General features: G+C 38.1%; 14 protein-coding genes, 1 long non-coding RNA gene and 1 other non-coding gene across 17 annotated transcripts; 10 read left to right on the top strand and 6 right to left on the bottom strand.

Annotated features, from left to right (window-relative positions):
• Positions 1–10200: 10200 nt before the first annotated feature.
• Positions 10201–12387, top strand: LOC141658987 (uncharacterized). Its single transcript, XR_012549556.1, has 3 exons — positions 10201–10341; positions 10426–10490; positions 11901–12387. It is a non-coding gene; the product is annotated as an uncharacterized LOC141658987 (long non-coding RNA).
• A 9215-nt stretch (positions 12388–21602) lies between these two features.
• Positions 21603–23659, top strand: LOC141658986 (cyanidin 3-O-galactoside 2''-O-xylosyltransferase FGGT1-like). Its single transcript, XM_074465692.1, has 2 exons — positions 21603–22509; positions 23078–23659. Exons 1-2 carry the CDS (start codon positions 21618–21620, stop codon positions 23566–23568), a joined length of 1383 nt encoding a protein of 460 aa, XP_074321793.1. The 5' UTR covers positions 21603–21617; the 3' UTR covers positions 23569–23659.
• A 55219-nt stretch (positions 23660–78878) lies between these two features.
• LOC141588654 (stemmadenine O-acetyltransferase-like) lies at positions 78879–79643 on the bottom strand. Its single transcript, XM_074410085.1, has one exon. The coding sequence runs from the start codon at positions 79641–79643 to the stop codon at positions 78879–78881; it is 765 nt and encodes a 254-aa protein (XP_074266186.1).
• Positions 79644–106301: 26658 nt separating this feature from the next.
• Positions 106302–109983, top strand: LOC141658985 (uncharacterized). The gene is made up of 3 exons (XM_074465691.1): positions 106302–106618; positions 107208–108765; positions 109049–109983. Exons 1-3 carry the CDS (start codon positions 106375–106377, stop codon positions 109671–109673), a joined length of 2427 nt encoding a protein of 808 aa, XP_074321792.1. The 5' UTR covers positions 106302–106374; the 3' UTR covers positions 109674–109983.
• A 2195-nt stretch (positions 109984–112178) lies between these two features.
• On the top strand, positions 112179–112742 carry LOC141588652 (uncharacterized). The gene has a single exon (XM_074410084.1). It carries the CDS (start codon positions 112179–112181, stop codon positions 112740–112742), a length of 564 nt encoding a protein of 187 aa, XP_074266185.1.
• Positions 112743–119822: 7080 nt separating this feature from the next.
• Positions 119823–121925, bottom strand: LOC141588651 (uncharacterized). Its single transcript, XM_074410083.1, has one exon. The coding sequence runs from the start codon at positions 121923–121925 to the stop codon at positions 119823–119825; it is 2103 nt and encodes a 700-aa protein (XP_074266184.1).
• Positions 121926–124446: 2521 nt separating this feature from the next.
• Positions 124447–126892, top strand: LOC141587263 (UDP-glycosyltransferase 79B30-like). Its single transcript, XM_074408713.1, has 2 exons — positions 124447–125384; positions 126084–126892. The coding sequence occupies exons 1-2, from the start codon at positions 124496–124498 to the stop codon at positions 126572–126574; spliced, it is 1380 nt and encodes a 459-aa protein (XP_074264814.1). The 5' UTR covers positions 124447–124495; the 3' UTR covers positions 126575–126892.
• A 23615-nt stretch (positions 126893–150507) lies between these two features.
• LOC141658984 (UDP-glycosyltransferase 79B30-like) lies at positions 150508–152273 on the top strand. Its single transcript, XM_074465690.1, has 2 exons — positions 150508–151399; positions 151719–152273. Exons 1-2 carry the CDS (start codon positions 150508–150510, stop codon positions 152210–152212), a joined length of 1386 nt encoding a protein of 461 aa, XP_074321791.1. The 3' UTR covers positions 152213–152273.
• Positions 152274–167694: 15421 nt separating this feature from the next.
• LOC141589186 (small nucleolar RNA R71) lies at positions 167695–167801 on the bottom strand. The gene has a single exon (XR_012520136.1). It is a non-coding gene; the product is annotated as a small nucleolar RNA R71 (small nucleolar RNA).
• A 12111-nt stretch (positions 167802–179912) lies between these two features.
• LOC141658983 (UDP-glycosyltransferase 79B30-like) lies at positions 179913–182274 on the top strand. The gene is made up of 2 exons (XM_074465689.1): positions 179913–180804; positions 181698–182274. The coding sequence occupies exons 1-2, from the start codon at positions 179952–179954 to the stop codon at positions 182186–182188; spliced, it is 1344 nt and encodes a 447-aa protein (XP_074321790.1). The 5' UTR covers positions 179913–179951; the 3' UTR covers positions 182189–182274.
• Positions 182275–184647: 2373 nt separating this feature from the next.
• On the top strand, positions 184648–186742 carry LOC141658982 (UDP-glycosyltransferase 79B30-like). Its single transcript, XM_074465688.1, has 2 exons — positions 184648–185542; positions 186232–186742. Exons 1-2 carry the CDS (start codon positions 184672–184674, stop codon positions 186723–186725), a joined length of 1365 nt encoding a protein of 454 aa, XP_074321789.1. The 5' UTR covers positions 184648–184671; the 3' UTR covers positions 186726–186742.
• Positions 186743–186968: 226 nt separating this feature from the next.
• LOC141587261 (UDP-glycosyltransferase 79B30-like) lies at positions 186969–188558 on the top strand. Its single transcript, XM_074408711.1, has one exon. It carries the CDS (start codon positions 187051–187053, stop codon positions 188440–188442), a length of 1392 nt encoding a protein of 463 aa, XP_074264812.1. The 5' UTR covers positions 186969–187050; the 3' UTR covers positions 188443–188558.
• A 145-nt stretch (positions 188559–188703) lies between these two features.
• On the bottom strand, positions 188704–214024 carry LOC141587260 (lysine-specific demethylase JMJ17-like). 2 transcript variants are annotated; one of them, XR_012519737.1, is made up of 33 exons: positions 212030–214007; positions 209385–209442; positions 208281–208403; positions 207677–207734; positions 207427–207563; positions 206726–206884; positions 206536–206622; positions 206010–206198; positions 204906–205058; positions 204270–204461; positions 204117–204185; positions 203895–203990; positions 203242–203328; positions 203041–203157; positions 202665–202872; positions 202461–202525; positions 201644–201702; positions 198216–198347; positions 197920–198079; positions 197416–197751; positions 195410–195601; positions 195219–195280; positions 194256–194334; positions 193871–194008; positions 193649–193772; positions 193129–193249; positions 192978–193051; positions 192261–192405; positions 191397–191546; positions 191093–191188; positions 190651–190746; positions 190180–190382; positions 188704–189061 (listed from the first exon to the last, which is right to left on the bottom strand). XR_012519737.1 is itself a non-coding variant. In XM_074408710.1 (33 exons), the coding sequence occupies exons 1-33, from the start codon at positions 213397–213399 to the stop codon at positions 188809–188811; spliced, it is 5598 nt and encodes a 1865-aa protein (XP_074264811.1). In that variant the 5' UTR covers positions 213400–214024; the 3' UTR covers positions 188704–188808. The 2 variants fall into 2 exon arrangements, 1 of the variants encoding a protein (XP_074264811.1); XM_074408710.1 differs by having other exon boundaries at positions 193639–193772; positions 212030–214024.
• Positions 214025–226754: 12730 nt separating this feature from the next.
• On the top strand, positions 226755–229385 carry LOC141587259 (large ribosomal subunit protein mL102 (rPPR5)-like). The gene has a single exon (XM_074408709.1). The coding sequence runs from the start codon at positions 226910–226912 to the stop codon at positions 229178–229180; it is 2271 nt and encodes a 756-aa protein (XP_074264810.1). The 5' UTR covers positions 226755–226909; the 3' UTR covers positions 229181–229385.
• A 1359-nt stretch (positions 229386–230744) lies between these two features.
• On the bottom strand, positions 230745–232621 carry LOC141587258 (5-amino-6-(5-phospho-D-ribitylamino)uracil phosphatase, chloroplastic-like). Its single transcript, XM_074408708.1, has one exon. It carries the CDS (start codon positions 232091–232093, stop codon positions 230939–230941), a length of 1155 nt encoding a protein of 384 aa, XP_074264809.1. The 5' UTR covers positions 232094–232621; the 3' UTR covers positions 230745–230938.
• Positions 232622–240033: 7412 nt separating this feature from the next.
• On the bottom strand, positions 240034–263664 carry LOC141587257 (tyrosine--tRNA ligase 2, cytoplasmic-like). Its single transcript, XM_074408707.1, has 20 exons — positions 263467–263664; positions 263218–263365; positions 261173–261459; positions 261008–261092; positions 259983–260088; positions 259787–259869; positions 259507–259652; positions 259309–259414; positions 259156–259215; positions 258750–258865; positions 258514–258661; positions 257851–258140; positions 243278–243374; positions 241863–241968; positions 241670–241752; positions 241096–241241; positions 240885–240990; positions 240717–240773; positions 240559–240627; positions 240034–240267 (listed from the first exon to the last, which is right to left on the bottom strand). The coding sequence occupies exons 1-19, from the start codon at positions 263601–263603 to the stop codon at positions 240607–240609; spliced, it is 2328 nt and encodes a 775-aa protein (XP_074264808.1). The 5' UTR covers positions 263604–263664; the 3' UTR covers positions 240034–240267; positions 240559–240606.
• Between the last annotated feature and the right edge of the window lie 24694 nt (positions 263665–288358).

The raw sequence follows: 288358 nt of genomic DNA, 5'->3' as shown, positions 1-288358 counted from the left end.
GAACAGATTGAGAACGCAAATCGATCGCCCACCAATCCGGGAGTGGCAGAGGAAGCGATCAATATGTCTATAGATACGAACGTTGTCGAGCCGTAACCTCGATTGCCTCGGCCAAAGCCGGGAGTGAGGGGGAAATGACCGATACGCTAACATGTTCACAACAGCAGTTGGGAAGCGCAAATCTGGCCGCCTCGGCTAAGACCGGGAGTGGAGGAGGAAGCGACCGACATGCCAACATGTTTAAAAACGTTTAAGTACAGTTGAGATACTGCCTCGGCCAAGCCGAAGGTAAAACGAAAAAGCGCTCAATATGTTTAAAAACGTAAGAAGACAACTGAATGGAGGATGAGATCAAAGCCTCGGCCAAGCCGAGGACAAATAAACAAACTTTATTGAAAATGTTTACAAGTAAGGCAAAGCAAAGTCGACGGCCGTCCCCATAGGGATAGCCTAAACACAACCTACCAAAGTTTAACAAAAAAAGAAGGAACAACAAAAGATTACAACATTAAGACATGAAAGCGCCAAAAGGATGGCAGGGAGGAAAGGCTCAAAAGTTGGCCCCCAAACAACATTGAAGGCATCCAAGGACCGGTGAATCCGTGACGACCGCCCGTCTCCCTATGCTTGTTGCTGCTCGCCACCGGCAGCAGTAGCAGCATCACCAACAGTGGGCGGCCCAGAGGACGACTTGGCAGCTTCACTTGCCTTTGCCCTCTCAGCCTCCTCCCTAGCCTCCTTCACCTTAGCAGCATGGGCCGCCTTGGCCGCAGCTTCCTGAGCAGCCTTCGCCGCCTTCGCCTCGGCCGCGGCCTTGGCCTCCGCAGCAGCAGCCTTCTCATCCAGAAGTTTGTCAAAATCTTGCCATGGAAAAGTGCCTTCTAGAAGGAGCTCCTTAATCGCATCCCTGGTAGCATCTTCAGCTTGGTCCCGGTACCGGGCACACATTTCAGGGATGATGACGGTTTTCAGCGTCTCAATATCCTTCTCCCTCTGAGCAAGGATAGCCTTGGTGCTCTTATGTTCCTTCACCTCGGCCGAATGCAGGGACTTCCATCTTTCCCTCTGCTCAACCATGGCCTTATACCCGCCATCAAGCTTGTCTCTCTCCTCCCGCAGCTTAGCGGCGTCAGCCAACGCAGACTCAACCTTAGCTCTCTCGGCCAGGACCGCCTTCTCAGCATCCTCCTTAAGCTTTCGCTCAGCGAGGAAGTCCTTCATGGTGGCCAGGAAGTCCTTCTTCGTCCTCTCTGCCTCCTTCCTAGAGGCGGCAAGCTCAAGCCTAAGTCGTTCGAGCGCAGGGGCAGTTTGAGCCATGAGCTTTTCTTGCTCGATGAGATGAGTGCCGGCAACTTCAGCCCACTTCACCAGCCTTTTGGCCAACTTAATGCCGTCCGCCCTAAGCTGAACGGGGGAAGCCTTCTGGGATGCGGCGTCGGCAACGACATTTTGGTCGCCCATCTGCACAGGGTGCTTCCCCAATTGCCGTTCGGTGAGAGTAACAGCTGGCGACGGCTGATCTATAAAAAACCCAGACAAAGCGTCCATGTCAACATTCATGGACATATCAGAAAGCCTGTCATCAGGAATGCATAAGGAACCTGCTAAATCCGAGTCAGGGGTTAGATCCGTACTGGTCCTAGCCTTCTTGGGTTGAGGGCCGGCTGACCCCTTATCTTTCCCTGCCTTGGTAACAGCAGCAGCAGCAGGAGTTGTTTCTTTCCTCTTATTTGAAGGAGGAGGACCCTCCAGAACGGTGACGTCCTCGTCAACATTGACGACCACCTTATCCTTTTGGACTGCGGGGATTGGAGATCGAGTTGGAGTTGACGTCGTAGCCGCCGTAGACGTTGTTTTTGGTCTCCGGCGCGGCACGTTACCGCCAATCTCTGCTTGAGTCGCCCCCACATCCATTGCCTTCAACGCCTGCTCTATAAGTTCGTGCGGGGCCTGCCTGCGATCACGCGACGCGGCTTTAGGGTGCAGCTCAACAACTCTCCTGTCCTGGTCAAGTCCTAACTTGCGAAGGATGGAGACAGGGAGATCCCGGCCAAATCGATCTGCAAGAAACAAAGCAAGAGTTAAGCAAAAGAAGTAAACTGAGGCTCAAATACAGAAGCATAAAAGCAAAAGAGGGCCTCATACCGACCCCACTCACCCTGGCCGAGGGCCGGTATGAGGCCGACGTGGCAAAGCGGCTCGTCTTGAAGGACGATCTGCGTCGGGGGCATCCATCCCTTCGGCGTGCCATCCTTCTCAGCCTCAAACATGCTCATTGCCCGCATTTCGTCCTCCTTAAGATAGACCTTCTTGGCGTCCATCTTAATCTTATGACGGGAGACATATCTATCATGCTCCCCCTGACTCTCACACCGCAAATTGACGCGGCGCTGGAAGGACCGGGGCACTGGATAGTCCTCCGGAACCTCGACGTATACCCACCGCCCCTTCCAGTCTTTGCAAGATGTCAGCTTAGAGACGGTCACATAACCCGGCTCGGTCTGTACGCTGTACCACCCCATGGCACCTTGGGTAGACAGCCGAAGATGGTGGAGCCGGCGGAAAAGGTTTACCGTTGGGGCCTCCCCCTTAAAGAGACAAAACCATACGAAGCCAATAATCGTCCTAATGGCCAACGGATGCAGTTGTGCCACGGCGACGTTCATGGCTTTTATTATGGCTGCGACGTGTTCATTAAGAGGAAATCGGAGCCCATACTCCAGATATCTGATGTACACGCCGATACAGCCTTCGGGAGGGCAACAGACTGCCTGATCACCCACAGGGACAATGATTCTATACCCCCTGCCGAAGTTGTAATGATCTTCAAAAAGTTCAGGCCCGGCGACACGAGCGAACTTGTTCGTCCATACGAGATCCGGTTTAATCGAACAGGCTTCGCCGTGCCACAAGTAATGCGGCCTCTCTAAGTCAGACTGGGTCTTTTCATCATCATCATCATCATCAAAATCCTCCAAAAATTTCTCATCAATTTCAGGAGAAGGCGACTTGCGGCCCCCAAACCCTATCGGGGTGACAACCAGTGGCTCCTGTTCATCAGGACGCGACGGTTCGCCCCCCGGAGTTGAGGTACTAGGAAAAGCATCAGCAGAAGACATGGTGGCAACAATTAATTAACAAATAAAAGTTGGGAAAAATTTGTTTGTTTACCTTGGAAGAAAGTGTTACGCCGAGTAATGCTTCGAGAATAAGAGAGAGAAAACTCTTCGAAAAACTAGAGAGAGAAATTTTTTTGAAGAAATGAAGTTTGCAAGTCAAAATGAGGGGCACACTGCTCTATTTATAGAGCAAAGCCCATTCAGTGGACCAATCAGAGCAAAGCCCATGAAGCGTCCACCAATCAACACCAAGCCACGTGTCAAGCATGCAGCCACGGAATGTCAATCGACATACAGTAACCAATCTTCTTTGACACGCTCCTTGGTATCTACTTGCCAACGGCCAGCTGATCAACCAAGCTTGGCAGCACCGGCCGGGGGCAATCAAAAGCACACGACACTCTCAACCTTGGTCTCGGCCAGCGCCATTTTCTTTTCACATTCGATGTCCATTACACAACAATGTGGAGGGGGGATATGGTACGGCCTGAACAGAACCAAGCCGAGGAAGAAGTTCGACATGCGCAGAATACGCTCAGAAACGCATCGAAGGTCCATACCACGGCATAGACTACGCTGGGGGCAAATTGATGGGGCATATTCTGCACCCGCTGACCGAGTCAACATATTGACCAAGGTCAAAGCCAAAAGACAACAAGTCAAAGGAAAAACAGCCTAACCGACGCAGCCTGTCGGCCTGTCACTTGGGTCTCGGCTAGGCAACTAGCCGGCCGAGAAGCATATCCACGTACTCACATCCAGTCCCCTCGGCATGGAGTCAACCAGGCCTGCCGGCCTGCCATGGGTCCCTCGGCCAAGGGTAAGACAGTCTTTCCACCTGCTACGACCACTTGGCCACTTGGCCACTACGTGACAAAAGGTGAAAGTCTATAAATACTCCACATCTCTCATTGAGAAAAGGATCCACAACTAATCCCATAATCTGGTATAAACTCCCTTATCTCTCTACAATATACTTTGCCAAGTTAACATACAACTTATCTCTCTAAGTTTACTGACTTGAGCGTCGGAGTGAGTACGTTCGGCCCCAAGCCGAGCCCTCAGTTTGTTCATCTTTACAGGAAGAGAGTGAAAGGAAGAGACAAGCAACGACATCATTCTACAAGCTCAAGTGGTCACAACTCTGCTTCGGAATTACACCCGGAACATATTCATTTGTTTACGTTTATGTAATTCACTAAACATTACATTAATAAAATGTTCTTTGATTGAAGTTTTGAATCACTACCTCGGAAAACCGAGATGGTAACGCTCCAATTATCTTGGTCGGATAGTTGGGGTGTTACAGGTCCCCTAACTAAATCCACTCATGTAACACCCCATAAAATGTGAGGAAAGTTGTCTCAGATGGAAAAAAATAAGGAGGTTGTAATATCTTTATGCTCACTCCCTTCAAATCCAACACTCATTTACCATTTTCACATATATCTATTTACGTTATACCTCGTTAATATTTTTCATTACATATTTGTAAAAATTCTCAAAGTTTTGTATTTTTGTGGTACTCCTTGAGATGAATCAAACAAGATCTCACATGATTATATTATTTCTTATATATTGTGAGAAATTTAAAATATACTCTTTGTTTATTAATAGTGACCAAAAATCAAATGTAAGTGTTGGATTTGAAGGGAGGGAGCAATAAATTCTACCCACAATTTAGTAACGAGGCCTCGTACTTTTGAGCTTAAGTGAGGGCAAATAATGGGCCAAAGGTGCACATTCCATCTGTTCGGGATTATTGTGTTACGACGGTGATAGGTCGGGTCATTATAAGTGGTATCAGAGCAACCCTATGACTGTGGGAGATCAGAGGCAGTTGTTTGTTATATGCTCTGCAGGCAGTGGTTATACGCCCCAATGTGATCATTCACCTAGTGGGGGAGGATTCTGGATTAGCGATTATACTTCCAGAAACAACGAGGACGTTGTGCTCCTTAAGTGGGGGAGAATGTAATACCCCGTGAAATATGAGGAAAATTATATCACATGAAAAAAAAAGTAGGTTATGATCAGGGGCGAAGCCAGGATTTTTTATTTGGGGTAGCGAAGATCCTAAGACTATGCTTATTTGAAAATTTAAAAATTGAAAAAAAAATGCATATAAAAATTCAAGTTACAAATTCACAACCAACAATCAAATGGACCTATGTAATGACTTGGAATTTTCATTGTATAATTCAACCAGCATTTTTTTACCCTAACGAATTTTCTTTAATTTTTTTGGACATAATTTTGATTCGTACTTTATACTCTGTCATTGACAAAAAAAATTAACCATTATAATCGAACATCAATAGTAGAGCAAAAATAAATTCATAATACTCAAAGATAATGAATATTAACAATTTGAAAACTCGTAAAAAAAAATTAATTAAAATTGATTAAATGAAAAAAAAAAAGTTAGTTTAGTGTTTTAAATAACTATCTTAATTAAATATGACAATAGGGAAATAACTATCTTAATTAAAATTGATTAAATGAAAAATAAGTTTAATGAATTTTTCCGGGATTCCCCTTCATGCAAAAAAACATTTATTATGACAATAGAGAAATCAAAAATAGGCAAAAATTGTAGATAATGGGAATTGAACCCTGAACGTCTTGCATATAGCACCAATTTCTCTATCTACCGCTGCACTACATCTGCTTTTCTATTTATTATTTGCACTTTATCATACTTATTCTGTCATTAATTATATTTGGAGTAGCGGAAAGTCTAGTTCTTCATTGATTTTTTTTTCATTTGGGGTCCTTGCTACACAGTAGCTGTTAGATCGCACATAGGCCTGAGCCGCACCCATCGAGGAGAAGAGAGTGTCCATTTTACAAGTCCAAGGAGGTTCCATCCTAAAACCTATTGGGAATTGGTGGAGTATGTAGCCCCTTATATTATAAACTAGATCACTCTTCTCCGATTTGGGAGACCTACATGTGATTCTTCACACGCCTCTCACATGTAAGGTCTCCTTTTCGATCGATCTACAAGAACGTCATTCGTTTTTTCGAACCTGTTTCGTCAGGCGGAAACGTCGTCGCTTTTCGGACCCCCTAAATAGTGGCCCAGTTTTTCGTCGGACGGGAACATCGTCGCTTTTCGGAATTGTCTTCGCCTCACAACCCGGGCTAGCTAAACCTTCGGCTCTAATACCATGTTAGATCGCACTTAGGCCTGAGCCGCACGCATCGAGGAGAAGATAGTGTCCATTTTACAAATCCAAGGAGGTTTCATCCCAAAACCAATTGACAATGGGTGGAGTAGCCTCTTGGATTATAAAATATAAACTACTCATATCACTCTTCTCTATTTCTCTGATATGGGAGACCTACATATAATTCTTCACAGTAGCTTCGCCCCTGGTTATAATATCTTTATAAAAACTTACATCCACCATTTAATAAGACACAAAATCTCATTGAAGACGACCCTCTCACAAAATACCCATGAGAGGTGAGTGGGGAAGCATATGAGGGGTGCCCCACCTTATTCCCTCTCCCTTTTTGTGAGAGATCTTCAACTTGTGACGGGATTAGCCCGTCACAAGCAAGACGTTTTGTTAATAAGAAGACCTTATACTTTGGAATAAAGTGAGAACAAATAATAAATTTAAATATACATTTTCATTTTACTAGGATTATAATATTATATTATTATGGGTGGCGGGTCGGGGTCATTATTGCCCCAGCTCACAAGGGGCTAAAATATCAGCAAAGAAAGCGCATCATTTGCAGATTGCACATACGTTTAGGCATTCTACTCCACATGTTACAACAACTTATAACATGTGGCCTCTCATTGTATATTTGTACCTACCCTCTTTGTCTTTGAAATAAGTCAATGTCCAACATAATTATTTCTATAGTCTTGATTAAGGCTCTATTCTTTTGGATTTAAAGTCACTTAATATAAGTTCACTTCAGATCCTATAAGTTCGATTCGATTCGATTCGATCCTATAAGTTCGATTCGATTATATAAGTTCGATTCGATTCGATCCTATATAAGTTCGATTCGATTCGATCTTATAAGTTCGATTCGATCCTATAAGTTCGATTCGATTGATTCGAATCCTATAAGTTCCGTTCGAGATCATATACCTCACTTAATTTAAGTTCACTTGATCCTATAAGTTCGATTCGATTCGATTCGATCCTATAAGTTGATTCGAATCCTATAAGTTGATTCGATTCGAGATCCTATAAGTTCAGATCGATTCGAGATCCAATAAGTTGATTCGATCCTATAAGTTGATTCGATTCGATTCGATCCTATAAGTTGATTCGATTCGGATCGAATAAGATTCATCCAAAAAAATGCGCCTAAGTAAAGTCCAAGAAAAATGAATTGATACTCAAAATAGAGATTAAGTGATTTAAGTCTTTAAAGAAACAGTCTCATCACAGTGCTCGACTCCGTTGTCTAAGATTTTAGTTAAACTTTTTAAACTTTTTTCGAGTTTATCTTATACTTTAGCTGTGCACTCTCATTGTAATTTTTTTATCTCCGCTAAGTTTAAATCCCGTTTCCGCGTTTGTGTCTTGTAAATTTGCCTACATTTCAATACTCCCTCCGAACCAACTCAAAGGAAACATTCACTTTTTGGTGGTCAAAACTCGAAAACTTTGACCAATAAAACCATTAAGGCCCTGTTCTTTTGGACATAAAGTCACTTAAGTTAAGTTCACTTCAGATCCTATAAGTTTAGTTCAGTTCAGATCAGATCCTATAAGTTCAGTTAAGATCCTATAAGTTCAGTTCAGTTCAGATTCTATAAGTTCAGTTTAGTTCAGTTCAGATCCTATAAGTTCAGTTCAGATCCTATAAATTCAGTTTAGAAAAGTTATATACAGAGTATTATTTTTAAATACCGACGCAAAAACATTCGATATTATTAATTATTCGATACATATATACATTATTATTTTTAAAAAAAATTATCACTCTTCTCATTATTTTTTAAAGTAATGTAACCGTAGTATAATGTATAAACAAACCAATGTATATAAAGCGGAAAAATGTTATTATCTTACCTTGTGTTTTAGACTATATTTTCTTATAAGTGTTCTCTGTTAGCTGTCCACTAATTTCTTGTAAAATTTTTGTTTAATCTCAATAAAAGTTTGCGTCTTTTTATTATAATAATAGTAATAATAATAATAATAATAATAATAATAATAATAATAATAATAATAATAATAATAATAATAATAATAATAATAATAAGGGTTTTTCTAACATGTGCCCTAAGGGCACACATTAAGAAGCCATAAAAGGAAAGATTCTTAGGGCACCCGTTAAAAAAACCCTAATAATAATAATACAAAAGTTGCGATTTTATAAAATAATAATAATAATAATAATAATAATAACAAGAATAAGAACAATAACAATAACAATAATAATAACAAATAATAATAATAACAAATAATAATAATAATAATAATAATAATAATAATAATAATAATAATAATAATAATAATAATAACAAATTAGTTTAAGTTAATTTAATGGATCGTGTAAGTTCAATTCAGATCCTATAAGTTCAGTTCAGATCATATAAGTTCGATTCGATTCGAGATCCTATAAGTTCAGGGGCAGATTCAGATCCTATAAGTTCGATTCGAGATCCAATAAGTTCGATTCGATCCTATAAATTGATTCGATTCGATCCTATAAGTTCGATTCGATTCGATTCAGATCCTATAAGTTCAGTTCAGTTCAGATCAGATCCGTTTCAGTCCAAAAGAACAGGGCCTAAAATTATGAACCTTGAAAGATGAAACTTATATATATGGGAAGTGTTAGGCGACACCGGGTGTTACCAACTTTCAGTAACACCCTAATTAAATATAATAAAAAATTAAATAAAACTTAGAATCAATTTTCATTTTGTGCCAATTGTAGAAGGGTGGAAGTGTAATTTTTTATACGGATAATTCACGCGGTACCCCTGAAGTTGGCCACTTTGCACAAAATACCCAAATTTTTGACCCGAAAAACTTAAAGAGACCATAACTCGTTTTTACGAACTCAGAAAGTGAAGATTTTTTTTTTCAAATCGATCATCTTTCCGAGTACTACGATTTGAAAAAAAAGTTTGACGAGTTTGGAACTCGTGACCAAGAGATATGATCACTCAACGTTTGTTCGGTCTAAAAAACTTTGACGCACAATAACTCCTAGTAGCGTAATCCAAATGCGACAATTTTTTTTTTTCAAATTGTAGTTCTCGGAAAGATGAGCGATTTAGAAAAAAAATTCGTTACTTTTGGAACTCATAAACACGAGTTATGACCTCTTTAAGATTTCCGAATCAAAATTTTGGGTATTTCGTGCAAAATGGCAAACCTTAGGGGTACCGCGTGAATTATCCGTTTTTTTATATTCATCTTCTCTGAATTAAACCAAGCATATTCTATCATCAAAATACAAAATCATACTCCCTCCTATTCTCTAACATCTTCCACATTTCCTACAACGACAAATTCGTGTTCACCAATTAGTCTCCCTTGTGACATGCACTATCTGTCACAAGGGAGAGACGGGTCGGTTCCATACCATATTGGTTAATATGGGTAAAAGTTGACCCATTTTTATATTAATTAGTTTAAAGTTGATTTGACAATACATGATAAAAAAATAATTAAAAAAAAAGAAAAAACAAAATATGGGAGCTTTCCCAGACGACTAGTGCTCTTTTTTCTCTTTTGCAGTAATCACCATCACCCAATTTTCAGAATCCATCTTTCCTCTCTCATCCAATTTTCAAAATCCAAATTAATTCCTCTCTCTAAAAACATCATCTTCATCTCCATCAAATAAGGTGGTAACATTTCCATCAAGATCTGGGTAAAAAAATGCTAAAAAAACACATCCAAAGAAGCTTGGAAAAAATCAATCGAAGGTAAAAAGTTGATTTTTGTGTTGGGTTTTTTTAATTATGCAAAAAGTTTAAATATCTATGTCGTTTTTTACTTAAAGTTGATAATTTTATTGTTTTTTTGTTTGTTTTATGTTAAAAAGGCTTGAATCTTGTGTTTTGATTTGTAGATCTAGGGTTGTTGATACAAAAATGAGAATTTTATCCAAATTAGAGAGGTTTAGAGTTGTAATCTTAGTGAAAAGGTAAAAATCAATAGTGAAAAGGAATGCGAAGTCAATGGTAAGGAAGTTTCAGGATCCGAAGATGATGGTTTGCAAGGTGAATCTTAGCAAATTTGTTGTTTTAATGATTTTAGATCTGTTTTTTTTATGTGTACAACTAATGGGTTATGTTGGCATGCAGATGCACTTGACAAAGTTGTGAAAGTGGCAGAAAGAAGAGCAAGGGACAGGCAAGCATAGTAGACGGTAAGTTGAAAATGTGACCATGTATTCTGGAAAATGTTCATATGTTTAGTTAAAAATGTAACCTTCTTATCAGAGTTTATTTATCACTATTTTTTGGCTGGGTTCGTCTAACCTCAACAGGTTAACATCTAAGGTTAAAACATAGTCACATATGGTGTCACTTATAAAATGTTCATATGTTTAGTTAAAAATGTAACCTTCTTATCAAAGTTTATTTATCACCATTTTTTGGCCTGGGTTCGTCTAACCTCAACAGGGTAACATCTAAGGTTAAAACATGGTCACATGTCAATTATAAAATGTTCATATGTTTAGTTAAAAGTGTAACCTTCTTATCAGAGTTTTTTTTTCACCATTTTTTTACCTGGGTTCGTTTATCCTAAACAGGGTAACATCTAAGGTTTAAACATAGTCACATATAGTGTCACTTATAAAATGTTCATATGTTTAGTTAAAAATGTAACCTTCTTAATTATCAGAATTTTTTTATCACCATTTTTTTTGCCTGGTTTGGTCTAAGCTGAACAGGGTAACATCTAAGGTTAAAACATGGTCACATATGGCGTCACTTATAAAATATATTAGTTGGTAATATGTCATAATGTTAGTCAGTTGATGTACCCATTTGATGATGTTATTGTTTATAAGTAGCAACATCTGAAAATGGCAACCATAATTAGGATGTATGATGACATATGTTTGAGTGTTACTATGTGACCATCTTAGTTAGCTGGGGTACCTATTTTAGAATGTGGTTGATTGAATGTGAAAACATAAGAAAATGGTAACAATAAGTAGGCAGAATGATGACAAATTTTATAGTTCTAAATGTGACCATCTTAGCTGTAATATAGTAGTGTTATAAGTTAAGTTTAATATGGTGACATCTATGAGTCTGAAATGGCGACATGTCTGTTAATACTAAAAAAAAGTGACCTTTTATGTTATCTGAGGTACCTATTTTAAGTTGTAGTTGATTAAATGTGAAAGCATACAAAAAATGGTAACAATAAATAGGCAGAATGATGACATATTTTATAGTTATAAATGTGACCATCTAAGCTGTAATATGTACATTTTTTTAATTGAGATGAATATTATAATAATGTTATAAGTTTAGTTTAATATGGTGACAGCTATGCTTCTAGAATGGTGACATGTTTGTTAGTATTAAAAATGTCGCCTTCTTTGTTAGCTGATGTACTTATTTGTTGATGTGGCTGAATGTATGTGAAAGCATTTAAAAATGGTAACAATAAGTAGCAAGAATGATGACATATTTTATAGTATTAAAATGTAATAACCTTAGTTGTAGATGTGTTTAATTGAGTTGAGCATTAGAGTAGTGTAATAAGCTTAGCTTAATGTGGTGACATGTTTTCTCTAAAATGGTGACATGTTTGTTAATAGTAAAAATCGTAAAATGGCAACATAAATGGAGGCGGAGCCTACCGTTCTGAAGGAGTGAGAGCACAAAAGCAGCAGACAGATGGCGGAGAAGCGGAAGAATCGGAGCAGACCTTCACGCAACAATTGGAAAACGACCTCGTCTTCTATGCTGCCTTCATTGCCATGCTTGATCAAGTAGATAAGGCTATGGACAACGTGGTGCTCCAACCCTCGTTTGACCTGGGATAGACGACATTGGCATTCCGGAAGCGGCACCAGCCCGGTCTTATGAGCTGAGGTACACCTGTGCTAGAGATCGTCCCCCATGAGGTCCAGTTTATAACAACGCTAAGGATCATGCCCCTTCCCCAACCCATCCCCAAAAGCCTGGCAAGAAGAAATGAAGATGGGTTAATGTAAGCGTCGTTGTTAGATTAACAGTGTAATATTTTGACGTAGTAGTTGGTTGTTTGGTTAATGATGTAATATTTTGGGTAAGACTTTTTAGACGTTCATGGTGGTAAGGATTGTGCGACAATCCTTCTTTTGTGACAGTTGTGACCTATGTAGAACAATGTGATGACAGTTTAGTAGTAATGTGGTCACATTTTAATGTTGTGCAGCAATGTGACCATGTGGTTATGAAGCAGAACTGATCATTTAGTCCTTATGTTTCCAAGACTTGACTTTTTATAACAATGCACATGTTTTGGTGGTAACATGTTCATCTTAAGGTGGTAACATGTTCAACAATTATTTATATGTCACCATCTTTAGAGTATTATGTTTGGCTGTAAACAGAAATCCACCCTGATATATGTGTGATCATGGTTGGTCATTTATGTTAGGAAAGCTAACATTTTTTTTATCACCTTCCAAAAAAGAACATATTATCTAGTTAAAATGGTAACATATGGCATTGTGAATGTTGGCATTGTGTATAATGTGACCATTTTATAGAGATTGTATTGTGTAAAAGAACAGAATATGTACTGATCTTTCATATATGTTGGCATTGTGTAGTGTATAATATGACCATTTTAGAGTTCAGTGTTACCCTTTTAACCAGAACATATTATCTTGTCATAGATATTGATCTTTCATATATTTATATATTTATTAGTTAAAATGGTATCATATTGAGCAAACAATGATACATTTGTGAGCAAGAATGGTCACATATGTGAGCAAAATAAGCAAATATTGGTATATATCAGAATGTTTACACAAATCTGTCACAAGGTAAGCTTCGAAGTTTACCAAAAAAAAACCATTTAAATAGCAAAAACATACAATCAAACATGACAACATTAGTCCACTACTTTGGTGACATTAACCGATTTAGTCCATATTAGTCAAACAAGCGAGGGAGCGCAACGTAGATGGTATGTCATATCAGACGCGGCACAACGACGTACATAATACTCCCCTCTGCCCCAACTTCAGTCCCTTTCCTAGCCTTCTTCCTCGTCCACATGTTCCTTTTTTTGTTGATTGTGACCCTTTGTCGTACAACGTACGAGGTCAAGAATATAAGGCACAGACACATCTACGGTTGGTTGATCTTCCTCCATATTAAGCTTAGAAAGCAACAATTCGACCTCCTCATTAGCTTTAATAAATAGATTACCCACGACAGCTCTTGCATCAAAAACATTCTGACATTTGGCGATGAGATAGTTGATTTATTAATACTAAATCCCTTAAGTTGCGAATGTTTCTTATACAAGATGAAGATGTGTTCCCATTTGTAGCTTTTATTCCAAGTAAACAACCTGATACATCAGTACCTATGATAAGATATATTAAGCTTTGGTTAAAAGGGAAACACTGAATTGTAAACAACTTTTGTCAGAATGTCACCATTTTAAGTTTTAAACACATAACATGCTGTCACATTTCATAGTAAAACAACTACATATCACACTATAATGGTCACATTTTAATAGTTTATCAGAATGTAACCATATTTAGTCAGAATGTCACCATTTTAAGTTGTAAACACACACAACATGCTGTCACATTTCTTACTAAAATGTATACATATAATAACTATCATGATCACATTTTAACAGTAAATCAGAATGTAACAAACTTTAGTCATAATGTCACCATTTTAATTTTAAAGATTAATACCTATGATAAGATAAACAAAAAAACTAGGTTTTGTTAAAAAAAACACTGAAGTCTAAAATGGTGACAGCCTACACTACACAATGGTAACATATATTAAAGATCTTAAAAAGGCAACACTGAATTGTAAACAACTTTTGTCAGAATGTCACCATTTTAAGTTTTAAACACATAACATGCTGTCACATTTCATAGTAAAACAACTATATATCACAACTATAATGGTCACATTTTAACAGTACATCAGAATGTAACCATATTTAGTCAGAACGTCACCATTTTAAGTTTTAAACACACACAAGATGGTGTCACATTTCATACTACAACGTCTACATATCATAACTATCATGGTCACATTTTAACAGTAAATCAAAATGTAACCAACTTTAGTCATATTGTCACCATTTAAAGTTTAAATATTAATACCTATGACAAGATAAACAAAATAACTAGGTTTGGTTAAAAAGGTAACACTGAAGTCTAAAATGGTGACGGTGTACACTACACAATGGTAACATATATTACAGATTAGTTCCTATGACAAGGTAAACAGAAGAATGCCTTTTGGTTAAAAGAGCAACACTGAACTAGAAAATGGTCACACTATACACTAGACAATGCTAACATATATGAAATATCAGTACCTATAACGAGCAACCAAATTTTAAGATTTGGTTAAAGTGACAACACTGAACTCTAAAATGGTCACACTATAACCTAAAATGATAATCTGTTCAAAACACATTTGTGTTTCTTTAAAGTTAGCTGTTGTTAGTTTTATAGACGTTAGCTTATGCACAATTAATCTTCATCTTCAACTCCAACAACATCAACACAGATTCACTCCCAAATATTAATCTAAAAATTGACCTAAAATCTCATGTAAATCGTCAAAAATCTCATGAAAAAAACCCGTCAAAATTGCTCTAAAATCTCATGAACAAAAATATGAATAAATAGCTTAATAAATACAATCCTTTACTAATCTAAATCGTCAAAAAAATTCATCAACAACACAAACATTGCATTCTAACATTTATGCGACTAAATTTGTCAAAAAATCGTCACAAAAATCTCATAAAAATAAATAAAAAACAAACCTTTGCTCATCAACATCGTCGCAAAATCACCGTCTTTACCATCAACCAATACACCATCAGCCGACAGAATTAGCGGTCTCAACATCAACAATTTGTTGATTATTTTCATCCTCCATTATCGAGTTCCCAACCATATATCCATGGTTTTGTGAGAAAAGTATGAAGATTTGATGATACTTTGAATGGATGATTATGATTGTGAGAAAAGTATGAAGATTTGATGATAATTTTAATGTATGATTATGAAGAATGAGTGGATTAGGGTTGATGGAATATTGTGTCCATAGATGAGGTAGGAAGTTTGGAGAGTTGATTAGCATTTGACGTAAAGATGATATGGTGATGTTTTTCATGTATGTTGGCATTAATTGCAATTGTACAATATGTTTCCCACTCACAATCTAACACAATATTATATATTTCAAACATACCCCACTATCCCACTACTATCCGGCCCATATTGCTAATACGGTATCTATTCGCCCCGTCTCTTGTTTGTGACGGATAGCGTCCGTCACAAACAAGAATTTGTGTTCACAAAGATCTCTCACTTTCCTTATTTGTCTATCTTTTGTGGTTATAATAACTTATAACCCCACACTCTCTCTTCTACTTTTATTTACATCCACATATCATCACACGACTAAATTCTACCCAAAAACTAATGTAGAAGAACATAGAGAATACGAGGGAGTAGTATCATACATCTTCTCGCAGTTCATTACCGCAATCAATCTCCAATTTATGGACTTCACAAAGTGCCATCAAACCGTCTTTTTCAACAAAATTTGAAATTGATATCAATCTTGATTATTTGACTAATTTGCAGTTAAATTGGTTTATAAATGGGAATTAATGAAGCTATGTTATTGCTTTAGACCGGGCCTATATCATTATTTGATGCCTCCAGTTGAACAATCTTTTGAAAATGGTAAACACGATATCATCGAAGCTTTTCGGGTTGTAATTGTATTGAAATATTCCTATATTACCTTTTATTAAAGGGTTTATTGTCAAACACAACCTTTAAAAAAACGTTTTTTCCAAACACCACCTTTAAAAAAAAAGTTTGTAAAACACAACCTTTAATAAATTTTTCGTTGTCAAACACGACTTTTTGGCCGAAGGACTTAACATTTTGCAATGGGGTAACTTTCAGTCGACGTTTGAGATAGCAAACGATGTCAGTTTGAGGTGTTCTTAGACTCGTTGGAAAGGTGGAAATACAAGCTTTCCAGGGGTTATCAATACGATGGTCAAAGGTAGCCTTATGTGGGGCCAATTGATGTGTAAAGTAAGGCTGGTTGGAGAGGCTAACTCTAAAGCGAGTGGTCATAGGGTTTTTCGTGGGTCTTTAAATGGGGTTAGGTTATTTTATTTGGTCTAAAATTTGGTATATATATAGAAGGGAGTGTAAGGTAGGTCGTAGTTGTGTTGCTTTTGGTGGTTGTTTGTTGTAAGTGGTGGTTTGAGGTGAGTGAATTGACCCACACAAAAAAATCCTACTTTGACATTCTTTTGATTGTTTTTTACCTCCAATTTAACTCCCTCGAACCACCACTTTCAACCACCAACCACCACAAACAACACAACTAAGACCTACTTTGCACTCCCTGCTACCTACATACCAATTTTCAGACCAAACAAAGCATCTTAACCTCATTAAAAGACCCACTAAAAATCCTCGACCACCCGCTAATCTCTCCGACCAGCCTTACTTTACACAACAATAGACCCCACATAAGTCCACCTTTGACCATCGTGTTTATAACCCATGGAAAGCTTGTATTTCCACCTTTCCAACGAGTCCAAGAACACCTCAAACCGACATCGTTTCCTATCCCAAACATCGATTGAAAGTTACCCCATTGCAAAATGTTAAGTGATTCAGTCAAAAAGTCGTGTTTGGCAACAAAAAATTTATTAAAGGTTGTGTTTTACAAACTTTTTTTTTTAAAGGTGGTGTTTGGAAAAAACTTTTTTTTAAAGGTTGTGTTTGACAAAAAACCCTTTATTAAAAGACTAATTTGAATTTCAAGTTCTTGTGTAGGGAAATGAAAACAATGGAAAAATTACTAAAATGTCCATGGTATTACTGAAATTCGGTCCTAGTGTCGCTATATAAGGAAAAATGAGTTATTTAAGATAGTGCCATACTCCCTCTGATCCAGACAAATGGTAATATAACGAAAAATGGGTTATTTAAGAAAAGGTGGAAAAGTTAGGAGTAAAGTTGGAAGTTTTGAATGGGACCACAATAATAATATACTCCCTCCAATTCATGGTTTTCTTCCCCTTGTTTGGCGGCACAAGAATTAAGGAGGGAGTAAACAATGTATATATTGTACCATGTGGGCCTTGTAGAATGGAGAGGGGTAAAGATTAATTAGAAAATAAACAAGGGACCACCATTGCTTAATGTTAGTAATGGTTCCCTCCAAAAAAAAAAGCAGACCCGTTAATCTCTTTTAGAGAAGAGACTAACCATCCATAATTAGTCCTTCCAAAAACTACACTGATTCATTTTTTTTTTACAGAAAACAGGTTGTTAAACAACCATTACCTATGGAGACATGCCTCCATTTTACAATAATACACGATTTAGGAATAAATTACAGTACTTAGTGCTAATGAACAACTTAAAAAAACTACTGTACACTAATTAAACAAAGAAAACGTCTAAAATTTCTGGAATAGAGGACTTCAGAATTTTGCAGGGCTCTCTTTGATTAATCAACCAAGTTGGCTGTCCTTCAACCAAAGACCAAACATGTCAAAAGTCAAGTTACTTCAAGCTAGTCACCATAATAAATTTGGCACCAAAATTTAAATTAGGTGCCAAAATTTAAGAACATTTCATTTATGCGCCAAAAATCCAAATTTAAATTGTGCAAAGTTGAAGTTGTCTATATATACATTCATTTATCAAGATCACCAAAGATCTTCATTTATAAGCATCCAACCAAAACAACCCTTTAATTTATAAGCATCCAAATTAAAACAAACACTTTCATTTATTATCATCCAGCCAAAAAAATCTTTCAATAAATGAAAACAAAGAATCTTGACAACTTAGAAAGATCAAGAATTATTCAAGTCTTACTAGAAAAATCAATAAATGGAAAACCCAAGTATGGTGCAATGTCGAAGTGGCATCTCGGTTTGGGGTTTGCAGGAAGACAATCACGGACATATGGAATGAAGGAAATAGACAAAGACAAGCGGACAAGTAATAAATGTGAACAATGGAAACCGAAAGGCGAAAATTGAAAAGCAGGCTTCACTTTGATACTGAAAAGCTAGAGAGTATTGATCTGTTGAAGAGGACAACTCAACAAGAAGTTGCGATGGGATGGGGTGAGTCAATCCACAATTAACGATGGGTGGCGAAGACCATATCAACTCTCACACAAATGCAATAAAGCCAGGTTTGAAAGATGCCAATAAGCTTGATAAATTAATTTATTGCCTTCAACATTTACAATATGATCAAGTGTCCAAAAAATTTACTTTTAAGGATCAAAGTAATGTTGTTCATATGGATGAAAAATGGTTTTTTATAACCAAACCTAGTCAAAGGTTTTATGTGGGTAAAAGGGAAAAAAGACCTCATAGAACATGCCAATCCAAAAGATTCATTACTAAAGTTATGTTCATGTGTGCTGTTTTAAGACCCAAATATGGTCCTAATAAGGAAGTAATCTATGATGGGAAGTTGGGTTTATGGCCATTTGTAATGGAGGTTCCAGCTAAGAGGAAATCCAAAAATAGATGTGCAGGGACAATGGAAACTAAATGTATTGAGTCAATTAATAAACAGGTCACAAAAGAAATGGTGATCAACAAGGTGCTGCCAGCCATAAAAGCTAAATGGCCATCAAATTACAGTAAAAACATCATGTAACAACAGGACAATGCCAGACCACATATTACCAACAAGGATGCAGATTTCAAAAGGGCAGCAACTGAAGATGGGTGGAATATTGAATTCAGTTATCAACCACCAAATTCTCCAGATTTAAATGTACTAGACTTGGGTTTTTTAGAGCAATTCAATCACTTCAATGAAGAAAAAGTCCAAAGTAGTGAGTGAATTGGTAGAAAATACAACCAAAGCATTTGAAGACTTAGAAGTAATTAAACTTAACTACGTTTTCATCACATTGTAGGCATGCATGTTAGAAATAATGCAACTAAAAGGTGGGAATGATTATCCAGTTCTCATCCGCACAAGTCTAAATTAGCGTGGTGGTATACTACCCGAGTATTTGGATGCTGATGTGGAACTAGTTAAGGAGTGCATAAGATATGTAGAAAATGCAGGGCATGGTAGTTCTATCGGTGATTTAGTCAATACAATTAACAATGCGGTAGCATTGAGGAAGTGCTACGATCATCAAAGTCATTGCATAATGATCCAACATGTGACATTGAACTCGTTGGTAACATTACTGACCAACATGGTAGTAATGTACTAATGGCATAACAAGTTTCGTAGTATGTGTACAGGCAGATGCAAGAAGTAGTATGTGTAGTAGTATGTGTACAAGCAGATGCAAGGAAGCAAGCATGCAGGTTGAAGATTTTGAAGAAGCGAAACAAGCATCGAACAACAACCACATTTTGAAGAAGCACAACAACCATCAGACAACAAGCACATTTTGAAGAAGCAGTAATCTATGGTTAATTTTCAACTTTGCACAACTTATTTTGAACTATGATCATTAATGAAATGTAAAAGGCGCCTGTGCACTTGTTGTAAGACATCAACAATTTAGTCATTTTGGTTTCGAACAAAGCAACAACACAACCCAGACATAGCCTCATCACATATCACTGTGGTGGCGTAATGTTTGGATTGTGTCGTTCTTGGCAAAAAATGCTCTCAAAAACCGTAATCATTGAGTATTAAAAATTAATTTTAAGAGTAAATAACCCAATTTAGGCGACATCTTCATCATTAGTCCTCAACAACAAAAAAAAAAAAGCAACAGAATGAGAATTAGACCTCCCTTCATCTTCAGCTTTCTTTTCCTCTTTAACTAAAGCTTCAAGTTCAAGCCCAAACAATGGCCAATACGTAGCCAATTCCTCCAGAAACCAACGCCTATGCTCAGGCGAGTTTTGCCTCGCTAGCCATTTTTGTGTCCTGCTCTCAACATCTTCCTTCATAAACCTCGCCATCTCCTCCCTAGCCTTCCCCTCATCATCTTCTAACTCAATCTGCTCATGCATGCAATAATCCGGAACCATAGTATCCATTTCCCCCAACGAATCAGGGACATAATCACCAGAATCAGGGATAGGAACGGAGTTTTCAGTGAGAAAATCACCAGATTCCGGCATCAAATCACCAGATTCCGGCATAAAATCACCAGATTCCGGCATCATATCACCAGATTCCGACATAAATTCACCAGATTCCGGCATCATATCACCAGATTCCGGCATAACATCAACATATTTAGTCACCACATCAGGAGATTGAGTCACAATATCATCATGCACATGATCGTAATCAAAACCGGAGTTGTTGAAAAAACAACTGCCGTCATCAACTTCAAATTCAATGTTTTTTGGGGAAAAATTCATCGTGGGGATGATTATGTGAAGATTTAACAGTTTCAGAGTTTAGATCTAAGATTAGATCAGAAAACAGGAGAGAATAGGGAAAAGTGGCGCTTGATTTTAGGGTTTTTTTTCTAAGCTTTTAGAGAGAGAAAGGGAGGACGAAAATGGCGGAAGAAAGAGAAAGTAGGGTTTACGCAGGGGAGGGGGTTAATAAGGCGCGAATCATTAGGGTAATTGGGTTCTTAATGGGGTGGGCTGGGTTAAGTTAAATGGGTTTAGTGGTTAATGGGTTGGGTTATGGGTTATGATTAGTGTAAAATGTCTAAGTAATAAGTGGCAAAAAATGTAAATAAAAAAATATAACAAGGGCAATATGGTCATTGTATGTGTGCAAAACTTACTAAAAATGGAAAGGGGAAGAAAACATGAATAATCCGTTTAAGGAAATAGGGAAGAAAACAGTGAATTGGAGGGAGTATTGTGTAATTAAACATTGAGCGAGTGGGTGGCTGGGACATTTGATGCAAAACATGTAAATAACTAGTGGAGTATAAGGGTAACTTAGTCATTTCTTAGGCCAAATAAGATATGTTCATATGTTACTATTTGTCTGGTTCGAAAGGAATATTAAGAGAGACTTACTCTTACTCCGTATAAAAGATAAAGACTGTGAAGAGCATAGCCCCACAAACCCATTAATTTCCCTAAATGAGTTATTTAATGATTTGCTGAATTTTTCCATTTTCTAATTCACAGGGTACAGCAACTACCACCAGGCCCCAGTCCACCATACACATTTCAACCTCTCGTCATACCTCTCTTTAATATCCATGCATGCATGCAACTGACTTTTATACTTTTGTACTAAATATAAACTAAGTCCATCCAACACAAATTTCATTCTATTATTAGTTAAACATAAATCATACCAAAAATGTCTACTCAAGAGAAGAAGCCTTTGCACATAGCAATGTACCCTTGGTTTGCCATGGGTCACCTCACTTCATACCTCCATTTAGCCAACAAACTTGCCCAAAGAGGTCACATTATTTCATTTCTCCTACCTACTAAAACTCAACTCAAATTAAATTCTCTTAACCATCATCCTAACTTCCTTACCTTTTATCCTATTACTATACCACCTGTTGACGGCCTACCAGCTGGTGCCGAAACTACTAATGATGTCCTCCCATCGGCTAGGACTAAAATTATGGCCGCGAGAGACTTGACTCGCGACCAAATTGACTCTTATATGGCCCAACTCAAACCCGACTTTTTATTCTTTGACTCACCTGAATGGGTCCCTCAGGTTGCCCTTAAACATGGGGCTAAGCCCATTTACTATGCTATTTTTTATGTAGCAATGTTTGCTTATTGCAACTTCCAAGCAAGGAATTTACCCTTAAACCACCGTATTACGGAGGCTGATCTTATCGAACCACCCCCAGGGTTCCCTAGCTCCTCGATAAGGCTTCATGCCCACGAGGCGCGGGCCTTAGCGAGGGTGTTTTCGAGTGATTTTGGGAATGGAAAGACTTTTTTAGAGAAACAAGACTTGGGGATTCAAGATTGTGTGGGTATAGGGTTTAGAAGTGGTAGGGAGATGGATGGGGTTTATGCTGACTTTCTTGAAAAGCATCTTGGTAAACCCGTTTTATTAGCGGGTTTTGTTGTTCCGGACCCTCCCACTACTAAACTAGATGAATACTTTGATAGTTGGTTAAACGGGTTTGGTCATGGAACTGTGGTTTATTGTGCACTTGGGAGTGAAGGGTTCCTTAACAAGGAACAGTTTGATGAACTTGTTCTCGGACTCGAGCTTACAGGTATGTAACTATGTACGTAGTCTCTTATAGATAAAATCGAAAGTACGAAAAAATGTGGAATCAGAAATTATTATAATGACAACTTGAATAATATGAAAGTACAACGCACCTAGTACAAAATCTAATAGTCCTTCTAGCTTTTATTTTTCTTCCCGTTTGTCTAATATATGTGAGGAGTATTATAATGAAATGGGAAGAAAATAGCAAGCCGGAGGGAGTATTACAGTACACAAATTGTACATTTGTACCACATAGGACAGTCGTAGTAGTGATTTTCTGGACCACATTTGAAAATATCATGATTTTATGGATTACATATGAAAATCATTTTAAGACGAAATATACGTCTTAAATTTAAAACAGGTCAAATATATCTACGTGAAAGAAATAAGAGAAACTCAGAATATATTGGTCATAACAAAAGAATTGTCCTATATATACCCATGTGGGACGGGATGATGTTTGACCCATTTTATTATTAGGACGAATGTCTTCGTCTTAAGGAAGACTAGTTGTCTGTTACTAGGGAAATTCCGTTCAGCAATCCTAAATCATCAACGTTTTGCAGGTAAGCCTTTTCTGGCGGCCATTAAGCCGCCAGAAGGCTATGAAACAATAGAGTCGGCCTTGCCAGAAGGATTCGCAAAGAGGACGAAAGGAAAAGGAATAGTGTACGGGGGTTGGGTGCAACAACCGTTAATCGTGCAACATCCTTCTGTTGGATGCTTTGTGACACATTGTGGCACGGGGTCGCTCTCAGAAGCATTGATGGGAGGTTGTCAATTAGTATTGATGCCTCAAGGCCTTGATCAGTATATTAATGCAAGGGTCATGAGTGTGGATATGAAAGTTGGGGTCGAGGTCGAGAAGGGGGAGGATGATGGCTTCATCAGCAGGGAGGCCATTTGCAAGGCGGTCGAGTTGGTGATGGATGAAGAAGGTGAAGTTGGAAAGCAAGTTAGGGCAAACAATGCTAAATGGAGGGACTTGTTGTTCAAACAAGGTCTAGAGGAGTCTTACATTAACAACTTCGTTACGAGTTTGAGAGAATTGCTTTGATGAAGTTATGTACTTTGTTTTTGTTTTACCTCTTTGTTTTTCTCTTAATAATTAAATAAAAGTGGTGCATAGGGCACCGCACTACCGTATGATTTAGAGTCTATAAATCACCCTTTCACATTTTATATATCTTTTATATATATCTATATAGGGTCGGAATCCGGTGAGAACCACTAGTATAATGAGAACCACTATTGAAATCTAAAAATAACACGGATGACTGTACTTTTGAAAAAATCAAACGACCTTCCAATTTTCCAATCCTTAGTCGTTTTCTATTTCTCCTTTCTTTCTCTCTCTTCTACTATCAACATCTTCGACAACCCTAGCTTTTTCTTTCTCTACGATCGATCGTCACATACTGAACGATCAATCTTTTCAACGATTTACCTCTTCGACCCTGCTTAAATCAATGGAGCCTGTTAATTCGAGGTAAAATTTCGAAATTGATGATTATTTTTTTGTGAAATTAGCGTTTATATTTTGATCTCTTTGTAATTTTTTAATTCGTCGATTAAATTAGTTGAACTTAGAGTTTGATTATCGTGTTAGATTGTTCGTGAAATTAGGTTTAATTTAATTTTTTGATTTGTTGATTAACATTCAAAATTGATGAATTATGCTTGTGAAATTAGGGTTTCACAAGTGCCTTACTCCAAGTGCCTTACCAGGACCACTCAGGTATGAAGACATTACCATCTCGGTTACCCGAGGCAATGATAATCAAACAACAATAAAGAAACAATGTTTATTATAAATAGTTTAGTGAATAAATACAATCCTCAAAACCAAACCAAAGTACGATACATTATTCTCAAATGACTGTCTAACTGAAATGTAAATAAACTAAGGCTACAGCGGAAGACTCCTAACATCTTGTCGTGGCATCCCAGCTATCCCAGTACTCATCTCATTACCTGCTCAATATCTGCTCACCATCCCCGAATGGATCACCGCAGTTTACAAAACAACACCGGGTCAAGATTAATCACACAATCAATATAGATAACAATAATAAGATAACAGATAAATTTGAATCACACACACACACACACACACACACACCACCAATTCCCATCATCTCAATCCCGATCGTCCACTGGACCCGACCGCCATGGGGGACCGCACCGTTCCCACCTAAGCCCCGCTCATCATACCGAGCGATAACCCCGTCCATTAATGTGCACATCCCCTTCCGTGGCGGGTTCCACGAAGGGCGAAACTAGGGCGTGAAGTCACTCCCGCAAGTGACCCCACTCGGTACCAGAACGCATCTCGAGAACCATCAACAACAATCACAACCACAAACACAAGACAATCATTATATCAAACAACTAAATACAAAGACATCACCAACATCCCATTATGGGACTAATACGAGTAGGGAAATCCTACCGGAAAGCACAATGAGACATGACGGTATCAACAAATTTGTCTCAAAAAGCCTCTTCTATAAACCCTCCTCCTATCATATAACATACAGAGACTACACATCACACACTACACATAAAAACCCCCAATTTCTAAATTAGGGTTTAACCAAAACAAGGGAAAGACAGTAAAAAGGGTACGTAGATCTTACCCTCGACGCAAGGAATCCAACGATACAAACAACGACAAGAACCGACCGTCTGAACTCCGGGAATTGCTAAGAATGCGATTAGGAAGATGAACTGGTTGCTTTCTCTCTTAAACAGGTTTTAGGTTTTGGTAAAAGTGAATTAAAACAATGACGGCGAACTTAAATACCTTAATCGCATAATTAACAAAACCCGAGAAAATTCCCCGTAAAACCGGACACTCGATCGAGTACCCAAGGATACTCGATCGAGTACCCCCTTACTCGATCGAGTACCCCAGCTACTCGATCGAGTACCCAACAGGTCAGAAACTATTTTATTTCGCAACTTGCCCTTACTCGACAGAGTAAGGGCTACTCGATAGAGTACCCCAAGACATATAAATACGGAGTATTACAGTCTTCCCTCCTTAAAAGGAACTTCGTCCCCGAAGTTCAAACCACTACCTAACAAAGGTACTCCCACAACATTCCCGACTCAAAAGCTAAACAAAATTCAACATAAAACATGATACTAACCCAACAAACATACCGACACAACATATAAAAGGGGTATAAAACTCTTAAAAACTGCTCGCGATCATCTCCTACCCCCCTAAAAGAAACAAGGTTACGTCCCCGTAACCATACATACCTGATCAAAAAGGAAAGGGTAACGCTCTTTCATGATATCCTCTGCCTCCCATGTAGCTTCCTCGGTCTCGTGGTTAGACCACAAAATCTTAAGCAAAACTGTCTCACCACTCCTAGTCTTTCTAACCTTTCGGTCTAGAATCTGCTTAGGCACCTCAAGATATGATAAGGACTCATCTAGCTCTAAGCTCTCTGCCTCTAACACATGTGACGGGTCACTCACATACTTCCGCAGCTGCGATACATGAAACACATTATGCACTCTCTCTAACGCAAATGGGTAAAGCCGGACGATAAGCAACTTCCCCAACTCGCTCTAAGATCTCATAAGGCCCTATAAACTTCTGACTTAGCTTGCCTTTCTTCCCAAATCTCATAACCCCACGCATAGGAGACACTTTCAGAAGAACCTTATCCCCAACCTGAAACTCTATATCCCGGCGATGTAGATCTGCATAACTCTTTTGTCGATCCTGAGCTGCTCTCATCCGTTCCCTGATCATCTTAATCTGTTCCACCATCTGATGCACCATCTCTGGTCCTAAAACCACTTTGCCTCGGACTATCGTCCCAACAGATTGGACTCCTACATCTCCTCCCATACAAAGCCTCAAACGGTGCCATACCAATACTTGTGTGATAGCTGTTATTGTAAGAAAACTCTATCAAATCCAACCTCTGCTCCCAGCTACCACCAAAATCCATCACACAAGCTCGCAACATATCCTCAAGAGTCTTGATTGTTCTCTCGCTGCCCTGTCTGTCGCAGGATGAAATGCCGTACTCATCTTCAAAGTTGTTCCCAACGATTCCTGTAACTCTTTCCAAAACCTCGATATAAACCTCGCATCTCTGTCAGACACTATGTCCTTAGGGACTCCATGTAACTTAAGCACGTTCTTTCGATAGGCCATAGCCAATTGTGCCTTAGTCCATGTATCTTTCATTGGAACAAAGTGAGCTGACTTGGTCAGACGATCCACTATCACCCAAATCATGTTGTTATTCTGTTGACTCTTTGGCAAACCCACAATAAAATCCATGGAAATGGATTCCCACTTCCACTCAGGCACCTCTAAAGACTGAATCTTACCTTGTGGTCTTCTCTATTCCCCTTTAACTCTCTGGCATGTCAAACAACGGGACACAAACTCAGCTGTCTCTTTCTTCATCCCAGGCCACCAAAACGTTTTCTTCAAATCCTTGTATAGCTTGTCTCCACCTGGATGAACTGAATATGGTGTGCAATGCGCCTCTGTCATGATTGTCTTTTTCAACTCCTCATCATTAGGAACACACCACCTACCATCAAACCTCAAACTACCATCTGTATGAATAGAAAACCGGGACACTGTCCCTTTCTCTACTCCAGCTCTCCACTCAACTATCTTAGGATCCAAAGCCTGTTTACCTCGAATATCATCATAAAACTCAAGATGTCTTGTCATATCACCCATGGCATCTCCTTTCTGCATCATATGTATCCCAAAACTCGCCACCTCATCTCTCAGCCTCATCAAAGATAGAGCTGTACACAGGGAATGTACACTCTTCCTACTCAAAGCATCAGCTACAACATTGGCCTTTCCTTCATGGTAGATGATTTCCATGTCGTAGTCGCCAATCAACTCCATCCACCTCCTCTGTCTCATGTTCAACTCCTTTTGAGTGAAGATGTACTTGAGACTCTTGTGATCAGAAAATACCTTAAAGATTGCTCCATAAAGGTAATGTCTCCAAATCTTGAGAGCAAACACCACTGCACCCAACTCCAGGTCATGAGTAGGGTAATTCTCCTCATAAGGCTTCAATTGCCTAGAAGCATAGGCAATCACTTTACCATTCTGCATCAACACACATCCCAACCCATTCTTCGAGGTATCTGTATAAACCTCGAAATTCTCGCTCCTTCAGTAATGCTAGGACAGGAGCTGTGGTCAAACGCTCCTTTAATGTTTGGAACGCCGTCTCACAACTCTCATCCCAACGAAACCTGTTCTCTTTCCTCATCAACGCTGTCATCGGTCTAGCTATCTTGGAGAAATCTTTCACGAACCGTCTGTAATATCCAGCTAAACCCAAGAAACTCCTAACCTCAAGAACATTCTTTGGTGCTTCCCACTTTGTCACTTTGCCTCAATCTTCGCCGGATCCACACTACCCCATCTTTAGAGATCACATGCCCCGAAAAAGCAACTTTCTCTAACCAACTCACACTTGGACAGACAGCATACAACTCATGATCCCTCAAAGTTTGCAACACGATCCTCAGATGCTCCTCATGCTCCTCCTTAGTCTTAGAGTAGACTAAGATATCGTCGATAAACACTACTACAACCTGGTCCAAGAACTGTCTAAAGATTCTATTCATCAAATCCATAAACACTGCCGGTGCATTAGACAACCCAAACGGCATCACCACATACTCATAATGGCCATACCTTGACGTGAAAGCCGTCTTTGGTATGTCCACCTCTCTAATCTTCACCTGATGGTACCCCGACCTCAAATCAATCTTAGAAAAGACTGACGCACCACTCAACTGATCAAACAGGTCATCTATCCTTGGCAAAGGATACTTATTCTTTATTGTCACTCGGTTCAGCTCCCTGTAATCTATGCATAACCTCAAAGTTCCATCCTTCTTCTTTACAAAAAGAACTGGTGCTCCCCACGACGATACACTTGGTCTAATGTATCCCTTCTCTATCAGATCATCCAACTGTTTCCTAAGCTCCTCCATCTCCTTAGGACCCATACGGTACGGTGCCTTAGATATTGGCCCCGTCCCTGGCTTCAACTCCACGGTAAAATCTATCTCCCTCCTCGGTGGTAACCCCTAATCTCATCGAAAAACGTCGAAGAAACTCTCCCACCACTGGTATCTCATCAACTGTCGGACTCTCTATCCGGTCATCTCTCACATGGCATAAGATCAAAGGACACCCCTTCCTCAGGTAAGACTTCAAGGTAACAGCTGCAATCAACTTGACTTTGGGTTTGACTAGAAACCCACGATAAGATACACTAACACCCTTAGGACCTCGCAAAGACACTTTCTTTTGATGACAGTCTATCTTGGCTTTATACTTCCCTAACCAATCCATCCCAACTATCATCTCAAAACCGTTAAAAGGAAACTCTAGCAAGTCTACAGGGAAATGAACTTGCCCAACTATCAAGGATACATCTCTAAACAACCTCCCACACGATACAGACTCACCCGAAGGTATGAAAACTCGCTCACTAACAGATTCATATACTCTCAAACCCAACTGTTTAACATGACTCGAAGACACAAACGACTGAGAAGCCCCCGAATCAAACAAAACAAAGGTAGGAATACCATTAACAAGGAATGTCTGGTGATAACATGCGCATCTTCCTCACCGCTTTCTTCTCCATCATGAATAACTTGCCATCGGTCTTCTCGTCACCTCCCGGACAAGATCTTGATGCGATGCGGTCGGCTTAGCACCCGACCCTTGATTGTTGTTGTTGTTCGTCGGTGTTTCGATAAGAATTACCGCCGTTGCGGTTGCCTCCACTCGGTAACTCGACCTCCCGGTTTGGCCATGATCCAGCCTCGGCCTATTGCTCGCGAAGCTCTGCGCGGTTTCGAAAGATCCCGTGCACTCGTGCACTCATGTCTCTTGTGGCCTACGCCACCACAACCAAAGCAGTCACTCCCCAACTATTACTCACACTTCCACGCCACGCCCAAAGGAAGCCCCAAAGACTAAACCCACCCGAAGAAAATCCCTTTGATCGATTGTAGTTGCCTTTCTTGTAATTAGATTGGCCACCACCCTCGCTCTCAGACTTCCTCTTCTCACCACCGGACCTCTCCTGAGCCATCTCCACCAACCTCTCGCTCTCCCACCCTCTCATAAGCTTCCTTAACATCGGTAAGGATTCCCACGGGTAACTTATCCATAATCTTGGTAGTCAACCCTCTCTCAAACCTCAATGCCAGGTTCTCTTCACTCAAACCCATATCCTCAAAGATACCTGGACTTCTCATTGAACTGTCTCGTAGTACTCGGCCACCGACATCTCGGGCCATCTTAAACTTATCAAACTCTTCCCTCAACTTACTCCTCACATGCTCCTCAGGTCGAACTCCTTCCTCACAGCCCTACGAAACTCTTCCCAAGGTATAGCAGGTAAGCCTTGGTTGGTATATATTTCCTTAGCACTCACCTTCACCGAATCCCACCACTTGCCTCGCCTCCCCTCGGATAAAACGCAGCTGTTCCACTCTCATCTCATCAAGACAATGAACCAAGTCTAAGATGTTCTCCATCTCTCTCAGCCAACTATCAAGCAGATTAGGCTCCCCAACTCCCTTGTACTCTTTCGGGTTAAACCTCGCAATATAGAGGCTGATTTTAGAATGATCAACCTCCTTTTCCTTACCCTTATCCTTATCCTCAGTCACTCTCTTCAGGGTCTCAGTAAGAGCATCCTGGTGCTCTAACATCTTAACGATGTCATCCGTGGTCATAAGCTCTGCTCTCGCATACAAAGCATTTCTCTTGGGCGGCATCTTGAAGCTATATATAAGAAAGGGTAAACATAAACACACGTACTAATCCGCAAAACACGATAACACGCTGCCCAGAACCCACTCGATCGAGTTCCCAAACACACTCGATCGAGTAACGGGCTACTCGATCGAGTGCCCCTACATACTCGATCGAGTACCCAAACATCAGACCCAAACAGACCTTCTGATCTCTTACCTACTTGATCGAGTATCTAGGCTACTCGATCGAGTGACCCCCTACTCGATCGAGTACCCCTAGTTACTCGATCGAGTGCCCCAAAACTCGATTCTGGACTCAAAATCGCCAAAAACCCACCCGATCGAGTCAGTCTCACTCGATCAAGTAACACTAATTCGTAAGAGCTACCCGCATGTTACGTCATATGCTAACATGCTAAACTTAATAAACCATATTATATCACAATAAGCATACTACGCATCTTTTCTATATCTACGAGATCATTTCATCATGCTATTAATTGCCACATTGTAAATCATCCAACATGTTATCATTTCATCAACAGTTTCTATATATCATCACTTTTCTTTCACCTTCTCAACTTCCAACTTCGAACATCCAACAATCAACACATTCCATCACATTTGTAAACAAGTTAACCAAACACACATACAACTCGACAAACACTTTCCTAGGTGACCGGTTCAAAGTTGTAGGGCGACCCCCGCGACTTTAGGACGTCTCCCAAGCCTTTGCACTAGCTCCTACAACTTTTACCCCGGGTTCATTTTAATTGACTCCCTATGTTCATTAAGTTCATTGGTTACGGGTTTCGGGATCGTCGCTCGATACCATTTGTAACACCCCCATACTCCAAGTGCCTTACCAGGACCACTCAGGTATGAAGACATTACCATCTCGGTTACCCGAGGCAATGATAATCAAACAACAATAAAGAAACAATGTTTATTATAAATAGTTTAGTGAATAAATACAATCCTCAAAACCAAACCAAAGTACGATACATTATTCTCAAATGACTGTCTAACTGAAATGTAAATAAACTAAGGCTACAAAGAAGACTCCTAACATCTTGTCGTGGCATCCCAGCTATCCCAAGATTTCATCTCATTACCTGCTCAATATCTCGCTCACCATCCCCGAATGGATCACCGCAGTTTACAAAATAACACCGGGTCGGATCTTAATCACACAATCAATATAGATAACAATAATAAGATAACAGACAATTTGAATCACACACACACACACACACACACACACCAATTCCCATCATCTCAATCCCGACCGTCCACCGGACCACCGCCGATGGGGGACCGCAGCCGTTCCCACCTAAGCCCCGCTCATCATACCGAGCGATAACCCCGTCCATTAATGTGCACATCCCCTTCCGTGGCGGGTTCCACGAAGGGCGAAACTAGGGCGTGAAGTCACTCCCGCAAGTGACCCCACTCAGCCGAGAACGCATCTCGAGAACCATCAACAACAATCACAACCACAAACACAGTACAATCATTATATCAAACAACTAAATACAGCACATCACCAACATCCCATTATGGGACTAATACTGAGTAGGAAATCCTACCTGGAAAGCACAACAGACAGACGGTATCAACAGCTGTCTCAAAAAGCCTCTTCTATAAACCCTCCTCCTATCATATAACATACAGAGACTACACATCACACACTACACATAAAAACCCCCAATTTCTAAATTAGGGTTTAACCAAAACAAGGGAAAGACAGTAAAAAGGGTACGTAGATCTTAACCTCGACGCAAGGAATCCAACGATACAAACAACGACAAGAACCGACCGTCTGAACTCCGGGAATTGCTAAGAATGCGATTAGGAAGATGAACTGGTTGCTTTCTCTTTTAAACAGGTTTTAGGTTTTGGTAAAAGTGAATTAAAACAATGACGGCGAACTTAAATACCTTAATCGCATAATTAACAAAACCCGAGAAAATTCCCCGTAAAACCGGACACTCGATCGAGTACCCAAGGATACTCGATCGAGTACCCCCTTACTCGATCGAGTACCCCAGCTACTCGATCGAGTACCCAACAGGTCAGAAACTATTTTATTTCGCAACTTGCCCTTACTCGACAGAGTAAGGGCTACTCGATAGAGTACCCCAAGACATATAAATACGGAGTATTACAAATCATCCTGGAACAGGCGCAGCAGGACTGCACTCTTTGGAAGAGGCGCAGCAGTTGCTGCGTCTGTTCCAAGGGTGAGTTCTGGCTGTGAAGCCGGAACTGCAAATCGTTAATATTGATTGGTGATTTTAATGATCGATTAATGATATTAACTCGGATGAAAGTGATTATCAGGTTATTTATATATGATTGATGGTCATAAAAGCAATAAAACATGGATGAGACGGAATTAAGATGAATTATTTACAAGATTAAAAGAGGATTATTAACAAATTAACAAATTAAACTAATTAGGCTAAGTACGATGGATCAATGACGAATATATGATGATGACGATAAATAACAGATGCAAATATGTCAATGATGAATTCCAGAGACTCAATATTGATGAATTGAATCTCTATTACCCGAATTGATTTTAATGACGAAAACCCGCAAATATGAGTTACTTGGGATTTAAGTCGGATTTAATGATGAAGTATACGTGTTAATGATGATGATTATATACATGTGAAATTATCATGCTATTGAGGCAAAGAATTAACGAAAACAAATAAAAGTGACGAATTACAGAGGACGAAGAAAGAAGAAAGGAAGCGAGAATGCACAGCCACGAAGAGGCGCAGAGGCTGAATCGCTTCTTCAAGAGGCGCAGCGATTGTTTGCGTCCTTTCTCGGCGGTTTGTCTACAGGAAATCCGTAAAAAGGGTTTTAAATATGGTTTAGAAATCGGTTTTAATTGGTATTTTCGACATAAACCTTACATTAATGATACAAAAAGAATAAAGAACAATAAATAAAGAAGGATTTACACCCTCAGACTTACATGTTTGACGAAACGAGATGGACTAAGTTATCGATTAGTGATGCTCGACTCGAATGTAACGAAAGTGCCCTCGTAAGAGGAAAACGATTAAGATTAATTAAGTTGATTGATTGTGGAGTTGGTCAAATTGGTCGGTCATGCAAAACGAGGCTGGAACTCAGAAGGATCCGAGCTTACGTGGTCGAATGTTCAAGCACGTAGACGCCAAAAAGTAAAAACAAAAGTCTAGAATGCAAAGGGAGAAGAGAAGGGCGGACACTCGCGTGAGAAATATGAGGAGCGAAGGCTCCTATTTATACTAATCACGTGAAGGAATAGGGTTTTCGGAGAGACTTTGGAAGTGAATCTCGGAAAGATATGAAAAAGATAAGAAAAATACACAGAAAAGGACATGGGAAGAAGCGCAGCAGTCACTGCGTCTCTTGGAAGAGGCGCAGCACCTGCTGCGTCTGTTCCCAAGTGGTTTCCCCCTGCGGAAGAAAGATCTCCGTGTTTAAGTTATGGAATGACGGGATAATTTGGTTTTCCTTAATATTTTGTATGAATATTACGGGAAATTGTTTACCAAAGAATAAAAGATTGTGAAATATTTATAAAATATGGAATAGAAATATCCGGAACATTCCAAACATTCGACTCGGATTTAACGGCTATCAGAAAATGAAGACGGTTTTAGGCCCGGACTCCAAATGTACTCTAATTACTGTCAAAACGACCGTATCGGCGCGTAGATGACAACTAAGAGGTAGACATTAATGTTTGAGCAATCACTTGACGATAAACTTACGAACTGTCACAAATCGTTTCGCGTACCAAACATGCGGCCCAATCATCACCGGGTGTTTTGCGAGGGGTGCAGAAACGAGGTGTCTACAGAGCCCCCACTTTGACTGAGGCTTGGACAAGGCGAAAGTCAAAGTATAGCCATCAGGTCAATCGAAGATTACAACCTGACGACTATGGCGACGCGAGGCGCTCAAGGGGTCCAACCAAGGACCCGTGTGAACATTTTAGAGTCTGTCGACTTCCGGGGAGGGTCGTTTAAAGTCCATTAGACTATGTAAGGAAGCTCGCCAGCCATAAGAAGAAACCATACCTGAGACTTCTTTCTCGAAATGCTTCCGGAGGTGCATAGGAGCTAAGGCTAGGACCTAAAAGATATATAAGGATTTGTGCTAGGGTATGGGGCCCTAAAGGAAAGCATCAATGGGAAAGAGGCCAAATATAAGTTCAACTTAAGGGTAACTAAGGTTTGGGAACTTAAAGGCATATGAACCTAAAAGGATTTGGGATCCTAGGGTTAAGAATCCTAACTTCGGGTTTACGAACCTAAGGAAGGAAGCTTTAGTTTGGGAACTTCTGGAGAACGACACCTTCGTCGAACTCCGCGAGGAAACAAGAAATATTGTGAGTAGCAGGACACAGGCGGGAACTGTTGGGGAAATCTGCTTGGGTCGTCTTCAAACAAACTTCGGAAGAATTCGGGGTTGATGTTGATCTCCATGTCTCGAGAGAAAACGACTGTCGGTCGCGAACTCTCGTTGGGGAACATAATCGGGAACTGATCTCCATGTCTCGAGAGGGAAAGTCTATCCGCTTACTCTCGCTGGGGGAACAGAATAGAGGTGTGTCGAAACACCTGTCAAAGAATATTCGCTCGTTGTGACAAGCAAGGTCCTGGAAGTGATAAATAACGTATAATAGTCTGCTGCTGGCTTGGAAATGCGGGTCCGGGTGAAGGATAATCGTCAAACGGATCAAAAAGATAAAACGACAACGAGGAAGAGGCGCACCAAATATGGGCCCACGAATAACGAACTCATAACGAATTTTTGAAAACTCGTATGGAGGGAACACCAGGAAGAGGCGCAGCAAGAGCTGCATCTCTTGGAATAGGCGCAGCACCTACTGCGTCTGTTCCCGAAGGTGTATTTTCTGCGTAAAAACGCGATAAACAGAGGGTTTAATTTCATTTGTTCGAAACACAAATTCCTCAAATTCTCTCTCAAATCCTAAACATTTCCGCCAAGATTTGATCCAAAAGCTTGCATTCATCATGACTAATCGAGGTATGTATATTATTCTCGCTTCAATCTTCTATATTCGCTTAATTTGGATCGAAATAATTAGGGTTTTCGACCCAATTTGATCGAAAATTTGGGGCTTTTCCCCCAAATGGATTTGTCTTGTGCAATTGGTATTAGAAACGGATAATTGGTAATATAAGGAACATAACCATGTATTTATTTCAAATTTTCGTTGAATTTTGAACTTTTGAGTGAAATTGTGACGGTTTCACAACTAAACCGTAAATTGCTTCGAAAATAGCCTTAGGATTGCCCATTTGCGATGAAACTTGATATTTGGGATCCTTGGATGATGGGTAAACTTCCTACCATCTCGGAATTTTGGTTTGTGACGGCTTTTTCAGGACACTTTTTAAGGCATAATCGCCGTTATAACGAAATGCTGCCGAAATTTCGGCTTGAACCCATGACTAAGCTTCAACTTAGGCTTGACTTGACCCTAATTACCACATGAGTGATCGGGTTTATGAGAATATGGCCAAAGATGTCGAGAAAAGAGTGATTTCAGGGCTTCCAAAGGCTCGAAAATCCCCTAATCCAGGCTTGTCGTCACGTGACGCGGCCTAAAATTACTTTAATGTTGCAGGTGATGAGGCTTCTACTTCTGGGAGAGCTCCCATGGAGATAGATGCTGCTGTTGACCCTTCTCGTGTCATCGAGGAGGCTTTGGAGGAGGCTTTCACCGCCGCGGTAATGGCTGCTGGGGACGAGGTCCACGAGGAGGAGGCTGTTGAGGAGGAGGAGGCCCCGAGGAGGGCCAACGTGGGGCGATGAGGTCGTCAGCTGAGAGGAGCACCCGAGTGGGCTAAGACCTGGGACAGCAGGCACTTGCTTTGGGCTGCGGAGGGTCACCTGTCCTACAGGACGGTGAAGAGCTTGGTAATCTTGAATTCATTATTCATCACTCATCTTCTTCCATTTTATTTCATTTGCTTATATCTTTTTCAATTTTCGTTCAAAACTAAAGATAGCTTTTGTTTCAAATCACAACAGGAGACCGGGAACATCAGGTCGTTCTCGGGTTATACGACGGCTATGGAGTGCTACGAGCGGCTGCCCGCGGAGGAGCGTGCCATGATCGATCGTGGAGCGTTTGGTGCCTTGGTACAGGCTTGGAGGGATATCGCGAAGAGGAAGTTGCGGGCTAACCTTAGCCTGGTACGCGCTTTCTTGGACCGATTCTGGGATACGACTTCCACTTTTCACATGCCTTTTGGTGAGGTGGGAGTCACTCTGGTCTGCCGTGTGGGACTGAGGCTGTGGAGTCGCCAGAGACTGCCATGAGGGTGGACTCGGCCGAGGATAGGAGGTTGATCGGCTGGAACTTGTCGCCGAGGGCTGTTACAGTGCCTGGTTTGGTGCCCAGTTCCTATGTCCGAGACTACTTTGCGGGGATGATTCCGGCGCTGGTGACGATTGACGGGAGAGAGACGGCTCCTCCTCCCTGTACTGCTGAGCAGAGGGCTCGTTTGTGGCTTTGGTGGTTTCGTCTTCGATCTACCTCGGAGACAAGGGAGAGAGGCATCGACGAAGCTTCTTCCCTTCCTTTCTCGACCCGAGCTCCCTAGGGCGTTGGGACCGGGTCATCCGCTTGGTTTGCGGTCCTCATCCGCTTCATGAGGGCCATGGTTCGTCCGGAGTTGATGGAGAAGGGGACTTCTCCTGGTGCTGTCGGCCCTGGACTTCTGTTGGAGGTATGAACCTTCATTTGGATTAAAATCATTTCTTTTCTTATCAAATTTCGAAAGATCGTTATTGACTATCTTGCTCCACAGGCGTGGGTGTACTCCTACTTTCCGAGCCTCTCGCCCAAGAGGACGGAGCCGCTGGAGAAGGCCTATACCGTGGTGAGGGATTGGGTGATGTGCAGGACGAAGAACAAGCGTTCCTCTCACGGCGTTTACCGGCGGGACGTGAACGCTCTTCAGCTGGATAGCGTGAGCATCTCACTTATATTCATTTTGCTTCTACATTGCTTTTAATTGATCATAAGAGAATGATTCCTTGTTTGTCTTGTCCTAGTGGGTGCCCAGGCCTTGGGCGGAGTACGCTGGAGCGCCTCCTTTTGTGGCTGAGGTCCTTCGACCTAGGAGCTCGAGCCGGCTGTTGTTGAGGACGTCGATGGGTCCTGTAAGGTACTTGGGCGAGCGCTTGGCTCGTCAAGTGCTCTCGGATGTGTTGACGGTTCCCATCGACCCTCCTAGGACGATGTTTAGGAGCCTTCGAGGCCGAGAGGGAGGCCGACTTGGGCCGGGCGTTGGTGGTGACGCCCTCCTTCTTCCTGGCGAGGACTACTCGGCGTTTCTCTACGGGAGGTTGGCGTACTGGCCGGTTGTGGTGAGCATCTTTACTCTCCTTTATTCTTGATTTTGAGAATTTGATGAAAGATCATCGATTAACGAGAAACATTTGACTTTGCAGGAGGTTGAGGCGGCGGGCATCGAGCCCCCAGAGTACCCCGAGACCCTTGAGTACATTGACGCGACCGGGAGGACGACGCTCTCCGAGCTGCGTGACTTCGACGTGGCTGTTAGGGATGCTGGCTTGGACGATTGGCAGCATCTGATTCGGAGGGTGAGCCTCTAATTTGCATGATTTTTTTGTGTAAGAACACATTTAATTGAATTTATTCAATTATTGAGAACTTCTTTTTGAAAATGCAGGTTGCGCCGTCTCGGTTCGTGGCGTTATGGAGGGTGGCCAACCGGCTGCGAGCTACTGCCGTCGAGGCACTTTTCGGCGGTCGAGGTCGTCAGGTAAGAACCTCGTGTCTATTTCATTTTTTATTCTCTATCTTTCTTGTAATTGCTTGAAACGATTGACATGAGCCAATTTCGTTATTTTACAGGAGGACCGTGAGCTGGAGCGAGAGTTGGCCCAGTCTCGGGAGGAGACAGCTCGCTTGTTGAGGGAGCTTGAGGTTCGCGACGCCGAGGTTGCTGCTCTTGCGGCAACAGTTGCGGAGCTGGAGGGCGACCGACAGTAGTTTTGTTTTGTTGTTTGTTTCTTGTTGGTTATATCTTGCACATTTGTACATTTTGGACCTTCATTTTGGACATTTTGGACTTTGGTTGGGGCTCGAGCCCCCAGTTTGTTGTACATTTCCCTTTTTGGTTGTATATGATGGCCTGAGTGCCTTTGCTACTGGGTTGCGTTGCTTGTACCTGCTGGTTAGCTTTGAACAGGTTTGGTAGATGACGGTTTATGCCGTCATGCTGCCGAAATTTACATAGAAATCACGTAGAACATACATTTGCATATACATATGGCCTAAATTAGCGCAAAACGAATGACTCAAAAGTGCAAAAATGCAAAAAATTTGCCGGAAATGACCGGACGGTAGGGAGGGTTACCCCTAAAAAAAGAAAAAAAATATAAATCTATAAGTTAGAAATGAAATGATTAAAAAAGAAATAAAAGATATGTAAATGAAATATATATAAATATATAAGTTTTGAAATTAAATTAAAATGAAAATTATTTCCTAAAATGAAAATGAAAATTATTTCCTAAAATGAAATGAAAATTAAAAAATGAAAATAAAAATTATTTCCTAAAATGAAATGAAAATTATTTCCTAAAATGAAAATTATTTCCTAAAATGAAATGAAAATAAAAAAATGAAAATGAAAAATATTTCCTAAAATGAAAATATACAAGTGTGGTAAAATGACGAAAATGCTGATATTGTCTCGAAATGCGTGCCTGCGGAATTAGGAAACATGGAATATGGTAATTTCCACGTATTTACTAAAACAATAACCCGTAGGAATAGGAAATTATTCGTCAAGGAATTTAGGAAAGATCCAACGCGGAAAATCACAGAAACCTTGCTGATGAAGAGGCGCAAATGAGTCGCGTCCCTTTTCGAGAGGCGCAGTCAGGGCCGCGCTGTTCCCAGTGTGTCTGCTCTGGCAGATTTTAGGAAACAGAATTTAGTATAAATAGAGACGTCGATAGAGCTTTTATTCACACAATTCTTCCGTCTCTTCTTCGTCTTATTACATAAAATTCTCGATATAATCATTCATCATGAATACTTTGGAGATTCGCCTAAAAGAGTGGACCAACGAATTTTCCAACATGGAAAAGTATGACATGGGCGCCTATAACCTTGGATCTTTGTTGAGTTTGAAGCTTATCAAGGTTGTCAAACCGTTCTTGGATGCTTGTCTTGATTACTGGGACCCGAATTATCATGTTTTTGCTTTCCCTGGAGGCGACATTTGCCCGTTTCCTGAAGAAATTGCTGCGATTGGTGGGTGGGATCCAGAACACTTGCCTGCCATTCCGTCTACTTCGCAAGGGTATAAGAGCAAATTTAGAGACTTGCTTGGGTTGACAAGGCTTGAGGTGGACCGTTTAGTGACCTCGAAAGGAGTACGAATGTTGGACTTTATTGACCGATTTATTAACAGGGCCGACCCCACCGTTTCTTATGTTGCTAGGCGAAGGGCATTTGGATTTTGTTTGTTGCATGTATATGTCCTTCAAGGGCATGTTGATGAAGACTTGAGAGGTGATCCCCGTCTTCTGGGCCTAGTTGAGCAAATGGAGCTGCGCAGGAGCCCAGCTTGTTTGTGTTTAGGAGAGATCCTGTTGGGCTTGGATAATAGGAAAGCCAATCGTGACCTACCGTACTTGGGAAGTCCCGTTATTCTGCAGGTAAAAGAATTTTTCTCTTCTCTTTTTTCTTCTTTTTTTTTCGTTTTTTTTTTGTCGTTTCTTTTTTTTTTTCGTTTCTTTTTTTTTTCGTTTTCGTTGTTTTTTTTTTTTTTTTTTGGATGTCTAATACCTGCTTTGGGTTGGTTTGGCTTATGGAGCGCCTTCGATTGATCGAGCCCCCAGTTCATGTTCCTTCTTATCATGCTCGTTCGATCGCAATGAGGACTAGGCTGTATATGGTGGACTTCACTCGAGTCTGTAATTATTGGGAGAACAAATTGAAGAGTGATGATGGCCCCTTGATTAGGTGGATCGTACCATGGTGGCATCTCAAGTCTGTCACTGGAGTGTCTTCCTTGGATCCTACTCGATCTGTGGGCATTCCTGGCTTGGAATTCATGGTGTGCATCTTCCCGGAAAGGCTGATGAGACAAGTTGGACTAAAACAGACGATCCCGAAGCTTGACACCGTCCCGCAGACTGCCATGGCGCTTACTACCGAGAGCCGAAGGGATTGGGCTTTTAAATGGGCCCAAAGAAACGTGTGGTTCTTGAACTCTTCTGCTAATGCCTTATGGGTGTCAGATTCTTATCTGCGATGGTGGAAAGCTACCACTCCAGAAGAGCGCGAGAGATTAAGAAAGCGCGAGCCCATTGACTACAAGGTGCTCGAGGTGGAAAAGGAGAAAGAGAAGCATTTGACTAAGGGAGAGGAAGAAGCCGGGTTTCAAGTTGTTCATCCTTCGAAGAAACCGAAGACCTCTCCTGTCGTCGAGATGGTGATTGGTAAGAATGGGAAAGCTAGGCCTCGAGAAAGACCGTTGGTGATTAGGTCGGAAATTGCGCAAGAGCGTCCGGCTCGAGGCCGTGACAAGAAGTATGACAAAAATGACAAGGGCAAAGGGAAAATGGAGGAATAGCCCAAGTCTTTATTATTATTTATTTAATATTATTATAATAAAAAGGTGGGGTTTTTAGAATCCTAGCCTATTTTTATTTTTTATTATGTAACGTATTATTATTACTAGAAAGCGAATAAAATAAAAAAGGTTTATTGGTTATGAAACCGTTGTGATTTTCTATTTATTATTCTTGTCGAATTCCAAATGCAATGCAAATGTCCTTCTATTTACATTTTGAAATAATGGGTTGTATCCCGTGAAGGATTGCCTACGTATTCATTTAGAAAATGAAATCAAACCCTTGCGCGTAGTTCGAGTAAATGTAAAAGAATAATTGTTCTAAGCAAGAGCTTGTAATGAACTTTAGAAAATAAGCATGAGCTTTTTGCTTATTCCGAAGGTGCAGTTTAGTTTATTCGATGATATGAGGATGACAAATTTGTCAAAATGCAAGAGCAGAGTGACATTAGCTTATTTCAGCTTGGTCAGGGGCCGTTTATTTAGTGCCACAAGAGCGACACGTGAGGTTACGCGAGGCGCGTTTTTGTTCCTATTCTACGCATAATACCGTTTTAGTTGGTCGAGGTTTGTTGGGTTGGAAAACTCATTCCCATCTAGGTCTGTGATTCTAACTGCACCCTCTGGAAGTATGGACTTGACTAGAAATGGTCCGGCCCAATTAGGTTTGAATTTTCCCCGTGGATCGACAGGTAAAAGAGCTCTAACCGACTTGAGTACCAAATCTCCTTCTTTAATGTTTCTTGGCTTAACCCTTTTGTTGAAGGCTCTTTTGATGCGTGCTTGATATGTTTGGACGTTATGTAAGGCGCGTAGCCTACGTTCATCCAGGAGAATGAGTTCTTCATATCTATCTCTCTTCCAATCAGCTTCCGGGATTTGACTTTCGAGTAAGATACGCAAGGATGGTATTTCTAACTCGACTGGCTGTACAGCCTCCATGCCATAGGTCAAATAGAAAGGGGTGGCCCCAGTGGGCGTCCTTACAGATGTGCGATATCCCCACAAAGCAAAGGGTATCTTGCTTGGCCAATCTCGATAGTTGTCGATCATTTTCTTGAGAATTGTGACAACGTTCTTGTCCGCCGCCTCTACTGCGCCATTAGTCTGTGGTCTATAGGGCGAAGAGTGGTGATGCATAATCTTGTACTTGGCTAGCAATTGCTCAGTCTCAGCTTGGAAATGTGATCCATTATCACTAATGATCTCATGTGGGCAACCGTATCGACAGATGATGTGTTGTTTTGTATGAACTTTGCCACATTTTTAGCCGTGAGACTGGTGTAGGAAGCCGCTTCTACCCACTTGGTGAAATAGTCGATTGCCACTAGGATGAAACAGTGACCTCCTGTTCCAGCTGGGGTTATCTTCCCAATTATATCAATTCCCCAGGCAGAAAATGGCCAAGGAGATGTCATCGTATAGAGCAATGAAGGAGGGACATGTTGTACATTCCCGAAGATTTGGCAATTGTGGCAATGTCTTACATATTTGATGCAATCGGATTCCATTTTGGAGTATATTTTGACGGAGTAGCTAAGCATGTAATGGCGTAGCTTCTTCGTTGCCCACACAAGAGCGAAGCATGTCTTTTCGAGTTGTGAGTATTTGCACTCGTACTCCAAGAACTTCTTACTAAGGTAGTAGATAGCCCTTTCTTCTTTTCCTACGGTTTGAGCTAACATGGCACCCATGGCTGTTTCGGTTACCGTGAGATATAAACCAAGAGGTTGATCTCGTTGTGGTGGCATGAGCACTGGCGGTTTGGCTAATATCTCCTTGATTCGGTCAAATGCCTTTTGACAGTCATCATCCCATATAGTGTGATCTGTTTTCTTGAGCTTCTTGAAGATAGGCTCACAAATCATGGTGAGTTTCGATATGAATCGACTTATATATTGCACCTTCCCTAGGAATCCTCTGACTTCTTTTTCTGTTTGAGGTTGTGGCATTTCGATCAGAGCCTTGATTTTGGAAGGGTCTATTTCTATACCTCGTTGGCTAACGACGTATCCCAGGAGCTTGCCAGATGTTACTCCGAATGCGCACTTCTGAGGATTGAGTCTCATGTTGTACTTTCGTAGCCTTGCCAAAAATTTGCGAAGGTTCGCGATATGCCCTTCTCTATCCTTGGACTTGACAATCATATCATCTACGTATACCTCAACTTCTTTGTGCATCATGTCATGTAGAAGTGTAGTTGCGGTGCGTTGATATGTAGCTCCGGCGTTGATTAACCCAAATGGCATGACCGTATAGCAATAGGTTCCCCATTGAGTGACAAAGGCGGTCTTATTCATGTCTTCCATGGCCATCTTGATTTGGTTGTAACCCGCGTACCCATCCATGAAGGATAGTAACGCGTGGTCCGCGGTATTGTCCACCAATATGTCGATATGTGGTAGAGGAAAGTCATCATTGGGACTTGCTTTGTTTAAGTCTCTAAAATCAACACAAACACGGATTCTCCCATCCTTTTTGGGTACAGGTACTATGTTGGCTACCCAGTCAGAATACTCGGAAACTTTGATGAACCCGGCTTTGAATTGCTTATCAACTTCTTCCTTAATCTTGAGAGCCCATTTCGTTCTCATTCGACGAAGCTTCTGCTTTACAGGCTTGAAACCTGGCTTAATTGGGATTCTATGTTCGGCGATATCCCTGTCGATCCCTGGCATGTCTTTGTAGGACCACGCGAAAACGTCTTTGAACTCGTTTAGGAGGTCTATGAAGTCGGCTCTTTCGGTAGAGCTCAAGGTAGTCCCTATCCTAAGTTCTTGGGGTTCTAGTTCGGTTCCTACATTGATGGGTTCGGTATTCTCTATTACTGGTCCCCCTTCCCCTTCCTGTAGTATTTCTTTGGCTACGTAGGGAGTTATTTTAATTGAGTCTGGGTCTTGGTCATCCTCAGTATCATCGTAAGCAGAATTGCACTCAAGATAACACAAAGAGTAAGCAGAACCTGATTTATTCATATTAAAGTTTGAGAAAAGTTGAAACAAGGAAGCCATCTGATCTGTGGTCAGTGGCGGTAAAGGGCCAGTGGTTGGGACTGTAATACTACGGATTTATGAGTCTCTGGGTACTCTATCGAGTAGGCCTTACTCTGTCGAGTAAGGGTGAGTTGCGATTTAAAATAGTTTCTGACCTGTTGGGTACTCGATCGAGTAACGTGGGTACTCGATCGAGTAAGGGGGCACTCGATCGAGTACCTTAGCTACTCGATCGAGTAGCCGGTTTACGGGGAGTTATTTCTCGGGTTTTGTTAATTATGCGATTAAGGTATATATTACTTCCGTCATTGTTCTTAAACACTTTTTCAAAACCTAATTACTGTCAAGAGAGAAAACAAAGTACGTTCTTCGCTTTAATCGCATTGTTAGCAAATCCCGGAGTTTGGAAGGTCGGATTTCACCTTTCGTTATACCGTTGAGATCCTTGCGTCGAGGGTAAGATCTATGTACCGTTTTTATAGTTTTTCCTTTAAGTTGGTTAAACCCTAATATGGGAATTTGGGGGTTTTGTTGTAGATTATGATTGGTAGTGATTATGTGTTTGTATGTTAGGAGGAGGATTTGTAGAAGAGGCATTTTGATACAAATTTTGCTGAGAGTCGATAGTTGTACTTTCCGGTAGGGTTTCCTACTCAAGTATTAGTCCCATATTGGTTGATTGATGTGTTGTGATTATTGATTAATATCGAATCGTGTTGTGACGGTTGTTGATTGTGATTGTTTGTATCCTGGTTCTCGAGATGCGTTCTCCGAGTGGAGTCACTTGCTGGAGTGGCTTCACGCCCTAGTTTCGCCCTTCGTGGAACCCCCCACGGAAGGGATGTGCACATTAATGAACAAGGAAATCGCTCAATATGAGGAGCGGGGATTTGGTGGGTTCGGTGCGGTCCCCCACGCGGTGGCAGTCCAAAGGGACGATCGGTGATTGAGATTAATGGACCTGATTGTGTGTGTGACGGTGTGAGCTGTCTGCTTATCGTATTGTTGATATATATAAATTGTGTGATCGATCGACCCGTGTTGTTGTTTGTAAAACCTGCGGTGATCCATTCGGGGATGGTGAGCAGTCATTGAGCAGGTTTGAGTTGAGTTACATGGGATTGCTGGGAGGTGCCACTGTCTGATGATAGAAGTCTTCCGCTGTAGCTTAGTAGTTTAATAAACCTTGCATTTAGTTGATTAGACAGTTGGTTTGAGAACTTGTACCCGTATTTTGGGATTTGGTTTGGATTGTAACCTTTCACTAAAGTTATACTATTTAAATGTTGTTTCGTTATTGTCTTATGATTATCATGCCTCGGGTAACCGAGATGGTAGCATCCTTATACCTGAGTGGTCCTGGTAAGGCACTTGGAGTATGGGGGTGTTACAAATGGTATCAGAGAGACGATCCTGAAACCTGTAACCAATAAATCTAATGAATATAGGGAGTCAATTAAAATGAACTCGGGGTAAAGGTTTTAGGAGCTAATGCAAAGGCTTGGGAGACGTCCTAAAGTCGCGAACTCGCCCTACAATTTTGAACCGGTCACCATGGGATATGAGTCGGGATCGCTATGTGTTTATCTTGTGAATTGTGTATCTATATAGTGATGTGTGGCATGAATCAGTGGATGTATGTATGTGGAGAATGGGGAATGTGTAGAGAAGATGGTGATGATGTGATTTCGTATGTTGTTGATTGAAAGCATGTTGCATGATAGTTGGTTTACAATGTTGGTTGGAATTGTTAGAAAAGTGTATGAGAATGATGAGTAATGTGGTGGAAAAAGGAAGTAGTTCATATGTGATATGATTATACATAATTTTGTTTGTGTAATTTTATATAATGATTTCATATACATGCCTACTATTGTTCATATGTACATGCTGTATGAAGAATGAGGTTGAAATGGATGAATTGATTGGAAAAGATGGAGTGGCAATAGCATGAGAATATGAATTTTGTGATTATGAATATGTTTAGGCGACGAAGTGTATTTGTAATATTGTTGTATTAGTAACATGGAAATAGGATTTGTAATGAATGAGTATGTTTTGTCTTACGAAAGGCTATAGAATAAAAGCAAGTTAAATAAATTACGTGCATGATGAATGTTGTTGATTTGCTTTTGAAAATAGTAACATGTGATTGGGGCTACTGGTTTCATGAGTATTGGGTTGTTTTTGTTTACCTTGTTGTCGTTTAAGTTGTTTGGAAGTAAAATCAAGTAGTTATGTTTTTCGATTATAGAGAGGCTGTCTTTAAACTGTTGTAACTTGATATTTATAGATGATTTTGATGTGATTCCAATTGGAGGTGATAGCTTGTTCTTTTACGATTCTAACGATAGGTCACACGCCCAAAACGACCAAGAAATGAGTGAGTTATGGCTGTTTTACGAAAACTGGACAATGCTGAGAATTGCGTAGGGTACTCGATCGAGTAGCCTTGGTACTCGATCGAGTAGTCGGCACTCGATCGAGTACGTTAGTTAATCGATCGAGTAGCCCTGGTGATTTGTTTTACGTGCTTCTGATCTTCACCTACTCGATCGAGTAAGTCCCTTACTCGATCGAGTGGCCTGTACTCGATCTAGTGACCCCTATTTTGGGTCATATGCTTATCTTTTGACTTCGTTGCATATTATGTTTAATTCAAAGTTGTTATTTTGTTTCTTCATGCATTGTTTTATATGTATGTTGAGCCTGATGCGTAAGTTACCCAATCTTATGATGTAAGGAGTGACACCTGTGGTGAGTGTGAGTTCGGTGGGAGGACATGAGTTATATGTGGTTGTGATAGATAGTGGAAAAAGAAAAGGAAGATCGTTATGGCTTAATTGAGACATAGAGCATGTTTTCGGAGATGAAATGAGTGATATGATTGTGTGTTGAGTAACGTAAAAGCAAGTGAATATGGGCAAGGGATGATGTGAGTCTAAGGAACGTGAGAATAAAAGATTGAAAGTAAGGATGTGGATAGTGGCAGCTTGAGATGTGTAAAGAATTATGGAGGGAGATGGTTAGGAGTCGTGTGGGTTAAGGATATATGTAGTGAAAGTTCGTTTTAAAGGGGTTGAGAAGAGTGGTAAACAGTGAACTTTATGGAGACATGTCGCGAGGTAGATTTGTACACAGTGAGTGAGTTTGGGAGATTTGGTTCATTAAGAAATGAAACTACTGTGTGATTTCCTTGGACAATTGACGGTATGGAATGAATTCTGATTTCTAGAGAGGTACAAAGGAGATGCAATTGTTTGAACAGTGAACGTTGAATTTATGGATAGATTAGTGGCAAGTGTGAGTGATAGCATGATAAGAGAAGATCCATGGTAAGAAAGAGTGAGATGATATCGATATAAAATAAAGGGATTTGAGTTTTGGAGTGATGAGAAGGTAATTGGAGCACTAAAGGGGTTAGGTAGAAGTAATAAGGAGTTGAACTATTAATTGGTATTATTGAGTGTAAAGAGAAAAGAAGGATAAAAGTAAGCTGAGGAAAATGTTCACCAGAGTTATGTGATATAAAGGTAAGGAATCATCGAAATGTGTGATAGTATCATGAGGATGTTAGTTAATGGTTATATAGGAATTTCAGGACAACATGATTGATAATGAGTTTCGAGGAATTAAGGGAGTAAGAAGTTGGTGGAGTATTGGCACGATACGAGATATTTGGTGGAGAGTTGGATGACAGTACAAATAAGATAGTATTGGGAATAATGTTGAGGTAATTTTGTTGATGGGTTTGATGTTCGTTATTTGGGATGTTAACCAAAGATAGGAGAAAAACCGTGTTGTTTTGATATGAGTGTAAGAGGTTTGATATACGAGCAGTGGTGGTATTGTGGTGTTGTCACTAGTGGTTAAGGGTGATGATAGATCCGAAAGACAGCAGTCCTAGAGAGGTTGATTTTGTAGAGACCGGATTGATATGTATGGTTGTGAGAGAGTATAAGATGTGGTTATACGAGGTGGTTGTTAGTAGTTGAATATTAATGGTATGGTTATACTTGGCATGAGGTGATGTTATGCGAATGGGAGAATATGTTATGAGGGGCATATGAGTTAAGCTCGGGCGACAGATAACCTTTGTTGAGTGGTAACTTACGTAATCAGGATTGACTAGTTGGTTGTGATTACGGGTCTATGATATGTGTAAATGTTTGTGTGAGGTTCTGACCTCACAAGAAGTGGTATGGTGTGATAATTATAAAGTTGTTATATGAATGTTTTGTAATTTATGTTGGGTACGGTATACTAATGGAATGAGGCTCAAAAGGTAATAATTTGATTGATTTGGCATGGCTAGTTATAATTTTATGTGTATTGATAACACATGTGTATTCCGTGAAATGGTAGAGATGATGTTCATGAGGTGCTTATCTGTTTATCCATATAATATGTTGCGTTGTGATTTAATAAAGTGGATTTGAGTAAGTTTTCTTGTCTGAGAAGTTATGTTGAGTCAGTGTGTATGGATTCGTGTAAGTTGTGATGTCTATCGGTGTGGTTGTGGTGCCTCGGGTGGTGATCCGGGCACGATACTTCGTGTTGTGATGCGGTTATTTTCGCGCTGCGGTGCGGCTGTTGTGACGGTGTTATGATGCCGTCACCGGTTGTGGTGGAGTAGGCGGGATGATTATGATACGAGTTTTCGAAAGTGCATACCAGTTATACATAGATTGTTGTTTTGTTTGCTGTTGTTCCTTGTGAGTTTTGGTTGAACATGTAGACTGTTGTTTTGTTTGTTGATGTTTCTTACCAGTTTCAGCTTGGGTGTGAGGGTAGAGTATGATATGGAAGAGAGTTGTGTATGTTTTGTTGTTGTCATGGTATAGTGATTTTCTGTTGATAGGACACAGTTGTAAGAGGTTGTTACAGTAATTTTGATCTTGTTTTAAGATGAGACATCGGTAGACATGGTAATGGCAAGTGATTCGTAAAACATGTGTGGTAATGACCTGATAGATGCAGGTGGTTCATAATCCTTTGTTGAGACAGTGAGTGTAGGGTGTTGGGGGAATTAGTGTCATGTTAAGTTGTGTATGAGTTTTGCGGTAATGAAGGAAAGAACTTGAGGATCTAGTGTGAGTGTACGTAACGAGTGTGGATCGTGAGTTATGCTTTTGGGAGATAGGTGCTTTACATAGAGAGGTATGTTGTTTTGCAGTAATAATGGAGAGTTAGTATGGTGATTTTGCTACGAGTTTTATGGTATAGGTTAGGTGGTGTACCGAATGAGTTGAGGTTTGAGAAATGTTTAAGTAAGAGAGCCTTGGATATATGCATGGCGAGTGTTTAGATTATAGGTGGTTATCTTTGACATGCGGTGGTGATGAGGATAATGAGACGATATAGCTAGGATTTAGTATTAGTGAGTTACGAGGACGTAACATTTATCTTAAGAGGAGTAGGATGCGATAAAAGAGATTTTGATGGTTGTGCATATGGTGGTATATTCGCAGTAGAGTGTTGGTGTAGCATAAAGAAGGAAGTTGAATATTTTGTGGTTGATGTTGTAAAAGGCCATGGTCGAGCTTGTAGTAGTGTGATGTTTAGGAGTGTGAGAATATTTCACTAATGTTGACAGTTGGATGATGATGTTTATGAGTGTAAGTAAACTTCGAGGACGAAGTTCCTTTTAAGGGTGGTAGAATGTAACATTCCGTTTGATGTCTATGAGTGTCTTGATATTGGATTTGATAGTGGATGATATTATGGAGCTAGCAGCGTTAGAGGATGATAGTTGGTTATGTATGGAGTTGGTGTCGTGAGAGATATATAGGTGGTAGATACGACATCGTGAGTCATGTTGTAGAAGTAAACATAGTTGGTGGAGTGGGTGTTAAGAGTTCATGTTTTATGTTTGGTCGAGTTCTTGAGTTCTTAGCTATGTTGTTGTGTCTTGGTCGAGTTAATATGGTTGTTTTTATGTATGGGTTGAACTTCGGGGACGAAGTTCTTTTTAAGTAGGGAAGACTGTAATACTACGGATTTATGAGTCTCTGGGTACTCTATCGAGTAGGCCTTACTCTGTCGAGTAAGGGTGAGTTGCGATTTAAAATAGTTTCTGACCTGTTGGGTACTCGATCGAGTAACGTGGGTACTCGATCGAGTAAGGGGGCACTCGATCGAGTACCTTAGCTACTCGATCGAGTAGCCGGTTTACGGGGAGTTATTTCTCGGGTTTTTTTAATTATGCGATTAAGGTATATATTACTTCCGTCATTGTTCTTAAACACTTTTTCAAAACCTAATTACTGTCAAGAGAGAAAACAAAGTACGTTCTTCGCTTTAATCGCATTGTTAGCAAATCCCGGAGTTTGGAAGGTCGGATTTCACCTTTCGTTATACCGTTGAGATCCTTGCGTCGAGGGTAAGATCTATGTACCGTTTTTATAGTTTTTCCATTAAGTTGGTTAAACCCTAATATGGGAATTTGAGGGTTTTGTTGTAGATTATGATTGGTAGTGATTATGTGTTTGTATGTTAGGAGGAGGATTTGTAGAAGAGGCATTTTGATACAGCTGTTGAGACCGTCTGATAGTTGTACTTTCCAGGTAGGGTTTCCCTACTCAGTATTAGTCCCATATTGGTTGATTGATGTGTTGTGATTATTGATTAATATCGTAACTGTGTTGTGACGGTAGTTGATTGTGATTGTTTGTATCTGGTTCTCGAGATGCGTTCTCGGCTGAGTGGAGTCACTTGCGGGAGTGGCTTCACGCCCTAGTTTCGCCCTTCGTGGAACCCCCCACGGAAGGGGATGTGCACATTAATGAACAGGGAAATCGCTCAATATGAGGAGCGGGGATTTGGTGGGTTCGGCTGCGGTCCCCCACTGGCGGGGTCTGGTCCAAAGTGGACGATCGGTGATTGAGATTAATGGGACTGGTGTGATTGTGTGTGTGACGGTGTGAGTACATCTGTTTATCATATTGTTGATATATATAAATTGTGTGATCGCATCGACCCCGTGTTGTTGTTTGTAAAACTGCGGTGATCCATTCGGGGATGGTGAGCAAACATTGAGCGAGTTTGAGTTGAGTTACATGGGATTGCTTTGGGAGGTGCCACTTTGTCGATGATAGAAGTCTTCCGCTGTAGCTTAGTAGTTTAATAAACCTTGCATTTAGTTGATTAGACAGTTGGTTTGAGAACTTGTACCCGTATTTTGGGATTTGGTTTGGATTGTAACCTTTCACTAAAGTTATATTATTTAAATGTTGTTTCGTTATTGTCTTATGATTATCATGCCTCGGGTAACCGAGATGGTAGCATCCTTATACCTGAGTGGTCCTGGTAAGGCACTTGGAGTATGGGGGTGTTACAGGGACATTTCCCGAACTACTGTTACTATTCGAGGCTAAGCTAGGAGAAACAAAGGGAATGGGGATGACGACAGGAGGAGACTCCTTAGTGACTTCTCTAGACTCTGACTCTGACTCCGAGTCCGACTCGAATTCATCGTCTTCTGGTTCTCCTTTGAACATCTCTCCTTCTCCTGTGGTGAGCTTGAAGAGTCTTCCTTGATTGTTGGTCCACTTGATTGATTTTCTCCATCCTTTCTGCTGATTCGCGTTTGTTTCTGTGATTAACGCGGTAGGGTTGTAGTGATCGTCTTGAAGTATCATGGTAATGATCTCATCCTGCGCGGCTCTAACAAATCGATCTTCTCCAAACAGTAGACTAACAGCTTGTTCGTCTAAGCAAGGTGCTTGACGGGTTTTTACGGTAGGAACCGTTTCTGGAGGAATGAAGTAGCAATCGTGAAAGATCTCGATTCCGGCTAGCTTCCTCTCGAGATAATGCCAAGTCTCGGGAAATCCGTGAAAGAGTTCTAGACTTCCTTCCTTAACAAAGTACCCATTTAGGGTACGGAGATAGGGTCGTATTTAGACTCCTACGTACTCACGGTTTTGAACTTGAGCAAGCATCTCGAGAACTTCCTCTTTGGTGGGTTTGTACCCTAGTCCAAGTGGTATCCTTTTTTAGTTGCCTTCCTTGTATGGTGCGAAGGTGTTTCTTCGTGTAGGGTTCAAAGGCATTCCAGGGAAGTATCCCTGGGATTTGAGCATGTGGTTGACCACCAAGTTGGAGTAGGGATCGTAGTATAAGGGTGCCAATTCACTTTCTACGACACTTATGCTTTGAAAGCCCCCAAGTTCATATACTGGATCCGCAAGGACTTGATTGTTTGACTTCTTTTCGATTATTGCCTTGATGGGTGACGAAGTGATCGTCACTACTTTGCCATTTAGTGGGATCTTGATCTTTTGGTGAAGGGTGGATGTTACCGCTTTGGAAGCGTGAATCCAAGGTCTTCCCATAAGTATGTTGAAGGAAGCTTCGATGTCCACTATTTGGAAGTTAACCTTTCGCTCAATTGGCCATGTGGCTATGGTTAGGTTAGCGAGTCCTACTACCTTTCGTCGTGTACCATCATACGCGCGAACACCTTGATTGGTAGGGGTCCAATCCGACTCTTTCATGCCCAATTTGTATGCCGTTTTGAAGGGTATGACGTTGACCGCGGAGCCATCATCTACCAAAGTCATTGGCACATTCTTCTTTAAGCAAGTGACGGTGATGTAAAGAGCCAAGTTGTGACTAGCGCCAACGGTTGGCAAATCTTCATCTGAGAAAGTAATAGGATTACTTAGCTTTGGTGTTTCTTGGAAGACCAAGTTGACTACATCGTCGGGTGTGGAATTATGCGCTACACTTAGCTTGGCCAAAGCTTGCAGTAAAGCTTGGCGATGTGGGAATGAGCTTGCTACTAGTTGCCAGACTGAAAGATCAGCCTTTGTCTTCTGTAATTGCTTGAGCAAATTATCAGTGGGATCATCTTCGTTATAATTTGGTGTGACAACGTTGGTTGGACCATTTTGAGTAGTGCTTTGATATGGACGCCCCGAACGAGTTAGGTGGTCCACATCTTGGTCTTCACCATTTTGGACTATTTCTTTGACTAGGGAGTGTTCAATGAGATACTCATCTTCATCATCATCGGCCCATACTCCATTGATTGTAGCTAATTCCCTCATTCTCATGATCTCGTCCTCTAATTGTGTGATTTGGTCGATTAGTCTATCAACCACGACGAGTACTTCTTGCATAGTAGCATTTTGGGAGAAGATTAATGGCACATGCTCCTTAGGTGTTGCATTGGGGTCACGTAAAATTGTCACCACATCTTCTAATTCCGAAACGTGCCTATCCACCCCTTTTGTCCATGCGATGAAGTCGGCAATGGTAGGGGAGATAGTAGAGTAGAACCCTTCATTCTCGATTACGTGGATTTCGTTTTCAACTGGAGAAATGAGGTGTGAACAATCTAAGGTAGATTCTTCACTTGTGATCACTAGAATCCCAAGAGGGTTCTGAGTGTTGTTGGGTTTACCTCCCGGCGGTATTGGTAGTCGACCGTCCTCGATCATATCTTGAAGCACATTTTTCAATTTATAGCATTTTTCTGTGTCATGCCCCTTGCCCCTATGGTATTCACAGTATGAGTTCTCATCCCAGAACTTGGATTTCTTTTCAGGTTCGGGAGTAGGTCATATGGGTTGGAGTTTGCCTTGCTTCATTAACCTCTTTAGAGCGTTGGAATAGGTATCCCCAAGATTTGTGAATTTCCTTGGTGGGGTACTCTTCTTGGATGGCTCGAGTAGGTTAACCTCATCGGTCTTGCTAGTGGAGCCGTATGAACGACTTGTTGAGCCTTGATATCCTCGACCCACCGTTTTGGACAAGAGCCCTTTACGGATGTCATCTTCAATTCTCGTTCCTAGTACGGTTAAGTCCTTGAAAGTCTTGATGTTTTGGTACCTCAAATGACTGGCGTAGATGGGTTTGAGATTATCCACGAACTTCTCCACAAGGGTAGCCTCATCCGGGCGTTCAACTAGTTGGGTGCTAGTCTTCCTCCACCTACTTAGGAAGTCGGTGAAACCTTCTTTGTCATTTTGGGTAAGAACCTCTAGAGTGCGCATGTTTACTTGGATCTCAGCATTATCCGCATATTGCTTAGAAAACTCGATCGCGGAGTCTTCCCAAGTAGCGATCTTCTTATGTTCTAAAGAGTAGAACCATTGCTTTGGGATGGTGTCAAGAGATGAAGGAAAGATCCTTAAGAACATCTCGGGTTTGATGCCTTTGATAGACATGTAATCCTTAAAGGCACGGATGTGGTTCAAAGGGTTTTCATGTCCCTTGAATTTAGGGATATCCGTCATGTTGAAGTTGGTTGGCAATTTGGAATTGACGGCCTCATACTTGCGATTATTCTCCCTATAAATGTCATCCCCTTTGAGGTACATCAATTGCTCCTCTAAGTATTGGAGTCTTTTCTCAGCTACAGTCATTCCCATGGGAGGATTGTCGTCCCTGAAGTCATTCACGAAGTCATCACCGACTTCACTTTCTCGAGGAGGGATCCTTGTTTCTACAGTATAGATCCGGCCCACGATGGTGTCAAGGCGATCATGCACTTGGTCCTGGGTAACTTGGATTTGAGCTAGCGCGGCTAGGATTCGATCATTACCATCTTGAAGTTGATTGAAATTCGCGTCGCTTGTTTCAGGCATCTTGGAAACTGGACAAGAGATCGATGACGAATCAAAACACGACCCACCATTCTAACACACTTGCTAAGAGAGAAAAGTTTTGACTTGTGAAGTGGGTGTGTGCCACTTGTGTCAGTGAGCTTTGAAGAAATGACAAAGTTTGAAAATGTATGTCCTAGCCAACTATGGTGTAGTAGTTTTAGGAGTGGACTCGAAGTGAGGTTTTTGAAATGGGCTTGGGCCCGAACTTTGACTTGATACATGAACAGAGTTTTGACTGGGTTTTGCGCTAATCAATGGCCTTTTCGAAATTTTTATTTGAAAATGGGTTTTGATTTTTTACAAAAATCGTCATGGTTTCGTTTAGAAATGGTGATCACGTAAGGTACAAACATTATACAAGCATTATAACGGGATGCTGAGTGCATTTAAAAAGGTTTTGGTTTAAAGGGTGGGTTGCCATACCGAACAATCAAACCCGAAGTCTGTGGAGAGGCTCGTACCAAACAAGAGTAAGGCCGATTCCTAGTCCATTTCCTCAAGTAGTGAAAGTCCTTGATACAAACAAGAGTAAGTACCATGGTATGGATGACGTCAATCGCTATCCATCCTTAGGCCCAAATAAGAATTAGGACCGTTTAGACGGGACGATTGGTCGAATTGGTTGGGTTGGGCCTAGGAAGGCCGAATAAACGATCTAGGAAGACCGAGTTATGAAAACCGACAATTGTCTTGTACAAACTATTCCCTAACCTTGTTCAAGTTTCACCCTTGGCTACACGTAAGTGTATTTTCCCCAGCAGAGTCGCCAAACTGTGGACATGAGCCACGGGGGCGCTTGGGAGGAGAACAAGCGTTTGCATTTTGTGGAGTCGCCACCAATTTTTATGGGAAATTGGAACCGTTCGAATACCTCGTGTCATGTCAAGACACAAAGTAGAGACATGAACACCAAGAACTCGTTACCCTTAGCATTCTATGTCTAGAATGACTCTCGTGGATGCCAATGAACACGGATGTTCACACAGATCTGGAGTAAGGGGTGAGGGTACGTATTAGGAAGCTCTTTTGATCGAACACCTAATCCCGCCCGCCTCGATAGCGGCCTCTACTAATGATTAGGGAAGTTATTCGTACTCGATATACCGTCGATTATATGCATGCAATGCAACATCCAAGTTTTAATCCTAACATGTGAGAATTAGACTAAGTCGGTAGACACGTAATTTAGCATACAATTAATGTCGAAGTAGGATTTAATGCTCAATTTCATGTGAAGGCATACAAATGATACAAGAGATACAATAAAGGAAAATTACAATAATGAAAATTACAATAATTACAATGGAATAATTGATTTATGTCAAAAATACCTTTAAAACGGATAATTTGAGAAAAAGAATAAAAGAAATAAATTAACGAACAGATCAGTAGGTGATAATATGGATAATAGTTAATTAAACGTGGGTGTTTTAGCAGGATTTTCCTGAACGGATCCGGCCTGATTATAGAGTAATTTGGGTATCTAGTTCTATATATTTGGTAGAGATTAAGGAGTAAATAATAAGAAAAGGACTTAAGTATAGAGAATATTGTTTTTATTATATGGATGAACTGAGTACAAATTAGTATATAAGATCGGATATTTTGGGAGTAATGAAAGATAGAAAAATATAGAATAATTAAAGAGTAAGTGATCCCCGATTATCTATTTACAAAAACTATTTATAGTTCTCTTCTATATTAACGTTACAATCATCAACGCTACAATGATCAACCTCTTTCCCAAATGTAGGAGCTGTTGCCGGATTAATAGGGCATGCTCCCTATTAATCCACTTGACTTATTCTACTTTTAACGAATCCTCAGCTCTTTCTCTCCTTTTCGTCTTGATTCATAGATGATATGGTCTTATGGTTGGACTTGGTCTTCCTTGAGTATAGGACACGATTATTTATTCCCAACAACTGCATTTCTTGTTTATCTTTCTCAATCCAGCCTGTTTTAATGCTCTGCCAGGTTATTCTGTACTTACCATCAAGCTTCTCTTCCAGGATTTAGTAGCCTTCTTGCTATAATATTCTTCAATAGCTGAATAGTAGTTAGACTTGTCCGGTCTCTGATTACCTTAATCAGACTAATAAGGTCAGGCCAGGTTAGAGTCAGACCAGGCTAAACTGGGCCTATCAATTGCCCCTTGACATTTTACCCGTGCTGGATCAGGCCAGGGGTGGGATGTCAACTTTACCGGGTTAAACAATAAAAAGAATCATATTTATTCAATGACTCTTAGACTCCTAGTTACCGTTGAACACTGCAACGGCTAGGTGATGTCATGCTGACAGTTTTGCAATTTCTAGGGTTTCCATACCGTTATACACCTTCTATAAATACGGTATTTGGGGCGAGGTTGTTCTTCACCAAATTTCTTCCACTTTCTTTGCTAAATTTCCTTCTGAAATTCTCCCCTATTTCCCAGGAGTCTTGTTCTGCTAGCTTATACTTTTTCAATAATTAAACTTCATCACAATAAATTAAATAATAAAGGATATGGGAGCCAAAAAACGTCCTGTACCCCAGAAAACTGCTGCACCTCAGAAGGCTGCTGCTGAGCCTGAAACCACAGATGTCCCGGAGGAAGAGGTGATGGAAATTGATCCTCCTGCTCGTGCTATGGCTTTTAAGTACCAGGATTCTGTTTTCACTGCCCTTCAATCTTTGGATCCTTACTTTCCTGAAGAGAACTTGTTGAAAACAAATTATGACAAGGTACTAAGGGAGAAGAAAATAATTCCTGAGTCGACTGAGGTATGGATTCCTGAGTCTTGTCCAGTCAGAGCTAACTGGGTGTCACCTGGTTGGTTCTGTATTTTTGAATGGGCGTTCAAAGCAGGCTGTAAGTTACCTTTTACTCCCTTAATGATTGACACCATTCGTGCTATGGAAGTATCACCTTTCCAGATTATGCCAATGGTTTGGAAACTCATTCATTCCATTGAAAACTTATGTACTAAACACAACCTTGTAATCACTATTAATGATATTAAGGCAATATATCACATGAAAAATCCTGTTGACGGTCGTTTTAATTTGAGAATTAAGTCAAATATGTCTCCATTAATTACTAACCTGGACTCTGGAGATGACAAGAGTTGGGCAAAGACTTTCCTGTTTATCCGGACTTAGACTCTGGGATCAGGCTTTGATTATCTGAGATATCCTCCCTTGGAGAGTGGTAGGTTTCCTGTACTCTTAGTTTGCAGTTTATATTGAATGAAAGTAGGATATATAAGTCTTACCTGTATATTTTGTTTTTATAATGTTTGTAGCTCCTGATTGGAACCATGATCCTCTTGACGAGGAGGCTATTGCAAGGATAGACGCTTTCCTCTCTATTCCCGAGGAAGAGAGGGCCTGGCCACTAGTTTGGGCAGGAATTGTTGCCCCGGTATATGAAGACCAAACTGACTGGGGTCAAAGTACCCAAAGGCAAGCCTAGCTCTACTGCTCTTTCCTGTATGTCTTCTATATGTCTTTATGTTAATTGTTATCTTCTTATCGCTTCTCATCTAATACTTATGTATACTCTTTATGTATTCAGTATTTAGGTCTTCTGCTAGGTTGGCCACTTTTTCGAAAGATTTAAAGGTCAGGGGTGGCTAGGATTGCTTTGAAGTCAAAGAGCCAAGAGGCTAGTGGGAGTGACAAGACGCTTGATATTCTGTTTCGATGTCCACCTCCTCAAGATCCACCAGGCTAGTGTCACCGGAGGTTGTCCAGGCTTCAAAAGGAGGAGAGAAGACGCTATCCCTGAAGAAGAGAAGGAGAGAGAGAAGAGCCTATTCAGCTCAACCGATCGTAGTATCAGGCAGGTGTCTGCTAGGGTTGATGATCTGGACGCTGCCAGGGCACGGATAAATGAATTTTCTGCTAAGATGGGTAGCCAACTTTTATCTGCTAATACCCTTGAATCTTCTACCAAGGTGGTTTCTATCCTGACTTCTCTTGTGACAAAGGTCGCCGAACTCGCTTCTCAAGCTAAGGAGGTTGGTTGTAAAGGGATGTTTTTAATTGTTTATGTGCTTTTTGTTTTGCTTTGTATCTGGTTGATTGATTTCATTTTTTGTAGGGATTGGATGTTGGGTTGGCTACGCGCTGCACCAAGGATGCCCAGGCCAGGGTTTCTAGCTTGGAAGAAAAATTGGATAAGGTTAACCGTGACCTGCACACATCCAGGAGTAATGAAGTGGTGCTGCAATCTCACTGGGAACAATGAGAGGCATCCAGTATCGCTATAGTTTGTGAGGTGGCTGCAAAGAATGCCGAGAAGGTTGTCGGCAAGAGTTGGAGGCTGAGAGGCAGGCAATGCAGGATCAGTTGAGGAAAAATGAAGAGCTTGCTGCTGAAAAGGAATTAGTGGAGGCGCGGCTGGCTGATGCCGCTCAGTACTTCTTTGGGAAAGGCCGGGTTGATGCTATGAGGGATCCGGAATCGACCGGTCAATTGGGATCCGGATCGGGATGAGACAAAGATCGACGCTCGTATCCTGACTTGGCCAATATGGGTCAAGAAGAAGAAGTGGATTCTCCTCCTTCCAAGGCAAAATCTGATAACCAGGAAATGGTGGATGGTTGTGAGTCGGTTACTGGCTCAAAAATAACTTAGATTTATGTTTTTCTTCTTAGTTTTGGCCTATCCAGGGGGGATGTCCCTGGAATGAATATTTAGGTATTTTTTTTGGCCCATCCAAGGGGGATGTCCCTGGAATGGATAATTATTAGGTGTGTGGTAAGGCCAATTATTTTGGATGAATAAATATTTGGTCTTTATTTGTTTCTTTTTGTGTTTTGACAGGGTATTTTTGTAGTGTTGGATGTGTACTGGATCTGACCAGTTATTTGACTGGATCGGGCCAGTTTTTGTACTGGATCTGGCCAGTTTTTTATGTTATGGGTGGGGTTGTTGCCTGTCTGGAGGGCTTACGTCCCCTGCCTGTCTGGAGGGCTTATAACCCATCTATGTTATACAAGTCAGGAAGAAGTTTTCCAGATTTGTATGTTAAGTGGAGCTCAATATTTTAAGGCCTGTTTTGCAACTGAAATTTGGATATCAGTTGGATATTGGTGGGGGTGGCCCCCAATCTTTAAGATTTGTTTTAAATAAAATGCAGTATGTAAAACAAGTATTGAAGATTCTACTTGGTAAAAGTAAATATGAGAACATAGATAAGTACTTGGGCACATAATTTGAAGAAATCATATATGGCATTTATTCATATAATGGCAAGTATCATACATTTAGTTTCACATCAGGTCAGGTAAAAAATGTGAACATGAAAATTATACCTGGGCTGAGAGATATATTCTATATATGAAATAATTTTAGGTGTGCAATATTCCAAGCTCTTGGGATCATTTCGCCGTCCAGGGTTTGTAATTTATAAGCTCCCTGGCCGACTATTGAGTCAATCAGGTAGGGACCTTCCCAGGTTGGGGCCAATTTGCCAGCATTCTTTTCTTTTGTGTTTTGGAAGACTTTCCTGAGGACAAGGTCTCCTACCCTGAATACCCTGGCTTTGACAGTTTTGTTGTAGCTTTTCGCAACTCTTTGCTGATATGCTGCCAATCTAATGCTGGCTGCATCTCTTAGCTCTTCTGTTAAGTCCAGGCTGTCCTCCATTAGGGGTATATTGTTTGTTATTGTGTTTAGGCTGCATCTGGCTGATGGGATGTCTACCTCAGCCGGGATTACTGCTTCACATCCATAGACCAAGGAGTAGGGGGTTTGGCCTGTGGATGTTTTAGGCGTGGTTCTGTCAGCCCAGAGGACCAGGGGGAGCTCTTCAGCCCATCTGCCTTTCCTTCTTTCCAGCTTCTTCTTTATGCAGCTGATTACTACTTTATTACTGGATTCTGCCTGACCGTTAGCTTTTGGATATCCTGGTGTGGATGTTACCAGATTGATGTTCCATTGAGCACGAGAAGGCTCATTGTTCTTTTTCCCACGAATTGCGTGCCATTGTCGCATACTATTTCAGAGGGGATGCCATATCTACATATGATGTTGTGTTTGATGAATGCTATGACATCCTTTTCCTTGACTTGTCTGTATGAATCAGCTTCTATCCCTTTGGAGAAGTAATCAGTCATTGCTAGCATGAAAACTTTTTGTTCGGGTGCTTGAGGTAGTTTCCCTACTATGTCCATGCCCCACTTCATGAATGGCCAGGGTGCGGATATGGAATGTAGTTCTTCAGATGGCTGATGTATATATGGTCCGTGAATCTGACAAGCTTTACATTTAGAGCTAAATTCCAGGCAATCGGCCCTCAAGGTGGGCCAATAATAACCTGTTCTGAGTACTTTGCTTGCCAGGCTTCTTCCACCTTTATGATTTCCACAGTATCCTTCATGGATTTCTGATAATGTCTTTCGACTTCTTGTGGCTCCAGGCATCTGAGGTATGGCCCAGCCTGCGATTTCTTAAAAAGCACGTTGTTAATAATAGTATATGAAGCAGCTTTTATTTTTAGTGCTCTGGCATCTTGCTTATTTAGGGGAAGGATTCCCTGTTGTAGCCAGTCATAGTAAGGTTTTGTCCAAGAATTGGCAACATAGATTGGGAAACTTTCATCTTGCTTATTTATTGCAGGTTCTAATAAATGTACGATGGGTATTTTGTCGAAGTCAAGGGGACTAAAGTTGGATCCTAGGCCGGCTAAGGCATCGGCCTGGGTATTCAGGTCCCTGGGGATTTGGTCAATATTGAAATTGCGGAATTTTGATTTTAAAATTTGAACAACTTCCAAATAAAGCATCATTTTTGAGTCTTTTGCAGTATATATTCCGTTTACTTGGTTGGAAATAAGAAGGGAATCAGTACGTACCTTTAGGTTTTGCACACCAAGGTCAATACATACCTTTAATCCGGCTATTAGGGCTTCATATTCTGCTTCATTGTTGGTAGCCTCAAATGCACAGCTTATAGCCTGTACTATCTTATCCCCCTGTGGCGATTTTAGTACTACCCCCAGGCCTGTGCCCCTCATGTTGGCTGCACCATCGACAAATAGGGTCCATTCTAGGTCTGTTTGGTCGCTGGTCAGTTTATTCACTTCTTTTATTAGGTCGGGTTCTAGGGTTGGACTAAAATCAGCCACAAAGTCTGCTAGTGCTTGTGACTTAATTGCTGTCCTTGGTTCAAATGTTATATTGTATGTGCTTAGCTGGACTGACCATTTGCACATTCGTCCGGACAGTTCTGGCTTCCTTAGTACAGACTTGATAGGAAGATTGGTTCTGACTATTATAGGGTGGCTTTCAAAGTATGGTCTTAATTTTGTGCAACTCATAATTAAAGCTAAAACATATTTTTCAAGCAGGCCATACCTGATCTCTGCATCCAGTAGACTCTTACTTACATAATAGACAGGGTGCTGTTGTCCGTCTGCTTCTTTGACCAAGACCGCACCGACAAAGATTTTACATGACTCGATGTATACTTTCAGGGGTTCATCTTTGACTGGTTTTGCCAAAGAAGGAGGAGAGGATAGATATATTTTTAGGTCTTCAAAGGCGGCTGATGATCGGGGTCCATTGAAAGTCCTTGTTCTTCCTTAGCAGGTTATAGAATGATTTGCACCTTTCTCGATGATCTTGAAATGAACCTGTTCGGGCCGCTATTCTTCCAGTCAGCTTTTGTATGTCTTTGACCGTCTTTGGTGGTTCTAGCTCCAGGATAGCTTTGATCTGTTCAGGGCTGGCTTCTATTCCTCTTTTTGTCACCATATAGCCCAGGAATTTGCCTGCTGAGACTCCGAAGTGGCATTTTTGTGGGTTGAGCTTCATATTGAATTTCTCCAGTATTTGAAAGGCTACTTCCAAGTCTTTGACGTGGTCTTCTGCCTTTTTTGACTTGACTACCATGTCATCTATGTAGACTTCCATGGTGTCTCCTATTTGGTCTTTGAACATCATGTTGACTAGCCTTTGGTAGGTTGCACCTGCATTCTTTAATCCAAAGGGCATAGCAAAGATAAACAATATATACCTCTTTCGAATGAAAGTTGTGCTTTCCGATCCGCAGTGCATCTTTATCTCGATTGAATCTACCGAGGCATCCATGAATGTTAACATTTCGTGGCCTGCAGTGGCATCTACCATTGCATCGATGTGTGGCAGGGGAAATGGATCTTTTGGGCAGGCTTTGTTTAGGTCGGTGTAGTCTACACAGACTCTCCATTTGCCATTTTTCTTTTGGACGACTACTACGTTTGCAAGCCAGTCAGGGTACATTACTTCCCTGATCATTCCCATGTCCAGTAGCTTGTCAACTTCTTGGTTGATGATTTCATGCCTCTCTGCAGCAAATTTTCTTCTCTTTTGCTGTACAGGCTTAAAGGATTTGTCAATATTCAACTTATGAGTAATAACATCAAAGATCATACTATACCATATCAAAATGTGACCAAGCAAAACAAGACATTTTAGTTTTGAGAAAGCTGACGAGATTGGGTCTGATTGAGTCTGGTGCATCTGACCCTACAAGTACTTTCCTTTCAGGGAATTCTGGGTCCAATATGACCTCTCCTGTTTCCATCTGTGATTGTGCTACATATTCTTCCCTGACAGGTGACTTTAATTGCTATGCAAGGGACTTACCGGACTTTGAGGGTTTCAAAGCCTGAGTGTAACATTCGTGAGCCGTCCTCTGTTCTCCCCTGATGGTGGTTATTCCCCATTCTGTTGGAATTTTCACACATTGATGGTATGTTGATGGGATTGCTTTGACATTGTGGATCCATGGTCTGCCCAGGAATACATTATATGAGGATAGGCAATCCATTACTTCAAATCTTTCGTATGAAGCCACGCCTTCCACATAGGTTGGCAGGCTGATTTCTCCCAGGGTGTTCTTTGTTTCGCCGCTGAATCCAACCAGGACGCTGGATTTTTTGATGATCTTTCCTTCGTCTATCTTCATAGCTTTGAGGACGTCAAGCATTACCAGATTGATTGAACTGCCTCCGTCTATCAGGATTCTTGATACCTTAGCTGTGCCAATTTGCATGGTGATTACCAAGCTGTCATGGTGTAGATCTGATATTCCCTGCAGGTCCGAGTCATCAAAAGTAATAGCAGGCAATGACTTGGACCTGGAAGGAGGTTGAAGTCTGGATTCCCTGGATATTCGTTTGGCGGTGAGCCGGTCGGACCACGATTTCGATCCTCCATTTATGAACTTGACTTCATAGATGGGGGGAGGAGGAGGAGGATCTCTGTCGTTCCCTGAATCTCTCTTGTTTTGTCCTTCATCTTTGTTCTTTGGCTGCTGGATTAAGTCTTTCAAGTAGCCTTTCTTTAGAAGATATGCCACCTGTTTCCTGAGTTGGATGCATTCTTCTGTGGTGTGCCCGATGTCCTGATGGAAGTCACACCATCTCGTTGGGTCTTTCCTGGGGTTGTCGGATTTCTTGGGCCATCCGACCGTATCTCCCGTGCTTTCCAGCGTTTGATTAATCCCGCAGTATTAATAGAGAAGTTATATTCAGGAATAGTTGGAAGGCTAGAAAGGTTACCTTTATGTTCTTGTGCCATGTTGACTTCAGATCGTTCAGGCCTGGAATAGGGTGATGATCTGAGGTTGCCTCCTTTCTGGTAGGAGCTTTTCCTGTTAGTGTGTCCATAGCCTTGCTTTCCTCCGGATGAGTTCGTCCTGAAGTTGAGATCTTCTTCCAATCTGACATGTTCTAAGGCGATAGATTGAACAAAGGGCAAAGGTTGGGCAAGCTTTCTTGGTTAAGTCCGCATAGATGTCGCCGTCAGCGGGACTCCTTGCTCAAGGCTTCTACTGCTGTTTCTTCGTCACACCTGGGAATGGCCACCTTCTCTTTGACAAATCTGGCCAGGAATTCTTTGAGAGATTCTTCAGGAAGTTGCTTTACGCTGAACAGGTTACTGGGTCTCTTAGCCATATCTCTGCTGCTTGAGAATTGTTGATTGAAGGCATTGATTAATTCTGCAAAATTCTTGATACCTCCATTTGGGAGATTAATGAACCACTGTAATGCTACTCCGGTCAGGGTTGTGCCAAAGCCCTTACACATGCAGACCTGTCTGAGTTTACTGGGTATTGAGGCAGCCAACATTTTATGTTTGAATATGGCAACGTGATTTTGTGAATCAGAGGTTCCATCATAAGTTCTCATGGATGGAACAGTAAATTTCTTGGGGAGATCAATCTTTACAATTTCATCTGCAAAGGGTGAATCTGCAAAGCTGTCAACTTCTACTTCAGCCAGAGGGTCTGGCACTCCAGGTATGTTTTCTATTTTGTTGTGGAGTTTTTGAATTTCCGAAGCATGGCCATCATTATTGCCGTCTGATCTTGTTTGTTTCGTCATTGGGAATGGTTGGGGTACCGGATAATGTATCCTTCTCCGGGGTCCCAAAATTGGAGAAGTCAATGTTTTTGATAATGGATGAGAATGGGGTTCCTGGTTCAAATCTGGTCTTGGAGCCCAAAGCCTGATTTTCCAATTTTTTCCTCGAGGCTAGACTCGATTCCTTGACTATTGATTTACTCGTCATTGGGTGCCTTCTCTTGGATTGTCTCCAATTCTTTGATCTTGGCCAGGGCAGCCGCTAATTGTTGTTCTGAGGTGAGTTCCTCCATTTTAGTACGTGAATATTAAGTGGAAGATGGTAAAAGGAATTTTTTTGATTAAAGAACTAGATGCCCTATGGTGGGCGCCAATTGTTTTAGCAGGATTTTCCTGAACGGATCCGGCCTGATTATAGAGTAATTTGGGTATCTAGTTCTATATATTTGGTAGAGATTAAGGAGTAAATAATAAGAAAAAGACTTAAGTATAGAGAATATTGTTTATATTATATGGATGAACTGAGTACAAATTAGTATATAAGATCGGATATTTTGGGAGTAATGAAAGATAGAAAAATATAGAATAATTAAAGAGTAAGCGATCCCCGATTATCTATTTACAAAAGCTATTTATAGTTCTCTTCTATATTAACGTTATAATCATCAACGTTACAATGATCAACCTCTTTCCCAAATGTAGGAGCTGTTGCCGGATTAATAAGGCATGCTCCCTATTAATCCGCTTGACTTATTCTACTTTTAACGAATCCTCAGCTCTTTCTCTCCTTTCCGTCTTGATTCATAGATGATATGGTCTTATGGTTGGACTTGGTCTTCCTTGAGTATAGGACACGATTATTTATTCCCAACAACTGCATTTCTTGTTTATCTTTCTCAATCCAAATGTTTTAATGCTCTGCAGGTTATTCTCGTACTTACCATCGGCTTCTCTTCCAGGATTTAGTAGCCTGCTTGCTATAATATTCTTCAATAGCTGAATAGTAGTTAGACTTGTCCGGTCTCTGGTTACCTTAATCGACTAATAAGGTCGGGCCAGGTTAGAGTCGGACAGCAACCGGGCCTAATAAAGGCTAATTAAACTAAGTCAAGGCGAACGGAAGTTCGAGACGTAAATCATCTGGAACAGTAGCGCAGAGGATCGCGCCTTTTGGAAGAGGCGCAGCAGTTGCTGCGTCTGTTCCAAGGGTGAGTTCTGGCTGTGAAGCCGGAACTGCAAATCGTTAATATTGATTGGTGATTTTAATGATCGATTAATGATATTTACTCGGATGAAAGTGATTATCAGGTTATTTACATATGATTGGTGGTCATAAAAGCAATAAAACATGGATGAGACGGAATTAAGATGAATTATTTACAAGATTAAAAGAGGATTATTAACAAATTAACAAATTAAACTAATTAGGCTAAGTACGATGGATCAATGACGAATATATGATGATGACGATAAATAACAGATGCAAATATGTCAATGATGAATTCCAGAGACTCAATATTGATGAATTGAATCTCTAAAACCCGAATTGATTTTAATGACGAAAACCCGCAAATATGAGTTACTTGGGATTTAAGTCGGATTTAATGATGAATTATACGTGTTAATGATGATGATTATATACATGTGAAATTATCATGCTATTGAGGCAAAGAATTAACGAAAACAAACGAAAACAAATAAAAGTGACGAATTACAGAGGACGAAGGAAGAAGAAAGGAAGCAGGAACTGCGGCAGCCTCACGAAGAGGCGCAGCAGGAACTGCGCTCCTTCGAAGAGGCGCAGCAGTTGCTGCGTCCTTTCTCGACGGTTTGTCTACTGGAAATCCGTAAAAAGGGTTTTAAATATGGTTTAGAAATCGGTTTTAATTGGTATTTTCGACATAAACCTTACATTAATGATACAAAAAGAATAAAGAACAATAAATAAAGAAGGATTTACACCCTCAGACTTACATGTTTGACGAAACGAGATGGACTAAGTTATCGATTAGTGATGCTCGACTCGAATGTAACGAAAGTGCCCTCGTAAGAGGAAAACGATTAAGATTAATTAAGTTGATTGATTGTGGAGTTGGTCAAATTGGTCGGTCATGCAAAACGAGGCTGGAACTCAGAAGGATCCGAGCTTACGTGGTCGAATGTTCAAGCACGTAGACGCCAAAAAGTAAGAACAAAAGTCTAGAATGCAAAGGGAGAAGAGAAGGGCGGACACTCGCGTGAGAAATATGAGGAGCGAAGGCTCCTATTTATACTAATCACGTGAAGGAATAGGGTTTTCGGAGAGACTTTAGAAGTGAATCTCGGAAAGATATGAAAAAGATACGAAAAATACGCAGAAAAGGACCTGGGAAGAGGCGCAGCAGTCACTGCGTCTCTTGGAAGAGGCGCAGCATCCGCTGCGTCTGTTCCCAAGTGGTTTCCCCCTGCGGAAGAAAGATCTCCGTGTTTAAGTTATGGAATGACGGGATAATTTGGTTTTCCTTAATATTTTGTATGAATATTACGGGAAATTGTTTACCAAAGAATAAAATATTGTGAAATATTTATAAAATATGGAATAGAAATATCCGGAACATTCCAGAACATTCTGACTCGGGATTTAACGGCTATCAGAAAATGAAGACGGGTTTAGGCCCGGACTCCAAATGTACTCTAATTACTGTCAAAACGACCGTATCGGCGCGTAGATGACAACTAAGAGGTAGACATTAATGTTTGAGCAATCACTTGACGATAAACTTACGAACTGTCACAAATCGTTCCGCGTACCAAACATGCGGCCCAATCATCACCGGGTGTTTTGCGAGGGGTGCAGAAACGAGGTGTCTACACATATTAACAAAACTTCTAATTGACGATGTGTTGGTGTCATCCTGGGAGCAAGGTTCACATTTATCTATACTCCTTTCCATTTTACGTTTCCAACAATTTCTCTGATAAAAGTATTGTTCTAATGTTTTATTTGATTTGAGAATGAAATTCTAAGAGCCATTCATTTTTAATAAACAAATTTGTCATCACTTGAGTGCTCTGTTGTAAATGCATTGGGATTTCTTTGATTTGGCTCCGTTCTATTCATCAATAGCAGCTTTAATGAGTTTTTAATTTCAATTATACCATCTTGACTTGATCAGGTTCTTATGTAATTAAGACAGAAACTAGGTTGATCTCCCATGTAATTAAGACTGTCTCGTATAATTTCTTGTTATTTATGCTCCACCTTAACTATGACTTTTGTATCCAAGTCTAAGCCTCGCTCTTATATGGTCTGTCAACAAGTTATTGCAGTTGGGCTTGTGCCTCGGGATGAGGAAGGTAAGAAGCAGCTAATGATTTTCTGTAAGTATGCGGGGTAATGAGTTTAAGGGAAAAGACGAGTTCAAGTACATAGCTTTCAGGGCTTTAGATGTTATGGCTATGCTCTCATAGTTTTCAACCAAACACTTTGTAGAATGAATTCTTAGCTGTCATAAACACTATTTTATGATACATTTCAGTAGCCTTAGTAATCATAGTGACCATATTCTATGCACTGAAGATAACTTTTTATTTTGAGGCAGTACATTGTGCATACTACCACCCAATAAGAGTCAGCTTATTCTTCGCTCCATTCATAACCCTTCTATTTTAACTTCTAAGAATCCCTCCACCAGTCACTACAAACCTTCACCATGCCATTTAGCTACAGCCAATTTGAGTCCTTTCAGTTGTATTATGCACTTATCAGATTATTTGGGGTGTGGTTATGTTCGTTCAATTGTTAAGAGTCAGACAATCGGGTTTTAGTGGGGTAATTAGTAATGAAGGGTCGTGAGTACTAAGGTTTATGTTATTTGTCTGGTAGATAATCTTAATGTCAGTTCACAGTGTCGATTTATGAACATTTGGCCAGTTGCACTATTCAATTTTTATTTAAGTTCACAGTGTAGATAATCTTATTTAAGTTGCACTGTTCAATTTTTTTTTCCTTGTTCTGTTAAAGTTGACAGTAGAAATTTAATATCTAAGGTTAATTTTTGTGATAAAATTGGAGATTTTCATTAGTATGGTGGGCATACATATTCCCTATGACAGGAACAACCATAGCGGCAATCCGATACTCAAATAAAGTGACAAGCAAGGTCAACATCAGGCGTCTCTTCCTGAAGGAAATGGCCAACTCCTTCAAAGTATAACGACTTCCTGCAAAAATGGCACGACATTCTTCATCTTTTCGTTGTTGAGATAATCTTTTACTCCTTTCATATGGTAAGTAAGGTCCATGTCTCCTACTATAAACTTCACTGGAACTCTTACTTGCGCACCTGCCCATGGCGCTGTCACTTCCCAGTTTCTGAAGCAATCTTTTAGTCTTTTCATATGGTAAGTCGGGGCAAATTCTGTTAGCCTCACTTTCCCTTTCCCTTGTTCATGTTTAATTTTTTGATATCGCACATTGGCACATTTACATTACGAATATTCTCGTCTTACTTTATTTAAAAGTCAATTAGCTCAAATGGGAGAGCATTGTGCAATGCACAAGATGTGGGTTCAACTCCCATATTGGCTTTACCAACACGTTTGCACGTTAGTTGTCGAATATCACTCATCGAGGGTTAAAACTTCCTAATAAGTGTAATGAGACCGATACTTTCTTTATGTTTGTTGAATATCAAAATGATTGATGTTGGTGTTTATTTTGTTTCTGATGCCATAGATTATGAACATAATTAAGAAATATCCAAGTTATGTCAGCCTGAAAGCTGAAACTAGTCGTAGTTGATTTTGATGGCCGCTTAGACGAAGAAGGGATTCAGCATAACTATATGGATTGGATTCGCTATCACTGGGAAACTCTACCACTTATGAAGATTCTGAATGCTCTACGGTGTCACTTGTTTTTGCTGAAATGGCTGCAAATAAGAACAAATTTTTTTTGCCTATCACATTGCATCTGAGAGAATGGTAGTGAAACTGAAGAGCATCAAGTATAAATGTATATATGATTATGGCATGCCTAATCTTAGCTGGGTTGTACCGCTTGCATCTCGTCTTCGACAAGATGCAATCATGGAATTTGTTATTTGATAGGCTATATGGGATTCGAACCCATATCTTTGTGCAAAATTAGCACTTCGCTCTACCATTGAGCTAATAGCCTTTAAAATAAGCTAAACAAATACGAGTATGAAATAACGGGGTACCATATAATTATGGCCGCCTAAATAACTGATATAAGTACACTGAAACTTTTCTCACATATTAGTAAGATATGTAATAGACCTTGAAAGGCCGGTAAATACATTAAATCTCCTCTACAGTTATTTCCCTGATTTCATGCACATAGAACCTTATTTCATGCACATATAATCTTATTCATGCCTATATAAAATTAATGTCCTTAAGCAACAATAATTAGTATCATAACATAACCAACTAATGAACTTTTTAATGCACATAGAACCTTATTTCATGCACATAGAAGCTTATTTCATGCCCATTTAACACTTATTTCATGAACATATAACCTTATTTCATACACATAGAACCTTATTTCATGCATATAGAATCTTATTTCATGCACGTATAAAATTAATGTCCTTGACCAACAGTCATTATTATCATAACAGAACCAACTGATGCAACTGAAGAACTTTTTAATGAACATAGAACCTTATTTCATGCACACAGAACCTTATTTCATACACATATAATCTGATTTAATGCTTCTTCAAAAAGTTCTGGAGCAAGCAGAAGGTGGCTCACAAAGCAAAGTCCCAATTGTCATATAAAGCAAAAAAGTATAAGCATAAGCTTAGGAATGCTATTCCACTGATGTATAAAAGAAGACTAAGACATGATCGTATTGGGCAAAGCCATCCTATATGTAATTCTGGCATGAAATAAGGACTCATAAGTAGAAAGATTAACTGGGGAACCTAAGCATCTAACTTCATTCCTAATAAAGAGTGTAGCCATAGAACGAGTTCTTAAGTTCCCTATCAAAACAAAAGGGGAGTGCTTAGCATAAGTGTGGGCAACCAAATTAATAATGACGAACTACTCCACAATCAAGCAAAAAATACACAACCATAGAAATTGCCTAATTATGTAGTAAACAGAGAGTGCTTGTTCAATTCTAGCTTAATTAACATCAAAGGAAATAAGGGAGAAAAATCCGAACCTGAAGCGTGACGAGGCATAAAAGAATGATCTCAATGTTCCGGTGAGCATGGTAAACGATCCCGACTGATTCACTATCGAGTTTAAGACCGGTGCCCCCAACCAGCAACTCCGAGAATATAGGCCGAGGTTTGGAAAGTAATGTGCATGTAAAACCAAGTTGGGTCCGCTCACTTGAACACCCTCGAATACCTTGCTATTATGGCTCCTAATGACATTAGTATTCCCCAACTTATAGCATTTAACACTCCATGTATCTGCAATTTTCATCGACATCAACCATTTTAATACGAGTCGTAAATTCATAAATGGTTAATTTCACAAATGATTAATCGAGGTACTATACACTTCTGTAACTCTCACTTGGCTGCAAGTGTCAAGATACTATTATTTCCCATGAAATTTTCATTTTATTAGTCTAAAATAAAGTGTCGGACATGCGACACGAGACCAAAATTAAGGTGTCGAAGTAACGTAATATACGTATAAAAAAAAGAATAAAATCTCAATCAAACTAAACACTTTGATCAATTATTACTATAATGATTCTTGGGCTGTTCTAAAGAAAAAGGACTCAACAGTAGACAAATTTTTTCTTATTTATTCTAGAAATAGTTACACTGGACACATGTTTTGCTATCTATAATTTTATCATCACATCTTTGTGATCAAGCCTACCAAACATCCAGTTATTACGTTTAGCATACAAAAACGAAAAGCAATATCCAAAATTATCTTCTCAATAAATGCACATTTATAGAGTTCTATACCAGAAACAGTGGTAGGTGATTTCAGTTGGATTCACTTTTTTGCGATGCTACCTTCAAATTTCATAAAGAACAATTCAGAAATAATCGAAACATGATGAAAAATTGTATGATCAACGAAGCGAAATAAAGCATTTTCGTACGTTTGATTATTGCTTAACTGGGACTGAAACTTAAATTCCACATAGGTTGAACAATAACACTATGAATCTAAGAATTTGATAAGAGCAATGAATTAGCTTAATTAGGGAAACTTTTTGAAATTCAGTCCCTAATTTCATGATTTCAACCAATTTATGTAATTTCCCAACTTCCCCAACCCTAGTTTCTCAGTTTCCCCAATCCAATTCACGAAAACCCTAATTTTCACAAACATAATCCATCATTACGACTTTAACACATTAATCAAGCCTAAATTCAACTAATTTAATCTACAAATAAAAAAATTACAAAGAGAAAAAGACATAATCTGTAATTTCACAAAAAATAATCATCAATATCAAAACTTTACCTTGTCAAATTACTAGGATCCATTGACGGAGAAGCGTGTAATATTTTGATCGTCGAAGATTTTGATCAGAATGCTTGTGACGATCGAACGTAGAGAAAGAAAGAGCTAGAATGCGTTGAACGATTTGATAGTCGAAGAGAGAGAAAACAAAGATGAGAGAGAAAGGAAATTTGTAAAAATGAAAGTGCCTTGAGGTTTTAGGGGTAGGACAACGGTTTACAAAATTAGAATTATAATATGGCCAAATCAATGTTCATCTCACCGCCAAATTTCAGTTTGATCCAATGGTTGTGAGTGGTTCTCACGGTTCTCATTATCTTGATGGTTCTCACAGGATCCCAAATATATATATATATATATATATATATATATATATATATAGAAGAAGGATCAAGTGAGTCCATTAAAAATCCTTGAGTCCATAAGTCCTCTTTAGGACCCTTAAAAAGATAGGATGGAGGGCTGAGATTGAAAGGGAAAAAGGGAGGATTAGTGCTAAAATTAGGGGATCAATCCTAATTAATCACTTTCCCTCACTACTATCCCTAATCAAGCCCTAATTTCACTATAAAACCCTTCTTTTTCCACTCACTTCTCTCTCATCTCACAATTATCCTCCCCCTCATCTCTCTAAAAACCAAAAAAACTCAATTCCTCTCAAAAATCCAACAAAATTCAAAAACCAAATAATTCAAAAAAAAAAATTTCCCCCTCTTCCTCTTCCTCACCTACCCGACCCCACGACCACCTCCACCGCCACCTACCCACGCCCACCAACCGCACCACCACCGACCCACCACCCTCCTCTCATCCTCACCACCACCGACCCACAACCCTCACCCCGCCCGCCACCACTCCAGATCTGAGCCACACCCCCATGCCCGCCACCACCCACACCGACACCCACCCCACGCCAACCACACATCCCCCACAAAAACCTCCTTCACTCACCCCGACTCCCACATCTGCCTCCCACCCTCCACGCAAAACCAGCCCAGAACCCGAAAACTCCCTCTCCTTTTTCAGATCTCCACCACAAACAACCACCGCAACACACCACGACTTATGCCGCACCACCACCACTCACCCCGACTCCCACACTCCCACCTTCACCCACGAACACCACCACTCACCACCGCCACCCACCACACGCCCACTTTCAGATCTGTCACTTTCCACAAACAACACCACCACCCACAAGTGCTGCCGCCAACCACGCGAAACCACCACCACGACAACAATAATGCCGGCAACCACCTTTCACTTTCTAGATCTGTAATTTTTTTCAGTTCAATTTTTTTTTTTGTCAGATCTAATGCGGCGTGTGGTTGTGATGTCGGTGGTGGTATGTCGGTTGTTGGAGTAAGAGAAGAGGAAGTGTAGGAGGTGATGTTGGTTGTGTGATAAAAACTCATTTTTTTTTTATCAAAACTCAGATCTACAAGTGTTGGGTCGTCTGTTTGCTTGTTTGTCTACAAGTAAGAGAAGAGGAAGTGTAGGAGGAGGTGGGGTTGGGTCGTCTGTTTGTCTGTCTTTCATTTTTTTTTTTTTTAAATCAGTGTTGTTAGTGATAGACGATGGGTTAGATCCGCAAATATCGTTTCTTGAGTTTTATTTTTATTTTTATTTTTTTTAGCTTAGATTTGTTTCTTTTTTTTTATTTTTTTTAAAAGATGGGGTGGTTGTTAATTTGTTGTTGGTGTTGGGTTATTATTTTTTTTATATTTACATTCGTATTATTTTACATTTACACTCGTATTATTTTACATTTACACTCGTATTATTTTACATTTACACTTGTATTATTTTACATTTACACTTGTATTATTTTACATTTACACTCATATTTCTTTACAATTACACTCATTTTTTTTTCAGATTTACACTTAGTACTATATTAAAGTACTCATTTTCAGATTTACACTTAAAGATTCATATTTTATTAAATTTACAGTCATATTTTTCCTCACATTTACACTCGTATTGCTTTACAGTTACACTCGTACTTCCTCACATTTACACTCATATTTCTTTAAATTTACACTTGTATTTCCTCACATTTACACTCATATTTCTTTAAATTTACACTTGTATTTTCTCACATTTACACTTTTTACATTTACACTCGTTAATATATAAATTTGCATTCATAGTTTTTGTGGATATGAATTGGTGGTGGAGGACGACGTTGGTGGTGTTTGTTGGTAGTCGGACTAAAGTTTTACTCGTAAATAACCAAAGTTACACTTTTAAAGGACCAAAGTTACACTAAAAGGACCAAAGTTACACTCTTAAGCCTTCAAATTTACACTCGCAGACCTTAAAATTTACACTTAAAATACTACATTTACACTCGTAAAACACCACATTTACACTCGGTAACATGTTAAGATTAAATAAATTCAAATTTCCATATAGAAAATTGACTAAAAAATCAAATTTACTCTCTTAAAATGTTACATTTACACTCGTAAAACATCACATTTACACTTGTAAAATGTTAAAATTATATAAATTCAAAATTTCCGTCACAAAAAATAAAATTTAAACTCTTAAAATGTTACATTTACACTCGTAAAACATCACATTTACACTTGTAAAATGTTAAAATTATATAAATTCAAAATTTCCGTCACAAAAAATCAAATTTACACTCTTAAAATGTTACATTTACACTCGTAAAACATCACATTTACACTTGTAAAATGTTAAAATTATATAAATTCAAAATTTCCGTCACAAAAAATCAAATTTACACTCTTAAAATGTTACATTTACACTCGTAAAACATCACATTTACACTTGTAAAATGTTAAAATTATATAAATTCAAAATTTCCGTCACAAAAAATCAAATTTACACTCTTAAAATGTTACATTTACACTCGTAAAACATCACATTTACACTTGTAAAATGTTAAAATTATATAAATTCAAAATTTCCGTCACAAAAAATCAAATTTACACTCTTAAAATGTTACATTTACACTCGTAAAACATCACATTTACACTTGTAAAACTCATACAACATTACATTTACACTTTTGAAATCTGAAACTCAAAACTGATTAATTAGGGGCTAGAGAGAGAAAGAAAAATTAATTAGTGTATGGAAATTTGATTAGTGGTAATTTTTTTTGGTAATTTTAAATCTCAACCACCCATCTCAATCCAACCATCCACATTTTGTACCTTTTCTTTTTAATAGCCTTTAATCAAGTTCATCTCAACCATCCATTGAGTCCATCCAATGGCCCTTAGAGGGACTTATGGACTCAATTGGAGAGGAGGACTCATTAGAACTCCTCTCTCTCTCTCTCTCTATATATATATATATATATATATATATATATATATATATATATATATATATATATATATATATATATATATAGAAATTGAATCATGTGAGGCACCCTTCTTAGGGTGAGGCGGCTGAACTCATTATAAACTCTTAGATCTAAAAACTATAGACGCACCAGATTCTGCCACGTGTCCCCCTACAAAACTCATCTAACTACTGCTATTTCCCTCTCATACTCACTCATTTACTCCGTACACTCCCACTCTCTTCACTTTCTCTCTCTATCTCTCTGTCTCTCTTTTTTCAGTTCTTCTTCAGCTCGTCTTCGCCATTACCACTCAAATTTTGATCGCCTTTTTTCACTCAAATTTTAATCGCCATTATCATCCTAATTTTTGTTCGGATCTAGGTAATTTCGATCAACTAATTTTCGTTTTGATGCATCTCGATTTCATTCTATATTCATCACACTAATTTTCGATAAACTTATTCAATTTGTTAGAATTTTCAATTAAGTAGTTTAATTGGTAAGTTTCGCTCTTGGATTGTATGTTTTGATCGATCTTTTCTTGTTCATATGTTTCATTCTCTTTATTTACTTTTTTACACGAGTTAGCGCCGTTGTACTTCTCCTTCGTAGCGACGTCAAGAACTCGGCCGCAATCTTTCATCGCAACGTTAAACAAATTCGCCATTGGCTTGAACAAGAATCTCAATCTGCTTCGTCTAAGTATTTATCTCCTACTTTAACCTAATTTCGCATCTTCTTCTTTTATTTTATTCTCGCTTTAGTTTTGCTTATCGTTGATTATGCTTATTATTATTTGAGATGATTTTGAATTTGAATTTTTAGCGTGTTTTGATTGCGATTGTTTGTGTTATGTTTCGATCGATGAGATAATTTTGATGAAAATTAAGCTTAAGATGACTCATTTATTTGATTATGCAATTGAACTTATGCGATTTTTGTTTGTCGTACAATTGTAGATTATGTAATCTTATTTCTACTTGATTGTGAATTTATAGCGCGTTTGATTGCTATTATTTGCAATATATTTCAATCGGTGAGGTGATTCAATCAAAATTCAGCTCAAAATGATTAATTGATTTGATTCTACAATTGAAATTAAGATTGTTACTGTTTGATATAGAGGTTTAAGTAATTTTGTGCTTCTGTTAATGGAACGGCGGTTTAATTTGCGGCAATTAGACTGTCGAAGAAATTAGGAATAGTAGAAGGTATTGTAGTATTGCAAGCTCGGGCTTTCTTATTATTACTTGATTGTGAATTTATAGCGTGTTTTGATTGTTTTAGCGTTATACATAGGTGAGTTGATTTTGATCAAACTTCGGCTTGAAATGATTGATTGATTTGAATCTAATCTTGTTTATGTTTGATTTAGAATTTTATGTGATAATTTCATGGTTCTGTTACCTCCAGTTTCAGCATGTTACAATCTAGAGAAAGAGACCTTATTAAGGTGTGGAGTGAAATGGTCTAAATCGCGGTAATTAGACCACAGAATAGTGTAGGAGTAGAGAAATGTATATTGTATTATTACAAGCTATGGTCTTTAGATTGTAGCCAGAGAAGGGCTATTAGATTGTAAGAACCTAGATTTCGATTTCTGTTAAATTTTGGTCATAAATTAGTTTAATCACCGAGTTTCGCTCTTTTTATTTGCAGGTTTTGATCGATTTCTCACTTGTTTGTATGTTTCTTTCCGTTTCTTTACTATTTCATACCTCAATTTCGATTTTTCTTAATTAGTTTCTTAAGTTTTGGTCATAACCTTATTTATTTAGTTTAATTACTGAGTTTGACTCTTATTTTGCATGTTTTGATCGATGTTGCGGCTGATATTTAAAACTATGCTTGTTTGATGGTAGGAGATATGCTATTTCTGAAAATTTGTTGATAAAAAACAGAAACTGCAGATGTTTATACCATGTTCATATATGTTGATTTCTCAATGTATCATCTTTTCAGGGCATAGGATTTCTGAACAAGTCATCTCAGTTTTCTGAACAAGTCATTTCTGAACAAGTCATCTCAGAGATATGATTTCCTAGCTTTGAAGTATGGACTGAGATGGAAGCGTAGGGCTTGTGCAAGAAATAACTTGTTGTCATTTGAGCTGGGATCGTGGGTCTCTGGGCTCATACTAATTGCTTGTTCCCAATCAATAAGGTCGGAAATGTGTATACTGGTAAACCTTCTATGTTCTCGGAGTTCAGCGAGGCAATTTCGCTTGTTGAACTTGTTGATGACATGGTTGCCTTCGACTCTCTCTGCTGCTGAAAATGCTGCGGAGTATTTTCAACTGCTCTTCAAGATGATAGAGACGTAAAATGCTCGTTTATTCCTCACTGTCCGGGGATGCTTGAGTACTATTTGCAAAACCCTTGGAAAAGCCTCGAAATAGCCCAGACCATGTATCCTAATACAGTTCTGTACTATCTATGCAGGCACTTCCTAACCAGGTCTTTCAACAACAAGCCTTGGAACTCTGTGCAAGAGTGAGTATTTCTTGCGTTCAGTATCGTTTTCTTGGTAACGGGCCATTCTTAGGTGGTTGATATATTTTTTGGGTGAAACTGAAATCTTGACTATTTAAACTGCTAAGAAGTGTCTGCTGTGAAGAAAAATCCTATCTGTTTCAAACATCTGATATTTCTATTTTGATTTCGAAAGTCGCCACGCTTTCCGGAGATATGAGGAAAGCGCTGTGTGTGTGCAGGTATGTAGTTGGCCAACGCTTCTAATGACTCTGAACATTACAAACAAAAGAATCGTGATATAGAGAAATTGAGTACTTGATTTCAACAATGTGTGTTAATGTAAACTGGTTTCAGAAGAAAATAATAGAGATAACAGAACATATCGTTGAACTATTCATTTACCTAGAAGTCTGTAACACTTGGGAAGTTTTTCAAAGTCGGTTCGCCGAGTCTGAGTTAGACGGTGACAGCAGACAGCCGAGTAATTTGATTGATAGTTTTTTTCCTATTCTCGCTGGCAAGAAGTTTGAAATATTTTCGAATCTTACCAAGACCGTCTTTTCTTTCAGGAGTGCAATTGATGTGCTAGAATCTGAGATTAAAGAATCTGCCAGCAATGTGAATATATCTTCAGATGAAGATGGTTCCTCTGACCAAGAAAATTTTGTACAAAGGTATGAGTTCGAATCTCATATAGGTGACCCCTTTATTGTCTTCAAGTTTACAACTTGCGTCACATTGAAAATTTTAGGGGGTGTTGGCTTAGCCCTTGCAATCTTAATGTACATTTTCCAGAAGAAGGCAGAAACCACTCCAACTCTAGTCAGGGGGATCTCTAGTCGCTCGTTATCATATTTCTTTTTTAGCTCGTCTAATTTCTCCTTGTCGAAAATTAACCTCTTTGTCACAATCTTTTCCTTACAAATGACACTTTCAGGGTCATAAAACCCATCCAGATTCATGGGAGGAAAAAATGATGCTGAATCAAAGGTTACCGTTTTGGTGTGAATGTGATTATTACTAGAAATTAACCCTCGAGCATTATTATAAGCCCAAGTGTTAATAAATGCGACAGAGGTTGCTACATCAGCGATCTTATGCGAAATGGACATACTTATGGCTATACCGCCACACGAAAACCAATTCACTTGGACCGCAGTTACTATGCTTTTGTTAGCACCAAAAGGTGGATAGGGTAATAGACTTATTAATTCCTCGGGATCTGGATTTGCTATAACTTCTGCCAGGCTAGCTAAAACATCAGCTTCGTAAAACTCGGCCCCTTCATCGTTGCAGTTGATTGATGAGTTTCCTTCAATCCTTCCGGCTAGTGGGTAGAACTGAACCAACGTCTCAGAGATAGGTGACCCCTTTATTGTCTTCAAGTTTACAACTTGCGTCACATTGAAAATTTTAGGGGGTGTTGGCTTAGCCCTTGCAATCTTAATGTACATTTTCCAGAAGAATTGTTTTCATCATTCTTGTAAGAAACTCCTTAAACCGGGATGTTAAGCTTGGCAAAGACTTTTCATTGTTGCATATATAAAGGCTATTAGCTTAAGGTTCCCCTTATTTAATCTTTGTTATGTACTCGTATATCTTAACGGCTATTAGCTCAAATGGGAGAGCAATGTGCAAATCTTGCACAAAGGTATGAGTTCGAATCTCATATAGCCTAGTTAATTTAAGAATCTAGTGTATTAAACTTAAATACAATAACATTGAGGATGAGTTAGCCAAATCCGTACTCAGATGTGCAAAATTGAGGATGAGTAGAAGAAGCTCAAACTTAGATGTCCACAAACGGCGTGCATATGCCAAAACGTCGTGCAGAGCCACTAAAGGAGCAAAGTATTACAATTTTGAGTCCTTTGTAAAGTCAATGTTAGAAATTATCTAAATTGGGTGCAATTGGACATGACAGAAAAGGCCAAAACCCAAAAGTCCACTAGAGAAATACCAATTAGGCTTTGAAGTAACAAAGATGTGATTAATAACCAACATGGGAGTCGAACCCACACCTTGTGCATTGCACAACGCTCTGCCATTTGAGCTAATTGGTTTTAAAATAATTAAATCATTCCACTAGTTTTCATCATGTGAGTTGTTCCCTTATCTCTGCTCCCCCTGCCATTAGAGGAACGACTGAAGAAATTGATTCTCGAGGTGTGCTCTAGTCCTTACCTTGGAACTTTCCGTTTTTTGGTTAACTGCTACGCTGAAAAGAAATAGTTGTCACTTTGTTATTTTGCTTTGTACTAGTATACTTGTGTATATAGCTTCTGATCTTTTCCCACCTTCATGTTGAGGAACAAAACAAAGTCTGAGATTCACCAAATAAAGAAAAGAGCAAAATAGGTGATTTTAACCACTTATGATGATCAAGTTTCACAAAACAAGCCCTAAGATTCACTGAATAAGGTATGAGATTCACAAAATAAGGTCTGAGATTCACCAAATAAGGAAAAGAGCAAAAAAGGTGATTTTAACCACTTATGATGATCAAGTTTCACAAAACAAGTCCTAAGATTCACTGAATAAGGTATGAGATTCACAAAATAAGGTCTGAGATTCACCAAATAAGGAAAAGAGCAAAAAAGGTGATTTTATGACCAAGTTTCACAAAACAAGCTCTAAGATTCACTGAACAAGGTCTGAGATTCACAAAACAAAGTCTGAGATTCACCGAATAAAGAAAAGAGCAAAATAGGTGATTTTAACCACTTATGATGATCAAGTTTCACAAAACAAGCCCTAAGATTCACTTAATAGGGTATGAGTTTCACAAAATAAGGTCTGAGATTCACCAAATAAGGAAAAGAGCAAAAAAGGTGATTTTAACCACTTATGATGACCAAGTTTCACAAAACAAGCTCTAAGATTCACTGAACAAGGTCTGAGATTCACAAAACAAAGTCTGAGATTCACCGAATAAAGAAAAGAGCAAAATAGGTGATTTTAACCACTTATGATGATCAAGTTTCACAAAACAAGCCCTAAGATTCACTGAATAAGGTATGAGATTCGCAAAATAAGGTTTGAGATTCACCAAATAAGGAAAAGAGCAAAAAAGGTGATTTTAACCACTTATGATGACCAAGTTTCACAAAACAAGCTCTCAGATTCACTGAACAAGGTCTGAGATTCACAAAATAAGGTCTGAGATTCACAAAATAAGGTCTGAGATTCACCAAATAAGAACAAGAGCAAAATAGATAATTTCAACCATTTATGACCATGTTTCACAATATTACCTTTTAGTTTCACAATATAAGCTCTAAGATTCACAAACAAGGTCTAAGATTCACAAAACAGGCCCTAAGATTCACAAAATAAGAACAAGAGCAAAATAGGTGATTTCAACCAATTATGACCAAGTTTCACAATATTACCTTCTAATTTCACAAAACAAGCCGTAGGATTCACAAAACAAGGTCTAGGCTTCACAAAATAAGAACAAGAGCAAAATAGATAATTTGAACCATTTATGACCACGTTTCACAATATTGTATTTTAGTTTCACAATATAAGCTCTAAGATTCACAAAACAAGGACTAGGCTTCACAAAATAAGAAGAAGAGCAAAATAAATAATTTCAACCATTTATGACCAAGTTTCACAATTTTACCTTTTAGTTTCACAATATAAGCTCTAAGATTCACAAAACAAGGTCTAAGATTCACAAAACAGGCTCTAGAATTCACAAAATAAGAAAAAGAGTAAAATAGGTGATTTCAACCAATTTATGACCAAGTTTCACAAATGGCCATATAGATTGCATTGTGACCTATGCTATCTCCTGCATTGCCATTTAATACTCATTCAGATGCATTCAAATATTTCTTTCTCTTTAAGTTAAAAAAAATTCCTAGGAAGTATTCTATACACAAGAACATGATATTAGATCTCGGTTTAAGGTTTGATATAAAAATCGATTGTCACGACTTAATCTCGTTCAGGTCATAGATGTTTGCGGTGCCACTTTGAAATAAAGTCACAATAACCTTTAAAAAAACTTTATTGCCATTCATGCATGTTTCTTTTTGCTATCATTAGTGGGAAAGGGAAGCTAGCACGTAGCGCCTCTGCTTGACAATGAATCTTTTCAAATTTTAGTTGAAATTTCTGAATTTTTTGGAAGGTTAAGCCATTGTGGTTTACTGAATTATACGTTCAGGCCCCCGAAATTTTCCCACACCCACTAACAATTAAATTTTGGCTCCACCACTGGCTGACATTACTTTGTTTTCTGACAGTCTCCAAGGAGGAATTGCTGCAGATTATTGGATTCAATGGAGAAAGGAACAATGGAGTTAGAAGTAGCTGTATGTAAGGAAGATGAGGTGATAGAAATATAAAACAAATTGTCAACAAACGAAAAAAAATTAATTAAATGCATTTTGTTCCTTCAAATGTCTCCTTTTTTTTATATAGTTTTTAATTGGTTTATTTGATTAGTTGCTCGATCAGTCATGAAAAAAAAGAATGTTCCATTATAATCCTTGGATTCCACTGACATAGCACCTTATGAACAAGGGTATATGGAATGTTAAGGAACGATCTGTAATCCACCATATACTATATGATTAAGTGTGATTAAATCAAATATTTAAGGCAAGATCTAATGACCAGAAATTCTGGTTCCCATTCCATGGATACCATCATCACCTATCCCCACCCCACTTTCACGTACATCCACACTTTCCTCATACGAAATTACCTCGAAATCTCTCACAGCTTTCAGCATATCTTTAGGGTCGAAAGTTGAGAGGTCGTATGAAATTACCTCGAAATACGAAATTGAGCCTTATATTACACAAAATCGAGCCTTCGATTCCACTACAATCACAATATTTTACAAACTAAAACTGAAACACAAATTAATCGAGCTCAATTTTGATCAAAATTATGAAATGACCTCGAAATTATTCGAAATCTTCTTCTGAAATTGCTGAAATCACGTTGTTGTATGTTATTTTGATGAAATTACCTTCAAATTAATCGAATAAAGTCTTCTGAAATTGCTGAAATCACGATATTATTGTTGTAGCTTGTTGATCAGCAAATCACTGCAATTGGAATCACGATATTAATCGCTTCACAACCCTCACGGAATTCATCAATTGGAATCTATGAACAATCGCTGCAATTGATGAATCGTTGATTAGTTTATGGAGTTTGGGTTTGGAATCTATGAACAATCGCTACAATCACGATATTAATCGTTGATGAAGAAAATTTGTTTAGATGTTTTGTATAGAAAAGTTTAGATAGATAAAATATTTAGCCCACATGAAAAATTAGGAAAAGATGAATTGACAGCCCACATTGAATGAGCCCGTTTAATATCACTCCACATTCAGTCCGCCCCAAGTTTAATGAATGAATTTGGTGAGGCCGGCCGCCTCGCCATAATTAACGGCCTCACCGGATCCGCCTCTCTCTCTATATATATATATATATATATATATATATATATATATATATATATATATATATATATATATATATATATATATATATATATATATATATATATAAAGGCAAGATCCGGTGAGTTTGCCACTTTTCGTGAGTTACCCCCGCATATATATAAAGTTGATGTAACAAAACCAATGACTCACAATCACCACACAATTAAACCTGTCTCTCTCTAACAATCATCACTTCTATCTCCGGCCTCCTGCGTTTTTTCTTTTGTTTCTGTAGCAAGCAAACATAAAACATTCAACCAGTATCTTCAAAATTCAATAACAAATACATCAATTCTTCCCCAACTTTTTTGTAATTCCAAACGAATAGAGCAAAATTATTAACAATTTCGATTAGTTCATGAAAACGAGCAGTTTTTTCTTCGATTAATAGTGAAATTTCGGAAAACCCTAACTCATCAAATCAAAACAAAGGTATGAATATCAGTTACAATGTCGTAACTAATAATCGATTTCTAATTCCTAATTTTTTTATTAGATCTAAACCTAGAACCTAGAGTTTTTTAATCGCCAAAATCTACTTAGATTGCAATCATTGCAATGTTTTGGTTAATTTGATTATTGAATGACTTATTAGTTTTTCTTTAATTTTATTGTTGAACATAGAGTTTGTTAATCTTTTTTACTGCAGTTTGATCAATTTTTTGCTAATTTGCAGGTTTAATCACGATTGCTGCAGATAATCGACGTTCATTGAAATAATTGATGTATACTTGGTTATTTTAATGAACAAACGCAGTTATTTTATAGTTAACTTGATTGTTTACTAAGAAAATGTTCTCTGGTGTTTATAGTTATTCTAAGGTAGAAACTCAGTTATTCTAATGAAGAAACGTGGTTATTTTATAGTTAACTCGGTTGTTTACTGAGAATAATGTTATCTAGTATTTATAGTTATTCCACTGTAGAAACTCGGTTATTGTAATGAATTAATCGTGTTATTGTATTTATATGAAACTCAAATATAGTCAACTTTCTATGCTTTGTGTAAGTCAACAAATTCTGATAAAATTTCATTATTTTTTGGTGATTTGCAGGTGGAATGATGTTAAACAGGGATAATTGATGCTCAATGGAATAATGGATGTCGTATAATAGAATAATTGATGTTGTATGATAGAATAATTATGTTACTGTAATAAAATAACTTGTTTACTGAGAATAATGTTCGCTGGTATGTATAGTTATTTTAATGTAGAAACTCAATTATTGTAATAAAGAAACAAAGTTATTTTATAGTTAATTCAGTTGTTTACCGAGAATAATGTTATCTGGTATTGATAGTGATTCTAATGTACAAACTCAGTTATTGTAATGAATAACTCATGTTATTGTTTTGAGCTGAAACTCAAATATAACCAACTATCTATCTTTTGTTTGATTTCATCTTGTCTAATTGAATAATTAGCCATTTTCAATAGAATAATTGATTTTCTTCACTGAAATGATTGAGATTGGTTAATACAATAACCAAGCTAATATACTCCCTTACCGATTTGCTGAGCGTGCTTTAGAAGAAGGCGAAGAAGATGAATAAGAAGTTGGATAATTTTTCATAAAGACTGAATAATTCAACTCAATAACAGAAAACTTGTTGATTATCTTTGATTATTTCGATTGAAGCAAGCAATATTCATCAAATTTAGCCCAAACTATGGGGAAACCCTAACGTAAGACTACGAAACGAAGGTAAGCATAAATTTTTTCAATTTCGTGATTAATAATATTTGGAAACAACAAATTTAACAGAAGAATTGTTCATTACTGAAAATTTTGATTAGACTTCGTTTTTTTTTTTTGTGATCTGAAACAGTTTGAGCAACGATGAACACATGTAATTGGTGGCGTTTAATGAAATAACTGAAGTAGTGTATAGAATAACTAGTATCGTATAATACAATAACTGACGTAGTATAATAGAATAACTGGTGTTGTATAATAGAATAACGAACGTTATATAATAGAATAACCGACGTAATATAGTTATTTTACAACCCAGTTATTGTAATATATTGACCGAGTTATTCTATATGATGTTCTTACAAAATACACTTGTTATAACTTTACATCTCGATTATTGTATTGATTTAACCCAGTTATTGTATTAAAACTAAGTTATTGTATCTTGTAGTTACTTCTTGGGTGTTTGTTAAATTATATTCTGCTTTTTGGTGATTTGCAGGTTGAATCACGATAGACGCGGATAATTGACGTTCAATGGAAAACTTGATGTATATACTTGGTCATTTTAATGAACAAAATGTAGTTATTTTATAGTTGACTCAGTCGTTTACTGAGAGTAATGTTTTCTAGTATTTACATTATTTCAATGTAATGCAGAAACGTCGTTATTTCTAGTTATTCCAATGTAAGAACTCAGTTATTATAATGAAGAAACGTGGTTATTTTATAGTTAACTCGGTTATTGTAATGAATAAATCGTGTTATTGTATATTGTATTGAGAGGAAACTCAAATATATTCAACTTTCAATTTTTTAGAAACTCTGATATTTGTAGTTATTATAATGTAGAAACTAAGTTATTGTAATGAATAAATCGTGTTATTGTATTGAGATGAAACTCAAACATATTCAACTTTCTATCTTTTGTTTGTTTTCATCTTGTTTAATTGAATAATTAGTCATTTTCATTCAATCAATCATTAAGATTGATTAATGCAATAGCAAAATCTGAAAAATGAAATAATCATATATAACAAGGTTAAAAAAATCACTTACATACTTTCATTATATAACTACTTTGTTTCCAACAGATTACACTTATACTTCTCCAACAAATTATATCTAAGCATCATCATCATTACATCGAAGCATTTCAAATAATACATCTAACAATAGTAACATCACAAATATACATATATTTATATCTCCAATACTACATCAAAATGTATTTCTTCTAACGAGAATCGTGTCTTGCCGTTTTTTTCACCTTTCGTCCACCAGTATTTATTCCCGACGAGAACCATATCTTGTCTATTGATGAAGGCTGAACCATCAGAAAACAAAAGTTCATTGAAAGAAATAAAAACAAAAAAGAGGGTAAGTTATAAATAACTATGCAACTGAAATACAATAACAATTTATAAGTATTGAAATAACCGTAAAACCAATATAAAATAACTGCATATTTTAGAGAAATAAAGCAACTATAACCGACTATAAGCAGATTATATAAGACCACAACAATAACTCCAAAATACAATAACTCGATCAAAGTAATACAATAACTGTTATTAACAGATTAACACAACAATCAAGAAGTATGTTATTGTGTGACAAAAAATGAGTTTGTCGTCCATATTACCATTCATGTGCGACGAGTAAATAATTTGTTGCCTATACCAAACCATTTTGTCGGCCAAAATCATTTTTCTTGTAGTGTACGTACATCTCTTGTTACAACTCCAGTGTTACTCTTGTGTTATTCATGTATTATTTTTGTGTTACACTTATTCTTATGACACTCTTGTGTTATTCTATTGTTACTCTTGTGTTACTTTTGTATTATTATTGAGTTACTCTTGTTATTTTAATGTTATTCTATTGTTACTCTTGTATTATTTTATTATTACTCTTGTGCTACTTTTGTATTATTCTTGTGTTACTCTTGTGTTATTCTATTATTACTCTAATGTTGCCGAACCTCATTCTTCGTTTTTCAAAAAGCTTAACCATAACAAAGATGTGTAGATAATGAGAACATTGTGAATGAGAGCAGACAAGAATGACCTGTGCAAGTAACAATTTAAAACATAAGACTAATTAATTTGGAATACATGTAAGATGAAACAAATAAAGTTCAAACAATAGAAACCACTACGCATACAGTAGAGACAATCTGCATTTTCCATATCACATATTTGGTCTATCCTTGAAATGAGAGTAACTAACTAGTATAGTAAAAAAGTTCTAAACATACGATTTTTACTATTTTGTTTTGTAAATATTCTAAATTGTGTGTGCAGGTATCAATGATGTTATACTTCCAGCTCTCCGAAACTTCTGAATTAGAACTTTCAACTAAGCTAACGGTGTACAATCCCGTACTGTTTTCACAACAGGGAAACCTGCAGCTTCACCATCAATTATCACTTCACCGTCAATTATCAGACCACTAACTAATTAAACTCACCATAAACAACATAATCATCACCATTATTATCATATCAACATCATCATCATCAGCCCACATAGGAGGAAGGTTTTCAATGAGTGAAGAAGGCGCTGCTATTATACTGAAATCTGTCTCAAAAAATAACTTATTCTTCATTATCAGACCATTAACTAATTAAACTCACCATAAAAATACAATAACTGAGTTTTAATAATACAATAACTCGGTTAAAGCAATATAATAATCGATATATAACGTTACAACAACTGAATTAGTAAGAACATCATATATAGAAAAACTAAGGTACACAACACCCAATAAGTCACAAATCACCAGAAAAGAACAACATCAAAATTCAAAAATCAGGTAAAAAAATGCAAAGATAAAATTACGAAACCCTAGAATTATGGGAAAACAATAGAAAATGTAATTTAACAACAAAAACACAACAAATTGAACTACATAATAAAACTGACTGAATAAATTGAAGAATAAACACACAAAAACAATAAATTCAAGCAAAAAACAAGAAGATGAAAATGCGAAATTGAACAAAATCAACGGAAAAAATAGTACAGAAGAAGAAATTAAGTACCTGATGAGACGAAATTGAAGATGAAATAGAGTTAGTGAGCACGAAATTGAAGATCGACGAAGAATAAAGCACGAAGTAATTGAAATCGCATTAGAGGATGATGAATTTGAGAGGAAACGGTGGAGAGAGAGAGAGAGAGAGAAAAAAAAATGAAAAAAGAATGAGAAACCGACAGTTGACATGTTTTATATAAAAGATGTAAGATTAAATCACATCCATTCATCTTAGTTTAGATGAATGGTCTAGATTTAGAGGGGTAACTCACCAAGAATGACCCAACTCATATGATCCTAGTTCTATATATATATATATATATATATATATATATATATATATATATATGTGTGTGTGTGTGTGTGTTGAGATCCTGTGGATTCGATATTTGTCATCTTTTAATTGGTTAATTAAGTTGAATGATGTGTATTTCAGTCAAAGTTCGAGATGAAAGTAACATGATGGTATGTATACATGCATAGAATTCATGTATCTATGATTAATTAAGAAAGAATACATGTTTTTCTTGGTAAATGTTTTTAAGAATTCAAAATAAATTGACCAAATAGAATTAAATACAAAGTAATAAACACTTACTGCGTGAATTGACCAAATAGTGCAACGTGATTATAAGAATACAAGAATATGTGAATTGTATTGCCTCCTCGAAAACGTTTACAAGGGTTCCTCTTTATACACTCCTAACCCTAAGTTAGCTAAGATCCTTTCCATATACATAGGATAATAATCACTATAAACTAGGAACTATTGTCTAGGAAAATATTTACTTAACTAAATTAAGTGTAACAATATACAAGGAATAAGGAGAGAATATTAGCAAATTCTAATACCCTCCCGTAGTCGAAGCGGGAGGCGGACGAATGCTGAGACTAGAACGAAAATCGTCAAAGAGGAATTTGGGCAGACCTTTTGTAAATATATCCGCATATTGATAGCGAGACGGAACGTGAAGTACCTTAACCTGACCAAGAGCAACCTTTTCCCGGACAAAATGAATATCGATTTCAATATGTTTTGTACGTTGATGATTAACCGGGTTACCTGACAAATAAATGGCCGAGACATTATCACAATAGACGATGGTGGACTTTTGAATTGGACATTTAAGTTCGAGTAGGAGGTTACGAATCCAACAGGACTCTGCGACCACATTAGCTACACCACGGTACTCGGCTTCGGCGCTGGAGCGAGAGACGGTTGCTTGTCTTTTAGAGGACCAGGAGATTAAATTATTACCCAAATAAACACAATACCCGGATGTGGACCGACGCGAGTCCGGACACCCACTCCAATCGGCATCAGTATAAGCAATGAGAGAAGTTGTGGGTGATACAGTAAGGTGCAAACCATAATGAGACGTACCTCGGAGGTAGCGGATTATCCATTTAAGAGCACCAAAATGAGCTTCCCGAGGGTCATGCATATGGAGACAAATTTGTTGGACCGCGTATGAAATGTCAGGCCGAGTGAAGGTTAAGTACTGTAGGGCCTCGGCTAGGCTGCGAAACAAAGTGGGGTCTGCGACAGGTGGACCAGCATCAGCAGCTAATTTCGACTTGGTGTCGCCCGGGGTCTGAGCTGCCTTGCACGACAGCATGTTTGCGCGAGAGAGAATGGCCTCCGCATATTTCGTTTGATGGAGAAACAATCCCTGAGAATGGCGGACATCAGCTATCCCGAGAAAAAAATTAAGTGGACCAAGATCCGTCATGGCAAATTCGGAACGGAAAAGGGCCATAATCTCGTCTCGAAAGGCTGTAGTAGACGTGGTCAGTATAATATCGTCAACATAAAGAAGAAGGTAGGCCACTTGAGTACCATTGTTGTAAATAAATAGAGAGTTATCAGTTTTACTATTAGAAAAACCAATAGACTGAGCATATGTAGCAAAACGTTGGTACCACGCGCGAGGCGCTTGCTTGAGGCTGTAGAGAGACTTCTTTAGGAGACACACATGATCGGGTTTAGTCTTATCCCGAAAACCGGGAGGCTGATGCATAAAGACTGTCTCAGCAAGGTGTCCATGAAGAAAAGCATTTTTGACATCGAGCTGATGAATGGGCCAATGTTTGGATACGGCAAGACTAAGGACCGTTTTGATAGTTGCGGGTTTGACCACGGGACTAAAAGTCTCATCACAATCAACGCCCACCTGTTGAGACCTGCCATTAACAACAAGTCGAGCTTTGTATCGCTCCAAATCACCGTTAGCTTTAAATTTATGTTTGGACAACCAAATACATCTCGTGATATTGACATTAGGAGGTCGAGGCACAAGTACCCAAGTCTTATTCTTAATGAGCGCGTCAAATTCATCTTTCATAGCATGATTCCAATTTGGGTCATTAAGTGCGGTAATAGGACTCTTGGGTATGGGTGATAAGGCTGTTGTGACACATAAATCAAAGGGTGTCTTGGGTTTGAAGATACCGTGTTTAGCTCGGGTGGTCATTTGTGGTGATGGAGAGGGAGGAGGGGAATGAGGGTTGGTCGACACGGTGGAGTAAGAAGCACCCGTAGCTGTTGTCAGGGGTGTCGAGGTAGAAGAGGCCGTGGCCGGGGTCGATGCATTCGGGGTGTGTGTCGATGCAGGCGACATAGTGGCAGCCGATGCAGTAGGGGAAGCTGACGGGCTAGCAGGTGTAGACGTGGGTGGTGGGCTATCATGATCAGGTGTGGCTGGTGGTGGGAGAGTCGAAGAGGTGGCTATTTGGTGGGAGATATATGGGGATGGGTCAGTAGCTAAGAAATGATACGAGGAGTTGGGTATTTTGTCATTTTTGGCAAAGGGGAATACCGACTCATCAAATGTAACATGTCGGGCTATAATGACCCGATTAGTAGCCAAATATAAGCACTTGTAACCACGGTGACTAGACGGATAGCCGAGAAACACGCACGGGATGGCACGGGGGTCCAATTTATGAATGGATGTGGGTGGTTTATGAGGAAAATATAGGCACCCAAAGGTCCGTAGATGAGAGTAGCTAGGGACACGGTGGTAAAGACTCGAAGTTGGGGAGGAGTTATTGTAATACTACGGATTTTATAGGCTGGTACTCGACCGAGTATGGCCTACTCGGTCGAGTAGTGTGTGTCGTGGAGTCTGTTTGGCTACTGCCGAGTAACACTCGGCCGAGTATGATGAATACTCGACCGAGTAGAGGATACTCGGCCGAGTATACTCTATACTCGACCGAGTATCCGGTCCGCGAGTGATATTTCAGCGATTTGATTCGGGTGTGATTAGAGGTTATATAATTTCGATAATCAGTTTCTAAACATCATTTTACAAAACCTAATCAAACGTACGACGCTCTAATCACTCCCAATCTCTCCTCTATGTATGTGTGGACAATCTTAGCAATCGCATTCAATCCTTCATCCTTTCGTCGGTAAGTCTTTATTCCCATGTTTGTTGATGATTAATTCTAGGGTTTGCCTTTAATCATGAATTGGGGGAAATGGGGTTTTGCAGTTAGTGATTGGAATTATGTGATTGTTGTGTAGGTGACGATGTGGTATTTGTTATCCATTTGTATGGTTGATTGCAGCGTAAGCGGATTGCGAAAAGGTAGAGTTTCCCCTACTCAGTTACTGTTAATTGATTAAGATTGTGTTTGTTTTGTAATTGTTGTTATCTGCTGATCATCGGAGTATGGGTGTTGTGTTGACGGTGGTGATGTGGTTTTGTTGTGAGGGTTGTGGTATTGTGACAGTTGTGATGCTGTGGTGTATGTGATTGTGGTGGAGTCACTTGCGGGAGTGGCTTCACACCCTAGTTTGCCCTCCGTGGAACCCGTCACGGGAGGGGATGTGCACATTAAGGGACAGGGATAGTCGCTCGTTGATGAGCTGGACTTAGTGGGGATGGGCTGCGATCCCCCACCGGCGGAGTGGATTACCCGTTGCGATGGGTAATCCGGCAGGGCTACACAATTCGGTGTGTAGTCAGTTACTGTGGAGGATGATCATCCGGTTACATTATTTGTTTGTCTTATCTTGATTGAACGGTACTGACCCCGTGTTGTTGTTTGTAAAACCTGCGGTGATCCATTCGGGGATGGTGAGCAGATTATGACAGGTAATGCAGATGTTTAGCTATGGGACAGTCATGGGGAGTCATAACGTCAAGTCTAGCTTCCGCTGCTATGAGTTTAGATGTCTTAGATTTCATTTGTATTGAGACCTTGTACTTTTATTTTGAGTTGGTCTGAGATAATGTAATCGCTAACTCTTTATAATTTAATAGATGTGTTTGTGGATTGTTGCTTTTGATATATACTTACCTCGGGCAACCGAGATGGTAACAGCCTTTCATGCTAGGGTAGTCCTTGGTAAGGTACCTTGGTATGAGGGGGTGTTACAGTTATTATTGGCTTTACTAGGTAATATATTGTGGAGGTATGTGGCCATAGCAAGGGCATGATGCCACATAGACGGAGGCATGTGCGCGTGAATTAGAATAGTTCGCATAATGTTGTTAATTGTTCGGATTTTTCGTTCGGCTTTACCATTTTGAGGAGAGGTATGCGGGCACGAAAACCGAAATAACATACCGGTTGAGGCGAAAAATTTGTGAAGAGGGGAATTATCATATTCACGACCATTATCGCATTGTAATGTTTTAATAGGGGAAGAAAATTGTGTTTTAATCATGTTATAAAAGGTAGTGAAAATTTGACACACTTGAGATTTATTTGTGATGGGAAAAGTCCACAAAAAATTAGTGTGGTCGTCTAGGAACAGTAGATAATAACGATGGTTTTGAGTACTTAAAACAGGCGAGGTCCACAAGTCCGTATGCATAATATCAAAAGGAGCAACAGTTTGAGACAAAGAATTAGAAAAGGGTAACTTGATATGTTTTCCTAATTGACAAGAGTTGCAAACAGAAAATTTATTCAAGGGACGACATGGCAATGTTTTACGAGTACAAAGAGAATTAAAAATGATGGGACCGGGATGACCGAGTATGTCGTGCCAAATGATATACGGAACAGCAACAAATGCGTGTGGGTGAGGGGCGGAGGTAGGCTGGTTCGTGGTAGTTAGAGGGTAGAGGTCCCCCGTGCTATTGCTTCTCATAATCGGCATCCCCGTCTTGAGATCCTTCACAGTGAAACCAAAAGGGTCAAATTCGACAGAGACATGATTATAACAAGTAAATTTCCGAACCGACACCAAATTTTTAATTAGGTTGGGTACATGAAGCACATTTTTTAATAGGAGAGGTGGATGAGGGGAAGGGAGAGTTAAAGCACCGCAACCTCTAATTTGAATCATTTCACCATTTCCGACTACGATATGACGATAATTACTCAAAGAAGAATAAGACGAGAGGTTACCATTATTGGAAGTCAACCAAAACCTTAAGGTGATGGTTGAGGCCCAACTATTATAAATATTCCTATTACGCTCCCTCACTCAAATGCCCGTCAGGCTTGAAGAGTGGTTGGTTGTGCACCGGCTCCCCCGTACCGTGTGCTGGTTTCCACTTCGAGTTTTTGAGGTGTTTAGAGGTTGCCAGGATTTGAACCCGTGACCTTCGGTCACACTGGCTCTGATACCATGATAGATGAACCAACTCAACCAAAACCTTAAGGTGATGGTTGAGGCGCAACTATTATAAATATTCCTATTAGTGATGAATGACCGAATAGTGCAATTCACATGATGATATTGTTGGAATATGTGTCCTCCGACAATAATGCGATCACAACTGTCGATCATGATAATCACATGTTTAAATCTCATTTTAAGAATGCACGTGGGAAGTAATATTTTACAGTCAACTGGTCCACACATATCGGTAATGATTGGCTGACTAGAGTTTGACATTACTGTCGTGTGACGGTGGTGATCAGTTGATCCCCTTAGGTCATACCTATAGGGAAATACTCTTAATTGATTATCTAATTAATCGTATGCCGATACGAGTTAATTAAATTGCTTAAAATTGACGGATGATTTTGTGAGTAAAGTTAACGTATCTTATTGTAATTTGATTAAATGAGACACGGTCTAAGTAATCAAATTGTTTTATTACTTGGATAAAATTATTGTTTACGAAACAATTGATATTGAATTGAGATTGAATGAATGATTTATTATAAATACAAGATGTTGTGATTTATATTTGATAAACCATTTTGGTACAAGTAGTTACGAATTACTAGTCGATATTGTATATGACATACTTTATGAGTATGTTGATTTTTAATATGTTAAAAATACATTACAATTTCACATGTCAAGTAACATGTCACATTTGTCACAATTGACAAATGACAAAATAAAATGGACCTCCCATTTTATAGATATGTACCGAAATATTGGAGGGAGTTAGTGGAAAAATTGTGTTAATTATTTTAAGTGGAAAACACAATGATGAAAGCTAACTACTAGCCATGCAACCCTATAGCTTTTGAGAAGAGCAACTATTGCATGCATTGGGCTTAAAATCCCCCCCTTCCAACCGGTTTTCTCTAGTGAGGTCAAGAGGTTTTTCCTCTACAATTATTCATTCACTCTTATCATTTTTCTAGTGTAAGAAATTATCTTACTCTCTACAATTTGTGAAAATTCTAGAGAAATAAACTCACTAATCTCTTCTCTCTCAACCGAAAAACAAGAGAGAACAAAATATTTTGTGTCAAAATTTTAAGTAAGACTAATCCTAATACTAGATCATATTATTTTAGTCTTTAAGAGTATTCCTTGGGTATTCATCTTTGGGAGGGATTCTATCCTTGAATCCTTGTTCATCCATTATTGGAAAGCTCAAGAACTAACAAGAAGGAGATCTTGTTGGTGCCCATAAAACCGAAATTATCATTGTAAGGGTTGATGATTTCTTCTCTTTTAATTTAAGTTTGCATGCATAAGATTTGCAATTTATTTTATGACTAAATAACTTCTCACATATATGAATATGTAAATTAATGAGATTAATGGATTTCTAACAAGCGGTATCATGAGCCTTAGGTTGTTTGCATGCAAATCGGTTATTGTTTTTCCGAGTTATACGATTAACAAACAAAACTTATAAATTTGTGTTTATCATGATATATCACGAAATTTATTGTGCATGTTAAAGTTTATGGTCCTAAAATGTTTTTAGGATATTTTGGTTTATTTATGGATTTTATTGTTCATTTTATATAATATTGGCATTAAAATGTGATTTTTATGATAAAAATGTCATTTTTGGACTAAAAACAGCTAAACTTCGATTTTTCCAGTGATTTTTGGATATGTTTTCACATATATTATCTACTGATGGCCTGTAAATTTTCATGATAAAATGAGTTGTTATGCTCGAAATATGGATTTTTCAAGTTAAAATCGTATTTAAATGGAAAAATAGGTTAATATGAGTTATATTTCGAATCTGGTCATAGAAATTTAGTATGTTGTCACATGAAATTGTACAATATGTGTGTAAAATATTTGGCTATAATGAAGTCTTTATGCATGATTTATGAGTTTTTGATGGAAAAATCCCATAAATAGTGACTTTAATTAGTAAAAATTGCTAAAACATACTTCATGACTAAGGAAAAACGTCGCATATTGCATTTTATCATTTATTTCAGATCTAAAAGTGAAAAGTTAATGAAAATAATTTTTCTCATATTTTTATGGTTATAATTGTTAAATCCGATAAACCGCAACATTGTTTTTCTCGATAAATTTCGAAATTTTTAACCTAAGTTTTTTTAACATTATGAGTGTCATGGTATTTTTCTAGAAAGTTCATGAGTTTAAAATTTCAAATTTCAAATTTATTTGAAATTTTTATGATTTATTTGAAGTTTATGGCATTATATTGTAATTTTAAGTCTTTTTATGAACAATATTAAGAAATATAAGTTAATTATTGTCAATATGTTAGTGGAGACTAATTTTGAGTCCTAAGATGGTTAGGGTAATTAACTAGTACATAAATATGACTTTATGTAATTATTGTGATTTTTAAAAGGTTAAATCACGCAAATCCGTAAAAACCGATTAATATACGATATTGGCTCCTTAAAGGCAATTTAGCATAAAATTGGGCATGTTCATACATATTATAATGCTGTATTTTATTTATGATTGTCATAATTTTATTTTATGTAATTTTTTAATTATGTAATTTTACTTAGTATGGCCTTAGTTTTAATTGATATTACCCGAAATGTATGGGAATATCGATTCGGTTGTAATTTATTGTGATCTCGTATCACCGTTTTGTAATTTAATAGATTTATTTTATTTTAATTACAAATGTATAATAGGAAATTATGTAATTTGTTATGTAATTTATTTATTCCGGAGATCCTTGAAGACGGTGCCACTCGAGAAGGCGACCCATTAAAGACGGCGTTACCTCGAAATGCGTGCCAAGACCGAAGTTCGAGGGACCAAAGGAGTTGGTTTTCGAATTTGTAATAGTTAAATTAGATTTTTTTTTTTTTAGGAAGGCCATACTAGGATTTATTTTTATGCTTTGCATTTTATTTATATGTTGCATGAATCGCTAAATCACCATAACTAAAACATGCATTATCATTTTATCGAGTTTATCGACCGTGTCAATTACAATTATCGTAGTTCACCGCTTTAGTTCACTTAAAACGTGATAGATAATAAATTGACATGACCTCTCGCTAAAATAAATAATTGAGACTTAGCTTTACCAAAAAGTAGAAACCATGAAAACCTATTTCGCGAGGGAGTGCACTCGGCCACCCCGGGGTACAAACCTTGTTACGTAGGGGAAGTGGGTGATAAATGTCTATCCACTGAATTCATGTTGATGAGGGATGAATCGGCTACCCCGTGCCCAAGTTAATGTGAATTTGGATCATGGACACATTTATTTGAAATTTGGATTGAGCTCAACGGAAGTATTCGTGACCGTAGTCGCATGTGTTTCGGGCTATAGATAAATATTAGAGTAATTTTATCGACCGAGAGTTCTAAAAGTAGAATCGATTAAAGAGTTAATCCACCGAGTTATATTGATGAGGGATGAATCGGCTACCTCGTGCCCAAGTTAATATGAATTTGGATCTCAGAATCATTTATCATAGTTGGGTAGAGGTCACTATGTAAATGCTTTACTTGTTATTTACAAGTATTATTATAACGATAAATGTTTTGTTTTCATTATTCCGTTATCATTATGTTCTATTTCTTTACCACAATTCATATACGATATCATTTCGATTTTTAATTCGAATCTCCATTAAAACATTGTAACTAAAGACAAATATGAATTTGCTTCTAAAACCTCATATGGACCATTGCTAAAGATCTCTTTGTGAAAAGTGTAGATAGAAGTTATTCATTATCAAAAAGGCTTTTGATTATTGACTAACATGTCTAATTACAATGGATAGTTATTCATATACTTAATTGAATTAAGTACTTTGAAACGTTAAATTGTTTTGGTAATTAGATTTGTGAGAAATCGTAATTGACCAAAATAACGCAACCACTTCAATGAAAGTTTTAAGACTAAACAAATAAATTGAAGAGTAGTCTTCATAAGATTCAACTTTGCTTCTCTAAGTAAAGATTCATTGAAATGAGTGGGATCATTCTCTTAAACCATTAAGAAAAGGACGAGGTTCAAGAAGTAAAGATTAGAATGGAATTGACAAGACAAAGGTAAAAGTAAAGACTAAACCTATCAATTCCAACCGATAAAATTTCCATTGTCTTAATTGTTGGACGCTAGAAAGGAAACTACCCCAAATTATTGAAGAATCAACAAGTTAGTTGTGGGACATCTAATGGGACCTTCTTCTTTAAATGTTTATTTGATTGACATAAAATTTTGCTAGTACTACCTCGTCAATATTAGAAACCAATGGTGGTTTTCATCATTGTATTTGATACATAGGATGATTAGAATATGACGACTAGCAACAATGATGTTGAGAGATAGAGTCATTGTGTACTCAATCTAGTTTTTGGGTTTAGAGTTGTACTTAATTGTGACTATTAAGTACATAAACTCTAAATAAGAATATAAACTTGTTAAGATACAAAAGAGGTTTCACTTTTGTGACCCTATACACCATGATTTGATGTATGGCTAGCCCATTATCAAGGTGATTATATTCTAAACCAAACTAGAATGATATATCATGAAGATGATGCAAGACTCAAATTGGTAACCCAAAGATTAAACCTTAGATTCTGGAATGATGAACGCAAAGAGTTATCGAGTACTCTTGAAACCATGAGATCTTATGGTATATGCGTATCTTGTATTCAAAGCAAGATGTCTCGTGCCTTTTGGTTTAAAAGGAGATCGAGGTTGTAAATCATTGATCCAGAATAGGTTGATCATTTTCTTTTACTAACGATTTAAGTTGACACTAATGTGTTCACTTAATAAGGTAAATAGAGAAATCTTTGAAGAAGTTCAAAGAGTTCCATAAATCACGATCTAGTCATGATGGGATTATCAAAGTAAAGACTTTGATATAAGCCAAATTAAATGTGATATAGTATCAAAAGTTAATCTCTCTTAGCACACATTATGGGATAATGTGTGGTTGGATAAAGAAATCAAACCCTATTCGATATAGTTTGAACTTTAATCAAGTTACTTTGAGTTACTTGATCCTTTTGGGGATTTTATCATTTTTGTCTAAATTATTTTTCCACTAAATCTAAAACGAATCATATGAGATATGAAATGGTAGGGTACCATGTTTGTAAGTTTTCAAAAGAAACAAATGCTCATTTTTCCTTACTATAATCACGAGTACAACGGGTTTGTGGCTCGTGAAGCTGTCTTTCTAGAACACAAGTTTATTTCTAGAAGACAGAGTGGGAGAAATTATTCAAGAGCCACAAAGAATGTTATGTCGCAAGAAACTGGTCTTTCTTGGCTACATGAGACGTTTTGTGTAAAGACGTTGTTTCTTCAAAACCTAGGAGGTTAAAGCCATCACTTGTTGAAGATGATGAATTAGTGTTACTTTTAAGAAAAGTAAAGAGCTTAAAGTAAAGAGCTTACAACTTACAATGAAATTGTTTGATTCAAGTTACTTCTGGAAAGTAATGAATAGATGACTTACATGAGAGTGTTTAAGTCACAACTCAATACAAGGCTTAGTGCCATGAAAATCCGAAATAAATTCCGAGTGGAATTGTTGGATATCAAAGAGAGATATCACAGCTTGATTAGTTGCAAAGTGTTTTGCACTATTCGGATCTTCTTAGGGATTGTATTTCATTATGATGATATACGTATTGTAATACTACGGTTTTCTATGTCTATGGGTACTCTATCGAGTTGGGCTTACTCTGTCGAGTAAGTAGTTTTTGACGCAAAACAGTAGTTTGCCTGTAGGGTACTCGATCGAGTAGGTTGGGTACTCGATCGAGTAGGGGGCACTCGATCGAGTACGTTAGTTACTCGATCGAGTAAGTGTGTTTTACGGGGTTGTTTACGGGTTTTGATAATAACGCGAGTTTAATATAAAAGGTTTCCGTCAGTTTATTTCATCACTTTTTAACCTTTCTAAACCTTTCAAAAGAAAGAGGAGTTACGTAGTTCTCTCTCGTCGCGTTGTTGGCAAATCCCTAAGGCTAGGAGTGTCGGATCATCTTGTTCTTTGCATCATAGTGTTCCTTGCGTCAAGGGTAAGATCTGCATACCAATTTTATAGTATTTAGTTGACTTTGTTTAAACCCTAATTTTGGGAATTGGGGGTTTTTATGATTTTTTGATGTTAGATTGTGATTATATGATTATGTGATAGGAGGAGGATTCGTAGAGGAGAGGTTTTGAGACAGCTGTTGAGATCGTCTGCTTGTGTTTGCATTTCAGGTAGGGTTTTCCCTACTCAGTATTAGTCCCATAATGTGTTGGTGGTGATTTGTGATTGTTAATTGTTATCATACGAGTATTGTGACGGTTGTTGGTTTGATTGTTGTTTAATAGTTGTGATTGTTTGTATATGTCTGTGTTCTTCGGGCGCGCGTCCCTGGCTGAGTGGAGTCACTTGCGGGAGTGGATTCACGCCCATTATTCGCCTTCTGTGGAACCCACCACAGAAGGGATGTGCACATTAATGGATTTGGGTTTATCGCTCGACGGAGATGAGCGGGGATTAGGTGGGAACGGCTGCGGTCCCCCACGCGGCGTGGCGTGACTCATTTGCGATGGGCACTCAGCGGGCTACACACTTTAGTGTGTAGTCAGTATTGTGGAGTTGGTGATGGAGTTCGGAGTATATCTGTGACGATTGAGCTGTGTTGTTTGTTGTGTTGTTGGATTATATAAATTGTGTGATTAGTACTGACCCCGTTTAAATGTTTAAAAAAACTATGGTGATCCATTCGTGGGTGGTGAGCAGTTATTGAGCAGGTATAATATGACGCGTATGGGATAGCTGGGATGAGTCATCACATGGCAGTTAGAAGTCTTCCGCTGTGTCAGACGATGTTTTATAGCTTTGATAGTTTTAGCAGTAGACCGTCTGAGAATGTTGTATTTCTTTTTATTAGTTTTGGTTTTGGAACATGTAATCACTTAAACTATATTTACCTTTAAAGTACGTTTCTTTATTGTCTTTTGATTATCATTGCCTCGGAAAACCGAAATGGTAGCACTTCCATGCCTTAAGTGGTCCTGGTAAGGCACTTGGAGTATGGGGGTGTTACAAATGGTATCAGAGCGACGATCCTGAAACCTGTAACCAATGAATCTAATGAACCTAGGGAGTCTAATTAAAATGAACCCAGGGTAAAAGTTGTAGGAGCTAATGCAAAGGCTTGGGAGACGTCCTAAAGTCGCGAACTCGCCCTACAATTTTGAACCGGTCACATGGGATATGAGTCGGGATCGCTATGTGGTTACCTTGTGTGTTGTGTATCTATATAGTAAGGTGTTGTATGAATCGATGGATGCATGCATGTGGAGGATATGAGATGTGTAGTGAAGGATGATGATGATATGATTATATTTGTCGTTGATTGAATACATGAATTGCATGATAGTTGGTTTACAATGTTGTTTTGAATTGTTGGAAAAGTACATGAGAATGATGAATGATGTGGTAGAAAAAGGGAGTAGTTCATATATGATAATATGTGATGAATAATGATGTTGCAGGATGGATGATTTACAATGGGGATATACTAGTAACATGTGATTAGGGGGTGTGATATGATTTTACGTAATTTTGTTTGCATAAAGCTATATAATAAGTTCATATAATTGTCTACTGTTGTATCATATGCACTTGTTAGATGAAGAATGTGATTGAACTAGATGAATTGATTGGAAAAGATGAAGTGGCAATTGCATGAGAATATGAATTTCGTGATTATGAATATGTTTAGGTGACGAAATGGATTTGTAATATTGTTGTATTAGTAACATGGAAATAGGATTTGTAATTGTATGAGTATGTTTTGTTTTACGAAAAGTTATAAAGTTAAAGTATGCGGTAGTACATGGGTGATAAGTTGAATGTTATATGTGCATGATGGAAGTTGTTGTTTGGCTTTTGTAAATAGTAACATGTGGTTAGGGATACTGGTTTTATGAGCATCGAGTTGTTTTTGTTTACCTTGTTGTCGTTTAAGTTGTTTGGAAGTAAAATCAAGTAGTTGTGTTTTTTATTATAGGGAGATTGTCTTTAAACTGTTATAACTTGAGATGCATAAATGATTTTAATGTGATTCCAATTGGAGGTTATAGCTTGTTCTTTTACTATTCTAACGATAGGTCACACGCCCAAAACGACCAAGAATTGAGTGAGTTATGACCGTTTTACGAAAACTGGACAGTGCTGAGAAATGCAGATACTCGATCGAGTGGCCCACACTCGATCGAGTGCACCTTGGTACTCGATCGAGTACCCCTTACTCGATCGAGTAGCCCCGGGTAATTTGTTATACGTGTCTCTGACTTTCACCTACTCGATCGAGTAAGTCATTTACTCGATCGAGTGGCATGTACTCGATCTAGTGACCCCTGTTTTGGGTCATATGCTTAGCTTTTGACTTCGTTGCATATCATGTTTAATTCAAAGGTGTTATATTATTTCTTTATGCATTGTTTTACGTATGTATTGGTCCTGATACGTAAGTTACCCAATCTTAAGATGTAAGGAGTGGCACCTGTGGTGAGTATGAGTTTGGTGGGAGGACATGAGTTATATATGGTTGTGATAGATAGTGGAAAAAGAAAAGGAAGATCGTTATGGCTTAATTGAGACATAGAGCATGTTTTCTGAGATGAGATGAGATGAGTGATATGATTGTGTGTTGAGTAACGTAAAAGTAAGTGAATATGGGCAAGGGGTGATGTGAGTCTAAGGAACGTGAGAAGGAAAGGATTGAGAGTAAGGATGTGGATAGTGGCAACTTGAGATGTGTAAAGAATTATGGAGGGAGATGGTTAGGAGTCGTGTGGATTAAGAATATATATATAATGAAAGGTCGTTTTAGAGGGATTGAGAAGAGTGGTATATATAGTGAACTTAATGGAGACATGTCGCGACGTGGATTCGCAGATAGTGACTGAGTTTGGGAATTTGTGTTATTAAGAGGTGAAACTAACGTGTGATTTCCTTGGGCAATTAACGGTATAAAAAGAATTTTGATTTCTAGAGATGTAAAAAGGGAGATGCAATTGTTTGAACAAGTAAACGTTGATTCTATGGATGAATTAGTGGCAAGGGTGAGTGATCGCATAATAAGAGAATGTCTATGGTAAGAAAGAGTGAGATGATATCGACATGAAATAATGAGATGTGAGTTTTGGAGCAATGAGAAGGTAACCGGAGCACTAAAGAGTTAGGTAGAAGTAATAAGGAGTTGAATGGTTAATTGCTTTTGTCGAGTGTAAAAAGAAAAGAATGAGGGGAGTAAAACTAGGAGAATGTTCACCGGAGTTATGTGATATAAAAGTAAGGAATCGTCGAGATGTATGATACTATCATGAAGATTTGAGTTAACAGTTATGTAGGAGTTCCAGGACGACATGAGAATCATGAGTTTCGAGGAATTAAGTAAAGTAAAAGTTAGGTAAAGAATTTGCACAATATGAGATTTTGGTGGAGAGTTAGATGATGATACAATTAAGAATAGTATCGAGAAGAATGTTGAGGTAATTTTGTTGATGGATTTGATGTTCGTTATTTGGGATGTTAACCAAAGATAGGAAAGAAATCGTGATGTTTAGAGATGAGTGTAAGAGGTTTGATGTCCGGACAGTGGTAGTGTTATGGTTTGTGACTAGTGGTTAAGGGTGATGGTATATTAGAATGGTAGCAATTCTAAAGAGGTTGATTTTGTAGAGACCAGATTGATAGGTATAGTTGTGAGGAAGTATAAGATATGGCTATAGGAGGCGGTTGCTAGTAGTTGAGTAGTAATGGTATGGTTATACTTGGCATTAGGTGATGGTTATGCGAATGGGGAAATATGTTATGAGGGGCATATGAGTTAAACTCGGACGACATGTAACCTTTATCGAGTGGTAACTTACGTGATCAGGATTGACTAGTTGGATGTGATTATGAGTCTATGATGTGCATAATGTTGGTGTGAGGTTCTGACCTCACGATAAGTGGTATGGTGTGATAGTCATAAAGCTGTTAAACTGAGGAAGATTAACAACCTATAAACATTTCAGTAAGCGATTTTAGACATGGAAAGAGAGACTCCTTCTTCTCCAAGTAAACTCTGAAAAATCCAAAAAACACGTTAATTTCTTTCTGTTTTTTCAACTTGCCCATGGCTAAAACGCGAGGTCGTAATAAGCAATCGGTTACTAATGTTACTGTGGTAAATTCAACATCCACTACTAGGGGTTCTGAAGACGTTTCCATTGAGAATTGTGACGCTGTGATCGTAGAGGATATTACAGAGGCGGAGGCGGCTGCGGATGATCAGGAGGGTTATATCTCTGATGAACCTTCAGGTACTCCATCTGTTACTGTTGGTCAATTACTGGATCTTACTGGACAATTGGAAAAACCAGTTTCAACTCCAACTCCTGTAATTGAGGAGCCAATTGCACCTTCAGTTACTGAGTTAGGAATTGGAATGGCAAAAACATGGAGTTCTGTTGCTAAACCCTCCCCTGGTTTACGCCTCCATTATTGTTCTCAAAGTGCTGATTCGCGGGTGGTTGATGTGCTTGAGGATGATGTCTCTGAGGGAATTAGGTTTTGGAACACTACTCTTATGGGGAATTTTTTAGGTTCGAAGCCAAAACTCCCACAGGTTGATGAATTTGTTAAGAAAAACTGGAAGAATGTAACTACGCCTATTGTTCAATACTATAAGAAAGGATGGTATAGTTTCAGGTTTCTTTCTGAGGAAGACATGAATGAAGTTTTGAAAGGTGGACCATGGACAATGGGATCTGGTAATTTGATACTTAAGAAATGGTCACCCAATTTCTCTAAAGAAATGGATTCTGTCTCAATAGTTCCAGTTTGGGTCCTCTTCCCAGATTTGGACCCCTTCATGTGGTCTGAACCAGTATTGAGTAAGATGGCTAGTACAGTGGGTAAACCGCTCTTTGCTGATTTGCCAACTACTTTCAAATCTAAACTCCTATTTGCTCGTGTTTTAGTGGAAGTGGATGTTTCTGGTGACCTTCCCACAACTGTTACTGTCAATTCTCCTTATCATGGGAGAACTGACCAGAGAATTATATATGAATGGTTACCATTCTATTGTCAGTGCTGTAAGAAACTAGGAGATACGAAAGAGCACTTTAAATTCACAAAAATCAACCAGAAATTGGATGAGAAGAGAAAAGCAAAGGGGGTGCAAGAGTACAGACCTGTTGCTAATCCTTCTCCCAGTATTGTAGCACCTGCCTCAGACTGCCAAGTGCTAGGCTCTAACCCTCCTAAGCATGATGTTGGTACAACTGTTGGCTTAGAGGAAAAAATTTCAGACTGTCAGATGGGCTCACCCTCTTCTCTGAAGCCTAATGAGGAGGATGCAGGTTGCATAGTGCTAAAACAGCAAGCTCCAGTTGATCAGGGGTATGGTATGGTGATTGAGAATACTGAATACTGTGTGGAAGTGTCAAATGGTTTTACTCTATTGCAGACGGAAGGGACATCAGGGGCAGATGATTTGATGGTGGCTACTCTGGAAGAGGAACCACCTGATACAAGAGTATGATTATCTCTTCTTGGAACATTAGGGGGTTTAATGACCCAATAAAACAGCAGGAAGTTAGGGGTTATCTCTATAAGAATAAAATTGAGGTGTTAGGACTTCTCGAAACTAGGGTTAAAATAAATAATTCTGCTGATATTACTAGAACTTTCCCTACTTATTGCATCTTAAATAATTACACTCATCACTATAATGGTAGGATATGGGTGTTTCTTGATACTAGGAAGGTTACTTTGATTGCCTCTCATACTCATGATCAATTTGTTCATCTTGATCTCCTTCATAATATTACTAATAAAGTGGCTCATATTACTTTCATCTATGGTAGTAATGATGCTGCTGATAGGGAGAGGCTATGGAATGAGTTAAGAGGATTGGCTGTTAAGGTTAATAATTGGATTCTGCTAGGGGATTTTAACATTGTTAGGGCTGTTGAAGAGAGAATTGGTCCTAATCCTCCTTCTATTACTGATATATTGGCTTTTAATCAATGCTTACTTGATTGTGCTTTGGATGATATGCATAGTTTTGGTTGTGAGCACACTTGGACAAATAAACAAGATGCTGAAACTAGAGTTTGGTCTAGATTAGATAGGGTGGTCATCAACCCTTCCTGGTTAGTACAATATCCTTGTACCCAGGTGAATATATTACCTAGGTTGCACGGACACGCCATTTGTTTTGCCTCCGCGTGTCCGATACGTGTCGGACACGGACACGCATAGGACACGGCTCCAAACGTGTCGGACACTCCAAAAACCGTGTCGTCGGTTTTATTTTAAATGAAGACGTGTCGGACACGGTCCAAGACAGGTGGACACGGTCCGTATTTGGGGGACACGACACTTATGCCTTTTCAATACAACAAATCCCAATTTCATTTCACGATATTTGAATATTACCAATTCCATTTCAAAACATCACCCTCCATCTTACAACCACCAACAGCCTCCCCTCGCCGCCGACACAGGAGCTCCTTACCGTCGCCGTCGGTCTGTTGTCGTCGTCCGTCAACGCCGCAATCAGGTTAATAATTTTCCCCTAATTTATTATTTCTTATTCAAAATCAATTTCCCCTAATTTCTTAATTTAGGGTTTTGCTATACATGATTATTGTGCCGGCCTGTGTCGAGTGTCGTCGACCTCCTTGCATATTCACAGTTATTGAATATTGATTACATTATCCTCAATGATATCCCTTCAATTCATGTTCTTTGTTCAATTGGACAGTATAATGATTGAGTTGAGCATACTTAGAAATTGGGTGTGTTGTGTGAATCACTCAATCCTTACACATGTTTAGTTTCATTTCCATTGAAGTCAAAGTTTTGTCTATTTAGCTTTCAGAATATGGTGTGCAGGAGTAATATTGTTGTTTTTGTGTCGGTCTCACTGTCTGTTTTAGAGACAGAGTGCAGTCAGTATAATTTCAATGATGAATTGATGTTATACCATTTTGAAAACGTGTCTTGGCAGTGGTATAACCAGTGGCTTTGTAGCATTGATTTGTTTGCCCTTTTCATTAGAGTGAGGCAGTGAGTATTGTCATTGTTATACTTATATTCTGCCTTATATACTTGTTATTGCTATTCTTGCTTGGATTGATATTTTGCAGACATTGAAACTATGGATTCAAGTGGGGGTAGTGTTAGTGCTCAAAGTGAGGAGATTGAGGATAATCCTTTGTGGAAATTTGTTGATAAAGGGGAAAAAATATCACAAGGTGGAGGCAATGCCAATTTCAGATGTCACTTTTGCAACATTGTTAAGGGTGGCACTTATACTAGAGTGAGGGCTCACTTGTTGAAAATTCCGGGGAAGGGAGCTAGTGCTTGTGAAAAAGTGTCAAATGATGATTTAGCTAAATTGAGAAAATTAGATGATGCGGCGGAGGCTAAAAAAGAAGCTCTAAAACCAAAAGTTCCTCTTTTTGCTAATGAATTCTCTTCTTCATCTGACGTTAGCTCTAGACAACCACATATCCAAATTGGTAAGAAAAGAAAATCCGCCAATACCATTGCTATGACGTTTAATGTTCAAAGTCGTAACCATTTGGATGCCGAAATTGCTAGAATGTTTTACACGGGAGGGTTGCCTTTTAATCTAGCAAGGAATCCTTATTATGTGAGGTCTTACTCTTTTGCCGCTTCTAACCAAATTCCGGGCTATGTTCCTCCGGGATATAATAAGTTAAGAACAACCTTGCTTCAACAAGAAAAGGAAAATGTTAATAGGTTGCTAGAGCCTATTAAGAGTACTTGGAAAGAGAAAGGAGTTAGTGTAGTAAGTGATGGTTGGAGTGACTCACAAAGAAGACCTTTGATCAATGTCATGGTTGCTTGTGAAAGTGGTCCTATGTTCATGAAAGCGGTTGATTGCTCGGGTGAGGTGAAGGACAAAGAGTATATAGCCGCTTTGCTAAGTGAGGTAATAGATGAGGTTGGTGATCAAAATGTTGTGCAAGTGTTAACGGATAATGCAAGTAATTGTAAAGGTGCGGGGGAGCTAATTGAGGGAAGATATTCACATATATATTGGACGCCATGTGTTGTCCACACACTTAATCTTGCTTTGAAAAACATTTGTGCGGCTAAAAACACTTCTAATAATGAAGAAACTTATAATGAGTGTCATTGGATAACGGAGATTCATGTAGATGCTTTATTTATAAAGAACTACATAATGACACATTCGATGAGGTTAGCAATTTTCAATAAGTTTTCTCCTTTGAAATTGCTTTCCGTTGCCGACACAAGATTTGCTTCTATTGTTGTGATGCTTAAGAGAATGAAACTTCTCAAAACCTCCTTGCAATCAATGGTAGTTAGTGAGGCATGGACTACCTATCGTGAGGATCATCGTGGGCAAGCTGTACTTGTGAGGGAAAGGATCTTAGATGATGGTTGGTGGGACAAAGTTGATTATATCCTTGAGTTCACACGTCCTATTTATAACATGATAAGAGATTGTGACACCGATAGGTCTTCACTTCATTTGGTATATGAGAGGTGGGAGGTTATGTCATTCAAGGTCAAAGAGGCTATTTACAAGCATGAGCATAGGTGTGCAAGTGAAGAGTCCACTTTTTTCAAAGTGGTGGAAAGCATTCTTACAAGTCGTTGGAGTAAAACTAGCACTCCTCTACATAGCTTGGCACATTCTTTGGTTCCAAGGTAACTATACTAACTTATTTTACCATTACTTTTTCAATATTTTTTCCATACATAGTTGCTATACTCCTGCTGAATAGTTGATGTACTCCTCACCCTCTCTTCAGCTTGATCACCTGAACTGCTGGTGGCAGGGTTACTGTATAGGAGATGGACTGGGGTTAAATTAAGTAGACATCGTCTACTGCATTCTGATTGTAGACTTTCGGAAAATTAAGATATTGACCATAGCCTCCAATATGCACCTATTTCTAATCCATAATGCTTGTTTTTTTTTTTCTCTAAGGTTCTACACTCAAAAGTGGCTTGATGAAATTCCCGGCCGAGTTGCTCCACATGTTGATAATGAAGTCTCTTCTTCAAGATTGTCTTGTTTTAGGAGACTTTTCCCTTGTGCGGATGATAGAAGAAAAGCCAACACCGAGTATGCCATCTTTTCGAGAAGAGATAATGATATCTTTAAAGATTTGGAATGTGTAGAAGACATGTCCCTTATGGAAGCAAAGCATTGGTGGGCTACTTATGGTTCCATTGCTCCTCTTCTTCAAGGTTTGGCATTCAAGTTGTTAGGCCAACCTTCTTCTTCTTCTTGTAGTGAAAGAAATTGGAGTATCTACAAGTTTATTCACTCTTGTGCTAGAAACAAGCTTACTCCAAAACGAGCCGAAGACTTGGTAAGAATTCATAATAATTTGCGCTTACTTTCTAGAAATAGTGAAGAGTATTTAAAGGGAAGAACCAAGATGTGGGATGTTGGTGGAGATGAGCATGATAATCTTGATGATGTTGGTTGTCTTGCTCTTGATGTGGCTAACCTCTCCCTTGATGAGCCCGACATGGAAATGATGCTCTTTGGTGATGATGGTGACCTTGGTGACTTTGAAGATGGTGCATCGGGTAATGATGCTTGATGGGGTTTCTAATTTGAAATCTTTCATGCTTTTTATTTAATTTGCAAGACTTTAAAGTTTATTTAAATTTGGCTTTGTAATTTGGAACTTTGTTGTTTGTAAGAATTTGATTTTCATGTATAAGACATTAGTATTGGTTGTTTTACGACTTTTTGAGCTTTAAATGACAAAAGTTTAGATGTTTGTTGTAATGGGATTTAAATTCCCTTTCTTTTAATATGTATATTGGTTTTTTTTTTGCCGTGTCCCGTGTCCTAAAAAATCGGAGTGCCGTGTCCCGTGTCCGTGTCGTGTCCCGTGTCCGTGTCCGTGTCCGTTTTCGTGCAACCTAGTGTATTACCATCTGGCATATCTGACAATTCTCCTCTATTGGTTACTATTCTGGATCCTCATGGATTTAAAAAGCACTTCAGCTATCTCAACTGTTGGGAGGAGCATCCTAGTTATTGTGAGGTGGTTCAGGATGCTTGGGATTTACCTGTTAGAGGCAGTGCTATGTTCAGGATGTTTGCCAAACTTAAAAATGTTAGGCTAAAATTGATTCAGCTCCATAAGAGGAATTATACTGAGATTTCCAAGAGAGTTTCTGAAGCCCAAAATGCTTTGGAAAATTGTCAGCATCAGCTTCAACTCAATCCTCTTGACCCAATTCTTTTTGCTCAGGAGAAAGTGTTATTGCAGGATTACATTCTGCTCAGGAAATCTGAAAGAAGCTCTCTTATCCAAAGAGCTAAAATCCAGAACATCAAGTATAATGATGCTCCCACCAGCTATTATTTCTCCAAAATTGCAGCTAGGAATCATCAAAGTCTTGTTGGAAAAATTAAGGATCGTTTAGGGAATATTAAATAAGGTCTCCCCCAGGTTAATCATGCTTTTACTGACTATTATACCTGGTTATTGGGTCAGAAAGTGCATATTGATACTTCTGAGATGGACAATCTAAAGGGCCCTACTATACTGGAATCTGATTGGGATGGTCTCTGTAAAATGGTAGAGGATGCTGAAATAAAGAATGCTTTGTTCTCTATTGGATTCAATAAGAGCCCAGGGCAGGATGGTTTCTCTGCTCAATTTTTTAAAAAATCTTGGGATATCATTAAGCATGACTTCTGTAATGCTATAAAGGCTTTCTTCAGGTCTGGTTCTCTATCTAAGCAAGCTAATACCACATTGCTTGCCCTCATTCCTAAGAAAAATGTTGTGGATACTGTGATGGATTACAGGCCTATAGCATGTTGCACGGTTTTTTATAAGACTATTAGAAAAATCCTTTGTTCTAGATTGCAACCCCTACTACCTGGCATTGTAGGTAAAGAACAAGGTGCTTTTGTGACTGGGCGTAGCATTTTTGAGAATATTATGCTCACCCAATCTTTGATTAAAGGGTATGGACAGAAGGGTATCTCTCCAAGGTGCCTCATTAAGGTTGACATAAAGAAGGCCTTTGACTCCCTTCAGTGGGATTTCATTAGGAAAATGTTACAAATCTTCAATTTTCCTTTACAATTTCAAACTTGGATCATGGGCTGCATTACTTCTACATGGTTTAGTTTGAAGCTTAATGGTGATCATGTGGGATTTTTTAAAGGAGAAAGTGGTCTTAGGCAAGGGGACCCCCTTTCTCCTTTTCTATTTGTTATGAGCATGGAGGTTTTGTCACGCATCTTAAGAGTCATTCACCAGAAGCACCAGGTTACTTACCATCCAAAGTGTGGCAAATTGGGTTTGAATCATTTGATTTTTGCAGATGACCTAATGTTGTTTGTTAGAGGGGATCTACCTTCTGTTCTTGCTGTAACTGAGTCTTTGAACTCTTTTGCACAAATGTCTGGTTTACATGCTAATCCTGAGAAAACCAGCATCTATATGGGAGGGATTAATCCTGGTATTAAGCAAGCTATACTTAATAGTACTGGATACACTGAAGGAGATTTCCCCTTTAGATATTTGGGTGTCCCATTAAATGAAGGCAAGCTCAACAAAGCAATGTTTGCTGATCTCCTCACCAAAGTTCAGAAGGCCTTGCATCATTGGTCTAACTATAAACTGTCCTATGCTGGAAAGATAAGCCTACTCAATTCTGTTATCCTTGGGCTTGAACAATTCTGGTGCTCTACTCTTTTGATTCCTAAAGGAGTGATCAAACTCATTACTACTTATTGCAGAAATTTCCTATGGAATGCTGAAGAGGGGCATAGGAAACTTATTCTTAAAAGTTGGACGTCTTGCTGCAACCCTTACCAGGAAGGAGGATTTAATATCAAAGAAGTTTTAGCTTGGAATAAATGTCTTATTTGTAAATGGATTTGGCATATTGTGCAGCATTATGACAGTTCTTGGGTTACCTGGAATTTCACTTATAATATAAAATCTGGGGATTTTTGGACTATGGAACCTAAGAGCTACCATTCAAAAAGTTGGCGTTGCATTCTTAAAGTTAGAAATGATTTATTGGAAATTGCATGAGGGATTCCAGAGGCTATTGCTGTCCTTAAAGATTGTATGCAGCAGAATAAGCTCAAACTCCATCTGTTGTATGACAAATTCAGATGCAAAGGGAGGATTGTTAGCTGGGCAAGGATAATCTGGACTCGTGTTGTACTCCCTAAACATAGTGTTTTTACTATGCTTGCTATGCAGCAGAGACTTGCTACTGTGGATCAGCTTCAGAGGAGACATATAATGCTTGTGAACCGCTGTGTGTTATGCAAGAAACAGTGTGAGACTCATCAGCATTTGTTCTTCAAATGCAGATTTTCTGCCTCAGTTTGGCAAGGTATACTAGCTTGGATGAATGTAACAGATAGAACAATGAATCTCAAAAAGGAATTGCATTGGATTGTTGCTAGGAGGCACAGTAGGCATTGGAAGGCTAAATGGTTCGTCAGCTGCCTCAGTGCTGTGGTTTACAGCCTATGGGAAGAAAGAAATTTGCGAATTTTCCAGGGGTTGGAGCATGATAGTGCCTATATTATTAGAAAAGTTCAGTATGTCGTAAACATCAGGCTATTGTTTGTCATTCATTCATCATTGGATGATGGCATAATTGAGTCTATAAATGTATGAGTCGTCTAAGTTTATTGGTTATCCTTTTGTAAGATTTGCCTTTTATTCCCTATATGGATGAATATACGGCTTGCTTTCTTGCAAAAAAAAAAAAAAGTTGTTATCTGAATGTTCTGTAATATATGTTGGGTACGGTAGACTAAAGGAATGAGGATCAAAAGGTAATAATTTGATTGATCTGGCATGGATAGTTAAAATCGTATGTGTATTGATGATACATGTTTATTCCGTGAAAAGGTATGGATGATGTTCATGAGATTCTTGTATGTTTATTCCGTATAATATGTTGTGTTATAATCTAGTAAAACGGTTTTGAGTGAGTTTTCTTGTTCGAAATGTCATACTGAGTCAGTGTTTATGGGAATTATATGTGATTGTGATGTTTATCGATGTGGTTGTTGTGCCTCGAGTGGTGATCCGGGCATGGTACTTCATGTTGTGATGCGGGCATTTTCGCATCATGGTGCGGTGCGTTGTTGGTGGCGGTGTTGCGATGCCGTCACCGGTTGTGGTAGAGTAGGCGGGATGATTATGATTCGAGTTTCGACAGTACATACCAGTTATACATAGATTGTTGTTTTGTTTAATGTTGCTCCCTGCGAGTTTCAGTTTGTGCAGATAGACAGTTGTCTTGTTTATTGATGTTTTCTTTACCAGGTTAAGTTTGGGAATGAGGGTAGAGTATGATATGAAATAGAGTTGTATATGTTTTCGTTGTTGTCATGGTATAGTGATATTCTGTTGATGGGACACGGTTGTGAGAGGTTGTTACAGTAATTTTGATCTTGTTCTAGATAAGGCTTTAGTAGACATGGTAATGGCAAGTGATTCGTAAAACATGTGTGGTAATGACCTGAAAGATGCAGGTGGTTCATAATCCTTTGTTGAGACAGTGAGTGTAGGGTGTTGGGGAATTAGTGTCATGTTAAGTTATGTATGAGTTTTGCGGTAATGAAGGAAAGAACTTGAGGATCTAGTGTGAGTGTACGTAACGAGTGTGGATCGTGAGTTATGCTTTTGGGAGATAGGTGCTTTACATAGAGAGGTATGTTGTTTTGCAGTAATAATGGAGAGTTAGTATGGTGATTTTGCTACGAGTTTTATGGTATAGGTTAGGTGGTGTGCCGAATGAGTTGAGGTATGAGAATTGTTTAAGTAAGAGAGCCTTAGATATATGCATGGCGAGTGTTTAGAGTATAGGTGGTTATCTTTGACATGCGGTGGTGATGAGAATAATGAGAAGATATAGCTAGGATCTAGTATTAGTGAGTTACGAAGACGTAACATTTATCTTAAGAGGAGTAGGATGCGACAAGGAGAGTTTAATGGTTGTACAGGTCGTAGTAGATTTGGAAGTTTGAGTCTTGATGTAGAATAAAAGATTGATTCGTGTTGTGGTTGATTTTGTTAAAGGTCATGACCGTGCTTGTAGTAGTGTAATGTTTAGGAATGGGAGAATATTTCAATAGTGTTGACAGTTGGATGATGATATTATGAGTGTGAGTAAACTTCGAGGACGAAGTTCCTTTTAAGGGTGGTAGAATGTAACATTCCGTTTGATGTCTATGATTGTCTTGATATTGGATTTGCTAGTGGATGATATATTACGGAGCTAGCAGCGTTTGTGGACGGTAGTTGGTAGTGTATGGGGTTAGTGTCAAGAGATATATAATGGAGTTGGTACGATATCGTGAGCCATGTTGTGGAGGTAGGAATAGTTGGTGGAGTTGGTGTTACGAGTTCATGTTTGGTCGGTTGGGGTTTTGTTTTGAGTTCTTAGTTGCGTTGTTGTGTCTTGATCGAGTTAGTATGTTTGTTTTTGAGTATGGGTTGAACTTCGGGGACGAAGTTCTTTTTAAGGAGGGAAGACTGTAATACTACGGTTTTCTATGTCTATGGGTACTCTATCGAGTTGGGCTTACTCTGTCGAGTAAGTAGTTTTTGACGCAAAACAGTAGTCTGCCTGTAGGGTACTCGATCGAGTAGGTTGGGTACTCGATCGAGTAGGGGGCACTCGATCGAGTACGTTAGTTACTCGATCGAGTAAGTGTGTTTTACGGGGTTGTTTTGACGGGTTTTGATAATAACGCGAGTTTAATATAAAAGGTTTCCGTCAGTTTATTTCATCACTTTTTAACCTTTCTAAACCTTTCAAAAGAAAGAGGAGTTACGTAGTTCTCTCTCGTCGCGTTGTTGGCAAATCCCTAAGGCTAGGAGTGTCGGATCATCTTGTTCTTTGCATCATAGTGTTCCTTGCGTCAAGGGTAAGATCTACATACCAATTTTATAGTATTTAGTTGACTTTGTTTAAACCCTAATTTTGGGAATTGAGGGTTTTTATGATTTGTTGATGTTAGATTGTGATTATATGATTATGTGATAGGAGGAGGATTCGTAGAGGAGAGGTTTTGAGACAGCTGTTGAGATCGTCTGCTTGTGTTTGCATTTCAGGTAGGGTTTTCCCTACTCAGTATTAGTCTCATAATGTGTTGGTGGTGATTTGTGATTGTTAATTGTTATCATACGAGTATTGTGACGGTTGTTGGTTTGATTGTTTTTTAATAGTTGTGATTGTTTGTATCTGTCTGTGTTCTTCGGGGCGCGTCCCTGGCTGAGTGGAGTCACTTGCGGGAGTGGCTTCACGCCCATTATTCGCCTTCTGTGGAACCCGCCACATAAGGGATGTGCACATTAATGGATTTGGGTTTATCGCTCGACGGAGATGAGCGGGGATTAGGTGGGAACGGCTGCGGTCCCCCACTGGCGGCGTGGAGTGACCTCGGCATGCGATGGGCACTCGCAAGGCTACACACTTTAGTGTGTAGTCGGTATTGTGGAGTTGGTGATGGAGTTCAGAGTATATCTGTGACGATTGAGCTGTGTTGTTTGTTGTGTTGTTGGATTATATAAATTGTGTGATTAGTACTGACCCCGTTTAAATGTTTAAAAAAACCGTGGTGATCCATTCGGGGGTGGTGAGCAGTTATTGAGCAGGTATAATATGACGCGTATGGGATAGCTGGGATGAGTCATCACATGGCAGTTAGAAGTCTTCCGCTGTGTCAGACGATGTTTTATAGCTTTGATAGTTTTAGCAGTAGACCGTCTGAGAATGTTGTATTTCTTTTTATCAGTTTTGGTTTTGGAACATGTAATCACTTAAACTATATTTACCTTTAAAGTACGTTTTTTTATTGTCTTTTGATTATCATTGCCTCGGGAAACCGAGATGGTAGCATTCCATGCCTTAAGTGGTCCTGGTAAGGCACTTGGAGTATGGGGGTGTTACACGTATAACGAGTGAATCTAAAACCCACTTCTTCAATTAGAAGGAATGTATTCAATACATGTCATGAGTTTTGTAGATTCTTGCAATCCTAAGATAATGTGAAACTTAAGAGAGGGTCTTAAGTAGGACATCAATGAGTTGGAATCAATGTTTTTGATCATGTTATAAAAATTTTCTCGATAGGTTGAGAAGTTGTGTTTATACATGAAGTTTAGTGGGAGTTACGGTAATTTTAATTAGTCTTATATGTGGATGACATATTGATCATTGCGAACGATTTAAGACTTTTGGAGAAATATAGTACATCTTTAATATCCGGATTTATGGAGATAAATCTACATGATATTAATAAAGAGTCTTATGTTGATAAGATTCATGACTAGTTCAATCGAGTTGAACATATTTGATTGATTTCATTTGCTTCCGCTGCCGAATCAATTAAATAGGAAATGATGTATAACACTTCATATACTTTGAGTATGATGAATTGTTTCAAAATCGAATTTAAGTAATAGTTACCAACTAAGCCATAAGGATTACTCTCAAGTGCTTGAAGAAGCAGTAAGGGTGTAAAATCAAAGTGTTTTTGATGCAATTTTGTGTAAGGGTGTTACACAAATGACAATTGACAATTGAGATTGCGCATGGTTTCTGACAAAACCATAATCAAAACACATCAGGATGGTTAAGATACCATTATGGCTATGTTATTTAAGAAATAGATTTTCTAGAATCGTTCTAGGCAATAAAGAACAATGAGAGATACTTACAATGGAAATTGAGTACACTTGCAATCATGAGATGTGCGAGAGGGATAGGTCCCGCACACTGTGAAAACAGTGGGAGCTATTCTAAGGCTTGAGAGCTTATGTCTAGATTGGATCTAGACACGTACTCAGAAAGCTTTGTAATGCAAATGTATACATTACAAAGGAAAACTAGTATGTAGTAAGGTACAAGAAGTTGATAAAACCTACTAACCAAAGCCTTCTCATGGGCTTAACATGATGAGTCATGTCATATGTCATTTCAATTGAATTGAGATGAACAACTACATATAAGATGAAAATGGATTATAAAAATATGAAGTATTAATCAGGTATTGACTATTCATATGAGATAATCACATTTGTCGTTCGAGTTTTTAAATCTGAAAACTCCTTTTATACCTTGTTACATCCAAACGGGTTGTAGAGACAATTGAACCTCGTTAAAGTGAACTCGGATTAACATAGTATTCGCCCATAGTCACTTGTATGAGGTGACGTCTCGAAGTGACTAGAGTGTGATGCGATTGATGGCAAGTTCAGTGCCATACAGTCATGCGAGATGACTAGTCGATCACATAGGCAGACTGTTAGGAACACTTTGTCGGGCCTTATGACCGCTTATAGAGTTCTGGCAAATTTATATAGCCTGGTCGTGGCGAGAGCTACTATAGTATTCAAATGAGTCGATTCTTTTGACTAAAGACTGTTCGCCTAAGATGGCACAGTTTCAGATTAACTTTGATTTATGTTACTACGACCTTCGTAAATGGGGTCAAATGGTCGTATTTTGGGTTATGACGGCTGTGGCTAGTCGAAGGGAATGAGTGCGATAGGAATTGTCCACCCCATGTCAGGGTTATAACAATATCTCAGGTCCACTCGAGGAGTAATGAACTAGAAATGCGTGGCCACGCTCGGAAGGTATCTATGCTAGATAATTCCGGTCAATCAGTTATTCTCCAGATCGAGGAAACCACTCTAGATATGATCACTTGCAAGTACGACCTGAAAGACACCTTGCATTGAGTGGGAGATAGTAATAGGACAAGAGAATCGGTGACGCACACTTGTCGAGGACAAGTGGGAGATTGTTGGAATATGTGTCCTCCGACAATAATGCGATCACAACTGTCGATCATGATAATCACATGTTTAAATCTCATTTTAAGAATGCACGTGGGAAGTAATATTTTACAGTCAACTGGTCCACACATATCGGTAATGATTGGCTGACTAGAGTTTGACATTACTGTCGTGCGACGGTGGTGATCATTTGATCCCCTTAGGTCATACCTATAGGGAAATACTCTTAATTGATTATCTAATTAATCGTATGCCGATACGAGTTAATTAAATTGCTTAAAATTGACGGATGATTTTGTGAGTAAAGTTAACGTATCTTATTGTAATTTGATTAAATGAGACACGGTCTAAGTAATCAAATTGTTTTATTACTTGGATAAAATTATTGTTTACGAAACAATTGATATTGAATTGAGATTGAATGAATGATTTATTATAAATACAAGATGTTGTGATTTATATTTGATAAACCATTTTGGTACAAGTAGTTACGAATTACTAGTCGATATTGTATATGACATACTTTATGAGTATGTTGATTTTTAATATGTTAATAATACATTACAATTTCACATGTCAAGTAACATGTCACATTTGTCACAATTGACAAATGACAAAATAAAATGGACCTCCCATTTTATAGATATGTACCGAAATATTGGAGGGAGTTAGTGGAAAAATTGTGTTAATTGTTTTAAGTGGGAAACACAATGATGAAAGCTAACTACTAGCCATGCAACCCTATAGCTTTTGAGAAGAGCAACTATTGCATGCATTGGGCTTAAAATCCCCCCCCCTCCAACCGGTTTTCTCTAGTGAGGCCAAGAGGTTTTTCCTCTACAATTATTCATTCACTCTTATCATTTTTCTAGTGTAAGAAATTATCTTACTCTCTACAATTTGTGAAAATTCTAGAGAAATAAACTCACTAATCTCTTCTCTCTCAACCGAAAAACAAGAGAGAACAAAATATTTTGTGTCAAAATTTTAAGTAAGACTAATCCTAATACTAGATCATATTATTTTAATCTTTAAGAGTATTCCTTGGGTATTCATCTTTGGGAGGGATTCTATCCTTGAATCCTTGTTCATCCATTATTGGAAAGCTCAAGAACTAACAAGAAGGAGATCTTGTTGGTGCCCATAAAATCGAAATTATCATTGTAAGGGTTGATGATTTCTTCTCTTTTAATTTAAGTTTGCATGCATAAGATTTGCAATTTATTTTATGACTAAATAATTTCTCACATATATGAATATGTAAATTAATGAGATTAATGGATTTCTAACAGATATTAAGTGTTTGCAATAAATTTAGAGTGATTTCTTATAGTAGTCTTGTAATACATAAATATTCTCTATTTGGTATTCACTTAAAAATAATTCCAAATTCTAGTATCCATGTAGGTTCGGGGGATCCTAACCTATAATTTTTCTTTTTTAATGTGGTTAACTATAATTTTACATGAAATAAAATGAAGCAAAGAAAGACACAAATTATACAGTGACATTTTATTTTGGTTGAAAAGTATAGACGGACACAAATTATACACTCGATCGTTTTTCCTATGGAACAACTACCACTTAAGGTGCATGATATCCTTCTAACAATTATACCAATATGAAGGTAAATATCAATAATCAAGGCTTAATGAAAGCACTACGTTTTCTGATGCAAAATGTAAGGAAGTTAAAAAATAAATTCAAAAGTAATTTTTCTTCAAAAATTATCCAATACATCTATTTTAAACTAACAGAAATCGCTAAAGCAAAGTAATTTAATTGTTAAAAATTACATCAGCTAAGCTAGAGGGCTTGTTGACAAAAAAAAATCAAGAAAAAAAAAATCTTGTACGCTGCATCAATAGAGTTCCAAGACGTAATAGAGGAGTCAGAATGGCCCTTATTATGCATCCATGGAAAATCCCGCTAACATGACTATTCGGTGGTTGTACGTGACCTTAAAGCACATGTTTTTCTATTATGTCCTATGTTTCGACATATACTACATGTTACTTTACCGCGAACTGTGTCATCCATCTCATTTTTCAATCGTTTAGAACGTGGTCGTCCTCGCCCTCTTCTTTGACCCTCGTCAACAATTATTGTCGGGCCATTGTATGGTGCCCAATTATCTTCGTCAGGGATTGGATGAAACCTTGCGCTATATGAGTTCAAGTACTCTTCGGAAGAAAAAAATGAATCCACAAATTGACTCCAGGACAAACTGTAAGCTCGACAAACAGACAAGATATGAGAACATGGATACTTGTATATCTGAAGCTTTTTGCATGTACATGTTCGTTGGCTAAAATTTACCGTCTGTGTATGAGAGCCCTTTCCTTGCCCTCTATCACCCTTCCCAGTTCTTACTTGGTATACTCCATCTTCATGGTGAAATATTGTTACCTTGTGATGAACCGATTTCTCAATATTCCGATCCAAAATTTTAGTTATCCTTTCAGCATATGAATGACCTTCTTGTTGTCTTTTACGTGCCCAACCGCGTCTTTCCACAAAATATGCATTAACGCGATAGAAAGACAGCTTTACAAGGGCGGTAATTGGTAGAAAACGAGCACCCTTCATCACATTATTGAACACTTCAGCCAGATTGGTTGTTTTTATACCATACCGTAACCCGCCATCATGACATATCGACCATTTGCACTGTGGAATCTCACTCAAATATCGTCGTGCTTCTATATTGATCTCCCCGATTTTATTAAAACCTCTAATGAACTTCTTATCTTGGTGTTGTTCAGCTGTCCAACCGCATTGATTTTTCAATTCCTTGCTCTTGAACTGAGTATTTACGTTGGAGACTAAATGACGGATACATAATCTATGGTAGGCATATGGTTCTTCCCATCCACTGTTGGGTTCACTCATAGCTTTCATTATACCTGGATGTCGATCTGAAATTACGCAAATGCCCATTCTCTGTGTCACAAACCTCCTGATACATGCCATAAACCAAGACCAACTACTACCATTTTCACCTTCAACAATAGCGAAAGCAAGTGGGAACAACTGATTGTTAGCATCTGTACCCATACCAATTAACAACGTACCCTTGTACTTACCGTACAAATGAGTACCATCAATTGTAATAATTGGTCGACAATGATTAAATCCAACAATAGATGGTCCAAATGCCCAAAATACACGTTGAAAAATCTCTACCCCAGCTGTAGTCGTCTTTTGGTTAGTGAAGTGAACAATTGTTCCGGGATTTGCTTCTTTAAGTGCTTGCATAAATTTTGGAAGAAGCTGGAATGACTCTTCCCAATCGCCAAAAATTTCGGCAATCGCCCTTTGTTTTGCCATCCATGCTTTCTTATATGAGATTGTGTAATTGAATTGTTGTAATATAACCTCAATTATGCCTTGAACACGAATAGATGAATCAGCCTCCACAAGATTTCTTATATGTCGGCTAACAATTTTTGAATGCAAGTTCACGTGATCCTTTGGAATGATGTCACTTAAACATGTGTTTGAATGAGGACCTTTATATGTGACAATTGTAAAGACATCCGCGTGTGTACTTTTTTTACTTGCTCTAAGATGCCAAGTACACCCCACCGGTTTTCTCCCACACTTGAATGTTACTGTGTGTGGTCTTGAGTCGGCTACTTTATATTGATGATTCCTTTGTATCGAGTAACTAGCAATTGCATCCGTCAATGTCATCTTTGTAGAGAATTCCTGACCAACTAAGAATTCATCTCCGGGTTTGTAAGATAACATAGTCGTCCAAGTCCTCCAATTATCTATTTGAGAATCATCTAATTCACCTATGTGAGTAAAATTTGTAACTGGAGCACCCTGTTCAACATCCTCATCACTATTATCATCATCATAATTTATTGCATCCAAGTCTTCATTAGCATCCTCCGCCTCCTTATCTGTTTCCTCCTCGTCAAGATAATTACCACCACCGATAGATACAAATTGATCATCTTTCTCAACATTACCAAAAGAATTATGAGCACTAGGTCCAATTTGATCACAAAAATAATCATCATCCATTAACATTCTTGTAAACAATCCATTGTATTTGTCCATAACTTGTGCATTGTAGCATAGAAACTATATTATCTTTTTATTGAAAAAACCATTAGCAATATACTCATGGACACCCTATTAAGAAGATTTCATCATCCAATTGTCTACTTCTTTGCGACAACTTGCTAAAATCATTGATCATATGAAAACAATCAATCATGATTAATTTGTTTGATATGCACAAATTTTTTTTTTGTTAAGTAGCAATGTAAAACAACAAATCAGAATATTAAGATTAAAGAGTACAAAAAATGAGACTATAATAGATAGATTAAAGAACAATTCAATTCAATTTTTAATTCTTACCTAGTAATGCTGGGTGTGTAGCAACTCTAGCAAGTTACAATTAATGGGCGGCGTTAAGAATGAAGCAGCAGCACTGATAAGAAAATAAGTCGTATTCTTTGCTTTTCTTCTTTTATTCCTTTTTTACTAATATTAAATTAAATTAAATAATCTCCAAGCTAATAAAAGTTAGGTTATGAGTTTCCAAGCCTACATGAATACTAGAATTTGGAATTATTTTTAGGTGAATACCAAATAGAGAATATTTATGTATTACACGACTACTATAGGAAATCACTCATAAATTTAGCCAAAGCCATTCGACCGTAGTGCCACATATAAGCAGTGTATATACAGTGTACTTATTTACAATAATTCACATTTACTCTATATTGTAATGGTGCATTAATGAAACTGTATATAAATACGGAGTATTTGATAATGCAAGTCGAAACATTTTGTACAAAGAAAAATCGTTCCTCGCAACTTTCTACCGTCTCTATTTTGACGAAGACCAAACCAAGAGATTTGACTTTCATATACTCCATAAAGACGAAGAACAAACCAAAAGATCAGCAAGTCTCATTATAGATGGGGGATATCCGTCTATAATGAGAGACGGGTCGGATCCCTCTTATAAGGGAAGTGGGAGGCCAAATGGTAACCCACTTGGTTTTCCACTTGCCCTCCCACTTGCCTCTTTGTGAGAAGGATCCGACCCGTCTCTTATTATAGACGGATATCTCCGTCTATAATGAGAATTTGTGCCAAAAGATTTTGACGTTGTTCATGTACATTATGTGTTCATCACTACAAAGGTGATTGGAAGACCGGACCTAAAACTTTCGGTCTTGGACCGGACCAAACCCGAAATATTTGGTCCGGTCCGGTCTTAGATCGAAATAGACCTAAATTAGTTTTTTTACTATTTCGTATAGGATAATTACATTTTAATTCCGCTAAATAAAATGCATTTAAATAATTAGACAACTCTTTTTATGAAAATCATTGACAATACTAATTTATAATGTCTTTTGAAGATAAAATATTAATTTGATTCATAATACTTTAATGTTAGATCATTAAAAACATGGAATAATTAGACAACTCTTTTTATGAAAATCATTGACAATACTAATTTATAATGTCTTTTGAAGATAAAATATTAATTTTATTCATAATATTTTAATGTTAGATCATTAAAAACATGGAATAATTAGACAACTCTTTTTATGAAAATCATTGACAATACTAATTTATAATGTCTTTTAAAGATAAAATATTAATTTGATTCATAATATTTTAATGTTAGATCATTAAAAACATGGAATTTGGTCCATTCGGTCTGGACCTAAATTAACCGGTCTTGGACCGGACCGGACCAAAGATCAAACCTTGAAAAAATGAGGACCAAGGACCGGATCAAAATAATTCGGTCCAGGTTTGGTCAAGACAAAATGGTCCGATCCGGTCCTTTTTTTCTCGGTCCGAACCTAAATTTGCTCACCCCTAACTGTATTCCCTTGGTCCCTCCTATCCAATTCAATGCACCCATTACCCACTTTTTGTGAGGAAAAATTGAAAAGGGGTTCATGGGTACATTAGATTGGATAAGAAGTATTATTTTTCATTTATTCAATTTCGTATTTTTTCAAAAAAATCTCACTTTAAACAAACATTATCCGTCTAAAGTTGTTGACATATCAAATATGTGACCAATTACATAATAAGCCAAATAACAAGTGAGATGGTGAGGTTACTATTCGTGCAAAAATGAAATTATTTGACATGTCTACATCTTTAGACGAATATATACCCGTCTATCATGAAACTAATTGTATTTTTTTTTGTACAAAAAGCATGGGAGAAGATTGAAAAAACAGCGCACAAAGAGTGGATGATATTTAGAACACAAATTTTCATTATAGGCGGAAGATATCTGTTTATATAGACGGACTAAATATTCATCATTTTTAAGTATAAGACAAACAAAAAATTATATGGTGGAGTCCATAAATATGACCATTTTAAATATATTTGACCTATCTTTTATTTTAAACGGATATATCCGTTTATAGTGAGACTAATTGTATTTACAAAGGAGTAAATGAGTTCCGGGATTACAACCTACTCACTCCTGTACCACAAGTTTCTAGTCCACACGTTACAACAACTTACATGCTCTAGTTTAAATATAGGTAACGTCGCCCAATTAATCAAAACAACAATCATATTCCTAAGTGCATTACAAAAACATGTCTCCTCAAGACAGCAAGCCATTGCACATAGCAATGTACCCTTGGTTTGCTATTGGCCACTTCAATTCATACCTCCACTTAGCCAACAAATTAGCCCAAAGAGGTCACATTATCTCATTTCTTCTCCCTACTAAAACCCAACAAAAATTAGCCTCTATTAATCCATACCCTAACCTTGTTACATTCTTTCCCATTACTGTACCACCCGTTGACGGCCTACCAGCTGGTGCAGAATCTACTAATGATGTCCACCCAAAGGACCGCTCTAAAATTATGGCCGCCCGGGATTTAACTCAAGACCAACTTGACTCTTATCTGGCTCAACTCAAACCCGACTTTTTATTTTTTGACTCCCCTGAGTGGGTCCCCCAAGTAGCCCGAAAACACGGGGTCAAACCCGTTTACTATGCTGTTTTTTACGTATCAATGTTTGCTTATTGCAACTTACAAGCGAGGAACTTACCCTTGAACCACCGTCTTACGGAGGGTGACCTTATCGAACCACCCCCGGGGTTCCCGAGCTCGATAAAGTTCCGCCCCTCCGAGGCGCGGACCACCGCGAGGGTGTTTTCGAGTGATTTCGGGAATGGAATGACGTTCTTAGAAAAGCAAGACTTGGGGATTCAAGAGAGTGTTGCCATAGGGTTTAGAAGTTGTAGGGAGACGGAGGGAGCTTATGCTGACTTTCTTGAGAAACAACTTGGTAAACCCGTTTTACTAGCGGGTTTTTTGTTTCCGGATCCTCCGACGTCTAAACTAGATGAATTTTTTGATAATTGGTTAAACGGGTTCGGTCATGGCACCGTAATTTATTGTGCACTTGGAAGTGAAGCGTCCATTGAAAAGGACCAGTTTGATGAACTTGTCCTTGGACTCGAGCTCACAGGTATGACTTCTATGACATTAATTAAAAAAAAAAAAAAAAAGTCGATCAAAAATGTGGGGTTACAAATTATGAGTATATCGATTAGTACAAGATGGGTTTAGTTAGCCGAGGGTTTAGTTAGGCGAGTGAAAAAGTGGTGGAAATGTGGAACGTTTGTGTCTCCTCAATTGATTACAAATTGATTTTTGTTTTCTTTGTTAGTTTGGTTTAATTTATTTAATTAATTAAGGTGAGTATGATAATAATTAATAAAATAAAAAATTGTTATGGAGAGTATGGTCGGTTGTACTTAGACCTGGTAAACGGATCAATCGAGTCGAGTTCAGGCGGTTCAATTCGGGCCATATCAAGTCGGGTCAACTTGCCTTCTAGTCATTTTCGGATCACCTTTCATTAAGTTATTTAGGTATAATAATCAATTATCAAAAATAAATATTTGTGTCGGGTTATATCGGATCGGGTAAATTCGGGTTCGTGTCAAGCTCGGATCTTGAGTTCGGTGTCGGGTCAGGTACGAGTCAGGTCATCGGATCATTCGAGTCGGGTTAATTTTGTGGTCTAGTTGTAATACGGAGTATTATAGAAGATGTTCTAACATTTAGATATTTTCCGTAGGAGTTATTTCTTAATCTATTTGGCATTTAGGGAGTACTTTGTAAAATTGATTGAGCAATAATGTATCATTTTTTTATTGGACAGGTATGCCTTTTCTAGCGGCCATAAAGCCGCCAGCGGGCTATGAAACAATAGAGTCCGCCTTACCTGAAGGTTTCATAGAGAGGACAAAAGGAAGAGGAATGGTGCGCGGGGATTGGGTCCCACAACCGCAAATCGTGCAACATCCTTCAGTAGGATGCTTTGTGAGCCATTGTGGGACTGGTTCTCTATCGGAAGCATTGATGGGAGGGTGTCAACTAGTACTGATTCCTCTAAACCTAGATCAATACATAAATGCGAGACTAATGAGCGTTGATATGAGGGTTGCAGTCGAGGTTGAGAAGGGGGAGAATGATGACTTCTTCTATAAAGAAGCCCTTCAAAAGGCGGTCGAATTGGTGATGGATTTAGAAGGCCAAGTTGGGAAAGAACTCAAGGCTAACAATGCTAAATGGAGGGAATTGTTGTTCAAAGAAGGAATTGAGGAGTCTTACATTAACAGCTTTGTTAAGAGTCTTAGAGAATTGCTTTGATGATATCATGTACAATGATAGGGCGCCACCGGGTGGCGTCGAGTATGGGTGTCACCCTCTCATAAGCATTTTTTATTAAAGGGATTTCCACTTGATGCATGTGAGAGGGTGGCGCTAAGATTGGTTGTCATCTGGTGCGCCAACTCATTTTCCCTTTGTTTTTGTGTGGTTTATTTGATTTCTTAATAAGTAGTGTCATCAGTTGATTCTATTGTTTAGGTCATATTCTGGTGACACTCCGTTAGAGTTTAAGCTTGTAAGGGTAAGTTGTTTTTCTATTTTGTGTTTTCTTGTTAAGTACCATGCTCTTTGAGATCACTACACTATTTTCTACTCCCTCCTATTCATTCATTTTGTCCCTCTTTCCTTATCGAAGCTAGTCGGATTTTTGTCCCTCTTTCCTCTTTTAGTAACTTTTGTGTGGTCTAAATTTAATTACATGTGGGGTAGAGTGGAATAGAGTGTTTTGTGTGGTCCAAAATCATTTTTTTAATTCTTGTGCAAAATAAAAGAGGGACAAAATGAATGAATAGGAGGGAGTATATGATTTTGTTAAAATGTGACTAAGCAATCATTCAATACTTGTTCCCCCAACTATGTCTTAACTTGTTTGATCTTCACATACGTCATTGCGAAACGCTCGTTATACACTTGCTTGGAGCTGCCACGTGAAGCTAAGTACCAATATTTGTCTATCAAACATGGGTGGAGTGATCGCTTTGCTGGCGGAGCAGTTCTTGGTGAGGGTGATAATAATGATACTAACGGTCGTTAATACTAGTAATATACTCTATCAAACATGCACTTAATTAAACTAAAAAAAAGTAGTAAAATAGAAGTATAGAGCCGAACGACCCAAGAGGACTAAACTAAGCTAAAACAAGTTCGACAAGACTAATTACTAATTAACACACTAACTAGTAAAATTAATCTAGACTAATTAAATTAATATAAATACACAAGCAAGGGTATTAACAATGGTAAACAAGGTAAGAAACATAGATATTTTTTTTTTTTTTTTTTGAGGGGGAACAACAAGGATAGATTTGGTCTTGTAGACAAATCAACAAACACCTTCTAAATTCAAACTGTGTAATACTCCGTATGAGAAAACTTGGTGTAATTATACTTTTAATGCAACAAGCAATTAAGATTAATCACCCTTCATCAATTTATTAACCTAATACACATTTAATCTCATATAAGTAGTGAAGATTATTTAAAGCAATAATCACCTTTCCTAGACTTTATGACCATCATTTAAACCAACAACAATTATAAAGAATAGATCTTTAAGAACAACAACTAAAATTAAAGGCTAGGTAGTCTCCTACTAATTATCTAAGCCAATTAGTAGTTGGATTACTAACATTCATCTACTCATAGATGCATAAATTAAATTAAATTAAACCATCTTCACAAATTATGAACTTCTTGTTGGGAAATTAGCGCCAATCTCCAACGCGCAACGGAAGCAACCAATCGATAATTAAACCGTAAAAGTAAATAAATGTAAGCAATATTAAGATGAGACGATATTTTAGAGTCAAACCCAAGGCAAAACCTTCCAAACCGGAAGTAAAACCCACTAGCCAAATCGACTAGAATCCACTATAATAATATAGTACCAGTACAACGTAACCGTCCCGAATTAATACCAATTCGAAACCCACAATAATATAAGATAACAACCTCTAGCTCTCCAGTAATATTAGTTAATGCCACTAATATCACCCCTAGATTAACCTCCTAAATTATTGTATAAAAACACCTGTTGTACTGCCTCTCACCCTCAAACCCGACTTGCTATTTTCTACCAAACTAAGTCACCTTGTTTGATATTTGTTGTCAGATACTTTTACCAAAGGATTTGTCATCCTTTATATAGCCATGTGAAATTGACGTTACATTTACAACCATAACCAAAATCACTTCATGTTACCAACACATGAATTAAAACAAATTCATATGTTTTTCCACTTCCATTACGTAATGTTAAACAAATGAATTAATATTCATTTAACATCACACAATGTTACATGTACTAAATTAATACATGTAACACTTCTCATTAAGCTTTGTGTTGGATGTTACCCCTCCAACACAAGAGATCACCACCGAGGAATCAACCATTAGCCTTTTAAAATCACCACCGCACACCCGAGTTAGTATCCCATTCCTCACCCTAACTCACTATCACGGCCAATGCACCATGTACGGCCTAAACCTAGTCAATGGCGTTACTTGACTCCGAGAGAAACCTCTTACTCTCCACCTTTCCACCAAAGAGAATTTTACCTTTGCGCCCGTCTCAGAACCTCGAAAACAATCTACCTTCGTCGCCTCTTCCGCGAATGAAACACGTGCACGACTTTTCCGTTTCCAAATATCCCGTGAGGTTTTTATTACATATGCATCCAGACGGTATAAACCACGACGTAGCTCCCCCTTCATGAGGACCATAGAACCCTTAGTAACTTTCATTACTCCCCCATGAGTTTTACACCCATAACCTTCGGAGTCTAGTTAACTTAGTGAGATTAGATTCCACCGCAACTTTGGAACATAAGCAACCTTGTCCAAAGTGTGCACCACCCCATTTGACAATTTGATTTTTACCACCCCAACACCCATGACATTAATCGTTGAGTTATTAGCCAAACTCAACTTCCTAGCCACGCCTTCTTGGAGTTCATCAAAATTATCTTTCCGGGTTCAAACATGGTTGATACAACCAGAATCTAATATCCATTCTTCCTTGGAAGACACGTCGTTCACATCCGTGACTGCAAATATGTCACTATCATCGGTAAGGAAACAACCACTACTTCCTTCACCGGCAACCAAGTTGGTGTCACCCTTGTTTTCTTCATTCCCGCATTTCTTAGGACAGAACCGCCTAATATGCCCAAGGTCATCACACTTGAAACACTTCACATCATTATTCCTAGAAGCGTTCCTGGATCGAGACCTGCCATGCTTCGATCCATCCTCCCTATTAAACGAACGACCTCTCTCATCCCTAGCAATTACAACTGTACCCGTACTGTCGTTCCGTATCCCAGCCTTGTCCTTCTTCCTCGCATTAAAGGACAATAAAGCTGTCTGTGCTTGCTCCATCATGATGGTGTCTTTCCCGCACAGAATAGTATCCACATAAGTCTCATATGTGTCCGGGAGAGATTTGAGGAGTAGTAATGCCTTATCTTCCTCCTCAAGCTTCACTTCGATCTTCTTCAACTCGTCTAACAGCTCATTGAACAAATTCACATGTCCAATTAAATTTTTATCCTCGTCCATCCTCAACCGATATAACCGCCGCTTCAAAAGCAACTTGTTGGTCAAACTCTTCGCCCTGTAGAGTTTCTCCAACTTTTCTCATACCACTGATGGAGAGTCGTCATCAAGAACACAATTGATGACAGAATCCGAGATGCACAACTTAATAGTACTTGCACACTTAGTGCAAACCTCTTTCCAGTCGGTATCACTCATCTTCTCTGGCTTACCGTCAACTCCTTTCAAGGCTCTAACAAAGCCAAGATGAACCAGGAGATCCTTCATCCTTCTTTGCCAAAGGGTGAAACTAATTTTACCATTAAATTTTGGTACTGCAAATTGAGACCCCAAATTTGACATCCTTGCCAATTATAAATCAGCCACCAGATCGAGCCTAGTGGCTCTGATACCACTGTTGGGAAATTGCGCCAATCTCCCACGCGCAACGAAAGCAACCAATCGATAATTAAACCGTAAAAGTAAATAAATGTAAGCAATATTAAGATGAGACGATATTTTAGAGTCAAACCCAAGGCAAAACCTTCCAAACCGGAAGTAAAACCCACTAGCCAAATCGACTAGAATCCACTATAATAATATAGTACCAGTACAACGTAACCGTCCCGAATTAATACCAATTCGAAACCCACAATAATATAAGATAACAACCTCTAGCTCTCCAGTAATATTAGTTAATGCCACTAATATCACCCCTAGATTAACCTCCTAAATTATTGTATAAAAACACCTGTTGTACTGCCTCTCACCCTCAAACCCGACTTGCTATTTTCTACCAAACTAAGTCACCTTGTTTGATATTTGTTGTCAGATACTTTTACCAAAGGATTTGTCATCCTTTATATAGCCATGTGAAATTGACGTTACAGTTTACAACCATAAATCACTTCATGTTACCAACACATGAATTAAAACAAATTCATATGTTTTCCCACTTCCATTACGTAATGTTAAACAAATGAATTAATATTCATTTAACATCACACAATGTTACGTGTACTAAATTAATACATGTAACACTTCTCATTAAGCTTTGTGTTGGATGTTACCCCTCCAACACAAGAGATCACCACCGAGGAATCAACCATTAGCCTTTTAAAATCACCAGCTGCACACCCGAGTTAGTATCCGGTCCTCACCCTAACTCACTATCACGGCCAATGCACCATGTACAGCCTAAACCTAGTCAATGGCGTTACTTGACTCCGGAGAGAAACCTCTTACTCTCCACCTTTCCACCAGCAGGAATTTTACCTTTGCGCCCGTCTGTAACCTGAAAACAATCTACCTTCGTCGCCTCTTCCGCGAATGAAACACGTGCACGACTTTTCCGTTTCCAGCTATCCTGTGAGGTTTTTATTACATATGCATCCAGACGGTATAAACCACGACGTAGCTCCCCCTTCATGAGGACCATAGAACCCTTAGTAACTTTCATTACTCCCCCATGAGTTTTACACCCATAACCTTCGGAGTCTAGTTAACTTAGTGAGATTAGATTCCACCGCAACTTTGGAACATAAGCAACCTTGTCCAAAGTGTGCACCACCCCATTTGACAATTTGATTTTTACCACCCCAACACCCATGACATTAACTGTTGAGTTATTAGCCAAACTCAACTTCCTAGCCACGCCTTCTTGGAGTTCATCAAAATTATCTTTCCGGGTTCAAACATGGTTGATACAACCAGAATCTAATATCCATTCTTCCTTGGAAGACACGTCGTTCACATCCGTGACTGCAAATATGTCACTATCATCGGTAAGGAAACAACCACTACTTCCTTCACCGGCAACCAAGTTGGTGTCACCCTTGTTTTCTTCATTCCCGCATTTCTTAGGACAGAACCGCCTAATATGCCCAAGGTCATCACACTTGAAACACTTCACATCATTATTCCTAGAAGCGTTCCTGGATCGAGACCTGCCATGCTTCGATCCATCCTCCCTATTAAACGAACGACCTCTCTCATCCCTAGCAATTACAACTGTACCCGTCGCATTGTCGTTCCGTATCCCAGCCTTGTCCTTCTTCCTCGCATTAAAGGACAATAAAGCTGTCTGTGCTTGCTCCATCATGATGGTGTCTTTCCCGCACAGAATAGTATCCACATAAGTCTCATATGTGTCCGGGAGAGATTTGAGGAGTAGTAATGCCTTATCTTCCTCCTCAAGCTTCACTTCGATCTTCTTCAACTCGTCTAACAGCTCATTGAACAAATTCACATGTCCAATTAAATTTTTATCCTCGTCCATCCTCAACCGATATAACCGCCGCTTCAAAAGCAACTTGTTGGTCAAACTCTTCGCCCGTAGAGTTTCTCCAACTTTTCTCATACCATCGATGGAGAGTCGTCATCAAGAACACAATTGATGACAGAATCCGAGATGCACAACTTAATAGTACTTGCACACTTAGTGCAAACCTCTTTCCAGTCGGTATCACTCATCTTCTCTGGCTTACCGTCAACTCCTTTCAAGGCTCTAACAAAGCCAAGATGAACCAGGAGATCCTTCATCCTTCTTTGCCAAAGGGTGAAACTAATTTTACCATTAAATTTTGGTACTGCAAATTGAGACCCCAAATTTGACATCCTTGCCAATTATAAATCAGCCACGGATCGAGCCTAGTGGCTCTGATACCACTGTTGGGAAATTGCGCCAATCTCCCACGCGCAACGAAAGCAACCAATCGATAATTAAACCGTAAAAGTAAATAAATGTAAGCAATATTAAGATGAGACGATATTTTAGAGTCAAACCCAAGGCAAAACCTTCCAAACCGGAAGTAAAACCCACTAGCCAAATCGACTAGAATCCACTATAATAATATAGTACCAGTACAACGTAACCGTCCCGAATTAATACCAATTCGAAACCCACAATAATATAAGATAACAACCTCTAGCTCTCCAGTAATATTAGTTAATGCCACTAATATCACCCCTAGATTAACCTCCTAAATTATTGTATAAAAACACCAGTTGTACTGCCTCTCACCCTCAAACCCGACTTGCTATTTTCTACCAAACTAAGTCACCTTGTTTGATATTTGTTGTCAGATACTTTTACCAAAGGATTTGTCATCCTTTATATAGCCATGTGAAATTGACGTTACAGTTTACAACCATAAATCACTTCATGTTACCAACACATGAATTAAAACAAATTCATATGTTTTCCCACTTCCATTACGTAATGTTAAACAAATGAATTAATATTCATTTAACATCACACAATGTTACGTGTACTAAATTAATACATGTAACACTTCTCATTAAGCTTTGTGTTGGATGTTACCCCTCCAACACAAGAGATCACCACCGAGGAATCAACCATTAGCCTTTTAAAATCACCACCGCACACCCGAGTTAGTATCCGGTCCTCACCCTAACTCACTATCACGGCCAATGCACCATGTACAAACCTAAACCTAGTCAATGGCGTTACTTGACTCCGGAGAGAAACCTCTTACTCTCCACCTTTCCACCAGCAGGAATTTTACCTTTGCGCCCGTCTGTAACCTGAAAACAATCTACCTTCGTCGCCTCTTCCGCGAATGAAACACGTGCACGACTTTTCCGTTTCCAGCTATCCTGTGAGGTTTTTATTACATATGCATCCAGACGGTATAAACCACGACGTAGCTCCCCCTTCATGAGGACCATAGAACCCTTAGTAACTTTCATTACTCCCCCATGAGTTTTACACCCATAACCTTCGGAGTCTAGTTAACTTAGTGAGATTAGATTCCACCGCAACTTTGGAACATAAGCAACCTTGTCCAAAGTGTGCACCACCCCATTTGACAATTTGATTTTTACCACCCCAACACCCATGACATTAACTGTTGAGTTATTAGCCAAACTCAACTTCCTAGCCACGCCTTCTTGGAGTTCATCAAAATTATCTTTCCGGGTTCAAACATGGTTGATACAACTTAAATCTAATATCCATTCTTCCTTGGAAGACACGTCGTTCACATCCGTGACTGCAAATATGTCACTATCATCGGTAAGGAAACAACCACTACTTCCTTCACCGGCAACCAAGTTGGTGTCACCCTTGTTTTCTTCATTCCCGCATTTCTTAGGACAGAACCGCCTAATATGCCCAAGGTCACCACACTTGAAACACTTCACATCATTATTCCTAGAAGCGTTCCTGGATCGAGACCTGCCATGCTTCGATCCATCCTCCCTATTAAACGAACGACCTCTCTCATCCCTAGCAATTACAACTGTACCCGTACTGTCGTTCCGTATCCCAGCCTTGTCCTTCTTCCTCGCATTAAAGGACAATAAAGCTGTCTGTGCTTGCTCCATCATGATGGTGTCTTTCCCGCACAGAATAGTATCCACATAAGTCTCATATGTGTCCGGGAGAGATTTGAGGAGTAGTAATGCCTTATCTTCCTCCTCAAGCTTCACTTCGATCTTCTTCAACTCGTCTAACAGCTCATTGAACAAATTCACATGTCCAATTAAATTTTTATCCTCGTCCATCCTCAACCGATATAACCGCCGCTTCAAAAGCAACTTGTTGGTCAAACTCTTCGCCCTGTAGAGTTTCTCCAACTTTTCTCATACCACTGATGGAGAGTCGTCATCAAGAACACAATTGATGACAGAATCCGAGATGCACAACTTAATAGTACTTGCACACTTAGTGCAAACCTCTTTCCAGTCGGTATCACTCATCTTCGCTGGCTTACCGTCAACTCCTTTCAAGGCTCTAACAAAGCCAAGATGAACTAGGAGATCCTTCATCCTTCTTTGCCAAAGGGTGAAACTACTTTTACCATTAAATTTTGGTACTGCAAATTGAGACCCCAAATTTGACATCCTTGCCAATTATAAATCAGCCACCAGATCGAGCCTAGTGGCTCTGATACCACTGTTGGGAAATTGCGCCAATCTCCCACGCGCAACGGAAGCAACCAATCGATAATTAAACCGTAAAAGTAAATAAATGTAAGCAATATTAAGATGAGACAATATTTTAGAGTCAAACCCAGGGCAAAATATTCCAAACCGGAAGTAAAACCCACTAGCCAAATCGACTAGAATCCTCTATAATAATATAATACCAGTACAACGTAACCGTCCCGAATTAATATCAATTCGAAACCCATAATAATATAAGATAACAACCTCTAACTCTCCAGTAATATTAGTCAATGCCACTAATATCACCCCTAGATTAACCTCCTAAATTATTGTATAAAAACACCTATTGTACTGCCTCTCACCCTCAAACCCGACTTGCTATTTTCTATCAAGCTAAGTCACCTTATTTGATATTTGTTGTCAGATACTTTTACCAAAGGATTTGTCATCCTTTATATAGCCATGTGAAATTGACGTTACAGTTTACAACCATAAATCACTTCACGTTACCAACACATGCATTAAAACAAATTCATATGTTTTTCCACTTCCATTACGTAATGTTAAACAAATGAATTAATATTCATTTAACATCACACAATGTTACGTGTACTAAATTAATACATGTAACACTTCTCATTAAGCTTTGTGTTGGATGTTACTCAACACTTGCTACAAGATGTATTGTATATATTAGAATATGTCAATATTCTCTTGTATATTTGGTAAATATCTTTTATTTGGTAAATATTTGTTTCCTATAATTATGTAAAATAGTTGTAAATTTATTTGGTAAAATATACAAGAGAATATTGGCATATTCTAATAGTATAGATTAAACCATTTCTACAATATTAGCAGTTTGAGTACCAGTAATAGGTTCATTTTATATATACTTTTCACCCTATATTTAGCTCGGTTTTATATTAATTATCCGCTCTTAGGAGCGATTTATGAGCTAATGTTGCCTTTGGTAGTATTCGTTAACTTTATTGTCTTATGTAGGAATTGGAGCGGTTTTCCGTCATTTTCTTATACTTTGACAAATCCCGAGTAAGGCGGAGCTAAATGGCAAGAATTTGAGCTTAAGTTAATGTGCCATGCTTATTTACAAATCCCGACTCAAAGGGAGCAAATTACAAATGAATACGAGCCCACATGAAGACAAGTTTACGTGCAACGTAATACAAGTTACATGTTGAAGTTGCGACGGTCTTTGTGTTCATATAAAGACGGCATTCATGCAATTGCAAGCTAAAGACAAGGTTTTCATGCCCATATCTATGCTATTACGAAGGGTCATATACACATGCTAGCAATAAGACGGGGTTTATATTACAATGAACCTCACGGACTCAAGCCCATGGAACCTCCAACGGCTCTCCAACGGCTCTCTCTTTCCCTTATGGCAACAATCTCTTTTTGCCTCAATTAGTTGATATTGTGAATATTACCTTACCTTGTTTATAGCTTGTTCTCACATATAAATACTTGCCTATGTAATTAGAATAAACACATGAACATATACAATTGCACTTTCATATATACAATCATACGTTTATAATATGATATGGTATCAGCCAAGTTCCTCGAAACCTAAAATCGCCGTCTTCTTCGTTTTGTTCTCGATCCCCGAACTCGATTTTAACCTTGACGAATCCTGACGACAATCAAATTATTAATTGTACCTCGAAATCTCAATCCTATACCTTCGTTCCTGTTGAAAATCCCAGCACTAACATCACACAAATACCGTTCACAGGAACCAATTTCGACGAATGGTCCCATGGGCTTACCCTTGCTCTTCTCGCCAAAGGAAAACAGGGGTATGTCGATGGCACCATCAAGAAACCCGCTGTTACTGCCTCCGATTTTCCTTCCTGGTTGTCTCAAAACGCGCTTGTCACCGCATGGATCTACAATTCTCTCGATCCGACCATTCGACGAACGATTTGATATCGCCCTGAAGCAAAACAAATATGGGACGATATCCGAAATCGCTTCTGCCAGAATAATGATGCACGAATTTTTCGGTTGCAGGGCGAGTTGAGTTCGTGTCGCCAGGGTCCAACAGAGTCTCTTATTGATTACTATGGCCGCCTCACAAAACTATAGGATGATATTCAAGCAGCAGATCCCATTCCACCTTGTGCGTGTGACCCGTGCACCTGTAATCTGGTAAGCATTCTCGATACTCGTCATGATAAGAAACGTGTTCGTGATTTTCTTATGGGATTGGACGACCGATATGACACTGCTCGTTCTCAATTAATTGGTATTTCTCCCTTACCTACACTTGATTTTGCCTATAATCGACTCCTCCAAGAGGAGGGAATGCAACAATTTTCCGTCAATAAAATTGACTCAAAACCTGAAACCATGGCTTTTGCTACTCGGACCAATGCTAACCCGCGGCCTGCTGGTGGGGGAGGAGATCGTTCTCGGTCAACTGACCCCAATAGACCATATTGTATCGCTTGTCGACGGTCAGGCCACTTGTATCCCGTCTGCTATCGTGTTACAAGAGAGTTTCCAGATTGGTGGGGAGACCGTCCTAGAGATCGTATCTATATAAATGAAGTTGATATGAGTCATACTGTAGTTCCCAATGTTCAAGGTAGAGCCAATTATGACCGTATTAAAAAGGCTGCTTCGAATGGCCCACGAGCTCATGCATCTCGTCACCACCCCCACACCCTCTGCCCACGGTGCTACTGTCCACCCGACTGCCCCCGGTGCTCCTGTTAGTGGGGAGTCAGCTCGGGCTCATGTTATCTCGGTATCACCTCCATCTGTTTCGGTACTCCCTTCATCTGCTGGGTTCGAAAATTTTGATTTTAATAAACTTACTCTGACACAACTCGAGGAAGTTCACAAAATATGGCAGGCACGACAGCCGGGACCGTCCTCATCGACTCGTCTAAGCGGTAAACCCTTATCTTTCTCTTGGATTATCGACATGGGAGCATCCCGACATATGTCGGGTTGCCTATCCCATTTTACTAATATTCGAAAAATTAGCCCTTTATCTGTTGGGCTCCCTGAATGGCGAATTCACACGCCACTCAATGTGGCGATATTTATTTATCAACTCGATTTATTTTACATAATGTTTTATATTCCGACAAATTAAATTGCAATCTCATTTCCGTTTCTTCCCTTTTGCTTGATTCATCGTTAACTATCCAATTTTCTCATCTTTTATGTTTTATTCAGGACATTTGAAGATGAGTTGTGCGCTGGTTTTATGATGGGTTCATGCCCGAAAGATGTTAACTATGAACCATGAAGGGTCTGCCCTTAAGCACAAGCAGATAGCAGCCATGGCCTGGCCGTTAGAGTAGCTTACGTGCCATATTGAAGACGGGTTATAAACTCGAGTAGGATGGACTCGTACATGCTTCCATGCTCACTTGAACTCGTGTACTAGCTGTGAGGGAGTCGGAGTCCAACCCAAGCACTGCTAGCCTCTGCCCGTCGGTGATGGTGGGAGCATGGTGGCGGCAAGGCCGGCCTTAAGGGTAGTTTGGGTTGGCAAATGACAAGGGCCCAATATTGAAAGACGCCCAATATGGAAAAAAAAAAAAAAAAAAAATTAGGAAATGTCAACCTAACTAACTAACTGGAAGCCTAAAAACATGGAAAACTTCTTTCCTGTGTTTCTTACGTCTCGAGTTGCGTGAAGAATGCAGCGAAAACAGAGCATGTCATGACTTCCCCGATCGGGGTTGTATTCCCTGCCCACCGGGGACACTTGCAGCAACCAAATTCGTCTCCCAAGCCACTTAGCCACGTCCCCGATCGGGGACATCTCCCCTACCCCCCCGGGGAGGCAGCCATCAAGCCAAAACAGCCGTCGTTTCAGCTCCCTGCTTCGTGGTTATATATAGCGCTGCATATTTGCGTGTATCCTATCTTAGATGCTTCTGCCGTCATTTTCCTCTACCATTAGGTTTAGTTTACAAAAACTACATTAGTTTATTAGTTTAATAATTCCGTACATACTACATTTTAATTATTTACATTTTCGATTCAGGTTTAATTCTTGCATCTCGTTCTTCCAATTCCTTGCAATTTTCTCATTTTCTAATTTATAATTATGCAATTGTTTAGATTTCTATTTGTCATTTATTTATATTATTTCTGTTAGAACACACTTGGTTGATGATGCCAAGTTTCATTGTTATTTAATTGTTTGCTTCTTAGTTATAAAATGTTTAGCATTTGAAGCACTCAATGAATTTCCAAAGATGATTCAAGAATGATCAAGAAAAAGTTATGATAAGAAATCCCTTAGCCTTAGTCAAATGTTGTAAACGATTACAAATGCTTAGTGATTGAAGCAATCAAATGGACTCTCAAAGACGGCTTAACATGATCAAGATGAAGTCAACAAGAAGTCAAGACAATGATATGATCCTAGCATTAGTCGAAAAATGTAAGAGTAAGTGTAACATTCTCATTTACGTCAAGTGGTCCGCAAAACCATGCAACGATTAATCGCATCTTGTGGTTTCGATACTACCGTATGGAGAGACTTTTATTCGAAATGTTTAAGTGTCAAAATCTTTACAAATTTCATATTCTCAAAGATTTTACATTTGAATTATCCCAGTTTGAAAACAAATCTGAAAAAATCAATTTGCAAAACTCACATGTGACTCCTCTAAAGTTGTGCATCTACTTTTACATAAATGGAAAGTTGATTTAGTCAAGTACTAAAGCACTCTTCCATTTGTGGTAAGTTGTCACTTGTCAAATGTGTTGAAGTTTTAAATCTGAAATATTAAGTCATAAATCCACATTGATTAATCCTCTAGATTTATGCATTTACCTTTTACTAAAATGGTAAGTTGAACTTGTCAAAGTTTTAAAGCTAGAAATGCTTTTTGCCATTTTGGTAAAATGTCACATGTTGAGTGTTTTGGGAAGAGTTTTCTGATTTTGATCAATAACTTGTCCTCCAAGCCTATAGCCTAACACTTACCATCACTCAAAGGCTATCTATTTAATATTGGATTTAATTAACCTAAGTTGTACTACTTAGATGATCAAATCCACTATAAATAGAGTGCCTTTGCATCATTTATTACCTAAGACTTTTATGAGCATTAATTGTTAAAACACTTTGCAAAACATCAGCTCTTGTTCTTCAACTTATTTGCAAAATTGTTTTCTATTTTAAAAATCTTCAAACGTTTTTTCAAAAGGGCTGTAAATCTCCATGTATCAGTTCGCTGCATTGTGACATATGAGCTTGTTCCATGATTCTCGTGTTTAGGTCTTAATTGTGATCTCCATGTTCATTAAGTGAACGATTGAGATTCAAAGACTCTGTAAACCTGTGAGATAGAACTTAAGTCTTGAAGCGGAGTAGCTTTAAGCGAGTGAAAGTCTTGAAGCGCAGTAGCTTCAAGCAAATGCAACCGGAGTAGGTTGGCGAGTTATTTTCATTGTAAGGGGTTTAGTTGTTTGAGTAAATTTCTAAACAAGCAATAAAATAACGGTTGGACGTAGGCCTCGGAGTAGAGGCTGAACCAATTTTTTAAACATCGTCTTGTTTGTTCATTTACTTTTACGTTTGTTCTCCTTATTTATATATTGTTTATCTCGCAATCATATGCGTGTCACGTTGTTCAATACTGTGTCTCAGACCTGCTGATTGATTCAATCTTGTGAACTTAAAACGATTAAGTATCTCAAGTTTTCAACTTAAAAGAGATTCACTTAAGATTTTCATTTCTAAGAGTATTCAACTTAAAAAGTACTCACTTAATATCTTCATTGTTAAGTTGAAGAAAAAATACTCTTTCATTCATACTTTTCTCGTCTCAGGCAATGCGATCGACTTTTCTTGTGACATATACTTGAGTTTGAATTCGTGTGTATATACTTCTAACTCAAATAGTTCTAAGTATAAACACCTCTATCATTTAAAGTATTGTCCATATCAGTTTAGTCTATTGTTCTAGATTTCAAAGAAGCTTAATTCAAGCTTAAAAATTTTAATTGGACACCTAATTCACCCCCTTCCCCTCTTAGGTGTTCTCGTCCTTGACTCTTCAATTGGTATCAGAGCCTCGTGCTCTTGATATTGGTTAATTACCAAAGAGTTGATCCTATAGTCATGGACGGAAAACATACTAAGCATCCTATCTTCATTGGGGATAACTACTCATGGTGGAAAAATCGCATGGAACACTATGTTAAGAGTACAGATTACGAGTATTGGTTGATAATCCAAAAAGGGCCCCTTGTTATCACGGTTACTAGTGGTAATGGTACTAGTGCCCCAAAAAGTGAGGATAAGTATGTCGAGGCTGATTATAGAAAGGTCGAGAAAAACTCAAAAGCTATGTCCATTCTTCAATATGGCATTGGTGAGCAAGAAGTAAACCGGATTTCCGGATGTACCTCGGCCAAAGAAATTTGGGACACCTTAAGCCTTGCTTATGAGGGACGTCTCAAGTGAAAAAGCATCGTATCGACCTTCTCATGCAACAATATGAGATGTTCAATATGATGAAAGATGAGTCAATTAATAGTCTTTCTTCTCGCTTTTCTAGTATTGTTAATGACCTTAAGAGTCTTGGTAGAAATTTTGAATCCGAGGATATGGTCCGTAAAATCCTTCGAAGTTTAACAGAAACATGGCAACCGAAGGTTACGGCTATTGAGGAGGGCAAAGACTTATCCACTTTAACCCTCAATGAACTAATGGGCTCACTTATGGCTCATGAGCTAACTCTCATGAAGCGTTTTGGTGAAAGCTCTAAAGTAAGAGGGCTTGCTTTCAAATCAACCTCAATTAATGAGGAAGATGATGGAAACGATAAGTTTGCAATGTTCACTAGAAATATAGCGGATATTGTTAATGGTCATAATCCTAAGAGGTTTAACAACAATTCTAGTAAGAAATATTTTTCAAAGAAGAGATCTACTTCCATTGTTGGTTGCATTAAATGTGACGAAAAAGGTCACCAAATGAATGAATGTCCAAAGTGGGGTAACATCAAATCTAAAGAAAAATGTGACTTGGCTAAGAAGGAATACAAGAATAAAGTAATGTGTGCTGTTTGGGGAATGTCCGATTCCGATGAGGACGAGATCCTTGAGGAAGAATTGGATGCCAAGTTGTGTCTTACTACTCGTCTTAATAATGATGCCCTTAGGTCTCCAAAAAGAGAAACATTCAAATGTCTTATGGCTCATCCCGATGATTCTGATTCTAACTTCGAAGATGAGGTAAATCATCTCAAGACAAAGGTTCGATCCTTCTCCAAAAGCAAAGTATGTTTACTCTTAGATAAATTCATTGATAAATGTCGTGTCCAAAACAATAAACTTGAAGCTATGCAAATTGAAATTGAAAACATAGCCGAGGAAAATGTTGGTCTAAGAGAGTGTCTAAATGAGCTTGAACAAAATAACATTTCACCTTGTCTTGAGAAATAAGTAAGGAAACTGAAAAGCCAAAATCTGATTCTTGTAAATAAGGTCAAACTGCTGAATGTCACAGAGACACCCACTGTGACATATGATGCTGAAAAGGAAAACGAGTCTTTAACCAAACATTTTTCTATGTTAACACAAGAACGAGACTCACTTTTAATTGACCTAACCTCTTGTAAAAGTCATCTTAAGGAACTTGAAAAATTAACAGAAATGCTACAAAATGAAACAAGTCATGCTAAGAGCGCCTTTGAAAATGTGCAAATATTAAATCTTGACTATCTTGCCAAAATTGAGATTTTAAACAAAGAGTTAAATGATGCAAAAGAGTTTTACAAGAAAAAGGAAGGAAGTCAAACTGTTTTAAAGTTTTCTACGAGTCAGTCACAACAAAGTGAAAAGAATGTTGGACTCGTTTTCAAATGCAACAGTAACGTGCACTGTTGCATTCGAAACCAAGAACCAAGCAAAACCGATTTCCGAAGAAGAAAACATGCTGGATTTCCTGAATATGTTATTTGCAATTATTGTGGCAAGACTGGTCATGTATTTAATGGTTGTACAAAGAGAATGAATGACATTAAAAGAAACATTAAGGTTGTCAAGCAAGTGTGGATCCGAAAAGACTTGGTAAAGGACATGATTCACAAGAAGGGACCCAAATTAATTTGGGTTCCTAAACTAAATGTTTGATTTGTTAAAGGCATTAGTGAGAGGCAGCAGCAATTGGTACTTTGATTGTGGACGGAAGTGAAAGCCAATCTCTCTCACTAGAAGCCTACAAAGGTGGCACCATGACGTTTGACCACAGCAAAAGAGGTGAAATTGTTGGTATTGAAAAGTTGGTAAGTCATCGTCACAACGTGTCGACAAAGTGTTGCTTGTCAAAGGTTTGAAGCACAATCTTCTTAGTGTCTCTTATTTGAGTGATCATGATAATATTGTTGAATTTCTTGTTAGTGAATGTAGAATTCTTGATGCAAAAACAAGGGAACTTGTTCTTGAAGGAAAACATGCTAATGATGTTTACTTGACTAATTTTTGTTCATTGTCCGGTCCAATCATGTTTTGTATGTGTGTCGTAAAGAATGACTCGTGGCTTTGACATAAATAAATTAGGTCATGTAAATGTTAGAACATTGAACACCCTTAGAAAGCTTGACTTTATTGATGACATTCCTAACATTAAAATTCAGTTTTAAAGAGATGTATGATGATTGTGCTAGAGTAAAACAAGTAAGATGCTCCTTAAATCCAAAAATTATTTTTCTTGTACTTCTAAAACCTCTAAAACTCTTTTGTATAGACTTGTGTGGAGCAATGTATATTAAAAGTAGAGGTAGAAGTCGGTTCTTGTGCATGTGTGTTGATGAATTTTTATGATATGTTTGGCTACTCACTTAATCCTTAAAGATGGAATATTTGATGAATTTCTTATTTGGTTGAAAAGTGTGTAAAATAAATTTGATTTTTTTTACCCGACCATGGAACGAAGTTTAAGAATTCATCATTTGAAACCCATTGTGATGAACATGGTGTTAGTCATAACTTTTCCAACGTAAAACACCTCAACAAAATGAGTTTGTTAAACGTATGAACCGTATCTTGAGAATATGGTTAGGACCATGCTTCTAAGTAGTAAGTTGCCAAAGAAGTTATTTTTTAGCCATCAACACTTTTATGCTTAATTTATAACCATGTTATGATACGTAAAATTCTTAATAAAACTCCCTACGATTTGTTGAAAAGAAGAAATCTCAATATTCCCTCTTAAGATGTTTTGGCTGCAAATACTTTGTTCAAAAATTGGGAAAGACAACTTGGATAAGTTCGATGTTCATAGTGACGAGGTCGTCTTTATTGGATATTCGGATCATAACATGGCCTATAAAGTGCACAATAAAAGAACCATTAAAATGGAAGAAAGCATTCATTTCATATTTGATGAAGCTAGTCCTTTTTGTGTCTAATGAACAGGTTGAAGAAGATTAGGATGTTGATTTCGAGATTGGGATGATTTGTTAAGATATGGATCAAGTGGTGGAAGAGGCTGAGCAACAGTTGGAGCTACTGTTGCCTGAGGATGATATCCAAAATTCAGGGGGAACTAATCGTCCTCCAACACAAGAAGATGCTAGCTCATCCAGGGGGAATGTGGATGGTGAAGAACAGCCCAACCAAATAATGAACGAATCACAATCATCCTCTTCAAATAATCCCCATGCAACAGTCCCCTCGACTGTTACACAAGAACAAACCGATTTCTCAAACCCACTTATTCCAAAAAGGAAAAATGGAAACACCAAAGCTCACCCTCTCTCAAATCTAACCAGTAATCTAAATTTTGGAATGAAAACCAAATCCTCACTCCAAAACTTTTGTGCCTTCAATGCATTCCTCTCTCAAAATGAACTTGTCAATGTCACAGTAGCACTCACTGTTACATACTGGGTGACAACCATGAAAGAGGAATTAAATCAATTCGAAAGGAATGAGGTATGACATCTTACCCTAGGCCAATGTACTGTAATTGGTACAACATTGGTCTTTCGCAATAAACTTGATGATTTTAGCGAAATCGTAAGGAACAAAGCTAAACTAGTGGTGCAAAGTTTTAACCAATAAGAGGTATTCGATTATGATAAGACCTTTGCACCGGTAGCTTGGCTTGAAGTCATACGTATGCTTATAGCTTTTGCATCTCATGTTGACAAAAACTTTTTCAAATGAATGTAAAAACTGCTTTCCTAAATGGATATCTTGAAGAAGAGGTTTTTGTCGAACAATCACCGGGCTTTATAAATAATGAGTTCCCTAACCACGTTTTAAAACTTAATAAAACACTTTATGGTTTAAAACAGGCTCATGAGCCTGATATGATAAGCTTTCAAAGTTTCTATTGGGAAAATGTTGTTTACGTGGTTTGGTTGATAAAACATTATTTATCAAGTCACAGTGCGAGGAACTGTTGCTTGTGCAAGGATATGTCAATGACATTATTTTTAGTGCAACAAATGGCGTCCTTTTTAAATACTTTTTTGGATCTAATAACTTCTGATTTTGATGACCATGATGAGAGAACTTGGATTTTTCCTTGGTCTTCAAATCAAACAAAGTGAGAAAGGTACAATGATTCATCAACAAAAGTGTTTGAAGGAAATGCTAAGTATGTTTGGGTTGACTAATGTTAAACCTCTTGCTACACCAATGATTTCTAACATCAATCCTGACAAAGACGAAAATGGTTTTTGCGGGTAGCACGGTGAATACAAAGAACACATTGAGTATTGACACTTTCTTGGGTCCTTGCCTCATTTCATGGGCCTTCAAGAAGCAAGAAGTTGTTGCACTATACATGGCTGAAAATGAATACAACAGTGCAGTACTGTGTGGCGGACAGATTCTTTGGGTATGACAACAACTGCATAACTATGGTATTATCTTCGACACAACTTCTATCTTTTGTGATAATACTAGTGCAATTAACACCTCAAATAATCCAATACAACATTCTAACACTTAACATATCGACATAAGACATGATGTTTACGTGATCAAGTTGTAAAAATGAATATTTGTCTTAGTTTTTTGTAGAACGGAAAATCAATTAGCGGACATTTTTACAAAACCGTTTGAAAGAGAACAATTCGTAAAATTTCGGTTGGAAATTGGTTTATTGGGTGATATGTGATTCATATTATTTTATTTTCCTTAATGATTGACTAAAGATGAGGACATACATGTGATGACCCTAATTGTTAATTAGTTTACTTCATGCAAAAATATGGTTCGAAAAATATGAATAATTATGCTTGTATTTGAATTGTTGTTGCATTGAGCCACTCAACCCACATTCAAAAATCAAACCTTTCCACCCTCCGCATGTCACTAAAACCATCCGAATCAACACTTCAAAAAATGCCTCCAAAACCCTCATACGACCGAGACTTCAAAATTTTCAAGATTCTTATGACCCAAAGAAAAGAGAAAATTCAAAGAAACAAATGACTTCTCCCATTAAATCCGCTGCCACAAATGAAATGTTGAGAAGCTCATATGTCGAATTACCCATTTCCTCTAAGAAATCCAAGGTTATTTCTCCTCCCAAAGCTGATGCCACAGCATGTGTCACTGTGACACGAAAGAAAACCACAACTCTAATTGAGGAAGATGACCAGAATATTGGGGTTGAAAATGAAGATGAAATTTATGAAGATGTTGGTAATTTGAATGAAAATGGTATGTTTAATAATAGTCTTGACCCATTGCCCTTACCACATGCTACAAATGAGAAAATCATTGAAATCCTTAACGATGACTTAGAAGAAAACTAACATGATAAGCTCATTGTCACCAAGCGTTTTCCAAACAAAAGAAAAAGGGGTTCAAGTTCAAAAATTCAAAAAAAAAAAAAAAAATGGAAGAAGAAGATTTATGCCACAGTCAAGGTGAATGTTGCATCTGGTACCCAATCCGTAATCATTAATCACCAACTCTTTTCCTAATTCTTGAAACTTGGGTAAGATTCTTGTAGCCATTACTCAATTGGTTAGTGAGAAAATTCGAACTTGAAATGAAGAATTTTTGGAACTTATGCAAATTTTGAGGGGGAAAGCTTCAAGAAAATTGATGATGCCTTGATTAACCCCATTTCTAGCCCGTTATCCATTACCATAACCCATTTTGGCTTAATGTTTTCCAAATTCTTTTGCAAACCGTACTTATTTTATTTGTTGAACCTTGCCTTGTTTGTTGTTAAATTATGTCAAACTGTGTTCGTCACTATGTTTTGCCCTCCCTTGATGATGTCAAGAGGGGGAAGTAGTTTAATTATGTCTTATGTGTGACCCCTTAACTCTTAGGCTTGCGTTCACCGTAATATGTCTTGCGACCTTGGTTAGATGTTCTACTTAGACTAAGTATATTGACTCTTTCATGCCTTGATCATGTCTTGTATGTTTTATGTTGAATGCTTAAAGACCGGCTAACCATAGGTTAAGGGGGAACTTCACACATTATTAAAACTTGCCATCATCAAAGGGGGAATTTGTTAGAACACACTTGGTTGATGATGCCAAGTTTCATTGTTATTTAATTGTTTGCTTCTTAGTTATAATGTTTAGCATTTGAAGCACTCAATGAATTTCCAAAGATGATTCAAGAATGATCAAGATAAAGTTATGATAAGAAATCCCTTAGCCTTAGTCAAATGTTGTAAACGATTACAAATGCTTAGTGATTGAAGCAATCAAATGGACTCTCAAAGACGGCTTAACATGATCAAGATGAAGTCAACAAGAAGTCAAGACAACGATATGATCCTAGCATTAGTCGAAAAATGTAAGAGTAAGTGTAACATTCTCATTTACGTCAAGTGGCTGCAAAACCATGCAACAGTGCACTGCACTGTGGTTTCTGATACTACCGTATGGAGAGACTTTTATTCGAAATGTTTAAGTGTCAAAATCTTTACAAATTTCATATTCTCAAAGATTTTACATTTGAATTATCCCAGTTTGAAAACAAATCTGAAAAAATCAATTTGCAAAACTCACATGTGACTCCTCTAAAGTTGTGCATCTACTTTTACATAAATGGAAAGTTGATTTAGTCAAGTACTAAAGCACTCTTCCATTTGTGGTAAGTTGTCACTTGTCAAATGTGTTGAAGTTTTAAATCTGAAATTTTAAGTCATAAATCCACATTGATTAATCCTCTAGATTTATGCATTTACCTTTTATTAAAATGGTAAGTTGAACTTGTCAAAGTTTTAAAGCTAGAAATGCTTTTTGCCATTTTGGTAAAATGTCACATGTTGAGTGTTTTGGGAAGAGTTTTATGATTTTGATCAATAACTTGTGCTCCAAGCCTATAGCCTAACACTTACCATCACTCAAAGGCTATCTATTTAATATTGGATTTAATTAACCTAAGTTGTACTACTTAGATGATCAAATCCACTATAAATAGAGTGCCTTTGCATCATTTATTACCTAAGACTTTTATGAGCATTAATTGTTAAAACACTTTGCAAAACATCAGCTCTTGTTCTTCAACTTATTTGCAAAATTGTTTTCTATTTTAAAAGTCTTCAAACGTTTTTTCAAAAGGGCTGTAAATCTCCATGTATCAGTTCGCTGCACTGTGGCATATGAGCTTGTTCCATGATTCTCGTGTTTAGGTCTTAATTGTGATCTCCATGTTCATTAAGTGAACGATTGAGATTCAAAGACTCTGTAAACCTGTGAGATAGAACTTAAGTCTTGAAGCGGAGTAGCTTTAAGCGAGTGAAAGTCTTGAAGCGGAGTAGCTTCAAGTAAATGCAACCGGAGTAGGTTGGCGAGTTATTTTCATTGTAAGGGGTTTAGTTGTTTGAGTAAATTTCTAAACAAGCAATAAAATAACGGTTGGACGTAGGCCTCGGAGTAGAGGCTGAACCAATTTTTTAAACATCGTCTTGTTTGTTCATTTACTTTTACGTTTGTTCTCCTTATTTATATATTGTTTATCTCGCAACTGTCCGTGTCACGTGTTCAATCTTGTGTCTCGGACACTATTGATTGATTCAATCTTGTGAACTTAAAACGATTAAGTATCTCAAGTTTTCAACTTAAAAGAGATTCACTTAAGATTTTCATTTCTAAGAGTATTCAACTTAAAAAGTACTCACTTAATATCTTCATTGTTAAGTTGAAGAAAAAATACTCTTTCATTCATACTTTTCTGTGCTCAGGATCGACTTTCTTGTGACATATACTTGAAATTTGATTCGTGTGTATATACTTCTAACTCAAATAGTTCTAAGTATAAACACCTCTATCATTTAAAGTATTGTCCATATCAGTTTAGTCTATTGTCCTAGATTTCAAAGAAGCTTAATTCAAGCTTAAAAATTTTAATTGGACACCTAATTCACCCCCTCCCCCTCTTAGGTGTTCTCGTCCTTGACTCTTCAATTTCATTATGTGTGAGTAGCTTAATTAATCTAGGGCAGGGGGATTAACATGTATAATTAGTATTATAATTGTTTGAATCGGATTTGTATGTCATCGCTATTATCTCTATTTCTTTGCATGATTTAATTGTTAAACTTTGATTAGTGGCCATAATCATTTGTTTATACTTGTTAATTTCCGATCTAAAATCGAAAACCGGGTAGGAAATTAGACAAAACACGAGTAGTAAGACGACCTAGTAAGATTGGAAGTCTCTAGGACCCGTTTTATAGTCGGCAATAAACCCAAAAGGCATCTGCCATGGACTTAGACAATATCGACATCACAATATCCGTATTTGACAATATCGTTATACTAGTTTACATGTGAAACCCGTACCATAAATTCCTTCTTAATATTGTTTTTAACCCTCTTGTTTATTTGCAAACCAACCTTCAAACCAATCAATCGTTTTGACCTTGATAAAATTCGACCCATGAGAACTTATTTAGCAACTCTCATCTCCTTGATATCGACCCCTACGCTACTTCTCTAACTTAATTCATTTGTTGTTAGCCTAAAATAGGGTAAAAATATTATCTTTGATTTGGGGGGCCGACAACCCTATCAACAGGTTTGGATTTGGTAGCGCGCGGGATCATGGGCCGAGCATGGACCTTGGAGTCGAGTCGAGTTTCGTGAGATAGTAGATGAAGATTTCTTTAAAAGATTGTAGTAGTCATGACTTGTATTTATTCATTTAATTGTTATGTAGTTCACTAAACTTATATTTTTATAAAATGTTATTTAAATGTAGTTCTGATTTACTGTCTTGGGAAACCGAGATGGTGACATCTCCCGATTACCTTGGCCGGGTAAGAAGGGGGTGTTACAACTGTGATTATATAATCGACGGTTAATTACATTTCGAGACCAATACTTGTCAAAATGGTAACCGAAAATGTCTTAGCTTAATGGTTAAGATGGAGGTACAATGAACATTAGATCCCAGATTCGAATCACCCGGACCCCTTCTATTGTAATGTCCATGTATGTTATAACTTATTTGACACGAAAAAAGAAAAGAGATCAAGATGGTAAGAAATAGTATCCCTCATTTCATTGAAGATAATCTGTACGATATGTTACTAATAACATCAAATTATTTGTCTACTCAAGTCTAGATTACTATAAATGGGTAAATCTTAAATAATCGAATAAATATAGAATGTTAGGAAACAAATGTAGAGCCTAATCCTAAACATACTCCCATAGTCCTATATATTGAGCGTATTTAATCAAAAAGAAGAACATAAAATACAACTAATTACCATACTTTAGTCAATAAAAGAAATCAAAATGTCACACCACAATGCTACACAATTGCACATAGCAATGTACCCTTGGTTAGCCATGGGCCATATTACTTCTTTTCTTCGCATTGGCAACAAATTAGCCGAAAGGGGTCACAAAATCACGTTATTTCTCCCACCCAAGACACAACTAAGGTTCGCCTCTCAAAACCATCACCCTGAACTCATTACATTCGTTACCGTCGCTCTCCCTCCAGTCGACGGGCTTCCGTCCTGGGCAGAGACAACAAACGACGTGCCGGCCGAGTCACGACCCCTTCTTATGACAGCCATGGACCTGACCCGAGACACAATTGAAGCCCATTTAATAAATCTCAAGCCCAATTTTGTTTTCTATGACTTCACCTATTGGATTCCTGGGCTGGCCCATAAGCATGGGATTAAGTCCATATACTATTTTTCAGCCCTTTTGGTGAGAGTTGCTTACCAATTCCACCTAGCAATGGACTTCTTTACGGGTCAACAGATATCAAAGGCCCATTTAATGAGCCCAGTAAGTTCATTTCCTAACCCGCTTATTAAAATGCAGGCCCACGAGGCCCAATCATTGGCTAATGTCCTTATGGTTGACTTTGGTGGAGGCATGACTTTTCTTGAAAGGATGGGAAGATCTCTAAGAGAATGTGATGCCATAGGTATCAAGACCACTACAGAGATGGAAGGAGTTTATTGCCAATACATAGAGGAAGAGTTTGGTAAGCCTGTTCTTACGGCCGGGCCGGTGCTCCTTGATCCTCCGGCTAATCGTCTTGATGATTGGGTTGAACAATGGTTGGCTGGCTATGATTCGGGTGAAGTGGTGTATTGTGCATTTGGGAGCGAATGTACCCTTGATATGCCTCAGTTTCAAGAGCTGGTCCTCGGCCTCGAGTTAACAGGTTTGTTTAGATACGTATTTTAAAAACCATACTATCTTTGTCAAATAGTCTTTCTATCACAGTCATTTGTTTACGTTTGTTTTTGGCATATAAATAACAAAAAGAGAAGAGAAACCCATTTGTGATGGTTGTTAATGGATAACAAATGGACAGTATTGGATGTAGAGCCTAAAATTCTCCATTAAAAGATTTCTAATGTGAAAATATAAACAACTGAATGAGACGCCTAAAAATAACATAGGTATTTCCCTCAAAAATGGTATAGTCTATGAACTGGTTTATATTCCCGGCTCCAACAGTGACCACGTAAATTCCTCAGGTAAACCGTTTTTGGCGGCATTGAAGCCACCACGAGGTTACGAAACAATAGAATCAGCCTTGCCACAAGGGTTTACAGAGCGAACCAAAGGAAGAGGAATAGTGTACGGAGGTTGGGTACAACAACAACTAATCTTGCAACATGCCTCTGTGGGATGCTTTATAACCCATTGTGGGGCCGGGTCATTATCCGAAGCCATGGTGAATAAATGTCAACTAGTGATGATACCAAATGCAGTTGATCAATTCGTCAATGCAAGGATGATGAGTTGCGAGCTTAGAGTTGGTGTTGAGGTTGAGAAAGGAGAGGAAGACGGTTTCTTCACTAGCGAGACTGTGAGCAAGGCGGTCGTAACCGTGATGGATGAGGAGAGTCAAGTTGGGAGAGAGGTGAGGACTAACCATACTAAATGGAGAGAATTCATACTGAAGGAAGGTGTTGAAGACTCCTACATTAATAGCTTTATCTTGAGTTTGCAACATTTGCTTGGATAATTTAATTTGTGATAATAATGGGTCTTAATAAGTTCAAGTTTATTTGGGAAATTAAAGGTTATTGTGTATGACAAGATCTTATGATTAGTTTCTCATAATACCAATTACACATAATATGGGCAATACATTTTTGTTCCAGCTTATTGGGTTTTGTTGTATGTTTCTGGTTTTAATTATATGAAATTAGTATTGGTGTCCCGACCCTGTTAACGCTACCTCTATTTATAACTAAATTTTATTTTATATGAAATAAAACTAAGTTTGACTTGTCTAACTAATACATTTACCACTCGTAATAAAATTTCTATAACTTATCTCTAATTATGATGTAATGTAAAATTTATCAACAATTATAAGATACATTTACTATTCTCGCGATTAATATTATGGGAAATTCTCTCTTCTACCTTTTAGGTTTTCACTTTTCTAAGTTGTACCCCTACTTTTCACTAAATATCAGTTATACCCTTAAACTCTATTAGTTATTCCCAAACGTAACCAAACCCAATAAAAACGTCTATTAACTCCGTTAAGTGCTTACTTGACATAATTAAGTGTGATGACATAGATTTTCCCTTTTTTACTGCAATTATAACTGGTGAAACACATTGTTAGGAATTTATTCCCTCCATTATGGAGATTATGTTTCATAAGAAACATGCGTGAATGCATTTCTAACTCGATGAAAGTTGCTTCATTGATCACTAACATAAATAAGAGGAGTTTCAAGCACTTATTTAGTCTAGGAGTTATAGCTTATTATTAGCTATAAAAGAAGATGCAAGCTACGTAGTTTTATCATCCTCATTCCTCATTGTATATCTACTGAGTGATCAATAAAATTCCTAGTGCGACTATAGTGAGGACGTAGCCAATTTGGTGAACCTCATAAATATTGTGTCCTTGTTATTTTTCGATTCTTATATTTATTACTGTGTGTGTGGTCATACTAAAAATCCCTACAAACTGGTATCAGAGCCCGGTTAGGTGGGTGAGGGAAGAGTGATCCACTAAAATTCACAATAATAGAAGGAGGTAACATTTTGTTCGATAAATTCGATGGGAAAGATTTTGCTTTCTGGAAAATGCAAATAACGGATTATTTGTATTCAATGAATCTACATCTTCCTTTGGAAGGCACTAAGCCGGATTCCATGGAAAAGGATGAGTGGGAAAAATTGGACAGACAAGTGCTAGGTGTGGTGAGATTAACGCTAGCATGAAATGTTGCATTCAATGTGATGAGTGCAAAGACGACATTGGACCTGATGAATGTCCTAGAAAATATGTATAAGAAACTGTCAGCCACAAATAAGGTTTTCCTTATGCGTAGGTTGTTTGGTTTAGAAATGCAAGAAGGCACCACAATGGCGGATCATATTAATAATTTTAATGTGATCACAAGACAACTTAGCTCCGTAAAAATTGATTTTGATGATGAGATAAAAGCATTAATATTATTATCCTCGTTACCTAGTAGTTGGGATATTACAGTGACTGCAATTAGTAGTTCGCAAGGACAAGAGAAGCTCAAGTTTAAAAATGTACGTGATATAATTCTAAGCGAGAGCATTTGCAAAAATGAATTAGGTGAGACGTCGGGAATCAATGGGAGCGGATTAATTGCTGATAGTAGAGGAAATAAAAACTATAGAGGTGGTAATCGCGGGAAATCAAAGTCAACAACTAGAGGAGGTGCTACATGCTGGAATTGTGGCGAGAGTGAACATGTAAAATGGAATTGTCCAAATCCTAAGAAAAATGGACAACAGCGTAATAATGAGGATGGAAATGCGGCGATAGCTGTGGAGGATGAAGGTGATCTTTTGGCAGTGAGTGTCGAAGATCCAATTGAGTCTTGGGTATTGGACTCTGGTGTATCTTTTCATGCTTCTCCAGATAAAAATTCCTTTCATAAATTTATTAGTGGAAGGTGTGGTACTGCTTACTTGGCAAATGGTAAAGCGATGTCGATTATGGAAAAAGGTGATGTTGAGATACGTACCCCAACTGGTGGTAGGTGGGAAGTAACAAATGTCATGTTCATCCCGAACTTGAAAAAGAAATTGATATCTGTTGGAAGGCTCGATGAAGCAGGCTACAAGGTTGTCTTTGAGAAAAGTTCCTGGATAATAGTTGATAAGTGCATTTTCTATACATTTTAACCCGTTGTATTAGTTTGATTTTACATATCATTTAGCACTTATCAAAGTGTTTTTAAGCTAATATTGTGTTTCTAGAGCAATTGTGTGTTCAAGTGTGTTTTGTAGGAAAATGAGCTAAATGAGCTAAAGTACTATAAAATGTGTTAACACTAGAAGCAAGGCTACGTATTAGAGCAAGATTGGACTTAGTGTTGGAAGTGCATGGATTTTTGCATGAAGAAAGTGTTGGATCAAAATGAAAATGCAAGCAAAGTCAATGTGCAAGTCAAAGCCCAACAATTCAAGTCCAAATTATGGTGAAAAATATTGGATGCTAAGAAGCTTTGGATGCTAATATCACATTTAACCATGTGATTAAAGTGACATTAATAATTTGCATGAGATTCCTTTAATTACTCAAGAATTGAAGGAAAATTAAGAGTGTGCTTAGGATGCCATTTTGGGATTCCTCTACAAAGTTTACTCTCTTAAGTCCTATATAAGGGGTGCTAATCACACACCTTTATACACCACCATTCACACATATTTTTCCATCTAAATTCTCTCTAAATTTTAGTAGTTAGTTTAGGTTAGCTTAGTTTAGTTTAGTTTGTTTACATTTCATTTTAGCAATTACATTACAATTCCATTTCAAGTTTAATTTTAAGTTACATTTCAAGTTTGTTCTAGTTTCATTGTTCTTCTATTTCCATTTCCATTTTCATTCAAGGTAATTTCTTATTCACATTTTCATTATGTTTGCCATTTCATTTATCATTAGTATAGTTTACATTTCCACCATGTTAGAGTAGTTTCTTTTGTCTAGGGAATTAAGGGAGCCATGCATAAAAAGTATTTGTAAAATGTTAAATTAGGTTGATATAATATTGTCTAATTGTTTCTAACACATGTTTGCACCTTAATGTTTAATCTTTGTTTAAAGGCCTTATTCAATTGATTAAGTTTGTTCATTCATTCTAAAATCGAAGGCACGGAATTGAATTTGACTAAGCATGTGTAGTAGGACGACCTACTCATGGACGAGAGTTTCTCTAGGACCTGGTCTATTGTTGAGACTAATGCCGTAAAGTAGGTTTCTCTAAGCCTAAACAATTAACGATTTATCAAGTCCTATGTTTAATTTGAGCATTTACATAATTTGCATGTGTGACGCGACCTTCCTAGACATTTTCTTTATTATTGTTTTATCATTACATCAAACCTACCCAATCAAACAAGCGTTAACCGACCTCGAGGTAAAATTCACTCCATAACAACTAAAATTACTAAATTATAAACTCCCGTCTCTCTGTGGTTAGATCCCTATGTACTACATTCATTTGTTGTCTAGGAAGTTATGATTTTACCTCATGTGACTAAGAGTGGAACTTTGTACACCACTGCAGGGTGTAGTGACATGAGTAGTGTAACTGCTGGAGGGATGAAGAATAAAGTTGTTTCAATAGATTTGTTGCGGGATCCGAAAACTATGCCTAGTGGGCCTTACACTAAGTACCGTGGAAGTAAAGTCGGTGGCTTGAAGGCGGAAGGTGGTCCGAAAATGCACAAGGTGAAATTGGCACGCTCAAATGTGTGCGGAAATTCAAGTAGTTCTAATAAGGCAAGAAAGGGTGTCTCGTTTAGGTGGGAGTGCACGCCCCGGAAAACGATGAGTGAAGCCCGACAAGTATGGTTGCCTTTGGGAACAAAGTTTAATGGTAAATGGTCAAGGATGGGTAGTACCTTGGCTGGGCTCTTGCATTTAGCATGAGCAAAGACATGGTCGCATTAGGTGGAGAAGTAAAGTTTGTGTTGCCTCCATAATTGTCGGGAGGTGGGAGATTGTTAGGAATTTATTCCCTCCATTATGGAGATTATGTTTCATAAGAAACATGCGTGAATGCATTTCTAACTCAATGAAACTTGCTTCATTGATCACTAACATAAATGAGAAGAGTTTCAAGTACTTATTTAGTCTAGGAGTTACAGCTTATTATTAGCTATAAAAGAAGATGCAAGCTACGTAGTTTTATCATCCTCATTCCTCATTGTATATCTATTGAGTGATCAATAAAATTCCTAGTGCGACTATAGTGAGGACGTAGCCAATTTGGTGAACCTCGTAAATATTGTGTCCTTGTTATTTTTCGATTCTTATATTTATTACTGTGTGTGTGGTCATACTAAAAATCCCTACACACATATTTCCTTTTTTTTTTCAATTTCTCCTCCTATTCGATCCCTCCATTTTTTTCTCTTACTTTCCCTTTTCTTCACAAACCATTTTCTTTCTTTCCTTTTAACATGACGTTTTCATCTAACAATTGGAGAAAGAACAACTCCATTGAAGGACTTGAATTTCAAAATCAAACTTGCTACGTATGTGGTAGAAGTGCGGTCTTGAAGACATGGAGTCTATGTGACATTTACATATACAATTGATACGTGCATAATATATAGTCTTTTTAGCCTATTTCAGCACGTATTTCTATGCATTTTTATACTGTTTTTATAGTATTTTGCCCCGAATTGGCTACTTTGGTTCGTTTTGTCCATTTTGTAGAAATGAACGCGAAAGTAGTGGAATCGCACTCTTTTTCGTCCTTTTTGCATGCATTTAGAGGAGACGGGATTGTTCCAGAGTGAGATACTGCATTTGGAAGCGTCATGGCACGGATTACGAGGCATTTAGGCGCGGACTTGAGCTGAAATGAAGATAAAGAACTCGATCGAGCAGTTTAACCACTCGATCGAGTGGTTTCTACGTCCCAGATTGGTCGATCGAGTGGTTTCCACTCGATCCTTAGCTCGAAAAGACCGCCACTCGATCGAGTAACTTTCTACTCGATCGAGTAGATTTGCTGAGGTGTTTGCTCGATCGAGTGGTTTTAATCCACTCAATCGAGTGGTTTCGCTGATTATGAGCTTCAATTAGCCCGTGTTATTGTTTATTTCGCAAAACTTATTTCTTTTCCTATTTAAACCTACATTAGTGAGGTTATTAGTATCAGATTTATTCATTACTTAGTCTCTATCAAATTTTTACTGCGTACTTCATTCTTCTCTACTGTAACTTTATTTCGGGATTGCTTTCGCTTGGATTTTGTGTTCTTTACGCCGGATTCGCATCGATTGTAATTCTTTCTCTTCTCTTATTAATAATTAATCTTTTGTTTGCTTTAATCTCTTGTTTCGTTATATTAATTCCTTTGCCCTAATTTCTCTTTATGCAATTTATCGTTTATTTCATTATGTTTACTGCTGGAAATCTATCTGTTGTTAGTTTAATTAGTGACATGAGTAGCTAAACCCCTTTCATGTTGGGATTAGGGGATCTGCGGTAGGAAAGTGACGATGTAGTAGATGGAACAGATGAATTAATTACAAGACTCTGTCACCATAGCAATTTAATTGTATTTATTCGACTTAGTTGAGTGCACACTTCTAAGTTAACCTTTAATATGGCTAAAATTAATCCTAAAATCGAAAGATTGGACTAAATAGGCCTGTTATGAACAGTAGACTACCCTGACGAGAATGAAAGTTAAGTTAGCGGTATTTTAGGATAGAAAGTGGACCGAGAGGACCTTTCAACAGCCGTCTTACATTAATTCGTCTGAGTCATTTACAGCTGAGTCACTGGACTACCGTAGTGAACCGAAATCCTGACATGTCTCTCTCTATCTGATAGTTTTTATCCTTTTCCTCTGCTTTATTGCTCTTGCCCTTTATTTCTCTTTCCTTTAAAACTCGTAGTTTAGATAACAAATCAAACAACCCCCCATTTGTGACCAAATAGACGGACTTCTACAAATATCTTGCCTCCCTGTGGAGATCGACCTGACTTCCCTAACTATATAGTTAGTTGAGTTAGTTTATTTTTGACAGGTATACGACAGACGTGTCAACAATCCTTGAAATTTTCCTTTCACACCTTAACTTTTGCAATTAAGGTTTAGGATTGTGAAAATCCATGTCATAAAGATCATTACCTTGGTTGAAAAACTTGGGGCTTTATCATTCTCCATTTCTTTGAGTATATTACATTTGATTGTGGTAGATAATTCTTCAAGACCGCACTCCTACCATAAAAAATATAAGTTTGGTTTCGAAATTTAAGTCCTTTAATGGAGTTATGCTTCTTCCAATCACTAGATGAAGAAGACGTGTTAAAGGGAGATAGAGAAAATGGTATGTGAAGAAAAGGGAAAGTAAGAAGAAGAAAAAATGAAGGGAATGTGGGAAATAATGAATAAAAAAAGAAGAAAGGTGTATTTTATTAGTAATTGCAATAAAAGGAAGAAAAAATCATGTTTTCATACTTAATTGTGCCATATAGGCACTTAACGGAGCTAATAGATGTTTTTAGTGAGTTTGATCACGTTTCGGAATAACTAATGGAGTTTATGGGTATAACTGATATTCAGTGAAAAGTAGGGGTACAACTTAGAAAAGTGAAAACTTAACGGGTACAAGAGAGAATTTCCCTAATATTATTGACTTGTTATTACAATTATGAAACACCTTCACATACCTTATTCGGATCCATCCAAATGGCGCAACATCCTATGATAAAGTCTACTCTATCTCGCAGACCCAACTCCATCCGCACACTCTCCATCCACTCTTATGCACACTCATACAAACCCCGACCGAGTCACAGACATTCGTCCCTAACCTAACCATATAGAGGAGATAGTCCAGTTTATAATTAAGTCCAAGGAGATTTCATATCAAAACAATTCATAATGGGTGAAGTATCTCCTTAGTTTATAAACTAGACAACTTTCTTATCTTCTTCCAATATGAGACTCACATGTGATAATTATGGGTGAGCCCTTTATATTTACAAATTCTTAACACCATCGGCCACCGTGCGCCCTCCACTACCAACCACACCATACTCCTGCAACCAATCCACCATTAAGCCTATTATTTGCGGCTAGTAATTGTGGACGTTGGTGGAGGTTTCCGGGAATGGGTTAAGAGTTCCATTTGCTAAAAATATTTGTGAGATAGGTTAGCACTTATCATGTATCCCGTGGACACATGTTAGAACATTGATAACGGATAATTTTTATGGTACCTCTAAAATTTGCACTTTTTCTCAAGTACTCCTACTTAATAGAATATAGATAACGGATCAAAAGAACGCTTAATATATCGCCATTATTAGATTTCATTATACCTGGCAAACGAATCAGGTCGTGTCGTGTTCGTGTTCTTATAACCCAACCCCACCTGTTAAACCCATTTATCTTTAAGCAGGTCGTTTTTAGCCCACTTAACCCCTTTAACCCAATAAACTAATGCTATAAACTACGCTTTATAACCTTATTATCCCAAAAATGATGAATTAAAATGCTAATTTCTAAGTTGTTTTGTTGAATTATTGACTCAAACCAAATATATTATGACAATTTTAAATAAATAGATTATTTGTGTCGGGTTCGTGTCAAGAGACACCAACCCTAACCCGACCCATGTAAGTTTCGTGTCATGTCGTGTCAACACAATTACTTAAATGGGTCACAACATCTTTATCCTAACCCGCCAACTTCGTGTCGGGTTCGTATTGTGTTTTTGGGTCGTGTCAGTGATTGTCGCTTCTAGATTTCATTATAGCAAATCAGACAATTCATTATTCATATTTCAGGCCGGTTCTCATATTGTATATCTCTTATTGTATGTCGATAAAATTATTCTCGCCACCTCATCTGACCTCTTATGCAAAAATATTATTGACAAGCTCCGAACAGAATTTCGAATGACTGACCTCAGCATATTGAATTATTTCCTCGCGTGTAGCTGCAATTTGACACAAAGACGGGTTGTTTCTTCATCAAAAGAAATATGCAAATGAAATTATTGCCCGAGCTAACATGTCGACTTGCAAACCTGCTCAGACCCTCGTTGATACAAAGTCCAAACTTAGCGTTGCCTTCGACAAACCTGTCGCTGATCCTTGACTTTTACCCGACCCGATATCTCGTACAGTTCAACAAATCTTCCTCTATATGCATGATCCTCGAGAAGCCCATTTTAGCGCATTAAATCGGATAATCCGCTACATTCAAGGGACTTCTGGCCATGTCCTTCACCTAACAATCTAACATCCTTTTCGACAAGTAAATACTCCCTCCAATCCAATCCAAACTACCCACTTCTTTTTGGAGGTCAAACTTTGAAAAGTTTGACCGTTAATCTACAAAAAAAAATACTCCCTCCGTACCAGAACAAAGGTAACACTTACTATAAACGGACGTACCACACCAATGGTAACATTCCTTATTTGGTCCACAACATTACCAAGTTATCCTTATACCTATTTGATATTTACACAAAATGTCATTACATACCCCACCTATCAACCCACAATTAAACCCACAATTACATACCCCACCTATTTTTTCCCTCTTTACCCTTACTTTTTCCACATTTTCTTAAATACTCCACTTTTCCCTACGTTACCTTTGGTGTGGTACGGAGGGAGTATAAAACTTTGAACGATAAAATTTAAATATTTAGTTGCATTATGAAAATATCTTACTCCCTCCTATTCTATATATTCTTCCCTATTTCCTAAAACGGATTATTCAGGTTTTCTTCCCCTTTCTTATTTTGGAAACTTTTACTCTTATTTTATTCATTTTTCTCTCCTATCACCAAATTCCACACAACACTTTTACTCATATTTTATTACTTTTCTTAAAGTTTTGGCCCCACCATTCCTTATTTAACTCATAATTATTCATCCCTCTCTCCAACCACCAAATCCCACCCAATTTTTTACTCTTATTTTATTACTCTCCTTAATTCCCATGCCCATAAACAAGGAGAAGAATACATAGAATTGGAGGGAGTATTATTTGATGTTAACATAATGAATGAGTAACATAGCCGATATGAGACAATTAGCGGGTCTCACTCCGCCCCTTCAACTCACAACAAGACAACCATGAGGCATGATGCCTTCTTGCAAGGCAAGGTGGGGCTTGCCAAAATGGTGACACATCCAAACATTAAGCACTCAAAAACAAATAATGGATGCATCTACAAAAGAATAGCCACTTTCCTCATCTAAGTGGCGGAAATTATCTACAAGGGAAGCAATTCAAGGGTACACAATCTTTCATAGATGCAATTTGTTCAAACTACTAAGCCTAGAAGGATACCAATAAATCACCTCCAATTTGTGTCAAGCTAGGGTACCTTTGTCCTCAATCGTTAAATTCTTTTGTCAAGAATAGACTCCCTATGGTGTTAGAAACACTGGAGGATCGCGGAATTCCCCCTCTTACCTAGACAAGAAGAAGGGTCGTCCCCTCTCTACCATGCACAAGAATGGATATGATGGATAAAGAGATTAATAGATATTTGAGTTTCACTTTGGGAGTTTGCTTTTGTTTTTGTTTTCCCCCCAATTTATTGTGGCATATGACATTTGAGAACACTTTCTTGCCATTTCTTTTTGATTTTTGGCATTTCAACACTTGACAACTTTCAACTTTTCTTTGCATTTCTTTTGAACATTTTCAAAGTCACCCCATATGTAGTGAGGGTGGCTTATATTTGAAGCTTTAGGAGTTCTATTTTTACTCCTCTTTTCATTAGATGCATTTTTGCAAACTTTCTTTCACTTTTCATTTCATTGAACTCAAATCGATTTCTTTTTGTGCCCATTCCCTTTGATGACAAAATGTGGTAGAACATGGATGAATGATGGTTGCATGGTTTCAAGGGTCACCTTGGAATAAACGGTAGCCAAGGAGTTATCACACCACAAGGTACTCTTGACTAGGCCTTAATCCATGGGTTAAAGGATACTAGCATGACACATCCTCGGGTGTTTTACAAGTATTCTAACAAGCAAAGTCTTAAGAAGAAAAAGCATCTACTAGGGCCTATATACACTTGTCAAGCTTCCCAAATAGACGGTTTCGCAAAATTTTTCTAACATGCAACTACATGCCATGATGCAACTAACATATATACATCCTAATGCATATGATTATACCAACTAATATGACATATAAACTAAATGCAAGTCCTAAATTCACATTATTATACCGCATCAATCAAAATAAAGCCACATAGTCATTAACATAAAGAGGAAAAAGGAGATTGGAAAGATCATACCATGCGGTCTTCAATATCCTCATGTCTCGGATGTGGCGTAGTCAATAAATGTGAACAAGGATGAACAAACATAATATATACAACAATATATACATGACTACACTACAAAGGAAATGAACATGTTTTTGGATTTTTCAATTTTTCAAATTTTTATGGGTTTTGTTTTTATGAAATTAAAAGACATATTTTTGTGATTTTTCGAAATTTTTCAACTTTTATGAACTTTGGAATATAAATTCTCATCCCCCACTTTATTTTGGACATTGTCCTCAATGTACATGTAGGAGTAGGAATAAAAAGAAAAACATGTTTTTGGATTTTTGATTTTTTTGAAATAAAGTACAAATACAATGATATGGTATGAATGAATGCATGTTCTAGCTAAATGCAATTCTATATGACATATATAACAAATGAATGCAATCTACATTACACTAAATGATGCATGATTTCTAGTAAACTATGGTCACCTATGATCAAACCTCCCCAAACCGATTTAAACAATATTTCTAGTGTAGAAATGAATAGGTTTGGCCATTAGTGACTATGCATGAATTCTAATCTATATGCAATTATCTACATGAATCATGTGAGATATATTACAATGCAACTATATTATATGAACTAGCTAGTATGAATGTAATATAATACAAATGCAAGCTAAAAGTATATGTATATAACTAAATGCAAGTGTAAATGTAATGCAAAGTCAAATAAAAGGGTATCTTACAAATGGTGGTTTGAGGTAGGACTCCACCAAACTATGGCAAATTTCTTTATCCATGGAGCTTAATGCCCTTAAAAGTTGGTCAAAAGCTTGTGAATGGTCCTCAAGTAAGCATGAATAAGTCTTGAACCATTGCAAAATAGAGTAGGGCCAATCCATGAGGGACCTCCCTTTGAACTCCTTCCCCTTCTCTTTTGCTTTGTGATGATGGCCTTCCCGGCTCTTAAAACTAGCAAACTTGAGATTCTTTCCATGGGGGCTTTTCCGGTTGCTCCTATTTATTCCAAAGTTGATGACGAAAATACTTGGACTAGATGATCTTCCAAGAATAGAAGGTGAAATTTCATGGTCTTGATGATGGGTTGTCTTAGGAGTTGGGATAGTGGATGCCAAATTTCCACATATAGACTCCTTCTTAACCTTTTCTTTGAGCTTCCTCACTAAGTAATTCTTGTATGACGATTTGACTTTCGTGAGAAGGTCCATAATGTCATCTCCAACTATCATGGGCTCCATAGTGGGTGCGAAAAGATTCTCATGAAGGCATTCCTCCTCTTCATCGAAGCAATCTTCAAACTTCTCAAGGATGGGTTCCTCAAGAAAGCCAATCCCATAACTCCATTCATCATTTGAGTCCATATTTCACTCATCATCTTCTTCCATAGATGCATCATCATCGCTTTCTCCATATGAATCATAAATAGAGGCTTCACTCCTCTTTATTAACTCTTTCTCCAACACCTCAATGTTCACATCAAATGTCACACCCTCATACTCACAAAGGCTAAGAGTATTTGGCCTACTCAACCTCATGTCTTCATCATCAAATACCACACTTTCATACTCACAAGAGCTCAAGGAGATTGGCTCTTCCCACTTCACATCTTCTTCATCAAAGGTCATTGCCTCAAATTCACATTCATGTTCAATGCTCAAGGATTGGTGGGGAGTGTTTGTTTGGGTTGCTTTCATTTGGACAATTCGAATTGCCAACTCCTCACCATGGATAATAATGCTTTGGAGAACATTGTTCCTATTTTGGCTCCCCTCTAGAATTTGTGTGAAGAAATTTTGTTGGTCTCCCATCATTTGGAGAACCATATCTTGGATGTCAAAGTTAGGCTCATCTTTTTGTTGTGGGTGGGTGTGAAAGTGCTCATATTGTGGCATTTGGAATTGGTTGCAAAGTGAGTTTTGGGTGGGTGTTTGTTGTTGATATTGGATGTGGTGATTTTGATGGGAAAAGTTGGGGTAGTAGTTAGGATTTTCATTGTACAAATAGTAAGGTAGGTTTGTGTTGACTTGCTCCTCAAACTCCCCATACCCATAGTCATACTCAAAGAATCCACCACATACTCCATATGTCAAGTCTTGAGCCATCATAGCTAAGACAAGGAAACAACTACAAGCATGGAAACTACACAAAACGGTAAGAACAATCCTTAAGGAACAAGTTCCTCAAGGTGAAAGCAAAATCAAAATAGACAAACAAGTAAGAACTTAATCACATAGCACCATCCCCGGCAACGGCGCCATTTTTTATCGTGGCCGTGTCGTTGTACGCCCAATCAAAACACATTTATAATACTCAACAAACTACTAGTTAGCGGTAAGTCGAGGTCGATTCCATGGGACGGTGTGCTTTGGGTTCTAAGTCTATCTATCTCAATTTATGCTAGTGTCACAATTTGTTTGGATTTGTAGTTGTGTTCTAGACTAATGCAAATAATATAGTAAAACAAGCAATAAAAGAAGGATGTAGACAAATGATTAAAAATGCTAGGATATCATGGGGTCATAGGGGATTCATGGTGTTGATCATACAAACATGTTTACAATTATAAGCAAGCAATTAATGTTGTGGAGGAACCGAGTTGGGTTATGTCTTACGGTTCATAGGAAGAGTTGGGTCCCGGAGCCGAATCGATTAGATTGTACGACACCTACAAGTCGACTTACTTTCCTCCTATTCAACTTCTATGCATGGTCTAACAAGACTCGAGTTGGTTTATATCTTACAAGTCAAGTTGAGTAGATAAGAGATGGTTGTAAATGCAAGGATTCATAGGCTTAGCATTTCATCAAACATAACATGTGCATAAAGTTGACATCACAACAAGCAAGCAATTTGATCATGTGAACATATTAGATTAAGCATGAATCAATCCCATGTTGTTTTTCCCTAATTACCCATTAATCCTAGCTAAGAGACTACTCATTCATTATGTCACATAGCACCATTTTTTATGTGAACATTATTTGCGCACATTTAGTCCCCTAATTGAACCTATTTTGCATAATTTTATAACGTTTCATGACCATTTTATCCGTCAAATGCTTTCTATTTTGCTTTCCTAGTGCATTTTACATGTTTTGTAGGAAAGAAGATAATAAGGCGGAAATTCCCGTCTTTCACGCATATTTGGAAGCTTATTGACGATATTTGATGGACTAAGTATGAAGAGGAGGCAAGAATGATGACCAAGGAAGAAGAAATAAAGAATATATAGAGGCATCTTAGGCTTAGAAGCAAAAAGAAAGGGAATAGCAGCTCAACCCGCGGGTCAAGCCTATCTCGGAGCGGATACTTGATGAACCCGCTCGGGTCAGTTTCAACCCGCTCGGGTTGAGGCTCAGGACGCCCATATTTCTCTCGGGACGGGCGTATTCCTGGACAGGAAACTTTTCCTTGCTACGTGAACTACAATCCGCCCGTCTTCACCCTTGGACGCCCGGATTCCAGCCCAGCAAGATTTTGTTTCTTCAAGCTTCAAAGAAAGAAGCCCTTCCCTCGAAAAATACCGGCGTCTCCCTGCTCAAATCTCAAAAGTGTAATTACTAGTTTAGCCCTTAGTTAACCCTAATGCATCCACCTAATTTCCACTATAAATACCTCATTTGTAATAATCAAACCATCAAGTTTTCATTAGGTTAAATCAATCCTTCCTTAGATTAAATTAGTAGTAGATTAGAATAGATTATCATTTAATCTTTCCACAAATTACACATTAATCTTTCCTTTAATCATTGTTCAAGTTTATTATTGAGTAATTCAAGTTTATTATTGGGTAATTAGAAGATTATTGGGTTTATTGGGAGATTGACAACCTTCCATCAATCATCAAGTTCTTCTATTATTCTTTGCATTATTATTTTGGAATCTCCATAGGTATAATTCTCTTAATCCTTGTTTTAATTATTGTTAATCTTTCTTACTTGTTCATCATGTTTGGCTTTGTTAGTATGATTGACAACCTTATTAACATGTTAAACTTGATCATGAGTGAGTAGTTACTTAGCTAGGATTAATGGGTAATTAGGGAAACCAACATGGGGAATGATTCATGCTTAAATTAATATGCTTTCATGGTTTATTTGCTTGCTTGTTTTGATCTCAACTCATGCACATGTTATGTTTGATGAAATGTGAGCCTATGAATCCTTGTATTTTTTACCCATCACCTATCTTTTCAATGAGACTTGTGAGACATAAACCAACTCGAGTCTCATTAGACCATGCATGTTGTTGAGTAGGGAAGATTAAGTCGACTTGTAGGTGTTGTACAATCTAATCGATTCGGCTCCGGAACCCAAACTTTCCTAGGATTGTAAGATATAACATGTCCCTTGGGATCCGACCTTTACTTGCCTCTTTACTAATTGTAGAGTTGTTTGTGAAGTTATAAATTGTGTTTTGATTCGGACGTGACCCAACGACCACATCTATTTAATTGTGAACACGAAACGGACCGATCAAAAATGGCGCCGTTGTCGGGGACGGTGTTAGCTTGATTTAGATTTTCTTACATTGTTATTAGTTGTGTCTTTCTTTGCCTTGGGGAAGTAAAACTCCTCAAGGTTTGTTCTAATTGTTTTCAAGTTGTTTGATATTTTGTATGTCTAGAAGGTCACAAGGTGATTTGTTACCTTTTGATCGTGAAATTGAAAGAACTTTGACAACCAATAGGAGACTTGCTAGGAGGAATTTGAGAGGTATTAGTGAGGTTGTAGATATTCAACTAACTATTGAGTTCATCAACCCTTTTGCAAGAGAAGGTGAGGAGAACCCAACACAAGATACCCCACAAAATCAACCTACAATGCCTAAGTTTTCATCACATTCCGTACCCACCGAGGAGAACCTACCCAATGGTACTCCCACACCACAACATCTAACCGGAAATTTTATTGCCAAATCCGCCTTTATCCAATTAGTCGAAAGGAGCCAATTTGGGGGTATGCCTAGTGAAGACCCTCATTCTCATATGAAAACCTTTTGTGACTATTGTGATGCGATTTCTCAAACCGGTGTAACTCAAGACCAAATTCGATGGGTCTTATTTCTTTTTTCTCTAATTGGCACCGCGAAACAATGGTTGAAGGGCCTTGATAAGGCCACTCTCGGAATTGATTCTTGGAAGAAGTTAGCTCTAACTTTCTACAAAAAATTCTACCCACCGGAAAAGACTAACATGCTAAGAGCTCAAATTACGGGTTTTAAGCAAAGGGATGAAGAATCTTTGTATGAAGCTTGGGAGCAGTTCAAGGGAATTTGTCGCTCATGTCCTCACCATGGACTTAGCGAGTGGTTCTTGGTACAACAATTTTGGAACGGTTTATATGAAGATTCAAGGAACATTCTCAACATAGGATCAAATGGAATGTTCACCGAAGTTGATGACAATCAAACATGGAACAAAATTGAGGAAATGGCGGTCCATAACTCACAGTATAGTAGACCTCGCAAGGCTACTAGAGGAGGAAAGCATGAAGTGGACTCCGTTACTCAATTGGGTGCTTAACTTAGTGCTCACATTGACACAATCAATTTGAAGTTTGAAAAAGCTATGGCTAGACTTGAAGAAGCCTCAAAATCACCAAAGCATCATGTTAATGCCATGACGGCATCTTCATCAATCCCAAGTGGGATATGTGAGAATTGTGGAACTTTGGGACATGACCAAAGTGAATGTAGGGGAACAAATGAACAAGTAAATGCTTTCCAAGCATACAAGAGTGGTACCCCTTATTCCAACTATTACAATGAAAACACCAAATTTCATCCAAATCTCTCATAAAAAAGCCAAAATGTTCAAAACCCTCAAACAACATATACCCCACCTCCCATGAGAAACCAAAATCAAAGACCCTTTTACAATCAAAACCAAGGTTACCAAAATCAAAATCCATACAATCGCCAAAATAAACAAGGTTTTGATGTTCAAAAAGTGGTCCTCCAAATGCAAAAGAATCAACAAGAATTTTTCACTCAAATGAAAAAAGATAGTCAAGCAAAGGAAACCACCATCAACAACATCCTAGCTCACACCAAGATGTTGGAAACCCAATTGACTCAGCTAGCATCTTCAAGCTCACAAAGACAAAAGGGGCAATTACCACCTCAAAGTAATCCCCCAAGACATGAAACGGTTAGTGCCATTCACTTGAGAAGTGGTACAAGGTATGAAGCACCGAATAAGCAAGTTGAGGATGAAGTTGTGGAAGCTAGTGATAAGGAATAAATTGTGCAAAACTCCAAAGATGGAGAATCATCAAAAGAAGAAATTTCAAAGAAAAGTGAAGACAAGGTCAAGGAGAAGGAGCCCATTGTGATTAGACTTCCTTTTCCAAGTCGTCAAGCCAAGCCCAAATTTGATGACCAACTTGGAAAGTTTATGGAAATTGTGAAGAATTTGGAAGTCTCGATTCCTTTCACGGAATTAATCAATCACGTGCCGGCCTATGCGAAATACATGAAAGACAACCTCACAAAGAAGAAGTCGATCCGGAAACTTGAGACTATCGCCTTCACTAAGGTGAGTAGTGCAATACTTCAAGGGAGTTCACCTCCAAAACTAAAGGATCCGGGAAGCTTTTCAATACCGTGTACCATTGGCGACACCACGATCAACAAAGTCTTATGTGATCTAGGGGCTAGTGTGAGTGTTATGCCGTACTCGGTGAGTAAAAGGTTGGGGATGGGAGAGCTTAAATGCACCAATATCACACTCCAAATGGCCGATAGATCGACGAAGACACCATTAGGGATATGGGAAGATGTTCTCGTATGAATTGGGAAGTTTTTCATCCCGGTGGACTTTGTCATTGTTGATATGGAGGAAGATTCCAACATTCCAATCATTCTAGGAAGACATTTCCTACACACCGCAGGTGCGGTGATTGATGTGAAACATGGTGAGCCCACTCTAAAAGTGGGAGATGAAAGTATAACTTTTAATCTTGACAAGACTATGAGAGCTCCTCGTTTGCATGAACCGTGTATCATGATTGATCATTATAGTTGGAAGAATGATAGGAAGAAGTCGGAACTCCAATGGAAGAAGAAAATTGAAGATGCTCCATTCAAAGAGCAAGTTAATTGTGACAAGGAGAGCTTGCAAAGCTCATCAAAATCAAGCAAAGAAGAAGAGGATAGCCTCATTGGCCAAGAGAAGAAATTGGGAGAGTTGTCTCCATCAAATCAAAAGATTTTCAATGATCAACTTAATGAAATTTGTGGTCTTTGGGACGACGAATTTGAAGGGATTTTTAATCCCTACATTGGTAATGCCATCGATCAAGACCGACAACAAGGGCCAAGGTCTATTGAAGAGCTTTATAACGATAATGAACAAGCTTTTGATTATTTCTTCAAGGTGTTGAGCAACATCAACAACACCTTGAACATGGCCCCTTGACATCTCATCAAGAATGAGAGTTTGGTGGAGTCCTCCCTAAACCACCATTTGTAAATATTTCTAACTCCCTAACTCGCATTTCAATTCTTGTATTGCATTTTTGTCATCTTTGGATTTTTATTTACTTTGATCAAAATAATTGTCATGTTTGAGAGAAGTGAGGGAGGGACTAATGATTTCAATTGATGTGTAGTGCTTTAGCTTAGTGTGGGGATGACAATTGCCTAGGCTATCCATGCCTTAGTAATGCACCCACAATGAAGAACACGAGATATGAAGAAGAATGGAAGAATGACAAGGAATATGCATTGTACACGGATGGAACTGAATCTGGGTACAAAGGAGTCGAATCCGAGCGGATTCAGGAGAATCCGCCCGTCTTTAGACAATCCGGGCGTATTGGGTATAAGGCGCACTTCCCTCTGAGCTGAACTTTTGAAATATTTTTGACTGTAAGCGAATCCGGGCGTCCTACATCAAAATCCGCCCGTCTTTGAAAATCCGCCCGTCTTGAAGGGAAGACGCCCATCTTCTTGGCTGAGGAAAACAAGAAAAATCCATGTAAAGGAATCCGCCCGTCTTCTGTATAATCCGCCCGTCCCGTGTCTGCGAATCCGAGCGTCTTCACTAAAAGACACCCGTCTTTAGGCGAGTTTTTCCCAACCCAGAAAAGGCAGAATCCGCCCGTCCCGAGCAGAAACCGCACGGATTGCCCCTGCAGTTCGAATTTTTCGGGCTTTATAAAACCCCTCCCACCTTCATTTCTTCATTCCTTCTTTCATAACACTACTCAAAAACCTCAAAACCCTCATCCTCTCCATCAGAAAAACAAAATTCCTCAACTACATTCACCAAAATCAAATCAAAACATCCTTTTAACAACAAATCAATCACTCCTTTTTCAATAAAAATCAAAATCAAGCACAAAATCTTCAACCTTTGAGTCGATTTTCGAATTCATAAAGGCAAAGTCTTTCACCTTTAAATCGATTTGGGTACACTACAAATTGAAGATTTTTCATTCTTTTCTTGGTTAATTCATCAATGGCAAGGACTAAGGGGGCAACAAAGGCACCAAAGCCAAAGACACTTTCATCAAGGCAAAAGGCTCTTCAAGCAAAGAAAGCATTCGCTATGGTGGTAGCAAACCCAAACTTGGAAGTGCAACAACAACAATAACCTTCTATGGGAGCAACAACATCTACTACTCCGGAAATTGATCAACTTTTGCACTATCCGGAGCAATGCACAAGCAAGCCTTTGAGGATCGGAATAATGCTTACCTGGCTCAACATCCACCCCTCCTACACTTAGCTAGGCAAGGACTACTTGATCCATCATTTCCTTTGCCTAGTTGGGCGGATAGAGAAGTCCTATTTTCAAGTGCATCTAGGGTCGTTCCGGGTGACAATGAGGTTGTCGGTAATGAAGAGGTTGATGATAACATTGATGAGGAAGCAAGTGAAGAAGGAGAAGAAGATGATGAACAAGATTATGAGCAAGGTGAAGAAGAAAGTGAAGAAGCAAATGAAGAGGGAAGTGGCAATGAGACCACTTCTAATGAGGAAAGTGATGATATTGATGATATGATGGAAGATTAGCAAGCTTTAGAGGCTCCTACCCTCTCAAGGTCTGTCTATTTCTCTCTTTGTTTTTATTATTTTCTTGATCATTGTTGGAGTAGTCCTAGCACCATAGAGGACTCACACCTCGGTACTTTTGAGGTGTTCTCATTTTATTGTTCCCACTTTCAAAATCCAAAATGACAAATTAGTCTCATGCATTGCATAGTGTGTGCATGAACTATACCCATCCTTAGGACATTAGCAATAGTGTCTTACTCGGTTTGGGGAAGTTAATGCATACACAACGGGAGGTAATCTAAATTATCCTCTCCGTCATAAACAAAAATCATGCATCATGTAGTGTAGACTAGTGTAGCTTGCATTTAGTGTAGAAATCATGCATCATCTTTGCATAATTTCCCATCATTTTGGCCATTGAGGACAATGCCCATATTAGTGTGGGGATGGGGAATTCTAACTTAACTTTTATTTAAAAATTCAAAAAAAAAAATTTGAAAAATTTCGAAACTCCATAAAAATTTGAAAAATTGAAAACCCCAAAAACAAGTTCATTTCCTTTGTAGCGTAGTCTTGCATATATTGCTTGTATATATTATGTTTGTCTATCCTTATTCACATTGATCGACTACGCCACATCCGAGACATGAGGATATTGAAGACCGCATGGTATGATCTTTCCAATCTTCTTTTTCCTCTTTATGTTAATGACTATGTGGCTTTCTTTTGATTGATGCGGTAAAACAATGTGAATTTAGGACTTGCATTTAGTGTATATGTCATATTAGTTGGTAGAATCATTTGCATTAGGATGTATATATGTTAGTTGCATCATGGCATGTAGTTGCATGTTAGAAAATTTTGTAAAACCGTCTATTTTGGAAGCTTGACAAGTGTATATAGGCCCTAGTAGATGCTTTTTCTTCTTAAGACTTTGTTTGTTAGAATACTTGTAAAACACCCTAGGATGTGTCATGCTAGTATCCTTTGACCCATGGATTAAGGCCTAGTCAAGAGTACCTTGTGGTGTGATAACTCCTTGGCTACCGTTTATTCCAAGGTGACCCTTGAAACCATGCAACCATCATTTATCCATGTTCTACCACATTTTGTCATCAAAGGGAATGGGCATAAAAAGAAATCGATTTGAGTTCAATGAAATGAAAAGTGAAAGAAAGTTTGCAAAAATGCATCTAATGAAAAGAGGAGCAAAAATAGAACTCCTAAAGCTTCAAATATAAGCCACCCTCACTACATATGGAGTGACTTCGAAAATGTTCAAAAGAAATGTAAAGAAAAGTTGAAAGTTGTCAAGTGTTGAAATGCCAAAAATCAAAAAGAAATGGCAAGAAAGTGTTCTCAAATGTCATATGCCACAAGAAATTGGGGGGAAAACAAAAACAAAAGCAAACTCCCAAAGTGAAACTCAAATATCTATTGATCCCTTTATCCATCATATCCATTCTTGTGCATGGTAGAGAGGGGACGACCCTTCTTCTTGTCTAGGCAAGAGGGGGAATTCCACGATCCTCCAGTGTTTCTAACACCAAGGGAGTCTATTCTTGACAAAAGCATTTAACGATTGAGGACAAAGGTACCCTAACTTGACACAACTTGGAGGTGATTTATTGGTATCCTTCTAGGCTTAGTAGTTTGAACAAATTGCATCTATGAAGGATTGTGTACCCTTGAATTGCTTCCCTTGTAGATAATTTCCGCCACTTAGATGAGGAAAGTGGCTATTCTTTTGTAGATGCATCCATTATTTGTTTTTGAGTGCTTAATGTTTGGATGTGTCACAATTTTGGCAAGCCCCACCTTGCCTTGCAAGAAGGCATCCTACCTCATGGTTGTCTTGTTGTGAGTTGAAGGGGCGGAGTGAGACCCGTTAATTGTCTCATATCGGCTATGTTATTAGGTTAGTTTAAATAATGGTCCTAGTCTTTGTCACCTCTTTACTCGGGACGAGCAAAGGTTCGGTTTGGGGATATTTGTTGTGACCATAATTAGCGCATATTTAGCCCCCGAATTAGCCTTGTTCCCATGCTTTTTAGTGCATATTTGGGTCATTTATTATCTTTAGTTCTTTGTTTTGCATATTCTTTGAGATTTTGATCCCTTGGTAGGAAAGGAGTAAGAATCTTGCATTTTCATGGCAAAACGAGACTAAATTGATCGAATCCAATGACCAAGCATCAAGGAGAGACAAGATTAGAAGGCCTTTGTACATATTATAGTAGATGAGCAATATTGAGAAAGGATTCTTGACTCCCCAAGGAAATCCCCAAGGATTTTATGAAGAAAAGGGAAGAAAAGAAGAAGAAATGTTGCTGAGGCACAATCCGTGCGGTTCCGCCACAATCCGCCCGTCCTCCAGAAGCACAATCCGTGCATTTTCATCCCAAGACGCTCGGGTTTGCAGCCACCAGAATCCGCCCGGATTCCCCTGCAGACGCCCGTGTTCCACCGCCACAATCCGCCCGTCCCGACTCCAAAACGCACGGATTCCTGTACAACGCAATTTCCTCTTCTTCAAGCTACAAAGAAAGAATCCCTTCTTTCGAAAAATACCGGCTCCTCCCTGCTCAATCTAAAAAGTGTAATTACTAGTTTAGCCCTTAGTTAACCCTAATACATCCACCTAATTTCCACTATAAATACCCCATTTGTAATAATCAAATTAGGAAGTTTGAGGAGGGGATCTCATCAAGTTTTTAGAGTAGAAAATCCTTCTTTAGATTAGATTAGAATAGATTACTCTTTAATCTTTCCACAAATTACACATTAATCTTTCCATAATTATTGTTCAAGTTTATTATTCAAGTTTATTATTGGGTAATTGAAGATTATTGGGTTATTATTGGGAGATTGACAACCTTCCATCAGCAATTAAGTTTCTTCTATTATTCTTTGCATTATTATTTTGGGATCTCCATAGGTATAACTCTCTTAATCCTTGTTTTAATTATTGTTAATCCTTCTTACTTGTTCATCATGTTTTGCCTTGTTAATATGATTGACAACCTTATTAACATGTTAAACTTGATAATGAATGAGTAGTCTCTTAGCTAGGATTAATGGGTGATTAGGGAAAAGCAACATGGGATTGATTCATGCTTAATCTAATATGTTCACATGATCAAATTGCTTGCTTGTTGTGATGTCAACTTTATGCACATGTTATGTTTGATGAAATGTTAAGCCTATGAATCCTTGCATTTACAACCATCTCTTATCTACTCAACTTGACTTGTAAGATATAAACCAACTCGAGTCTTGTTAGACCATGCATAGAAGTTGAATAGGAGGAAAGTAAGTCGACTTGTAGGTGCCGTACAATCTAATTGATTCGGCTCCGGGACCCAACTCTTCCTATGAACCCAACTCGGTTCCTCCACAACATTAATTGCTTGCTTATAATTGTAAACATGTTTGTATGATCAACACCATGAATCCCCTATGACCCCATGATATCCTAGCATTTTTAATCATTTGTCTACATCCTTCTTTTATTGCTTGTTTTACTATATTATTTGCATTAGTCTAGAACACAACTACAAACCCAAACAAATTGTGACAGTAGCATAAATTGAGATAGATAGACTTAGAACCCAAAGCACACCGTCCCATGGAATCGACCTCGACTTACCGCTAACTAGTAGTTTGTTGGGTATTATAAATGTGTTTTGATTGGGCGTACAACGACACGGCCACGTCAAAAATGGCTAAAACTAAGGCTGTTTCTTGGGATCCGACCTTTATTATACTCCCTCTTATTCACTGTTTTCTTCTCTATTTCCTAAAACTAAGGTTGTTCACCGGTCCAGAACCGGACCGACCCAGACCGGACCACCATTGACCGGAACCCGGCTAGCTAAAAAAACTAGAACCGACGACCGGACCTGCCCCTCCAAGACCGGACCTGGACCGACCCGGGTCTACCGGTCTGAAAACCGGACCGGAGTCTTAGGACCGGATTTAAATAAAAAACAATTTTGTAAATAGTTCTAGCGATATCATGGATTCATGGGAGTTTCTGCATATTGTTTTTGCCAAAATCAATTGATATACTGTATCAATTAGTTTGTCCTTCCGTTGTGTATTTAGATGTAGCTTTTAGTTCTTATTAATCTGGAATTGAAATTAATAGGGAATAAAAGCACTTCAATCAAATTAAAACTAATTTATGGTTCCAATTTCATTCATGTTTTCCAAATCTTTTCCTCCAAACTGCCCATCCTAGGTAAAATTAGTAGAATTTCTCGTTATTTATTCTCCGAGATTATTCACTTCTCCGATCGCAAAGTCGGAGTCCTTCAACAATTTTCTCCGATAATTGTTATTTTCTCACACTCTACATAAAAAAAAAAAAAAAAAACAAAGATCAATAAAATAAACCAAAAAAAAAACTAAGAAAAAAATGAAATTATTGCGATAAAGTTGATAACAATCACGAATAATCATATTGCGAGATGGAATTTGGAAGTTAGGACAAATGATAGGCATAAAATCTAATGACATCTCATCGGCCCAAATCATTTGAGCAAACAATAGGTCTTGATATAGACGAGTAGGGCGAACAAACGGGTAAAGACATCTAATAAAATGGGTAAGGAGACAAGGTGAGACACTCCCAAATGCTTTCCACTTCATGGCAAATGAGTATTTTGTGAGGGAAAATGGTATCCGTCTATACGTATAGACGGATAGTGTCCGTCTACAATGAGAATTTGCGTTGAGCAAAACCATCCCTAACTTTCGTTAGATTCAATGCTTCTGTTTACATCCAAAAATAATAAACACTTAAACAAATTCAAAAGGACAGTGAAAATATTTAAATAAAACAAATAAAATTATGGACAAAGGCTAGCCTAGAGGGACAAGAGGGTAAAAAAAGAGTTCAAAAAGTGAGGAGTAGGCGAGTATACTAGTATGAAAAGTGAAGAAAAGTTGGGTATAAATAGCCTAAAGACAGTCAAAAGGTCAAAAACCTTATTTTTAAGTTGACAGCTGTACTTCAATTGTAGAGACTAGAGAGTTCTACCCATTTCCTAGGTTAGGTTTAAAATTTACGCCGCCAGTCAATATGTAAAGTACTCCTATAACGTGGATTTTATTCTACATCCGGTCCACCGGTTTTGAACCGGTTTTCTCCGGTTTTGGACCGGGTAAGACCGGAGACCGGATTTGGCAAAAGGCAAGACCGAGGACTGACCCGGCTGACATCCGGTCCGGTTCGGGTCAGACCGGCCGGTCCGGTCCGATTTACCGGGTCGACTCTATTTATGAACAGCCCTACCTAAAACGGATTATTCAGTTTTTCTTTCCCTTTTGTTATTTTGGAAACTTTTACCCTTATTTTATTTTATTCATCCATCTCTCCTATCACCAAACCCCACCCAACTCTTTTACCCATATTTTAATATTTTTCTTAATGTTTTGACCCCACAATTCCTTATTTAACTCTTAATTATTCATTCATCTCTCCTATCACAACCCCAACCCCACCCAACTCTTTTACTTTTATTTTATTCCTCGCCTTAATTCCCGTGCCAACAAACAAAGGAAAGAAAACCCTAAATAGGAGGGAGTATTTTTTGCAAAAAAAAAAAAAAATTATATACAAAGTAAGAAAAACGTGGTCAAAGTATCGCCTTGAAGACCAGCCAAAAGCAAGTGGGTAGTTTGTATTGAATTGGAGGGAATATTTGTTATCAATTAGCATGATACTCTCCTAATTTAGCTACCTTTGTATCTTCCTGTAGAGGTTTTTTCTTACTTGAAGGGAACCTTTCTCTTGACTCTTGTGTCATTGTTTAGTTATTATAATATAAAAAATCGTTTAATTATTATTATATTGCAGCATGATTATAAATGTGGGGTCTGTTTGAGGAGGAGGAAACCTCTTAGTTGTAGGATGAAATAAAAAAACCCTGAGATCATTGAGGTGGAAAAATAGAAGACAGGTGTATGTAGTACAAGAAAAGAGAGAAAAGGTAAAGGGAAAAACAAACCCTCTTCATTGTTCGTGCTCTAGACTAGGTTAACTGATTGTAGTCTCCATGTATGAATGCAATTAGGATTCTCTTTATTTACTTTCTCTCCATTTCTCTCACAAACTCATTTAATAATATTATCTTTTTTATATTCTATTAACCTTATATTTTTATGCATAAATCGTGAACCGTTCGATGCTGATAGAATACAATCTCGTCCGTCGAAAGGAAATGGCCTCTCAATTTCTTTTGAGGAAATGAAGAGGATTTTAACTCGTATGAATGTATGAAGAGAAGGAAGAAATAATCAAGCAATATAATTTTTTCGTTTAGTTTTAAAGTGAGTTAATGCATAGTTTGGAATTTGGATTAATATTGAAAGGGTATACATAATATAATTTATTGCCATTAATTAATCCTAAATAAAAATATAGTGCAAAGAAAGCAGCAAAAAGTATTATTCACCTTTTTTTTTTTTTCTTGATATGGGTCAACTTTCACGTCATCAAATCACCCTTTTTTTTCTTGATATGAGTCAGCTTTCAGGTCATCAATTATATAATGATCATTAACTTTTTATTTCATCTAAAAGATTCTTACACAATTAATTAACAATATTTGTGGAAGGCAGACTTATAAAAATTACTTATATGATAAAACGAATCTTTTTGATAACTACTTTTACTCAATAATGTTGTCATGCCTAGAGGTGGCCATCGGCTCATTCGGGTCTGTTAGCAGTCGGGTCGAAACGGGTCATATCGGGTTCGGGTTGTGCCGGATTAGCAATGGGTCGGGTCGGTTGCGGTTCATGTCGGGTCATCTTCGGATTGTAAGTCGGGTCGGGTCAGTATCGGGTCACATTATAAGCATATATTTTCTCTTATGTATTTAGTATTAGATGGATAATTTTATGTTTAAACAATGTGTAGGAGTATTAATTGTAATTTTAAGTAAATAATTAAGATTAATGTCAATTTGTTCTTATTGACACCATTATTAAGCTAATTCATTATCGAGTCATCTATCGGGTTGAGTCAATATCGGGTCACGGGTTGGGTCGGGTCGGTTCAGGTCGGGTTCGGGTTAAAAAAATAAGGATGTTATCGGTTATCGGGTCGGTTCGGTTTCGGGTCACCCAATTTTCGGGTTATATCGGGTCGAGTTCCGATCGGGTCGGGTTTCTCCGATCGGGTCATTTTTGCCAGCTTTTATGCCTCATCCATTTTACACTACTGTTCCGGGTGTAATTCCGGAGCAGGATTGTGACCACTTAAGCTTGTAGAATGATGTCATTGCTTGTCTCTTCCTTTCACTCTCTTCCTGTAAAGATGAACAAACTGAGGGCTCGGCTTGGGACCGAACGTACTCACTCCGACGCTCAAGTCAGTAAACTTAGAGGGATAAGTTGTGTGTTAACTTGGCAAAATATATTGTAGAGAGATAAGGGAGTTTATACCAGATGTTTTCCAGTTAGTTGTTTGGATCGTTTTCTCAATGAGAGATGATGAGTATTTATAGACTTTCACCTTTTGTCACGTAGTGGCCAAGTGGCCAAGTGGTCGTAGCAGGTGAAAAGACTGTCTTACCCTCGGCCGAGGGACCCGTGGCAGGCCGGCAGGCCTGGTTGACTCCATGCCGAGGGGACCGGATGTGAGTACGCGGATATGCCTCTCGGTCGGCTAGTTGCCGAGCCGAGACCCAAGTGACAGGCCGACAAGCTGCGTCGGTTAGGCTGTTCTTCTGTTGACATGTTGTCTTTTAACTTTGACCTTGGTCAATATGTTGACTCGATCAGCAGGTGCAGAATATGCTCCATCAACTACATTTACGTAAAATTGTCCTAACAAGACTTGTTATTAGATTGTATGAAGTCATTTTTTTTGTAATGATCATATATAGTATAAAGTCGTGAGTGATTGCAACATCGACAGACTACTGAATTCCGTTTTTATCGGTTTATCACAAAATCTCAGTTAATTTAAGACGAACAGTATCCGTCTTAAGTTTAAGATGGGTAAAATACATTTCAAATCATATGCCATATTATCTAGAAAAATGCCAAAATTTTATCTTTATTACCACTATATGGTAATATTTAACCCGTTTTAAAATTTAAAACGTATAATCCATCTTAAGCAAGATTTACTGTTATTTATATACTCAGTAGCATTTTCTGGATCATGAATCATGACGACTTTTATTTCATTTATTGCTCTAAAGTTATCAAGATAATATTCATTATTCATATGGCCCGCTTTTGTCACCTCCTACCTCACCTAATTCAACACTTTCCAATTAGAGGAAAATACACTTAATAATGACATTACTCCGTATTATTTAAGGAAGAAGGCCACATGCAACCATGCACTTTGTAATTTTGTATTTAATCGATCACCACAAACACACAACAAAAATCAATCAACAAATTTAGAATTCTTAGAAATCAAAAATGACACAAAACAATGATACACAATTACACATAGCTATGTACCCTTGGTTGGCCATGGGCCATATTACTTCTTTTCTTCGCATCGGTAACAAATTAGCCGAACGTGGTCACAAAATCACGTTATTCCTCCCACCAAAAACACAGCTAAGGTTCGTCTCTCAAAATCATCATCCCGAACTCATTACATTTGTTACCGTCCCTCTCCCGCCTGTCGATGGATTTCCATCGGGGGCGGAGACGACTAATGATATCCCGGCCGAGTTACGGCCTCTACTTATGACGGCTATGGACTTGACCCAAAACACAATTGAGGCCCATTTAGTCAATCTCAAGCCCAACATCGTTTTCTATGATTTCACGTGTTGGTTACCTGAACTGGCCCGTAAACACGGGATCAAGTCCGTTTACTATTACTCAGCCCTTCTGGTGAGCGCTGCTCTCGCTTTCCAGTACATTCACTTGTTTTCAAATACCAAGATAACGAGTCCATTACCGCCATTTCCGTCTCCGTATATTAAACTGTACGCGTACGAGCAACGAACTAACGATGGTCAGAGTTCCGATGACTTTGTTGAGAGGTTTTTCAAGTCGCTAAGAGAATGTGATGCCATAGGAGTCAAGACTTGTAAAGAGATGGACGGAATGTTTTGTGATTATATAGAGAATCATGGTAAGCGTGTTCTTACAGCCGGACCAGTCCGTCCTGACCCTCAGACCAATAGGCTTGATGAGCGGTTTGATCAATGGTTAGCGGGTTTCGAGCCGGGTGAAGTTGTGTATTGTGCATTTGGGAGTGAATGTATCCTTGATAAAGTCCACTTTCAAGAGCTCGTCCTTGGACTCGATCTCACAGGTATTGGCCTTATTAATTACTCCCTCCATCACAATCATTTGTTTACCTTCTTTTAATTAAAAAATAACCCTACAAAAATGGAAAAGGGAAACAAATTAGTGGAACCGGGGCGGAGCCAGTAATGAAATCTATCTAGGACTAGATTTATAGACTATTGAAATGTACTCCCTTCATTCAACTCCACAAGGCCATTATACTTTATCACGTTTGTCAACGCGGCTTTTACTCGACAAATATCTTTAATTACGTATTTGCAAAAATTATAAAAGTTAGATATTTTTAATGTACTCTTAAAGACGAATCAAATATGATCTCACATGAATATATTTTCACCTATGTATCGAGAGAAAATTGAAGTTGAATATCCGTTTGTGAATAGTGTGCAAAAGAGATAATGGCCTTGTGGAGTTGAATGGAGGGAGTATTGGTTAAAAAAAAATTCATACCGTGCATATCCATGCATGAGTTTTCGGGTTTTGGGACACTCGTAAAGTGAGTTTTGTGTGGTATTTTGTCCAATTTTTAGACTAAATAAAAATCACCTTATTAATTCATCTAGGGCTCTAGCCTCTAGCCTAATAAAAATAGGCTAATTTCGCCCCCGAGTAGGACAAAGGGAGTAGGTAATAACAAAAACCAATAAGCTACTAACATATTTCATCTTCTACTTTGTGGTACAGCTAACCACAGGCCCGGTTTGGACTGGGCTGGGGTTACCCCACTGAGCCTTTACTCGGCATGTGAATGGGGCGGGCTGCATGGGTATGTTAATCGGACATACCTGTGCTGAGTTTTAGGCAGGCCGGGCTAGCGGGCCTTGTTAAAAATATGACTATTTTATGTTATGTATTTTTTTTTTTTGAGACTTGTCCAATATTTTGTCACCCTCGTAGGTCGACCGTTTTTAGCGGCCTTAAAACCACCAAAAGGCTATGAAACAATAGAATCAGCGTTGCCAGACGGCTTTACGGAGCGAACGGAAGGAAGAGGTATAGTATACGGAGGTTGGGTGCAACAACAACTAATCTTACAACATCCTTCAGTAGGATGTTTTATAACCCATTGTGGGGCCGGGTCATTGTCGGAAGCCATGGTGAATAAATGTCAATTAGTGATGATACCTGATTCAGGTGACCAATTCATCAATGCAAGGATGATGAGTGGCGAACTTAGAGTTGGTGTCGAGGTCGAGAAAAGAGAGGAAGACGGTTTCTTATCGAGAGAGGCCGTGTGCAAAGCAGTTGCAACCGTGATGGATGACGAGAGTCAAGTTGGAAGAGAGGTAAGAGCTAACCACACCAAATGGAGGGAATTCATATTGCAGGAAGGAGTTGAAGAATCCTATATCAGTAGCTTTATCAAGGATTTGCAGCAATTAGTGTAGGGATAAGTATAAATTTCTACGTCCTCGTGACGTAAGTGTGTCTTGTTGCAGGTACCTCTCTGAAACTTAGTTAAAAAAGAGGAGAAAAGTATTGCTAGCTCAATTGGCCAGCTCTGATCGCCCATTGAAGAAGCATGCTTTGTTTGTCAACCCCATCTTTAGTTTAATTGGAACTAAATTTTGTCAACCCCATCTTTAGTTTAATGAAAGAATGGAATACATGAGATGAATTGGAACCAAACCAGCTTTTAAGGTTCATGAATCCATTGCGCAGATCTTCACTCATATCATGACCAGACCTAACCCGACTCGTTTGACAAGTCTATCAATGACTATGCCAAGTATATGAATCATAGTCTATTGCCCAACAAGTACAAATTATTTATACAAGACCGTCCGACAAAAAAATATTGTTAAAAATTTAAAAACAACCTAATTACTGTCCATTTCATCAGGCCTGATTGTATGAAATATAAATGTGTATGTGATGGTCTAACAAATACTAATTGACAAACCAATAACAGCAACAACATTACTTTTGTGGCTTAAAAGGCTCCCATTCATGGCGAAGTAAGGGATTTCGTATTTACGTGTCCTTGACCTATATGCCGCGTCAGACACAGAGATTATTTTGAGGATGACCCATAACGGAAGTCGTGAATTAGATAACCTGAGTGCTACTTGACAGAACCAGAAGCATGAATAGTGCTTTGTGATTAATTTTGCTTTATTCATCATCACTCTTAAAAGCCAAAAAATGAGTGGTTGAAGAAATTGAAATCAAAAGACCTAGTCCCAATAAAAGAGAGATTAGAACTCTACTACAAGAATGAAAGATACTGTCAGATAATGAGTATTTACCTTTCTGGGTTAACTGATGGGGACAAACACAACTTTCCCTCCATCTGTGGATTACAAGCTGGGCATATATAGTTCACACAATCAAAATGATACCACTCGTCACACTGGCCTGGTCACAAGCAATCATTGGCCTCTGATCGTATGGCTTCCGACAAATGCACTTCTATCACGCAACAGCTGAAAATTTGAACTTATTAGGACACTTGCTAAAATCAGGGGGAAAAAAAGGAGCACACGTTCTCATATGAGATAATCCAGTGAGGAGAGATTATCGAGAGACTAACCATATCACCCGTTTCCGTTTCTTTATTTCACTTTTTTCATTTTTTGTGGTTAATGGAAGGAACTAGGAAGGTATGGGTTGGGGTTTTAGTTAAATGGGTTAGCTTCACATTATATGACTATGAGAACATTTCTCGAAAGACAATGGAGAAAAAGGTAAGAAACTATTGTACCTTAAGCTCCTTTTCAAAGTGGATAGGCAACCTCTCACCCTCACTAATGAGATCGAAAACTTTACACAACTCTTCATCCCCACTATCACCAGCAACCTGCATGTGTTGAAGTGTCAATTATGGATGCATTTTTGGAGAACGGAACGAGAACAAAATATACACTCCCTCTGTCCTCTGAACTTAACTTAGCTTCCCATTTGACTATATACACTAGTATAGTGCAAAGAAAGGAGCAAAAAGTATTATTCACCTTTTTTTTTTTTTCTTGATATATGGGTCAACTTTCACGTCATCAAATCACCTTTTTTTCTTCTTGATATGGGTCAGCTTTCAGGTCATCAATTATATAATGATTGAACTTTTTATTTCATCTAAAAGATACTTTTACAATTAATTAACAATATTTATATAAGACAGACTTATAAAAATTACTCATATTGTATGAAGTCATTTTTTGTTTGTAATGATTCTATGGAGTATAAAGTCGTGAGTGATTGCAACGTCGACAGACTACTGAATTCCGTTTTTATTGGTTTATCACAAATTCTCATTTAATTTAAAATGGACAATATCCGTCTTAAGTTTAAAATGGGTCAAATACATTTCAAATTATATGACATGTTGTTTAGAAAAATGCCAAAAAAATTTCTTTATTACCACTATATGGTACTCCGTAATATTTAACTCGTTTTAAATTTTAAAACGGATAATCCGTTTTAAGCAAGATTTACTGTTATTTCATATACTCAGTAGCAAATAGTGTCCCTCTTACAAAATGCAAAAGGATAGTGCAAGTGAGGGGGAATGGATACCCCACTTGCCCACCCACTTGCATTTTGTGAGATGATCATTATCCATTTTTAGCTTGTGACGGATAGTGGTCGTCTTCAATAAGAGACGGACTGTTTCTAGATCATGAATAATGATGACTTTTATTTCATTTATTGCTCTAAAGTTTATCAAGATAATATTCATTATTCAGATGGCCCGCTTTTGTCACCTGCTACCTCACCTAATTCAACATTTTCCCTTAGAGGAAAATACACTTAATAATGACATTATTTAGAGAAGAAGGCCCCATGTAACCACACACTTGTCTTTAATCGATCACCAGAAACATCACTACAAAAGTCAATCAACAAATTTAGAATTCTTAGAAATAAAAAAATGACACAAAACAATGTTACACAATTACACATAGCTATGTACCCTTGGTTAGCCATGGGCCATATTACTTCTTTTCTTCGCATCGGTAACAAATTAGCCGAAAGAGGTCACAAAATCACGTTATTCCTCCCACCAAAAACACAACTAAGGTTCGTCTCTCAAAACCATTATCCTGAATTAATTACATTTGTTACCGTCCCTCTCCCGCCTGTCGATGGATTTCCACGGGGAGCGGAGACGACTAATGATATCCCGGCCGAGTTACGGCCTCTCCTTATGACGGCTATGGACTTGACCCAAGACACAATTGAGGCCCATTTAGTCAATCTCAAGCCCAACATCGTTTTCTATGATTTCACTTGTTGGTTACCCGAACTGGCCCGTAAACACGGAATCAAATCCGTTTACTATTTCTCAGCCCTTGTAGTGAGGGTTGCTCTCGCTTTCCAGTACATACACTTGTTTTCAAATACCAAGATTACGACTCCATTACCGCCATTTCCGTCTCCGTATATTAAAACGTATGCGTACGAGCAACGACGTAACGATGGTCTGAGTTCCGATGACTTTGGTGGAGGTATGACTCTTGTTGAGAGGTTTTTCAAGTCACTAAGAGAATGTGATGCTATTGGAGTCAAGACTTGTAAAGAGATGGAAGGAATGTTTTGTGAATATATAGAGAATCATGGTAAGCTTGTTCTTACAGCCGGACCGGTCCGTCCTGACCCTCAGACCAATAAGCTTGATGAGCGGTTTGATCAATGGTTAGCGGGTTTCGAGCCGGGTGAAGTTGTGTATTGTGCATTTGGGAGTGAATGTACCCTTGATAAAGTCCACTTTCAAGAGCTCGTCCTTGGACTCGAGCTCACAGGTATTGATTGGCCTTATTAATTACTCGCTCCCTCTATCACAATCGTTTGTTTACCTGTCTTTAATTAAAAAATAACCCTAAAAAAATAAAAAAAGGAAAACAAATTAGTGGGACGAAGGGAGTAGGTAATGTTACAAAAACATCTTCTACTCGGTGGTGGAGCAAACTACCGGCCGGGTTTGGACTGGGCCGGGCTTACCCCACTGAGCCCTTACCCGGTCCATGAATGGGGCGGGCTGCATGCCTATGCTAATCCGACCGACTTGTGCTGAGTCTTAGGCGGGCCCAGCTAGTGGGCCTTCTTAAAATATCTCGTGACTATATTTATTTAGAAAAATTCTTGGGTCATCCCGGGGGACAATTAATGCGTCCTCCTTAATCAATAAGAGGCTTTATTTGCATTAAAAAAATATAAATGTAAAGGTGAATATAGGAAATACTAAAAATGCAAGCTTCTAGGTAAATAGGCTAAGGAGGACGCATTTATTGTCCTCCTGGAGGACCCAGGAATTTTTCTTCTATTTATGTTATGTATTGGAAATTATTTTAAAAGTTTTTTTTATGAATAGTGTCCAAAAAACAAATGATAACAATTGACAGAAACCGATTATAAAAATACACAAATTGCCAATTCGTCTATAATGAACGCTACTTGTATTGACTTGTCCAATATATTGTCCCCCTCGTAGGAAGACCGTTTTTAGCGGCCTTAAAACCACCAAAAGGCTATGAAACAATAGAATCAGCCTTACCAGACGGCTTTACGGAGCGAACGGAAGGAAGAGGTATAGTATACGGAGGTTGGGTGCAACAACAACTAATCTTACAACATCCTTCAGTAGGATGCTTTATAACCCATTGTGGGGCCGGGTCATTGTCCGAAGCCATGGTGAATAAATGCCAATTAGTGATGATACCAAATTCAGGTGACCAATTCATCAATGCAAGGATGATGAGTTTCGAGCTTAAAGTTGGTGTCGAGGTCGAGAAAAGAGAAAAGGACGGTTTCTTGTCGAGGGAGGCCGTGTGCAAAGCAGTAACAACCGTGATGGACGAGGAAAACCAAGTCGGAAAAGAAGTGAGGGCTAACCATACTAAATGGAGAGAATTCATATTGAAGGAAGGTGTTGAAGAGTCCTATATTACAAGCTTTATCAAGGGTTTACAACAATTGCTTGTATAAGCCTGCGACGGATATACCCGTCATTAGGGAGACTTATTTGATATTCTTAATGTGTTCACAAAGACGAATTAAACAGGATCTCACATGATTATATTTTCTTTTATAGATTATCGAGAATATATGTGAATCGTGTCCAAAAGCAAATGTAAAAAATCTATTGAGTACACGCAGAGGATCTTATTTAATACTCCGTATTCTCCTTGCCCACGAGGGACATGCTCATGAGTCACGAGTGTAGTGCTCTGAAACTTTGAACTTCGCATTTAATCACCACAAACTCACAAAAAAAAAATCATCAAATTTAGAGTTCTTTGGCATCAAAACAATGACACAAAACAATGATACAAAATTGCACATAGCAATGTACCCTTGGTTAGCCATGGGACATATTACATCTTTTCTTCGCATTGGTAACAAATTAGCTGAACGAGGTCACAAAATCACGTTATTCCTCCCACCAAAAACGCAATTAAGGTTCGCGTCTCAAAACCATCATCCCGAACTCATTACATTCGTTACTGTCCCTCTTCCGCCTGTCGATGGATTTCCATCGGAGGCGGAAACGACCAACGATATTCCCGAAAATTCAAGGCATCTCCTTATGACGGCCATGGACTTGACCCAAGACACAATTGAGGCCCATTTAGTCAATCTCAAGCCCAACATTGTTTTCTATGATTTCACTTGTTGGTTACCCGTATTAGCCCGTAAACACGGAATCAAGTCCGTAATTTACTTGTCAGGCCTTCTAGTAAGGGTTGCTCATTCATTCCAGTTCCTACACCTCTTTATGCCCCAATCGATTTCAAATTCCCAAATTACGAGCCCGTTACCGCCATTTCCGTCTCCGTATATTAAAATGCACGCGTACGAAAAACAATCTACCGATGGACTCAGTTCCGGTAACTTTGGTGGAGGTATGAGTCTTGTTGAGAGGTTCTTCAAGTCTCTAACAGAATGTGATGCTATCGGAGTTAAGACTTGTAAAGAGATGGAAGGAATTTTTTGTGATTATATAGAGAAGTATCATGGTAAGCGTGTTCTTACAGCCGGTCCGGTCCGTCCTGACCCTCAGACCGATAGCCTTGAAGAGCGATTCGCTCATTGGTTGGCGGGTTTTAAGCCGGGTGAAGTGGTTTATTGTGCATTTGGGAGTGAATGTATTCTTGATAAGGTTCAGTTTCAAGAGCTCGTTCTCGGGCTCGAGCTCACAGGTAGACCGTTTTTAGCGGCCTTAAAGCCACCAACGGGTTATGAGACAATAGAATCAGCCCTGCCAGACGGCTTTACGGAACGAACAGAAGGAAGAGGAATAGTGTACGGAGGTTGGGTGCAACAACAACTAATTTTACAACATCCGTCTGTAGGTTGCTTTATAACCCATTGTGGGGCCGGGTCATTATCCGAAGCCATGGTGAATAAATGCCAATTAGTGATGATACCAAATGCAGTTGATCAGTTCATCAATGCAAGGATGATGAGTGGCGAACTTAGAGTTGGTGTCGAGGTCGAGAAAAGGGAGGAAGATGGGTTTTTATCGAGAGAGGCCGTGTGCAAAGCAGTCGCAACCGTGATGGATGACGAGAGTCAAGTTGGAAGAGAGGTAAGAGCTAACCACACCAAATGGAGGGAATTCATATTGCAGGAAGGAGTTGAAGAATCCTATATCAGTAGCTTTATCAAGGATTTGCAGCAATTAGTGCATGGATACGTATAAATTTCTACGTCCTCATGGCGTAAGTGTGTCTTGTTGTCAGTACCCCCTCCGAAGCTCAGTTCATAAAGAAGAGAAAAGTATTGCTAGCTCAATTGGCCAGCTCTGATCGCCCATTGAAGAAGCCTGCTTTGTTTGTCAACCCCATCTTTAGTTTAATTTCTCTCTAATAATGTAATAATAAAAATCGACTCTGAGGGTCCGGTTAGTACTGTGTAAGCTACATTATCTTTACTGCTGCCAAATAAAAAAGATGATAATTGAAAAAAAAAATGTTTTTTATTAATTACTAAACAGCGTGCAAATTACTGCACAACTGGTGATGAAAAAAATGAAAGAATGGAATACATGAGATGAATTGGAACTGCCCTACACTATTGATGTTAGAGAGAATGGGGAGAGACTCTTGAACTCTACCCTTTTCTTGGCTATTCTTCTACCTGCCTTCCTATTCTTCCATACTAACCTATCAAATATGTCGGACGAAGACGGACTCCTATTAATATCAGCGGTAACAGGTGCCTTTCGCTTCTTCCACGGTTTTCCCTTCCGTGGTCTCCAACGCGACTCAGCATGCCGAGGAGACGGTGTTTGTGGTTCACTATCCTTGGCTGTTTGAGATCTGTTGAAATGAATGGCCAAAGAAATAGGATTCAAAAAATCATGCCAAAAACTGACCCAACCGAACCAGCGGTTAAGGGTCATGAATCTGTTGAGTAGGTCTTCACTCATAACATGAAACGACCAGGACTCCGACCCGCATGGACCTGATATGACCAGACCTAAACTCGACCCGTTTGATAAGTCTATCAACGACTATGACAAGTGAGTACAAATTATTTATATAAGACCGTCCGACAAAAAAAAATTGTTAAAACAACCTAATTACTTGTACATTTCATCGAGCCTGATTGTATAAATGTAAATGTGTTGGTTTAACAAATACTTGTTGACAAACCGTCTTCCAGAAGACCCAGCCCAATAATAGCAACAACATTACTTTTGCGCCTTAAAAGGCTGACGTCCATGGCAAAGTATGTTACAGGACTGTGCCATTGCAAGGTATGGGACATGAGTCCCACATCGATCAAATGGGGGGATTGATGTGGGATTTATATAGGACAAGGGCTCTACCACCCTTTGAGCTAGCTTTTGGGGTGGGTTCTCCTTTGTCCTATATCAGTAGTATCAGAGCCGACCTCGGAGTGGGTGGCCTACGGAGTGGGTGGCCTGGAAAAGCCAGCCGTGACCCAACGTAGCCGTGACCCAACGAGGACATTGGTCCTGAAGAAGGGACGAATGTTACAGGACTGTGCCATTGCATGGTATGGGACATGAGTCCCACATCGATCAAATGGGGGGGTTGATGTGGGATTTATATAGGACAAGGGCTCTACCACCCTTTGAGCTAGCTTTTGGGGTGGGTTCTCCTTTGTCCTATATCAAAGTACGGGAGTTTGTATTTACATGTGCTTACCCTATGCCGTGTCAGACAGAGGTTATTTTGAGGATGACCCATAACGAAAATCGTGTCGTGAATTAGATAACCTAGCTGTTGCTTCACAAACCAGAAGCGTGAATAGTGCTTTGTGATTATTTTGGCTTTTATTCATCACATTTAAAAGCCAAAAAATAACGAGTGGTTGAAATAGAAATGGAAATCAAAAGACCTAGTCCCAATAAAAGAGAAAAATACAACTACTACAAGAATAAAAGATAATGTCAGATAGTGAGTATTACCTTTCGGGGTTAAGTGATGGGGACAAACACAATTTTCCTTCCATCTGTGGTTTACAAGCAGGGCATATATAGATCTCTGGAGGCGATACCAAGTTCACACAATCAAAATGATACCACTCGTCACATTGATCACAAGCAATCATTGGCTTCTGATCGTATGGCTTCCGACAAATGCAGTAAAGCACACTTCTATCACGCAGCAGCTGAAAATTGGAACTTATTAGGACACTTACTAAAATCAGGGGGGAAAAAAGGAGCACAAGTTCTCATATGAGATAATCCAGTGAGAAATTATCGAGAGACTAACCATATCACCAGTTTCCGTTTCTTTATTTCACTTTTTTCATTTTTTGTGGTTAATGGAAGGAAGGTATGAGTTGGGGTTTTAGTTAAATGGGTTAGCTTCACATTATATGACTATGAGAACATTTCTCGAAAGACAATGGAGAAAAAGGTAAGAAACTATTGTACCTTAAGCTCCTTTTCAAAGTGGATAGGCAACCTCTCACCCTCACTAATGAGATCGAAAACTTTACACAACTCTTGATCCCCACTATCACCAGCAACCTGCATGTGTTGAAGTGTCAATTATGGATGCATTTTTGGAGAACGGAACGAGAACAAAATATATACTCCCTCTGTCCTCTGAACTTAACTTAGCTTCCCATTTGACTATATACAATAACCAAGTCGTAAGACGAGAAATGACCATATTTTATACTGTAGAAAGTATGTGTTACTTTTTTAATTGAAAATTTAATTTGTGAAAGATTTTTTTATAATTAAATTAAATTTAGTACACTTTTCATTTTTTATATATATTTTTTTAACATATTTATGAAGTTCGGTAACGTTTAACCCGAAAAGTCAAATGGGGAGATAACTTAGATTCAGAGGGAAGATAAAGGCGGACCTTCTTGGCTATTTCTGCCCATCGTGCACCAGCTTCCTTCATTTCTACAAGCTTCTGTTTAAAGTGATCTTCAGGAGGGACACTTATGGTTACACCCTGAAACATCAAATTCAGAGAAATCTCTGTTAATTTAATAATCCAAAATACAATATTATTTGAAGTTCAGCAGTCTAAGCCCAGTTCTACAAGCTTCTCTCCTTGAGACATATCTGAAATATGTCGCTGGTATTGATTCAACAGTCTAAGCCCAGTGCAACACAATGGCATCCATGGTTACTGGAATACTTTGAATACTGCAACCTACCTCTTTCAAGTGGCGCTGAACCTGTTGCATCACAGGCTTCTGTGGGCCCTCAATCAACTTAGTAGCTCGAATCCTCCAAGAATTTCTAGCTAGCGCTTGGTCAAACTTACGTCTTGCTATTGGATCACACACCCCAGCCACATCCAGAGCCTGCATGCAATAATAAAAGTAAACCAGTTGCTTTATTATTTGATATATATCTGAGGGAGATCATTTAGGCCTTGTTTGGATAGGAAAAAAGGAGGGAAAGGAAGGGGAGGGGGAAGGAGGGAAGAGAAAAGAAGAGAAGGGGAAGGAAGGGAGAATGGAGGAGATGATTTTCCCTCCAAATCTTGCCTATGTTGGTGGGGAAATAATTTGCCTTGTAGGAGTAAAATGGAGGGATCCATTTTCCCTCCCCTCCAAATCCCTCTACCTTCATTTTGCTAACCAAACAATGGATTTCTCATCCTTCCAATTCCCTCTCCTCCCTCCCCTCCAAATCCCTCTACCTTCATTTTGCTAACCAAACAATGGATTTCTCATCCTTCCAATTCCCTCTCCTCCCTTTCCTTCCAAATCCCTCAATCCAAACACACCCTTAAATTGAGAGTAGCAACGCCAGATGGCCTACGAGAATTATTTATATTATTTCAAACGGTGTCAAATTTGACTGCTACTTCACAATATCACATAGTTGTTTGATCGACCAAAGATGACAAATTCTACATTATATCTCTACTTACATTTTAATAAATTAATGCTCCAAACGAAGCCAGATGTGACAGAAAAATACAGGATGGAGGTTTTATGTTCCAGAATCATCAACAATAAGTACCTTTCAAAGACTATAACCTTATGACAAGTCAGCCAGGCAAAAATTACCTTCAAAGCAATTGTTAATTTCCTGGAGATGGCTGAGATATCCATCTCAAAGAAAGATAAGGAAGAATTCACTACTTCTGACAAGCAGACTCTGCATGCAAGAGCTTGATCAACAATCTCTAACAATATGTCTTCTTCTTCCAGCCTGTGAAGAGCAGTCATAATTATTCAATTGAGCAGAACTACATATACACACATACTGAAGAAAGAGTCTTGCAAACATCCAACCAAACATACTAAAGAAAGTGAGGAGACTGGAAAAAATTCAGAGTTGGTCAATAACCATTAATCTTTACATATCAAACTACGGTATAACAAAATTAAAAGGAACTGAAGTTTCGATGACCCATTCAGCCATGAGAAATATGTTTTGAGATCTCATGCGTTTCTCCTTACTCACACTCAATTTCCCTTCAAAGTTGCCAAACTCAACCTAGGTGCCAACAACATCATTCAAAAATTAAAACCCCGTTACATTCAATCTTTCATGAGGGTCATTTTGCTCAGGCCATCACTCATAGTCATACGTGCCCTTTTAACAAAAACCAAAAAAAAATGCAATACTTCAACTGGCACAAATAACAATGTTTTAGTAACAACAATCCCCCCAAGATCTATCTGACAAAGACAGTCGAATAGTTACAGCTTAGCCCTGAGAAATTAAATGGAAAATGGGAACATTTAAAAGGGTTCCAATACCAGAAGAATAGTTCTTACCTCACTGTGAACTTCTTAGCATCAGAAGACAGTTGGACAAGACTCTCCAGTTCTGGACGCTTACCTTTATATTTCTGAATCATTAACAGGCAAGTCAATCAAATACTGAACCACATAGCTAAATGTATGCTGGACGAACGTAAATGCTCACCAAGGGACTGTCTTTACTTCGGCAAATCGAACCGCTGTCAACTAATACACAGTAGGGACATATGTAATCTTTCTCTATGCCAGAACCAACTGATTTTGGCACCAAGCATCTAAGGTGGTAGCTGGCCATCAAAAAAAAATATCTCCTCTAAGTTAGTTAGATATTACACGCACAGGAAAATCGACACTAGCACCACCAAAGTTGTTCTTGTTGATGCAGAGGAAAATAAATTTTTAAAGGTTCGTGCAAAAAGGCTAGCTTACAACACGCGTGTAGAGACGCAGATGTATTGGAAAGCATGAACTAAACACAACAAAAACATTATCACATTGCCCCCAAAGCCTCCTGGCAATGGCAGGGTAGGGGGATCAGATGTACATAGTATCACCTCAGTGTCTATAACAGAAAGAGACTATTTCTAGAAGAACAATAATGAAAACTACATCGATTCAAAAGTTCTCTACACTGCATCAATCATTTGACTCACGTATATCAAAAGAAGTATCTTACCAGTCCTTACATGTTGAACAGCCGATGAACTCTTGATCATCGGAATTACTTGAGCATCCGGTACAAAAGTAACTCACTTTGGAGCATTTTGACTTCTCGTATATAAACAATGATCTATATAATGACTGCTTGATCTGAAAAGATGAACATTAAATACCAAATTTAGAAGTGGTACTCTACACCAACCCCCGCCTGCGTTAATGATGGGATATAAATGGAATTCTCTAAAAACCTTCAATAGGGAACTCGTCAATGACCCTGGCAAACATCCAAATACTTCCCCTCCTTTTTGCTGCCACGTCTGCACAGTTTCAAACTCAGAAATGACCATGTCTAACTCAGGACAGTTAAATGCATCCTTCCCAAGTTCCTGAAATAAAATCAAAGAGGCTGAGAGTATAAGTACACCAGAAGTAACACGCACTTCCCGAAAAATAAATAAAAAGGTACTTCTGAAAGGCAAATGAAGTTACCTTTCCCTTCATACAAAAAAAAAACCCCCGCCTCCCATTTTCCTTCCCCCAGAAGAATTCGTTTATCCATAGTGAAGTGTGAAGCAAAGGGCAAACGTACGAACGTAAGTAAAATGAAATATATAGTATCGGAACCGTAATCACCTTAAGTTGTAATAACATTGACCAGGACCGTTCACCAGAATCAACACTGAAGAAAGAGCGTGCTTTATCTTGCCAAGACCTACACTCAAGAATGCCAATCATTATTCATTACGAAAGAAGAACAGCAAGGCAGAAAGTATAAATTATAACCAAAAGAAAGTAGCAGAAAGGTAATGGAGCAATCAAAGATAAAGGTGAGGAAAAAGCACTAAACAAGAGATGATGTGTTTAGTAGAGACAAGAGAGGTTTTATAACAAACAGCTTTTAATGCGTTTAGTAGGTAAACATTTTAGACAGTCTGACAGCAGGCCATTAATAGATATCACAAATTAAAATCAATGGCTGGAAACTGAAGCTCCACCAAAAACACAAGAGCCATAAATGCCCATAATACGAGTTTCTTTTCACAGCACCAATTATCCCACCCCTGCAATTGGAGTTGACAAAGTTTAGCTTCCGAAATAAGATTGTAAACACTAGTCGTACCAATGGGAGGAGGCACAGTTTTTGTTTGTCCAGAATAAAACCAATTGTTCACAGAAACAAGTATTTACAGATAGCCAAAACCTCCTCACAAAATGCAGCACCTCTACACCAAAAATGTTACTCTCAAGATCCACCAGAGGATGTTATACTTCTCAAGTAACTTTGCATGCAAGGATATTATACTTAACCTCCCTTCTAGGTAGCCTTACAAGCTTTGAAGTATAAGATTTCCAAATCATAATTGAGCATAAGACAACTTCTATTTTGGGGAACTTCAAATTAACTTTCCAAAAGAAAAGAGCAGTGACAAGAATGTTAAGTTGTTAACAAAGAAATTCTAATACCACAATGCAAACCTTTCATCTTTCCTTCAGAAAATAAGAATATTAGTTCGGAAATACAATGTCCACACAAGTCTAAAAAAAAAGATAGATAAACAGATCTATGAAAAACTGGGTGAAAACAAGTAAACTCACTTGTGTTTTTCAACTGCGTCTTTGAGTTGTCCAACTATTGATGGGAAGGAGATCAACATATCCTGATGATAAGAATTATATCGTGTTCAGAGGTCCCAGGCATTCCAAAACTTAAAAGAACAAGACGCATACACAGGTTAAACTGGTACAAAGTTTCAACAAGTACAATAAATGTATAACCAATGGATCACCTGAGATTCCGTGAGAATATTCTCAGCATCAGATAAAAGAAATCTTCTATATCCTCTTTTACTACATGACACTAATAGGACTTCTGAGGCCCTCTTCTGCCAGGAAGCAGATTCAGTCAATGAGGCATAGAGAAAGGATCCCTCATACACGGCCGGAAGGACTTTCCTTTCTTCCATCAATTGCTCAATCTCCTGCGGATTGCACTTATGAATAGGTATGAGAGGAACACTTAAAAGAAGTATGTCAACAAAAAAAAAAAAAAAAAAAAAAAAAAACACACACACACACACAAGGACGTAGCTCATATAGAAATACAGCTATCATCCGAAAATACTTTGTCCCTATTTGACTTTGGTGATCAGCCAATGCCAACTTTGACCACTAACTTCAGTGACACTGTAAAATTTATCAATCCAATCAACCAATCAATCAATAATCAATACTATATATTAATTCCAGAAACCAAGGGACTTCAATGTAATTAAATAAATCTATACAAATTAATTATACTATATAGTTTTAAATCAATATCACTGTGCAATGGACCTGATCAAGGAATGTAAATATAATATAGTTTTGGTTGAAGTATAAATTTAGAGAACACCGGAATATGGTGATTTTCCTTAAATAAGCATGCCCCACTTATGGTATTAATTGGTATAAATATGTTAATTATTTTAACATAAACAAATATAATATAAGTATATTATATTTTGGAAACTGCTAAAATGTAAATAAATCAAGCTAGATTTCCAAAAAATATAAAATTCCATAATTATTTCGATTTGATTAATTTAACGCATACATGTAATATATTTAATGCATATATGTAATATATTTATTAAAGTAATAGAAGTAACATTGGATATAGTAATATGATAGTAATCACTCATTGGATGCTTAAATAGTAAAAGTAATTATGTTAGTAGGGAAAAGAATTGTAGTAACATTAGATATAGTCAAAGTAACAATATTAGCAGCAAGAGCGAGAGCGAGTACTGAAAGTACCAGCGTGAGTAGTGAAATTATCAATATTTATGTACAAGTAGTGAAAGTAACGATAATTACGGCAGGAGTAGTGAAAGCAAAAGTAGTAATAACGAATGTAATAAAAGTAACAATACTAAGAACAAAAGAAAGTATATATGAACAATTAGCTAACCAATCGATTTAAGTAAAATATTAATAGCGGGACTCTAGAGGCGGCAAACAATGACACGACACGAAAACACGACACGAACCCGACACGAAGTTAATGGGTTTGGGTTGAGCCTTAATGACCCATTTATGTAAGTGGGTCGACACGAACACGACACGAGATTTAATTGGGTCGGGTTTGGGGTAAGCTCTCTAAACACGAACCCGACACGAATAACCTATTTACTAAATTAATCCTAATTTTTCCCGATTTACCATCGCATAAATATACTTACACTTTCCAAATATAGACAAAACACGAAAACCCGACACGAAATTAACGGGTTAGGGTTGAGGCTTGATGACCCATTTATGTAAGTGGGTCGACACGAACACGACACAAAATTTAATTGGGTCGGGTTTGGGTTGAAAGGTTCGTGACCCGTTTACATGTGACACGAACACGAACTCGACACGACCTGATCTGTTTGTCAGGTTTAAGCGGGAGTAGTGAATGTGTCTCATAATTTATTTCATTGTAATTTTAAGATATACTCCGTATCATAGAAAAATATATTAATGATAAATTTATGAGTTACGCAATTTTAAAGTAGTTTTAGTTAATTGAAAATAAATTTTAATGCTAAATAAAGGTAGCCCGGGCGAAGCCGGGCACCCATACTAGTTGAGTTTTACTTATCAAACGAGACTATTTTCATATTCAATGTTTCAGAAACTGTAATTACTGAAAACTCGAAAAGAAAAAGAATGTTTTTATCGCTTGACCACCAAAGTCAAAGGAACCATATAAACAGGAGGGGGTAATATGCTGCACACAAACAAACATAAGCAGGGATCCCGTGACTACCTCAAGTGAAGGAATTTCTTTGGAGAGCAAGAAGACCCTAGAGCACCATTGCAAGGTTGAAGCAGCACTCCGCAGAATGGAAAACTCAGAAAAGTCAAACCCTAGAGAAAGGCCAGCAGCTACAACAGTTTCAACCTCAGATCTTAGCTTATCAATGTCTGAAGTTACATCTGAGCACTGTTTTACTAAATAATCTTTCCTATTCAAAAGCTTCTCTACATCCTTAAGAGAGGAATAAGCAGAGCATCTCCATTCCTCGCAATTCCTCAGAACATTTTCAAGCAACGCTTTCTCAGCAAATGCTACTCTCAAAAGCTTTGACTTAGAAACTTGTTCCTGGCAATGGTATTCAAAAATAAGATCAGGCTGCATAAAGCTCTATTAATATGACTCTGCTACAACAACTAAATGCAACACGGTGTTCTAATTACAATATCGTGTCAAAATGTCGAAGGATCGGACACAATACATCACCTGCAGCCTAAATGGAGAACAGATACTCACCTTTAATTCGTCGAATGCCAACAGGGAAGTTGAAGCAGATGATGTTACACTAGAAGACTGTAGAAAGGACTTTGAACTCTCTAGCCAGGCCTCTGCAGCTGACATAGCATCCTTGAGGGCAGGACGAGAGGGTAGGATGATATTTATATCCTCAGATGTCCTAATGCATAAACAAATTTGAACTCATTACACAAAATGTTCAGCTAAGATTGTTTTATTAAACTCTTCACAAGTTCACCTTAGTATAGCAACAACATTACCCCCAATGCCTCAAAAAAAACTGAACACCCCAGTACCTTAAAGCATTCCTTAAGTCTTCTAATTCCGAGTCAGATGCCAGTAAATGCTTAGCTCTTTTCTCCCAAGAAATCGCTGTAGTAAGGATTTCGGAAAGCGAAATAAAGAGTTCTTCCAGTTCAATCTGTAATCTGGCAGAAATCAAGATAGTATATGTCATTGAGGGCAAATCACGCAAAACCGATACACGTAATAACTAAAGAAATTACAAATAACTACCTATGAAAATTGACCATACCCAAAATCCCAAATAACTTCCTTTTATATTCTTCTCCCCAATAACAAAATATTATGACCTGCTTGCATAAAAATAGATACCGGTTCACGTATTCATCTGAGCCAATTGAATTTTTCTCCAGCCAAAAGTTGCTTTTTCCCTCCATTTTGAGCCAAGTATGTGACTTTATTCCAAATATCCCTTTTCCTCTATTCCTACCCCTTTAAACTCGTTCATTTCCTACCCCGGAAAAATTACTACCTACATTCTTCTACATTTTAGCACTTGCCATTATTGTCCTTCCGTTTTTGCCAAAAAAAAATCATTTTTGCAAATGTTACCTACATTTCAATCCTCTGTCTCTCCACTTCTCATTTTCTCTCAAAAAATCATTTTTGCAAATGTTACCTACATTTCAATCCTCTGTCTCTCCACTTCCCATTTTCTCTCACTCTCCCCATTTCAGCATTTTTTCAAGATTTGAAGAACCCTAGATTTCCATCTCATAGCCCCAAATTGAACAAAGTTATTTTGCAGCAAATTAAATCAATGATTAACAATCTCAAAACAATTCATCAATGACAAGCACTGAACAACAGCAAAAACATCACAAGTAACACCAACCCCACTACAATTAAAAGAAACAATAACATCAAATAATAGTGTGTAGCTTTAAATAAATATCAAAGCTTATCCTAATTCATTAGGTATTAGGGTTTCAGCGAAAACTATAAAAAAATTATGATGAAGCTTAAATATTCTACTTCCTCCATTCAACTCCACTTTACATGTTTGCTTTATCACGTTTGTCAACACGACTTTTACGCGGTAAATATCTTTAACTACGTATTTGCAAAAATTATAAAAGTTAAATATTTTTAATGTGCTCTTAAAGACGAATCAAATAAGATCCCACATGAATATATTTTAACTTATGTATCGAGAGAAAATTGAAGTTGAATATCCGCTTGTGAATAGTGTGCAAAAGAGAAACATGCAAAGTGGAGTTGAATGGAGGGAGTATTATTTTGCATTACCCAGAAATTTAGAAGAATATGAAGGGAGAGGGAGGGAATGGAAATGTTTGACTGAGTGAATGATACTCCCTTTATTTTCCTTTTTTCTTCTCATTTGCTTTTTGGGGGCAAAGCATAAAACTTTGACCGTAAATATATTGGAGAACAAATATTATTAAAACCTAAAACTAAAATATTCACATTTATTATCAAACCATCTTTCACAAAATATTATTTTCGACAAAGAAAGTAACACTTACATGTTGAAAATTACGGTCAAAGTTCCGTCTTGGAGACTCTGATAAAGCAAATACTCCTATTCATGTAGGGTTATGCTCATTCATGGACATGATTTACTCAATCATGGACATGAATGACCATTATACCCTTGTCATTTCTACACTCTCATTTTCCATCTTATTTCAATTCAATAAATCTCTCAATCTCTCACACCAACCACCCAACCAAACTAGCCACCGCACTACCGAATCACCACATCTCCTCTTCCATACCGCCGGTCAACCCCTTAAACCACCTGCGCCACCAGCCCCACCCATCTTCAAGCTTAGTGACAAAATTTGGGATCAATCTACCAGTAGACCCATTCATATTCAAGTGTAATTACTTAGAAAGTTAGAAGTAATCAGATTATTCCAAGGGCACTGAACAAATAAAGGAGCTAATGAAGAAGGTGCATATCAAACTCTACAATTTAATCCCATTGTTTCAAAATCTAAAAGAGCCAGTCAACGAATTACTCCAAAAAAAAGAAAGAAAGTGTACTACATAAAAAACAAGAGTATGATGATGTAATGACTGATGATGGAATCAACAAGAGTATCAAATTACATGTCGTCTGCAATAATTTTTGTAAACCCTAATTTTTATAAAATCCTAATTTTATCTAACCCTACTTTAATTACTACAGAATTTATTTATCTAATTTGATACACATAATGAATTATTAAAGTGATAGTGAAATAAGAATCGTTATTTGATTATGAAAAATGAGATTAATAATGGAGTAATTTGATGATAATTTGGTTAGTTTTAAGAGGTAGAAAAAGGGAGAATTTTTTTGTTCATTAGAGTAAAAGGGTAAGATATGGAAAAATTATGCAAAAAGTCCATAAAAGAGTAAAACTAGTACATGAATGAGCAACTACGTTCATGTAGATGTTTACGCTTTCCTTTTTCGGCATGTTCAACTAGTTGTTTACGTTTCCTATTTAGAAAACTTTTAACGTATACACTTGCTAACTTGCCCTTCTTTCACGGCCTTTTCAATCATCCTTCTCAACTCTCAACACCCTTATCAAGCCCAACAGCCACTAACCACACTTATTCTTCTCACCCACCACCCCCGCCCAGGCACCCACCACTTACCGCCCTATACTTCATCATCAATGACACCCAACTCGTCAGAGTTTCTTCCCAGCTGCCGAATACAACCTTCCAACTCGCCGGAATCACACTCACATGCCGGAAAACACGTACTCCCTCTCCGAAAGCCAAAACCCACCCTTGAAAATTCCAATCTCTAGTTCTCTACTCTGCAAAACCCAGATCTAGGGTACGAATGCGGTGTTTTTCGAGGGATTGAGTTTTTCGCTGGTGGAGTGTTTTTCGAGAGTTTTGTCTTTTAGTGTTTTCAGGGTTGGAAGTCTAACTCTGGCAGTGTGTGGTGGTTGAGCAGTAGGTGGTAGGTGCCAGGTGGTGAGGGAGCTTGGTTAATGAGGTGAGGTTATTGAAAACTGGGGAAGTGTGAGGGTGATGAATAAGGGGCATATGGGTAAAAACATCTCTTACATAAAAAAATAGATCCAAACTCCAAATTCAAATGTAAACATCTACATGAATAGGAGGGAGTAGGAAGGAAATAGAGAAATGGAGGGAGTACTAGTTGGAGGCTTAGAGCGCGGGAGGATGCAGTAAATTAAGGGTAGAATGGTCAGTGCACAATAAAATGATGAACTCAGGTAAAGTACTGAAGTGGTATCTATTTGAATGCATAAATGTCATAATTGGTATACAATTTGGAAGACGAAAAAAACTATAACAGGGAGTTATTTAGAAAAAGTTGACTATCATAGGTCATTTACTCCTAATTTTTCCTGATAACATAAACAATAAAGAATAGAATTTTAAACAAGAAAGTGCAATCATATCCAAAAGAGCGTCGAGAGAACCATACATAGAAGCTTCAGATAACACTTGCTGGACAAATTCTAGAGACACTTTGGTCCGGCGAACCTGTGGATAAACCATTTAACCAGAGTTAACACTCATACTGACTGACATAATTACCTCATCTAAAAATATCATTACCTACGATAGGACCACTTCCGCCTAGAGGTAAACAGGCCAATCTTTTTGGTAACACGATAAAAATATTTCTCCTTCATCTTAAGGTGATGAACCTTTTTCATTTTACTTCTCTCTCCTCAAGTTCCAACCCACCACCACTCACCCCACTCTTTAACAACCTGCCACCACCACCAACAAATCCAACCACAGCCCTCTGACCACCCTTACCCACCAACAGAATTACCCACTGCCAGCGACTGTACCTGGTATCGTGGGAAAGAACCTCCCTATCTCACACGCGGGAACTACTATTTAACCAAAAAATGGGGTTTTAGAGTACAATTTCCCTGACACCGTTGGATCCCAAACCAATTGACACGCTAATGGGCTTGGGGAATGATTTAAGTGAGGTGGTCACGTGATGGTGTGATAAGTAGCCGGTCTGGCTAGCCAGGATATGCGTTTCCCGGTGACGATGGTGGCTAGAGTGCGGCGGATTTGCCAGAGAATGAAGTACATCTGGGGTTTTTCCTTTTTCATTTTTACTAATTTAGATTATGGTCTTATACCCGAAAAAAAAAAAAAAATACCATAGATATTAGATAAGTGTAACAAAGGAATAAATATGTTGTACTCCGTATAAAAGAAATGATTTAAGTATCACTACACATATTTTAGCGTCAAGCTTTGATAGACTCACTTACCCTTAATGCCTTTTCTCTGCAGCTTGCTTTCTTAAGCTCATTGTCAACAAGAGCCAACTCATCAACTTCAAAGAGAAGAATCAAAAGTTATAACTACGTTGACCTTGAGACTTCTATGTTCTAATTTTACCACAAAAGAAGCCCCATCAAATATAACTGAAAAGTAATTTTCCACAATAAAAGCCTTCATGTCAAAGTAACTACCTTGAACTCTCAGCTTTAAGCCATCTTTCTGAATGCATCTTAAATCTTCTAGAACACTTTCCTGATCCTCCGTTGCATGGCCATTCAACAAGACATGCTTAAGCCGTGAAATCCAAGAAACAGTATCACTGTGATACTGACATAGTAACTTCAGCTCTGGAATATCGACTACAATCGTAGCAAACTCGTCCACAAGCAACTCAAGGTCCTGCAAGAGTACACAACGGAAGCACTAAAACATTGAACTCTATGACTCTATCCACAATTAACTTCCATAGTTGTGTGCGCTGCTTGTCGACCAGACAAATAATCTTTTTTCAAAGACACACCTAAAGCCCTAATAGAGTCTCGGCTCAACAAAAATTTTGAAACAAACCTCCAAGGTGATTGGTCCTTTTAGCATTTCATTGCAGCGAGCCTGACAAATATTGGCTTGCGCAATCAGCTCCAAAAGCTTTTCTTTTTCAGGAAAATGTACTTGAAGCTCCAGCATCTAAGAAAGAAAGAAAGAAATGAGAAAAAACAAATGAAACATTTATCAAGGAAGCATTAAGGAGGGTAGGTTCATCTTTCTAACCTCTGATTCCAAATCCTCGAGATATTTGATATCAACTGAAGCAGGGCGTTTTTCTAAAATACATTTTCTTGCATTTTCAAGCCACGCCTGAACATAATCACACATAAATAAATACAATTGGGTAAAAAGAACCAAATAGCAAAACTCAAAAATTTAAAATAAAATCGTAAAATTTCACTCTCCTGTGAAACATATTCTTGTCCACAGATAAGAGCTCACAGAGATGCCACTAGCAAATATTAGAAAGGCACCCAAGATACCAATCATGTCAAGGATCGTCTGGGAGAAATATTAGATAGCCAAGAGTTCGAGTAGATACCCTACTCAAATATTCAGTCTACGTTGCAAATCCAGCCTCCTCAAAAGGTAGGATCCAGACAAAATTTGCTGCTTGCATTATAAAGGAAATAACAATATTCCAGCAGAAAGCAAAAAATTAAAGATTTTCTCGTAAAAGAACATATGTGGCACACGCCTCATTGGGAAAGCAATTAGCCACAAAAAAAAGGTATCATAATGAAATTAAACTCGCCCTTCAAAATGCAAAAAAGTACTGACATTAAACAATTCTATTTTAAAGGGTTCAAATCCCAAAAAAAAAGGCCCAAAATATTGTATATTTTAGCAGACAAACTAGAACGAGAAAATTGTACCTTCAGAGCGAAAATCTTTTCCCCAAACTTTTCACTTTCTCGGATATAGACTGGGAAATGGGAAACTCGGCCATTCAGATCTTCCAAATCAGTCATCTAAATAAAAAAAAGACAGAAAGAACATAAATCTAAATAATAGACAAACTTAAACGCAAATCAATCCGTGAACCAAACGTGGAACCAAATCATTTGCTAAATTAAGAGCCATGAGCAGAGAATTACAGAAATTGTAGATTCTGAGAGAGCAATATTAATTTCCTGAATTAAAGACTGTGCTTCTTCAGAATAGTCCTGAAAAGAAACTTGACACTCATAAGGATCCACAAGGACTGGTATGAGGTACAGAGTCGGCAATAAACAGGGTAAATAATGAACCTTCAATTTTACATGTTCTGGTTCATTACAAGGAAAAGGAACACGAGTTAGCAAACTGTTGATCTGTTCAAAGTGAACTTTCTCCATAACACTGCAACCATCCTTTGACCAGCTTTGGATCCCTGAAAGACACTTCCTTATGCCCTCAGCCCAATCCTTTGCTTGAGTTAAATTATTAACCATATCCCGCACCTAAACAAGACATGTATTGAAACAATAATATTCACTTGTTAGAGTTGCAGAAAACAGATGTTTTCCATTACCAATGGAGTAATCGACTCACAAGTCACAATTATTCATCTTTGCAATATGATGGAATCAAGTAAGTGACTCACTACTGCCATTCTTTACTGTAAATTTAGGTGACGCAACAAAACATGTTTCCATTTTCAACGAACCCAAATACTTGTTCTTTGATAGGAATAGGCAAGCTAGCTCAACTTATCGTAAAGCAACAGTCATTCGATGCAATTCTCAATGCATTTCCTCCCCTTTTATTTCCCTCCTACCCTATATGTCATCCAAATTACAAACAAGGTTGACGGTGAACTCAAACTCCGCCTTGATCAACTAAATTTTGTTTGCCTCTAGATGTGAAGCCAACATAACATAAACAAATGAAAACATTAACCTCACCGGATCCATTTCCGGACCAGCCCAAAGGAATTGTTGTGCTTTCTTCAAGGCATTGGTATAAGCATTTGGGGAAAAGGGAAGCTGAAATATCTCGCATGAGCTCAGAAGCCACTCTTCAGCGAGTTGAGCAAGAGTTACTTGTTTACCCTTAACCTAGAAGAACAGAGCTAAGTTAGTAAAGACGGAACATTAAACCAGTTTTGGAAACAAAGTGACATAGAACTGCTTATTTTCTATCATCCTTTATCCTCATGATATATGAGTACTGATACAATCTGTAATCGAACTGATTATAGTAAGTCATCAAGTGAAGTGTACATTATTTCAAGCACCTGTGAAGATACAGAATAACATTAAAGCACCAAAATTGTAAAAAAATAACCAAACAACCTCAGTCTAACGTAAAAGCGATCAGCTGTATTTCCAAGACAGCTTTATGTGTCCCAAGCAAAAAAAATAAAAAAATAATTAGTTTTCCAAAACTCCATCCACATGAGCATATCATACATGCCATACTACAAGCTGGTAAAAACAACTCCCATATTATTTCTACTGTCAACATTTCGAGTCTGGTCAAAAAAAAAAAAAAGAAAAAGAAAAAAAGAAAAAAACGTGGTACATGACAATGGAGCTACGACCAACTACAAGTTTGATAAATTTAAAACTATTATATTGGCTTTCACATCAGATGTGCACGCCTCTTGTGCACAGATATACTCGAATCCGTTTCATCAATAAACATGTTCCAAGCTTCTAGCTACTTTCCTCAAGAAATACATGCAATCAAAAACATTGAACAGAGTGCAGGCAACAACAACCAACTACACTAAATTAGTAAATTCTAACAGAATTCTGAATAGCTAATAGAATAAACAAAACACCAATTAAATCACGGAATAGCTCTGGGTCCGGCAGAAGAAAAAATAGACGTAAAGAAAGAACTTCAGAGGATGCTACATCACAGGCCATAAATGAAGATCTAGTCTGCCCAAAGCCTTGCGTATGACTTTACGAATCACAGTAGAAAGGTAATACCGTACTAACATATACAGAAGAAAGAGATAGAAAAGGGACAACGTTGAATAGGAAAATTGTAAAAATAACCTTTTTTGATAAAGAGCCGGAGTCAGTGGAGCACTTGAACTGCCTTGGTAGATTACTCAATTGTGGATTGTCGCTACAACAAGAAATAGCCGACTCTGTCAATGAAAGTAGCTTACTCAATTCAGCAAGAGAATGTCGGTATAGGAGACGTCTTTTCCTTGGATTACATTCACAGAGGGGTTCCCAGTGCTGCAATGAAACATAGACTTGCTCAGTGAACCCAACAAAATAAAAACACAATAAGAAATGCATCCACCCTGCTGGACTAGCTATGTCCCTTTTGGCATGAGAACAGAAAACTATACCACCGTTACCAAGATAACCCCACAGGCCACACCACCTCAATATATGTGTGAAGATGAAAAAGAACAATATGTAAATGACGTCCGCAGTACAACAAATGCAACAACTTCAGACAACTACATCATGTGAAAGAGATGACTAGTTTGCTATCAGATTCACTCACTAGCAATTCAAATCAACAAACCTCATATGTATGGGTAGGAGAAATAAATAACTCATATACCTCCAAACACACAAAAGTCAGCGGTCGGCAGCGGCAAATAACAGCTGAAAGATAAAGATACTGCTGGCAGATTATGCAAGTAGGATCCTGCAACAACAGAAATTAAATTAAGCATCCTACTAAACAGGATTAGAAAACATATCAAGTTCTGAACTCAATATAGATGGCTGATCCAACTAACAACAAATACCTCCACAATCCCAACATAATCAGGCTGCTTCCGAGGAGACATTACGAATGTTTTCACAAGACCCTTTCTCCAAAGCCGTTCTCTCCACATCTTCTCCTTACTAATTACTCTCACCAATTCTTTAATCACAAAAGGTGCAACCTTGGCATCACAACCAATCTGCATGTCACCAGAATCTAATCACTGGTTGCCCACATTGATATAATCCAAACGAGATAAAGAACAGGGGAAAAAAGAAAGCACCAGGCATACGTAAGCCAAACTATCTCGGTTTATGCAACCCTCAATTTTTAAATGGGCGGCACCCTTTAGCTTGTTCTAATAATTTAGTTTATTACTGTATTACATTTCAACTTAGAGTACAATTAATTACAGAATCTTCATGCCAATAGCCAAACCATAACATTCTGGCTTTGACTATAATATAATACCAAGAGTTTGCAACACGATTTATTAATCATTCCATTTTCCTCTAAAAGTATATCAGCTAGTCCTGGTACTTTCATTTTTTTTCTGATTGGTAATATAGGAATCAACTTAAAGATACCCAAGGGTGATGCTCATGAACAAAAAGACGTTAAAGAGGTGATGCCCGACGTCCATATGCCATATACAGGAGGAGAGCAAGAAGCAAGCTCTTAAGCTATCAAGAGTAATAAATGTAAACATCCATTTCTACGCAGTCAGTCCGAGTATTGAACCTTAGCTACCACAAAAAGCAGTTCTTCATGAGAAAGAACAGCAGGCTTATGAAATCGCTGATAGAGCTCTGATCCAAACCCTCCGTATGGCAACCAGTCAGCAGGGGCAAAATTGACAGCCTCGGCACAGTTTAATCCTAAATTATCATAGATAATGGAGAATGTTAAAGCTCACATCAACATGAAACAAACGTTAACAAGATAAAGAAGTACTCTTGGCAGACGAAACAAATATCTTAAAGTTGCTTACCGAAGTTGAAACCGCCATGATAAGATCTAGGAAAAGTGATAACAAAGTTTCCTGGCTCCTTCAGAGGTGAAGCACCAAAAGATGAACAAGGCCATTTCGAAAGCACAAGCAAACCAACAACGAGAAATCATAAGCTACTAATGAAAGCAATACAGAACTCAAAGTGATGTACAATAATCAATCAAAAGAACCAAAGGAAGCTAGCCATGTCAGAAACGAACCCAAAAGAACCACCTTATTGGAGTCTCTACACTTGCCTAGTTACTTGATTGAAATAGTAAATCGCATCAAATAACAGCAATCTATTGAGTTGAAAATTGTAAGCACATTGAGGACCTACACTTGCAACGTCCATCATTGCAAATTTGCAGCCTAATGAAAAAACGAAAGGACTAAATTTTTCATGCTTGCCACTACACTAACAGATGAACCAGATGCACTAGCTGACGCTGAACAAGAGGAATACATATTCAAACACCATAAGCACAAGAATGCTCATTCAGCCAAACAGTGGTATAAATACCATTATCTCGTGAACAAAGAACAGTTAGAATATTACGCGCAAAAGAAGTTTACTAAATAGTTAACACACGTAACAGCACACCTGGAGAACGCTATAAACTGGAACACCACTTTCTTGTAAGACAGAGGGATTCAACATAGTGACAAGTTGGAAGAGTAAATCAGGTTGGGCATCGAAAAGATCAGGCAGGCAGCTGCGCATAACCTGCCAACAGTAAAAACCACTGGTTATCGCCTTTTCCAATGCTAATACGGCTGTTATAAGGTTAATTAAGAAAACATGGATGTGTTTCAAAAAGGAAGAGGAAAAAATAAAAGTAGTTTAGCCATTAATTTTATCTTTTCAGGGAAATGGGGAATAGTTAAAAATATCCTAGTTACGAATAGACCAGTTAGTTGGCATAAATACAAGAAATTTTCAGCCTTGATATTAATTAAATAGAACCATTTTCAGCACAGAATCCTGTATATATATTACTTCGTACTACATTTTGACAAGACCTAAACTAGACAAAATTTTAGCTCAAATATGACTTTTCACAACAAGGTCATTGTATTATCATTCATATTATTAAAATAAGACATGTATATTTAATCGAAGAAAAAACTTAGATCATGAATTGTAGTAAGACAATTGGAAAATATCATCACCAATGCCCATTTTTTTTGTGAACGTGTATTAATAGTTTACATTATTATGCACCAATCATATAGAGTCAACATTGGAGAGAGCCAACTCGAGAGTTATACTATTTTGATTGTGAACAGTTCATAATTTCATATTATTCATGCCAACTTTCCTATTAAAACAAGTCAACCATAAAGTTATACTGCCTCAGTATTTACTGCCATGCTCTCCCAGATAAAAAAAAACGATAAAAAGTTGGGAAATATTACTAATAACTACATCCTCACCACTTTGTTCTTCCCAATTCACTTTTAAGTTGTCTCCTAGGAAATACTTGTGACCGTGTTTTATTACACGTGCAAAATAACATTTTTTTCTGAAAATTTAATTTTATAAGATTTATCGATAACAAATGTAACTACGTAAAAATCATGTTATAAAATTTCATATTTTTTCGTACATTTATGGTCAAAGTTTGAACTCTAAAAAGTAAATGGGAAGAAAAAAAGTGGAGGGAGGTAGTATTACTTACTCAAAAAGAAATGATTACAAACTAACCTTCTCGAATGCCGGAGCTTCACAGCCAGGAACGCTGTACCAACATTTAGGTTCTCCCCTGAAGCAGGTTACAATATTAATGATCTCTACAAATTAAGAATTTGTAGCTGAAGAAGAATCTACTTTTGAGACACATTCTACAGGGTACGCATAAAAACGGTAGCGACAACTAACAGCATGAATCCTAACTCACAGCCAATAACTGAAAGAGGAAAGACCAATACGGGGAAAAAAAAAAGAAAAAAGAAAACAAATGTTTCAGTCGTTCAAGTGGACCATCTATCTACGACTCCATGTGTCACTAGCAAGTGGCAAGATTGTCTGCAGTTTGCTTTCGGTCTCAGTAAACAAGAGCAGGTAGGTTAGGGAATCCCACACTCATTCTCCACCATATAAAACATGTCTAAAAGAAATATGAATTATTGGTTAGGTCCGACCAAAATGGAGTCCGTAAACTACCGGTAGGGATAGAATTACAAAACAACCATCAAACCCTACACTTCCGCCAAATCAAACCTAGTCCCACAATCCTTTGAGGAGAGAGTTGACTTGAGGTTTTGACAATTCAAAATGAACTAACCTCATCGACAAATTTTAGCTTCAAAAATACGGATTGCACAAATCAGGCTTGCATACACTACTTTGACTGGTGACCGGTTAATCATGAAGTAAAAACTCAAGTTTCAATCCCTTCCCCCAGCCGCTGTATTAGACATAGTACATTGAAAAAACCACAAAGTGACACTCCGTGCCCCAATGCCTGATGTTAAGATTTCTCTAGTCTATCTTGCTTAATTTTTTATTGTAATTTCCTTTAACTCTTAGTATCATTGGCAATTCTAGGGGAGTGCATGGGTGCACCTGAACCCCCGGAACTTAGAAATATAGCCAGTTTTGTTGTAGAAAATATCAGCTTACTTGTCCTGGCAAAGTGGTTGCAGTGTTACTGTCCAAGTCAGAATACCTGGGTTCGATTCTTTTTGGGTAGTTTTACTTGAGCTTTTTTTTTTTCTCTTCTCTCATAAACACTTATCTCACGTCTGTCATTTATATTTTATACACAACACCTACTAATATATTGTCTCATAAATGCCAACTATGTTTAGTTCTCAGAGAATTAAGTATTTTTTTTCTAAGTCATAATTTAAATTTAAAAATTATCATTTTGTCAAAATATTACACTTGTATTTTACATACAAATAAATATTATCCACTTGGCATTTTTCTAGGGATGAAGTTGAGGTGACATTTAATCATTAACAAAAGACCGTCTCACATGAAAGTAACTAAGGAAAATATTTCTTTTAGTTATTACACTTTTACCCTAAATATTCGTTACATCTAATTCGAGCCAGATTGACGCAATCGTAGTTCTCACTATTAACTTGATGTTTTCTGATTTTAAAAAATTTACGCACCCCCTTGGTCAAGATCCTGGAATCGCCCTGCTTAGTACTTAATTCGTTCACCATGGATTTCCATGAAAACTAAATCCCATGTGAGTTTATACTCGCTCCAATTCTTAAAAAGGGTTCCACATTTCCTTTTTAAGCAGATTCACTGGAAGCTTCTACTTTGTAGCTAACCAATTTTAATGTAAATGACTATCCTACCCTCATTCCCACAAGAGAATACCACCCACCTCTCACCCCCATTGCACCACCACACCCCCCACGCACTTAACCACCAGATTTCACCACCCTCCCTACAGCCCTGCCACATCCATAACCTAACCGGCGACCAACAGACCTCAGTCGATCCAGCCGCCCCTTTTCACACTCTCTCCACCAGATCCATGACCCCACGAACCCTTGTCGATCCAACCTCCCACTACCCTCAATAACTCCATCCTAACCGGCTCGATGCACCCTCAGTTCAACACAGCAATGCAGCAGACGACTCCAGCACCCTCGATCCACTCCCCTTCAAACCCACCACACCTACGACTCATCACCATAATCGACCCACTAGACCCTTGACCTAAAACCACTTTCAAACCAAACATCACAATAGATCCCCAAAAGATCTCAAGAACACCAAACACAAAAGCCACCATATACCCAACCAAGTGTCTTAAACCATACAACGGCAACAAAGTGGAAGTGAGGCATGAGGAAGTAGGGTAGGTCGAACCAGGTGGAGCTTGGGTCTTGGGGATGGTGGGTGGCTGGGGCAACGAGGAGGATGTGAGAATATGGTTGGGTGTAGAAGAAAGAAACAATGTGAAGGTAAAATTGTCTTTCTTTAGCTCCCTCTTAAATCTAGTCCATTGTAAAGTGAGACCTTATAAAGATTTGGAGGGACTATAAAATTTGTTTGGGTGTCAGAATTCATACTCATAGGAGAATTGCAATTCATGTAGGAACTCTCACATAGGGAGGAGGGGTTTGGTAAGTAACCCAATGCTGTTGTTGTATATGGCTCATAATTAAACTCGATCTAGTATATACCTTCTTACTATCTAGTAAGAAACATATTTCTAGCTGCTAATCCTACATTGGATCATCTCATAGAATTTTCAGAGAAGGTGAGGGGAAGTGGCAAAGTAAGATCCTCTGACAACATTGGGTTTATCGAATTGCTTTTAAACATCGCATTGAATATAGAAAATTCACAAAATCACATATTGAGACTGAATCACGTACCAGTGATGATAATTCATTGAATAGAAGCAGTGATCTTCAAAATGCCAGCAGAATGCAGAAAAGAGCATGCCAATATACAGCCAGGGAACCATAACACCGGCAATATTATGATGTACAGCTCGAAGCATTGAACCCTTGAGCTTTGGCAAGTTATTGAGATTCCAAGGACTGTTGCAATACTGATCCCAAACTTCAGCGTCAACTGATTCAGGTCGATGATCATTCGAACGAGGAAACCCACTTCCATAAACAGATGTATCCAAATCACTACCATACATGACTTCAACCTCGCCCAATGAACCCTCTACGATTTCCCAAAACTTTTTCTCTAGCTGCATTCGTGTACAAGATGCAGACCCAAACCATTTTTTCTTGGTCCTGTCAGCAATCTTCCTAAAAGCTTCCAAAGTGTAACATTTTCCAGGAACGAACCCAAAACTGTCTTTATCTGAATTCAGACAATCTAGACAATACCAATTGCCTGGCGGAATGGCATCCAATGGCGGGGAGAGGCAATAAATATGCCATCCCTTATTACATCTATCACATAGAAGCATAACCTCACCATGCAAACCACTTTCACATTGTTCACAGATCTGATCATGCACCTCTTCTTTCTGTGGGGCAGTCACTTTGACACCCTCCCCACTGTTTTCCTTACGTCTCTTCTTAGAGCTAGTAGAATCTAATTTCTGATCATCTTTCATATCACTCTCTGCCCTTCTTTTACACCCATAGGGCTTCCCATTATTCAACTTATTATAATACTCCTCATAATCACACAAATGCTCCAAGTACAACTGCCCTAACACATGCTTCGCACACTCTGATATCTTACACCCGAGCCTCACAAACCTAAAAACCTCCCCCCATTTCTTCTCCTTAGCAACCTTATCATACCCACCGAACCGCTTAACCGCATTAAACAACTTACATAAATCCAACTCCTCCCCTTCAAAAATAACCTTCCTCCTCAACTTCTTCCCCCCACAATGCTCTTCCAAAAACCTATTATACTCCAACTCAAAGGTCTTGGAATCACACGAGGCCGGCCGCGCTTGCAGCTGATGAATGGCCTGGGTCTTAGTAGGGAAAGTGAACTTATTCAAGTCTAATGCAAAAGGCGGTTTCCAAGTCTTAGGCGGGACGATCTTACAAATCCCATACGGCTCAGCTTGTTCCCTAATCTTGTAAATATATTCCAAGGGTTCCTTAAATTCCTCCTCACTAGGGTAATATACAGGTGCTAAGGGGATATTCATTGACCCATTATTACGATTACTATTATCATTATTCGAAGACGAAGATGCTAACAATGATCCTCCAATCCCACCTCCTTTCTCTACTGCCCTTGGTCTACCTTTCCCCATTATTACTCTTCTTCATCAAATCACAATCATCATAATAACAATAATATCACAACAACAACAACAATAACAATGCAATCAATTTAATCAATTCAATCAAACAGATACAACATTACATTACAAATTCAACCTAAATATTGAAATTTCTAGGGTTTGAGCATACCTTAAAAACCAATTAAATTAAAAATAGAAAATGTAAATAATAATCAAAAAAGAAAAAAGTATGATCCGAAGGTTAAGAAAGGATTAAAAGAGAGGGAGTGTTTTTCGTGGGAGATTTGGTTAAGTTTGTTAAAGAAAAAAAGAGAGAGAATACAAAAGTTTAAAAAGAAATAAATATATATTTAATTTTAGGGTTTATGATATTTGGAATTTGATTAATTTTTTCCCCAAATCGATTGAATTCTGTGTGCTGTTTGTTTTTCGGGTCTAATTCTAAGTACTCGGTCAGACCGGGCGGTTCGGGCGAGGAGAAGAATTGAAGCGTTAACTTAAGCGTGTAATGAACCCGCGTATATGAATGGGTTTAGATGAGGGTGTGAGTTTTTTTGAACGGTGTAGATTTGAGCGTGAGTTGTAAGGTTTTGGATGAGAGTGGGATTGATAAAAGCGGTTGGGTTATGGAGTTGCTCGTAGGTTTTTGCAAGGGACATGATGAGGCAGTGAGGCTGATGACATGGGTTGTGTTGCGTGAGTGGTTGATTTTTGGATAGACGGTGGAGATTACATAGACCTTGATAATTTGTTTTAACCGCTTGTTTTATTTTAGAGTAATTTAATAACTAGTATAGAACCCGTGCAATACATGCACGGTATTTATAGAGTTTTATTTTTTAATATACTATTTATAGATTGTAAATTGACAATTTATTAATTTTTATAATACGACTTATCTTACAAAGTTAACGAAATTTTTATTGCAAAAAACTTCGAGACAAATTTTATGCACCTCAAATAGGAAAGTATATAGGGGATTATATCAGAATAAGAAAGTATATAGGGAATTATCTAAATAGGGAATGTGTTTTAGGCGGGAAAAATTTGAGCTTTTCTTATTCTTTTAGTATATAGAGATTACGCCCTTTTATAAACCACTTTTCTAAAATTACTCTCTTATGAAAACTTTTTAATAATTTACTCCCATAAAATGTTCTCAGGTCAAAAATTGCACCCAAATGGACTTTCCGGTGACTTATTCCGTCACTTTTCAAATTTTCAGTTTTAGCGCCTAAATTTATGACCAAAATACCCCTATTACCCTTTTACATCTCCTCGGCAGACCTCCAACATCCGCCGCCCTCATCGCTCGATCCGACCACAACCAACAGCCAGCCAACCTACCACATCTCACTGCCATGCCGCCGCCGTCCCCGACCACCACCACCTCGCTCTTTAACAAATCCAATACCCAACAAACCCTTTCCCCATCTCCCTGCCTCCATCTCCATCTACCTTCATCAACAACCCAAACCCGACCAACATACCCTCTGCCTCACCTCCGACAACCACCTCTCACACCCGGACCCACAACCCCATCCCCATTGACAACCACCCTTCCACCTCAGAAGCTAACGATATTACCCCAATTACCCAGAAATTTGGGACGATGAAGAGCCTTGTTGCTGCGTTTTTGAGAGCTCCGTTTGAAGAAAATAAAAGAAGAAAGGAAAAGGCAGGGGCAAAACGGTCATAAAATATGACTTTTCACCGGAAAGTCCATTTGGGTGCAATTTTTAACCTGAGAACATTTTATGGGAGTAAATTATTAAAAGTTTTCATAAGGGAGTAATTTTAGAAAAGTGGTTTATAAAAGGGTGTAATTATTAAATTACTCTTTATTTTATTTTCAGCTAGTTTTGTTATATCTGTCTATAGCTAAAAACGAGTCAAATAGCTTGAAAGTAATGATATTTTTTGCCCCTACCACCCCATTTGATGCTTGTCCTATTAAAAATGTGGTATTATATTTAACCCGTCTTTAGTTATAGACGTATAATGAGATTTTGTGTTTTACTTTTGGGTTTTTTTTCGTAATACCCTCATTTTTTTTTTTAAAATTTGTACGTGGTGCCTTCCAATTTTAAAAATATCACAATACCCCTAAATCTTACTATAAAATTATCCATAAGAGTGAGAGATTGAGAGTAAAATGTTGTGTGTTTTTTCATTCAACGGATATAATATTTATACAACATAATATAATGTGTATATACTTTAAATGTACTAAAGGCAGTTGTCATATTTACTACTAGACTTTGGGAAGGACGGTGGAGTGAATCCCGAAGATGAAATTTTCATCTTGAGGGCTTGCTTGGATTGAGAGAAAAAAGAGAGGAATAAATATGAGAGTAATAGGTAAAGTGCATTTTTCATGTTTGGCATGAGAGTAATTATTCACCTTCTTAATCTATTACCCTCATGAAAGGGTAGTACATTACAGCAGTACCCACCCTCCCCCATGGTTAATGATTAAGGGAGTAAAACATCTACTTAGTAATCATTACCCTTATGTCAAACATATCATCAATGAACTCATTACCCAAGTAATTAACTTCCCCTATAATTATCACCCAATTAAAATTTATCCCCGAACTATTACATGGATTTCAGACAAGTCCGTACTCTTGTGTTTACAACACTCCCTCTTGAAAATTTCACCTTATAATTATGGGATATTTATCATGGTACCTCTAAAATTTGCATTTTTTTCCCCAAATATCCCTACTTTACAGAAAAATTACATTAACTGCTCATATACCTCAGTCACGATTTCGTAAAGCCGTGATTCTTTCTCTAAAATTATAGATCTCGGAAAGAATTATTTTGAAAAAAAAAAAAAACTTCATTTTCTACTTATATGATCGAAAATTGACAAGTCGTAACTCCGTTCTAAGATGTCAGAAAAACAAGATTTTTTTTTCAAATTGAAGGGATCTCGAAAAAAGACGATCTATTTAGGAAAAAAATTGCGGCTTTTCAATCTCGTTGCTAAGATATATGACTAGTCAAACGTTTTTTTGACAAACGTTTAGGGTACTTGGGGAAAAAGTGCAAATTTCATGGGTACCATGGGAGTTATCCGTTTGTTTTAACCCGTTTGATATTGTTATATTTTTGGGATTTTCTACACAGTACCTTTGTGTTTATTTTATTTTTACATGGTATCCCTCGATTTTAAGAATATCACAGGTACCCCTAGAACTTATAAATAGTCCATAAAATACCCAAACTGATAAAATTTGAGTATTCTAATAGTTAAATTTAATAAAGAAAATATATTTAAGATTGAGAAAACGGAATTTTTTAAGAACATATGGAATGGAACAAAGCATCTCCCTCTTTTCTCTAAAATTTTAAAGGGATAAAAAGCCTTCTAAAAACCCCAAAATCTCTAGAAATTAAAATGAATCTGCTTTCATTTTCTTTCTTCCCTAGCTTTTGTTCCTCTTTTCTCTTTAAAAAGGGTTTTCCAGTTCATTTACTTGTTTTACTTTTTACCTTCTATAAGATTGACTGATTCTACTCTCCATCTTTAGCACTGGAGAGTTAATTTAAGTCTTATATCTTTAGTTTTAAGCTTTAAACTAGGTTTGTGACTCGTGAGATTCACGAGTTTATCTGTTTTAGTTTTATTATTTTTATCGTATTGTTTATATTTGTCTGAGCAATTAGTTGATCCATTTAAAAAATATAGTTTTGAAATACATAAAAGTTAGTTGGTTAATGCCTTATTTTTTTGACAATTTTGGTTTATTTTCAAAACTATATATTGTATTTTAGTTGTTATTTTGATTAATATACTAAAAACATGTGGTTTTAAAAAAAAATTATCTTTCAATGAGTCCAGTAATTCATGACACCATGTAAAAAAAATTAAATGTTTAAGGTTGCTTTTTGATTAGATTGTATAGATTTTGTACTTAATTTTCTATTTAAAAGTTTGAACATCGTTTGTCTTCCGGCAAATAAAGTTAGTAAGTAAAGACGAAAAGGCAAATTAATGCGTAATGTTGAATTATTTTTCTTTTTTTTTCCTTCTTTTTTTGAGAATAATAAATCTCACAATGTAAGGAGATTAAAACATATAGAATTATAAGGTTTTTTTATCTTCTCAATATTTTAATTGTCATAAATCATATAGTAGCATAGTTATGAACTTTAATAAATGTTAATCTTACTATATCATCTATACCATTGTCAAAAATTCTAAATTTTATATTTTTGCATAAATGATAAAATGAATTAAATAATAGTCTACTACAAATCTCATTGTAATCTCTTATGTGTTATAAGACATATGCATCAGATAATATGACAAGTACGCATAAATATTAGATAATAATTTACATTTAGCCATTATCTATGTCAATAGAATTTTTTTGTCCAACTTGTTAATAAGATTGAGGCCCTCGCAACTCCAATTTCATTCTATGAGAGCTATTTTTCATAGGAAAAACGATGAATAAAAAAGAAACGCATGCCCAAATAAAACATACATTTGAAAGTTTTTGAAATACTAAATTTTATTTATGAACCTAAAAACAATTAGTCATTCATATTCATGTAGTCAATTTTGTAGTTAGTTTATAACATAGTATTGGGTGGAATGGAAGGAATATTTGTTTAAGCACTTCTAGTATTTCTCTTTTTTCAGATAGTCTTCTTTCTCCAATGAACTATCCCTAAAAAAAATCCACTGAGTGATTAATAAACAAAATGGTGGAATTTGATTTATGTAATATTAACCTTATCGTTAGTAATTTAAGTTTTCCCTTAAATAGTGTAAGAAATAAGGTATTGAATCATAAAGATGTAAGTATATGTACCTATGAATAACACAACTCCACAAATATTGATAGCCCCTAAATGAGAACAAAACAACATATATGTGAAGGTTAAAAATGTGAAGATTACTTCATAACTAATGGAACTTAAAAATTCAATGAATTCAATGATAAAGATTTGCATCAATTTCTATAAAAAATTATACACCGAAGAACAAATTTATGAAACAGAGGACCTTCTTCCGTGGAATTTGTTTCAAGAATTCAATGATAAAGATCGAGAATGGCTAAATAGACCATTCAACATTGCCGAAATTGAACAAGTTGTCCACCATATGGGAGCTCTCAAAGCGCCGGGTCCGGATGGGTTTCAAGCTCTCTTTTATCAGAAGAATTGGCACCTTATTCAAGCTTCATTGTGCGATATGGTGATCAAAGCTTTGGAGGGAAAGGGACTGCCCGAGGGGCTTAATGATACGCATCTGGTACTTATTCCCAAGGTTAATACTCCTGAAACTATTACTCAATTCCGTCCTATCAGCTTATGTAATGTCGCTTATAAGATTATCAGCATGACCCTCGCTAATAGAATCAAAAGAGTCTTGCCACACGTTATTTCTGAGACACAGAGTGGGTTTGTCCCGGGACGTCAAATAACTCATAATATCGTTATCTTTCAAGAAGCCATCCATTCGATGAGGAAAAAGAAAGGTAATAAAGGGTTTATGGCAATCAAAATTGATCTGGAGAAAGCTTATGATCGACTTCGTTGGAGCTTTATTCAAGACACTCTCAAAGATATGTGCTTCCCTAATCTCCTAATTGAAGTGGTTATGGAATGTGTATCGTCAACTAGGATGCAAATTCTATGGAACGGAGAGCCCACCGAACAATTCACTCCATCTAGAGGGGTCCGTCAAGGAGATCCCATATCCTCATATTTATTTGTCATGTGCTTAGAGAAGCTGCAACAGGCTATCGATCTTGAGGTCCGTAACAAAAATTGGAGACCATTCAAAATCTCACGTAATTGCCCTGGCATCACGAACCTATTTTTCGCGGATGACATGGTTCTATTTGCTGAAGCTACTGAAGACCAAGCCCTTGTTATTCGGTATGTCCTAGACAATTTCTGTAAAGCTTCAGGAGAGAAAGTTAGTGAGGCTAAGTCACAAGTTTTTTTCTCCGGTAATACGAATCAAGATGCAAGGGATACGATCTCGAGAGCTCTGAATTTCGAGGAAACAGACGACCTAGGTATTTATTTGGGGATGCCAACTATTAATGGGAGAGTGACTCGTCACACTTTCGCTCACCTAGAGGAGAAGATAAATAAAAGATTAGCCGGATGGTCCACTAAGCGTTTATCACTGGCAGGCCGTACTACCCTGGTTCAATCAACGTTGAGTACGATCGCAAACTACAGTATGCAAACTGCAAAAATCCCACGGACTGTATGCGATACAATTGATCGAAAATCGCGCAGGTTTTTGTGGGGTGGAAATGATAATAAGAAATCAATTCATCTCATTTCATGGGAGAATATTCAAAAACCAAAGTCGATGGGAGGATTGGGCATTACATCAGCGAGACAAGCTAATGCGGCTTTCCTTACTAAGCTAGGGTGGAGAGTCCTTGCGGAGCCAACAAGACTATGGTCACGGATTTTACGGGCAAAGTACTGCAATAACAGGTGTAATATCGACATATTTCAACCAAAAGCTAACATGTCTAATGTGTGGGCCGGAATTACGGAGCAATCTAAAATGATAATCAGAGGCGCAGCATCCGCGATGGGTAACGGTAGACGAACCTCCTTCTGGGAACACGCGTGGGTTGACGGCTTGCGTCTGGCCGAGCACACTCTATCACCAATTCCAGATGAAGTTAAAGATGTGACAGTGGGGGAAATGTGGTGTGAAAGCGCAGGGTGGAAGTGGGATAACTTTGCTAATTTCTTGCCGCAAAACATTCTACAGCGTATAGCTTCTATCTACCTGGTTCACGACCCCGACCTCGAAGATACGCTTTATTGGCAAGGTTTGTCCTCTGGTAAGTTCTCTTTAAAATCTGCCTTGGGTTTTTTAAGAAGTTTTGATGCCGCTACTTTACCCGAACCACCCGTTTGGAGAACAATATGGCGCCTACCAGTCCAACAACGAATTCGAATGTTTTTATGGCTAGCAGCTCATGGACGGTTAATGGTAAATGTTAATCGGGTCGTGAGAAATATGGGGGATAATCCCATGTGTCCTAGGTGCGATGAGGCTGAGGAGACCACCGAGCATTTACTTAGATCGTGTCCCATATCCCAACAAATTTGGAGCTTGGTTGGTATTCAAGCTTCACATACCCACTTTTATTCTATGCCTTTTACGAGTTGGTTGTCGAAAAATGCGGGGAATGAGGACATAATCTCAGTAGCAGAGTGGCCAATGCAATTTGCAATTACATGTTGGTGGATTTGGAGATGGAGAAACAACATGGTTTTTGGACGAGACAGTGAAAATCCGGTTGAGCCCCAAGCTTTCCTTTTCCAACAGTTTGCAAATTCGAAAAAAGCATTCGATATGTATGACATATTCACACCCCAGCCAAGAAATTCCAATGAGGAAATATTTGTCCGTTGGCTCCCTCCCCCACACGGATGGACTCAATTAAATACTGACGGGGCCTCTAAAGAGAATCCGGGACCAACCGGTGGAGGTGGAGTATTAAGGGACGAGACAGGTGATTTCATCACTGCCTTTTATTTCTCTTGTGGCATTTGCTCATCAATGAAGGCGGAGCTATTAGCCTTACTCGTTGGGTTGGAAAGAGCAAAGTCCATTCATATTCCGAAGCTACTAGTTCATATGGACAACGCACAAGGTGTTAAAATTATCCTCGAAGACGGACTTGTTAGTAATAATCTCAAGTTCATAGTCCAAAGGTGTAAGCAGCTGATAAAGGAACCCCATTGGTTGGTTAGAATCGAACACACATATCGGGAGGCTAATAGAGCGACAGACCTACTAGCAAACCGAGGAGTCCATTCCAGCACTCTAGTTCAGCATATTGACCAACCGTATGAAGAACTCCGTACAATTCTCAGAGAGGACATTTTTGGGGTAGTCATTCCCCGTGTAATAGCAATTAATTAAGTTATGGGGCTTTGCCCCTCCCATGTACCAAAAAAAAAATTGGAACTTAAAAATAAATAAATAAATTATTAATTTAAAACCTGAGTACATTTACCTTGATGTTGATACAATGATAAGAATGATTATTGACACATATATATAATTCTTTTGGCAATGGGGGTAAAAAAATATTCGCTTGAATTTCGGCTCACAAATGTTGCCTTCCATCAAACATTTATAGCCAAATGAGGATGTGTTTTATGATTTTTGTTTATTTTTTATTATTACCAAATTTAATATATACATAAATATGTATAAATGTTTTATGACTTTTGGCCATTCATGTTCATTATTAGCAAATTTAATATAGACATAAATATAGAGTAATGAGAATTGAAATATAAAAGGTTTACTTTTTTTTTTTTTTTTTTTTTTTTTTTTTTTTTTTTTTTTTTTTTTACAAAATCCACATTGCATGAGAATTGTTTAGGGAGTTATCTTACGAACTAAAAAATGGTAGATATTTTGTCTTCCCTTTTATTTATAAATCATATTTATAGATTTACATATGTATTCAATTTAATGAAATTGAGCAAGTTTATTGCAATAATATTTAAGGAGTTGCACATATAAATAATTTAAAATTAGAGTGATGTAATTTTTTATTTTTCTTTTAACCAATTGTACTTTTAAAAATTAAATGTCAATGCTTAATGTTAAGTATGTTATTACTTGCCCTTAATATTTACAAATTCTTTATTATTTTATAAACGGCGTAAAATTAGAATTATGTGATACTCCCTCCATTATACTTCCTATATATGACGTTTTAGCCAAAAGCACACTTATTAAGAAAAACTATACTCATCACAATGACATTAAATAGAGAGTAATTCATAGCTTTGGAAATAGTACTCCCTACTACACTATTTACGGGTAGGGCTTTAAATTGGAGTACTTTAGTGAAAAAGTGAAGGCAAGGTACATAGTACGGTTGTCAAATTGATTATGGAAACTATCAATTGAAAAGTCATTGCTTTGAAAATAGAAAAACGTCATATAAAAAGCAAAAAATACAAATGCCTTAAATGACATATATTGAATTATGGAGGGAGTATATATTTGTTATTTAAAATATTATAAGAATAAACCTACAAATTTAAAATTTAGTATGAATTTTGATTTTTAATTGTTTTTAAATTTATCTAGAAGTTAAAAAGGCCAAACTTTAATGTTTTTGTATGCTAATTTATTTTTTATGTAAATATTTTTTAATTCGTGTATCGTTTTAAATGGATCATTATACGAATATGAATTACCCTCTTAATTAAACACGTCATACTACATGGAGGATTGATGACGTGGAATTTTGGTAATGTAAGGTGGCATTTAGTAATACGAGGTGGCATTGTCTACGTGGCTTTTAAGGTTTACCCTTTTAATAATATTTATAGATTAAACAGAAATTTAAATAGAAATTTATGAGGTTTACTCTTTTGAGTTGATTTTAGCAAAATTCGATTCAAAATTGTGTTGAGAGTTTTTGGTTTTTGGAGTTTTTTCTCCATTTTCAGGTTTGATTCGGAATGAAAATCTAAATCTTTAAACTTTTTTTAATGATTATCCAACGGTTTTGAATGGTTTGTTTGTTGAAGCATGGTGTTTATGGAGTTTTGGTTTAATTCGACTCTCCCTTTTCCTGCATATCTAATGATATTATTTTTTCCAGGTTTTCAAAGTTTCACAGTAATTTCTTTGAAAGTATTATTTGCCCCCTTTGTTTCCCTTTGTTATGTTCTTTGGGTAATTTGATTGGCTTTCGATTACTGATTTCATCCGTGAGGATGTTATAAGTCGATTACGATTGGCCTAGTTTTTTTCTTTATAATAAAAAGAAAAAAAAAAGGAATTTTTGATAAAAAGTTTGACAAATTATCGCCAAAAATTTAATAAAAAATTCGTAAACTAAACATTTAAAAACGACGGATTGGAGCTTTTTGGGCATTTTAAGAAGTTTTCATTAAGCTTTTTAGGGTACCAACAATGTTTTCAAAAGATGAGGGCTACCACGTAGAAATCGAAAAAATACGAGGGTATCACATAAAATAATCCTATATTTTTTAGGGTTATTTAATGTGAATACTCCAAACTGATAGGGTGCTTTTCAGAATACTTCAAACTAGAATTTAACTACCAATATACCCAACTATTACACTCATTCTCTTTTAACAGAATTGACCCCTAATTAACTTGTCGTAGCAAGTAAAGTCAGCATGGGTCCCACTTTTTATAAGATCTTAAGAAAAAAGAAACATACTCAAATTTTATTTGTTTTTGAATATATATGTATTTTTTTTCGAGCTTATTAACTCAAATTTTATTCGAGCTTATTAACTCAAACTTTATTCGTTTTTGAGTATATATGTGTTTTTTCTGAGCTTATTAAAGTTTATAAGTTAAATTTTAATTTTGTTTTTCCGTCAAAACTCGAATTTAACTAAGTTTATATGTAATGTTTTTAAGTTTTATTCTAAATTTTTGAGATTAATATTTAAGTTAAAAAACTCATAATTTTGAAAACAAAATTCAAAAACTCTAATAATAATGCTCAAAAACTATACAACTGGTGGTAATATATCAAATGTATAATCTACTTACCATAAGATCTTCATCTTCCTCCTCTTCCTTTTAATGACAACCTGCAACTTAAAAAAAAAGGATGAAATTATCATTTCCTCTAATCCTCTCCTCCAACATAAGCTAATAAACTTCTACCTTTTTCTAATTCCTCAAACTCTTCTTAATCACTGTTTTTAAACATAACTAATTTTAAAACCTTAAATACTCCATTTTCCCCAAAACTCATCGGAAATGTCACGATAGATGACAAATATTATTATTATAATTATAACAACATCCACCGCCCACTCAACAGTACTACTACCATCACTGTAACTTAGACGTTATCTTAACCACAAGTCACTAATATACGACCGCTTATTCGATGTCAGCACCAACATTCCCTCATGGACCACCATCATCTACGTTGCACCTAACATGCAAGATAGGAGTAATTAAGTATTTTTGCTATTAAATTAGGGTGTTGCTAAATCCAACACAAGATTTTACTCTTTCAACACATTTATCCGCCTTATACTGATTCTACCCCTCTCACACCCCCTCCCCCAAACTGAGAGCAAGAACAACCCAAAAACACGAAGAAGAAAAAACCACCATCCCAAATTCGCTCCACCATCTACGCCGACGTTCGTTGCAATGACACCATCCGATCCGACACCTTTAGCGACGACGATGGAGAATCGACGGTGACAGAGGGTGTTGTTTATCAAAAATCAATCGAAAAATCCCTAAAAAAACCACAACAATAGCGAGACTGACCGACGACGGGTGGAGGAGAAGGGGATTGAGTATTTAGGTTGTCGGCGACGAAGGGTCGACGGTGATGAGGGTCAACGACGACGAATGGTTGACTACGTTTGTGGTGGTTGATGAAGGTAGAAGGGGGAAAAGGATCAGGTTGGATCCACGACAAGGCTAGGGAAAGGACAGTTCAACGGTGAAGGATGGTCGTTGTGGCTGGGGATGGGTGTTGGTGCTGGTGGATGGGTGGTTAGGGATGGTGCGAGGGTGGTTATGGATGGTGAGAGGGAGGGTACCGAAGGGTATTTATGGAAAACAAAGCCAAAATTTGTATGATCTAGTAAAATTGTGTGCGGGATTTAGCAATTACTTACCACCCTACACCATCCCTAACCACCCATCCACCAGCACCAACACCATCCTCAGCCACAACGACCACTCTTCACCGTCGATCACCCCTCGACTCCGTTGAACCGTCCCTTCCCTAGCCTTGATGTGGATCCAACCTGGTCCTTTTCCCCCTTCTGCCTTCATCAACCACCACAAACGTCGTCAACCGTTCGTCGTCGTTGACCCTCATCACCGTCGACCCTTCGTCGCCGACAACCTAAATACTCAATCCCCTTCTCCTCCCTCCGCCGTCGGTCAGTCTCGCTATTGCTGTGTTTTTTTTGGGGATTTTTCGATTGATTTTTGATAAACAACACCCTTTGTCACCGTCGATTCTCCATGGTCGTCGCTGAAGGTGCCGAAGCAACGAACGTTGGCGTAGATGGCAGAGCGAATTTGGGATGGTGGTTTTTTCTTCTTCGTGTTTTTGGGCTGTTGTTGCTCTCAGTTTGGGGGCAAAAGTGAGAGGGGTAGAATCGGTATAAGGCGGATAAATGTGTTGAAAAGAGTAAAATCTTGTGTTGGATTTAACAACACCCAATTATTATTATATGAGTTATGAGAAACAAAACCATAATTCTGACTAGGCAAACAAAATTAATAGTACCCAAAAACATAATTAACAAGAATGATCCACAAACATAATTAATAAAGGGAAAAATAATTAAAATGTAAAAAGATGAAATCTTTGAATAAGAAACTTTTTGAGTTGGTCCGAGAATAGGAGGAGGAAGAGAAGGTAAATATTATTAAAAAAAATGGTTTAACCGGTATCCTTTCTACTTAATTTAGTAAGAGGGAAGGTGTATAATAATTGGGTATATTGGTAGCTAAATTACACTTTAGATTGTTTTGAGGCACTCTCATTAAATAACCTATTTTTAAAGGGGAAAAAGGATTATACTATTGGTTGAATAAGAGTATTGTATGTACATTTAGAGAGAGACATAACAATAGAAAATAGAAATTAAATAACTACCTCGTAAGAGGTCTCTCAATAACGATATTGAGACATCCTATCTCTATAGTTTTTGTGTTGTATAATTACTAGTATAGTTCCCGTGCAAATGCACGGTTTTTATAGGTAAGGATGTTTGAGTTTGTAACATTTAAAATACGATAATTTAACCCCTTAAATTTAATGATAAAATATTCTATTGGTGGTGTTTCATATCAAAAACTGGAAAATACAACGAATAAGAACTGGAAAATACAATAGGAAGAATCGTAAGGAGATGATTTTAGACAAATTAATAGACAATAAATTTATTTTAAACAAATAAATTTCAAAGTGAGAATTTAAAGAGACTACTTATTAGTAAATAAAATCTTAAGAAGATGATTTTATTTATTTATGGCATATATATAAATAAAAAGAGATGATGAAATCAATTAATGTTCAGTGTGGGCCACTATTAGATGATGAATATTTAGGGGGGAAATTTGAGCGGGAAAATTTATAGTTTTGTTAATCTTTTAGTATATTTATAGTTTTGTTAATCTTTTAGTATATAGGGGATGTTAAATTTAAGCGTAAATTGATGAAAACACCCAAAAAAAATTAATAATGTGTCACAAAAAAACTATAATAAAATACGAGATGGGACATAAAATAAGTGAATGAGAAGTGGGTGAAGTGACCCAATAAAATTAGGCCCAAACCACCATCGTCGTCACCATCTAAAACCCTTGTATCCCCAAATCAAAAATCAAAGAAAACCCCAGGAGAAGCAATGGAAGCTCTGAAACTCTGAACCACTTTGGCACTAACTTCCATCTCCATCCCCTTCTTCGTTTTTAAGCTTTGAATCCCTTGAACAACATTGACAAAACGAAATGTCCCTCATTTCTCGTCTAAGTTCGCATCCCTTGAAACCTAGGGTTTATGCTGGGTTTTACAATCGATCAGCTATCAATCTAACCAAACACTTTTGTTCTTCTGCAAACTCCATTGATGATGACCCATCTACTGATTCGATCTCCAGAAACGAACAAATCCCAGAAAACAAATCTGAACAACAACAACAACAGAGGCATACTACACGAGGAGGTAGGCGTCGTAACCCTGAAAAGGTAGAGGATATTATTTGTAGAATGATGGCAAATAGAGCATGGACTACTCGTTTACAGAATTCTATACGTAATTTAGTGCCTAATTTTGATGAATTTCTTGTGTTGGATGTTTTGGATAAGGCCCGAAATGCTGAGCACGCGTTACAGTTCTTTAGGTGGGTTGAAAGGTCTAGTTTATTTAAGCATACTAGAGACACCCATATGAAGATTATTGAGATATTAGGCCGCGCTTCGAAACTTAATCATGCTAGGTGCATTTTGATGGATATGCCTGCTAAAGGTGTGCCATGGGATGAGGATATGTTTGTTGTTTTGATTAATAGTTATGGTAACAATGGTATTGTTCAGGAATCTGTTAAGATTTTTCAAGAAATGGCCGAGTTGGGTGTTAAGAGGAGTGTTGATTCTTATGATGCTTTGTTTAAGGTGATTTTACGTCGTGGGAGGTATATGATGGCCAAGAGGTATTATAATAAGATGATTGAGGCAGGGATTGTTCCTACTAAGCATACGTTTAATGTGCTTTTGTGGGGTTTCTTTCTTTGTAAGAAGGAGGAGACTGCCAATAGGTTTTATGAGGATATGAAGAGTCGAGGGATTATGCCTGATGTCGTTACTTATAATACGTTGATTAATGGGTTTCATCGTTTGAACAAGATTGAAGAAGCTGAGAAGTTGTTTGTGGAGATGAAGGGTAAAAACATTGCTCCTACTGTTATTAGTTATACGACTATGATTAAGGGTTATGTTTCATCGGGGAAGGTAGAGGAAGCGTTTATGTTGTTTGAAGAGATGAAAGGTTTTGGTATTAATCCTAATGCTGTCACATACACGACACTGTTACCTGGTCTTTGTGATGCTATGAAGATGTCTGAGGCTCAGATGGTCTTGAAGGAGATGGTGGAGAGGCATACTTCTCCAAAGGACAACTCCATTTTCATCAAACTGTTAGATTGTCAATGCAAGTTAGGCAACTTAGATGCAGCGTACGATGTGTTAAAGGCAATGATAAGGTTGAGTATTCCGACTGAAGCTGGACATTATGGGATATTGATTGAAAACTTTTGCAAGACTGAGGCCTATGATCGGGCTGTCAAGTTGTTGGATAAATTGATGGAAAAAGAAATAATATTGAGGCCGCAAAGTACCCTAGATATGGAACCCCCTTCGTATAATGCCATCATTGAATATCTGTGTAATAATGGGAAGACTGAAAAGGCGGAAACTCTTTTGCGACAGCTTATGAAAAAAGGTGTCCAGGATCCGATTGCATTTAACAATCTAATTCGCGGGCATTCAAAGGAAGGGAACCCAGAAGCAGCCTTTGACATACAGAAGATAATGATTAAAAGAGGGGTATTATCTGAAGCAGATTCTTACAGACTACTTGTCAGTAGTTTCCTGGAGAAAGGTGAACCTGCTGATGCCAAAATGGTGCTGGATAGCATGATTGAGAATGGTCACTATCCCGATTCGGCTTTGTTTAGAATGGTCATGGAGGGTCTCTTTAAAGATGAACGGGTTCAGACAGCTAGTCGGGTGATGAAGACTATGTTGGAGAAGGGAGTGAAGGATAACATGGACTTGGCAGCAAACATTCTGGAAGCACTATTCATGAGAGGTCATGTTGAGGAGGCGCTTGGAAGAATCGAGTTACTAATGCAAAGTGGATGTGGTGTGGACGTTGACCATCTTTTATCAGTTTTGAGTCAAAAAGGGAAGACCATAGCTGCTCTTAAACTTTTGGACTTTTCTTTGGAGAGGGATTTCACCTTGGACTTCTCGAGCTACGACAAGGTGTTGGATTCTCTGTTAGCTGCTGGAAAGACACTCAATGCTTACTCCATTTTGTGCAAAATCTCGAGTAAAGGAGGTTCTACTGAGCAGAAGAAGAACATTGAGAGTCTAATCAAGACCCTCAATGAAGAGGGGAACACTAAACAAGCTGATATCCTGGGGAGGTTGATGACGGGCGAAAAAGTGATCAGCCCCAGAAAAGGGAAGAAGCAACCCAAGCAAGAGCTTGTAGTGTAGCGTCACGAGTGAGTTTTCTTTTTAAAGTTCCTGTTCGCCATTTCATACTCGTGTTTCTTTTATTGGCAAATAACCCTAGCAGAAGATACTTCGACTATTTCCATTCTTGAGCCTTATGATTGCTTAGACATTAATGGAACTGTTTTTGCTCCTGTATTTTAGCTCATCATTACTTTAAGATATGTTTTTTTTCCCCTTAAAAGTCGATCAGTTATTAGTCTCTTTGGTGACTGGTGGTACCATACAGGTTTCCCATTTCGTTTTTAGAGTATCGCTTTTGTCCACATGACCTTTGTTGGACTGTTGAATGTGTTTATCAAAATCTGTGAAGATTTGAGGGTACAAGATTCAGAGAGGCTCTTGTGCAGTTTCTTCTGTGAGCTGATACATTTGCCGGAAAATGGCTCTATTTTGCCAAACACGTCTTCTAGTATGAAGTTGAGAAATGTTCATATATAAGGCCTATTTCTGAAGAACTCAATACGAAATATAGATAAAAATAAGCGAGGACAGTATGATTTGTAATGGACAAAGGTTTAACTGGTCTTCATATTGTACTTTAGCTCTGTGTCAGATTGTCAGGTTAGTCTTATACGAGTATTTATTAATCATCAAATACTTTATTGTAAAAAAAAAAAAAGGAGAGGAAGAGGATGTAAATATTGGAAAATGAAGTGGATAAAAAGTAAATGGAATATCAAAAAAATAGAAGGGAAAAATAAAAATAAGAGGACGAAAACCTTCTCTCTATTACACTTACTAACATTAGTACAGTCCGTCTCATTGAAGACGGCCACTATCCGTCACAAGCTGAAGATGGATAGTGGTCCTCTCACAAAATGCAAGTGGGGTATCCATTTTCCTCCACTTGCACTATCCATTTGCATTTTGTGAGAGGGACACTATCCGTCTTCAGCTTGTGACGGATAGTCTCCGTCTTCAATAAGAATTTGTGACATTAGTAACATACCCAGTGTTAGGGCCCAGAGGTTGCAATGATGACTTTTATCCATCATTTGTTCTTTAATAATCACTTTGTTTGCATTTCAATTATTGACTTTATGATCAATAGGTTGATTAAGCAACAGTGATGATATCCAAAATATCAGTCAGTCTTGTTACTCTCGGCCTCCGTAAACCGTCCACTCTACAAAATTGGAAGAATTCTAGCACATCGGACATACGCCGTGGTTTATTAGCTCGTCCATCCATTCAAGCCGATTGGCCGAGGATGTTCGTGACAGGTCTGAAGAGCACAATGTTGTTGATGTCTCATATTTTTTGGTTAGTTCCGAGGATGTCTCATATTTGTTGCGAGTAGCCCCAATTAATTAATCAACTACGAATCTACGACCATCAAATATTTACAGAGTACTTATTAAATACTTAAATTTCACTAATTATTTCCTGAGATTCACATTCTTAGCAACAAAATAAAGCTTTGTTATTCACCTTCCAGTCACAAATCCATTAGAATACAATTTGACCCGCCTTAAGGTTTAAGGCGGATACCCATGTCTTATGCAAGACTTACCGAGTAGCACAAAGGAAGTTAGGAAGGAAATTCTAGTAAAAGAAACTTATAAATTGAACAGAATTCACATACACATACACATGGTAATTATAAGGTAATTCCAATGTGGACCACCTGTCTATTTTCCTAACCTTTTTGTCATACATTTACACAGAAAGGAAAATAAACCAATATCCTTTACCAACATATAGAAACAGGTACACATGCTGTACATTTTGAGACTGCTACCAGAAAATATCATCCACTCCTGGCGGGGCCGAATACCGATTCTCGTCAACTTCTTCCTCCATCTCTAACTCAAGTTCACCAGACTGAAACTCAGGTGACTCCACTGCTGCTAGATTCTTCAGATCAACAACTGTCAGCTCATCAAGATGCCGGACAACCAGGTCTGCTGCTCCCAGCTCATATACAGGATGCTTACTAGCCACAGCCACACACTTCATCCGGGCATCATGCGCCGCTTCCACGGTTTGGTTTGAGTTTCCAAACACAATGCATCTCTCAGGAATGAAACTTAGAAGTTGAGATGCATATACAAACATCTCGGGATCAGGTTTACCCCTGTAAACATCCTCGGCAGCCACAATCACGCTAAAAACTCCTTCAATCCCAATTGTCCCAATCGCGGCCTCCAATATTTTCCTTGGCCGGGTGGAAACCAATGCCATAGGGATTTCATACGATATAAGAACATCCACAAACTCCCGAGACCCGGATCTCAACCGGTAGATACCACCTTGAAGTCTTTGATATATCTCCTCTTTTCTAGTAGCCAATCTTCTTATCTCACCCTGATCTCTAGACCAACAAAGAACTTCCGAGATTGCCTGCTCATTTTTCATCCCCTCTACCCTTTTCAAGACAAAAGCAGGAGGCGGTGATTTCCCTTCCTCTTCCGAAAGAGCTAACCATGCTTGCTTCTCAAGATCAGGATTATCCTCAATTATCACCCCTTCCCACTCAAATATAGCACCTAGCCACCCACAACCCAACCTTTCTTGTCTAAGCAACGGGTTATGCAAAGACGGGCTATCAGCCTTGTTATCCGGTGGCCACACCCCCGGTTTCCTATCACTATCGGTCTCAATGTAGTAATTCCAAGCTCGGGGTATTCGCTCTTTTTCCTTATACGAATAAGCAGCCTCCTTTGTTAACTCCCTTGCAAGTGCTTTAATTGATCCCATTGACACACAATCCCTCTCAACTCTCTTCCTTGTTATGCTACTTTCCATTTTAATCCCCCTACCTATAAACCCCGTCACCGGAAACCGGCAAAACCCACCAAAACTCTTCCCTTTACCAACATCCCTCAAACCCTGGCCGCCATATGGCGGCCTATGAGCTATAAGAGATGTAGTTGCAACAGTTTCAGCCATTTTAACCAATTCCAAATTCACTACTTGGTAAACTAGTAAACCCCAATTATTAAGATCAATCTAATTCCCAAATTTTAAGCAAAACCCTAACTTTTATTAGCTTCAAAATTTATTGCATTTCCAATAAATTAAGACCCTAATCAAAGAAATTACCAAAGACCCAGAAAACCCTTTAACCAGATTAATCAATCTAAATCACTTTGAATCAAATTAGGGTCAGCTCAATTTCTTGAATTCAATAAGCAAAACCAACAATAATTACACCAAGTCCAACCACATACATATAATATAATTATTATTTATCCAAAACCTATATAATAATAACGGTTTTTATAACGTATGTCCTTGAAAAATCCGTAATAATAATTATAGAAGCAAAGTTTATGCAAAATATGATTAATAAAAATATTTACAAATAGATAAAGAGTAAGAAAGAGAGAGAGAACCTGAGAAAAAGGAGCCCCCTTTTTGGTGCCAATTAAAGAGGAAGATTATAGAGTTTTTGAGAAAGAGGAAGACAGATACTTTGGCAAGTATATAAAGGAAGTGTATTTTTTTTATTTAATTATTCAATTAATTATTGGATTACGGGAAGTTGTGGATTTTTTTGGAAAATAGTTGCATGAATATTATTTTTTGTGGTTTATAATATACTCCGTAGTTGGATTTAATAATCACGTCATTGATTTTTAGGCGGTTGGACCGGCAATTATAGGCCGGTTATTTATGAACGTGTCTTTGTTCAGAACTTGAGATAGAATCATCGCTAGGTGTCCGAATTTGAAAGAGTAATTTTCCAACTTCTTTTCAAGTTTCCTTTAAACCATCACCATTTCGTCGGCTGAATTCAAATCTTAGCCCCCTTCACTTATAATAGTTACTCCTTCCATTTTGATTAATTGTTATTGTAATACTACGGTTTTATGAGTCTACTCTATCGAGTGGGGCTTACTCTGTCGAGTAAGTATGTTTTTATACGAAACAGTAGTCTGTCTGATGGGTACTCGATCGAGTAAGGGGCACTCTATCGAGTAAGTTACTTACTCGATCGAGTAAGTTACTTTTACGGGTTGTTTTTGACGGGATTTGTTAATAACGCATGATTCATATTTAAATGTTTCTGTCACTTTATTCATCACTTTTACTTTTTCTAAAAACCCTTCAAAGAGAAAAGAAGTTACGTTGTCTCCGTCATCGCGTTACTATCAAATCCCAAGGGCTAAGGTTGTCGGATCGTCACGTCCTTTACACCATTGAGTTCGTCGTGTCGAGGGTAAGATCCTTGTATAGTTTTTATGTTGTTTCTTTGAGTTCGGTTAAAACCCTAATTGGGTAAATTGGGGGTTTTGGGGGTATTGTGCTTATTAGATGGTGATTGTATGTTTGATAGGAGGTGATTTCATTGAATAACGACTTTGATTAGCCGCTAGACCGTCTGTGGTGATTGCTTTTCCAGGTAGGGTTTCCCTACTCGGTATTAATTACATGATTGTGGTGATTGTGCTGTAGTTAGTGATTGTTGATTATTTCAGACGGTTGTGATTTCATATTGTTGATTGTTTCAGATGGTTGTTGAGGTTGTATTGTGATCACTGTTTATCTGTTTGTGTTCTTCGGGGTGCGTCCCTGGCTGAGTGGAGTCACTTGCGGGAGTGACTTCACGCCCTTGATTCGCTTTCTGTGGAACCCGCCACAGAAGGGATGTGCATATTAATGAACATGGGTTTATCACTCGATGGAGATGAGCGGGGCTTAGGTGGGAACGGCTGCGGTCTCTCACTGGCGGTGTGGAGTATCTGTTGCGATGAGTACTCTGGTAGGGCTACACACTTTAGTGTGTAGTCAGTTGTGTGGAGATTGATTATGGAGATTGGGGTTTGTTGTGTGTTGAACTGTTTTGGCATTTGAGTTGTTGTGGCTTGTTTTTATGTAAATAGTACTGATCCCGTTTAATTGTTTTAAAAAATGTGGTGATCCATTCGGGGGTGGTGAGCAATTATTGAGCAGGTATGAGACGATGCGTATGGGATAGCTGGGATGAGTCACCACGTTGATAGTATTTTGACAGTAGACAGTTTTGAGAACTTGTATTTCTTTTTAACAATTTTGGTATTGGCATGTAATCACGTTAAACATTATTTACTTTTAAGTATGTTTCGTTATTTGTCTTATGATTATCATTGCCTCGGGAAACCGAGATGGTGACGTCCTTATACCTAAGTGGTCCTAGTAAGGCACTTGGAGTATGAGGGTGTCACAGTTATCCTTTGTTTTTGGCACAAATATCAAGAAAAGAGGGGGTTAATTACTAAATGACAAGTGGAACAAAATGGGTGTGAATGATCAAATTGCTCATTAAGTTCATTCTTAAAATAAAATACAAAGGATAACAATTCACTAAGACACTCTAAATAGGAATAAGATAATAAATAACCGGGATAGAGAGAATACATTTTACGATGAGATGGGTGCAATTAGCCAATTATCATAATGTACAAAATGAAAGAGTTGTATTTGAGCCTAATTGATATTAGAGCAAAAAAATACATAAAAAAAAATTGAGATACAACTAATATTAAAAACAAAAGATACATAAAAACAATAAAGAAATAGTCTAGCATTAATCATTAACTTATTGAAAAATACGTTTTCCACAAGTTTGTATAGAATCATATGTTTCTAGAAATCTAGAAGACTAGTACATGGTTTGCTTGTAACAGTTGATGACTAATTTGCTTTTCCCTCAAGTTACATAATATCCTTTGATGCCTTTCTCAACTTTCATTCTTTATGTACATGAATCAAATATCCACAATTGACAAACGAGCTTGTCCTATTTGCCGAGTCATTGAATTGGTTAGATTAGCTTGGTTCGAGCTTGAACTCGAGCTCGATCTAATCTTCAAAACTGAGCTTGAGCTGAGCATGATAAACTTCTAGTTATTGTGATTCTAGTAAGCTCTGTTTCATTACTCAATTAAGCTTGTTTCACTTTTTAACTTTAAGTCAAGAAATTATTTCAACCAAAAGGTGAAGCTAATGATTGACGTTTTGAAGTGTGGATGCAAATGCAGATCTCTCTTCCCCTTATTTGATGCTTAATATTTGACTTTAGAAATGGGGAACGGTGAGATTTGAAACCGTGACTTTTTTAGTCACATGGACCATGTCAAGAAACCATCAACTAAAAGTTTAAATTAATAGTTGGAGTTTCAAGGTCAATGTCAATAGAGTAACGTAAAGTAGAACAATAATTTATTGTTTTGTTTTCATCCATTTGCACGTGTCTTCTTTCAACAAACATAAAAATAAAAAACAATTTTGATCTTTTATTCAAACGAAACAATAAATTATTGATCTATTTTACGTCACTCTATTGACATAAAGTAGATCAATAGCTAAAGATCACTGTATCTTCTATTGACATAAAGGTCGATGTCAATAGAGTGAATGTAAATAGATCAATAACTATTGTCTGATACACTCTAAGATAAAAATAAAAAACAATTCATTAGGACCGAGTAGAGATGTAGGATAAAATAGAAACCATATTGACTTAAAACTTTCAGAAAAATTACAGTAAATTTTGATTAAGGTCGTCTTCAATCAAAAGCTCTCATAAACCTTCTTTCATTTTTGTTTTATTTATATCGGTAAGTATGTCACTTTAATTTATGATGTAATCAATAATATGTGCAAGAAAATATCAAGCTGCAATTTGACATCGACAATTTACCAAAAAAACGTCAATATGTAATGAATTTCATAATTTGCCCCTTCTAATCCAAAATTTCAATCAAACTATCGACAAACAATTTAATAAACAAATCGAAACTAAAAACTAATATCCTATAACAAACATTTGAAGAACCTTAGCTTTGATCCACGAATCGAAAAATATTAAACTAATCAACGGAAAACAAATCATTTTTTTTTCTAAACTCAAAACAATGTATTACTAAGTGAAACAACGTTAAATAATCGACGTAAAATGAATTAATTTTTAAAAAATCAAACGTCGAATTATTAATCAAGCCACTGTAACTAATCCATTAAAAATGAAATCAACGTCAAACGAATCGATATTATGTAACGGTCATAACTTAAGTTGTAGACATAATATTGAAGTAATTCCAAGTGGAGGTAATAGTTTTTTGTCTTACGGTTCTAATGATAGGTCATACGCCCCAAACAGAACATAGATGAGGGAAATTGACCGTTTTACAAAAATGCAACGGTGTAGGAAAACCTAAGGTTGGACATAAATGGTCCACGTCCGGGCCTAAATTTGAACGTGAACCATTCACATCCAAACCTTGTAATGTGTCAACGGAGGTAATTGAGAAGTTGAATGAATAATTATAAAAAGGCAATGTTGGAAATTCAATCTAATTGTCTTAGTATGCCAAAAAAAAAAAAAAAAATTATTTGTGTTCCATGTAACGTCGACTAGGCAACCCATTTAGGCATTTGCCATGTAACTTACGAAGGCACATAACTTTGAAGTTGGGTCCACGTGAAACAGGTTAGTGATCAAGTTCTTAACGAGCTCTTACTGTTCAACCCAAATCAATTTTAAACAAAATTGATTTTTTTTTTTAAATTGAAAATCATTTGTCTGCCGTCAACAAACCATTTTCTAATTTACACCTTAGAGATTAGTTAAGTTTGACTAAAGGCATGAGCATAGGCGCGTAGGCCGTAGCCAAAAACAAAATTTTCGGTAACAAAAGCGGGATACTTCCTCCATTCAACTCCACTTATTTCTATTTTTTACACTATTCATAAATGCACATTCAATCTCGATTTTCTCTCAATACATAAGTGAAAATATATTCATATGGAATTTTGTTTGATTCGTCTTTACGAGTACATTAAAAATATCTAACTTTTATAATTTTTGCAAATACGTAGCTAACGATATTTACCACGTAAAACACGCGTTGACGAACGTGAAAAAGTAAAGTGGTAGAGTGGAGTTGAATGGAGGAAGTATAATTTAGTATTTTTGCTAACACGACATGATCACATACATCAATAATTTTAACAATTTTTTTTGGACTCACTATCTCTTGCTATTATGTAACTCCCCCTCTTATCAGAGGCATAATTATATGCACAGTAATTGAATTCAATTAATCTCACTATAAATAAATATATTCGTCTAAAGTAAAAGAGGGTCAAATATGTTTAAAGTGTAATTTATTGATCTTATGCTAAGTAAGTGAATATTTGACCTGTCTATAATTATAGATGGGATATCTCCTGGAATTTTTTGGCTTATTGGTGTTATTTAGCAAGATAATTAGGGAAGTAGTGTTCGTTTGATAGTATTTGGATAGTATTTGGACTTATGGTGTCCACGTCATCACTTGTATTTTTTTTTCGTGTTTTAGGTAAAGCCGCTAAGAACCTTAGCGGCTTTACAAAATGTATCGTCCAAATATTTGTATCTGTTTAAAAAAATAAAAAAAATAAAAAAAAAAAATCTAGGAAAGCCGCTAAGGTCCTTAGCGTTTTCCACAAATTTTCACAAATTTCCAACAATTTTACATGGGTACACTACAATATGACAAGAGGTAAGCGCAAGATTCTTAAGCGGTTTTGCTTTTTATATAAAAAAATCTTAATGAAATCGCTTTAAGATTCCTAAGCGGTTTTAAAAAAAAAAAAAAATAAAAAGTGATGACGTGGACACCATAAGCCCAAATACTTTCAAACGAACACTACTTCCCTAATTATTTTGCTAATCAACACCAATAAACCAAAAAATTCTCTATAATGAGAATTTGTGAATGATCATTTTAATTATCGAAATCATAAGTACTACTCCGTACCATGGGTTAGTCCATATTGGTAACACGGCTGATTATTCGAGAATGTCGCTTGTGTCCAACTTTAAACATTGTTGAATACGGAGTCCTTTGTCCCTAAGAATATACCAACCCATTAAAATACAATACTACATCTCAAGTATTTGTTTACCGTAAATTGTTTGCGAGAAATATCTCTAAAAAAACGTAACCAAACGATTTGAACAGAGAAAGTAAATCATATGAAAAATCTAAAACATGAGATAATGCCGATAAAAAATAATGAAAAAGTGCTCTCAGAAAAGGGCCAGTTTTCCACAAAAGAGCAAAAATCCATCAAACAACAACCATCTCAATTTTAACAAAAAGAAAAGAGAAACACAACAGCAATTAATTCAATTGCTTAGAAACAAACTTCATCTTTGCTCTACAAATCAGCTGTTAAGCTCATTTATAGGGTTCGGATTCACCAGTTCGACGCTAAACAGCCGAATTCAATTGGTTTAAATTACTCCTTTCTTTAGGTTAAAATCAAGATTACGCCGTCGCCGACGATGATTTTTACTCTATTTCAGTGTGGTTAAAGCAAAATAAATCATCATTGAGCCACTCTACGATTAACAATCAACCGCTGGAAAATAACTCATCATAAATATTTGTAAAATTGTTGAAAAAATAAACAAAAAAATTAAATTAAAGAGACGAGTGAATAATAAGAGTGGGATTAAGTTTAAGCAATTGAATTATAAATTGTATAAGAAAAGAATGAAGAAATTGAAAAAGAGTGAAACCCTAATTGAGGGAAAGGATGGAGAGTAGAGATTGGGGTGGAATTGAAGGGTTAATGAGGTATTTATAGTTTGGAAACCCTAATTTTGTTAGAGATATCACGCGGCCTCCGCCCGTGGGTTTCGGTAACAGACTCAACTTTTAATCCAACCTCTTTTAAGTGTGTTGACCCAAATTGTTAGGGGGAAAAACGGTTTTTCTAACGTCACGCAACAGAAAGATATTTAGGAAAAAAAAAAATCGTATCATGAGAAACCCATTGTAATCATTTTTAGCGAAGAAATCCTATAAATATTGGCCCTATTTGGCAAATAGTAACCGCAAATTTATAACACCGGATAACGTTAGCAGAATATGGTTAATAAATTTTAACAGATTTTAGCAGCATAGTTGACTAAAAAATTAATTTAGCAGATTTAAGTAAAAGTGTGTGATGATTAGCAGATTATAGGGCAACTATACCATTTTTATGTATAAATTGAATATGCTATTACAATATTCAAAAAATAATTCCGAGCAATATATTATCAGAATATGTCATTTACCAAACACATTATATTAATAGATTGATTGATTGGTCAAGATACTATTTAGGCCGAAATCTACTCATTTCAGCCAATATGTTGTTTACCAAACCGCGTTATTACCCTATATGAGTTCTTATCGTGTCGGGAAAAAAAAAAAACATTCAATGACTTTGATATCACTAAATTTGTTAGACTAACTTAGAGCAAGTCCAATGGTAAGCTAGTTCCTAACTTCCTACTACCTTATCTTTGTCAAAGCACATTTTAAGCTACAAAATCTTTGAACTAGTAATATATTCCAATGGTTTAGCTTAATTTTTCGTTAGTTAGATTAGACCCACATTTTAAAATATTAACTTTTTATTGGTTATTTCCTTATGGTTGATACATTTAAGCAACTAGCTTAATGAAGCTAGTTGCTTAAACAAAGCCAACCTATATGGAAAAGTGCAATTTTTAAAAATTGCAAGCAAGTCTCTAAGTCAAACCATTAGGCTTGCTCTATACAAAGGCCGCTTTTTAACCCCATATTGACATGTACAAATACTCCATATTTTAACACGAAAAATCACCCATTAACCCAACAACTACTTTAACCCAAGTCGAACTTAAACTCATCCAACCCATATGGCAATCCTACATTAAGGTTTGATTCAATCAACCTTCGTTATTTTAGGGGAATGACGATTACACTAATCCAATCAAATGTCCTTATAATGCGTCCTCCTGTAATATACTCCGTACTTCCTTGGAGCTACGGAGTATATATATGAGACAATTGAGTACAGAATCTCATACAATTAGATCGCTCTTTTGAAAATCCATCACATACTATAGGGTATATTAATCGAACAACATTTTACAATGATCTTCAATAAAAATACAATTATAAACCAATGAAGGCTTGACTAACACAAATGAGTAATGACTAAATGTCAGCTATCTTAACTGGTGAAATCGTGTTCATAACTTATCAATTATCATCAAAACTCGAACTTGGCCTGGTTCCCTTGATATAATGTTCAACTTGAATAGGCACTTGCACCTGGACATTCAAATGTGATATCTCAACAAATATATTTATAGCTTCCTAATCTCGATATGCCCACAATTCATCGTCATATCTCAACAAAATGCCCAAAAGAATCCATTACTACCCAGAAGATAACTTGGTAAAGAAGACTAGCACATCAACTTTAATCTTAAATTTCCATTAACCTAGTCGATTTTGGTTTATGATGTAAGTGGAAAATTTTCAGCACTCTGAGAAGCAACGGTATGAAACGACTGTTAAGTTGAATACGGAGTAGTTTCATGGGAAAGATATACAACTTGCCTGATAATCTAAGGGTAGAGCCAAAGTGAGTGATGATTCAGGTTTCCTTCATCTAGTGACCCTGTAGGACTGAGAAAGTCGGAAACAAACACGTCAGAATAATTCTTATATTAACACGACAATGATGATGATAATATAAACATTAAAATAACTCAAACCTTGACCCTCTCTAGAAGATCTCTGGGGGCACCGCTGCTAAAGTGGTCTCGAACAGGCTGACAGTAAAGAAAGAAAAGAAGCATAAGATTTGCTATTTTATAGTAACCTGAAATCAAACACGTGTATTTTTGCGTTAAGTGTGTAAAAGAGTATTATTGACAAATCACCTGCAAAATTATATTCAGCGCTTTTGATAAGGCGGGTTTCACATCATCAGGCCTTAGAGCTTCTGCCTCATAGTCGACCACGAAGTCTTCATAGGTTTGATAAGTCCTGAAACCAAGGTAAAAGTAGCATAACATGAGCAACGCGAGCTACAAAAGTCGCCGCAAAAGTTGTAAATATGAGGTTCTTTGATAGAGAATAGAGAGGACTTACTTAGCTCTACCATCTTCAGCGCTACTGACAACAGTAAATTCTTTCAACTTTGGGAATACAATGTACTTCAAGTACTCCAGACACGGGTTCCCATCAACTACCTTTGGAGGGCAATACGCCATCTCAATTTTATGATTCACTACATCCTAAAAAGAAGAGAACAAACTTAAGTACACCACAAATTGAGTCTGCTTAATGAAAATTTGCGGCATAAAATACTAGCCTACCATTCTCAGCAATAGCACAATATTTTAGGGAAAACAATTGAAAATGAGTGTAAAGTACAAGTGAGCCAATAACAGAAAAGTGAACTAAAATAAGGATTCAAAAATGTAAGCCGGCCAATTTACTGTTTAAAATCCTGACAATAAGGTCATTTCACGACTAGATAGTGGACAACAACAACAACAATAACATCAGAGCCTTGATCCCAAAATGATTTGGGGTCGGCTGACATGAATCATCCTTTCGAACCGTCCATGGGTGAACGCACGACTAGATAGTGGACGCGCAAAGAAAAATGGAAAGCATTGGTGCATCATGCGGAGTATACATATATACAATACTATCATACCGCCTCATCCTCCATAAAAATTGCAGATGATGCATCAGATTTTGACATCTTTGTTTGCCCCTGTTGCAAGCCTGGAAGCATGTCTGCCAAACAAGTGAACACAAGCTGTAACTCACAAGTCTACACGACCGAAAGCAATAAAGCTAACGTGCTACTACAAAATATATAATAATTAGAGATAAAGAACGCATACGGTGTGACAATATAATGGGCTTATTCTTTCTTTTGATGTCATCACAATACTCCCTAGCTAAAACGTTAACCTTTCGTTGGTCCATACCAAGTTGGCAAATATCCGCCTGTTCATACAAGTACTCCATCGTTAGGCAAATTAGCTTATGGAAATGACAAGTAGCTACTTTCAACTGCAGCAAAATTCAATGCTTACACAAGACAGAAAAGCACAGTATCAATGTGGAATCCAGTACTCAATAGAAATAAGAGAGACACTTTAAGCGCCACGTACAGCCAGGAGAACGTAAAAAGAATAATTTTGCATAACTTCAGCTAAAGTAAACATAATACACACAACACAAACTGATTGAATTCTGACACAATCATCAGTCATCACAGAGGTCCGAAGGCTGATTTTAAAGGCTATAATAGAAGCTCAAGAAATGGCTTAATGAGCACGGCGTCTAAATTGACTTAAAATTACAGTGAAGAATTCAAAAGAGTGTTTACTGGAAATGGTGATAAAAATTGATCCAAAATAAACATAATAGTGGAGTTAAAAGTCATTTTCAATGTACCTCGTGGTTGGGGTGCGATGGGAAAGTGTTATGGATATCAAATCATTTTAACATTGTCGCTAAGATGATCTAAGAAGGTGAAATATGAAGAGGCTATGATACATCTAAAAACAGCTTCGTGGGGCAAGGTGTCAAAATAGAAAGAAATTGTTAGGAATCGTCCTTGCAGTGCATATTGCATGTGGTGATAACAATTGTTGCAATAACAAATATACATCAGGGTGCACTGTGTCAAAACAATTGTACATGGAGCTATCTTTGACATCCCCTCCCATAAGAACACACTGAGTCAAAACACCACAAGGCAACGAGACCAAGAACCTATGTACCATAAAGTAGCCATACGGTGACTATAAGTTGGTACTGATAACTCTAACTCATTCTGACATAGTCACCTAGGGTGGTTGAAAAAAGATGAACTAAAAGGCTGTAATTCACGTCTGGGCCAGTTTTCCACATTACTGGCGAAATCGATTTGAGAATTATCGGGCAGGGTTTCAACTTTCAAGAGCAAGTAATGAAGTGATAGACCACATTTGGGCCCAATATACATGCCAAATAAGTAATGAGAGAAGCCTGGAAGACAACTTTTTGTATAATCAACACGATTGTCAAAAACTCAGCCGCACTTGTTAGTAAGTTCTTCATGCATGTATCTGGGGTTATTTTCATTGTTTCTCTTCATTTGATTTCGTTTTGTGTTTACTTCACTATTGCTTCGCCAAATATAAAGCCAATGTGCACCAAATTCTATAAAAGAAAGTTCCTACCATTTCAGTTTGGTTAAGTGTGAGATGAACATCACAGATATTAGAAACCAATGAGACAATGACCTAAACAGCATAACATACAACACCTTTAGGAAAAATATATCTGCACACTGCATGCATGGGTACAGGATCTGTGCTCCAGATAATTCGTCCTGCTCAGTTCGACCCATAATTTGACAACACCTGGAAAAATTGAAATTGCAAACCTTTAGTCAGTGAGCACATGGACGGAACATATACAAAATCTCAAACGAGATGTGTAACAACAAATTTGTGTTAAATCTGCAAACAAGTAGACAAAACAAAAAAATGTGTTAATTACTCCCTGCAACAACACCATCATCCAAACTACAATAAATAAACTGTGTTTGTTCGGCATCGTCTGTCTAGCTTAGTCCATGTTCCAAAAAGGAATCAAAATAAAAAAAAATGAAAACCACAAACTTAATGAGCCGCTGATTGAATTCACATTTCAAGTAAATTCAAGTCCGCTGTAATTCAAATCGTCCGCCAGTCTAGTTGACCTGTGATATCAGGCTTATGGCTAGCATATCGATTACGGTTTTCACAGTCATCAAGACAGGGAGGCACCGGGATTGGTTTTGTGACCATTGATCAGGCGTGTGACGGGTTTGTCGTCGTCGTCGGAGGCTGGAATCAAGAGAACAACGAGGTAGTTGGCAAGCTGCAGATTACTTTGTTCCCATACGGTGATTAATGTAGCGTCGGATTCGACTTTAAAACGAGCGAGACTGATTCAAAAGCATGGCAGGCACGGTCTAAGAGGTATGCTCAATGTAAATCTCACCGCTGAGCTCAACGACCGCCACGATTTCGCAGTTCACACGCCAAATAAGGGGTGAATTTTGAACTTTGAGAATCGCGGTCCGCGTCGAGTTAACGATGAGCACTGAGCACGCGTCGAAGACAAATCAGTTTGAAGACGGATCACCGGTAAAAGTCGGTATTCTCAGGGCCGCTTTGGCATAGGTCAGTCCGTTATGACAAAGAAGATGGCTTATGACGTTGAAAGCAAAATACTGCACACAATAAAAATTGGTTAGTAAAATTCGAATACTTGCTCACCTATACGTCGGAAGCGTTGGCTCGGTGCGGTATGAGAATGCTCTTCTGGCTTGTCTCAAAGCTTGGTGAAGGCGCAGACAAGGAGGGGCTTCAAGGTCACGGGACTCGGGTTTTCTCGTCGTCGGCAGTTCAGGCAAACTCGAGCTCTTCCGTTATCATTTGTGAAGAATTATGGAGGGCTTCTCTTCCTTTTATACTCGAGTAACGGACGAAATTATGGAAACAAGACATACAGAGTGCAAAGGGATTGTACTCGTTTTCATGCTCATGATACATGAATTGGTATGTAATAAATAACAAATGTGAAAGTACTAGCTAGTGGAACACAATGCTGGCCGTCCACAAAGTATATAATAAATAACAAATGTGAAAATGCTAGCTAGTGGAGGAAATCATCAAACAAGCAGCCAAACTTTTGTAGTGGTGGACTGGTGGATGATTTATGGGTTATTTTAATCAATATTACTCATACTTGACCATTATACATCATCACTGCTAGGGATGGCAGTGGGTCGGGGACCCGACCCAGACCCTGAGGGTCGGACCCTAATGGGTCGGGTATGGGTCTCATTTTTTCAGACCCAATGGGTATGGGTCGGGTATGGGTCTTAAGAAAATATTTTTCCCGTCCGGTCTAAGTTATGAGACCCATACCCGACCCTTAGACCCTTTATTAAAAAAAAAAAAAAAAAATTACAACTTTTCTGAATTCATACTGGCAGACTGTAGAAACCCAACTAAAGTCTCTTTCTCTTCCCTCATCCCATAAAGTGATAAAACTCAACCAAACTCTTCTGACAATACCACCACTCCACCACTGACACAAGAAAACCACCACCACAACACTGATACGCGACTGGCAACCACCTCTCTAATAGCCGGCGACCGACAACCACCATTAACGGCAGATTAATAAACTCATAATGTTAAAGTAGTATGATTTTTTTTTTTAATATTATAGACCCTATAACTGTTAATCGTGTTACTAAAGTGGCTGAAACTCGGACCCGCGGGTAGACCCAGACCCTACCCTTACCCATAGGGTCCGGGTATGGGTCCTCAAATTTTAGACCCTTGCGGGTCTGGGTCGGGTACGGGTCCAAAGGGAAAAATCTCGGGTCGGGTCCGGGTCTAGGCGGACCCTACCCAGACCCTACCCATTGCCATCCCTAATCACTGCGTCAGAAGAATTGATAAGGAAACAAGAATTGGAGCAATAATATGGAATATTTACAAATTAATCTCATTGATACAGCCTAAAATCATTGTTTGAGTAGGTTGGCCACTAATGTATGCAATGATGATATCCCACTAATGTATGTAATGCTGCATGAAGAAAGTGGGGAAATGCACATGTGAAGGCATACACATTCAAACAAAGTAGAGGAATGACAGTTGCACTGAAGTAAAATATTGGAGTAATTATCATTACCACTGACAAGTGCAAATTGCACATGTAGAGGAATCATCCACCAGTCGTTTACCCCCTCGAGACTTGGTCATGTAAACGACTTGAGTGTTTAAGCATGATCTGGTCTCGATTTATGAATCTCGGCCGGTACAGTTCTGTCCGAACTTGAACATTCGTCCGCTTCTTGTAGTAAATTTGTGTGAGCATGTGCAATTTGCACTTTGTCAGTGGTAATGATAATTACTCCAATATTTTACTTCAGTGCAACTGTCATTCCTTTACTTTGTTTGAATGTGTATGCCTTCACATGTGCAATTTGCACATGTTCGAACTGTTATTCCTCTACTTTGTTTGAATGTGTATGCCTTCACATGTGCAATTTGCACTTGGTCAGTGATAATGATAATTACTCCAATATTTTACTTCAGTGCAACTGTCATTCCTCTACTTTGTTTGAATGTGTATGCCTTCACATGTGCATTTCCCCACTTTCTTCATGCAGCATTACATACATTAGTGGGATATCATCATTGCATACATTAGTGGCCAACCTACTCAAACAATGATTTTAGGCTGTATCAATGAGATTAATTTGTAAATATTCCATATTATTGCTCCAATTCTTGTTTCCTTATCAATTCTTCTGACGCAGTGATGATGTATAATGGTCAAGTATGAGTAATATTGATTAAAATAACCCATAAATCATCCACCAGTCCACCACTACAAAAGTTTGGCTGCTTGTTTGATGATTTCCTCCACTAGCTAGCATTTTCACATTTGTTATTTATTATATACTTTGTGACGACCACATTGTGTTCCACTAAAAGTACTTTCACATTTGTTATTTATTACATACCAATTCATGTATCATGAGCATGAAAACGAGTACAATCCCTTTGCACTCTGTATGTCTTGTTTCCATAATTTCGTCCGTTACTCGAGTATAAAAGGAAGAGAAGCCCTCCATAATTCTTCACAAATGATAACGGAAGAGCTCGAGTTTGCCTGAACTGCCGACGACGAGAAAACCCGAGTCCCGTGACCTTGAAGCCCCTCCTTGTCTGCGCCTTCACCAAGCTTTGAGACAAGCCAGAAGAGCATTCTCATACCGCACCGAGCCAACGCTTAGACGTATAGGTGAGCAAGTATTCGAATTTTACTAACCAATTTTTATCATTGTGTGCGATTTTGCTTTCAACGTCATAAGCCATCTTCTTTGTCATAACGGACTGACCTATGCCAAAGCGGCCCTGAGAATACCGACTTTTACCGGTGATCCGTCTTCAAACTGATTTGTCTTCGACGCGTGCTCAGTGCTCATCGTTAACTCGACGCGGACCGCGATTCTCAAAGTTCAAAATTCACCCCTTATTTGGCGTGTGAACTGCGAAATCGTGGCGGTCGTTGAGCTCAGCGGTGAGATTTACATTGAGCATACCTCTTAGACCGTGCCTGCCATGCTTTTGAATCAGTCTCGCTCGTTTTAAAGTCGAATCCGACGCTACATTAATCACCGTATGGGAACAAAGTAATCTGCACTTGCCAACTACCTCGTTGTTCTCTTGATTCCGACCTCCCGACGACGACGACAAACCCGTCACACGCCCGATCAATGGTCACAAAACCAATCCGGTGCCTCCTGTCTTGATGATCAGAAAACCGTAATCGACATGCTAGCCATAAGCCCGATATCACAGTCAACTAGATCGGACGATTTGAATTACGGACTTGAATTTACTTGAAATGTGAATTCAATCATTCATTAAGTTTGTGGTTTTCATTTTTTTTTATTTTGATTCATTTTTGGAACATGGACTAAGCTAGACAGACGATGCCGAACAAACACAGTTTATTTATTGTAGTTTGGATGATGGTGTTGTTGCAGGGAGTAATTAACACATTTTTTTGTTTTGTTTGCTTTTTTGGGAGTATTTAACATTTTTTTTTTTTGTTTGATTTGGGGAGTACGTGGTCCAACACCACCACTTCCTCACTTTAACTTTTCTCTTTTTTTTTTATTTTATTTTATTTTATTTTATTTTTTTTAAAGAAATATGAGTTGTAATTTGGTTTTGTCTTTTTGTCTCAGGGGACGATATGGTGCACTTTAAGGCGAGCGAATCTAAGACGACTGGCAAGAAGTACTTAGTGACGGTCGACATTCGATGTGAAGCAAATAATGGAGTTAAACACACCATCTTTTCTTCGATGACGGGTCCCTTTCTTTGAGTCGTGGTTGCCGTTGACATATCCGTCAAGTCTGGATTCTTTGGTGGCGAAACACGAAAAACCATTCTTTGGTGCTCCTTTCGTCCCATCATCGAGAAAGTGCCGACACGCCATCCTTCTCGAATCTCTTACACTCTCGATGCTCCGTGAAGTTCAACGAAACGCGGTTTTCACTTTGGATATGAATTTTCTTATATTCCGCGCTACTGGGAATGGTTAGAAGACATTCTTTGCGAGTGCCGCAACAGTTTGAGATCCGTCTACATTTATGAAGCATTTTACGCCTCACTTTTTCTCTACCGCCGGAGTAGTCAGCTAGTGGAGCCATTCTGCGATTTTTGGTGTCCACAGACTAACACTTTATTGACAACGGCGGGAGAAATTTCAATCAGCCTTTGGGATATACGCTCTATCACCGGACTACCTCTAACGGGCTCATTTTTGATGAAGTAGTGCCTTCGGTCGAAGAACTCCAGGGCTTTGGTGAGAACGACCGACCGTACTTGCCCCCAAGTTCCAGTATTTATTTTCTGCGTTTCATCGGATATCTCTTTCGGCGAAGAAACTAGCAAAGTAGCTTTTGAAGACTGGTGTCGCTTTTGGTTTAAAGGAACCTCCAAGTCTTCTCTTCTGTCTAATGCGTCAGAGAAGACACATTTTCCGACTCTACGACAAGATTTTTTCTTCTTACAGAGAACCTTCGCCATTGGGACGAGACCACATGACTTCTTTCTTCTTTTAGGCGTTCCAGAGGCAGAAAGACGACAGACGTATCTTGGAGCTTTCCTTTCTTGTTGGTTTTGCGCATTTGTTCTCCATGTTCGTGACCTAAGCCACATAGGAGCGAGCGTCTTTAAAGTTTCTTCTCTGTTAGCGAGCAACCACATGGTTTTAAGAAGAAACTCGGTCAAGCCTCAATTGTCAAGACTTTGATTCAAGAAAAGTCCTCTTTGGAAGCACGTATGACGACTGCAAAAGAAGAGGCCGGGAAGATTGAACATGCTGAACTTTGAAGAACTTGCTGTGGCTTCTATGATGTCATTTGTTGTATCTTTTTTTTTTTTGTCTTTGTTTTAGATACGTTTTTCTTTTGACACTTAAGAGTGTGCGTTTTTTTTTTAAAAAGGATGAATAATAATAAGTTGAGTTTTTTTATTTCTCAATCTCATATATTCATTTTGCTTTGCCATACATAGTTTATACTCTTATGGGCGAGGAGTAAGAGGTTTTTTTTTTTTTGGTGTGGCTGGACTAAAGTAAGACGTTTACTTCAGCTGCCTATGTACTCATAAAGCACAAACGAATGTACTTTACGAGATCAAGCCAACGTAGTTCGAACAAAACAGAATTGATTTTGTTTGGGGGGTTTGGCCGCACCTAAGTAAAAGGATTTTACTTAAGCTGCCTACGTACCTACAAAGTAACATACTTCGCAGGATCAAGCCAACGTAGTTCCTTAAAGGGATTTTTTTTTTTGAATCTTTTTTTTTTTTTTTTTTTTTTTGGGTGTGCAGTTTAGGCTCGTGCTTAGGAGCTTATTGCGGAATCGTCATCTTACGCGTAATAGCGCTTCAAAAACTTGGCGTTGATCGGACCAACACGTACTCCATCACCATCGACAATCTTGTACGCGCCGTTGGTGTAGACCTCTTGCACAACGTAAGGTCCGTCCCACTTGGAGGTGAATTTACTTCCGGCTTTACGAGGCATTATGATAGGTCTTCGAATTGTCAAGACCATATCGCCAACTTGAAAAGATCTAGGACGAACTTTTTTATTGAACGCCCTTGATAGCCGCGCCTGGTAGCACTCTCATCAAGAGCTTCAAGTTCGGCCAAACGCAGCTTGTCATTTTCGCCTTCCGCCAAACCCATTTGAACAGCCATACGAAGAGAAGGGATCTCCAATTCAAGTGGAAGGACCGCCTCTACTCCGTAAACCAAAGCATAAGGTGTTGATTGGGTTGGAGTTCTATACGTGGTGCGATAAGCCCAAAGTGCTTCCCCAAGCCTCTCATGCCAATCACGCTTTGATTTTGAAACCATTTTCTTTAACAAATTGCAAAGAGTCTTGTTGAAAGCTTCGGCGAGACCATTGGCTGGCGCATTATACATCGAAGAATTTCGTTGGACGAATTTGAACTTTTCCATCAATGCATCCATGAGTTTGTTGTAAAAGTTTTTGCCATTGTCGGTAATGATATACCTTGGCACTCCATATCGATATATGATATGCGTTCGCACGAAATCGCAACATTCTCCTTTTTCACCTCTCGAAGAGAACAGACTTCCGCCCATTTCGAAAAATAATCGATTCCGCCAAGATGAATAGATGTTCGGCAGACGACTTAGTTGGTAAGGGTCCAACTACATCGAGTCCCAAGCTTCGAATGGCCACGATGTAATCGTAGGGTGGAGCACCTCGGGCGGTTGATGAATGAAGTTTCCATAAACCGACAAGCATCACACTTCTTCGCATACTCCATGCAATCTTGCACCATTGTCGGCCAATAATAGCCCATTCTTTTGATTCGATCGCACTTCGGTCCCGATTGGTGAGCGCCCGCGTATCTTGCGTGTGCCTCCTCCATGGTGTGCATACCTTCATCTTCATCGAGGCATCGTAACCAAAGTCCATTAAACGATCGACGATACAAAATACCTTTGTAGTAGATGAAGCGGGCGAGCGACGTCCGCACCTCCGTCTTGTGCTGGATCATTCGAACTTTTTATGCTCCAAGTAATCGATGATCGGTTGACGCCAATCTTCTTTGTTGATTACATGGACCAAAATCGCATTGACGTCTTACGTCAAAAATCGTCATCCTCTTCTTCCTCGCAAAGACTACCCATCTTTTGCAAATCGGAATCGAAGAAGGAATACTTGCCCCATGCCAAAGTGGTCTGCGAGATTTGCCGGCGTCGGCCATCTTGTTGGCACTCCTTTGTATATGACCTAAGAAGACCGAATCAAGTTTTTGTAGGCACCCTAAGCTAAATTATGATATGCCACAAGACTTTCTTCTTTGACTTCGTACTCGCCGAGCAATTGATTAATTATCAACTTGGAATCACCATAGATGTCCGGATCTTTGCATCCCATTCGAGAGCCATTTGTACGCCTATGATCGAGCTTGATATTCGGCGGCGTTATTTGTGCACAACTCGGAAGTATGAATGAATATGTCGGAGATGTTTTTCCGGCGAAATGAATAGGACTCGGCTCTGCTCCGTCTTGACGAGCGGCTCCATCAAAGTACATTTGCCAAGAAGGAAGAACATCGATGTAGAAGACTCCTTCTCCGGAAGTTAAATCGAGAAGCTCCATTTTCCTGGAACTGGATGATCCGCTAAGAAATCGCCAACGCTTGTCCCTCGATGACCTTTTGAGGAATGTAAACTATGTCATCTTTGCTTCAACAAAGACGGCCCGTTTGGCGAGTCGTCCAGAGCACCTTGGTCTCGACAAAATGTACTTGATAGGATCAGCTTTAGAAATGACGTGGACGGTGTGAGCTTGAAAGTAATGGCGCAACTTTTGGATGGCGAAGATGAGAGCTAAACACATCTTCTCAATGGACGAATATCCCATTCGGCTCCAACAAGTGTGCGACTCAAATATAGTATATAGGGCTCTTTCTTTACCGTCTTCATTCTCTTGAGCACATAATGCCCCCATCGAGTGTTCTTGGGCCGATATGTACAGAATGATCGATTTCCCAGGAATTGGCGCGCTCCTAATACTGGAGGATTTGACAAATACTTCTTGATGTCATCGAAAGCTTTCCGACACGATTCATCCCACTCGAAAGGAGCACCTTTTTTCATTAGATGACTAAACGGGTGACATCGTCCTGCCAAATTGGAAATGAATCGGCGTATGTAAGCTAAACGACCTTGAAGACTTCGAAGATCTTTAAGTGTAGACGGTTCAGGCATGTCTTTTATTGCCTTGATTTTGGATTGATCTATCTCATTCCTCGGTGACGTACGATGAAACCCAAAACTTGCGAGCTAACACCGAAAGCACATTTTAAAGGATTCATCTTGAGCTTGCACTTTCGTAGTCTCTCGAAAACCGTTCGAAGATCTTTCACGTGGTCGACCCTTTTCTTGGATTTGACAACAAGATCATCGACGTAGCACTCAACAATGTCATGTAGCATATCATCGAAAATTTTCTCGCATAGCTCGCCGATACGTGGCTCTGCGTTTCTTGAACCCAAAGGGCATTACCTTATAGCAAAATATGCCCTTTGGTGTTCGAAACCCGATGGCTTCTTCATCTTCTTTTGCGCCATTTGGATTTGATTATATCCACGGTCAATCCATGAATGACAATGATGCCCGTACCGTCGTGGCGTCGAATCATGATCTCCGTAATCGGAAGCGGAAATCATCCTTTGACAAGCATCGTTCAAATCTCGAAAGTCGACACAAATACGGAGTTGTCCGTTTTTCTTTCTTACCGGAACAATGTTAGCAATCCACGTCGGATACTTGACCTCCCGAATAAATCCCGCGTCGATCAATTTGTTTACCTCCGCTTCATTTAAAACATTTACGGCCGAAATCGTCTTCGTGGTTGCTTCTTTGGGAAACGCCTTTCCTTATTGCGAGTCGATGAATGCGATTTTTGGACTCAGGCCGGGCATTTCTTGATAGCTCCTGGCAAACACATCTTTATATTCTGATAGAAGCTCAACATATTCCGTTTGCTCTTGATCTGTCAGAAGGGAACTTGCATAGACGGGTCGAGGCTCCTCAGTTGTGCCTAGGTTGATTTCTTTCAAGTCATCAACCGTCGCTTGGACTCCGTCTTCAAGAGTTTTTGGAATTTCACCAACCTCTATCTCGTCATCTAAATCGGGCATTCTTGTCTTGTCACATGGTTAGACGAGACAAAATCCCGAGCGATTTTCCTTTGACTCGACTCCTCTTGTGGATTCGTGAAGATGACAGTACGACTTTTTACTTTCAACGACTTATCCATAGTTATTTCCACTTCATGATGACGTTTCATTTTAGAGGGAATGACACTGTGGATATCTTTGCTGAGGTTAATAGCAACTTTTGTCTTCGAGGACTTCCTTTGTTTTTGTCGGCGCATCTTTTGTACCTTCGACCTATGAATGCGACTGAAGACTGATTTCTTTACCTCTTTTCCTCCAATGCGAGTGAACACTGGCGTATTTGGCCCTTGCTGTTGAGAACCTGACGTTAAATGGACACAAATGTTCTCTTCCCTTTCTCCCAATCTGTTGAACACGGAAGAGCGAGGCGTAGAAGTTGGTGATCCCAACCTGTCGAAAACAGACCTTCGCGTCAATATTTCTGTATTATCGCCTTCACTTTCCGCCAGTTCTGCCACAATATATTGTGATGAAGCGTGCTTCGCCTTACGTCGTGCAGAAATTTTCTAATGGGTTCAGGAGGCGAAAAACCGATACCAACCTTTCCGACTTCAAGCGTGTTGCCTTGTTGGTACAACTTCTTTTGTGTTTGATTCATACCATACGGGGTAACTTCAATCACTTGCCCCAATGGAATTGGATTCTTAAAATCGTACCCGGACTTCGTCATGAGCTTGTAAGCATTTGGATCAAATCGTCCCTTTGTAGACTCTTCGGGACCCGTGTGGTCCTTTTTCATCGATGCTGTCGTAAAGCCCGGTAGAGGTTGTTTACTCGTCGTAGAGTGATTTGTTCTTGCAACCGGAACGATGACATTGTTTTTCAGAGTTTGCAAATCTTTATCGTCAATTGTTCTAATTGATGTGGACGCTACACTTTCAGGTGTGCACTCTGTAAAAGGTGTCTCTCCATCTTTACGCCTTGATTTTGGTACGTACTTAAGAATCGGCGTCGCTTTCTGCGGGATTAGAGAAACTTTCTTTTCGCCAGAGTTCACATTTGTTTGACTGGCCTCTTTGAAAACGCTCTCGTGATTCTCGACTGTCGTCGACTCCTTTGCCTCCGGAACTTTAGAATCGTCTACCTTTTTTTGAAATTCTGGTTCCCGTCGAAATGATCGAGGATGGCAACATCTCACTTGGCGCATCCTGCTCTTCATAGAATCGAGCGTCGGCAAAGTACGATTCAACCGTAGAAAAGGGCTTCACATCACCATTTATCTTCTTTTCGCCATCTCTGTAATATTTTAGGCATTGGTGTAGAGTTGACGCTACAACACCATTCTCGTGAAGCCAAGGTCAACCAAGCAACAACTTGTATGATGTTTTGGAATCAATAACTTGGAAAAGTGTGGTGGATAACATATCTCCCATCGAGATTTCGACACGGATCATGCCAATTGCCTTTTGTCCACCGAGATTGAATCCTTGGATCATCAAGCGACTTTTGGCTAGTTCGCTTACAGAAATCCCTAGCTCTTCCATAGTGGCTTTCGGCATTATGTTGACGGCTGAACCTCCATCGACCAAGATGCGGCTCACCTTCTTCTCTCGAATGTATCCAGATACAAACAAAGGGCGATTGTGCAACTTTGATCCAAGTAACAAATCTTCATCACTAAAAGCGAGAGCGACATTGCAAGTGACACATTTTTTGGATTGTCTGTGCTCTCCCGCGGCTTTAAGTTTATCGAAGATACGCTTAGGTTGAAGAATCGCCAAAGACAATTGTTGACGCATCTCTTCGGGCAAGTGGAACATTTGTTGTCATCCCATACGCGAAGGCAGTGCGTCTAAGATTGCATCAATCTTTGCACAATCGATCAAATTTGAGGGAGGTTCTTTAGCCACATCATCTTTACAACTTTCTTCCTCAATGACGGTAGAAGACACGGTGTTCACCGAAACTTTAGCAAGGTAGAACTTGGGAAAATAATCCTCTAACGTCACAACTTGATGTAATCTCGGCTTAATTTTCTTAAACGACGTGACATCTGGCGAAGAATCCATGACGACCCCTCTATCTTTATTCAATGAAGATTTCCTCACTTTCTGACGAGTTGACTTTTGACGTTTTGGCACTTGGGGTACCGACACTTCTCTACCTTGATTCTTTCGTCGACGCCTAGTCACAAGGGTCCACCCTTCGTCGTCGTTTTCTGGATTTTGAGCGGTGGAAGTTGGTGATGACAGATTTCAATTCTCCGGGCATGACAACACTCACCGGCTCAAAAGTTCCGAACTGAATCATTTGCACACATCCTTTAACTGCCGAAGTAGGACATGTTTTAACACCTTCGTCGTTTACTTGAGCTGCTATGTAATTGGACTCGGTGATATCTTCGAGGTCCAAGAGAATTTTCCCGTCTTCGGCTAACTGCATTATCTTTTCTTTCAGGGTTATGCATTTCTCCAATGGATGACTTACGACCCTATGATATCGGCAATACTTCGGATCGTTCGTACGTCCGGCTTCACTTGGTCGTTTAGACTCGGGAAGCTCGATCACCTTCTTCTCCAAGAGGTCATCTAACATGCCGGCCAGATCAGAATCCGGGAAGGGGTACTTCTTCTTCTCGAGCTCTTTCAAAGTTGGTCGTGGCTTCCATGTATCCTTTGAATAGGCCGCCGCCTTCTTGTCTGTTTTTGGTCGAGCCGAGATTTTCACCGGATTAGAAGTAGAAACCGTCATAACCTCCTTCGAAGTGCTTTTGGACGCCTTGTCGTTTTTCTTATACTCCTTTCTCTCCGTCTTTGGTTCTGAATGAGTAAACAGTCGTCCCCCATGGCTAGCGATGGTAATCTCCATGTCGTGAGCTCGAGTGGCTAAATCCTGGAATGTTATCGGCTTGTTGCCTTGGAGGATGTAAACTAGATCCGATTCATTCCCCGAATGCACATTTCAATAAAAGAAGTCTCCGACAAACGATCTTTACATTCGAGGCTTAACGAGCGCCATCTACTTATGTAGTCGATAACGGGTTCGTCCTTCCATTGCTTCGTGTTAGTTAGTTCCGTCATACTTACGATGCCTGATGCGTAGAAGCGATTAAGGAACTCCTTTTCCATTTGGTCCCAATCGTCGATTGACTCGGCGCTTAGATCCGTGTACCAATCAAAGCGCCTTCCTTTCGAGATCGGACAAACCGCTTGACAAGGAGATCGCCATCGATCAAGCGATGTTCAAGTTTCGATGAAATGGGCAACATGTTGTTTGGGATTGCCCTTTCCATCAAACTGCTGAAACTTCGGTGGTTGGTAGCCGATAGGCATCCTCAAATAGTCAATCTTCTTACTATATGGCTTGACGTAACGGTGGATCGCTAAGCGGAGCGAAAGTTTCCATCAAACCGACTTTTGAAGGCCTCTGCGATCATCTTTTGGGCGTCTTTAGCGAAGAACGACTTATCCTTATCACGATCATCCTCGTTCTCGCTGGCATAGTCACTATCTTCATTTTGCATTGACGAAATAGGCCGCTTCTCCAACTTTTTCGTCAAGGCGGCAATCGCTTGATTTCTCTTCGTTTTCCTTCGAAGGTCTTCAAGAATAGCTTTCATTTTATTAAGTTGTTCTTCCATATTGTCGCCCTCAATGACCATGACGGGTGCCACCATGGAATATGACGGTTGGCTTGACATCTCCTCGTTACGCCTTTGTGGTGACGACGGAGACGAACCCGCGCTACTCTGGCCATCCTCGACGGTGAATGGCTCAAACAAAGGGCTAGTGTGAACAGTCATATCCTCAAAAGTGCCGGACATTATCTCTCGAAATGTTGACGAGACAAGCTGAGGGTCGTCGACTTGGATGGGAGAAGGTGAACCGAACACAGGATATTCATATGGCCTAGAGTTGCCGGCGCCATATGATTCCCTTGGAGCATTGACAGTGACATTGGATTTGCGAGGTCTCGTAGGCACGGATGCGAGAACGAGTCTCGCCGCGGATGCGAAAGAGGATGGATGTGGTCCTGCTCCTTGTAGCAACACCAATGGGCGATCTGTCGAGAGACCCACCGAGACGGATTGAGCTTTCGTTAGAGGCCATTGAAATGATTGTTGTGAAACTTGATTGTGCGGAAAAAGAGATGAGTAGTAGAGATGTCCCACCGAGCGTGCCAAATTTGTAACAACAAATTTGTGTTAAATCTGCAAACAAGTAGATAAAACACAAAAGAATGCAACAAAGTAATAATTTTATTAATTTAAAGATTTCGGGTACAATCTTCTAGTTATTCTACTGATTCGATTTCCGCATTTGGATGAATAGGAGGGTCTTGATTTGAAGACTTGATTCTCCTTGGATGAATTTGATTTGCTTCTCTTCTGTTGACGACGATGAACACTTGATGTCGGATCGAAGAGTAGTCTTCTTTGTTCTCTAGCTTTTCTCTTGGAAGAGGATTTTTGTAGAGAGAGTTTCTTTGTAGAGAGGTTTTATTTCGTAGTGTGATTTTCTTTGTAATTTTTCCCCTCCTAAATTTTGAAGCTAATGCTTGTATTTATAGAAAAAGGAGGGGTTTGGTTTCCACCCTAAGTGGACTTGGTAGTCTTGGTATTTTTGTAATGGACTTGGTAGTCTTGGTATTTTTGTAATGGACTTGGTAGTCATTTTGGCCCATTTGAATGTATTTGACCCATTTAGTGAGTTTGACCCATTTGTCGGATTTTATCACTTTAGAGAGTCGGACCGACTAAAATAATTAAAATGGATTACTTTATTTAAATTTCGTCCAAATTAATTACATTATTTCGTATTTCCTTTGACGGGTCAATATTTTGACCTTTGACTTCCGACGTGGCAACATTTTGACTTTTTGACTTCAGACGTGGCACTTGTATAATTTTTACGTGTCTACAAGATGCTTTAACACAGTGCTCTTTATGAGACCGCTGAATTTACTCAATAATTGACCATTAATATGTTTAATTCAATCCTTGTCAATTGTACGCCTCACAATGTTTATACAGTCTCAAAAGAGACTAAAGTTATAGCATAAGGGTAGACCACACTAACCTTGTTAGCCTTGGCAATTTGTTTTTTCGAGCAATATCCATCACAATAGGCCAGTACTCACGAGAACGTGAGTTGATTTCTTCAGAGGACCATAACAACTCCACTTTGCCCCTACTGAGATCCATGCCAGAAGCTTTCCATATTTCAATAAAGTAATTCCCAACAACTTCTATTTTCTCTAAATCACCTCCCATTTTGTTATTTAAGAAGGCAAACCAATCTGCAATCCACACTCTTACTTTACAACCAGCAGATGTTAGTCTGTTAACATTTATTGTCTTCATTACCCCCTGCAAGCACAACATTATTGCATTACAAAACTCGACAAATTAAAACGTCAAAAAGACATACTGGTGCAACAAACTAAGAAAACAATATCAAGCAAGTTTCGTTAACCATGCAGAAAATGTGATTATGTAACTAACAAATAACAATCTCTAAGGTAGCACCACAAACTGATAATCAAGCAGAAACAGAAGCAAGAAACCCATTGCACTCGAAACAGTTTCCAAACATTGAAAGTAGTGTGAGTACTATCCAAGACAAGTGTCAGATGACGTGTAAGTATTTGAACACTCTATATATAAAGTAATTGCTTTCCATTTAAAACAGTTCTTCTAGAAACTATAAGACCTCTTGAAAGATAGGAGGAACCAAATTTACCTGAGCAATATGCATACGACCAGATGGTTCAAACCCATCATAGCAGATTGGTTCATCTTTGTGGGCAAGAAGATTCCTAAGCTCATCTTCCTGAATGCACTCTTCCCCAACAGTCCTTATTATCTGAAACCTCTCCTCCAGTGCCACCCTAACGATTTAGTACACACATAAATACACTTAAAAGTCTATATAGATACCAAAACTTCATACAAGTAGATGGGAGAACGAAGAATTACTCAGAGCTCGACTGAGGAGTGTCGTTGACAGCAAGAGGTTTTTTGTTATCAGCTGGGGTCTGCTGCTCCTTTGTTTTCTTTTTGTCCACTTTTGTTGAAGTAGTTCGTGAAAATGTCTGAGAGAAGGCCATAAAAGCTGTTAAAATAGTTACAAGCAAAAACTACTTATATAATTTATCTTCTCAGGTTTAATGAGGGTTCACCAGTGGTTATTGGGTATCATTACACTAGTTCTCTCTTTCAATAAAAATACACTCATTATTTGTCCAGAAAGCCATTTGGTGAGGCTCTGACATGGATGTTAGTTTCCCTTATTCAGAGAATATACACACATTGACCTTATATGTTCTGGTAACAAAAAGCCACTATCAAGATTCACAAGAGAGGATGGGTGTATTATACTAACCTTCACCTTCTTTAGCAATTCTTTGGCATTGCTATCATTAGCAAAGTGATCTCGTACAGGCTGAAGGTAAGAAAAAAAGGATCAAACACAAATAAAACATGATATTGAACATTTAGCATAAAACAGGACAGTGAAGGGGTATGCAAAACATACTTGTAGAATCTTATTCAGTGCCTTCGATAGAGCGGGTTTCACATCACCAGGATGAAGCGCCTCTCTTTCATAGTCAACTACCAATTCTTCGTAATTGTTGTAAGTTCTGAAAGTCCCGACAATTGAGCAACATAAAGAAACATTAAAATTTTGGAGGAGGGTTGCTAATATTACATTTCTGACATGACCAGGACTTACTTAGCTCCACCAAATTCAGCTTTGCGTTCAACAGAGAACTCCTTGAACCATGGGAACACAATGTATTTCAGGTATTCCAGACAAGGATTTCCTTCAACTACCTTTGGAGGGCAATAAGCCTTTTTAATTTTCACATTAACTTCAGCCTGTGAAAAAAAAGCCACAACACAGTTTAATGTACAAGTATATGATTTATCTCTGTCGAGCAAACAATACAGCCAGTGTATTTTAGAAGATAGTTGTACAGTGACAGTAATGCTGACAGCTATTATCACCAAACCTGATCGTCGTCCATGAATATTGCAGATGATACTTCAGAATTTGACATCTTTCCTTGCCCTTGTTGCAAGCCTGGAAGCATGTCTGTAGTTTAACAACAAAGAAAAGCTACTTTGTCAGTCAACAAACCAGAAAAGAATAATGCTAAGAGCTTAAGACACTGCCGCAAATTAGGTGAGCTTGAAAAGAAAGCGTACGGTGTGACAATATAATAGGCTTGTTCTTTCCTTCCGTGCCATCACAGTATTCTCGAGCGAGAATGTTGACTTCGCGCTGGTCCATACCCTGCTGGCAAATGTCCGCCTATTCACAAAAGGTACAAAGTACTTCAGTAGTAGACATGAAAAAGTTATCTCAGCGAAAAGAAATCTTAGGAACGGAAATTATAATTCAACTTGAATGCCTGCAGAAATGTTGGTGCTACAAAATGGAAGAGGGATTGAACGAGATTAGGTGGGCACGTCAAAATGGAACAGAGTACTCAGATTACAAGACTTGAAATTACTCACTTTGTTTACTTAAAAAGTTGGGGTAATGGAAATAGAGAGAAAAAAATGCTGCAAGTATCAGATGACACGAACAAACAGATACGATTATAATAAAACGATTTAAAGTAGGAGGAAGAAAGGTTATACAACATGACAGTCTTTACAAATATTGTATCCGAATTTTATTTTATTTTAAAAAAAAATCCAAAATGGGTTTTAATTGAATCAAATATTCCCAATTTCTATGGCAAAGAAATATAAGGGAATTAAGCAAAATGACTCAAAGAAAATATCTGTGATTCTTATATTGTAACATAGCAGTCGCATAATGCAATTCCCGAAGCAATTTTCAACATTGGTCATCCTTTACACATGAGTGTGGTACGTCTTGTGTGTACATCAAACTCTCCCTCGCTCAACTAAGCATGGCTTTTTGACGCTTTGTGCTACATTGTTGTCGTTGTACTCCAATTTGTGTTTTATCTACCACTACTATGATTGAAAGCTAACAAGAATCTGTTAATGGTTATCTCACAGATTTCCCCTTGTCTAGTGCATTTCAAGGGCATAATCTTACTCCCCTATCGTTTCCCTTCAATAGTTTTATTTATAAAAATTCCAACTTAGAAAAGACTAGTCAAGCTAAACAGAAATTAGCTTTAGCAGAACAGCAATTATAAATCAATGACGAGATAACCTTTAGCCTTGAGGCTTAATAGCACAGAATACAATACCTTCAGGAAAAAGATATCAGCACACTGCATGCAAGGACACATAATTTGGGCTCCAGATATCTCATCTTGTTCAACTTGACAGCAACTGCGCTAGCAACATGTAGGATCATTATGTCATTCTATACACCAGAAAGGTAGAGGGGACCAATTTAAAGTGAAACTCACTTAGTCAGCCTTGGGAGCTTGTTCGTTCGAGCTATATCTAAAACCAAAGGCCAGTACTCATTCACATGCGAATAGATTTCCTCCGACGACCACAAAAACTCAACTTTGCCTAAGGAATCCATTCCTAAAGATTTCCATATTTCGATAAAATATTTCCCCACAATTTCAATTTTCTTTGGATCACCTCCCATTTTGTTATTTAGGAATGCCGGCAAATCTGCAATCATCATTTTCACTCTACAGCCCGCAGATGTTAGCTTGTTCACATTTATCATCTTCATAACTCCCTGAAAACATGCTACTGTAATGAATATACTGATGTGGTACAACTAGCCTGTGCTGTGACAGAGGTGTTATGGGGTATTATACCAATTAATTAAGAACTAAGAGCACGTTTAAATTTGGTAAAAAAACACATTTAAATAGATGTCTATGATGACTGCATTTCCAATAATAGACATTTAATATGCCAAATTGCCAATTCTAATCCACATTCTACAAGTTATTCGAACACCAAGAAAGAGACAAGAAAATATCAAAACAATATATTTGACGCTTCCTATTTGAGATACACAATCATCTTCATTGTATACAACGAAATAAACCGGGAAAAAAATGATAAAAAAAAATCCAATCCAAGCTAAATAATAAATGAAAGGTCAATCTTGACTCCAGAAGTAAATAAAATTTAGGTAGATTCAGAGGACACAAAAGTTATCATGACTGATTAAAACTAATTAAAAAACACCCACAGAAGATGATTGACGGAGAAGCTATTTTTTTTAGGTGTAACGGGACCACTACAGAAATTCCAAATCCGCCGCCTCATAGGCTTCAAACCCAAGTCATCATTAGTGTCAATGTCTAGTGACAACCTAGCTAAGCTAGCTCAAATGTGCAATGAAAAAGGCTATGTTAATCCTGATGCTTGTGAAATCAAGTGATTTACTCATTAATACTCAGGTACAACCAATTAATGTAACCACCCAAGTAACCCATTTCTGCAAAAAGTGGACCAAAACTAACACCGACTCATTTTAACGAGATGATCAAGGTGCATAAATCTCGCCATAGTATGATCCAAGATAACAAAGAGATGAAATGACAGAGACTAAACACAAATGAATCCTAGGTTCAGTACCACATCACCTAAACAAGCTGCTATTTCGAAATAAAAAAATAAAAAAATAAAAAATAAAATGCGGCAAAAAATTGATTTCCCAATAACAGTTCAGTACAACTTCCTCACATCCAGCATCAAAATCAGTGGTGAAACCTGGATTTACAGTTAGGGAGCAGAAATTTTCAAAGGATGCAACCTACTAATGGAATAAGGTAAACGTGAAATATACAGAAAATTATAACTAAAGCGCTTTCGAACTTTTCTTTGTTTAGGTGGTGACTGCCCTTGCTGGCCCCTTAGTTCCACTACTGATCAAAATTTCATCTGGAGTGCATAAAATTAGTCCAATTTTACTTTCTACCCACAAAACTGCACTCATCATAACCTTAAAAAAAATGGAGCAAATACTATACTTATCAATAAAGATCAAACTTTTTCAATCAATACATAACAACGAACAAAACATAAAAATAACATGAAGCTTAAAACTTTGCAAAATTTATCAGACCAATATGCATACTAAATTCCTTCCACAGTTCAGTACAACGTCCTCACAACAACCATCAGAAATTTATCAGGAAAGCGTCAAGCTAATCAAATTACACTCTCTATCCACAAAATTACACCCATGACAAATTCAAAAAATGGACCAAACAGCTATACTTATCAATAAAGACTAAATTTTTTCAATCAATACATTAAATTAGCAAAAACCCACTGATCAAACTCATCCGAAAAGCGTCAATCTAATCAAATTACACTATCTACCGAAAGAATTACTCAGATCGCAAGTTCAAAAAAATGGACCAAGAACTATAATGATCAATAACGACTAATTCTTTTCCATCAATACATTAAAGTATTAAACTAACAGAACCCAGTAATCAAAATAGCATAAAGTTTACGACTTTGCGAAATTTACCAGAGCAATATGCATACGACCAGAAGGTTGAAAGGCATCAAAACAAATGGGTTCATCTTTATTAGCGAGAAGATTCCTGAGCTCATCTTCTCCAATACATTCTTCGCCAATGCTTCTAATGAACTTAAGTCTCTCCTCTAATGTCATCCTAATCATAATCATTACCAAAATTAATCAAAGAAAAATACATTAAGTAACATGAAAATAGATGAGTAAAGCTAAAAGAGGTTTATATATATAAATATATACCCAGATTTGGGAGTTTCATCGATGGAGAGAGACTTGACTTCCTGAATTGGGATTAGCTGTTCTGCCATTGATGTTGTTGTTGAGCAGCGAGAGGAGATAATTGGGATTGTGCAGTTTTTTTTTTGGCGATTGGACATGGGGTTAAGGGTTTATTAGGGGTGTATGTGTATCAGCTATGGGTGGGTTTGGAATGACAAATCATTTTTTTTTTTTTTTTTTTAATGACAAATCATTTCAAATTGGTATAAGTTTGGAACTTGAATCCATTTTTGAAATAATGGTCAAAAATAAAATATTTATCGTTTTGGGTCGGTTTTGAAAATATTTGTCAAAATGGTGTCCACGTAGGCTCGAGATTTCTGGACCTAAAACACGCCACTACCAATGGCGTGTTTATAATGAGTACGGAAAGAAACTTCATTAAAAAATGGACTAAAACAAACACGCCATTGGGAATGGCGGGTTTCGGAGGGGAAACACGCCACCCCTAATGGCGTGTCTTATGTAAATTTTTTTTTTTTTTTTTTTTTAAAAAGTTCAGTCAGTTGAGGAAAAAAATTGTTGTAAAGACACGCCACTACTAATGGCGTGTTTCCTTCACAAAACACGCCATTAGTAGTGGCGTGTTTCAGGTCTAGAAATCCCGAGCCTACGTGGACACCATTTTGACAAATATTTTCAAAACCGACCCAAAACGACAAATATTTTATTTTTGACCATTATTTCAAAAATGGACTCTTGGAACTTAGGTCATGTTTTTTTTACCATTATTTTATGTGCTTTTTGGCCAAGTTTTTTTTTTTTATTTGGCCAATAAAAGTGCTTTTATAATTGAAAAAGTAGTAGTTAGGTCAAACATCCTAAATTATGGAGTTTTAAAACTACTTTAAAAAAGTCAAAAACTAATAACTTACCCCCAAAACTAAAAGTAGATATTTCTACTTCTACTTTTCACATAAAGTGCCAAAAATTCATTACTTATGCGTTTTTTTTTTTCTCTCAAGAAAACCATTACTTTTTTATATATGTTGTACCTCTACTTTTTCTCTTCTCTGTACAATATTTCCTTCTTTCCTCTTACATACACCATCAAAGTACCGGATGTGTAAAATTATAGTTTTGATTTGCTTCTCTTCTCACACAATATTGGTTGGCATAATTTTGATTTGATAAGGATGTGTAAAATTATACGGACTAAATTGAAGGGTAATTATATAGTTTTAGTATAATTGACGAGTGATTACATAAAATTTTAAACGTTGATTTTTTATTCAAATGATGAATCTATAAATAATATGGTTAATGAAAAAAAAAAAAAAAAACTGGATGGAAGTAGTTAGGTCAAACATATAAATTTTATAAGAAATCGCTTTTATAAAAGTATGATCAAACAACCAAATTTTTTTCAAAAAGTAACTTGTGAATAAACTCCTTTTAAAAATAAAAAACTATTTTACACAAGCAAGGCCAAACAGCATCACGATTGTAATACCCCGTATTTTATATAATAAATTAAACGGATATTATTGAATTAAACGGATATTATTAAACGGATATTAGTATATATTAATTATTATACATTTTATATTACTAATTAAGGCGGGATAATTGCTGAGTCGATAATTACGTAAATTATTTTAATTAACCGCGTTGTATCGATATAAGTTAATTGTGACGGGTTTATCCTACATTCGACTTTTAATAAAATATCTTTATTATAAATATTATTATTATTATATATTATTATTATTCTAATATTATTATGGCATGATTACTACTACTTTTGCTTTCCTCTTTTGCCTTACTTTTCTTGCTTTACAACTCCATTTCCTGCAAACAACACATGGGCAACATCAATCATCAAACCTCCTTTATTACTCCCTCATTCACGCCTCCCTCTTTCTTCAGCTTAGATCTCAGCCATTTTCGCATAAAGAGAGGGAGAGAGAGAGCTGGGTTGTTGACGGTTCAGCAAGGAAGGGCTGGGGGTGGTCGTGGTGGTCAATGGGCGGCCGTGGTGGCTGTAGAGGTGGCACGAAAATGGTAAGACCAACTCTCCTCCTCTGTTTTTCGAATTTCAGTCGGGTTTTTGGGGGTTTTCGTGTCTTGTTTGGGCATTACTGGTGGTTGTTGGAAGAGTAAGGGAGTAGGGTGGTAAGGGGCGAGTGTTATGGTGGTGTTTAGGGCGGTTGTTGGTGGTGGTAATGGCGGAAAAAGGTGGCAGCGATAAAGGGGGTAGAAACGGGTTTGGGTATGGGTTTTCAGGCGAGTTAGATGGGTAACTTTGATGTGGCACCACCGTGGACTTGGGGGAGGTCGAAATGGTGGTGCCACCGTGTCTGGGTGCGTGGTTTGGCGGCGAGCAAGATGGTGGTGTTTGGGCAGTGGGTAGTTGTAGAGTGCGGTGGTTGTGAGTCGAGGAAAAGGGGTGTTTGGAGCTGCACGGCTGTGAACCAGGCCAAAAGACGGCCGTGGTTCACCTCGCCGGCGAGGGTCGACCAGCTGGGGTTGGGTTGTTGGTGGCTGGGTTGAAGTGGGTGTTGGGGGGTGGTGGATGTCACGGTGGTTAGGTGGAGTGTGGGGTCAGGAAATGGGCTGGAACCGTGGTGGGCGCGTGTGTTTGTTTAAAGACGGGTTTGATTCGTTTCGTTATTAATTAAGTTATCGTATTCTAAATTAATTAATTAACCCCCGAGCGCATTAAAATAATTAAAGACGGGTTTTCATAGTTTAATCATTATATTTCGTAAATTGGTCGTATACTTAATTAATGAATTTAATTCCGAGTTATTTAAATAATTAAAGACGGGTTGTTGAGTTATTCAAATTAATTAATTCGGGTATTCTCAATCGCATAATTCGTTAATCATTTAATTATCGTGTTGGTTTAAGTTCCGAGTTAATTAAATAAAATAATAATTAATTAACTAGAAACAGGATTTTGAGTCGGGTTTGTTAAAGAGAAAATTTATTATATGACGCATCAATTACTATATCGGGAAAGTCCCATTTTAAGAAATTATACTTTAATAACTGTCTATTTTGGGAAGTTGGGTCAAACATTCATCGGGTTAGTTTAGTTATCAATTGGGCATAAGTTGGTGTCGGGATTGTATTTCGGGAAGCTTCTATTTTGGGAAATTACTATATTTAGTAGTTAGTAATTATAAATATTATAATTGTTTTAGGTGACGGATTCGTGAAGAATCGATAATCAAATGCATTGCTTTGTTTTCTGGACTGCTTAAACTGCTTAATTGGAATTGCTGGCGCTTTGAGGTAGGGAAATACACTTGTCCTACTATCGTTATTGATCGAATTGTGTTGACTGGATTTCTGGTTGTTGATTTACGATATCTATTATATTCAAAAAGGTGATTGACTGATTTGATCGTATTGAGCATATTATCACAACATTCGGTAGTTGGCACGATTTCATTCATTTATATATATATATTGTATTGCATAAATCTCTTGGGCATTCATATGCATTGGAGATGGAGGATAAGGAGATTGAATTGGCGGATAAGGAGATTGAGTTGGCGGATAAGGAGATTGAGTTGAGGCGGATAAGGAGGTGACGGAGTATCATGCATATCATATTTTATTGTTTCGTTGTTTTCCCTACTCAACCTCGCGGCTGACCCTGTGTATTCGTGAACACCTGTGATGAACCGTTTTATGGGGAGCAGACTTGACAGGTTTAATAAAGATAGGACGGGAGCTTGATGGGCGTGAGACACTGGATCAGACGACCTAGTAGCTAGATCATCATCTAGAAGACTTCACTTTTATTTACGTCAGTTCTTGTAATTTAATTTGAAAAGAGAATTTGTAATAATTAAGATAAATATTATATAAATTGCCTTGGAGTTTAATTTGTTATTCACTACCTCGGGAAACCGAGATGGTAACAGTCCGTTTTATGAGGGAATGTCTTGACGAAGACTTCTTTTATAAACCGGGGTGTTACAAAGTGGTATCAGAGCGAACGATCCTCAGGCCTGAACCAATGAGCCCAATGAACATAGGATGTGTCTAAATAAAATGAACCCCGGGATAGAACTGTTAGGAGCACACTACGGTAAGGTTTGAGTTAGGGGCCCCCTCACACCGAACCAGTGGTCCTCTCAGTTGAACCGGAAACCATGAGTGTATACGAGAAAAAGGGTAGAATAGTGCTTGAGGTTGAACATGAAATTCATCTGTCATTGCCTAAGTGTTAATTGATTGATACATTGATTATTGCAGGACAACGCTACGGTAAGTATTTTGTTTGAATGATGTGTTAATAGTGACTAAGTAATATGCGGTTATGTGATCCCAAAGCCATGCTAGTATAGTCTTGTGATAGTAATTAGAAACACTATCGAATTGCATGTTTATAGCCATAACAATCGTGATTTAGATATACGGAGTAGATCGAGATAAGAAGGGATTCTATGGGGAAGATGTTACGAATTGTACAGTGTGAGGTTTAAGTTAGGATGAATTAGTATCGATAGTATAGTTATAAGAATTGGAACATAGAAAATGAATAACTTAGTGATAAAATTCGTTCTGGTTGGTGTTACCCTTTAATTGACCTTACTACCATTTCTTTTCTGTTTATTGCCTATCGACGAAAATTTTATGAGAAATAGCCTCGTGAGTTAGTGACCATTTGACGTTGGTTTCACGCTTATATGATATACGGATTATGAATAATAAATAATTTAGTGAGCTGTGGTTAGGAAGTTCCTGTGCAGTAATGTTCGACCAACGATTTTGTGAAAATCCTCATTTAAATTGTATTAATAATTTTTACATAATTCCAACTCCATCGATTAAAAGAGTCGCATGTGTTTTCAAATTGTTAAGCCACGAAAAATCTTGATGTCTCAATATTAAATAATAAGTTTTGCAAACTGACCCAAGTTTCAGACCAATTACTGTCACATGCTTGTTTTGACCAATTGAATTACAAAATTCTTTTAAAAATGGAATTCTTGTGCTTTAAACCTAATTCTTTTCCCTGTGTTTTGAACTCACCGTGTTTTATAAAAGTAATATGAATCAAGTTTTAATCGAACAGTTATTTATTCGTGATTTTGGAAGTTACAACGTAAATCAAAACATGTAAAATGTGTGTTCTAGGTTGAGTTTTCAGATAATTGTTTGAGTAATTCACGAGCCTTAGTAATGTGAATTTATAATGTTTTATATGACGGTAGTAGCACGCATGTTCAGTAGTTATGTTTTTTTTAACAAAGTGATAAAATTAAAACTTAGTTGATAACCTTGTTGGCATGATAGTATGAGTAAAATTGAATAGCTTAAATTGATTCTTGATCAATGGTGAAATATTTTAAATGAGTCCAGTTGTTTGCATATTTTATATAGGTTTGGCATGCTGTAATATCTCTGGTGTGTTCATAACATTTGCATAGTGGTCGGATATATATAAATATAAAACTATATTGTCATATCTTGGTGAAGCTGATGGCGTTAAAAGTAATTTGATTATTATAATATACTCGCATGAAAATTACAATAGTTATGTTTAAAAGTTTACACATGGATGGTAGTAATGATTGTGTCTAAATGTTCACACGCGTAGGATGTCACCTGAGTTCTAATGTCTTTTATGTGAGTCGGTATGCCTATAGTTATACTTATAACTTTCATTTCATTAAATTATTTCAATTGAACCTAAAATCTATAACATGGTAATAAACCGTGTTGTTATTCATTATTGAATATGTTTGTCATTATATCGTCATAAAATACTAAAGGGATTCTTGCAATTATATGATCATGATATAAAGGAAACTGTTTGATATAACGCGACAATTGACATATCTATATTCTCGAGTCGTTACTATCAATTATATTTTAATAAAGATTGTTTATGATAATTATATTAGCAATTATAATGGGATAACCCTTTGATGATTCGCATGATATGCGTTGGTTTAAATGATAGTCAGGTATGTTAACTTTCCAATATCGCTGTTTACTCGCTTGTTTGACTCGACCAATAAATTGTAAAATTTGTCAATCAATGTGCATTCGTCATTCGTGAATAAATCCCAAACCCTTTGATATGAGGATTAAAAATATTTCTAGGCTGATAAGTACTGCGAAACTGATTGTCTTTGGTAAGGATTAGCTAACTTAAGCGAGAGTTGAGAATCTTTTACCTTTTTTTTAAGTTGTTAGCAGTAATTGAGAACTTGGTTATAATAATGAGGTTACGAGGACGTAACCATGTTTTTAGTTGGGGAGGATTGTAAAATCTTAATGTTTAATTTGCACTTGTTTGTGGATCGTAATTTTGATCAAGTTGATGTTTAGTTGTGGGGTACCTATACAAATGAGTTCTATATGATTTGTTCCTACTTCTGTTAGTTGGTTGATGTGTAAAAGGAGAGTGTAGTTAAACTACCGGTATTGAGTTATGAGTGGTGGGGCCTTTGTGCCGAGTTACGTTTGCGGTCCAGCGAGACCATGGTTATTGAGTTACTCGAGTTTGAGATCGGAATTGAGATGGAAAGATGATGGTGTTCTCATATGATTATATAGTGTTATACATTTGTGTTCGCAGGTAGTTATTAGAATTAGTTAATTGGATTAAGAAAATGATGAGTTAAACTTCGGGACGAAGTTTATTTTTAGGAGGGCAGAATGTAACATTCCGTATTTGTTACGTTTAATTGATGAGTCAAAAGTGTGTTAACCGTGTTAGAATTTCGTGACGTCCGTAAGTACAATATACAATACCTTTCTGTTGTTGAGTATGGGAGCGAACTTCGGGACGAAGTTCATTTTAAGGGGGGGAGACTGTAATACCCCGTATTTTATATAATAAATTAAACGGATATTATTGAATTAAACGGATATTATTAAACGGATATTAGTATATATTAATTATTATACATTTTATATTACTAATTAAGGCGGGATAATTGCTGAGTCGATAATTACGTAAATTATTTTAATTAACCGCGTTGTATCGATATAAGTTAATTGTGACGGGTTTATCCTACATTCGACTTTTAATAAAATATCTTTATTATAAATATTATTATTATTATATATTATTATTATTCTAATATTATTATGGCATGATTACTACTACTTTTGCTTTCCTCTTTTGCCTTACTTTTCTTGCTTTACAACTCCATTTCCTGCAAACAACACATGGGCAACATCAATCATCAAACCTCCTTTATTACTCCCTCATTCACGCCTCCCTCTTTCTTCAGCTTAGATCTCAGCCATTTTCGCATAAAGAGAGGGAGAGAGAGAGCTGGGTTGTTGACGGTTCAGCAAGGAAGGGCTAGGGGTGGTCGTGGTGGTCAATGGGCGGCCGTGGTGGCTGTAGAGGTGGCACGAAAATGGTAAGACCAACTCTCCTCCTCTGTTTTTCGAATTTCAGTCGGGTTTTTGGGGGTTTTCGTGTCTTGTTTGGGCATTACTGGTGGTTGTTGGAAGAGTAAGGGAGTAGGGTGGTAAGGGGCGAGTGTTATGGTGGTGTTTAGGGCGGTTGTTGGTGGTGGTAATGGCGGAAAAAGGCGGCAGCGATAAAGGGGGTAGAAACGGGTTTGGGTATGGGTTTTCAGGCGAGTTAGATGGGTAACTTTGATGTGGCACCACCGTGGACTTGGGGGAGGTCGAAATGGTGGTGCCACCGTGTCTGGGTGCGTGGTTTAGCGGCGAGCAAGATGGTGGTGTTTGGGCAGTGGGTAGTTGTAGAGTGCGGTGGTTGTGAGTCGAGGAAAAGGGGTGTTTGGAGCTGCACGGCTGTGAACCAGGCCAAAAGACGGCCGTGGTTCACCTCGCCGGCGAGGGTCGACCAGCTGGGGTTGGGTTGTTGGTGGCTGGGTTGAAGTGGGTGTTGGGGCTGGTGGATGTCACGGTGGTTAGGTGGAGTGTGGGGTCGGGAAATGGGCTGGAACCGTGGTGGGCGCGTGTGTTTGTTTAAAGACGGGTTTGATTCGTTTCGTTATTAATTAAGTTATCGTATTCTAAATTAATTAATTAACCCCCGAGCGCATTAAAATAATTAAAGACGGGTTTTCATAGTTTAATCATTATATTTCGTAAATTGGTCGTATACTTAATTAATGAATTTAATTCCGAGTTATTTAAATAATTAAAGACGGGTTGTTGAGTTATTCAAATTAATTAATTCGGGTATTCTCAATCGCATAATTCGTTAATCATTTAATTATCGTGTTGGTTTAAGTTCCGAGTTAATTAAATAAAATAATAATTAATTAACTAGAAACGGGATTTTGAGTCGGGTTTGTTAAAGAGAAAATTTATTATATGACGCATCAATTACTATATCGGGAAAGTCCCATTTTAAGAAATTATACTTTAATAACTGTCTATTTTGGGAAGTTGGGTCAAACATTCATCGGGTTAGTTTAGTTATCAATTGGGCATAAGTTGGTGTCGGGATTGTATTTCGGGAAGCTTCTATTTTGGGAAATTACTATATTTAGTAGTTAGTAATTATAAATATTATAATTGTTTTAGGTGACGGATTCGTGAAGAATCGATAATCAAATGCATTGCTTTGTTTTCTGGACTGCTTAAACTGCTTAATTGGAATTGCTGGCGCTTTGAGGTAGGGAAATACACTTGTCCTACTATCGTTATTGATCGAATTGTGTTGACTGGATTTCTGGTTGTTGATTTACGATATCTATTATATTCAAAAAGGTGATTGACTGATTTGATCGTATTGAGCATATTATCACAACATTCGGTAGTTGGCACGATTTCATTCATTTATATATATATTGTATTGCATAAATCTCTTGGGCATTCATATGCATTGGAGATGGAGGATAATTAGATTGAATTGGCGGATAAGGAGATTGAGTTGGCGGATAAGGAGATTGAGTTGAGGCGGATAAAGAGGTGACAGAGTATCATGCATATCATATTTTATTGTTTCGTTGTTTTCCCTACTCAACCTCGCGGTTGACCCTGTGTATTCGTGAACACCTGTGATGAACCGTTTTATGGGGAGCAGACTTGAGGTTTAATAAAGATAGGGCGGAGCTTGATGGGCGTGAGACACTGGATCAGACGACCTAGTAGCTAGATCATCATCTAGAAGACTTCACTTTTATTTACGTCAGTTCTTGTAATTTAATTTGAAAAGAGAATTTGTAATAATTAAGATAAATATTATATAAATTGCCTTGGAGTTTAATTTGTTATTCACTACCTCGGGAAACCGAGATGGTAACAGTCCGTTTTATGAGGGAATGTCTTGACGAAGACTTCTTTTATAAACCGGGGTGTTACAACGATAGCCTGCAAATCATGTATATCAGGTAAGCCACCCGAGGGTGACAGACTCGAAATCTGTAAGTCATGGACTCAGATCATCCTGAAAATTTCACCAAAGTTTTAACCACTAGACCCCACCATTGCGGCCCATTATTATTATTATTATTATTATTATTATTATTATTATTATTATTATTATTATTATTATTATTATTATTATTATTATTATTATTATTATTATTATTATTATTATTATTATTATTATTATTATTATTATTATTATTATTATTATTATTATTATTATTATTATTATTATTATTATTATTATTATTATTATTATTATTATTATTATTATTATTATTATTATTATTATTATTATTATTATTATTATTATTATTATTATTATTATTATTATTATTATTATTATTATTATTATTATTATTATTATTATTATTATTATTATTATTATTATTATTATTATTATTATTATTATTATTATTATTATTATTATTATTATTATTATTATTATTATTATTATTATTATTATTATTATTATTATTATTATTATTATTATTATTATTATTATTATTATTATTATTATTATTATTATTATTATTATTATTATTATTATTATTATTATTATTATTATTATTATTATTATTATTATTATTATTATTATTATTATTATTATTATTATTATTATTATTATTATTATTATTATTATTATTATTATTATTATTATTATTATTATTATTATTATTATTATTATTATTATTATTATTATTATTATTATTATTATTATTATTATTATTATTATTATTATTATTATTATTATTATTATTATTATTATTATTATTATTATTATTATTATTATTATTATTATTAGACTAGTAGTAGTAGTAGTAGTAGTAGTAGTAGTAGCACATTAATGGGTTGTTTGGTTCACAATGGGAAATTGCAATGCCTAGGAAGATCCAATTACTATGTTATTCTATTTCATGTGAAATTGGAAAAGATGTTTGGTTGCATGTGGGAACTCCAATTCCATAGGAATTTCCACTTATCTAGGGGGTCTAGGTAAACAACTTCCTCCATTATGGGGGAATTAGAGTTCTTAGGAAGTTCTAATTCATGTGAATTGGGGCAACCAAACAACTAACTACTTTACATTTTTCATGAATTACAATTTGTGTGTCTTTTAAGGGTAACCAAACAAGTCCTAATATTATGACTATTACTATTATTATATTACAATTATTATTAGTTATTACATTAATTATCATTATTAATTTTTATAATTATTATTGTTATTATTATTTTTATTGTTATTGTTATTATTTCAGTTGAATTCAGCTCCACCCAGCTTAGTTAATGAAGTTCAGCTCCATTTAGTTGAGCTTAGTTAATGAAGTTCAGCTCCAATTAGTTGAGTCTAGTTAAGCTCCAAAAAGTTAGAAAAAATAGGATCTTAATTTATAAAGAGAAGAGTTAAACTAGACTAAAGTTTTGGAAAAATTGTTGATTTAAGAGTTCATTTGGTCCGATTTTGGGTGAAAAAGGTACAAAATGGAACGTTTATGAAAAAGTGTATGTGAAATACTTGTAGTAAAGTTCGTATATGAAAAAAAATTATGTATTATTAATAATAAGATAATAAGACTATCAATAGTAATATTATTAAGAATGGTAATATTAAAATATTAAAATTAATAGTAACAATGTTATTAATAATATTCATATTAATTACTTTCAAAAAAAATATTCATATTAATTAATATTAATATTCATATTAATAATAATATTAGTAATTATATTAATATCAATATTATTGATTTTAATAGTCATAATATTCATTATAATAAAAATAATGAAGATGATTAATCAATCAACATTTATCTATCTATATTAATAAAAGAAGTTTTTTTTCGAGCGTTTACGAGGATCCAACTTATGCTAATGATATAAAATAATAAATTAATTAATATTTTTTAAATAAACTACCTTAAAATTAGTAAATACCTAAACCAAATCAAATACCACCGAAGATCAACATGTATAAATATGAATATATGATCTTTGAGTCTTTGGGGTCGTTTGGTTACCCATTTTAAAACACATGAATTACAATTCATGGGATTTGCAAAATGGGAGAGTTGTTTGTTTGCCCAAAATCACATGAATTGAAGTTCCATAGGAACTCCAATTCCTCCATGATGTGGGAAGTTGCTTACCTAGGCCCCCCTAGGTAAGTGTGAATTCCTGTGGAATTAACTTCCCACATTCCAACCAAACAACTTTTTTCCATTTCATGTGATTTACAAAATCATGGGAACTCTTATTTCCTTGGAACTTCAATTCCCTTAGCGAACCAAACGACCCCTTTGATTACGTACAGAAGTTTTCACATTAGCAATTGAGGGCAATTACTTTAATACGCATGCACGACTTTCATTATGATTTGTTTATGTATTTGTATGTTTATTACTACTATCTTCATTCAACTTTTATCACCCAAGTTTAATATAATACTCTTCACATATATTTAAAAAAAAAAAATGGGGTTGTTCCAGGTGTAATTCCGGAGCAGGATTATGACCACTTGAATTTGTAGAATGATGTCTTTGCTTGTCTCTTCCTTTCACTCTTTCCTGTTTAAGATGAACAAACTGAGGGCTCGGCTTGGTACCGAGCGTACTCACTCCGACGCTCAAGTCAGTAAACTTAAGAGATAAGTTGTGTGTTAACTTGGCAAAGTATATTGTAGAGAGATAAGGGAGTTTATACCAGATGATTTAGTGAGTTTTGGGATAGTTTTCTCAATGAGAATTGAGGAGTATTTATAGACTTTCACGTTTTGTCACGTAGTGGCCAAGTGGCCAAGTGGCTAGCAGGTGGAAAGAAGCTGTTCTACCCTCGGCCGAGGGACCCATGGCGGCCGGCGAGCTGGTTGACTCCATCTTGGGGGACCCGGATGTGAGTCGCGGATATGCCTCTCGGTCGGCTAGTTGCGGCCGAGAGACCCAGTGACAGAAGCGGTGCGTCGGTTAGATTGTCTAATCGTTGACTTGCTTGTCTTTTGGCTTTGACCTTGCTCAATATGTTGACTCGGTCGGCGGGTGCGAATATGCCCCATCAATTTGCCCCCAGCGTAGTCTATGCCGTGGTATGGACCTTCGATGAGTGTTGAGCGTATTCTTTGCAAGTTGAACTTCTTCCCGGCTTCTTCTTCCTCGGCTTGGTTACATTCGGGCCGTGCAGATCCCCTCCACATGGTTGTGTAATGGACATCCGATATGAAAAAGAAAATGGCGCTGGCGAGACCAAGGTTGAGAGTGCCGTGTGCTTTTGATTGCCCCGGCCGTCTTTGCCAAGCTTGGTTGATCGGTGGCCGGCCGTTGGCAAGTAGATATCAAGGAGCGTGTCGAAGAAGATTTGTAACTGTATGTCGATTGACATTCCGTGGCTGCATGCTTGACACGTGGCTTGGCATTGATTGGTGGACGTTTCATGGGCTTTGCTCTGATTGGTCCACTGAATGGGCTTTGCTCTATAAATAGAGCAGTTAGCCCCTCATTTTGGCCATCAAACTTCATTTTCTCAAAAAAATTTCTCTCTCTAGTTTTTTCGAAGAAATTTCTCTCTCGTCTTCAAAGCGTTACTCGGCGTAGCACTTTTTTCAAGGTAAACAAACAAATTTTTTCCCAACTTTTTACTTGTTGATTAATTGTTGTCACCATGTCTTCTGCTGATTGTGGACAGCGGGCCGCCCACGGGGGCGCTTGGGATGGAAAAGAGAAACAAGCGTTTGCATTTTGTATGGAGTCGCCACCAATTTTTATGGGAAATTGGAACCGTTCGAATACCTCGTGTCATGTCAAGACACAAAGTAGAGACATGAACACTAAGCAATCGTTACCCTTAGCATTCTATGTCTAGAATGACTCTCGTGGATGCCAATGAACACGGGTGTTCACAGATATCTGGAGTAAGGGGTGAGGGTACGTATTAGAAAGCTCTTTTGATCGAACACTTAATCCCGCCCGCCTCGATAGCGGCCTCTACTAATGATTAGGGAAGTTATTCGTACTCGATATATCGTCGGTTATATGCATGCAATGCAACATCCAAGTTTTGATCCTAGCATGTGAGAATTAATATTAAGTCGGTTGACACGTAATTAGCAAACAATTGGGTCGAAGTAGGATTTAATGCTCATTTACATGTGAAAACATACAAACAATAAAAGAAATACAATAATTATGAATTACAATAATGAAAATTACAATAATTACAATGGAACATGCGATTTATGTCGAAAATACCTTTAAAACGGATAATTTGAGAAAAAGAAAGAAAGAAAGAAAGAATTAAAGAATTAAATAAATTAACGAACAGAAATTAGCGTGATATTACGGTTAATAGTAGATTATACGTAGACTAATTATACTAAGTCAAGGCAGAGACGGAGTTCAAGGACAGAACTCAACCGAGAACAGTAGCAAAGAGTGCGTCCTTTGGAATAGGCGCAGAAGACGCTGCGTCTGTTCCTTGGCTCAGTTCTGGCTGTGAAGCCGTAATTGCAAGCCGTTAATGTCAATTGGTAAATTTAATGATTGATTAGATTATTTACTCGGGTGAAAGTTATTAATAGATTATTTAACATGCGAATGAGTCGTGAAAACAGTAAAACATGAATGAGACGGATTTGCACGAATTAACATGAGATGGAATAATGACATAAGTGAAAAATATTAATGAGTCAAGCAAATTAATTCAATTAATTAGGTTAGATACGGTGGATTAACGACAAATATGCGATGAACACAACAAAAGACGGATGAAAGCTATATCAAAGACGAATTCCAGAAACCCAATATTGATGAATTGAATCTCTACAACCCGGAATTGAACTTAATGACGAAAATCCGTAAATATTGGATTATTAGGGATTTAAGTCGGATTTGTGACGATTAAGACATATTAATGATGATGATTACAATATACATGTGAATTATATACTGTTATGATGAAGAATTAACAAACAAAACGAAACCAATAAAAGAATTCTGAAACGAATAAACAGAGGACGAACGAAGAAGAAAGGAAGCAGGAACTGCGGCAGCCTCACGAAGAGGCGCGGCGGAATCGCTGCGCTCCTTCGAAGAGGCGCGGCGATTCTTTGCGTCCTTTCTCGACGGTTATCTACTGGAAATCCGTAAAAAAGAGGTTTTAAAGCATGGTTTTAGAAATCGGTTTTAATGGTATTTTCGACATAAACCTTACAATTGTGATACAATAAATAAATACAATAAAATAAAGAGATATTTACACCCTCAGACTTACATGTTGACGAAACGAGAAGGACTAAGATATCGATTAGTGATGCTCGACGCGAATGCAAAGAAAGTGCCCTCGTAAGAGGAAAACGATTAAGTTAATTAAGTTGATTGATGTGTAGTTGGTCAAATTGGTCGGTCATGCAAACGGGGAGGCTGGTACTCAGAAGGATTCGAGCTTACGTGGTCGAAAGTTCAAGCACGTAGACGCCAAAAAGTAAGAACAAAGTCTAGAATGCAAAGGGAGAAGAGAAGGGCGGACACTTGCGTGAGAAATATGAGGAGCGAAGGCACCTATTTATACTAATCACGTGAAGGAATTAGGGTTTCGGAGACTCTTTGGAAGTGAATCTCGGAAAGATATGAAAAAAGATACGAGAAACATGCGAGAAAAGGGCACAGGAAGAGGCGCAGCGACCACTGCGTCTCTTGGAAGAGGCGCAGCACTTTCTTGCATCTGTTCCCAAGTGGTTTCCTCTATTTGAAGAAATATTTCCGTGTTTGAGTTATGGTAGGACGGAAATAATCCGGTTTTCCTTAATATCTTATGTGAATATTACGGGAAATTGCTTACTAAAAGATAAAATTTATGAAATATGGAATAGAAATATCCGGAACATTCCAACATTCGACTCGGGATTTAACGGTTATCAGAAAATGGAGACGGTTTTAGGCCCGGACTCCAAATGTACTCTAATTACTGTCAAAACGACCGTATCGGCACGTAGATGACAACTAAGAGGTAGACATTAATGTTTGAGCAATCACTTGATGATAAACTTACGAACTGTCACAAATCGTTCCGCGTACCAAACATGCGACCCAATCATCACCGGGTGGTTTGCGGGAGGTGCAGAAACGAGGTGTCTACACTGATGCTCAACCCAGTACCTCTGCGCCGGGGGGCGAACCGTCGCGTCCTGATGAACAGGAGCCACTGGTTGTCACCCCGATAGGGTTTGGGGGGCGCTTGTCGCCTTCTCCTGAAATTGATGAGAAATTTATGGAGGGTATTGATGATGATGATGAGGAAAGGACCCATTCTGACGTAGAGAGGCCACATTTCTTGTGGCACGGCGATGCCTGCTCGATCAATCCTGATCGTGTTTGGACGAATAAGTTCGCTAGTTGCTCCGGTCCTGATCTTTTTGAAGACCATTACTCCTTCGGCAGGGGGTATAGAATTGTTATCCCTGAGGATGGTCAGGCGGTCTGTTGCCCTCCCGAAAGGTCAGTATCGGCGTGTACATCAGACATCTGGAGTATGGGCTCCGATTTCCTCTTAATGAACACGTCGTGGCCATAATTAAAGCCATGAATGTCGCCGTGGCACAACTGCATCCTGTGGACAGCGGGCCGCCCACGGGGGCGCTTGGTGGGAAACGAAACAAGCGTTTGCATTTTTGTAAGGAGTCGCCACCATTTTTATGGGAAATTGGAACCGTTCGAATACCTCGTGTCATGTCAAGACACAAAGTAGTGACATGAACACTAAGCAATCGTTACCCTAAGCATTCTATGTCTAGAAGGACTCTCGTGGATGCCAATGAACACGGGTGCTCACGGAGATCTGGAGTAAGGGGTGAGGGTACGTATTAGGAAGCTCTTTTGATCGAACACCTAATCCCACCCGCCTCGATAGCGGCATCTACTAATGATTAGGGAAGTTATTCGTACTCGATATATCGTCGATTATATGCATGCAATGCAACATCCAAGTTTTAATCCTAGCATGTGAGAATTTAACTAAGTCGGTTGACACGTAATTAGCATACAATTGGGTTGAAGTAGGATTTAATGTTCATTTACATGTGAGAACATACAAACAATAAAAGAAATACAATAATTATGAATTACAATAATGAAAATTACATTAATTACATTGGGATAGGCAATTTATGTCGAAAATACCTTCAAAACGGATAATTTGAGAAAAAAGGAATAAAAGAAAGAAATTAAATAAATTAACGAACAGGAATTAGCGTGATATTACGGATAATAGTTAATGATACGTAAGCTAAACAAACTAGGTCAAGCGAAACGGAGTTGGGGACGAAACTCGGCCGAGAACAATGCGCAGCGAGTGCGTCTTTTGAATAGCGCGCGAGACATTGCTGCGTCTGTTCATTCATAACTCGGTCCCATTTGTGAAGCCGTATTTGCAAGCCGTTAATGTTAATTGGTGATTTAATGATGGATTAAAATTATTTACTCGGATGAAAGTGATTAATAGGTTATTTAACATATGAATGGGTCATGAAAACAGTAAAGCATGAATGAGACGGATGCAAACGGATTAATTACATGACGGAATAATGATAGAAGTGATAAATATTAATGAGTCCTCTATTGAAATCAATTAACTAACATTAGATATGATGGATTAATGACGAATATGCGACGAATATGCGAGTAAACAGATTAAACTATATCAAAGACGAATTCCAGAAACTCAATATGAACAAATTGAATCTCTACAACCCGGAATTGAATTTAATGACGAAAACCCGCAAATATTGGATTATTAGGGATTTAAGTCGGATTTATGACAATTAAAACGTATTAAAGATGATGATTATAACATATATGGAATTATTATGATACTACGACAAAGAATTAACAGACGAACAAGCAAAAGAAAGATTTGAATACGAATTACAGAGGACAAACGAAGAAGAAAGGAAGCAGGCACTGCGGCAACCTCACGAAGAGGCGCGGCGAACTGCGCTCCTTCAAAGAGCGCGGCGATTCTGCGTCCTTTCTCGATCATATCTCGGAAATCCGCAAAAACAGGTTTTAACAAAGGGTTTTAGAAATCGATTTTAACGGTATTTTCGACGTAAACCTTACAATTGATGATACGAAAAGTAAAATACAATAAATAAATAAGGATTATACACCCTCAGACTTACATGTTGACGAAACGAGAAGGACTAAGATATCGATTAGTGAATGCTCGACGCGAATGCAAAGAGAGTGCCCTCGTAAGAGGAAAACGATTGATTAATTAAGTTGATTGAGTGTAGTTGGTCAAATTGGTCGGTCATGCAACGGAGAGGCTGGTACCCGGAAAGATCCGAGCTTACGTGGTCGAAAGTTCAAGCACGTAGGCGCCAATAAGTAAGAACAAAGTCTAGAATGCAAAGGGAGAAGAGAAGGGCGGACACTCGCGTGAGAAATATGAGGAGCGAAGGCTCCTATTTATACTAATCACACGACATAATTATGGTAAGACTAGGATACGGAAGGAAAGATCCGGAAACAACCGACTTAGGTTAAAACACGGAAACTTGGACAAAAAGAAAGCCCTGGGAAAAGGCGCAGCAGAGCTGCGTCCCTTGGAAGAGGCGCAGCACCTGCTGCGTCCTTTCCCGGGTAGGTTCCTCTGCGCGTAGAAAACGCGTTTGACAGCCTGTCGTATTTTAGGCATAACTTTCTCTACAAGACTCGGATTAAGGTGATTTCGGCGGCGTTGGAAAGCTAAGAAAGATATCTAGAACTTTCTGTGAAATAGGCTTGACCCAAAAAACTCGTTATCACCTCGTAAAACGGGCCTAAAGGTCGGGTTATCATTTTAACTAAATGAAATGCACATTTTGTAATGTAAACTTTTAGTTTAGCCTAATGGAGTGACATGAGACTCAAAATGAGATATAATCATGACATTTTATGACATCCTAACCTTAGGTAGACAAGCACATTGCTTTGACTCGGGATTTGACGGTTTATAGAAAATGAAGACGGTTTTTGACCCGGACTCCAAATGTACTCTAATTGCTGTCAAAACGACCGTATCGGCACGTAGATGACAACTAAGAGGTAAACATTAATATTTAAGCAATCACTTGACGATAATCTTACTTAATCGTCACAAATCGTTCGCGTATCAAACATGCGGCCCAATCATCACCGGTTGGTTTGCGGGAGGTGCAGAAATGAGGTATCTATAGAGCCCCCACTTTGACCGAGGCTTGGACAAGGCGAAAGTCAAAGTATAGCCATCAGTCAATTGAAGATTACAACTTTGACGACTATGGCGACGAGGAGGCGGCTCAAGGGGTCGAGCGAGGACCTATCGTCGGGAATATTTTAGAGTCTGTCGACTATCTGGGAGGGTCGTTTAAAGTTCATTAGACTACGTAAGGAAGCTCGCCAGACCATAAGAAGAGACCATACCGAGATACCCACAGGCGAAACGGATCAAGACGCTTCGGCAAAACTCTTTGGTCACGAAGATAACTTGGTGTCACGAAGGCATTAGGGTCACGAGGATTACGAAGAAACTTCTTAATACTTCCGAAGGCTAACTCTGAAGGCTATCTCTCACTGAAGGGAAGGACTGAAGGGATAGTTCTCTCTAAAGGGAAGGCTGAAGGATAATTCTCTCTAAAGGGAAGGCTGAAAGGATAATTCTCTCTAAAGGGAAGGACTGAAGGGATAGTTCTCTCTAAAGGGAAGGCTGAAAGGATAATTCTCTCTAAAGGGAAGGCTGAAAGGATAATTCTCTCTAAAGGGAAGGCTGAAAGGGGACTTAACTGAAAAGGGGTTATTTGAAGGTTACTGAAAGGATCAACATATGGAGGATTATCTTGAAGGGATAAGGCTGAAGGAAGGATTATCCTGAAAGGGATATCTAAGGGATTATCTGAAGGGTTGTTTGAAAGATTAAGGTAAGTTTCTGAAAGATCTGAAGGGTTTATCCTGAAAAGGGTTACCTAAAGAGTTGGGTGTATGAACCTAAGGTCGTTGGTGTGGGAGCTTAAAGGCTTATGAACCTATGGGAAGCCATTTTGGGATCTAAGAATCTAGGGGTCAGAATCCTAACTTTGGGTCTACGAACCTAAGGAAGGAGGCTTTGGTTTGGAACTTCTGGATAATGCGAGTAGCAGGACACAGGCGGGAACTGCTGGGGAAATCTGCTTGGGTCGTCTTCAAACAAACTTCGATAAGTCTTGGGGTTGATGTAGATCTCCTTGTCTCGAGAGGGAAAGTCTATCCGTGAACTCTCATTGGGGAACATAATCGGGAACTAATCTCCACGTCTCGAGAGGGAAAGTCTATCCGCTTACTCTCGTTGGGGAAATGAAGGCGTGTCGAAACACCTGTCAGAGAATACTCGCTCGTTGTGACAAGCAAGGTCTTGGTAAAGTACTGCTTCTGATACTTACCTACATGGTTAGTAGCTACACAAGAATGCAATCTAATATATGCACGTAAGCAATTATCACATGGACCTCGAATGAGGAAACACATAGGCTTGTAAAAGTCGTTTCTTTATAAAAGTTGTTTAAAACTTGTTCAAAGAAATTTGTCATTTATAATGCGTTATGCATATTCAAATGGGCTTTAGACATAGGACTTGTCATGACACAAACCTCATACGGACGTGACGCGAAATGTAGACTTAGGTTGGACTGACGCGACACTAACTTAGATTTGACGCGACACAGAGATGACCTAGAAAGACTTTGCTTAAGCATGCACAACCCCTAGCCAAGTGTGGGCGACAACGCGTATCATTTCCAAAGGTGGAAAGAATTGTAAGAATGATAAAGGCATATAAAGGCAAGGCATGAGCCATGGATCAGCTGTCTACTAGGACATCTTCGTCGCCGCTTGTTGTAAAAGAGACCCCTCTTGAGGCACGATGACTTGGAGAATTGATCTAAGATCTTTGTCATTGTCCGGACCGAGTACTAGCTTGGCTTAAAATAAGAGAGGAATAAAGGAAGGGTGGCATCTCGGAAGAGAAGCCCCCGGGATGGGAGGATGATTCTGGAATTTGGTGAAAAAAGAGGTTGGGCGACAATAAGGAGCCCCCAGTATAGAGGTGTTATTTGTAGAAGGGATGTTAATTGAGGTTGGAAGGTTGAAAACTGGGATGGTTGATAATTGAGGTTGAAAGTTGGGATGGTTGCGTCCTTGAGGACTGCCTACGTATTCACGTGAAGTGAAATCAAACCTGATCGTAGTTCAGGTGTGTGCCTAAGCTATGTTGTTAGGGCCTTAAAGTGCAGGGGTCACAAGGGTGTATTCCTTTGGTGACTCGAAGAATCGATTTGAGATAACTCCCTCTGATCATAGACCAAAGAGGTGTAACTAATTTTGTAAAAATTTCTTTGTCATGTGAGCACACTTAGTGGACCCTAAGGATGATATGGGTTCGTCCCGTTCTAGGTGGCAAAGTATTTGAAGACTCCGTGTTTGGGTCAAGGTGAAACTGGATTGGATATTTGGAATGTGGAGCTCGGTAATAAGAGGCTTTGATGAACAAATCTCTGGAGCTTGATTTTGTGGAGTTAAGGCTTTATGGGATTATGGCTTGTAATATGGCTTGGAAATGGAGTCTCTTGGCTTGATGTAGCCTGAGCACATAAAGGGTAGGTTAAAATGACGTGGGTTCAAGTTTCCATGTCTTGGCTCTAAAGGATGGGTATATTTGACGAGCTTTAGAGGATTCTCAAAATTCCTAACTATCTCCCTGTAACGGTCTCGAGAAGGACTTAGGGTGTGATGTGTGAAAGGCTAAGTGAGGGTGCTAGCTAACCATCTTCATTGATGTCTTGATTCTACCTAGACTTCAGCAGTATTTCGTTCGGTATTTGATTTCAGACTTGTTCTTAATTCAGACTCAGATTCTTTGTCTGGAATATATCTCGGCTTTTGCTCAGATTCTTGATTCTGGCTTTTTGAGGATAACTGTGACTTTGGATATTGACTTTGACTTGTTTGATTGAGTCTGGTTCTTTTGACTCTTTTGTCATGGATATTTATCTTGGTCATTTCTCTTGAATGAGCCTTTGTCTTTGATCATGGCTCATATCGTCTTGGATTTTCTTGCTACCATGGATTTGGGTCAGACTAGCACCTTTGGTGTGAAATGGGTTGGTCTTTTAGTAATACGGGTTGCTTATTGTGGGGAATGGGCTTGCCTTCCGTCATGGATTGTCAACAAGGGAGATGGTCTGGATTCGTCCTAGAATCTCTTGAGATAGGCTCGTCCTAGACTAGGGTTATATTGTGGTTTCTATTGCCAGACATGGAATAGGTAAAGAAAGAACACGGAGTTTCGGATCCTCTACAACTTAGAATGGAACATCATATAAGTGCACTCACATGACTGTCATGTGTTGTTCGTTTTAAAATGTCTCAAATCAATTCTTGTTGTCACAGGAAATGGGTAGAGGATGAGATATGATAGAAATGTGGATCGAAAAGTGTATTTTTATTGAAATGAGTAATGAATGTACTTAACATAGACTCGAGAAGACATGTAACTCGTGGGACAGCCCCCAGGTTGTCACTAGAAACGGAAAAAAGGTACTAGAACAAATATGAGATAGAAAGTCTAAAACTCGGACTCGGACTCGGACTTTGACTCGATTTCAGATCTAGACTCGTAATCATCGACCCATGCTTGAACATTTTCTCTTCCAGCAACTGGCTTCGACATCTGGTTTTGAGCATTCACCCATTTGAGCACCTCGTCCTCATCATTGGGAACATTGAAAGGATAATAGTCAAGAAGAGTTTCTTGATAATTGGTATATCCATGAGGATTGCCTAAGTTACCTTGTGGGATAAAGTTTGAGAGGGACAACTTCCCGTCTTCGATCATATCCTGAATAATATTTTTTAATTTGTAACATTTCTCTGTATCATGCCCTTTGCCTCTATGGTATTTGCAGTACGAATTCTCATCCCAGAACTTGGATTTTTTTTCTGGTTCGGGCGTAGGTCCTATAGGCTTCAACATTCGTTGTTCCATAAGTCTCTGAAAGGCATCGGTGTATGTAATACCAATGCTGGTAAATTTCCTAGGAGGTGTGCCCTTACTTTCGGAAGCCTTTATGGATGACCTTACAGGGTTGTTAGGTTTCTTTGACGAAAGATCCATGAGGATGCCTTTATTGATTTTGATTCTTGGATGAGAAGAACTAAGAATGGATTGCCCACTTGTTGCTTTCTTCTTAGGACTGTCAAGTTGAGGGTTTGTCTGGACACTTTTCATCTTAAGAGGTTGGGCATCAAGCTTCTTACCCATTTCGGCGAACTGGTTTTCTATGTTGGAAAGTCTAGAGTTTAAGCTATCAATAGCTCCCTCTATTTTGGAGAATTTGTTGTCGAAGGCCATGGAAAGCATGAGCATTCCATTTTGGATATCTTCGTCGTCGAGGACATTGATTTCTTTATCATCATGATGATCGAGGAGGTGAGAACAGTCTAGAGGTGATTCTTCACGGTCATGTTTAATGACGTTGGACCCAAGAGGGTCGGTCTTCTTGGATTTCTTGGTGGAAGGTGGCACAGGAAGCTTGCCATCCTCGATCATATCCTGAATAATATGCTTTAGACAAAAGCATTCCTCCGTATCGTGTCCCCTACCTTGATGGTACTGACAATATGAATCGCCCTTCCATCTAGGGAATATCTTTTCAGGGTCTGGGGTTGGACCAATTGGATGAAGTTTCCTTGGGAAATCAGTCTTTGTAGAGCTACTTCATATGTGGTTCCGAGGTCATGGAATTCCCTATGAGCTCGTCCTGGCCTTCTGGGTGGAGTTTCCAAGAGGTTAACTCCCTTGCCTTCATTGGCCTTTTGAAGCTATGCCCTGACCTTGGGGTATGAGAAGATGGTAAAGGTTTCATCATATCTATCTTATTTTCCATATTGATGACACGAGCGCTCAAGTCTTCGATGATGGCTTGAAGCTTAATGACTGCAGTACTTAGTCCCTTGACGTCGACAGATAAACGTTCTTGAACACTTTCTTTGGAAATTGCGGAATTCCTACCGAGAAGAAAATGATGCGCATTACAACTTGATTTGACATGGGATCACGCATACTAGAGCAAACAACAAAGAAAGGGATAAGATGACAAATCTAGACTTGACTTGTGAATTCATGAAATGTCGTGAGCGACTTTTCGTGTTTGGATTCACGGTGTTTGACCTTGACCTTTAGACTCGATTGTTGACTTTGACAGAGTGACGTTTATGTGGTTGACTTGATTGACGGAATTGATGACACGTGTTGATTCTAGACTCGAGGTTTGTGTATAGGTGTTAAGAAGACTGTTGTAGCTTAGACTCAAATATGAGGCCCATTAAGACTCGTGTGTTGAGCCTCGGAACGTGTGACTCGAGTGTTTAGATCCTAACTGAATTGGGGTAGGGGGTTCAAAATGACGGCGTGACGCCTTAGGACTTGACTTGAATTTTGAAAAGACCCAAAATGTAAAGGAAGACGGGTTTATGACTTGACAGAGTTCCGACTAGGACATAGTCGGTTTGAACTTTGATTCTAACTTAGCCCAATTGAATTTACATATTTACATTTACATGTTGGAAAATATTTTGAATAAAACGTTTTTGTTTTTTTTTTTTCGAATTTTCTTTTTTTTTAAAAAAAAAAAAAACGTTTTTTTTTTTTTGTATTTAGTTTTGAAATGGGTTTTAGGCCCGAAGTTTGACTCGACATACGGACAGAATTTTGACTGGGTTTTGCGCTATTTTGAAAATATTTACATTTTGAATGGGATTTTTGATTTTACAAGATTCGTCATGGTTTTCTTTAGAAAATGGTGATCACGTAAGCTACAAACAATCATACAAGCATTATAACGGGATGCTGAGTGCATTTAAAAGGGTTTTGGTTTAAAGGGTGGGTTGCCATACCGAATCATCAAACCCGAAGTCTGTGGAGAGGCTCGTGCCAAACAAGAGTAAGGCCGATTCCTAGTCCATTTCCTCAAGTAGTGAAGGCCCTTGATACAAACAAGAGTAAGCATCATGGTATGGATGACGTCAATCGCTATCCATCCTTAGGCCCAAATAAGAATTAGGACCGTTTAGACGGGACGATTGGTCGAATGGGTTGGGTTGGGCCTAGGAAGGCCGAATAAAACGGTCTAGGAAGACCGAGTTATGAAAACCGACAATTGTCTTGTACAAATTATTCCCTAAGCTTGTTCAAGTTTCACCCTTGCTACACGTAAGTGTATTATCCCCAGTGAGTCGCCAAACGTGACGGACGGGCCGCCCACGGGGGCGCTTGGTGAGAAACGAAACAAGCGTTTGCATTTTTGTAAGGAGTCGCCACCAATTTTTATGGGAAATTGGAACCGTTCGAATACCTCGTGTCATGTCAAGACACAAAGTAGTGACATGAACACTAAGCAATCGTTACCCTTAACATTCTATGTCTAGAATGACTCTCGTGGATGCCAATGAACACGGGTGCTCACGGAGATCTGGAGTAAGGG

This window comes from Silene latifolia, chromosome 6, assembly GCF_048544455.1.
Source record: "Silene latifolia isolate original U9 population chromosome 6, ASM4854445v1, whole genome shotgun sequence".
In the NCBI taxonomy this organism is placed as follows: Eukaryota; Viridiplantae; Streptophyta; class Magnoliopsida; order Caryophyllales; family Caryophyllaceae; genus Silene; species Silene latifolia.
Note: the sequence above shows the minus strand (reverse complement) of the source record. Positions and strands in the feature narration are given on the sequence as shown.

Bases quoted from the DNA above. Each gene is read 5' to 3' on its own strand.
- LOC141658986 (XM_074465692.1), top strand. From the start codon at position 21,618: ATGTCTACTCAAGAGAAGAAGCCTTTGCACATAGCAATGTACCCTTGG. The intron at 22,510-23,077 runs GTATGTAACTAT...AACGTTTTGCAG, and splicing joins TCTCGGACTCGAGCTTACAG to GTAAGCCTTTTCTGGCGGCC.
- LOC141588654 (XM_074410085.1), bottom strand. From the start codon at position 79,643: ATGTACATTAAGATTGCAAGGGCTAAGCCAACACCCCCTAAAATTTTC.
- LOC141658985 (XM_074465691.1), top strand. From the start codon at position 106,375: ATGAAGACGTGTCGGACACGGTCCAAGACAGGTGGACACGGTCCGTAT. The intron at 106,619-107,207 runs GTTAATAATTTT...GATATTTTGCAG, and splicing joins TCCGTCAACGCCGCAATCAG to ACATTGAAACTATGGATTCA. The intron at 108,766-109,048 runs GTAACTATACTA...TTTTTCTCTAAG, and splicing joins GCACATTCTTTGGTTCCAAG to GTTCTACACTCAAAAGTGGC.
- LOC141588652 (XM_074410084.1), top strand. From the start codon at position 112,179: ATGCAGCAGAATAAGCTCAAACTCCATCTGTTGTATGACAAATTCAGA.
- LOC141588651 (XM_074410083.1), bottom strand. From the start codon at position 121,925: ATGTTAATGGATGATGATTATTTTTGTGATCAAATTGGACCTAGTGCT.
- LOC141587263 (XM_074408713.1), top strand. From the start codon at position 124,496: ATGTCTCCTCAAGACAGCAAGCCATTGCACATAGCAATGTACCCTTGG. The intron at 125,385-126,083 runs GTATGACTTCTA...TTTATTGGACAG, and splicing joins CCTTGGACTCGAGCTCACAG to GTATGCCTTTTCTAGCGGCC.
- LOC141658984 (XM_074465690.1), top strand. From the start codon at position 150,508: ATGTCACACCACAATGCTACACAATTGCACATAGCAATGTACCCTTGG. The intron at 151,400-151,718 runs GTTTGTTTAGAT...TAAATTCCTCAG, and splicing joins CCTCGGCCTCGAGTTAACAG to GTAAACCGTTTTTGGCGGCA.
- LOC141658983 (XM_074465689.1), top strand. From the start codon at position 179,952: ATGACACAAAACAATGATACACAATTACACATAGCTATGTACCCTTGG. The intron at 180,805-181,697 runs GTATTGGCCTTA...TCACCCTCGTAG, and splicing joins CCTTGGACTCGATCTCACAG to GTCGACCGTTTTTAGCGGCC.
- LOC141658982 (XM_074465688.1), top strand. From the start codon at position 184,672: ATGACACAAAACAATGTTACACAATTACACATAGCTATGTACCCTTGG. The intron at 185,543-186,231 runs GTATTGATTGGC...TCCCCCTCGTAG, and splicing joins CCTTGGACTCGAGCTCACAG to GAAGACCGTTTTTAGCGGCC.
- LOC141587261 (XM_074408711.1), top strand. From the start codon at position 187,051: ATGACACAAAACAATGATACAAAATTGCACATAGCAATGTACCCTTGG.
- LOC141587260 (XM_074408710.1), bottom strand. From the start codon at position 213,399: ATGGGGAAAGGTAGACCAAGGGCAGTAGAGAAAGGAGGTGGGATTGGA. The intron at 206,623-206,725 runs GTATTTGTTGTT...CTGTTGTTGCAG, and splicing joins ATTATGTTGGGATTGTGGAG to GATCCTACTTGCATAATCTG. The intron at 194,009-194,255 runs GTGATTACGGTT...ATTTTATTTCAG, and splicing joins CAATGTTATTACAACTTAAG to GAACTTGGGAAGGATGCATT.
- LOC141587259 (XM_074408709.1), top strand. From the start codon at position 226,910: ATGTCCCTCATTTCTCGTCTAAGTTCGCATCCCTTGAAACCTAGGGTT.
- LOC141587258 (XM_074408708.1), bottom strand. From the start codon at position 232,093: ATGGCTGAAACTGTTGCAACTACATCTCTTATAGCTCATAGGCCGCCA.
- LOC141587257 (XM_074408707.1), bottom strand. From the start codon at position 263,603: ATGTCCAATCGCCAAAAAAAAAACTGCACAATCCCAATTATCTCCTCT. The intron at 259,216-259,308 runs GTATGTTTTGCA...TCTTACCTTCAG, and splicing joins CACTGAATAAGATTCTACAA to CCTGTACGAGATCACTTTGC. The intron at 240,628-240,716 runs GTTTGAGTTATT...CGACTTTCTCAG, and splicing joins ATCTTCTAGAGAGGGTCAAG to TCCTACAGGGTCACTAGATG.